General features: G+C 45.8%; 5 long non-coding RNA genes and 1 other non-coding gene across 15 annotated transcripts; 2 read left to right on the top strand and 4 right to left on the bottom strand.

Annotated features, from left to right (window-relative positions):
• Positions 1-54,652: 54,652 nt before the first annotated feature.
• Positions 54,653-68,667, bottom strand: LOC112652437 (uncharacterized). Of its 2 annotated transcripts, XR_003131455.3 has the most exons (4): positions 68,388-68,667; positions 66,317-66,448; positions 57,443-59,255; positions 54,653-55,947 (listed from the first exon to the last, which is right to left on the bottom strand). It is a non-coding gene; the product is annotated as an uncharacterized LOC112652437 (long non-coding RNA). The 2 variants fall into 2 exon arrangements; XR_003131454.3 differs by lacking the exons at positions 54,653-55,947; positions 57,443-59,255 and adding an exon at positions 65,859-66,050 and having other exon boundaries at positions 68,388-68,654.
• LOC112652435 (uncharacterized) lies at positions 68,483-119,401 on the top strand. Of its 9 annotated transcripts, none has more exons than XR_007403856.1 (6): positions 68,483-68,802; positions 68,962-69,036; positions 92,768-93,801; positions 95,035-95,155; positions 109,929-112,127; positions 112,266-113,610. It is a non-coding gene; the product is annotated as an uncharacterized LOC112652435 (long non-coding RNA). The 9 variants fall into 9 exon arrangements; XR_004807139.2 differs by having other exon boundaries at positions 68,494-68,802; positions 93,600-93,801; XR_007403854.1 differs by lacking the exon at positions 68,483-68,802 and adding an exon at positions 114,360-119,401 and having other exon boundaries at positions 68,810-69,036; positions 112,266-112,386.
• A 1,574-nt stretch (positions 119,402-120,975) lies between these two features.
• LOC112652458 (uncharacterized) lies at positions 120,976-183,851 on the top strand. The gene is made up of 4 exons (XR_003131470.3): positions 120,976-121,158; positions 151,879-152,104; positions 166,509-166,729; positions 183,275-183,851. It is a non-coding gene; the product is annotated as an uncharacterized LOC112652458 (long non-coding RNA).
• Positions 177,561-188,163, bottom strand: LOC125753032 (uncharacterized). The gene is made up of 3 exons (XR_007403859.1): positions 188,065-188,163; positions 183,649-183,772; positions 177,561-180,324 (listed from the first exon to the last, which is right to left on the bottom strand). It is a non-coding gene; the product is annotated as an uncharacterized LOC125753032 (long non-coding RNA).
• Positions 188,164-256,342: 68,179 nt separating this feature from the next.
• Positions 256,343-256,446, bottom strand: LOC112652488 (U6 spliceosomal RNA). Its single transcript, XR_003131501.1, has one exon. It is a non-coding gene; the product is annotated as a U6 spliceosomal RNA (small nuclear RNA).
• A 19,565-nt stretch (positions 256,447-276,011) lies between these two features.
• Positions 276,012-285,259, bottom strand: LOC118351497 (uncharacterized). Its single transcript, XR_004806998.2, has 3 exons — positions 285,162-285,259; positions 284,574-284,712; positions 276,012-276,486 (listed from the first exon to the last, which is right to left on the bottom strand). It is a non-coding gene; the product is annotated as an uncharacterized LOC118351497 (long non-coding RNA).
• Positions 285,260-286,478: the final 1,219 nt, after the last annotated feature.

Genomic DNA, 286,478 nt, shown 5'->3' with positions numbered 1-286,478 from the left:
GTCGCCGCCCGCCCCGGCCCGCCCCGGCCCGCCCCCGGCCCGCCCCCGCCGCGCCTCTTGCCGTCGCCGCCCGCGCGGGTTCTCGGCGTCACCCCGCCACCCCCCCCCCCCCCCCCCCCTGCGAGCTCGCGGAGCCCGGGCTGGGGGCCCCGGGCCGGGGCTGGGCGCGGGGATCCGGGTCTGCGGCCGCGGCCCGAGCGCTCCGAGGCTGCCACACCGCCGGGGACCTGGTTCCCGCCCGACAGCGGGGGACGGCGGGAGGCCCAGCCGCTCGGCGCCCCAGCCCCGGCGGCGAACGCGACCCTCCCCGCCTCCCCCCCGCGCTTCCCGAGAGGAAAGCCCCGGCCTCGCCCTCGCACGCCGGGCGCTCGGGACGTGCAAGCGAAGGGCCTGGCTGCGACCGCGGGGACGCGGGGCGGCGGGGCCGGGGCGAGGACCGAGGGCCGGGGGCGCAGGGCCCGGGCGGCGGCCGCGGCGGGTCGGTCGGCCTCTGCCCCGCGTTCCGCACGGTGACCCCGAGCCCGTCGTGGAGAAGCACTAGGTGCCCGAGGAGACCCTCGCGCTGGCCTTACACAGGCCCTTCTTTGGAAAAAATTCAAAGTCAATGTGCATCTTGTTATCCACGTTTATTATGCCCCAAAGGAAAAGTTATAAAGAGTTGAGTCCATATTTAAAATTGTGAAAGTGCACAAAAAAATGTCAACTTCGAGCTTTGGTAGGTGGGTCAGAGGGTCTGGCGGCCCTGGACCGGTCCCGTTTTCGGTGCTGCCCCTGTGGTGCCTCGGGCTTCCCTGCCCGGCTGCCCACTGCCTGCTTTCCGCTTCCAGCTTGAGCCAGGTGCCCCGATGGCCCCTCACCTGGGCCCTGAATTTAGGGTAAGCCACACCGGAGCTCAGCACCCTGGCCCTTGATTGTGTTCAGAGGCTGTGGCGCCTCCAGGGAGCGGGAGGTGATGTGAAATGCGATGTGAAATGACCTGCCAGAGTAGCATCTGAGATGGGTTCAGATGCTCACATCATCCCCTGCAAAGGTTCCCCTGGTTTCCTTCTGTGGCGGGGTGTCCTGAAAACATGCCAGGGTGGGCACATGGGAGGGGAGGGTTAGTAAGGGCTTGTTGTGTCAACGATACCTCCATAAACTGCTAAAAAATAAATCACAACAGAAAGCCCTCTTGGAGGCAAACCCAGAGAACTGGAAGAACAACCACCCCAACGCTCCAAATAAGAGGGCAACATTTAATTTTCCAAAGGGGCAGAAGGAACATCAGCTCCGGACAGCTGTGTGCAGCCTCCTGAACACAATGCACAGTGACCTAGAGCTGCTGGAGGTGAGGTGGGGAATCCAGCTGTGACCCAGGGACCCCAATACCCTGCCCAAATCAAGTCTGCTTTAAAACTCACCCTGGCCTGGGGAGGCCGGGGGGTATTTTGTGCAGACTTCCCCAGTAAGGACTCATTCTTGCCAGGAGCGGGGGGCTGGCACAGTGCTATGCCTAGAGGTGTCTGCCTCTGCTTGCAGCTACTTGACCCTCTTTATGGCTGAGGCCTGGGGAATCTCCCTTCATAAGCCTGAAGGCAGCAGCCCAGACACGGAGGGCAGAGCTGCCCTGAGTGAAGCCCCTGGGCATCCTTACCCAGATAACAATCCTCTACCAAGTAGTAAATCATCGTGGAGGCTGCTCTTTATCCGGAACTACTGGGTACTAGGCACAGTAGACGAGTCATTTCCAATCCTGCTGGCAAGCCTGTGGAGCAGACTATCATACCCATTTTGTGGAATAGAAACCCAAGGTTCAGAGGAGTGAAAAGAAGGTTCACGTCTGTTCCACCCACAACAGTAGGGTGGATAAATCCTGAACAAAAGCCTGCCCGATGTGCACCCTCATCCCTTGTAGCCTGAGTCTCTGGGCCCAGGATGGAGGCGGCCGGGTGAGCCAAGCTCCTCTCACTCTTATGAAAGTCAGAATTCTGATCCTGGGCTGGCTGGCTTCAGAGTCCAGCCCTTACTCACCCCGTACTTACGTCAGATGCCAAGGCTGAGTGCGGGAGCTGTGAGACAGTCGCAAGGGACCCCGCCTCAGCGCCAGCCACGGCCTCTGCGGCCAGACTGGGATGTGGGTGCAGCGTGTTCAAGAGAAAGCTGAACCCATCTGTGCTTGGCTGGGGGTCCTGTCTTGTGACAACCTCATTGTCCCAACGGGGAGCCTGAGGCAGAGAGAGAGAGAGAGAGAGAGAGAGAGAGAGAGAGAGAGAAAAGGCCCAGCAATTGCTGCCCCTCCTGTGAGCTCTGAGAACCGAGCAGTGGGCCCGGAGGAACGGCCCCTCCAGGGAAGCTGTTGTGTCAGCTTTGCACTGGCCCGGAGAGCTGACAGGGAGCCCCCTGCTTAGCCAGGAAAACTTGTATTCCTAGAATTCTCTTAGGAGGAACAAGTTTCCTAGTTGCTTCAGGATTTTACTTCATTTTCAGCTTTAAGTGCGAAGCCCCAAGGCCGTAGGTGATTTTCTCATGTCTCAGACTCAAGTTCGGAAGCGCCACTGATTCTAAAAGTCAAATCGCTTCCAAGAACCAGGGACATTTGGGAACGGGATGGTGTGCAGACTCTGCCCACCCTGCCCCGGGCGCGGCCTCGACCTCCGGGGTGTTGGGCCCTCCTGTCACCCCGAGAAACTGGCAGAAACCCCAACACTAAAGGCAGTCGTGGATTTGAGGGGAGGCTGCGGCAGAGCCAGGGCCCGGCTCATTGGGTCCTCCGCCCTCGTCCTCCCGCTGTAGGACGCCGCAGCCCAGGTTCCCCGCGTCCGGCCGCAGATTGCACGTGGGGATGGGGGGGATGGGGGGGGATGGGGAGGGATGGGAGGGATGGGGGGATGGGGGGGATAGGGAGGGATAGGGAGGGATAGGGGGGTATACGGAGGGATAGGGAGGGCTGCTTGCTGGGGGGCAGGGCCCAGCCCGGAGGGTCTTCAGAGTTCCCGGAGAAGCATCTGCAGGCTCCGGGACTATCTTTTGTTCTCGGAATAGCCACTTCTTACATTCTTTAATGTGTGATCTCTGACTTAAGGTTGAAGAGGAAGGAAAGAACACGGTAGGACGCGATGGTCACAGAAACAAGTCTTTGCACTTCTGCGCTGGGGAAGTGCAAGCCGCGATACGATTTCGGCTTCGGGGAAGGAATGGAATTTCTTTTGAATCTCACAGAGCCTCAGAAGCCAGCGCAAGCTCGTCCTCCCTACGCGCCGGTCGCGCTCGGAATCTGAGAACCAGGAGATCAACCGGCAACGTTCCTCCCCCTCCCCCTCCCCCACCCCCGCCGCGCCCCGCCCCGCCCCGCCGCGCCCCGGGGCTGCAGTCCCGGGGAAGGCCGCGCGGGGGCAGCACAGCGGCCGGCCGGCGCCCCGCCGGGGACGCTTGGAGACCCGGGGCCGCCCGCCCTCGCGCGGGGGAGGGGGGGGGGCAGCGCGGGTTCTCGGACCTCCCCCGGGGACGGCTCCGATTCCCACGACGCGGGGGAGGCCGGCGTTTAGTTCAGGGCCCGCTCGCAAAGGGGACTTTGGATTGCGTGGGCCGCTATCAGGCCCTGAGCCCAGCGGGGTGCGGAGCCCGGGGGCGGGGCAGGGGCGCCGGGGGAGGCAGCGCGCGGCCCCTGCGGTCTGACCCGGGCGCCCTCCTCCGCGGGGCCCTTTCCTCCTGGGGGCCCGCGCCCGCCCCCCGAGCGCCTCCCTCGGCCCGGGCCTCGCGGGGAGCCCTACCCCCGTCCAGGCTCCGCCGCTGGAGCCCTCCTGCCCCGCGCACCTGTCCCGGTGCAGGGTGTGCACGGCGGCCTCTGCGAGCTGCCCGCTTCCTCCTGCCCAGCCCTACACGCAGGCCTGCCGGTGTCTTCAGGGCCCCCGTCTTGTGGGCAGAAGGACTCAGGCTTGAGGAGGCCAGAGGGCAATGGAGAGGCCTGTGCCCCCACCCACCTCCACCCGGGGTGCGCAGGCGGCGCGGAGGGCGCCCCGACAGCCATCTCCATGCCTGTGCCGGGCCCCTGGGCAGTGCTGGGAAGGCCGAGCACAGCCAGCCCTGAGCAGGACCCTGCAGCTGTCTTCCCTCCAGCCCCTCCTCACTGCGCTCTCTTCTGCCGACTTTGAGGCTTCCTTATGCGACCTTTGGTTCCCCGGTGGGAGTATAGATTTGTGAGAATCTGAGCGATTCAGATGGAAAGACCGAATAGCCCCGATCTTCCACCTGCCACCCGGAGCAGAGGTTTGTGACCTAGTTGTGGCCCTGTACAGCCCCTGCCCTCCTGGGCCCGCTGACTGTCTGCCCTGGCTGACCAGTCACGCCAGGCCCCTTGTGGAAGGGGGGGCAGGCCTGACAGTGTGTGTGGGGGGGGGGCGGGGGGGGCAGGCCTGGCAGTGTGTCTGCTTAGCCTGTTGCCTGGTGTGGACTCCTTGTCCAGCAGTGGAGGCTCTGTCCTGGGGTCCTTCCTCACCTGGACCACAGAAGGAGCAGGGAGGCCCTCCTTCCTCCTTGGGTGCATTCCTGCTCTTGGGGTTATTGGCAGTGCCTGAGCCAGGCAGGGTGGGTTCTGCCAGCTTGGTGAGGTGTGGCTGGGCATAGTGTTATCCTGAGGGCATCGTCCTCATTCTTACGCTCAGCACTTCTGCTAAGGGACACACCTTTAGAAATTCCAGAGCAAAGTCGAACCTGGCAAAGCCTGTGTCGCAGGGAGGGGTGAAGTGAAGAGTCAGGGTTGTGTCAGTGTAGAGTCCAGCCCCCACTGGTGACTGCATCCCTGATTTGTGCTCTTGTGTGTCCTGCCCAAGCCAGCTGGGTGGAGGGGCCGCCAGGGAAGGTGGTGAGTGTACTTTAGAAAGATGTACTACTGCTAGGAATAATGATCCTAGGGGGGATAGTGGCTCTTTTGAGAGTTAAAGGGTGCAGGTTGAGATGAGTCACCAGGATCATGGGTGCTTGCGGCCTCTGCCCTCCCACCCCCGCCCCCAGCCCTGGTTCCCTGCAGCCACGTGGGACAGGACCTGGGGTGAAGGAGGATCTGTGCAGAGGCCTTTGGCCTTGCAGGGCTGAGGTGGGGGGGAATTGGCACCCTCCAGGCAGCCTCGTGCATAGCTTACGTGAGTGAGCTGTGCCTCTTCCTCTGCCTTTCTGCATTTAGCTGGGCCCCCCCTCGCTGAGGGGCCTACCCAGCACCTCCTTCTCTAACACTCACCCAGTGTGTTCTTCCCGTTGGGTTGCGGTGGCCCTTGCTGGGAGATAGTGGCCTGTGCTCTTCCTTATCTGGCTTGGCTCTTTTTAACTTGATTCATCTTGACTGTTATTAAAGATTTGCCATCTTGTTAGATTAAAGTTGGCATAACAAGTCAGTTGAGTTTTCTGACAGAAGCTGCTTTCCTGGGCAGAGCCACGTGGCCTTTTATGGGGTCAGGGCCCTGAGCACAGAAATCGGGGCTACTGGTGGCTTTACGGAGAAGGCTGAGGATTTAGAGAGAGCCCACCTGTGTGGCCTGCCTGCCCCCATGGCACTGTGGGGAGAGGGCCGTTTGTCCTGGAGACCAGGCCGTGAGCCTAGCTGGCCATGGCACTGCCTCTTGGCTGTGCAGTGGTGCCTCTCTTTTTGTTCTTAACATTCATTTCTCTCTCTTTCCTTCTTTTTACTACCCTCCTTTAAAAAGAGCTTTTGATGGAAATTAGACTCAGGCCTAGCCAGGCTCTGGCCAGATCACTCTCTAAGGCCACAGAGCCATGTGGGAGGAGGCATGACCAGAGGGTGAACTGAGACGTCTCCTGACAGGCGAGGCCAGGAGAGGCCACACCTCAGATGAGGACGACTGGGAAAGAGCGCCTGCACCGTGATGCTTACCTTCCATGTCCTGGCCCACCTGGGGACTGGGTGAGGGCTTCCTTGGAGGTATTTGGCTCCTGACTTGGGCTTTAGGGTCACTTGGGATTGGGACACCCTGTGCCAATCAGGCTGGTCCCTCACCAGGGCTGGGGGCCTAAAGAGAATCTCGGGCTCAGCAGTATGCAAACAGAGTCAATCAAGTAGGGCTGTTAGGAGCAAGGGGTACTTGTTCACACCCCTCTCTATCTACCTGGCTGTGTGGCCCAAGGCAAATTAACTTCTCTGGGCCTTGAAGTCCTCATCCATCAAAGGAGGATACTAATAGGACCTACTTTATAAGGTTGTGAGCCCATACGTATCAAGGGCTAAAGATGCTGCTGACCTGTAATGAGCACTGTGTTAAGTATTATCACAGCCACTCAGATCCTCCTGGGGTCCAGGCCCAGTGCCGGTCTCCTCTGTGCTGTCATTTACTTGGTTCTCCCAGCTGCTCTAGGGGCATCATTCCCCCATTTCACAGATGGGGAAGGTGAGGCTTAGCCAAGGTGCCATTGTCCCCTGCCTGGCAAGAGTCTTGGCTGAGGGCAGACTTCACTGTCCAGCTTCTGGGCAGCTCAGCCCGTGGGGACCTGGGAACCAGGTTCCCTCAGGTTTTCCCTGGGCTGGCTTGACTCTCCCTGGCCTGGCAGGGTTTGGGACTTATGTGTTCCCACCTGGGGCCCTCCTGCTTGTGTCCCTAAGACACTGATTCCTGTCACACAGCCTTCAAATCCCTATGTTACAGGGAGAACAGTTCTTGAAATATGTTAATACATGTGTCTCATTTGCATCTCATGGTCAGGACTTCTCCCTCTGCTGTTGGAGGCATCTGTGTGCCTCAGGTAGTTTGGGCCTGCAAGAGTGAGTATTCGGTTTCAGACTTCCACACTGAAGCTTTCTGAGTTTGCACTTGGCCAGTAGGCTTGAAAGGCAGACTTTGTTGAGAGACAAGGATTTTCTAAATCTTTTATCTTCTGACATTTTCAAGACAGAGTGGGGATTCTTGAGTAGAGAGATGTCCATAAGGGCCTCATCTCTTTGTAACTGCTGGGTGTAGTCAGCTACACAGGGCAACCTGTGCCAACAGGGTGGAGCCCCAGCAGGATCAAATATGGTGGGCTGCAGGCTTGAGGACAGCGCGTAGCCCATTTCCTTTCCTAAGCTGTCTTGGTTTCTTTGTGGCCGAGGTGGGGCCTAGAGGCCCCTGATGCCTCAAGTGGAGATGTAGAACCTGACAGACCTGGGCTAGGCAGGAGGCTCCATGTGGACCTCTGTGGGCAGGCTCTTCCTGTGATGGCCAGGACTGGGGGCTGCGGCAAGACCTCTGCCCATGCTTGCCCAGAAGGCTCCACCAGCCTCCTCACGCGACAGTGGCTGACATGCCCGGCAGCTATTTTGCAGCTTGTGAATCTTGCCTGCCCTCTTGCTTTGGGGTCTCTTGAGGAATTTTGAATTCTGAAAGACCAAATGTTTATTTGAGCCATGCAAGTAGAGACTAGGCTGTCAGAAGAGAGGATTTAAGGATTACTCTTAGAGACAAAAACAGAAGCACTTACAGAATTTGCTTTAAAATGCCCTATTGGTGAGCACCTGGGTGTCTTGATTAAGCATCTGCCTTAGGCTCAAGTCATGATCCCAGGTTCTGGGATCAAGATACATGTTGTGAGGTGGGCTCCCTGCTCCATGGGGAGTCTGCTTTTCCCTCTCCCTTTCCCCTCTCCCCTGCTTGTTCTCTCTCTGTCAAATATATAAGTGAAATCTTAAAAAAAGATTAGAAAAATGAAATAGAATGCCCTAGTGGTGATGGGGTACATATGTGGCATGATGGGCATGGACTGCTAATTGTGGATGCTGGGTAAGAGCAGGTGAAGATTCGCTATGCTACTCTCTACTTCTGTGTGAATCTAAACTTTTCACAAACCAAAGCTAAGAAATAAAGGCCTAACGATCATTGGATTGGAAGGGAGTGACTGGATGGGCAAAATCGGGTTTTGTCTGTTGCACATTGCGGTGATGCTCTTAGGCAGACCAGAGCAGATGGGGAAATAAGCAGTGTCTCAGCTTCTGGTCCAGACAAGGTGGTATGGGTGCATTTCTCCATGCTCCTCTCTGCTAAGTATAGCTACAAATCTTGGAAATGGCACAACAGACAAGCAAAGGAGAGCTCTGAAATGTGGAAGAGGAAGGCACACTGAGGTGAGACAGCGGCAGGGCTGCTCATGAGCCCTCTTGACAAAAGAAGGGCCTGGTGTTCCCCAGCCCCTAAGCCAGCCATGTAAGGAGGCCTGCTGGGCTTGTTCTTCTGCCCGCAGTGATGCTGAAAGCAGGTAAGCAGGAAAGGTCATCTGGGAGATGAATGACATCACATGGCCAGGGCATGTGTTCTCTGTCTCTGCTGAGCCTGACACTCCCCTACTCTCCCCAGAAACAATGACACCAGCAAGAGGTCTCCACCTCCACGAGTGCCCAGCCTAGGAAGTCCCTTTATCCCTGTGGGAAGGAAAATCCCTCCACTACCTAGAAGCATCAATTGGCTAGGCCGATTGATGGGGTTTTTAAGGGACAGGGGCAATCTCCTCTGTCCCTTAAACACCAGCAGGGATCAGTGGGAACCCCAGTAGCACTGGGCCAACCAAGCAGACCAAAATAGTTCCATAAGCTCTGAAAATTATATTCTCATTGGAAACACAGACCTCAAAGGTAAGCCAGGACCTGTGTGCTGAACCTAAACTGGCAACTGACTGCTAAAATTAAATGTTTATCTGTATACTCAGTCTCCAAACATAGTAGTCAAGGATACAATAGAAAGTCACCCATTATATCAAGAACCAGGGAGATCACAACTTGAATATGAAAAGAAAGCTAATTAATGCCAACACAGAGATGAATCAGATGCTGGAATTATCTGGCAACAGTTTTATTTTATTTTATTTCTGAAGATTTATTTATTTATTTTAGGGGGGAGTGAGTGTGCATGAGAGAGGGAAGGGACAGAGGGAGAGGGAGAGGGTGAATCTCAAGCAGATTCCATGCTCAGCACAGAGCCTGATGCAGGCTTGATCTTATGACCCTCAGATCATGACCTGAGCCAAAATAATGAGTTGGATGCTTAACCAACTGAGCCACACAGGCACCCCTTTGACAGGGGTTTTAAAGTAGCCATGATAAAAATACTTCTACAAATAATAACAGATTCTCTTGAAACAAATTAAAAAAATTGAAAATCTTAGCAAATAGAAGTTATAAAAAACATTCATGAAAAATACAATAATGGAAAATTTAAAAAGCCCACTGAATGGACTCAGTAGTAGAGTGGAGGTGACAGAGAATAGGAAATCCAGAACTTGACAGCTGAACAACAAAATTGACCCAATCTGAACCATGGAGAGAAAATTGAAACAAAAACAAAAACAAAAACACAAAAACAAAGTCAGAAACAAAGCCTCAGGGATCTGTGGGATGAAAACAAAAGATCCAACGTGCGTCATGTATCACTAGAGTCTCACTGATGAGAGAGAGGGACTGAAAGAGTATTTGGAGAAATGATGGATGAAACATACTATACTGTATTTGGTAGAATGTGTAAACACACACATTCAAGAAACTGAGTGAGCCCCAAATATGATAAGCCCAAGGAAATTTATGTCAAAACATCATAATTAAACTTGTGAAAATGAATGACAAAGAAAAAATTCTTAATGGCAGTCAAGGAGAGCCTTGTCTTCAACCTCGTCTTCTTTTCCTTTGCTTTTATCTGAGACTCCTCTTTTAAGAAGATTTCCCCTTATCAGAGAAAGACAAACAAAGAAATGGACTCTTAACTGTAGAGAACACACTGATGGATGAAATAGGTGATGGGGATTAAGGAGGGCACTTGTGTTGAGCACCGGGTGATTTATGGATTTGTTGAATCACAATCCCATACACTGAACCTAATAAACCATACTGAAATTAAAATAAAAACTGAATAAAAAATTCTCCTTATCATTTTGGTGGGTCTTTTGACTTAAAAAAACATTATTTCTCAACTATGTAAATACAAGTGACTAGGAAAATTAAGCATGTTATACAATAAAACAGATAAAAATCACTGTGATTCTATAAAGACATACAGATGGCCAACACACATGAAAAGATGCTCAACATCACTGGTCATCAGGGAAATGCAAATCAAACCACAATGAGATGTCAACTCACAACTGTCAGAAAGGCTAGTATCACAAAGACAAGATATAACAAGTGTTGGCGAGGATGTGGAGAAACGGGAACCCTTGTGCACTGCTGATGGGAATTGGTAAATTGGTGCAGCCACTATGGAAAACAGTGTGGAGGATCCTCAAAAAACTAAACATAGAAATACCATATGATACAGTAATTCTATTACACTACTGTAATTACCCAAAGAAAATAAAAATGCTAACTTGAAAAGATATATGCACCATTTTTGTGCATATATATTTATTATAGCATCATTTACAATAGCTGAGATATGGAAACAAGCTAAATGTCCATTGGCGGATGAGTAGATAAAGAAGTGGTATAAATATACAGTGAAATATTACTCAGACATAAAGAAGAATGAGATCTCACCATTTTTGGCCACAGCCACATGGATGTCAGGTTTTATGCCAAGTGAAACAAATCAGACAGAGAAAGACAAATACCATATGATTTCATTTACATATGGAATCTAAAAAATAAAATGAATGAACTAGAAACAGACCATGAATACAGAGAACAAATTGGTGACTGCCAGAAGTGAGGGGTGGGGAGATGGGCAAAACAGGTGAAGGGGATTAAGAGATATAAACTTATGGTAAAAAAAAAAAATTATTGCAATCCTACCACCCAGGAGATACTATCATTAATATTCAAATATTTGTATTTCCAGATATTTTTCTGTGTATATAAATGCATATGAACAAACATTACAGTTAAAAGGAATCATAGAATACATATAATTCTGTAATCTACTTCTTCCATTTTATTTATTTATTTATTTTTTATTAAAAATTTTAAAATTTATTTATTTATTTATTTTTAATAAATTAATTTTTTTATTGGTGTTCTATTTACCAACATACAGAATAACACCCAGTGCTCATCCCGTACTTCTTCCATTTTATTTTTTATTTATTTATTTTTTTTTGTACCATTTTATTTTATTTATTTATTTTATTTATTTTTTTTTATTGGTGTTCAATTTACTAACATACAGAATAACACCCAGTGCCTGTCACCCATTCACTCCCACCCCCCGCCCTCCTCCCCTTCTACCACCCCTAGTTCGTTTCCCAGAGTTAGCAGTCTTTACGTTCTGTCTCCCTTTCTGATATTTCCCACACATTTCTTCTCCCTTCCCTTATTTTCCCTTTCACTATTATTTATATTCCCCAAATGAATGAGAACATATAATGTTTGTCCTTCTCCGACTGACTTACTTCACTCAGCATCATACCCTCCAGACTTCTTCCATTTTAAAACATGTTATGAATGCCTTTTCTTGTCAAGAAATGGCCAAGTATATCATTGTTTTTAATGACTATATAGAAACCCATTGGATGAACATGCCATAATTTAAATAATCAAAAATGTTGTAAATTTAGGTTACCAGTTGTAAATAATACTGTGATAAACATTTGTGTATGTTTATCTTTGTGCACTCATCTGATTATTGCATTAGGGTAAATTCAGAAATTTTGAATTTTGGAATCAAAGTGTATGTGAGGTTCAAAGCTTTTGATACATATTGTCAAGTTGTTCTTCAAAAATATTTGCCAATGAATAGGTCTGCTAGCAATGTATGAGAATATGAATTTCCAGGAATACCAGGTCCCTGCCTTCATCATTGTGTGCTCCCCTGCGGTTCCAGTCTTTCCTGTTAGCATTCTCAGTGTGCTTGCCATGTTTTCCTCTCAGGAGTCTTTGACTTACTGATTCATCTGCCTGAAATATTTTTTTTTCCAGACATCCAGATGGCCTTCATTTTCTTTAGGTCTCTGCTCAGATACCATTTGATTAGAATTGCTTTCCCTGTTCATCTTATGTAAAAGAGACATCTCCCTTCCCCACTACTTCCTAGCTCCCTTTCTTTTCCTTATCTTCTTCATCCCTTACACTTACTACCCTATCTTACCCACTCTAGGTTCTAATGTTCTAAGGGCAGAGACTGTCAATTCATTTCTGGATTCCAACTCCTGGGATGTATATAGATCTTACATGTAGAAAATGTTGAATAGATATTTATTGAATGAAAGACTAATATTATTTTAAAATTATAGTGAGTTGGTAGGTGAAAAATGATATCTCACTTGTTAAAATTTGCATTTATTCAATTACTAAATAAAATGAATAGTTTTCTCTCTTTTTTTTTTTGCCATTTGTTTTCTTCTTTTGCAAATTACCCATATGTTTCCTTAGTTTATTTTTCTATTGAGGTGTTCATCTTTTTTATTTTTGATAGTTCTTTATTAATAGTATTAACCTCCTATGTATCATAGATCTCAGAAATAATTTCTCACAGATTTTCATTTATTTTTTAAATTTTTTGTCTTATATAAATTCTAATTTTCTGTTTAGTCAAATCCATCTATTTTTCTTTATGTTTTCTTATATTGGTGTTGTGTTTAGACCATATTTCCACATCACTGGACTATGAAAGTCATCTTAAAAATTCTTTTGGCACCTTTATTATATCTTGTTAATATTTAAATGTTACATCTATCTAGAATTCATATTATTATAATATATGAGACAGTGATAATTTTAAGAAAATTATGTGTCAATTTTCTCAATGTTTATTAAGTAATTCATCTTAACAGTGAGAGCAAGTTGTTAAGGTACAAAATTATAGTTTAAAGAAACCTACTGGAGAACTAAGGTTATAAGGAAACTTCTATGTACCAAGTTCCAGAAAGTGGAAGAAGTCCATAACTACTTCCATCTTTGGTGCAGTGGGGAAGTGGAAAGAAACCTGTCTTAATTGGGAATAAGAAGGAAATAACCAGATACATAGAAACAGAAGAGAATGATAAATAGAAAATAGAAGACAAATAAGTGGGATAAGAACAAAACAACACCTGGTCTGGTAGAGTGGATTAGAATCCTGATAAGCTCAATCATAGCAGGTCTGCACCCACTTACCAAGTAAAGCTGCACTAAACCCCAAATATAGCTCCACCCTCCACAGCAGTGGCTTGGCAGAGAGGGGAAGTTCCTTTACTGGGAAGTAAGTATCATTAACTTTGTTTCAATGATTGTTTTACAAAGTCTAGTACACCACAACCCAAACCAAATCAAAGCAAAAAAGTGATGATACATATAGAGAAACAACCCATGTTCAAGAGAAGAAGCAATCAATAGAGGCAGACCCAGAGATGGCCCAGATGTTAGAATTATCAGAAAGCGATTTTGATATAGTTATGATACACCTAATAATGGATCCACTAGGAAAGATAGTTTGTGCACACATATGGGGAATTTCAACAGAGATAGAGGAACAATATTGAATAACCAAATGGAAATTCCAGAAATAAAAGATACTTTATCAAAAATGCAAAATATATTGGCTGACCTTATGAATAGTAATGAAAATAGTCAGTGAACTTGAAGACTAAGGTTACAAGGTAAAGAGAAAAATGTCCAAACTGAAATACAAAGAGAAAGGAATATAAAAATTAGAAGAGCATATACCAAGACTTGTATCAATATCAAATGGTCGAATATATGTGCAAGTGGAACATCAGAAGGAGGGGTGGTAGAATTTGAGGAAGAATTAATATTTAGCATACATAATAGATAATTTACTAACACTGATGAAAGATGTCAACTCACTGATGCAAGAATCTGAGTGAATCTCAAGCAGTATAAACACAAATAAAACCATACCTTGACATGTCATAGGCAAGCTACTAAAACCGAAAGATAAAGATTAAACCTTAACTGCCACCAGAGAAAAAAGACATTTTTTATTCAGAGGAACAAGGAATGAAAAATAATTTACACTGACTCTTTATCAGAATCAATGGAGGGCAGATGACAGTGGAAAAACAAATCCTGCAATAAAAACACAAAAACAAAAATAAACCTTTCCACTGATAAATCATTTGCAAATATCTTCTCCCATTCTGTAGGTTGTCTTTTAGTTTTGTTGACTGTTTATTTTGCTGTGCAAAAGCTTCTTATCTTGATGAAGTCCCAATAGTTCATTTTTGCTTTTGTTTCTCTTGTCTTCATGGATGTATCTTGCAAGAAGTTATTGTGGACTAGTATCCAAGATCTATAAAGAACTTATTAAACTCAACAGCAAAGAAACAAACAATCCAATCATGGAATGGGCAAAAGACATGAACAGAAATCTCACAGAGGAAGACATAGACATGGCCAACAAGCACATGAGAAAATGCTCTGCATCACTGGCCATCAGGGAAATACAAATCAAAACCACAAGTGAGATACCACCTCACACCAGTGAGAATGGGGAAAATTAACAAGACAGGAAACAACCAATGTTGGAGAGGATGTGGAGAAAGGGGAACCGTCTTGCACTGTTGGTGGGAATGTGAACTGGTGCAGCCACTCCGGAAAACTGTGTGGAGGTTCCTCAAAGAGTTAAACATAGATCTACCTTACGACCCAGCAATTGCACTGCTGGGGATTTATCCCAAAGATACAGATGCAGTGAAATGCCGGGACACCTGCACCCCGATGTTTCTAGCAGCAATGTCCACAATAGCCAAACTGTGGAAGGAGCTTTGTTGTCCATCGAAAGATGAATGGATAAAGATGTGGTCTATGTATACAATGGAATATTCCTCAGCCATTAGAAACGACAAATACCCACCATTTGCTTCGATGTGGATGGAACTGGAGAGTATTATGCTGAGTGAAATACGTCAATCGGAGAAGGACAAACATTATATGTTCTCATTCATTTGGGGAATATAAAAAATAGTGAAAGGGAATAAAGAGGAAAGGAGAAAAAATGAGTGGGAAATATCAGAAAGAGAGACAGAACATGAGAGACTCCTAACTCTGGGAAACGAACAAGGGGTGGTGGAAAGGGAGGTGGGGGGGTGACTGGGAGCGGACACTGAGGGGGGCACTTGATGGGATGAGCACTGGGTGTTATGCCATATGTTGGCAAATTCAGCTCCAATTAAAAAAAAACAAAAGAAAAAAACCTTTCCACTCCAGGTCATACAGACATTAAAGAGATAATGAGGGCTATGATGAGTCCATGACAATAAACTCAGTAACTTCAAAAGAATACACAAACTTCTTGAAAGTTGCAAATTACTAAACCTCACAGAAGAATAAAAAGTCTAAATTGCCCTGTGTCTTTCAAAGATATTGAACTTGTAACTAAAAGCCTTTCTACAAAGAAAACTCCAGGCCCAATGGCTTCTCCAGGAAATCTATCAAACATTTAAGGAAGAACTAATACTAACTTGACAAAACTCTTTGAAGGAAATAGAGGATGAGAGAATTCTTTTCAACTCATTTTATGAGACCAGCTTACAGCCCTGATACCAAAACTGAGAAGAAAATTATAGACTAGTTAGAGACTAATACCCCTCTTAGACACATATGCAAAATTTCTTAACAAAATACTAGCAAATTGAAATCAGTAATACATAGAATACACAGAAAGAATAATATATAATATGAAGTAGGATTTATCCCAGAGATGAGAAGTTCATCTACTATTCCAAAATAAATCAATGAAATTTACCACCATACAACAGGGAATGAAGAAAACTAGACAACTAAAGGAGAAAAAGCATATCATTATCTCAATAAATGCAGAAAAAGCTTTTGATAAAATTCAACGTATATTCATGATAAAAAAAAAAGACCTCAGCCAGAAATAGAAGAGAATATCTTCAGTCTTTTTTTTTTAAAGATTTTATTTATTTATTCATGACAGACACACAGAGAGGGAGAGAGAGAGGCAGAGACACAGGCGAGGGAGAAGCAGGCTCCATGCAGGGAGCCCAATGTGGGACTTGATCCTGGGTCTCCAAGATCTGGCCCTGGGCTGAAGGCAGCGCTAAATTGCTGAGCCACCCGGGCTACCCTATCTTCAGTCTTATAAAGGAGGTATACAAAAACCTATAAAAGTGAGATTAAAAATACCTTAAAAAATAACATTAAAAATCTGTGAATAAATCTGATAAAAGATGAGCAAGACTTCCATACTGAAAATTGCACAAACATTGTTAAGAGAAATGAATTAAGAGCCAAGTTATTGGAGAGCTATACCATGTTCATGGATTGGAGTTCATAGTATTGAGAAAATGTCAGTGTTCTTCAAATTGGCTTGTAGATTCAACACAATCCCAAACAAAATTTCAACAGTCTTTTTGAAGAAAAATAATTCTTAAATTTATATGGAAAGGTAAAAAATATAGAACAGCCAAAACACTTTGAAAAACAGCAAAATGGTGGAGGTGCACTACCTAGTTTTAAGACTTGCAATAAAGCTACAGTAATCAAGATGAAAAAGCAGTGCCACAAACATAGACAAATGGATGCATGGTACAGAACAGAGTTACAAAATAAACCTACACAGTGTGGCCAGTTGATTTGAAAAAAATCTCCCCCATTCTCTCATGCCCCAGCTGCTGGTGACCACTTTTCCACTTGCTGTTGTTATCAGATGGCTTTTTTTTTTTTTTAAGTATACCATGTATAAATGATTTCATGCAGTATTTGTATTTATGCATCTGGCTTATTTCACTTATAATGGTAGGATTTCTCTCTTTTTAAAGGTCTAATAATATTCAATTGTATGTGTGTGTTATATATGTGTGTGTGTATGTATAATATTTTTGTTATTCATCTGTCAGTGGATATTTAGGCAGTTTCCATATCTTGGCTATTGTAAATAATGCTGCAATGAACATGGGAGTACATATGTCTCTTCCTTTCAATTGATCTTTGATCAAAGAACCAAGTTAATTCAAAGGAGAAATGGGGGCAGCCCCGGTGGCCCAGCGGTTTAGTGCTGCCTTCAGCCCAGGGCATGATCCTGGAGACCCAGGATCGAGTCCCATGTCAGGCTCCCTGTATGGAGCCTGCTGCTTCCTCTGCCTGTGTCTCTGCCTCTCTCTCTCTCTCTGTGTCTCTCATGAATAAATAAATAAATTTACAAAAAAACCCAAACAAACAAAAGGGAAAGGGAAGCTTTTAAAATAAATGGTGCTAAAACAAACTAGATATCTGTACCAAAAATAAACTTAATACCACACAGAAAGTAATTCAAGATGGATCATTCATCTAAATGTTAACCTATAAATTAACCACAAGTCTTTTAGAAGAAGATATAGGAGAATATTTGCAATTTTGGGAAAGACAAAAGCACTGACCAAATTAGCATGAAAAAAAACCAAACCATAAATCAAAGAATAATAACTGGACATCATCAAAAGCAACATTTATACTCATCAAAAGATACTATAAAAGACAAAATGAGCAGAAGCCACAAATGAGGAGAACATATTCATAATGCAGATATCTGAAAAGGGATTCATATTCACAATATGCAAAGAATTCCTAAAATCATTAATAGCAACTCAACTAAAAATGAGCAAAATAGGGGTTCCTGGGTGGCTCAGTTGGTTGAGCATCTGACTCTTTGTTTTGGCTCAGTCGTGATCTGAGATCAAGCCCTGAGGTCGAGCCCTGAGATCAAGCCCCTTGTCAAGCTCTATGCTCAGCAGGTAGTCTGCTTGAGAATTCTTTCCCTCTCCCTGTGCCCTTCTCCCCCTGCACCACCCCCTGCTTGCAAGTGCTCTCTCTGTCTTGCAAACAAACAAATAAATCTTTTAAAAAAAGAGCAAAATACTTGTAGACAATTCACAAAAGAAGGTGTATAAATGGCCAATAAGCATGTAAAGAGATATTCAACATTCATAGTCATCAGTGAGAACCACTATGTATCTACTAGATTAGCTGTTAAATTAATCAATTAAAATTAATTAAAACTAAGACAACTGACAATATTAGGTGTAGAGCCTCTGGAACTCTCATACTTTGTTGGTGGGGATGTAAAATAGGACAGCAATTCCTTGTAAAGCTAAACATGCACATATCCTATAACCTGGAAATTCCACTCCTAGGTATTTATTTACACAAGAGTCCTTAAAAAAGCTTGTGCATCAGTGTGCACTGCAGCTTTATTCAAATAACCAAACATTGGACATATCTCAAACCCACGCATATGTGAATGAATGAAACAATTTTGATATATTCAAATAATGGAATACTACTTAGCAATAAAATAAATTGTTGATACATAGCTATGTGGTCGTAGCTCCAAAATATTATGCTGCATGAAAGAAACCAGATACAAAGGAGTTCATGCTGTGTGTTTCACTGATATATTTAACAAGCAAAACTAATCTCTGATGATAGAAATCAGAATAGTGACTGATTCTAAATAAGTGGGGGCAATTGACAGAAAGATAGCACTGGGGAAAGTTTCTGGGTGATGAAAATATTCTAGATCTTGATTTGGGTGTTTGTAAACTCAAAATTTTTGAACTGAAATGTGAAGATCTATTCTTTTTTGATGTATATAAATGGTATCAATTAAAAGGAACAGTAGTGTAGAGGGAAATTTATATCTATGTATTCAATTTTTTTGCTGTTACCAATATGACACTTTTTTCTACCATATTTTCTAACTGGTCAAAGCAATTTTATAGTCAAAGTTGGGCAAACTTTTAGCACTTCCCATAGAATTTCCTTGATGTCAAAACTTGATGAAGTCAGCACTTGTGTGTGCATTTGCACACATGAACGCACACATGCACACAACCATAGACCAAGTATACTTGAAGTAAATGTGAGTACACTAATGCAAAATTAATGCTTAATTCTTAATTAATTAATTTAATATCAAAATTAAATCTAGCATCACTACAGCATGACAAAATATGATGGATTCCAGGAATTCAAGGAGAAAAAGTACATGATTATCGTAAAGCACACAAGGTCAACTGTCAACAAAGATGACAGAGGGTGGGAAGGAGACTTTGGGTACCTGAGGGTCTCCTACTATGCTGGGTGTTGGCTCCAGAGGGTGAAGCCTCTCTGTGGGTGTGGCCTCCTCAGGCACTGTGGAGCAGCTATGGGGAGTTAGTAGATGCTTGATAAGCCCTGATTAGACAAAACAATGGCATCAATAACATGCTAGATCTCCACAGCCTTTGTCAATGGCACAGTGATGTCTACCCTCTCCTCATTTCTTCCTTTTGAAAGACTCTCCTCGTACTAGTGAACAGTGTTTGAACTCAGCCACTTCAAGCAAGGGCTTTACTTGGTTTAGCCCATTAGCTCCACAGAGCCTCCTTGCCAGATAGGTGCTGTGGCACTCTCCTTCTCCTGGGCACAGATGGTTGGGGTTGACGTCTACATGGTCAGCAGTGTTGTGGTCACTCACTCTGGCCACGTCCTCTTCCCTGTCTGGTGGTGTTTGGTGGCAACTTCACTCCTCAGAGCCATGGGAATCCCTGGGAAAACCTCACTGAGAAGAAAGTTGGGGAAGAGCACCTAAGTAGTCTATGTGGTCAGACAAGAGATTTTCTAACTGGTCAAAACAATTTTATAGTCAAAGTTGGGCAAACTTTTAGCACTTCCCATAGAATTTCCTTGATGTCAAAACTTGATGAAATGGAAATAATGTTGACTAAGCCCTAGCCCGGTGGGCTCTGTGCTTTGCATCCTTGGCAGCAGAGTACCCTCATGGCAGCTTTAGGAGGGAGATCTTCTGTTGCCTTGGGGAGTGACTGGCTTACACACACAGGTGGTGACTGGACTATTGCTTGAGACTGTGGGCTGTGGACAGTTGAGGACTGTCCTGGTATGAGGGGAGCAGGGCACCCAACTCTGCCCCTGCTGAGCTTCCCAAGGCACCTCCTGGGTGGGCCTCAGAACTTAGCTGCATGTGAGCATCAGTATGTGTGGGATGACAGTCACCAGGCCTGTCCTGCTGGCCCAGGCCTGTGTGCTCCAGGCCCCCCTCACTCCCTGCTGGGGACAGAGCCTGGAGGTGGCAGGCAAGTGCCGCTCTTCCTTTCACCACAGGGAAAGCAGCACAGGGCCTGAGTTTTATTGCTAGCCCAACCTCTTGCTAGAGGATGGTCTTGACAACTCACTTAATCTCTATCTGCCTCAATTTTCTTACTAAATGAGGACAGCACCGGGTAACACTTTAGTGCTTTATACATGCCAGGTGCGGTTCTAATGGCATCTCACAAAAACGCTCCATGGTAACGAATGTTTCTAGCTCCATTTTACAGATGAGGAAACAGGCTCAGAGAAGTCAGGTTCTTTGGCCAAGGTCGCCCAGCTACACTATGCTGGCCTCTCTGCTTCTGTACTCCACCAGATGTCTGAGAGTAAGTCTCTCTATCCTCCTCCCTCAGCCCCTCTTACAGATTGGGATGGGGGTGCTGGGGAGGACAGGTATGCTCCCTCTGTGGAGAAAAGGACAGGCTGCCTAGGGAAAGGGGCTGGTGACCTCCATACCGTTTGCGGAGCACTCATGGTACCACACCATGCTGCTCTTCCAGGCCAAAGGCACCTACCAAATACCAGTTCCAACTCCAAGGAGGCCAATATCCACATTTTCACTCCACCAGTGTTCCTCTCTTCTTGTTGACTATTTCCTTCTATCTACCCCTCTCTGGAGGCATTACTCCTCTCCGTCAGCCCAGAGCTGCCTCTGCCTCTTCTGTTCCTCCTGCCCTGGACAGGGTCCCTCAGCATCACCAGCCCCAGCATCCCGTGCTGGAGGCACAGCCCCCAGTCCTTGGAATTTCCCCCAGGCACCCAGATTTGTAGCTATGGCCATGAATAACTGTCTTCATTGCTCTCAGTTGTTAAAAGTTAATCCAATCCGTTACCACCTGAATACCATGAAATTTATATTAAAAAATGGAAATAGAAAGGATTTGGAACTTTAGTGGATCGAAGCATGCAAATGTAGAAGTTGTAATGTGTTTTCTAACACAGACTTTTAGCATTTTCAGCAAGTACATTGTCTCCTTGAATTCCAATGGCTCTGTCTTGGCTCTTGATACTGCTCGTCTGAGCTTCTGAGCTTCGTTAAAACGTTAAAACTCGAACTGTTGGGGCAGCCCAGGTGGCTTCAGCCCAGGGCATGATCCTGGAGACCTGGGATCAAGTTCCACGTCAGGCTCCCTGCATGGAGCCTGCTTCTCCCTCTGCCTGTGTCTCTGCCTCTCTCCCTCTCTCTCTCTCTCTCTGTGTCTCTCATGAATAAATAAATAAAATCTTAAAAAAAAAAAAAAAAACCCTGTTATTTGGTGAGCCAATGGGTCATCACTTAATTCCATGCAGGTTTCATGCTCCTACACATCTCAAAATAGCCTTGGGTTTTATAGTCAGATTCCACAGAAGGCTGTGGCCTGGACACAAGGTTAGCATGGACAGCTGTTCCTACCACCAGTGATGTTTATGGGTCAGCTTTTGGAACTTTCTCGTAGTGGTTTTTAGTATCATGCCCGGAATCAGCAAAACCTTGTGTCTTTGAGCCAATTCTGGTGGAATTTTTGACAAGCCTGGAGTATTAACTATTTATAAAATTTTATGACTTCCAGCTAAGCACAAGTTCACCAGCTAACAGCCAACAGTGGACTTCTTACCAGAGACTTTATCTTAAGTTCCCTTTTGTGTAGTCATTGGATATATATATATGGTTCATACTTCAGTGGTAATTATAAACATGGTTGAAGAGTGTGCTTTATTAAGCTGGCTAAACATTATCTCCTATTGTTTTACTTTTAATGACATTTAAAAAATTTCTTTAGCAGGATCCTAAATTCACCTTATGTTAAGAAACTTCTTGCCTGACCCCTGTTGCCATATAGGAGTCTTCTGGAAGGAAGTGCCCTTAAGAGGAGAAGAAGGGTGTCTCTGGGAGTCAGAGAGGGAGTAAAGCATGTGCGGGAGATTATGGAGGATAGCATGCACCTTGGCCTCCAGGACTGGTTGTCAAAGTGCACAGCTTTAAATGTCATGCCAACCTTGGAACCTCTGAGGAGCACCATATGTTCAGTGCCTCAAAGATTCCATGTGTAGGCTATAGGGCATGACGAACACATCCCAGGGATCACTGTGGAATCTTGGATATTGAAGGAGTGGGAGAATAGTTTGAAAGATTCCTCCTGGAAGTTTGATGTGGCCCCCATGCCTCTTCCCTCTATCCAAATCAGCAGAAGGAGCTATAGTATGTGTGCCAGGGGTCAGAACCGGGGGGGCTTGTGGAACAATATTGATTGCCTACACTTAATACTCTTCCCTCTCATCTTTCTTTGCTAAAGGAGTCATAATGTTGTCTAGGTCAGAGATGTGTCAAGTTTCAGGTGACACACTCTTTCACAGCCTCCCTGAGGCTGGTGGTGGATATAAATCGTGGTTCCCACCAGTGAAGTTAAGACTTCAGCAGGTGTGATAATGTTGGTGGAGGAGGTGGCCGTGAAGGTGTGGTGGTGGTCATGATTTTGGTGATGGTGGTGGTTGTGGTGGGTGATTTTGGTGGTGTTGATGGTGGTGATAGTGATGGTGTTGATGTCATTGGTGGTGAGAGTGATGATGGTGGTGGAGATGGTGGTGTTTTGGTGATGGTAGTGATAGTGATGGTAGTGATGGTGATGGTGGTGTTCTGGAGAAGCAGGTGTAGATTAGCTGGCTCTTCACCCTTCACATTTCTTTCCCCCCCTTCCTCCCTCAGTCACAAAATATCTAGAGTGGTAGTAGCCATCCTGTAACCATGATGCGGTAAAGATGAAAATTAAAAATGGTTTACTAAGGGAAGCCAAGTGATGGGGCAGGAGTCTGGACCAAAGATGCCACAGTTGAACAGTTGAACCAGTGTAAACAGAAGCCCTCCTCTGAACTTGTGGTCATATGAGAAAAATCATCCTGGTTGACCTGACCACTGTTGGTGAGCTGGGTTTTCTGTTACTTGTAGTCAAACACAATACTGACAGAGGAACCCTTCTGGAAAATGAGAAATGCCTGATGTCAACACATGCAGCATTTAACATTTTATTTGAGCACCTTTGTTCCTCTCTTTTTACACAATACTTTGTTATTATAATTCTTATTTCTTTCTTCATGTGTTCAGTAATTTTATACTTGTTATAATAATTATTAACTAATTCCATTATTTGAAGTATTTAGAGGCCCAATGCTCTGTTGTTTCTTTTGAGTCTTGCTCCTGATCTCCCACTTCCTCAACTATTTTGTAATTTTGGGAAGCAAGCTTTTCCACGGTGCTTCTTTGTGACCTGGATTAAGGGAATTGACATTTACTTCTGTCAGATGTCCGTGGGGAGTGAGCAGCTCAAGAATACTTTTAATATTGATTTTTTTGGTGTGTGTGGTGCCTAGGCCATGAAGTACAATAAACACTAAGCCTATGTGATATGAGTCTTGAATTTACAAATTCTCAGGTATCATTTTCCCTCACTTTGAGCAAAAACATATAAGCATACCTATTATCCCTCTTTGCAAGGTGCAGTCTGCTCTTTCACCAAATATGGAGTGTCATGAGGTGCCACTGTGTGCAGGGATCTCAGCCACAACTTGGCACTCTGTGTGCCCACAAGTTCTGCACATGTATAGTCATGAACCCAAGTCCTAAGTTGCATAAGCAGACCCCATTGCCCTCCTATCCATGCCAGGCATCTGAAGTAAGCCTCTGGTTTCCATAATTTTTTCCATTTTGGGTCCCTGGTATTTACCCTCATTTCTCTTTGCACTCAGCTCTGCATTTAAGCAGGTGTTTATTATATTTTACCCAGCATCTAACACAACCCCAGGTCAGGCTTTTTGGGCACAAGAGTTAGTTAGGTTTTTAGAATGTCTTCTGGGCTGCTATTTATACCATCCCTGTACTGCTTCCTCAGGAGTGAGAACCTGAGGCCCCATCCCCACCCCCGCCAAGAGATAATGAAGAGTGAGCTCCCTAAAGACTGGACTGGGTCTGATTTTTTCACCAATTTATCACTAGCACTAGCTCAATGCATGGCACATAGGGAATGCTCAGTAATTTTGTGGTTGAATTTTGAATCAGGAATTGGTAATTCAACTATTGCACATTCATATGTGCCTTGTTAAGCCACATGAAAATTATTTCATAGACAAATATTTAATAAAGTGGGAAAATGTTTTTGACATATTTTTAGTAACAAAACCAAACCAAAAGGCAGCATAGGTTGCCTTGACAGCTTAAATGTGCAGTTTAAGTCCCATTTGAAAAAGTGAAATGGTAGAAAGAAAACACAAGAGGACATAATGAAAAGTATTAAAAGAGGTTGTCTGCTACAGCATGATTATAGACAGTTTTTGCTTTCATATTTTTCCAAGTTTTTAAAGTAGAGAATATGCATGACTTTCATAGTAGAACTTATTATAAAGGTGGCAGATAGGCCAGTAGTTGTTACAGTGACACTGTGCCAGGTCTGGATCACCTCCAGCGTTGACTGCCCCTGGGAAGACCTGGTCTCCCCCTGTTCTCTACACTCAGTTCTGCCAGCAACTCCCAACATCTCCCCTTACATACTTCTAGTCTGGTCCTGCTCAGGAATTGGGGCTTATAGGGGAAAATATTACAGAAGAAATGAGAGCAAGGACAACATTACTAATGATAGTTAACATATATAATGCACACCCTATGCCAGGCACATATATACTCACTTGTAGGTATTATTAATTTAGTCCTCATGATATATTAGCCCAATTTTATAAATGAGATGAACGAGGCAGATATATGTTATAATAAACCATTTATCTACAAATAAACTGTTTTCAAATATATTATTGTAGCAGTTTGCAAAGGCTGAGTTTGCTGCTGTAACAAACATTCCCCAAATTCTCCATTATACTACATGGCCATCATGCATCAGCTGGGGACTGATGATCTTTACTTAAGGACCCAGGCTCCATCTCTTGTTCTGTTATTGTCAAAGCAGGACAAAAGGGATGTGAAACTACTGTGAATTGTGTCTCAAAACTTCCTCTACTGCTCCCTGGCCACAGTAAGTCACATGGCCATGCCTAACTCCAAGAGGCCAGGATATGACTTTCTGCCATGTTATTGGAAAAAAGAACCAGATGGGTTGGAGAATGGCATTAATAACTACTATGGTCATTACACTGACCCTCATAAAATCTGATGATGTTTCTTCCATTTTAGATTAGAATGGTGAGGTACTTTCTAAAAGAACCCAGACAGATGGTGAGTGGGGATGGGCCCCGTGCCCAAGATCTAAGATCCTAGAGCCTGAGACTATCCCAGTGCATGAGTCACTATGAGATGGGCCCTGCCATTTCAAAAAAGGAGGTCCCAAAGAGGCCATTTTTTTCTAGTGAAGATCTTTTACAGCCCAGAGGGGATGAAAGGGTTCAGTAGTGCTAGAACGCTGTCACCTAGTTCCATTCTCTTTTGGTTGTTTGAGCTGGGTGAGCACCTAACCCTCAGAACCTCAGTCTCCTCATCTGTAAAATAAACCATCATGACCACTCCCACTTTTACAGGTTCTTGTGAGGATAAAACTAGATAAAAGAGCACATGTAGCATTCTGGTCCCTGGCATGTGTGGTCACTCATGAGCATGTTTCTTTTCTTCACCCACTCACACAAGTTATTTGCTTATATATCCCTCAATTTTTCCACTTATGTCACAGAATTATTAATAGTGGCCTTACTTTTGTCATGGCAGTTGTGATATAATGTAAGTGTAAAAGTGTTTTAAAAAGCTGAAAGCACTTTAGAAAATGCAAATTTAAAAAAAGTGCTCATGATAAATGTAAATGTGTTGAACTTTTAGAAGATGTATCTTAATTAGAGAGTCTAACATTTTTTAAAAATAGGGACCAAAGTTGGGCCAAGCTGGGCTGATATTTTTGCCACCAGTACTAAATGGAGCTGGAGGCAGTCACTCCATTTAGAGTGTGTGTGTGTGTGTGTGTGTGTGTGTGTGTGTGTGTGTGGTTCTCTGATAAGACCTAGGAAAGCACTGCTATTCCCCTGTGATGAGCAGAGCACTGGGCTTTCAAGGGATAATCATTATCCATCAGCAGCTTCCCCCAGTTGGGGCAGTCCCTGCAGGAGGGAGAAAAGGAAGCCAGATTGCCCAGGATGGAGGGCTGTATATGAGTTGAGGGGGTGGTGAAGAGGAGTGAGCAGAACAAGGGTTGAGGGGGTGGGTAGTGTGGCCAGTGGGTTTGGGGCTATGGCACTTAGCCTGTTTGCTCCCTCTGGAAGGAAACCTGTGGGGGTGGTGGGGGTCCCTGGCCAGTGCTCTGGATGGTGAGGTGGCTTCTCATTACCCAAGGATGAGCCAGCTGAGTGCACACAATTACCATTCTTTCTCCCAGGAGCTCACATTGGGACCTTCTTGACACCTCATTTCCCTCCTGTCCTCAGTATATGCAGTCTCAGTGGCTGGGACAATGGACACTTGGGACCTTTAGGTGGTGCCCATGTCACCTGGATTCCCTTCCCTGCTAGTGTCACATGTCTATGACCATGAAGATAGATGAGGGACTGACTGGTGGAGTGAGCCCTGGCTGTGATATGTGGACCCCACACAGGGGGTGGGTACCCCAAGCCTCAGCACTCTGGTACAAGACCAGCCTCAGATCACAGGAGAAGATCATTAGGGTCCAGTGAAGCAACTCTAGCTACAGTAGGGCTGGGACCCCAAGAGAAGATGCCACACTGGTGTTTATGCACTCCAACAGTTTCAAGCCATGTATAGGGTTATGCCCTGCTAGGTGAAGACGGTTACAAACCCCAAACTATACCCTACAAAGCCCAGGTTCAGAGAAGTAGCCTGCTCAAGGCTGTAGCAGTGTGGACCTGGGTGCTGTGATCCATCCATCCATCCATCCATCCATCCATCCATCCATCCATCCATCATCTCATTCAATAAAGCATTTAGGAGAATCCAATCTTCTCTGGATGCTGGGGATCTAATGCTGAACAAAACAGCTGTGGTTCCTGTCCTCAAAAATTCACAGTCTGGTAAGGTAGTGGTAGGGTGGATGAGCACTCAACACCTCATGGTAGACATACGTGACTGTTTGTAATTGGGGTGGTGCTGTGAGGCTGAGTGGGAGGGTGTAAGAAGTATGGTTCAGGCATCAGACATGACCAGGGTGGAGGGGGCAGGGGGTTCTTGAGCAGCTGGCCAGTGGGGGTGGTGTGAGGTTGGGACCAGTAACAGACTGTAGGAGGCTGTGGGCACAGGGGGCAGGGCAGGGCCACACCTGAGCAATGGAAGGAAGCCCACATGGCAGAGGGAGCATTGGGGAGTGGGGGGAAGTAGGGAGGCTGAGGCCTACACGTTGTGTTCTGTGAGAACAGGACCCCTTCTTGAGAAGCTGTGCCCCTGAGAGTGTTGCAAGGGAGCAACAAGGGAGCTGCCCAACTTGGCACCCATCCATTTGTTCTTCAACTGAGAGGGATAATTATAATGCTGAGTAACAACCTGCCAGGGCGGGCCCCCTGAAGACTGTCATGCTGTGTAGGATCTGCATGCACTGAGATCTTCTGGCTCCATGGGGTGAGGGAAAGAGAGGAGGCAAGTGCGTGCTGGCTCAGTTATCCGCAGACATTGAGATGCCATTGGGGTTCGGGTCCCAGGCATTCACACAGCAATGAATGGAGCCTCCTGCAAGGAGGACGTGCATGTACAAGTCAATGAGCAGCCAGTTGTGGTGATGATCAGTGGTGGGTGGCCCCATGTCACAGCTCAGGGGCAAGGTCTGGGATGGTGTGTTGTCAGAGTCTTGCGGGGCAAAGCTTGGCATCTTCACACCTCATGGGCAGCCACAGGATCACCTGGGGAGGGGGGCTGGGGGTGTCCCCAAGCTGCGGTAGTCCAGCATGGGGTGACTGGTGGAATCAAAACCAGACCTCTCTTCTCCACATCTGCCAGTGTTTCCCACTGGCTGAAGGTGACAGGAAGCCAGAGGGCAAAGGAGCCCACAGAGGCCACCCAGTGTGTGGAGGAGGCTTGATCAGAGGGCCGGCAGCTGGCTGGCCAACATGTCTTGGAAGGGGGGAGTGTCTTTACACTCAAGTTTCTGCTTGGTCCTCTTCCCCTTGCCAACCTGCTTTCTCTCAGCATGAGGTCTGTTGGGTGGACTCTTGGCATCTGTATTTACCATTTGGGGCCAGGAGGAGAGAGAATTGGAAAGAGCGGCTCTGGGTGGGTGTCTGGCCTGTTCCAGAGAGCCCCAGCTGGAGGAGGCAGGGGTGTGTGTGGTTGCTGTGGCTGGTGGGGTCCCTGTCAGAGAAGAGGCCTTCTGTGGGCTCAGGACGAGTGCCTGTCATCCTTGGTGGGTCTGGGCCAATTCACAGGGCATCATCTAGGCTGCCAAACCCTCACCTGGGTCTCTGCCTGCCCTATGCCAGGCCACAATCCCTGGCTTCTGCTGGCTGTGGGGAAAGCCAGATCCTTTTAGGACCAGAAAGGCCCATCAGTGGGGTCCAGAGGCAGACAGGAAAAGAGGCCAGTACTCTTTCAGTACCACCCTGTTGCCACTGCCTCCTTCCTTGGCTTTTCCTGTTTTTGTTTTTCCCCAAGAATATTTTGACACGAACCTGCCATAAATGTGGATCACCCTTGACCTCAAGCCAATATTCTGTAAGGGTGGGCCTTCCCAGAGCCAGCATTCCCCTGGCATGCGTGTCAGGTGGGGTCTGAGGCTGATGGAAGCAGCCCTTGGCAGGGAGGCCAGGTGACACGGGCTGTATTTGTTGAGCATCTGCATCCATAAAGTGTGTGGGGCTCCTCGTACATGTTGTTTCGTTGAGTTCTCACCACTACCCCGTGTTATACGTCCAACAACTAAAATTGAGCACTGACAGAATTTTCCAAAAGTTCAATGAGTAGGTGGTAAGCAGGGCTGGAATCCATGGGCAGGTGTGTGTGTGTGTGTGTGTGTGTGTGTCACAATGGCTGCCTAACCCTGTCCCTGAAAGCCCATAGAGATGGACCCCTAGGTGAGTGTTCCCCTGGAGGGCATCCAGATGCACGCACACACACTCCTCCGTACGCTCTCATACGTGCCCATGACTCCCCATGCCCTCCACACACCAAGTCAGGCTGTTTCCTGAGCCCACGGGTCCCTGGATGCTGACTTGGCTGTGGCAGGGAGTGGGGATTGGAGCCCAGAGGTAAAGAGAGATTTTTCCTAATTCGAACCATGTCCAAGCCATTGTCTGTGGATGCAGCCCTGAGGCCACCACATCTTTCACAGACAGTGTCTTGCCAAGAAAAAGAGGAGCCTCCGCCAGCAGCCAAGAAAGGGGAAATAGCAGGGGAGCTGCAAGGCGAGGCAGGCCTGGCTTCGGCGGGCCTCCAGCAGGGGCTCCTGACGCAGCAGTGTCTGGCGGCGAGGGAGCCTGTGGGGCTGGCGGGCGACAGCCTCCTGCCCACAGTGGGCACAGCCCTCGCCCCCACCCCGGGTTCACCATCTTCCTGGCCAGCCGGGGAGCTATGCTGATGCACACCTTCGAAGCTTCTTTCCTTCTTTTCTTTCTTTTAAAAACAATTGTTCTGATTTTGTGAACAGGCGGAGTGTCCACATGGCTCAGGTGCCAGGAGTAAAAGGCGTTCGTAAAAGGCATTTGCCCCACTCCATACCTGTCTACCTTTCTACGGCAGCCAGTTTCATATGTTTCTTGCATGTCCTTCCAGAGACCTTTTCTGCATATTCAAGCAAATAGGTGTATAAATTCCCCCTTCCCCTGATTGTGCCAAAAAAGGCAGCACACTCTACAAACTATTCTTCACGTCACTGTCTTCACTCAACATTGTCATGGAGGAGCCCACTCTGTGTCGGGGCATGGGAGATTCTTTCTGAGGTTTTGAAGTTCCATCATAATTCATGCTATGGAGGAATCATAGTCTACTTAACCAATGATGCATCTGTTTTCTAAGTTCCTGTGCACAGCTCCCACCATGTGCCTAGCTCTGTGGCCAGGTCCAGAAGGAGGCAGGAGGCAGGAGAGGCCCTTGGTTATTACGCCCACGAAGGAGAGCAGGGCTTGCTACTGTCCCTCTACTCTGATGACCATATGGAGAGAAGACTCCATGTTCACGTGGGCCAGGTCTGAGAGAGGACGCAGACCACAGGGGAACTACCGTGGGTGAGGCTGGAGGGTTGTTCTTATCCACCCTCCTAAGAGCAACTGTGGTCATGGTGGCAAAGGAATGTTCTGATAGCATGTTTGTAATTTTAACAAATTACATATATATTTTTTTAAGTATTGTCACACAGTGTTACATTGGTTTCAGGTATTCAAGTTCTCTGCACTTTAACCAAGTACATTTTAAAATATAAGGTACATGTATAATGCCCACCCTTGAGACCTCCCTGCCTCTGTGGGGTTGCAACTATCCCTGCCTTGCCCCTCCATGCCCAGGTCTGTGTGAGTACTTCATGGTGGCCGCAAAGGCCACACTACAGGTTTTAATTCCACTGCTTGTCCTTCTCCAACAAAGTTATCAGGATTTGGGGGACTATTTCATGACCCCCCTGTGCCCCTGACTGAAAACCAGCCATCCTGTAGCTCAGTTCTAGAACACTCTGTTTTCTAAAGCAGGGGAAAGGGAGCAAACCAAGAAGTACTGAGCATGTATGTACTGGGTGCCAGAGTGAAGGGGAAATAAGGGCTGAATTATAGGGTGAAGTCAGTGGTATGTTGGTATTCAGAAATCATCTCATGAAATCTGACAGTTACTGAAAGTGGGTAGCAAATTTGAAATTAAATTTCTTGGTGGTCAAAGAAGTTCAACTTAGAAAACAGACTTGTGGATATATGCATTCTTGATATATGACAAAACTGGCAAAGCAGTAGGAAAGGAAAAGTTTTTTTTTTTTTTTTTTTTTTTTAATAAGCAGTGCTGGGATAAATGAGTGTCTAAGTGGAAAAAAAACCCAACTTTGCCCTCCCCGCCACCTCCCCAATCTCACCAGACTCTATGCGGATTTGGATTTAAATAGGAATGGAAAAACAACACAGAAGGTAGTATAGGTGTAACAGTCAGGGTTCAATTAAAGAAGCAGAACCAGTAGGAGACGGTGTGTGTATGTGTGTGTGTGTGTGTGTGTGTGTGTGTGTGTGTGTGGTCTGTGTGTCTGTGTATTTAATCCATGGCTTACACAGTGGCAGGACTTGGCTAAACAAGGCTGAAGTCTGCAGCACAGGCTGTCAGGAAGGAAGACTCATTGGCTGTTGGAGTCTGGCTAGCGGAATGGTTAAGTCCTTTGAGAAAGGCCTTTCCATTGGTTGAGTCAGGTCCATCCAGGATAGATTAGTCTCACTTTTGATTATCTTAAAGTCAATTGACTTGGAAATTTAATCATATGTGTGAAATCCCTTCCTGGCAGTATGTGGGAGTATGTGGGGCAGTATGTGTGCTCCATGGTTGTTGCCTCCTTTCTGTCCTCTGGCTCTCAGGAAAGAATGTCCCTTGTCACCCTGTAGGCACCCTATCTGAAAGCATAACTAGAAAGGACATTCTGGTGACTGCAGTTCAGCCAAATCAAATTTGACACATCAAAAAGCCATCACAATAAGAAAATAGCTTATAGCTTTGGGGTGAGGAGAGACTTTTAAAGTAGTATATAAAAAGCACAAACCATAAAGAGAAAGTCTAATACACTGGGCTACGTTAAAATGAAGAATGTCTGTTCATTAAAGATATAATTAAGGATGTGCAAAAGCAAGCTAAGAGTGGGAGAAGATATTTGAAGCACATATAACTGACAAGGGGCTCTTTTCCAGAATATATAAGGAACTTTTACAAATCAACAGGAAAACACAAACACTACAGCAGGAAATTGGGGAAGAGAATTGGATAGTTCACAAAAGAGTTCATCCAAGTGGCCAGCAGACACATGAAAAGTCAACCTCATTAGTCAGAGAAATATAAATTAAAACCACAATGAAATACCTCTAGTGGTTTGAAAATATACACAAATTCTCCAATATTCCTCTTTTGAATAGGTGGACCTTAATTCCCTTCCCCTTGAGTGTGGGCTGGACTTTAGGCAACTCACTTTGAATGACTAGGACATGGCAAAAGCAATGGTGTGTCAGCTCCGGCACCAGGTCATAAGGGACAACGTGGCCCCTCTCTCTTTCTCTTGGCTCGAAGCCTGATGTTGTATCAAGAGGACGGTCCAGAAGCCCGGTGGAGAGGCACACGTAGTGAGGAGCTGTGGACTTTGCCGTCTCGTGAATGCGTCATCCTAGAAGCACATCCTCCAGCCCCAGCCAGGCCTTTGGATGAGTGCAGCCCTGGCTAACATCTTGACTGCAACCTAGAAAGAGACGTGAGCCAGAGTTGCCCAGATAGGTACACCCCTCCTGACTTCCTTTCTGACCCACAGAAACCTTGACGTTTGCTGTTTTAAGGTGACTTGTTATGCAGATAGGTACCTAATAGAGCACCTTTATCCACCAGAATGGTTAACATTTCAAAGATGGATAACTCCAAGTGTTGATGAGAATGTGGAGAAACTGGAACTCACACCCTGCTCGTAGGATCAATTGGTACAAGCATTTTGGAAAAGACTTTAGTGTTGCGTCTTTTTCTACTGTTTTTCACATAATTGATGGCCTCCATTTCCAATGCCCCATCCCCAATGATCCAGCAATTTCACTTACAAGAATACATCCAACAACATTCCTGATAGGATTTGTAATCGCCCCAAACAGGAGGTTGACCCAAAGTCAACTTGCAGTTTGTTCATACAACAGGATACTGCAAGCTATGAAAATTAATAAATTGTGGCTGTAGGCAATGACATGAATGGATCTCATAAGGATAACTTTGGGCAAAGGAAGCCCGACACAAAGAATACAAATTGTGTAATTTCACTTAAATGGAGCTCCTTTGGCGAGGTAGAGGGGCCCCAGAGACTTCTGGGGAGTCAGTAATGCTTTCTTTCTTCATCTGGGTCATGGTTATATGGGTGTTCACTACACTACCTGCACATGTTTTTGTTTTGTGTCTTTTTCTGTGTGAATGTACCCTTTAAAAAGGATTTTAAAAACCCCTACAAGAGAACAGCATAATAACAACAAAACCCTGCTTTTATGGGCCTGCTTTAATAGCCCTCAGCACGGTTCAGCAGATAGTCCTGATGGGCCAAACCACACAGTCAGGTGTAAGGCTCTCTGGTGGCTGTGAGCTCCAGGAATACATGGAATGTGTGTTCTCTGGGCAATCCTCTGTGAATAATATTCCTTCAATTAAAGCTGGAGAACAAAGTTTGAGGTATGTTCTCTGGCAAGGGCCTGAAGCACTGCTCCTCAGCCTGGCTGACCAGAGGCTGGTGCACCCACTTTAGAGACTGAATGGTACCCTGGGAGAGCTGACATCCTCTTAAGATGGCCAGGGAGTCTCAGCCTACTTTTCTTCTCTATCCATATGACCTCCTGCCCTTGATGGGCAAGGGGAGAATGGTTGGGGGCGGGGGGGACTTACACTGGACATTGCTGAAGCTGGAGTTACCAATTGCCCCAAGGCCAAGGAAACATTCCAACATGTAAACCCCATCCTGTATTTAAATGGTGTAGCCATCCCTTTTGAGAATAAGGCTATGGAATGAGCTGAGGTGACTCTACCGCCCGTAATGGAAGAGGCCAGAGGCCAATGTACCCACTTATGGAAGCAGCACAAGCTGCTCAGGCCCAGGGCCAGCCACTGCTTATGCCAGATGGGTGTCTGACCACAGGGCTGGCCAGTGACCTATGCAGGGTGAGGATGGTAGTTCATGAGCCAATCCGATGAGTCCCTCTTCAGTCCCTGCCTTCTAGAGCCAGAGGGGGAGCAGCTCTGAGGCAGCAAGACCAAGGAAATTTGGGCAAGAGCTTGGGACTTTGCTCTTCTCAGAAGTTGGGGGCATCTCTGGTCCTTCATGCAGTTTTTCCAGGCTGTCTCTGGTCCCTGTGGTCCAGATCTCACCCCTATCCCTGCTTCAAGAGAAAGCCAAATGCCTTCCTGGCAGGACAGTAAGGCAGCGAGTGAGGTAGCCTCACAGAGCATCAGATTGGAAGCTTTTGTATGCAAGAAACAGAAAATCTGTCTCGAATTGGCTGAAACAATAAAGATTGTCAAAAAAAGATGAAGTTATATGGTATATTAAGTCACATACCATAAAATTCACCATTTTAAAGTCTATGATTCAGTGGTATATTCACAGAATTGTGCAATCATCCCCACTAAGCGCAGAACATTTCCGTACCCCCAAAAGAAACTCTGTACTGGGATGCCCGGATAGCTCAGTGGTTGAGTGTCTGCCTTTGGCTCGCGTCATGATCCCGGGGTCCTGGACTTGAGCCCTCATCGGGCTCCCCACAAGGAGCCTGCTTCTCCCTCTGCCTGTGTCTCTGCCTCTCTCTGCGTCTCTCATGAATAAATACATAAAATTAAAAAAAAAAAAACCCAAATCCTGTACTGTCCACAACCCATTCCTAGCTTCCCCGCACCACTAGCAGCTATAAATCTACTTCCTTTTTCTTTGGATCACCTATTCTGGATGTTTCATATAAAATGGAAGACTTCTGTCTGGCTTCATTCACTTAACAATAGATTTTCAAGGTTCATACGTGCCGTAGCCTTTGTAAGTACCTTGTTCTTTATTCCACTGAGCATAGATGTATGAGTTTATTTCTGAAATATCAGTTTTGTTCTATTACTCTCTGTCTCTATCCTTATGCCAATACCATACTGTTTTGATTATTGTAACTTTTTACTCAGTTTTGAAATTGGGAAGTGAGAACCATCCAAATTTGTCCTTTTTCTAGATTGTTTTGGTTATTCTCAATCCCTTGCCTTTTTATTTATTTTTATTTTTAAAGATTTATTTATTTATTTGGGAAGGAAGGGGCAGAGAGAGAAGGAGAGAGAATCCAAGCAGACACCACACTGAGCCGGGACTGATGTGGGACTTGATCTCACAACTCTGACATTGTGACCTGAGCTAAAACCAAGAGTCAGATGTTTAACTGACTGTGACACTCAGGCGCCCCTCCCTTGCATTTTTATATGAGTTTTAGGATCAGCTTGTCCAATTTTGGTAGGGATTGCACCGAATATTGACATTTTAATGATATTAAATCTTCCAATCCTTGGATGCCAGGTGTCTTTCCATTCACTTGGATCTTCTTTATTTCCTTTCAATGATGTTTTGTAGTTTTCTGTGTGTAAGTCTTACACATTTGTTAAATTTATTCCTAAGTATTTTCTTACATTTTTTATTCTATTGTTAATAGGATTGGTTTATTACCTTCATTTTTGGATTTTTTGTTGCTAATGTAGAAAAACAACTGACTTTTGTAAGTTGATCTTGTGAAACTTTGTTGGACTCACTTATTAGCTGTAATTGTGTGTGTGTGTGTATGTGTGTGTGTATTCCTTTGGTTATTGTATGCACAAGAGCATGTCATCTGCAAGTAGTTTTACTTCTTCTTTTCCTATATGGAAACATTTTGTTTAACTTTCTTGCCTAGTTGCCCTGGCTAGAACCTTAGTACAGTGTTGATTGGAAGGGCCTCCTTTTGAAAGAAGCTTTAGTGGAAGCCCTGCCCAAGACCTTCTACCTACATACCAGCAGCCCAAATTAGTCACATGGTCACTTCTATCACAAGGGACACTGAGAAGCATAGTTTTTCTTATGGGCACATTGGTGTGTAAACAAAACAAAACAAAACAAAACAAAACCAAGTTTCTTTTATTAAGAGCAATAGAGGAAAGAATGGATATTTTTGCAGGCAACCAGTGATTCCTCACATTGTGTCCTATAAGTAAAATGCAAGAATTCTTGCTTAATTTTTCTGATTCTTCTGTACTTAACTCTATGGCTAGTCTCATTTCTTTTTTTTTTTTTTAAGATTTTATTTATTTATTTATGAAAGACACAGAGAGGGAGAGAGAGAGGCAGAGACACAGGCAGAGGGAGAAGCAGGCTCCATGCAGGGAGCCGGACATGGAACTCCACCCCGGGTCTCCAGGATCACGCCCTGGGCTGAAGGCGGCGCTAAACCGCTGAGCCACCGGGGCTCCCCACCAGTCTCATTTCAAACTGACTTCTGCATGGTTAACAAAAGGACTTGTGCAGTTCAGGCCTCACGCCTGTGCAGTTACATGATCTAGAGCTAGAGAAAGCACCTTATCTCATGATTTCTGCCAGAGTATCCTGAGATTGGCTTGATTGGATGAATTTAGGTTCCATGCTCATACCTGAACTAGTCACTGAGGTCAGTGGATTGAACATGCTGTTTGGACCAGCCTATATGCCCCTTTCATGTTCTAGAGCTGAGGGCAAACTGAGATATTGGTCCTTCTATATCCACTCTGCTCCTGAGAGTCTGGTGTTGGCTTTTTCAGAGGTACATTAGTGTTATTTCTGATTGTGTGTCTAGGATTCATGGGTTCTCACACTTGCCCTCCAGGTTTTGGTGGCTGTGAGCCATGGAGTCAGGCAGGCCAGGCTTCCTTCTAGCCATAAGCTTGGGCTCCCTTGTGCTGGCCTCACTTTTCGCTTCTTCCTTGCAGTGGGGGAAGATGGCTTTCAGCTGCTCCAGGCTTACCTCCTCCCAGCTAGCCCCACAAGGAGAGAGTGTGGGGGCAGAGATGAATCCTGGCTCCACTGTCTGCCAGCCGGGTGACTTTGGACACATGACTTAGCCTCTCTACACCTTTGTTTTCTCCATTATAATACATGTTACGGGTGGGTGCTGCTTCTCTTTTGGGGGTTGGGAAAAATGAATGGGATGGGTTGTGTAAAAGATACTTGGCACGTTTTAAAGTCAGTAGATAGGGTGACAATGACAAAGATGAAAGTGAGGCAGTGTCAGACATCCGCTGTTCACTCATTCACTCTCAGCCCCAAGAGCTGCTAATTCCTTCTGCTCACTGATCTGTTTTCTCATTTCCTCATTGCTGACTGTGCTCCAGCAAGTGAAAATGGAACTTTTAATTACTGATCCTCAAAATCGAGGACCTTCACGCTGCTCGGGCAAGGAGGGCATTTAATTGTGTTCACCTGGGACAGTCAGGACCTCGTTCCTTATTCCACTGAGCATAGATGTGTGGGTTTATTTCTGAAATCTCAATTCTGTCCTATCAATCTCTCTGTATGTCCTTATGCCAGTATTATACAGTTTTGAATATTGTAGCTTTTACTCAGTTTTGAAATTGGGAATTGTAAGTCACCCAGATTGGTCAGGTGGGCTCCAGGGATGAGGCCTGGCTTTGTTGTAGCCCGTGAGCTTGGGCTCCCTTGTGCGGGCCTCCCTTCTAGTTTTCTCCATGAGCAGGAGAAGATGGCTCTCAGCTGCTCTGGGCTTACCTCCTCCCAGCTAGCCCCACAAGGAGAGAGAGGGTGGGGGTGTCCCAGGACAGGGGAGAGCGTTGTGCAGCTGGGGGGTCATGCCCTTCAGTGGTGCTAGAAGTGGGTGATGGGAGCACTTTCTCAGTCTAGCATGTACAACAAACAAGGACCGGTCATCTGGTTCCCCTGGGACAGGAAACCTGGCAGCTTGGAGATTCTAGATGAATGATCAAAAGGAATTTATACTTCAGAGCCACGGTCTTCTGCATAGGGTGCCCCTCAGGGCATGTCGTGGCTTCATCCTCTGAGCCTTCCTCCCCTGATCATGCTCCAGATGCCTGGAGGTCCAGCCGCAGAGGCCCTGGGCTGTTTCACACCTTTGTCATTGCCATCACCTACCCTGGGGCACTTGTTTATGCTCATGGGCATGGGACATTCTTGCCACTCTTTCACAGCCTGGCACATGTTCCCTCCTGAACACTCCCTCATATTGCCATTTGACCATAGGGATGACCAGTGTCTCCCTTGGGCCCTGCTGTCAGCACCCCGTGGCCCTGCGTATCCTCAGAGCCTCAGAGCTTCCCTGTCTGCCCACTAGTTCAAGGGCAGGGCAGCCTTATTCTTCTCTGGGTTCCCAACTCCTAGACCAGGGCTGGGCCAGTGGAGATGCTGGGAAACACAGTGGGCAGTGGCAAGATCAGAATGGTCACAGGGCCCACTAGGCCTTGGGCTTGACAGCTCTCCTACAGGTTAGTTTTGGGGTCACTGTACAAACTCACATATGATCTGTTTGGTTTAATCTGGCTACCTTCTGGAGGGGTCTTTCCCCTGTGAATCATTCTTCAACCCTCAGGCTTTCTGCTGCTCTATTTGTGTTCCTGCTCAGCAGCCCCACTGGCCAGGGGGCCTGGGGTCCACTGCGAGGAATGTGGCTCAGCAGTCAGGGCAGTGGTGCTGAGAGGCTAATCGCAGCCCATTCCATCAGAAACCCGGTCTCCTTGACAATGGAACCAGACTTCCCCACTACCCTGGCCCCTCCAGACCCTGTGGCCCCGATCTCCTGCTCAGCCTTCTCCTGAACCTTCACTTCTGCATCTTCTACCAGGGTCTCCCCAGTGACGGTGGAGCTTCCAGAAGGCAGGACCAGGTCCTCCACCTCCTGGGTCCCCATTCTCCCTAATGCCATCCTCTGCATGTTGTTTGGTTAGGGGTGACCTCAGGGAAAAAGAGCTTCAACTCCCTCTGTTCTGACTTCAGTCGGTACTTCCTAATTGATGAAGTTCTTCTTACAGCTTATATTTCAAGTCAGGCAAATGACCCAGCGGGCAAAACATCCCCCAATGGGCCCCCAAACTACCCCGAGACAGTGATGAACCTGAGCTTCAACTGCTAGGTTTATGTAAGAAATGTTTGCAATGCTGGAGATCGTCTTAGGGACACCAGTCCACTATCGTCCTGGTGTTGGCCTCCCTGAAATAAATTCCTTTCTTTTTCACCACTCTCTCTCTCTGTGGATTTTGTCCTTAATGAGTGGCTGGTCTGTGTGGGACTCCTAGAGCCCAGTTACATTAGGATCCTTTTGTGTTCTTAAAGTTTACTGAGGACCCCAGAGAGTTCCTGCCTCTGTGCCTCCCCCCCCCCGCCACGTGGTGTGCTGCGTTGGGGCCATCTCTTGCCAAAGGGACTCATTGCTGGGCTGCCTGGCTGTTTAACATTTCCCAGCACATTGCAGTTTTGCCTGTCTATGTTCTGTCCCACAGTTTAAAATTGAGAACTTTGTAAAACAGAAATATACAATATACATTTCATTAGCTATGAGTGTGAGGATGTATTATATGTCAGTGACCTCTGGAAAACTGGATATATTCATGAGAGGATGAGAGTAAAAAAGGCAGATAATGTCTTGGCATTATTTTGAAAATAATTTGGGGCGCCTGGGTGGCTCAGTTAGTTAGGCACCTGCCTTTGGCTCAGGTCATGGTCTCAGGGTCCTGGGATAGAGCCCTGTGTCCTCTTCTCCCTCTGTCCATCTCCCCCCCACACCCCTGCTCATACTCAAGCTTGTTCTCTCTCTCATCTCTCTCAAATAAATAAAATCTTAAAAGAAAATACAACTAAACACCTTTAAAAAAAAAGTAATTTTGACCTCCGAATTCCCCTGGGAAGGCCCTGTGTCCAGGAGATCCCAGGTCACATCACAAATTTACAATACCATGGACAGACTACTCTCTTGTGGAGTGAATGTTTGTGTTCCGCCACCCGGAGTGGCCAGGGTCCCGACTCCCTGTGAGGTGGCATGCCCTCCGCTCAGCCTTGTCGGGCATCCTCGTAAGGGGAGCGCAGAGTAGATGGAGCCGTATCCAGACCAGATGCCGGGGTGCTTCTCTTTAGGCTGGAGATTCCAGCGTGTGCACATATCCGCGGAGAGTCGTCACACGGGACCGAGGGGAGTGACAGAACGAAAATAAAAGCCATTTTTATTTGTACCACTGACATCAGACTCAGAGGCGACCTTAGACACCAGGTTTCCCTGTCGCCTCCCTGGGCAATGGTGGAGGGTGCAGGGGGGTCTCAGGGCTGGTGGAGGGGCCAGAGATAGGATGCTGTCCTGTCGGCTGTCCTGTGTTCTGTGTCCTGTCTGCTGTCCCCTGTCTCCTGTCCATCCCTGTCCTGCTTGCCATCCCCTGAATACTTTGGGGGGTACACACCTGCCTGCCACAGGTAGTTCAGCCTTGTCTCAGGTACATAATTTATCTTATAGATGGGTTCCTCCTTACCCCCAATGCCAGACCAGTTTCTGGCACGTTTATCAGAGAGACATGTTTTTAGTGGGTGAGGGTTTTTTCCCACCAGTCTCTGACTTCTATCTCAGGGTCGATGTCAGGGAGGGCCTCTGGATGAGCTGAATTCAGAGCAGCCCTTAAGGAAAAAGCAGGAATTTGCTAGGTGTCAGATGTTGGGGCCTGACTAGGATTCCCTCCCCATCCCCTTGCACCTGCTTCTTGGGTCAGGAGGCTGACCTGGGTGGGGGTCTTTCCTGAAGACCATGCCCTGAGGTGGGGTCCCTGATAGCTGCATGATCAGGAGTGACAGGGGTCAGCCTTCCTCCTTGGAACAGGCAGGTGTGGAGTGTGCAGAGGAAAACTCTCAGCTAGACTGGGGCCGGGGTAGGAGTTCTATCCCATCTCTGGGAGGGGTGGGGGCTGGGCCAGGCTTCCCAGCCCTACTCTGAGCCCTGGAGGCCTGGGGAAGCAGGCAGAGGCTGAGACAGGGGTGCATTTTTTGAATTCCAGGCATGTCTGCTTCCTTTCCAGGCTGGGCTTCGCCTAGAAGCCAGGAGCTGTGCAGACTTTGGCTCTGGGCTCCTGGTTAGTCCCAACCCCAAGGATGGTGTGGGTGGGTCTTTCCCAAATGTTGCCAGATGAAATCCCTCTCCACCCTGTCAGGCCTCCCAATCCCCTACATTTTTCTGCTGGGGGGGTGGGGTGGGGGTGGGGCAGCGGCCCCCTCCTCTAGCCTCTTCCAGACCCTGGTGCTGGACTTAGCCCCAAGGCACATGGTTACCAGAAAAAAGCCACAGAGAATGACATCAGTTAATTTAGGGATCAAAATATCATAGGGAGTTCTTTTAAAAGAGGTTTATGGGGGCCTTGTGTAACCATTGAAATGTTAAATGTAAACATTTTTTTTTTAAAGCTCATTTTACCTTATTCTTCACTTCTGGTTATGATAACTCCTGTGCAAAGATGATATGTATGCATGTGTGATGTGACTGACCAAGCTGGACATCTGGCTCTTGTGATATAATCACAGGAATGGTCTCTTTTGAAAAGACAAATCTGCCAGCTTGTCCATTTGCCTGTGCATCCTGCGAGTCTTGGCACCTGGTTGGTGGCCTGGTGCTCCTCCTTCCTGCTGTTGGGGGCGCAGGGACCTCCTCTCCGCTGGTCACCTGCCCATGCTGCTGACCCCTCTTTCAAGGGTTTGGGCTGTTAAGGGCAGCTGCTTTCCACTTTCCTGCATTTTTCTTGCAAGGTTTGCAATTTCCATCTGCAAAATGTCTGTCGGGTATGTGCATTGCCTGGAGAGGCTGGTGTTAAGACACCACGGACATCCAGTCACCCGCAAGCAGTCCTAAGAAGTCATTTATGAGAGGGCTTTCCTGCACTGTGACCTTGGCTTTTCCATCCCCACCTACGTGGAAATAGGTGCTGGAGACTTGGATAAAGAGGGTCTGGGACCTGCGGCTCCTCCAGATTCCATGATCTCCACCCTCCTTGCCTGGCCAGACTGGTGCCCAGGCTGGAATGCTGCTCCTGAGTACTCCCCCCACCGCCCCGCCTTCAGGCCAGCAAGAGAGGCCCAGTCCCCACTTGAATGTGACTGCTCTCCACTGGAGCTGTCCCCAGGCAGCCCCCTCCCTGCGGGAACCTGATGTCCCCACCTGTCCGCAGGCCTGATGATGGCTGTCTGCAGCTGAAATTGAGCTTGCATTTCAAGTCAGGTCCTGCCCACTCTAGCCAGGGTGCAGGTCTTCAGGGAGGCTGCTATGAGTTCCCTGTAGAGTGGTGGGCCTATCTGCTGTGGCCTTCCACTGGGCTTCAGACTGCTGCCTGTGTGACCCTGCCCTGGCACAACCCTGCACGTCCAGGGTTCCTAGACACTGGGTGACATCCCATTCCCTCCTCCAGCAGCCCTTTTGGCCTTGGCTGGACCTACAGCTTGGTAACTGTGGGATACTGCTTGGCCACACCTCCCTGGCCAGCTCCATGAGTTCTTCCTGCCAGCCTTGCCTGGGGGTCCCTCAGGTTCATCCCTCTACTGGAAGGGGGCATTTGGTAACTGTACCAGCTATCTATTACTATGTAATAAGCCACCCGAAGATTAAGTAGTTTAGAAATAACAATATTTTGTCTTCCTTGTGAATCTTCAATTTGGGCTGCTCATAGCATCAGGAAGGTTTCCAAGATGGGCACTCCCATGGCCTGCTGGTCCTGGTTATCAGCTGGAAGCTTGGCTTTAAACCTCCAAATGAACATGGGTCATACTAACAACAGCTAAAAACGGTTTGAATGAAGAGTGTAGGAAGGAAGAAAAAAGGTATTTTGGTGAAAAGTTTTTGATATCAGGAAGGAGGTATTTTTTACCAAGCTCCCTGCTCTCCACCAACTGTCTGGTTCATTCACATGATCCCCCCCGACATCTGCCGGGCACCATCCCTGGCCATACAGTGTTGGGGATACACTCACATTCCTTCAGTGCTGGTAGTGAGGCAGATGGATGAGTGTCCCTCACAGGACTGGAGGGAGGGTGCTGTAGGTCCTACCTAGGGTAAGGTCACAGAGGAGAGGTTCCGGCTGGGTCTGCAAGAAGGCACAGGTACCTGTAGTACTTGCAGTGGTCAGGCTGTTTGGAACTTGAGGGGGAGGGTGGTTCAGGCTCGGAGAAGGTAAAGCTGCTTGGCTAGGGAGGTGGCTGAGGCTTTCCCTCAGGGTTGCCTGTCCTTAGCAGGGGAGAAGCTGGAGAGAACTGAAGGTGCTCTTGCTGGCCTACACTGTAGGTGATGATTTAGGAGAATTGTAAGGCAGCCGGGTCTGGGCTATGAGTCAGAGGCTGTCATGGGTAAGTAACGATGCAGTAGGTGCCAGAGGAGCCACAGCTCCTCTCCAGGGCATGGAAGATGCTCTCCTCATGGGGAAGCTATGAGGGGAGACCAGCTTGAGAATCTTTCTCCTGTGAGGGGAAGCCCAGAGTCTGGGCTCAGGTTCGGCTCAGAGGCCTTGCTGCTCCGGGGCCAGCCCCACCTTGGCTTCCACCCACCAGCTTTGTCACCCTGACACCCATGCAGTGCTTGGACTGGCCAAGCTGTTCCAGATGCTCTTTGCAGATAATGCTCCCACTCCGTGGAATGCTCTTTCCCAATTTGTCCCTATGACCTGTTCAGGTGTCTCCTTCCTTCTGAGATGGAGGGGATCCTACGCTATCCTCCTGGCCTGGCAGTGCCTACTGCCCCCTCTGCCACACATCCTGGTGTCCCAGCTCCATTGCTCAGACCCCTGGTCTTAGGAGCCACCACTGACTCATTTGGAAGCACTTCTTTGCATGAGCACAGAGTGTTCTGGAAACTGGAGCCAGCCAGAACTGAGATGGGCCTCCAGGTTTCCTGACTCCCACCCCACCCTGCCTGCAGTGTGCACTCCCCTCTGCCCTTGACACCTTTACTTTGCTTTTTTCCCATTTGTAGTTTGGACCTTGACCATGGGGACCAGGCCTCAAGGTTCTGTATCTGAGTCATACCTATTGAGTCATACCTATTCTGCTGACAGAGACCCCAAATTTTGCCGATTGCTGGAGTCCACATGCCTGGGACCTCCTGAAGGGACATTAATTAACATTTGGAAGGATTGCAGGGGCCCCTTGTGGAAAGGTGCTATGTGTAGGAGATATTCTTTTAAAAACTGATTATAGATCCCCTCCTGAGACCTCGTAATTAGGCAACTGTTGCTGTACTTGAGTAGCTGCAACTTTAAGATCCAACTAGATTGCAATTAAGTCGAGCCTCCTGGAATCAGATGGGCCTTACTTTGCAATTGGGGAGAGAATTCCACCCGTAGCAACTCATTACAGGAATGTGCTTGGATTCCAGGAACTCTGCCAAATTATTTTTTTCTATAATTCAAATGTGGTTTTAATCTTCCTCCTTGCAATTTCCTCTCAGGTGAATGGAAATGTCTTCTCGTCTCTTTACACTTCTCTGGTATTTAATTGATCAAACATCTTGTAGCCAAAGCCACATGTGGGTGTTTCTGTTTGAAGTCTTGATTCAGCCCCTGTCCCAGAAGCAGACTCAGAGGGGACATGTGTGGGGAAACCCAGTGGCAGGGTGGGTGGCGGGAAGAGGGGAGCCAGAACCAGGCAACTAACCCAGGGCTGGCAGGAACTGACCCAATGCCCCCAGTTCCTCTTTCTGGGCCCACTTGGACTTCATTTCTGAGCCTCTTTTGTAGGAAAGATGGGTCATGTGACTGTGTTGGGCCAATGAAACAAGGGGTGAGCCAACCTTCAGATTTGGTAGAATCATATCCTATAGGCTTCTCCACACTGTCACTGACCAGCACAATGTAGGGGTTCAGGTGAAGACCCTAAAGACCCTTGAAGACAGTGCCCCTACTAAATGGCAGGAACTGGCCAGCAGAGCCTACAGGCCAGAGCATCTGCACTGGTTTTTGCATCAGTAAAAATAAGCTTTTTTGTGTCAAGCCAGAGTTTTCAGTTGTGAGAGCGTCCAGCATTAACAACCCTTAACCCGTGGAGACTCGATTTTCTCACCTACAAAATGGAAAGAATGACACTTTCCCCAGACCACACCACAGAGCTGCTGAAAACGCAGACAATGGATGAACAAATACTTTGAAATAGGGAAGTGTCCTCAAAGATGGGACTGTGGGAAGCCCTTAGAGTTCACGGGTCACATTTACATGCTGTGCTTTTGCTTCAAAATGATGCTGTCTGTGGGGGTGGTAGACTGGCTACACAGAGATGGGGCCCGAGGTTGGGGTGGGCAGAAGGCATAAGCCTGGGCAGCTGAAGCCCCAGGGTATGTGGAGATGGACATAATTGGTGTCCCACGGTGGCGGGGGTCTGGCCCCTGTTCTCCCAGGTGCCGCCCTGCCTTTCCAAGTGCCAGCCATCCCAAGAACTGTGGCCTTACTGTTTGGGAAGCTCGGTGATGGGAATTTCTGCAGGGGGCCCTGCCCTTAGAACCCCCTGGTGAGGGGACAGTGCAGCCCTGAAGCTTCCCTCGGCCCACCTTACCAGCTGTAGGACACCTTGTTGAGGACAATTTGAGAAGAGTCTGGCCCCCAGGTTCATCTGGCTTCTCTCCCTGTGCACTCGCCTGGTCTCCAGCCCAGTAGCCCCCTCCTTAGCTTCCCTGTAAGGTACTCCGCCTTGCCTGTTGAGGTGGCTACAGTTCCCCAGTTCTCACTGCACCCCTTCTTGGTGCCTCTTGGGCCTCTGGCTGGTTTCCTTCCTGGGCCCTGAGTTTCATGGAGCGTGATCGAGGTGCAGGGAAGGCAGAGCCCACAGCTGATGTCCCTTCCTGCTCCCTGCAGCATCCCAGGGCACTGCCCACCAGGCTGGTTTGTTCTCCATTCTCAGATTGCCCACATGGCCTTGCGTCTCAGAGTCCCATTTTCCTCATTTCCTGTGTTACTGATAGAGCTTTGCAGGGGTCACACAAGCATCTAATGAGACTGCGTATGAAAGCGCCTGGCACAGGAGTGCCCGCCAGTACTGGCCCTGCTGTGTGCACACTCTGCTCCTCCCACCTCCTTGGGAGCTGGACCTACCGCCTGAAGCCTCATTCTGCAGTCAAGGAGAAAGCCTCCGAGAGGTGCAGGGTGAGAGCCACGGGCATACAGGGTCAGTTACCCCACCAGCATTCAGCTCTCAGTGCCTGCTGTTGGGTGAAGGAGTGAGTGTGGGTCACGGTCAACACTACGTCCAGTGGCCGATGCACTGTTGACACATTGACAGGACTGAGGCCCCCGCTTGGTGCCACTGATCTGTCCACCCATCTGGGAGGCTGGGAGCGCCAAAGAGATGGGTGCCTTTGGGATTCTGGGCTGTTCCCAAAGGCTGCACGTAGCCAGTGGGAGATGGCCTGGGTTCAGAAGCCCTGGGTTCACTAGGAGGCTGTGAGAGCACAGAGGCAGGATGGGGGCCTTTCAGAAGCTTCTCCCCTCCCCCTGGATTCTCAGTGGCTGTTGAAGGTGAGTGTCCTGCCCAGGAAGGTTGTGAGCAGGAAGAAGAACAGGGCAGGGAGGGACTTCCTCAGCCTCCTGAAGAGGTTACAACCCCCTTGTTGGGGGAGGTCAGGATCTTCAGTAGGGGCAATGAGCCGTGGACACAGGGAGGCCCTTCCAGATTTCTGACTGTCCAGAACCAGCGTAAGAACAATGTGTTTGTCTCCTTGGGCTGCCAGAACTCAATATCAGAGACTGCGTGTCTTAAACAGAAGACATTTTTTTCTCACAGTTTTCAAGGCTGAAGTTTGAGGTCAGGGTGCTGGCAGGGTGGGCTTCCGGTGAGGAGCCTTCCTGGCTTACAGGTAGCTGCCCTCTTACTGTGTCTTCTCATAGTAGGGGCGAGAATGAGAAAGGGAGAGGGGGAGGGTGAGGGGGAGAGGAAGATGGAGGGAGAGGGAGAGAGGGGGGCGGAGAGGAGGGAGGGATGAGGGAGAGAAGGAGATAGAGAGGATTCTCTGGTATCTCTTCTCATAAGGGCACTAATCCTATCAGACCACGTTCCTACCTTTATGACTTCATTTAACCTTAATTTCACGGCCCTGTGCTTAAGTACAGTCACTCTGGGGGTTAGGAATTTGGGGGGCACACATTTCAGTCAGTAGCCAATGGTGGCAGTTTCATGAACATAGGAAATGGAAGCTTTACGAGTCACTTCTGGGCTTCGATGGTTCCCTGCCTGTGATCGCCACATTGGGGTCCAGAGATCTGGTTTCGGATTCCGGCTCCACCCTAAACAACCATGTGTACGTGGCCACAGTTTAGCCCCGTCGGTGCCTGTGGCAGGCATTGCTCATGCACCACAGAGCACTTCATCTGAACTGACTGGCAGGCTCGGCCTCCTTTTCAACAGACCGTTCCAGGCGGTTCTGGTCAACGAGTGCAGGCGGCTGGGGACTTAGAAACGACCTTTTTGTCTTGTGTTAAATCAAGCATGAGTTTGCTCAGGGCAGTGCAGGGGCTTCTTATCTCCGTGCCCTGCAGGCCCAGCCCTTTGCCTGGAAAGGGGTAGGCCCAGCAGAAGCTCTGGTGAGTGACCAGGTGGGGGCTGCTCAAGCTTCTTATCTTGCACACGGTGGGGTGCAGCCTATCTTGCTGCCCCGAATTGTAGGGAGAGTCCCAGGCAGAGATGAAGGAGCAGATGTTCACTGTAGCAGCTGCTTCAAGCGCAGAGACTCAGATGGGGCTCCGTGTCTGTTTGCTTAAGGGCAGACTGTTCCTGTGTCCAGTGGTGACCATGGCTTCATGGGGTCTCACCATGAGCCAGATCCTGCTTGGGCCCTTTCCTCATTTCTCCTGCTGTACAAGGTACATGTTACTGTTATTCCTATGTACAGATTGGGAGACTGGGGTGCAGGCAGGTCAGACTACGTGCCAGGTTCATGAAAGGAGGTAAGAGCGAAGGCAAAGAGGTGAGGGGCACCCAGACTCTCTGAGCAACTGGCGAGGATGCTGGTATGTCCACCTAGTCCAGAGCCTGGGGGCCAGGCTGTCTGGAGCTTAAGGGTGGTAGGGGAAAGAGGAAGAGGGTGCACAACTGCTGCTGGAGGTGGGGGTTGGCAACGGGAGGGGGATTGGATGTTGGCAACCAGCCAGGGCTGAGTTTCTGGGCTGTGATTGGAATACTGCTGTGGTTTCTCTAGGGGAGGTTTGTGCCTGCTCTAGTGCAACATCATTGTTCCTGCAACAAGAAGGGCTTTTTATGTGGGTTCCCTGGGAAATTAGACATGTCCAGGCTCTCCGCTGCATGTCGACATTCCCCACAGGCTGGTGGGAGATGCCTGAGCGATTCTTAGCACTTGAGAGCACATTGCCTAAAAACAAAACAAAACGAAACGAAACGAAACGAAGCGAAGCGAAGCAAAGCAAAGCAAAGCAAAGCAAAACAAAGCTTGTTGTTTTCTTTTATTTCTTCAATTAAAAAGTTGAGACTTTGCAGAGACTTTGGACACATACAGATGAGAATAAGGAGCCAGCGAAGTGGTTGGTAAGCCCGCCAACCCGAGGTGCATGCAGGGGAGCATCCTCTGCTTCCAGGGCACTGGTTCTCCATCCTCCCCGAGCCGGCCTTTCTGGAGCACCTGGCAGGGCTGCCTCGAGCTGAGCTGACGGTGGGAAAGGGCTGCTGGCAGGACCCAGGCGGGCGGCATTGTCTCGCGTCCCTCCCACCCTGTAAATCCTCAGTCAGAGCCTGGAGTGTCCTGTGAGAAGATTGATGGGGACTCTGCCCCTGTCAGCCATTCCTGCCCTGGGATACCTGTGATTTAAGTCCCTCAACAGCCTGGGGGAGCCTCCGAAACTTTCCCTTGCAAAATAGATGCCATTCCTGACCTGGAGAAGGAGGAATGTGGAGGATTTGGGGTCACCCCCAAGGCCAGAGATGGCAGAGGCCAGAACCTGCCCGGATCTGCTTGGAGGGGGGCATTTCTGCATAGTGAAACATTTATCTTCTTATAGCCACCTAGTCACCCGGTAGAGAGGGTCAGGGGGCACGAAGGGACTCCCTGTAAACATTTGGGGGGATGAGCACCACCTTCTCAGAGAAGTCACACCTCGCCTTGGCCCCCTGGTCCCCTGGCCTCCTGTCTGGGCTGTGCGGTTTTGGAAGAACTTCCTGGACTTTCAAAGAATGAAAATGTGAACATTGGAAATAGCTCTGCTGATCTCCACCGAGGAGATGTGAATCAATGGGCTTATGCTAAACAAGTGGCTGGGGTACAAAAAAAGAGTCGAGTCATTGGAGTCTGAAGACTGCTTTCTGAAGAAAGCAGAAATGGGAGACTGTCGCTTCCCGTAGCCTCTCTGAGCCTCTGTCCTATCTGTAAGATGCGAATGACAACCACGCTACCTTTGTATGGGAGCCCATCAGAGGCTTTCAGTGACCAGGAGCTGATATTATCTGTGCCTCATGGGCAGATGTAGGATCTCTAATGATCTTAGGAGCCCTTCTGAAGGGAAGGAATTCTCAGTCCTGCCAGAAGGATGAGGAAAACTGGAGAGGTTGAGCAGCCTTGAGGTCCCATGGTCAGGCTTGAACACAAGTCCAGTTACCTAAAGCCCTTCTGGCCTCCTCACAATCTATTATTACTTCTCTGCATCACATCCAGGATCGTGCTGTCCTGTGCGTGGGGCAGCAGCTGCCCCTGGTGAGCTGGCCTCCCAGATGGCCCTCCAGTGACCCTGCCTCCAGGCTGACCCTGCATGAGGACAAGCGCCTCTGTCCCCGCTCAGCTCCTTCAAGCAGCCAGGTCTCACCTGCTCACGCCTCTTCCATGATGGGGCCACAGGGTCCTGTCACCAAGTGTCTGTCGTCCATCAAGCTCACTGTCCTCTTCTCTCCCTCCTCTTCACCCCTTCCCTGACCTGACTGTCCCGAGAGCAGCTGTCCTCACTGGTGGGTGGGTGGGCTGCCCTTCAGGGCATGTTTTTCTTCCCTCCCCTAGACACCTTTCATCCTGCAGTGAGATAGTCCAGGGCTTGTGTTTCAGGAAGTAGTAGCCTGTTGCAGATCACAGCTCCTTGGGGCTGGGGACCTTATCTGGTGGTGGCAGAGGCCCAGGCACAGTGGCAGCCACTTCCCCTGGCCTTCTCCACAATGGTTGTGGCCACCCTGGGGACAGCTGCAGGATGCTCCCCACCCCCTCAGAACCTGGCATGCTGGGGGCCACAGACAAGCTCTCAGTCTGGTGGGGCAGGAGATCCAGAAAGTTCCTCACTCTGCCTTGTTGAGATTCCTCCTCGGCCTGTGGCTGCATGTGGCTGCCCATCCATGTGTAGGGAGAGGAGTGCTTTGCTTTCTGTTGGCTCTGGGAACTTTAAAAAAATTATCTCTTAAAGTAAAATATTTGGTGCATGCAAGGGAATATCTAAGGCATGACCATGACACTAATAGGAAAATCTATACCCAGGCATGCTCTGTTGCCTGATTGTCACCAGCATAGGAGAAGCAGCTGGTGGAAAACCTGGGTGTTGGTCCATCAGACATGGCTTTGAACCGTCTTTACTATCTTTACCATTTATTACCTGCTAAACCTTGGGAAGTTCATGGATGCCCAGACCTCAGTGTGTCCAGCTGAAAAATGGGCAGACAAAAGGTTCAGGGTGTCTTGGAGGACTGTGTCCTGAGACTTGCAAAGCTTTTTCTTTATTTCTCTTCCTTCTGAGCATCGAGGTGCATCAGGTGTGGGGGTTGGGAATGACATGAGATCTGTCCTCCAAGTGTCCATGCTGCCCTGCACCAGGGTCATCACCCTGGCCTGAGTCATGTCCCTGTCTCGGGGCACCTCGGATACCTACTGCTGCAGGGAGGGCTACGTAGAATCTGCAGGGGCTCCTGGTGTTCTGGGTGGCTGGAACCCACTCAGCTGGTGCCTGGTGACAGGTGGCCCGGTGTTCCCTCTGTGTGATGGTCCAGGACATCCTGGGGCAGGGCCTGTGGGATGCGCCACCTTTGCAGACACTGCTCACAGGCCGTGTCCTTCGGGGTGTCCCCTGGCTGAGTAATGCCATCCTCTAGAGCCCGTTGGCTGTGCCTTCTCCCTGGATTCTGTCCCCTTGCAGCCATCTCCTTGCTCCTCAGGGGCTTGACGCCACTTGCCTAGCTATAAATCACACACATCTAGTGATTTTGTGAAAATTTATGAACTCCTCCTTTGGCTGTGAACACACAACTTCTTTTTCCCTCCTTTTGAGCTGTGAGACTGGCAGCTTCGTTAATTCCTGGGATGATGTCGGCAGAACCTGTTGAGATAATTGAAAACCCAAACATGTGGATAAGAAATGGGAGAAGTGTCACCAAGGCATGTCTGTGGCAGTTCTCTGGGATGCAGCGTGTGGGCGGATGGGGGTAGAGCCGGTCTGGGGAAGTGTGTGCTGCTCAGCTTCCCTGTGCCTGGTTGGGATCTTCCCAGGTGTCCCTGGGCCTGGTTGGGGTCTTCCCAGATGTCTCTGAGCCTGGCCAGGGTCTTCCCAGCTGTACCTGTGCCTGGTTGGGGCCTTCCCAGATGTTCCTGGGCCTGGCCTGGGTCTTCCCAGCTGTGCTGAGGCCTGGTTAGGATCTTCCCAGCTGTCTCTGAGCTTGGTGGGTGTCTTCCCAGCTGCCCCTGGGCCTGAGAGCCAGGGTGAGGGGCAGGTCCTGGCTTGACCACCCACCATTCTGCTGTAGACCATGTGTTCTTACTCCGAGCACTTCACCTCTTTGCACGTCCTTCCCTTGCCTGTGTGGTATCCATCCATACCTAACTGTGCCATGAGCTTATGTGAGAGAAATGATGGCCACAGGCAGGACACTGTGGTCTGGGTTGCTGTTTGAATATATTTTTCTTTGTCCTCTGGGGGCAAGGTTGGGAAGGCCTGGGAAGGAAGAACCCCTTGTGCATGGGGCCTCCTGCCGGATCCGGTAATGACGCCAGGACCGGGGACCACGAGCACTCTGCCCTTCTCACTCCGCCTGGATCGCTCACCCCCACCACGTCCTTTTGGTTTCATGGGCTTCTTTGGCTGCAACCCCTGATTGTCACTTGAGCTATATCATTTTTCCATTTGCATCTTGTGTCCTCGTGCCAGGAGAGGCCTGGGGTGGATGGGGCAGGACAGGGTTTTTCTGCTCACCCGGTCTCCTAGCATGTTCAGCAGCCTCCCTGCATGCGGCTATTGCTCAGTAAACATTTATTGCCTTGGTGTCAGAGGATGAGCCCATTCCCTTCAACATCATCCACTGAGAGCTCCCCGGGTGTGCAGGGGCCCCTCCCGAGGCCGAGGGTCACTCCCTCCCTACATGGTCTCTGCCAGTCTGCTGGTGCTGCCTACCTGCCTCCATGAGACCCTGTCTGTGGGACCACACAGACCCAGGGACAGGGCAGGCCTCTGTGTGGGGAACACCTTTCAGGCTCTTCTTCAGACTTGTGTTTCCCACTGTCTCCAGCATTTCCTCCTGGGCTGGCTTCTTTCAGCCCTCCATGGCAGCCCCATGGGTGTCTCAGTTTCAAACTGGGGCACGTCCTTCCCCCAGGCTAACATCGTGGCTCCCATGGCTCTTGAGCTGAAGTCTGTGCTTTCTTGGAAGCCTTGACAGGCATGCATTTACTCCATTCTAGTGCTTTCTGCTCCAGTCCAGTGAGTTGAGCCAGGTGCCCCTCCTTCCTCTGATCCTTCCCTCACACCCGCCTCTTCCTGAATGCTCTCTAACCTGCAGACCCCTCTCCAACGCCACCGTCTCTGGGTACCGTCTCCTGTTCCCTGAGCAGGCCGCCCGCCCCCTCTCTGGGACCGGCTATGTGGGCACAGACTCCACCACAGCACAGTACACGCAGGCACAGCTCCTCATTGTCTGGTCTCTCTCCACGGGCCTCTGGGTGACTTGAGGCATCCAGCATCCCTGGAGCACGGTGTGGAGTTGATGGGCCTGCTTGCTGGACCAACGAATGGCCTGGCCTTTTGTTCCCTTCCAGGCTGCAGCAGGAGCTCAGGGCTCCTATCCAACTGTTAGATCTTCTACTGAAGATGCAACCGTGTAGCTATGCTGAGTGTGGGCGGGAGCAGGAAGTGCACAACCAGAGGCAATTAGGGAGGGGAAGACCAAGTGGTCTGGGGTTGCAAGGCTCTGACATGTGCAGAGGATACCTGAGGCTGCCTTGGCTTGGTGTGATGGTTGGAGAGGTATGTGTGCTAAGTAAACAGCAGGTCCACTCAAACCTACTAGCAGGTGGGTGGGTGCCACCCTGTCTGTCTCCCTGCCATCCCCGGGGGAAGACTAACCTGTATCCCTGGCTCAGGCCACAGCCTTCCTTCCCAGAGATGCTGGGCATCTGCGAGAGAGGGAGTGCTGCCATGGCCCTCTGGGCCCTGCTTTGGACAGGCAGACAGACCCTGAGTCCCATGGGGAAGCCTATTCTAGGAAAGGGGACAGGATTTGGACCTGGTTTTGCCCTTTGTCACTTCTGAAGACTTTCCTTTAGACCACGCTGCACCTGGCTCATGGGGAGCTGCCTCTGAGCCGGGGTGCCAGTGTCACTCCCATGCTGAAGCAGACCCTCGGTGGGGGCAGGGAGGCACAGCTGCCAGCGGCCAGCCCTTGCCTCTGTGAGAGCCCTGTGCGGGTTGTGCAGCCTGGTGGCCCTGTCCCATCCAGGCTAGTGGGACAGGAAGAGAGCCCTCTCATCCCAGGGGCAGGGCCAGGAGGAGTGGGGAAAGAGATGGGGCAGGGGTCAGCACGCTAGCCAAGGACGTTAGAGAGCCTCTGGTATGGGGTGGGAGGCCGGGGATGGCCAGCTTTTACAGTTCACCCAGCTGACTCTGTTTCTCCATGCCATGCAGATTTTCTCATTTTCACCCCAGACTCTTTCTTCTTTTCCCTCTCACCGTGTTGATCGGGCCTAGATTGTGGCATCTGGTAGCCCTGGTCCAGGGCCGAGGGAGGGCTGGGCACAGGCACCACAGGCCCAGGAAGGCCCATAAATAAATCATGGCGACACACTTTCCATCTTGAGGAATTTGGAAGAAAAACAGATGGTTGTCACTGGGCGACATTTACTTTGCTGTCTGTCAATATTTGAGAGGTCTTATTATTTTGCAGTGCTAGGTTTTAGAATAAATTAAATGGCTAATGGAAATATTAAAATAGAATTAATTTAACTAAACAAATAAAACTTGGAGGGTTGGTATGATTTGTTTAGAAGTTACTAAATTTATTTTCAAAATGAAGCCTCAGGGAAGTGAGTAATCCCTTATTCACTGGGTAGGAGCCTCACCAGCCAGACTTTACCCGGCACATTCTGGGTGCCAGGACCTGGGCTGGCAGTGGTGCCAAAGCCAGGCAGGCCCGGGCAAGTCAGCCCCTGGAGGGCTTGCAGCATGGCATGCTGACGCGTGGGAGACAGATGTGTGAGTCCTTTACTTGAGCGGAGCAGGGAGGGAGTTTGGCGGAGGAGGACTCCATCGGCCACCCCTGTCCCTTCATCCAATCCCTGGGCACTTGCTCAGTGTCTGGCTGGAGGGTAAGGATTCAGAGGAGAATGTGTCACACACTTCTCAGCAAGCTCACAATATAGGGAGGAGTGTGGGAAGGACAATGGGCAACAAGTAAGGAACTTTTAAATAACATGATGCTAGAGATATCCCCAGGGTGTCTGGGGAAAGGAAGGCGAAGTCTTTAATTTTAATTTTTTTAAAGATTATTTATTTATCCATTCATGAGAGACGTACAGAGAGAGGCAGAGACACAGGCAGAAGGAGAAGCAGGCTCCCTGTGGGGAGCCTGATGTGGGACTCCATCTCAGGACCTGGGGGTCATGCCCTGAGCCAAAGGCAGACACTCAACCACTGAGCCACCCAGGCATCCTTGTTTTATTTTAGTTTTTAACAAACACTGACTGGGTGCCTATTGAAAGAACTATGGAAACAATTCTTGCCAAATTGCACTTGACTGTCTCATGGCACTGCCCCCCCCTTTTTTTTTTTTGCCAGAAATCACACCATTAGAAAGTCTTTCCTTGGACTAGAGCCTTTATATGTCTTTGACAATACAGGGGGTGAGACTCACGGTGCCCACACCCTAATGGCTTCACTCAGAAACAGAACATCAAAGGTTGTGGTTCCTGACAGCTCTCCTTTATCAAGGAAAAACCACAGAATTTCTTTTTTTTTTTCTCCCAAAAGGTTTATTTGTCACATTTGAAGTACAAAATCATATACACAAATATTGAACCATGTATACATATCTATACATATTACTTAGACCTACACAACCCATCTGTACCTTCTAATCTAGTCACCAACACTATCTTCTGAGTAAAAAGCATCACCTCTAAAAAAACAAACCTTGTTATTAGTAACACTGCTAAATGTAAATTATTTGCACTTTATCATTTCGAAGGACAGAACAGATACTGCACAGGAAGTGGGGAATTTCTAAGTATAAATCCAGTATGTCTACATGGGCTTCTTAAAACCTATTCTATAGGAATAATCAAGAGATGAATTTTGCCAAAGTCTTTGGGCATATTAAGTATAAAAGAAATGTAAGTTATGAGAAAAAACTTTGTTAATTAGTTACATTCCAGGGTTTTTATTTTGGTTTTTAATGCAAAGAAAGGACTTTATTTTGTCTAACAGTATAGCATTTCTAAGTCCTATTTTCTATAGAGTTGTAATGAATTTGGGGGGAGATACCTATATCTGCTCACTAAAGGAGATATATGATTTTTAACACTGTGGATTATTTCAACCCAAATCCAAGAGCACAGTTCTTTAGGAAAAGGCAGAAATTTTAGGCTTGCCAGATAACAGAATATATGCTGTCATTGAACACACAGATGTCCTGCTGATCATGGGAACTAAGTTATAAAAGCTTCTTTGTTCTAGGATGTCATCTACCTCACAAACAGACCACAGGATACTAAGCCTCAGATGCCTAAAAACATCTCCATTCTAGGCACAGGATTTTATCAGTGCTTACTCCCATACCTGGGAACACAACACACACACACACACACACACACACACACACACACAGATATGGGTCATTATCAAAGTCAGATTTATATTAATGGCTTTACAGTAGCAACGCAAAATGTACTCAGCGTCACATTTCCATAGGAAAGTTTATATTTACACTCTACACTTCAGTTTTGAAGTGTGGACCCAAAAAACATTCAATTCTCTAACCAGTGAATTTGCTGAGGGTCCCATGCCCTCAAATCACCTTAATTCGGCAGAGCAAAAGCCCTTCCTTGGCTGCCAGGCGCTGGCGGTGGACTTTGTCTTGCTGCAGCTCTTCATGGTTTGGATGCCAGAGTTTCATGATGATCCTTTCAACGTTGAGAGCGTATACAGTGTGTGTAGGAATGACTTCCCTGTGTACCTGCAAAGGTCACAAAGGTCGTGCACGTTGGCCGGAGGCAAAGACGCAGGGACGGTAGCCCCAGAGCACGCCAGGCGTGCAGCTTGCTGCTCCGCGCCATCGGGGGGGCGGTGGGAAGCTGGGTTCTGACCTGCATAGGAGCAGAGGCCGAGGGCTTGCCCTTACGCTGTTGTAAGCGACTACACCACTCTTCAGGGATGGCTGCGGGTTACGTTACTACCCAAGGCATACTTAAAGTGGCCAGCATGTGACCGATAAGCTTGCCTTCTTGACACAGCTGATGTCAATATATCTGTAAGGTGATTCTCCACCGCATAGACAACAGCTGAGACTGCCTCCTCGGTGACGTTGTCCAACCCCTGCTCCTAAGCAGTCACTATCATCCTCCCTTCCAGCTGACCCCGAGTGGGAAGCATCATTGTGTGGGAACAAAGTTTCAAGTCATCATCATCTTGGGGATCCTTTGCCACAAGCTGGGCTCCCGAGAGGGGATTTTGAGGCTGGAATCTATGATCAAATTTCTGACGAACAGAAGAAAGTTTTTTCTTTCCCTTTGGTTTTCCAGGGTTAGCTGCAGAACCCCCGGTCCAGGGCAAAGATCCAGCACCCTCTGGTGTAGACACCAAAATCTGACAACGCGTAAGAATAGCCAGGAGGAAGTCGTTGTGAGAATGGACATTATCCTGCATGAGAAGTCAATGGGCTTCAAGGTCAAACTCTTCTTTGCTGATCTGCTGCTTGAACCACAACTTTAACTTAGCCCAGTGTTGTTTCACGTTGTCCCCCAGGGCCTCGCCCAAGTTCTTCTTGGCCGCTTCCAGCTCGCTCACAGAGGCCGCCGTTGCTCCCCACGACTCAACCACAGAGTTTCTATTGAGTGCTCACAACTCCCTGGGCTGGGGAGCCGGGCAGGGCCTGGGTCGGAAGGACGTTGACAACCTACAGCTTGCCTTTGGATCTCATTCCACAAGGCTGGGGACCCCGGGAAGGATGGGGTCTGACCTGTGTTTTATTTTATTTTTTTGACCTGTGCTTTCAGATGACTGGTTGGGCTGCAATGGGTGGGTGTGCAGAGGGGCATGCGTGGCAGCAGGGAACCGTCTGTGGCAGACCTGGTCAGGGAGCTGGGACCTCGGACCAGTGAGGAGCTGGTAAGCAGAGTGGGCGGCAGCCCAGGTGGGAGAAGGATGAGTGTGGATGTGCTGCCTTTGAGATGCTTGTGAGAGATGGATGAGATGCTGGGGGAGGCAAGGAAGGAGTGTGGAGGGAAGTCTGGGAACCCACTCATGCAGGATGGCCTGGACAGGACTAGGGAGGGTTTGGAGAGGAAAGGCAGGGGTGTGGAGTATGCCCTGGTGCTCAGAGGAGGCCCCAGCTGCCCGTCGAGATCAGGCCACGGCTTGCTCTGACACGGGGGTGTGATGGCCCAGTCCCAAACGCAGCCCCAGCAATGCTCCAGGGCCTGGGTACTGCCACTTCCCCAGCATACACTTACCTGAATACGTGGCTGTAGGAGCCCCTTGGGAAGGCCAAGGAAGTTTACTGAAGATCCTGCCACGGTGTTTCAGGCCTTGCTCTTAGAGACTCACCTTCTCCTCTAGTAGCTTCTGGATTGAAGAGAGGCTGTGATGGGAAACTCCCTTTCCTCGGAGGGTGTGTGTTTGTGCCAAATAGTCATGAGGGTCCATGCACCCACCTGTGGGCCCAGGGTCAGTGCAGATCCTTGGCCCTTGACATGTGATGCTGACAAGTAGCCCTAGATGGGGTTCCTGCTGAGTCCAGGGAGGTGAGCCTGGGGTGGGAGGAAGGACAGGGACGCAGATTGCCAGGGTTGGGGGACAGGGAACATTAGCACCAGCCTGGGCAGCCCACTGAATCCAGGGATGGTCTCCTCCAGGTGCCCATACAGAGCACACGTGTAGGTGACCTGTTTCCTGTCCCCAGTGTCTGGGGGCCAGGCTGGAGAAAGGATGGGCAGTGCTACCACAGGGAGCCAGGATCCCAGCTCCATCAAAGCCAGTGAGCATAGGGGGTTGTGGAAGGGGAGGTGGACAAGGGGGTGGGGTGACTGGGTGACGGGCACTGAAGGAGGCCCTTGACGGGGTGAGCACTGGGTGTTATACTATACGTTGGCAAATCAAAATCCAATAACAAGTATACAGAAAAATATAAAGTTGGAAAAAAATAAAAGCCAATGAGCAGTGTGAGACGTGAGCCAGGAGAAGGGGAGGAGCCCCCACCAGCACAGAGCTTCTTACTCTGCTTTGTTACAGCTCAGGTCCTTATCTATAAAATCCGAAAGAGGCTTGCAGGGTTGTCAGGAGAATCACTTGGCAGGGGACAGGTATGGGAGTGCCTGTGTCCCTCTCTTCCCCCTGGTGACTTCTTTGGGTCAGCCTTGGCAGGCTCCCATTTCTCTTCTGTCTGCCTGGTACCTGGGGCTCGCCCACGGTGGCTGAGCCGTTTAATGGCTATGCCTGCGGGTCCCCCATGGCTCTGAGCACAAGGGTCTCTCCGGGTGGGGCAAAGGCCTCTTAGATGCAGACCGCAGCTCCTGTTTGCAAATCACCCTGCATTCTTTATACACCCACTTTGTGCCAGCACCACACTGACTCATGTCCTGCATGACATTGTTAGATTTAGTTCTCACAACAATTTGACCAGGTACCTATTATCCTTCCCATTTTACAGTTTAGGGAACTAAAGCCCAGAGAGGTTGAGGAACTTGCCCAAGGCTGAACAGCTTCTCACAAGTGGAGATGAGATTTAAGCAGTTTGTTGCTGTCGGTGAGGATGCTCCATGGTGAGCTCTGGTGAATATGTCCACCTCCTCTCTCATTTACCTATGCTTCTTTGAAGTTCATCTGTTATGACAGTGCTGACCAGTGGCTGGTCACCTTCAGAGTGTGGATTCCAGCCGTGAAGACGTAGATAAGTCTGCCTCCCACCACTGACCACTTGGCCTTTCACTCCTGTCTCAGGTGTCACCGTTACTGGTTTCTCCTACTTCCTTCCGAAGTCTTCTATTCCTCTGCAAGTCTTGGTTTTTCGCTCCTCAGTGCATCTTGGGGTGGTTGCCGGTCGGCAGGGATTGACCGTGTGATTTAATTCACCTGCCCTTTGGATGGCATCTGGCTTGGTGACTCAGTGTGGTAAGGGTGCATCCCCATTCACAGTGGTCTAATCCAGGGACAGGCATTTCTCAGGCACAGAGGGTCCCAAATGGCATCTGGGTCAGCGGTTGTTTCATCTTTAGGAGGGTGCTGAGGGCCTTCCACTGGCGGCTCTGCCGTCATCTCCATGCAGCTCTGTGGGTGGCCACAGGAGGACTGAGTTAGGGGAATTGGTGTAGGAGCCTTGTAGGGCCACCCACGTGGCACTACCAGTGCTCTGGGGTCTCGCTGCCTGCTGGGAGGCACACCCGGGTTTGGCTGGGTGCCCGGTGGGGAACTGGGAATGTGTTGGTGACGGATTGTTTCTCCCATCACTTGCTTCCATCGTTTGCTTTAAAGCCAAGGCTGCAAAGTGAGATGGGAGCACTCCAACTTCAAACATGCAGCAGGATTCCTTTTTTAAATTTAAATTTTTACTATTTTTTTCTTCAAATTTTTATTTAAATTCTAGTTAGTGAATATACAGTGTAATATGGGTTTCAGGAGTAGAATTTAGTGATTCATCACTTACATTTAACACCCAGTGCTCATCATAACCAGTGCCTTCCTTAATCCTCATCACTCAGTTAGCCCATCCCCCACCCACCCCCTTCTAGCAACCCTCAGTTTGTTCTTTATAGTTAAGAGTCTCTTATGGTTTGCCTTCCCCTCTGTTTTATTTTTTCCCTTCTTCTATGTTCATCTAATTTATTTCTTTTACTTTTTTTTTTGAAGATTTTTATTTATTCATGAGAGATGCACAAAGAGAGGCAGAGACACAGGCAGAGGGATAACCAGGCTCCCTGCAGAGAGCCTGATGTGGGACTCAATCCCAGGACCCCAGGATCATGACCTGGGCCAAAGGCAGATGCTCAACCACTGAGCCACCCAGGCGTCCCTCTGTTTTGTTTCTTAAATTCCACATATGAGTGAAATCATATGGTATTTGTCTTTCTCTGACTGACTTATTTCATTTAGCATAATACTTCTTGCTCCATTTACATTGTTGCAAATGGCAAGATTTCATTCCTTTTTATGGCTAATATATATATATATATATCTCACATCGTCTTTATTCATTCTTCAGTTGGTGGACATGTGGACTTTTTCCAAGGTTTGGCTATTGTGGATAGTGGGAACAGTGGTATTCCTAATTTCAATAGTGAGGCTGCCCCAAGATCCCAGCCATAAGGTGTGGGCCTGAGCTGGTACACCTGCCCCCCTCAGCTAGGTCTGCAGAGCAAAGCACTGCTGACTGTATGTGGGAATGTCCTTTGCTGCTCGGGCATGCTGATTTCATGGAAGAAGCAGGTTCTGCTTAGGTCCAGGGATAAGTGCACTTACTACACTTCCTACAGCCCAGGAAGCCCCATGTTAACCAGTGCCTGAGACCCACAAGGAGCCAAGGGGTGTTTGCCACAGAGAGATGGGAAAGCACAGGTCTGTCTCTCTCTAATCTGCTGTGCTCTAATCCGACCTAATCTAAACCTATATTTTTATGTATATGTTTATGTATAATGCAAAGCCTAGGCATTCAGGCACTGAGAGTGAGTAAAATATGTAACTTCTCTTTACAAGTTCATACTTCACGGCCACTCTGGGTATGTTAGGGTTACCTGCGTGCCCCACCCCCTTTACCATCCACCCCTCAGCCCTTTGACTCATGCACTTGGTTTGGGGTGGGCCAGGATTTTGGCATTTTCCATGAGCCCCAGGCAATTCTGATGTGTAGCCCAGACTAAGAACCATTGCCCTAGGGAAAGAGGCAGATACAGGCTGCTCCACTTCAAAGCAGGTAACAGGGATTATTATAAAGACAAGGTTTCTGAAAAGCCCAAAGGGATCTGCAAGATGGATATAAGAACATTGGTATCTGCAGGACATCCTCTTTATGCCAGGAAGTTTATACATTGTCTCCTTAATGGATATCCCTCAGGGGGCTACCACAGTATACAGATGGCAAACTGAGGCTGCAAGAAACCCATGGCTCCTGTCCAAGGTGCTAATCCTTGGTTCTGTGGGTTTGGCCCCTTGCAAATGGCCTTAGTATGGTGGCATTTTGGCACAGCTTTGGGAAGTGGAGTGAGAGACTGCATGTCAGAATCACTGGGTAGGAGGGGAGGTTTGATATCCTTGGAAAATACAGATTTCTGGGTCCTCTTCGAGCTCTGAGGGTTGGGCAGGGAAATCTATTCTAAAGCAGCTGGTGTGCTGACCTACACAGAGATCCCTGAGATCTTTCTGTGTCTGGAAAACCGGGGTGCATTATTAACAAGCTGAATCTTGTCCTAGGACAAAATCTTCCTTCAGTCAAGACTGAAGGAGCACAGGGGTGGTAGCACACTGGAACCCCGAGGGGTGGGTGGGCAGAGAGTGAGTTGGGGGTGGGGAGGAGGCCATGCCTGGCTGCTGAGCACCTGCCAGGATCCCGGTGCCAAGACTGGCACCTCTCACACCTTACTGGATGGGACCATCACAGCAACTCCACAAGGAGGATCGTATTTCTCCCCGATTTCCTGATGAGGAATATTTTCTAGTTATATATTTGCCACTTAACAAACCATTTCAGTGGGGCACCTGGGTGGCTTAGTGGTTGAGTGTGCCTGCCTTCAGCCCAGGTTGTGATTCTGGAGTCCAGGGGTCAAGTCCCGCATTGGGCTCCCCACAGGGAGCTTGCTTCTCTCTTTGCCTGTGTCTCTGCCTCTCTCTCTCTCTCTCTCTCTCTCTGTGTCTCTCTAAAAAATATTTATTTTATTTATTAAATTTTATTTATTTATTCATGAGAATAAATAGATTTTATTTGGCTGCAATAGATTTATCACAGCTCCCACTCAGGAGTCTGCCATTTGGGCAGGGCTCAGCTGGGCCGGCTCACCTCTGCTCATTGTGACTTTCACTGGAGTGGCTCCACTCTGGGCTGCTTTCAGAGGGCTTTCCCATATGGCTGGCAAGGTAGGTTCTGACTCTTGGCTGGGGGCTTAGCTGGCTTCAGGGGTGGCCTTGCTTCTTCTTCATGAGGCCTCTGCATGGGGTGTGCGTGCTTCCTCCTGGACCTGTGGCTGGGTCCCCAGCGTGAAGGAGCTGAGAGCCGGCACTTACAATGCCTGGTGTTTTCATGGTACCGCCTTGGAAATCACGTCAAGTCAGGTCTGCTGTGCTCTGTTGCTGGAGGTGGTTCAAAGACCTTCCTGGGTTTATGGGAGGGAGGTACAGACCTACCACCATCTGATGGGAGCAGTGTCAAGGTCACAAGGCAAGATGAGCATGTGGGACTGGAAACAGTGCTGCAAACCATTTTTGGAAAGTACAACCTGCCACAGATGTGAACATCTGGAGAAGTTACTGGCTGCCTAAAGCTACTGGTTAGGGAATGAAAGTACCAACAAGATGGGAAGCTTTTCCAGTGGAGCTCCTTGGCAGGGAAGGCCCTGGATTCAATCAGTCAGAGATCATGTTTTATTTCTAACCTACAACGTGCATGTCTACATTTCCACAGTTAATATTTTCATTGGGAAGATGGGTTGATAATGCCTGGTCTCAAGTGTTCAACTTCCCTAGAAAAACAAAGGCCTGGGGGACAGGGCAGCATGATCTGTGGCTGGCTCTTCCCTAATTTGCAGCCTTTGGCCATGTTTGAATTCGGCTACCACTGATTTCAAGCTACTAACTGTTTGACAACAGGCTTGCACAACTCCGGAATATTTAACATTTGCTGCCAATAAACCACTGGCTCTTATCATTGTAGAGGAGGATAAGATGGTGACTTCACACTCCAATCCTGCCCCCCCAACAGTGGGAGATGTCCCTGAACATGCAATCCTCTTTGGTCTTTGCCCTTTCTGTTCTCTCTTCCTGGAATGCCTCCTCCCCTGAACTCCCATCCATATGGCCCAGCTCACATGCAACCTCCGTGGGAGGCTGACTTGGGATATCCTCCCTACATCCATGTGCTCTTTGGTTGGAGAACTAAGCACACCCGTCCCCCCACCCCCAACCTTGGTGCATGCAGTGCTTTGGGTGGAAAGTGTTCTTGTGCTTCCAGTACCACTTATTAAGGGCTTACTGCATGCTAGGGGGTGTGCTGGCTTCTGGGAGACAACTTACCCCTGGGGTATTTATTGTACTCCTGTTGTATCCAGCCATCATCTAGCCCCTGGGTCAGCAGTGGTAGGGCTGTGTGAAATGCCCGGTCCTACAATGTGGCAGAGGCACCTCGCTGAGATGGGGGGAGGCACCTGGAATCCCTAGGGCAGCTGGCAGAGCAGGGAGATTCCTTATAGGGGGCAAAACTGAAGCCCCGTGTCTAGAGCACCCAGAGCCCAAGGAGGGTATGGCTGGTGGCCAAGAAAAGCCACACAGAGGCTTAGAGTTAGCTTGGGTTGCAGCAGGCAGGCTCTGCAGCTTTGAGCTGGGGAGTCTTGGGGTCTGCTGCCTGGGGTGAGAGATCTCCTTGCTTCTGTCTGGGACCAGGGTGGATGGGGCAGGGCAGCAGACAGAGGGTATCTGGGGAGGCAGATGCAGCTGTCAGAGGAGGGGCAGGTCTGGTCGAAGGGGCTGTAGCAGGAGCGGCTCTCCAGCGTCCTTGAGGCTCTGGCCTCTCCTCATGATTACTCACTCATCCTTTTCCTGAACTATTTAAAAAAAAAACAAATACACTACATTTGTTCAGATGTTGTGGCTGAGGGAACTGTGCTACTACTGATTAGAGTCCTTTTGTACCTGGGGGGCCACCCATCAGGAAGTTCTGCATCTCTGGGGCTGCTTACCCGGGCTGCCTCATTCCTGGCTCCTGTTAGTGTCCTCTACCTTTGAGCTCTACTTTATCTGTTCCCATGTTGTCTTATTTGATCCCATGTTGCATTATTCTCTGCATTTTTGTGAACGGATTTCGATCCTTTCGGCTGGTGAAATCAAATCAGTTAAAAATGTCAGCTGCTTGGTTCACCCAAGTGTCCTGGGAAGGACTAGTGTGTGTGTGCGTGTGTGCATGTGCACGTGTGTGCATGTGTGCACAGACATGATTTGGAGGTGTGCTCTTGGCTCTGGGGTGTTAAAAGGCAGAGGAGACAAGGTTCTGTCCTCAGCTGCCCCTGTATTAGGAAGTAGTTTCTTTCTTTCTTTTTTTTTTTAAAGATTTTTATTTATTTATTCATGAGAGACAGAGAGAGAGGCAGAGAGACAGGCAGAGGGAGAAGCAGGCTCCATGCAGGGAGCCCGATGTGGGACTTGATCCCAGGTCTCCAGGATCAGGCCCTGGGCTGAAGGCGGCACTAAACCGCTGAGCCACCAGGGCTGCCCTGGGTAGTAGTTTCTAGTGAAGTTCATTTTTGTTACTAAGAATCTTGTAGACACCTGCCTCCTGTATGTGTCCATGGAGCAAGAGCGAGCTCTTTGGGGTCTCTTTTTTATAAGAACACTAAACCCATCATGAAGACCCTACCATGACCTCATCCTGCCCTAATTACCTCATTAAGGCCCCATCTCCAAATATCATCGATCTGGGGTTAGGGCTTCAACATACGAATTTGCAGGGGAAGAATGCAAACATGCACAAAGGAGGGATAATTTCAGCTCAGTAACCACTGCAGTGTGAGGACGCCCCACTGCATCAGCAAAATCACCACCGTTTGGTTGCCCTGTGGTGCTGGCACTGTTTGGGTGACTGGTTGACAGTGTATTTACACTCGCACATGCATAAGGCAGAGCTCTCTGATGTACCACACATGCACATTCTTCCTGCAGTGCGAGCTTGGCATGATGCTGTCTGCCACCTCTTAATCCCAGCGCTTGGGGAGCCCAGGGGTCCCCGCCTGCAGCACTGCCTAGCTGTGCATCCTCTGAGGTGCGCAGTGTTGCTCAAAGCTGCATCTCCCACAGGGGTCCTGTGGCTCTCCAGGGTGGGAGGTGTCCCAGCTGAAAATCTCCTATCTAGATTCCCCTGGATGGCTCTCTTTGGGGTCTGTTGGTTAGGGGAGAGGCCAAGCTTGCAGAGCCTATCCAGTCCTCACCTCTCCCCCACCCTCAACCGGATTTTGCTTGGTGAGTATGTATGAAGATCTTGCTGCTTACGATCTTGTGGACTTGAACCTGGGGGAGAACTTCCTTTCTCAGTTTGTATAAGCCCTGCTGGAGTTTCTGAGCCTGGGACTTAAAGCTGAACCCCACTTAAAGCGAGGAGTTTATTCTTGGCAAAAATGCATTTTCCTCTTCCTTGAGCAAAGAGTGCTTAAAGGACTTACAAGAGGTTAAAAAAGAACTTTGTGGATGTTAAACATTCTTGCAAAACATGTTTTTTATGATTTGTAAGTTAATAAGAAACAAATGCAAAGTATTTTCTTTCCTAGACTATGAAAATGAAAAAGAAAGTATAAGAAAGGTCTGTGGGGAAATCACATGGGGGGGGGTTTGGCCTTTTCTATGTGGCTGAGGACGCCTGAGGGTTGCCCTTTGGAGTCCCACCCACCTACTCTGAATCCTAGTCAGTGCAGATGTGGCTTGGCTCCCAGGCTGGCCCCAGGCGGTTTCCAGCCCCCCAGCAGAGACTGGGTAAAAGGGGGCTAAGGCCCTCCCTCCGCAGCCTTTGTTTGTGTCTGTCCGGGCCAGAGATAATCTTGGACACGAGGAGATGGGCTGGCCACTTTGGTGTCCTCAAGGAACTCACTGGGGGTCACTTTTCCAAACAGATACGCTGTCTTTAAAGGTCCCAAACTGTACGACTGCACGTAAATCATGAGTGAAGTTCTTTTTTTTTTTTTTTTTTAATGATAGTCACACAAAGAGAGAGAGAGGCAGAGACACAGGCAGAGGGAGAAGCAGGCTCCATGCACCGGGAGCCCGACGTGGGATTCGATCCTGGGTCTCCAGGATCGCGTCCTGGGCCAAAGGCAGGCGCTAAACCGCCCGCCACCCAGGGATCCCCATGAGTGAAGTTCTCACCAGGCACTTTGACTTCTGTGAATTGGGAGTTGGAGACATTCTCTTGTCCCTCCTATACCTATCCATGCGTGATGGTCACCCCACCTTCCCTCGGAGTGATGGCTCCTTTCTTCCCCCCATGTTGGGCCCCTGCTAGTTCTTTGGCCTGGTCTTCCCTGTGCCCACCCACCTGGAAGTCCCCGATGCATGCTGAATGCAGTTTACCCTGGAAAAGGAGACCCACAGAGTCTCCCCACTCAGACCTCACACCACATCAGTAGTTTGCAAGAGGGATTATTTACCTTTGCCAAGCAGGGACATCTTCCATGGCTGGGCTTGCAGGGAGAGAACTTCTATCATGACCGCCATTCTGTCACTGTTGGCAGTGTGACCTTTGGCAGCTTATCTACCTGGTCTGAGTCATGATACAGCACCTGTAGGTGCAGGGTAAAATGAAATGAGGCAATGTATGACAGACCCACTGTAAGGGGTGGCTCTTGCAGTGTGCTTTACTGCTATGAGATAGGATGCCTGAAGTTGGAATATTCTGGAACTGGCTTATTGATCTCAACAGCTGGCTGTTCATAAGCCTTTTCCAGGCAGACCTATTACATCTTCAGTACCTTACACTTAAGCCAGAACTCCCATCAGGGAGGGGGATTCAGGAGGCTGTGTAGCCCTGTGGCTGAGCGTGCAGGGCCCTGATCACCGCTGCTGGTATTATGATGCTGATTTGTACAATTGGGGTATGATTTAGACAGTTAATACTTGAACGTTATGTGAACTTCTTGACCAGTTTCTTCTTGTGCCATTACCTTCTTCTGGCTTTGGTTTTCTTCGTCAAGTTCTTTTTTTAGTGTTCTTTCAGTGAGTCTATGAGTAGTAGTACCCTCTCCCAAGGGATAAGTTGATTGACATTTTCTCTTGGGCTTTGAGAGCATTAATAGTCCTCTGGCCCTTGTCGTTACTACTGTGCAGTCGGCTGTCTGTCTGATTCTTGCTCCTTTCTGGGTAATCTGCTTGTTTTCCCGGGCTGCTTGTAAGAATGTGTCTTTGTCTTTTGGTTCAGCAATTCTTCCTTATGTGTGTGTGTGGCAAGTCTTTTTTAAATTTATTTTGCTTGGGACTCTGATTCACTATTATGTGGCTTAATATCATTTTGGAATATTTTTGGTCTTTATTTCTCAAATACTGTGTTTCTGTCATTCTATGAGTTTTTAACTTCAGGGTCTTTGCTTCTTGTTTGTAGAGATTCTATTTGCTCATATCTTTTTCTAATCGATCTGTTGTTTTAAAAAATAGCCTCTTGGTTTTGGGGCACCTGAATGGCTCAGTTGGTTAAGCATCTGACTCTTGATTTTGGCTCAGGTCATGATGTTAGGGGTGGTGAGACTGAGCCCTGCGTCAGGCTCTGCACTCAGCACAGGGTCTGTTTGTCCCACTCCAATTCACCCCTGCTATACTTTCTCTCTGAAAGGAAGAAAGAAAGAAAGAAAGAAAGAAAGAAAGAAAGAAAGAAGAAAGAAAGAGAAAGAAAGAAAGAAAGAAAGAAGAAAGAAAGAAAGAGAAAGAAAGAAGAAAGAAAGAAGAAGGAAGAAAGAGGAAGAAGAAGAAGAAAGAAAAGAAAGAAAGAAGAAAAGAAAGAAGAAAAGAAAGAAAGAAAGAAAGAGAAAGAAAGAAAGAAAGAAAGAAAGAAAAAGAAAATCTTTAAAATCATAGTCTTTGGGCTTTGAATTCTTCTTTTGCTTCTTTAATAATTTTAAATGTATTTTGTAGTCCCTATAGGATTATTCTAAAGTCTGAGCCTTTTGGGTTAGTACTCTAGTTCGTAGTGTTTGCTCACTCTCACTCATGGTAGGTGATCTTTATTGTGTGTGTCAGTGTTTTTCACTGCAAGCTTATCTTTGTGGTGGCTACATCTTTGAGGCTTTCACGGACTCCCAGATGAGGTCATGTCCCTCCAGATCCCATCTTCATGTTTGCCAGGTGCTCCAGGGACATCCCTGGCCTGTTACTTCATTTTTATGTCAATTTCTTAGATTGGTGGTTTGTGGATCCTGAGGTTAAGGTAATTTAGGCTCATGTGTTTCAGATTTCCAGGGAAGGATTTTAAATTCATGCTCAGAGATCAGGAAGGATGACAGACTTCCTGTCATTGCCTGTGCCCGCGGGCAGGCTCTCCCAGAGTCTACCCTTCTCTGGGTCTGCAGCCCATCTGGGCTTGACCTGGATCCTATTTACTCAGTGTGGGCCTTCTATTCTCACTACATATTCACTCATTGCGGTACTTCCAGGTTTCCCCAAGGCGGAACTTTGTTTCCATATTTCTGACCAAATTCAGTTCCATTCTTTCAGTGTGTGTTAAGTACCTACCGTGTCCTGGGACCTGGAGTGACAGACCTTGTCCTGCTGGCTCCTGCAAACATGTGGGTGAGCCCCCAGCTTTGGGAGCATCATGTTCCCACATTTCTCCTCCCTTTGCCTCTGAGGTAATCCCTGAGTTCATTCACATTCTTACATCCTAATGGGAGCAGTAAAGAGCAAAGATTTTGGTCAGACCATGCATCTCTCTATACTTCAGTGATGTGATTTTTTTCCTTTTATCCTTGATCTCTTTTTTCCTTAGGTTTGGAAGGGACCTCAGAAAATTTGACCTAGCTCCTTTCCGGGTTTGTGAGGTAATAGGAGTCCACTGTGCTTATTATGACATAATTTTGCTGTTGGTATAAAGATGGCCCTAGAGCCACAGAAACCTGCTAGCTTACCAGAAGCCCACTTCAGCAGGAAGGTAGGCCATCAGTGTGCTAATGAAGCTAACTAGAAGGGAGGATTGAACCAAGTAAATGAGCCTTTTCCTTCACACTGGGTTGTGAGCCAGAGGAATTTGGAAGCCTGAAATCCAAAGTCTAGTTTAGTGTAGCTTTGACTTTTGTTCTCTCTGTGGCAGTCAGGGTTCCATCACCTGTTATAATGGCGCTGAAGTGTTGGCCAGCCAGTTGTCGGTTCTGAAAGAAGTCAGCAGGTATGGATAATAGGATGTTAAGGAACTGTGTGGAGGCAGATCTTGTGACAGTGGGACCTGCACCAGGTAGAGGCAGGAGACATGGTCTTAAGGCCATCACTTTGCTGTGTGATCTTGGATCCTTTAACTTCTCCAAGCCTTGGTGTGCTGTCTGGGTGGTTTACTCCTGCCTTGCAGGGTTGTTGTGCAGTCAAATAAGAAAGAATTTTTTTGGGTGACCAGCTTATAGTATTAAAAAATGTGAAAGGGTCTAAAGGAACCTGATTTAACTTGAAAAGGTGTTTGCATGAAAGCACTTTTAACATAGGACTAAGAGGACAAATAGTCTCTGGTCTCTGTCATGCTTTTCTCTGGAGCCTGGTGCTCTTTACCTTGAGAGTTTCTGTCCTTTTCTGTGAAAAGGACTTCTAAGCCGCTTCATTTTAATTGTAGATGTATCCAAGGTGCACTGGACATGTCTTAATCAAGTTGAGAGAGTAAACAATCATCTCTTCCCTTTGCTGGGAGCTGAGCATGGCTGACACTGCTCAGCCTTTGGCTGCCTACGAAGTGAGGGTTTCTCTGGGGGTAACAAGCACTGGTGCCACTTGTTAGTCTGATCCCCACTGGATGTCCCCATGCTAGGGCCTCCGCTGAAGGGCAGATGGGCAGAAATCCTTGTGGGGACCACAGCCTTGGTTCATGCAAGCTTTGGAGAGGTAGGCACAGAACTAAGATTGTAGGTGTTGGCTCAAAATTTAAGTGCATCAGAGGATGATCTTTTATACTGCCAATGATTATTTCATTAAACTGCCAATGATTATTTCATTAAGAGTTTTAGTTAGAAAGTATCGATCTTCCTCTTTGGAATATTCTAAAATTGGGCCCCTCCAACGTTGGAGGTGTTAAGAGTTCCCATAGAGCTGAGGGTGCTGGGGGTATCTTTGGGAATGTGGGGAGGGTGGGTCCTGAGCAGCCGTACTTTCTTTCTTTTTTTCCCATGGCCACGGCCATAGCCACGGGACAGGCCTTGAGTGGCTGAGGGCCTTTCCCCAGTCTGTGTTCTCCGGCCTCAGTAGTCTCATCTCTAAAGCCATGGGATTAAAATACCAGACAGGGTGGGTGCCTCAGTGCCTGAATGCCCCTGAATGAAAGAACGCAGAGGTACAATTCCAGGAAGTTATTACTGCCTGTAAATGATTGCCACCAGCTTGCTTCTGGGGTGAGGCGGAACACCATGCATTGTGCAACCAGTGTTCTCATCATTGCTGTTTCACAGGAAGGAGGGATTGCCAGGCCGCGTAGCAATGGGGTGTCTCTGTCAGGATCGGGTCAGATGTTCCCTGCGCAGATGATCCTGCTTCTCCCACAAGGCTCCGCCTGGGGGCATCTCTGGGCCTCATTGTCTGAGCCCCTTCCCATGCGCTCAGCCTTTCCTCTGTTTCCTATGGGACAGCTGCTAACTCTCCAGTGGCTTGCACATCTGGTCAAGTTCTGGCCCATTTCTCTCTCAACAAATGATAGGAAGTGCAGTATCTTTTGTCAAGCACTCTTATGATTGCACGTTAGGCGCTCGAAACTTACTAGTGTTTTTCTGGGGCCAGATTATTAATTTGCTCAACAGTCATTGAAAAAGGATAGGGAGTGCTGTGGGGGCTTGCTAGTACTCTCATCTATGGCCTGCCTAGTGAAACCATGGAAGGGCATAGACAGTCCTGAGGCTGGGCTTTGAATGGCTCCCTATTCCTTCCCGGCTTTTCCTTCTGCCCAGTGTGATGGTGGTCATAGCAGGCTCTTCCTTCTCTTCATTTCTAACTTCCAGTTGGTGAACAGAACCTCATGGCTGGAGCTACTGAGCAGGTAGTGACTAGGAATCCTGGTCTATATTGTGCTTCTCCAATGGTTGGTGGCATTAAACATCTTTTCATGTACTTGTTGACATCTGAATATCCTTTTCTGTGAAATGTCTATTTGTGTTTTTTCCCCCATTTTCTAATTGGATTATCTGTTATTTTTAATAAATTATATGTGGTGTTCTTTTACCCTGATTTATTCCTTCATATCCGTCACCACTCTTTGAGATTTCTATTTATTTACTTGATTTTTGTCCAAATCCCTCCCAGTCCCTCACCTTACCCCATTACTGAAGAAAGAAAAACAGTGTTCATCATACATTTTCGAAGCAAGTCACATATGCAGTTTGCAAATATTTTCTCCCATGCCCTCTCTTTCTCAAATAAATAAAGAAATCATTAAAAAAAATCTATCTTGAGTTAGGTTTTATATAAGGTACGAGGTTTAGGTTGAGATTTTTTTTTTGCCTATGGATTTAGAATTGCTCCAGCACCATTTGTTGAAAAGACTTGACTCTTTCATCCATTATTTTTGCAACTCTGTCGAAAATCAGTTAGCCATATTTGTGTACATCTATTTCTGACTTCTCTATTCTGTTCCACTGATTTATGTCTGTCCCCCTGCCATACCACATGGTCCTAAGACTGGTAGCTAGAAAAGTCTTAATGTTGAGGAGAGTGATTTCCCCCACATTATTATTCTTCTTAAATTTCTTTTAGCTACTAGTTATTAAAACCTACTTCTTTAGACTCTCCATATAAATTTTAGAATAATCTTGTCTATGTCTCCAAATATTCTTGCTGGGATTTTGATAGAAGTTGCTTTAAGTTTATAGATCAATTTGGGGAAAATTGACATCTTTGCTAAATTGAGTCTTTTGATCTATGAACACTATATGTCTCTTCATTTTAGATTTTGCTTTCTTTTATTGCCATTTTGTAGGTTTCAGCTCCAATTAAAGTTTTATTAGATTTACATATATTTCTTTTTTTTTTTTTGCACTGTTGTAAACAGTATTGTACTTTTAGTTTTGGTTTCCATGTGTGCATTTACCAATATGTAGAAATACAATTGATTTATGTATATTGAGCTTATATTCCGCAACCTTGCTGAAATCACTTAATTTTTCTAGGAGTGGTTTTGTACATTCCTTGGGTTTTTCTACAAAGGCCACTATGTCACCTGCAAATAACTTTATTTCTTCTTTTCTGATCTGCATCCCTCCCCTCCCCTCCCCTCCCCTCCCCTCCCCTCCCCTCCCTCCCTTCCCTTCCCTTCCCTTCCCTTCCCTTCCCTTCCCTTCCCTTCCCTTCCCTTCCCTTCCCTTCCCTTCCCTTCCCTTCCCTGTTGTTGCCTTGTGGCAGTGGATAGAATTTCCAGTGTCTTGTTGAATAGCAATGGTGAATGACCATCCTTACTTTGTTCCAGTCTCAGGGGGAAATCATTTACTCTTTTACAATGAAGTCTAATGTTAGCTATAGGGTTTTTGTAGATGATCTTTATCAAGTTGAAAAGGTTCCTTTCTATTCCTGGTTGTTTGAGAGTTTTTATCATTAATGGGTATTATATTAGATTTGACAAATAATTTCTTCTGTATCAACTGATATATGATCATATGATTTTTCTTCATTAGTCTGTTAATATGCAGTTACATTGATTTTCAAATATTGAACCAGCCTTGCATACCTGGAATAAATTTGTTTATTTTGTTTGTTTATTGATTCTTTGAGTTAATACAGTATTAAGGATTTTTGCATCTATGTTCATGAGGGATATTGAACTATAGTTTTCTTTTTTTGTGCTCTTTTTGTCTTATTTTGTTTTCAAGGTAATACTGACATCATAAAATTATTTTGGAAGCATTTTATTTTCCAGAAAAGATTGTGTACAATTGGTATTAATTATTTTTTAGGTGTGTGGTAGAATTTCCAATGAAACCATCTAGGCTGGAGATTTCATTTTGGGGAGTTTTTAGCTTACAAATTTAATTTATTTAAGTTACATAGTTATTCAAGTGATCTATTTTGTATTAAGTGAATTGTGGTAGTTTGTGCTTTTTGAGGACATGGTCTATCTCATCTAAGTCATATATTTATGCGTGGAAAGCTGTTCACAGTATTCTCTTAGCCTTATGCTGGCTGCAGGTCCTAGCCCTGCGGTGATACGATAGCACCTGCCACATTTCTGATACTGGTAATTTCTCTCTTTCTTCCGTCAGCCAGTAGAGGTTTGTCAATTTTAGTGATCTTTTCAAAGAACTAGCTTTTTGCTTCATTGATTTGATCTATTGTTTTCTGTTTTTAGTTTCATTGATTTCTGCTCTCACCTGTAATATTTCCTTCCTTCTGGTTACTTTGGGTTAAATTTGCTCTCTTGAATTTTATCTAGTTTCTGAAGGTGGGAGTTAGTTTACTGATTTGAGTCTTTCTCCCTCTTCTAATGTAAGCATTTAGTGTTGTATATTTCAGTCTTTGGTATCAACATCCTATTAGTTTAAATGAAATATGGAACAGTTTCCTCCTGTTATGTTCCTCTACACTTGTCCATTTATAATATAACTTTTACATATTTTTTCTATATACATACATTGAGAACCACATCAGTCCATGATGTAAGTCTTGCTTTAGCCATCAAACATAATTTAGGAAACTCCAGAGAAGGAAAGTTTATTGTATTTATCTACATTTTTACTTTTTCTGTTGCTTTTTCTTTCCTGATTGTCCAATATTCTTTCATCATTTATTTTTCTAGTTCCATAATTTTCTTTAAGCTCTTCCTTAGGCTGAGTCTGCTGGCTCAAATTCTCTTGCCATTCCTTCACTTAAGAAATGTCTTGCTTTCCTCAAAGTTTTTTGCTTGGTATAGAAATCTGGTTGACAATTCTTTTCTTTCATCTCTTGAAATTGGTCATGTTACCTCTTTCTGGCTTCCTTGCATTTGAGGAGAAATCTGCTCTTATTCATAACAGTTATTCCTTAGAGTAAGCTGTCATTTCAATCTTGATGCTTTCAAGATTTTGTATTAGTTGTTAGTTTTCAGAAGTTTGACTATGATATGCTTGATATGGTTCCTTTGGGTTTTTCCTATATGTTTAGCTTCTTGAATCTGGAGGTTCATGTATTTTGCCAAATTTGTGGAAATTTGAGCCATTATTTCTTTTTTTTTTTTTTTATGATAATCACAGAGAGAGAGAGAGAGAGGCAGAGACACAGGCAGAGGGAGAAGCAGGCTCCATGCACCGGGAGCCTGATGTGGGATTCGATCCCAGGTCTCCAGGATCGCGCCCTGGGCCAAAGGCAGGCGCCAAACCACTGCGCCACCCAGGGATCCCCCCGTTATTTCTTTAATCCTGTTTTAGTCCCATCTTCTTTCTCTTCTGGGGCTCAGATGACACAAATGTTAGATACTGTGTTGTAGTCCCATACGTTCCTGAGTGACCATTTTTTTCACTCTGCTCTCTCTCTATTGTTAAGTTTGGATAGTTTTTATTATATCTTCAAGTTCACCAATACTTCCTCTACCTTCTCTATTCTACGTTTGAGCCCATCCATTGAGATTTTTTTTTCAGTGATTGTATTTTTCAGTTCTAAAATTTCCATTTGGTTCTTTTTTTGGATATTCTATTTCTTTGCTTAGATTTTCTGTTTTTGATTTATTTCAAACATGTTCAAAACTGCATTTCTGTATTGCAGCATTTTTATCATGGCTACTTTAAAATCCTTGTTGGGTAATTCTAAGACCTGTGTCATAACAGGGTCAGTATTTTTTGATTATCTTGTCTCATTCAAGTTGAGATTTTCTTTGTTCTTGATATAATGAGTGATTTTCATGTGGACCTTGGGTATCTCAGGTATTATAAGACTCTTAATCTTGTTTAAAACTTCCATCTCAGCAGGACTTGTTTGGCTCTGTGCTGGAGGGGAAGGAGGATGCTGCCTTGTTGCCATTGGGTGAGACTTGAACCCGGGTTCTTTGTGTGGCCTCTATGGACACTTTGGGTGGGACAGGGTGCCTCATCATTGCTGGCAGGGGAGGGACACCTTCTTATGTGGTCTATCTGGGCATTTCAGAGCAGGGATTGGGGATGAGCTACTCACTGCTGGCTTCTGACACACTCTAGGCCCCCTCTGATACACTCCAACATAGAGAGGAGAGATACATCAATCTACTGACTGGGGGTAGAAACCTAAGATCACCACATGGACCCCAGGGACACTATCAGGAGTAGGGGTAGGTGGACTCATTACTACAGGTGGGCATGGAAGTCCTGAGTCTCCACTGGGCCTTTACTGTTGGGAGTGGAGCCACAGTTTTTTCTCTCTGGTTGGAATAAGGCAATGTTCTGTTTTGCTAGGTTGCCTTTTCCTGGTCCTTTGGCTAGAGAGAGCAGGCTTTCACTAGAGCCTTGTTTGTCTGTGCCCATTGGTACTGCCAGGTGGCCCCTTCTTCAGGCATGCAGTCTGGGATATATGTGGCAAAAAAGAAAATTGTGGGAACTCTTGAGGAACACTGCCATGTTATTCCTCAAGTTCCCTAGCTGAGCAGACTTCTCTCTCCTTTCCAGAGTGTTCTTATGTTTGGCTTATAAGTAATATCCAGGGTGTTTAAGCTATGCTTTGTGGGCAAAATAGGGAGAAATGTGTTTACTCCATCTTGTCTGGAACTGGAATGCAAATGGGTTTTAAAACCATCACATGAGGGAACCTCCCTGTAGTTTTTATTGCCTTTTAGGGTTGGGTGTGAGAACTCACTTAGGGTGTTACTCTTCTGGCTGAAATTAGGACACCCCCCTTCATTGCCTGGCAGATGACATCCTGAAGCAGGCATGGCTTGTATATTCCCCCAGAATACTCACTGCAGTGGGAAGAGGGCTGCTCTGTTGTGGGCCTCTCTTTCACACCTGGCTCAGAACCCTTGACTCCACAGGGTTTTCTGTTTTTGACAGCCCAAGGATAAGATACTCTCTCCCCTATGCTGCCTGCCCCTTATACAAGTATCATGTGTCTCCCTAACTGCTTACCCATCCAGGTGCCCATGACTGGGGAGATTTATTTCCTCTTATGATCCAAGCCCAGCCCAGGTCTGTTACTCAGGAGCCATGAACTGAGCTGGTTAGAGCTGGACAGGCTGAGAGCGGAGGCTCTGACTAGTTGTGTGTGTGTATGGGGAAGGGTTGCTGGGAACAGAGACTTGGAGGCTCACAGTTGGGAAGGGCATGTGTGAGGTCATTTGGCTTCCTGCAAGTGACCTGTGGAATTCCCCCAAACCTCAAATGACAGAGATTTGGATAGACTTTTATCATGGTTAAGACAGTTAAAGCTTCTATGTGGTATATGTATACAATGGAATATTACTCAGCCATTAGAAATGACAAATACCCACTATTTGCTTCAACGTGGAGCGACCTGGAGGGTATTATGCTGAGTGAAACAAGTCAATCGGAAAAGGACAAACATTATATGGTCTCATTCATTTGGGGAATATAAAAATTAATGAAAGGGAATAAAGGGAAAGGAGAGAAAATGAGTGAAAATATCAGTGAGGGTGACAAAACGTGAGAGACACCTAACTCTGGGAAATGAACAAGGGGTGGTGGAAAGGGAAGTGGGCGGGGGGTTGGGGTGACTGGGTGATGGGCACTGAGGGGGGCACTTGGAGGGATGAGCACTGGGTGTTATGCTATATGTTGGCAAATTGAACTTCAATTAAAAAAGAAAAGACAGTTAAAGCTTCTATCTTTCACTAAGTCTCAAATTCAGGGAATGTTAAATAAAAAAGAACAGTATTTAGGATTAAAGTAAATAAATGAAAGATTAGCTTCTGTTTGAACTACCTAGGTGATTTGAATATTCAGCTTTTCTCAGTGGAATGTCAGAGGATTTTCAGGAAATACAATCAAGATTATCCAAAGTTGCTGAAGACCTTAAAATAAGTTTGTTAAACAATTATATGCATCTGTCAAGGGTTAGAGTGGCATAAGTGAGGGGAGGAGATACTTCTTTGGGATGCTTCTTTTCACCAGACAGTGGTTTCACCAGACAGGGCTAGGGGACAGGAGGTCTGGGTCTAAAGTCTTCCTTTTCCTCTGAGTCCTTCTGTTGTGTGATGTTGGGTGATTTCTTGCTCTCTCTGAGCTTTGGCCTCATCATTGGCCAGCTGAGGCAGTTGGACATGGTCCTTATACTTAGTGTTTTGAGATCCTTAAAGTTGACTCTCTTAAAATTCTTCAGTGGAAGAATTCCCCATGAACATTTGAATCAAGTCCAGACTGTAAGGGGCCTCCTGGTAGCTCAGAAATACACCCATGCACATATAGTCAACTAGTCTTTGACAAGGGTATGAAGAACACACAGTGGAGAGAGGACAGTCTCTTTAATAAATGGTGCTGGGAAAACTAGATATTCAAATGCAAAAGAATAAAACTGGACCATAGCTTAACACTACTCCCCAAAGTGAACTTGAAATGGATTAAAGATTTAAGTGTAACACTTGAAACCATAAAGCTCCTACAAGAAAACATACAGAAAAATCTCATTGACATTGGTTTTAGTAATAATTTTTTTTTAAAACAAGACATCAGAAGCAAAAATAAACAAAAGGGACTGCATCAAACTAAAAGGTTTCTTCATAATGAAAGAATCCACCAACAAATGAAAAGACAGCCTATGGAATGGGAGAAAATATTTGCAAACCATATATCAGATAATATGTAAAGTACATATGGAACTCAAACAACTCAATAGCAAAACAAAAACAAAGACAAAAATAAACAGTCTGATTAAAAAATAAGCGAATGACTGAAATAGACGTTTTTCCAAAGAAGACATACAAATGACATAGCAGCACTATTCGTGGTAGCCAAAGGGTAGAAACAACCCAAGGTCTATCAAAAACAAATGAGTGAATAAACCAAATGTGATATATTATACAATGGAATATTATTCAGCCATGACAAGAAATAAAGTATTTATACATGCTATACCATGCATGTACCTTGAAAAAACTATGCTGAGTGAAAAAAGCCAGACACAAAGTCCTTTTACATGAAATACCCAGGACAGATAAATCCACGAACACAGGAAGTAGATTAGTGGTAGCCAAAGGGTAGGGCATGGGGAATGGAGAGACTGGAAATGGGCATAATGTTTCCTTTAGGGTACGCTAATTGTTCTGGACCTACAGATGGTGGTGATACAACATTGTACAAGTAACCGAATACTGCTGAATTATAAATGGTTTATATGATGACTTTTGAGTTATGTTAACTTTACTGTGATAAAAAAAAAAAAAAATCCTGACTTCTGGGCCCCACTGGAAACTTCTGAATTTTAAATCTCTGGAAGCAGGGTCTAAGCACCATGATTCAAAGCTCTCCAGGTGATTTCCATGTGCAACCAGAGTTGAGATTTCTGGGTGTCTAGATCTAGTTACAGGAGGTAGATTCATCAGGGTTAATAAGATTTTGTACAGTTCAGGGCCCCTTAATACTTAGAGCAACTGAAAGATCAGTATTTATAACATATAGAACCCATGTAAATACAAACAATCCAAAATGTGTCCAAATATGAAAATCATATCTGAATTGGGCAATCACAGGAGAGAAGATCTTTAAAAAGCAAAAGAAACAAATGGAAAGAGGTTCAACCACATTAGTAGCCAGGGAAATAAAAATCAAAGTAACATGGCTAGCTAGATTTCATTCATCAGATTGATAATAATGAAAACAAAACAAAGCAAAACACACAGTACTTGCAAAGATGCTTTGGAATGGGCACTTCTGCAGATTGTTAGCAAAAATGTGACTTCTTATTGTATTTTTGGAAAGTTAATAAGATGGTTGAAATCCCATATCTGGGACTTTACCATAATAGAACAATGGTTACTGAAGAATTGATTGTAGATAACAAAATATAAACCAGAAATAACTTGCAGCCCTTCAAAAATGGAATTGTTGAATAATCAGAATATACTCACATCATAGGATATTATGCAGCTATTAAAAATAGGGAGTTAGACATCTATCTATTCACTTGAAATTCCAACATTGTAAACGCTGCCAAGTTAAAAAAAAAAAAAAAAGCCAGTTTTAGAGAAAACAGGGCCTCCTGTGTATGGCCTCTTTTTCTGTCTTTGTTTCCTCCATCTCCCCCATTCTGCTGTGGCCTTCACTTCCTGCAATGGGCCAGGCTCAGCCACACCTCTGGGCCTTGCCCATGCTGTTCTAGTTGCCTAGAATGCACTTCTCAGCCGCAACCTTGTAAAACCTACTTACGGCTCACGTTAAGGAGGTATCTCCTCTTCCAGGAAGTCCTCTCTGACCTCTCCTCCCTCCAATGTGTGTTCCAGTCCCCCAGGCTTCTCTCTGACCTGTCCTTACTATGGTTTCTGCTACTCATCCTTTGTCTCTGGCCTGGGGCCTCCTTGTGGGGGAGGGACTGTGTCTTGGTCACTCTTGAACTCTGCATGCCCAGCACCAGGTCTGGGGAGGGCGGAAGTGGAGGAGCAGTGGTGTTGAAATGGAATTGAAGGGGATGTGGGCCACTGCCTGTAGGGATGGGCTGACCATTGCGAATCAGACTATGTGAGCAGAAGTGGTCAGAAACTTTCTTGGCTGCTTCTTCAGACCTGATTTTGGGAAACATTGACCCATTTAAAAGGAATGGACTTAACAGTATGTTCTCTGTTATTGAAATAGTTGAATGAACCATTATGCATTTTCTAGCTCTTTAAAGGTGATTGGACATAGGGTGATCAACTGGTCCTGGGTTGCCTGGGGTTTTCCTGGCTTTGGTGCTAGAAGTCTCATGTCCTAGGTAAAACCTGACAGTTGGTTGTCCGACTGTGTGGGTTACCTGCTGAGGTCTCTTACTGTCCTTTCCCAGGGTCCAGCTTGCTGTGTGAAGAGTGGGGTCAGCAGGAGTTGTTTTCTAGGGGAGAATGGTACTTGGTACATCGTGGCCAGGTCTGGCCAGTATCCTGCCACTTGCAGCATATGCAGTTGACCCTTGAACCACATGGGTGCACACTGCATGGTCCACTTATTTCAGATTTTTTCAAAAGATACAATATAGTTATGTAAGTGTATTTTTCTTATGATTTTCTTAATAATATTTTCTCTAACTTACTTTATTATAAGAATACAGGATATAATACATGTAGCATACAGAATACATGGTAATTGTTTATGTAATCAGTAAGGCTTCTAGTCAAAAGTAGGCCGCTTAGTAGTTAAGTTTTTGGCAAGTCAAAGTTATATGTGGGTTTGTGACTGTGAATTCCTGGTGTTGTTCAAGGGTCAGCTGTAATCTCCATTTAACTCCAGAAACCTAGGTTTTCTAATACTCAAAATGAGCATAAAAATCCTAAATCCAGTTGGTGGGAATTTTCAGCATGATATAAATAAAGTCACTGGAGTGAGGTGATCATAGCATAGCCACTATACACTATATACCTCTAGTGTATAGTGGGCGCTATGCACTGTGGTTTTAACTCTCAACATCTTAGAGATGGGGGCTCATCTAACTCCCATCTGACAGACTAGGAGATTGGGGCTCAGGAAGGCTGAGCAATCTGCCCAAGGTTACACACAAGCAGGTGGCAGGGCTAAGCAATTGTTCAAATGCCCTGGGGCTCGTGTCTGTTTCTGACTGCAGGCTTCAGGTGCTGGCCAGGTAGACACGAACGGAAGCTTTCTCTTGGACCAGGCCTCCCCACCAATGTTGTTGGGCAATCCTGCTGGGGAGCCTCTGGCCTAAGGCTGTGGGAACAGCTAATGAAACAAGCAGTCCCCCTGGGTGACCATGGTACATCACCCAGGGCTTCATCAGAAATGGGGAAGGGATCCAGTAAGGCAATCAGGGCAGTGATTCTTTCATTCTGGCAATCATTCCTGCATGCGTTAATTCACACAGGTATTCACTCACTGCCTCTGCCACCTGAAGGGAGGGAGACTCCCCCCACCCCAACAGCAAATACACTGGTGCTTCTAAAGAGAGGTGCACCCAGGATTGTCTGCCTGGGGTAGTCAGTGAAGGCTTCCTGTAGGAGGATGCATTTGAATTATGCCTGGAGAGAGTGGCTGCCACTGGATGGGCAAGCTGCTAACAGCATTCCAATAGAAAGGCCAAAGCCATTGTGCAAGTGCGGGAGGTTGGGGCAGTTTGACATTACTGGGATTGAGGAAGTGTGGTGGGGGTGTGGTGGGGAGGAGGTCATATCAGCTCTGGGGGCCAGGGAAGGGATTGCAGTCATCCTGAGGCCAGGAGCAGTCACTGGAGAGTTCTGAGGAGTGCCAGCCAGCTTTGTGGGCCAGGAAAGCACAGCTGGGATTACTGAGGGACTGAAGCATCCCAAAGAGGGAGGTGAAGGCCAGAGCAGAGCAGGGCAGGGGCCCAGTCTCTCCCGCCCCTGCTCCCTGCACCAGGTTCTTGCTGACCCCAGAGGGAGGGGAGGGAGGTGTCTGGCCTGAGACCCAGGGCCCAGAGTTGGGGATGGGTGGAGGGGGAGATGAGAAGAGAGGTGGAAGCAGCTTTCCTGGTAAGGGGAGTGATGAACACTTGGTTTGAATTTGGAAAGACTTTTCCCCCCCACCTTCTGCAGAAGGAGCAAGTGCCTTTCAGACGCCCTGACTGCTCCTCATCCCACTGATTTGCACAATATACAATTTCTTTGCATAACAGACAGAATAATCTCATTTTCTCACTGGCTACACAGCTTAGCTTTCAATCAATTATTCCAAATACATTAAAAAAAAGTCTCCATGTCACTTCTCTGCCTGCTCAGTGCTCAGTTTTCCCTGTCAAGGAATTTGCAAATCAATTGCTTTAACAATACTTTCCACAAATTACCTTCGAAGGCCTGTGATGTCACCCACAGTTAATGTGCTCCTGATAAATAATGCATCAGGAAGTGGTGAGGCTTTTTCTTTCTCCGGCCTCCCTGAGATACAATAAAGGAACTGTCGTGTTTTGTGTTGAGCAGCCTGGCTTCAGCCTTGGGGCCCCAGCGTGTGGTTGGGTGCTGGGTGGCAGTAGTGGGTGGAGAGGGGACCAGCTGGGGGCATAGGGTGGCTCTGTACCCACTGTTGTGGCCTGGCCAGCGCAAGACCCTGCACCTCTTTGCACCTCAGCTTCTGTGCTTGGACTTGGGAACAGGCGGTCCCACATCCTTACAGCCTTGTCTGGAGTCCAGATCACTCCACCCAACCGCTTGCCTGTGGGAGGTGTGGGAATGGCAGCTGTTCTCACTGTGGGGCTTGGGTCTGGTGCAGAGGCTGTGATTTTGGCTCCTGGTTCCTGAGAACTGTGGAGAGTGGCTGGAAAGCAGAGGGCATTCTCTTGAGCTGGCTAAGATCCCAGCCCAAGGAACCCCAGTGGTCTGCATTCTTAAATTCACCATCCCATGTACGGGGCTACTCCGGAGAGGCTTCTGTGCTCTGAGCGGGGCTGCAGACCCTGAATGCAGGCCTTAGGAGTGCTTAGAGGAGCTATGGCCTTGGGGGAGAGCTGTGTGTTCTGGGGGCTTAGGCAGCACCGGAGCTGGTCTTGGCTGGGGGTTGGGATGACAGGAGGGTCTGGGCCTTTGGCTGGGGTCTGTGCAGTTCCTTCATTATATGCTGTGTGCAGTGTATGCTTGTGTGCACATGTGTGTGCAATCACTCTATGAATGACATGAGGTGGGTGCTCTGTACTGAGGCTTTTGCAAGGGGCAACAGGACATCCCCTGGGGGCTGCAGAATTTGCTTATAGGAATAAAGTTCATTTTTTCCTCTGTATGAGTCTTACTACTGCTGGTGTCTTCATGACTCTTAAGTGTGTTTGATATTGCAAACTAAAAATCATAGTTTCAGCGCGGTTAAATAACGAACCACGAGCCAAAAATTTGGAAGTGGGCTGAGCTCCCATGTACATAGAACAAGGACCTGGTTCCAGTACTACTTGTCAGCCCCATGTGTGAAACTTGGGCTCCTGTTGCCTCTGCATTTAACCAGAGCCCTGTGTGGAACGCACACTGTGTCTCTTGATTAACCGATTGCACTGTGTCTAATTCACATCACAGGGTACACACTACAGGAAGAAAGACTGTCTGTTTGCAGGGCTGCCAAGATGAGAGGGAAGAAGGGCCTGACCCTGCCTAGGGAAGTTAGAGAGGATTCCAGACGGAGAGGACTCAGGGTGGAGTGTGAAGGGCACGTGGGGTGCGGGGAGTTCCTGAGGTATCTGGCTTTTGGAGAAGTGTTATCTGGAGCGTCCTGGATGTAGCCATGGGAGATGGAGAAGGTTCTCTGGTAAAGGTTGAGGAGTCTGTGTTCGCTCCTGCAGAGTGGCTTTCTGACTGTGTGTCTTGAGATGTTAACTCCAAATGGCGTGCTTGGGTGGGCAGTCAACAGGGCCTTGGTGGTTTGGTGGCCTGTGAAGTGCTGCCTACTGCACTGCACACCCTGGAGGTGGTGGTGTTAATGCAACGAACAAACCTTTGAACATTTTAAGAAGAAAAGAAGAGAGTTTTATTTGAGCCCAAGTTAGGACAGCTTCATAGGATACACAATCCTCACAAAGAAAAGATGCTCAGAAGAAGCAACATTTGGAGCAGGGTTGTGTACATTTTTTACATAAAGAGTTACAAATCATCAAGACAAGGGACATTCCAGAAAGCTACAGAGGTTATCTTCTGTTTTAGTATGCGCAAGGCTATAGGACTTTAATCTTATGGGAACCTGGTCTCCCATCCAAGTACTAACACTTGCCATCAGGGAAATACAAATCAAAACCACAATGAGATACCACCTCACACCAGTGAGAATGGGGAACATTAACAAGGCAGGAAACCACAAACGTTGGAGAGGATGTGGAGAAAGGGGAACCCTCCTACACTGTTGGTGGGAATGTGAACTGGTGCAGCCACTCTGGAAAACTGTGTGGAGGTTCCTCAAAGAGTTAAAAATAGACCTGCCCTATGACCCAGCAATTGCACTGTTGGGGATTTACCCCAAAGATACAGATGCAGTGAAACGCCGGGACACCTGCACCCGATGTTTCTAGCAGCAATGTCCACAGCAGCCAAACTGTGGAAGGAGCCTCGGTGTCCATCGAAAGATGAATGGATAAAGAAGATGTGGTCTATGTATACAATGGAATATTCCTCAGCCATTAGAAACGACAAACACCCACCATTTGCTTCGATGTGGATGGAACTGGAGGGTATTATGCTGAGTGAAATAAGTCAGTCGAAGGACAAACATTATATGGTCTCATTCATTTGGCGAATATAAATAATAGCGAAAGGGAATAAAGGGAAAGGAGAGAAAATGAGGGAAAATATCAGTGAGGGTGACAGAACATGAGAGACACTTAAATCTGGGAAATGAACAAGGGGTGGTGGCAAGGGACGTGGGCAGGGGGATGGGGTGACTGGGTGATGGGCACTGAGGGGGGCACTTGATGGGATGAGCACTGGGTGTTATGCTATATGTTGGCAAATTGAACTCCAATAAAAAAATATATACCAAAAAAAAAAAAAAAAAAAGAATCTTATGGGAACCTGGGAAGTTTCTTTCTTTTCCTTATCTCGTGTTCAGAATGCTTCTATGTGATTGGTTGGTTGGTTATTTGTTTAATGAAGCAGACATACAATGTGTGCTCAGAGCAGAAAATAGAAGACATGCTCTGAGTTGGGCCCAGTCATTTTGACCTTGGTAAATGTTAAAGTATAGCTTCCCTGGGAGTCCAGGGACAAGGCCCCAAAACGTTAAAGGTTGAAAATTTCCTTTACCAGTGGCACATGGGGACAGTCAAGAGGCTCTGGGAGGTCCTGAAAAATGTCCCTCAGACACAGGGCTGCTAAGCCACTTTTATTTTGTAATTTGTATTAATGTATTAATGAAATGGGTTTTGGGGAACATACTCTGGGAAATATCATGCAGGCAGAGAGGAGCCATTGAACCGTTCCTTGTTTCTTGGTTGCTCCTCTGGCTGGTTTCTGGCCCTGTGAAGGATCAGATGCCTGATGTTGGTGAGCTGGGCCGACTCAGGGCAACCCCGTGGCCCTGGGCTCCTACAGTGAGATCCTCTGAGGACCAGCAGTGCTTGGGGCCAGGTGCACGTGAGGTCATTGTGGCCACAATGTCTTGCTTGAGGCCTTCTCATGGAAGCTCCTGATCTGTAATTTCTGAACCAGAAAACAAAGTGGGGAATAGGGGAAAAATAAAACTTGAAATGTATCAAGTCAAGATTTTTTTAAGCCCCATGAAACCTGAACCTACCCTGGAGGATTTGGGGCCACTTGGGGCCCCTGGGGAGGAGTTAAGTCCAGTGGGCTGTCTGCCCTGTGTGCCCTCCTCTTTCGAAGCTCCCTAAGCTCTCTTTGAGGGTGACCAGTCAAGGGTGGCCAGACTTGCTGGGGCAATATGAGCTCAAAGCAAAACCCAAGGAAGCAATGATGAATCTCAGATGGCTAACAAGCAGAAGAAAAGCTGCTCACCTGGCCAGGACTAAGATAGACAGGAAGGTCCTGCTTCCTGCCCGATCATACTGGAGGATAGGTCAGATAATGGCAGGTGTTTGCTAAGATGTGGGGAAGTGGGTCTCCTGTGTTCTGCTGGTGCAAGAGCAATCTTAGACTGTGTATGGCGTGGGACCAATGGTCCCACACCCAGATCATTTCTGAGAGACCTGCTTACAGTGGGGGGAGTAGGTGAGTGAACTGCAGCAGTGCCATGGGCACCATCCAGCAGTGGGTGCCATGGCTGGGTATAGGTAAGCCCCTCAAGTGGTCTGAGAATGGGAGCTAAGCACAAAAGTCAAGGGCAGGAATGAAATTTGCAGTATAATTTCATTTGTGTAAATTACAATGCAAACACTCAAAAGATGGATTCAAGGAAGCCTCCATCTTCCAGAAAATCTATTCACATAAGGCAGTAGATGCCTTTAGCAGGAAGGAGGATGGAGGGTGGTGTTGAGGACAAAGGAAAATACAGGTAAACACCAAAGTGTTATCTTAGCCTGGGTTCCCTAGGAAGCAGAGCCTTGCAGCAAGGATTAAATACTAATGCTTTACCAGGGTGAATGAATGGGAAAGCCAAAGGTGAGCCTGGGCAGAGGTCCCGCCATGTGGGGTGACATTGCTGGCCTTTGGCAGGACCTCATCTGTGGGTCTGGATGTGACAGGAGGAGCCAGGAACTCTGGGAGCATGACCTATTGGCTGCAAGCATTGGAACTGCAGTGTGGTTGGGTGCGCTGGTGGCTAAGGGGACAGGAGGTTGAAGGATAGGAGAACAAGAGGTAAGAGACTGAGAAGATGCTCAGGAGGAGGCAGTCACCTGATGACAGAGCAGTGCCATAGGCTTGTGGGCTGAGTAGGAGCAGCCTGAATCTCCTTGTCAGAATACATACATGTGTTACTTAGATTTAAGTAGACCTGGGTCTGAATGCTTGAGCAAATTACGTGCCTGGCTAACCTGGGTTTCCATGTTGACAGAGTGGATATAGTGAAACCGTTACTTCATGAGAGTTTTGTGAATATAAAGTGCCCAGCATACTTGGCATTCAGCAAACATACACTGTGTTACTACCTGGGATAAGCAGGTCTGCTGGGTGGCACTCAGCTGCTCAGTCACCTGTCTGAAGCAGGACTGTCACATTTCCCATCTGGCAGGATCTCTTTCACATTGTAACAGTCTGGGATCTGCAGCAAGGGTGCCCTTCCTCCAGGGAGAAAACCCACCAGAGCAGTCTCCCCTTCATAATCAAGCACATGATTTATTTCTCTCCTAGGTTTCTGTGTTTTGACACCTGGTTACATCCAGCTTCACACTCAGAGTTCTCTGTGTACTGAGCACTAATTATTTCATGCATCCTGAAATAGAGACAACTAAATGCCACTTACTGCATTAATTGGGATTCGTTTTACTCCTGGGACCCTTGTTCTGTACAAAGATTTTAGGCTGTGTTTATTCATTAATTCAGCCATCTAGTCATTAGAGTCATTAGGCAATTTTTGAGAGTTTATTACACACCGGGCATGTTGTGGGCACTTTGTTCTAGAAGTAAGACCCTGGCTCCTGGTCTTTGGCACTACCTCATCTGTGGGTGTCACCAGGGCCTGCGGGCATGGAGGGCAGATAGGTGGCACCCACTGGGATGACCCCTTGGGAGGGCCTGAGGGAGCAGACGAAGTGCTAAGGGCCTTGGGAGGCCACTGCTCCTCGAGAGCCAGCTGGCCTGAGTTATAAAGCATGGGTGGGATTTCTCAAGGTGGCAAAGTGGGGGCTTGCTTGGTGGTGTGGGCTGATGAGGTGCTTGGATTTGAAGCGAAGCGTCTCTAGGGTGAAAGAGATAGCAGGAGGTGAAATTGGGGCCAGATGAGGTAGGCTCTGAATGCCAGCCCCTGGTATCGTTCTGTTGGATATCAAGCAGCAGTGGGCAGGCTGGGAGGTGGAATGGGGTATAGGGTGGCAAACCTGGGGGTGGGGAGACTGATGGGAGGCAGTGATCACAGATTGTACCAGGTCTAAGGAGCGCCTGGCTATGTACATGTATTAGATGTCCCTGAATGATCACTGCAGGGATACCCCGGCACTTGGCACCTTGAAGGGCCATTCTCACTGAGGGCAGTTTGTTCATTGTGGGAATCTGGCTTTGCTGCTGTTGTAGTGTTCAGAAGGATGACATTTGCTTATGTAAATCTAGCTTTTTGGCTTGCAAAATCTGATCTCCTTTTATTTTAAAGAATATGCTTATTTTATAAAACAGGACAGATTTTATGTGTTAATGCAGTATATTCAAAATATAGCATAAGGTTTCTTTTTTTTTTTAAAGATTTTATTTATTTATTTATGAGAGACACAGAAAGAGAGAGAGAGAGAGAGGCAGAGACACAGGCAGAGGGAGAAGCAGGCTCCATGCAGGAAGCCTGACGTGGGACTTGATCCCGGGTATCCAGGATTAGACCCCAGGTTAAAGGTGGCGCTAAACCGCTGAGCCCCCCAGACTGCCCTAGCATAAAGTTTCTAAACAGAAACTACATGAATTGCTACTGTGGGCTGGGGGTTTTGATGGAAGTGTTGTGATCCTCTGCAAAGATGTGTGCATTTTGGCTTGTCCTCCAAACAAGTGATCCCTCCTGCCCAAGAGATGAAGCCAGGCAGGAGCTTTGGTGCAGAAGCTGAGAGAGACAGAGTGAGAGACCCTATATGGAGAACGAAGACTACATGTCCAGTGTGGATGAACAAGTGTGCTGGAACTGGCTTGCAGGTGGCCTATGCAGGGGTCTCCCTGGACAGCCCTGCACATCTGCTCTGGTTTTCCAATCTAGAGAGAAGGTTTGGTGCCAATAGCCCACCCTTCGTTTTTATAGAACATTCGTAACTGCATATTGGATATGTAAGATTCATGCAATTCTGGTACTTTTTTGTTACCTATGGATGTTAGATACTGGGGGGCCTTGGAGGGATCTAAGCAATAGTAGTGCCGAGGAGACTGAGGCAGCAGATTCACTGGGGATTTCCTAGTGCTCCCAACTACATATTGTGTATCATAAAGTAAGGCAGTGGGTGAGATGAGCACATGGGTCCTCAGGACAAGAAATTTTGGGTCATCCCTCTCAACAAGGGCCCTACTGCTGGTAGTGGTTGTGTTGGTGACAGGAGGGGATGGGCAGTGAGCATCTGAACTCCTCAGTGCTGAGCACAGGCACCATGTCTCCTCCCACAATGCTGATGGGCAGCAGGAAATCAAGAGTATGTTCTGAGATTCTGCATGTCAGACTCTTGTCTAGCCCTGGCCCAGTATTGGCTCCTGGACTTCAGAGAAGCCATCGCTCCTGATGGGGTAGGGGTGGTCAGAGGCTGCAGCATGCCAGGGATTTCCAGAGCATGGTAAAGGAAGCCAACCCTTAGATAAACCAAATGATAAGAATTGGTGTCTTGAAGTAAACATTGGGCATTGAGCATTGAGTGAGCTTGAGAATTATTTGCAAATTGTTACAAGGGCTTGCTGAGATCACACACCTCAGCACAGGCCAAGAACTGCAAGGGACTGGAGAGAATCCAGAGAATTCGGTATGAAAGGAATGCAGACTGGCCACATGGTTCTAGATGCTGGTTTTAGAATCTTTGCCTACCCTTCATTGTTGCTGCCATTGATGTAGGTCAACTGTTCACAGATCTCCTCAGGTAGTACGTCTCCAAGCAATGCTGATTAATGATTAATGCAGTTCCCTTGGTAAACTGCACTAGTCCTAAATTAAAAAGCCCTCTAGATGGATAGCTGTTTACCCATAGTCAAGATTATGGCTTGGGGCGCTACTTGCATGGGGCATTACTCTGTCATGCATGGAAACCACATACTCTCTCAAAGCATGGAGATCTGTTTGTGAGAAAGTCTTGTAGTTAGAAAGGGCACTGTGTGGCCAGCCAAGCATTGCTTTTGTGCTCAGTCATTCAGGAGCTAAGGCCTCTTGGGTAGGTCAGTGCCCCTCTCTGTGTGGCTATTCACTCACCCATGAAATGGAAGCTTAAAAGTGGACCCCAGTGGACTCAGTGAGCTGTATGGTCCTTGCAATGTGCCTACTGGGTGGTGGGGATCATGTCCTGGTTTGGGTCTAGCTCAGGTGTTTGGGACGCATTTTTTTTTTTTAAAGATTTTATTTACTTATTTTAGATAGAGAAAGAGAGAGAGAGAGAGAGAGAGAGAGAGAGAGAGAGAGAGAATGCATGGGGGAAGGGCAGAGGGAGAAAGAGAGAGAATCTCAAGCACCAATGTAGGGCTTGATCTCACAATCCCAAGACCATGACCCGGCCCAAAATCAAAGAGTTAGATGCTTACTGACTGAGTTACCCAGGTGCCCCAGGGGCTTAGGAAACTCTTAGCATATCCAAATCACCTGCTGGCTCTCTCTGGTTGGGGCTTGTGTGGGAGAGAGCATCCACGTCTATTTTCGTGGAGGGACTCAGGTCTTTGGCTGACAATAGAGGACTGTGGGCAGTTCTGTGTACTCTGGGATGTATGTCTTGTGGCCTTGTCGTCTATTAGAAGTAGAACAACTGGCTTGGCTCAGGCATTTAGACTCCAAACCTAGTGCTCTTTTTGTAGAATTCCAGGGCCTACCCCCAGGGAGAAGTGAGGTCTCTGTGTAAATCAGTGAAGAAGACAAGCCTTAGAGCAGCGTCTAAGTGAGGCATGCCTTGCAGGGTCAGTGCTGAGAGCTCTTGGGTTCTGGTTCATCATTTAATTCACAACTGACATTTGGGAAATGGCTGGTGGGCCTGTGTTTGCTACAATTCCAGTATGATTGAGTGTCATTTTCTATGCCTCCTGACACAAGGTCTGGTGCACAGGTGGTGCGGATAGAACTCCCCTGGAAGGGTGCTGTAATGGCCAGTGTAGATGGTGGCAGATTATGCATCTTAAAATGTGATTGCAAAATCAATAAGCCAATTACAGTGGTTAAATCTTCACTTTTTCAGAGCTGCTTGTGGAGCTGAGCTGCTTGCTGTTGCATTAGGTGGCTGTGCAGCCCAGACTGCAGGGCTGGAGGGGTGGGGAAGGCTGCATGGGAGCCTTCTTGCTCTCCTTGGAGCCCTGCCCTCACTCTCTGGTCTCCTCAGTAGAAAAAGCAGTTGCTTAAAAATTGTTTTACATTTAGGCATTGGAGATGGGGGTGGAAGGTAAGGAATATTTTTTGAGCTCCTATGGTAACTTCACATATCACCATTGCATCTTAACAACCCTTTGAATCAAACGTTGACATCATCATTTCACACAGAAGGCCTATCTGTTTTCCTTGCTACAGAGCAAACCTGCTCCATTAAAAGAAAGTCCCACTATCCTTTTAGCCCACAGTTCTACTGGGTAGTTCCTTCAGGCTGGGCTGGGCCAGACTGATGCTGGTGGGTTGACTGGGGGCCTGTTGGTCCTGAGTGGCCTCATTTCCAAGTCTGGAGGTCAGCTGGTGATTGGCTGAGGTGTGGGGGGATAGTACCTCTCACCATGGCAGGGGAGCCTGAGTGTGTTCCCATGTCAGTAGAGGGTTCTGACAGCAGCAATGATGGAAGCTGAAAGGTCTTTTTAGATCTAGACTCAGGGTGGACACAATGTCACTTCTGTCACTGGCTGTTGGTCAAAGCAAATGACTGGGCAGCTCAGAATGACAGGAGGGGCTGCCAAGGATGGTGGCCATTTTGGTGACCCACCACAGGGAGAAACTGAGGCTTGGAGACTTGAAACCTCCTTCCCAAGCCATGCAGTGGAATGGGAACCCAGGCTATGCTTTCCTGATACTGCATGTGGTGTGCAGCCTGGGCAGGAAAGTGTCACTCTTGAAAATAGAGCAATGCTCAACTCAGATAAATGAGTCTGTACTGTGGAATTTGAGGCAGCAGTAGCTGATGGTGGGTGGGAGTTTGCTGATAGAGGGTGAGTATTTAAATTTCTGAGTATGGAGAGCATCCAGTGTTGTATGGGCTGTTGAGTCCTCCTTGGTGGTGACCCTTGTGGATCCCTGAGTAGAGGGCTTCTGTATGTTCTCTGTACCCCACCACCCCTCTCTATCCCCTGCCGCCAAGCCTCATTTGTGGTGTGAGAAGCATGTGTGTGAGTGTGTACCTTCTGTCAGAAGGAATGCTTCATCTTTTTGGGAGTAATGAAGTTTAAAAAGACAAATTCATATCAAATACATTTTTGTTTGCAATGTTCACAGCTGGTATTTACTTTCATATTTTGAAATAATATGCTGATCCTGCTATTTCTTGATTAATTGATTTTAAACATTGTCTATTAATTGCAACGGAAGATGGTGATTTAGTTTTGCACACACGTCTTGCGTTGGCCCTTCCTCCATCTTCTGATGTACTTTTTATCACAACTTTTGGTTAAATCAATAGTCAGTGTTTCTGTTCCTATGATAATACATTTTGCTTACTGCCAAATGAAGTAGAGTATGGATGTATTACATGCATGTTTCCTCTTTATTTGGTTTTCTATGTACGTATATTTATTTCTCCTAAATATTTTTTACCAGATCATTTCTATATGAACCAATATTATATCAAAAGAGTCAAACTGACATTATATCAATTTCTTTTTTCCCCAGACCCTCCCATGTGGGGTTTCTGGTTCTTGGTTGTTCTCAAGATTCCTGAGCAGCCTGTCATCCCAGGGCTTCCCTTTGCAGCACACTCTTGATGGACTGCTAGGGTTCATGGCTCCCTTTCCTGCTTCATACCATCATTTTGCTGAAGCATGCTCCCTAGTGGCTCCCTAAGTTATGAGAAGTAAATTTTTAGGGTCTCTGTATGTCTGAAAATATTTGACCCAAGCACGATTTGAATGAAGATGATTCATTAAGAAGATACTCCCAGGTGAAAGTGAGAAGGGGTGGGGAAAGCAGGGCAGAGAGGAGGAAGCCAGGCCAATTGCGATTTCATGGGGAGTGCCCGACTCAGCCCTACCAGGGAACCCTGGGATGGATACTATCCTGCAGAATTTGTCCTGCGGAAGGCAGGGGCCTGGTGTAGGGGAACTTTAGCTCCTGGCACTCTATTTGGGCCCAAGGGTCATCACCTGGAGCCCACTGGAGCCTACCCAGCACACAGCAGCTGGTGGCATAGGCTGGAAGAGGCCAGCGGGGGAACAGGAACGTCACCAGGGCAGCTTGACAGCTGTGTTGTCAGAATTCAACATTCAATGCAGGAAACGGAAATCATTATAGGTGTTCACACCATTTTTAGAAAGGCTAAAGAAACGATTTCTAGGTGGCCCCTCATGGGAGGATTTTCAGAACAATACAAAACTGCCCACCAGCGAGCTATACCCACCAACCCCACCCCCCAGCCCTGTTCCGCCCCGAGGTAGTCTTTGGTCCCCTGTAAGCCGGAGCATAGACCTCAATTCTTCCATGCAGGCCGAGTCCTACAGAAAGAAGCCATCTCTACCACTGCCATAGCTTGGTGTCATATGAAGAAAACAGCAAGAAGGAATCTGGGGACCTGTTAAAGGAAAGTGACCCCTTCTTAACCAGGATTGACTGCTAGAAGTTTCATGAAAACTGCCTCCCCCTAACACAGAACCCAATTTATATCCAGGAGAGTGGCTGTGAGCAAGTCCGGGAAATAGTTTTATCTATCTAATCTTTACAAATAGGAGGAGGGTAAACTGGAGGTTTAGAAAGCAGTACAAATATCATACAACTGGATATACAATTCTAGATTAAACAATTTTTCTGAGAATTTCGAAGGCATTGCTCCATCATGTTCTAATTTATGGTTTCACTGTTGAAAAGTCTAATGCCATTCTCATTCCTTTCTTTCTTTTTTTTTTATAATATTTTTTAAAATTTATTTATGACAGTCACACAGAGAGAGAGAGGCAGAGACACAGGCAGAGGGAGAAGCAGGCCCCATGCACCGGGAGCCCGACGTGGGACTCGATCCCGGGTCTCCAGGATCGCGCCCTGAGCCAAAGGCAGGCGCCAAACCGCTGCGCCACCCAGGGATCCCTCTCATTCCTTTCTAAGCGACTTTCTTTCTTTCTCCTTCCCTCTGGAAGCTTTGAGGATCTCTTCTTTCTGCCTGGCATTCTAAGATATTATAATGATGTAGTTGGTATGAGTTGTTTTTCTTGCATTTTGCTGGATGCTCAGTGGACCCCTTCAATCCGAGTCTTATGACCTGTGCTATGGACTAAAATTTGTGTCCCCCTCTTTCCAAATTTACATGTTGAAACCTACTCCCCAGTGGGACGGTGGGGCCTTTGGGAGGTGCTTTGATCACAAAAGGGAGTAAGATCCTTATAGAAGAGGCCCCAGAGAGCTCCGTCACCCCTCCACCATGTGGGGACACAGTGAGACAGAAGATGGATAGCAGTGAATCAGGAAGAGGGCCCTCATCAGACCCAGAATCTGCCTGTGCCGGGATCTTGGACTCAGCCTCCAGCACTGTAAGGATAAGTGTTTGCTGTTCATGATATTTTTCTTACAGCCTCCTGAACAGACTAACATGACCTGTAAAATATTTAGTATCATTTCTTGATAATTTCCCTCTGTAACTTTTTCATTCTTTCGGGATCATATATTAGTCAGGTTGAAGATTTTCTGAATTGACCTTTTCAGTTTCTTGTCTTTTCTCTTCTGCTTTCTATCTCTTTCTGCTCTAGTTTTTCTCTTCTTTTCCTACTTATTTCAGCCATTATTATTTGAATTCCAAGAGTTTTTCGTGCATCTGTTACTTTTCCCACAGAACTCTATTCTTGTTCTGTGCCTGCAAGATCTTTCTGATTTAATTTTTTCCTCCCCTTTTTTTTTCTATTTTGGTTTCATTTTTTCTCTGTTAGAAGATTGCCTCAAATGTTTGGTGATTGCTGGCTGCCAATTCATATTTAACAATGAAGCACTCAAAGAGAGTGAGGAGCCCTTGGGGCATGGGGGTACCAGTCAATCAGAGGCTTTGCTGTATGAGAGCAGGTGGCAATGCGACCTTATCACTGGGGATCCCCGACATTAGGACTTGGTGTCTGCACAATAATCCTTCTATGTCCTCTCTCTGGGTGCAAGCCAGGAGTGGGCTGTGTGGTGGTGGTTCTGCTGCTGAAGTTCAGACTTTCTCTCATCCTCTGTTTCCCTTCTGCATCTCACACCCACCCTCTGTTGTGTCTAGGTCCCCCAGGCTGGAGCCTTCTGGGTTAATTTCTCCCAAAACAAATCTTTGGTGTCCCGAGTCACGGGCTTTAAGAAGTGATGGAAAGCCCCAAGTTTCTGGGACCATTGGACATTCATCACCTTTCACCAGTCCTGGGATTTTTCCCCCCTAGGCCAATTGTGTCTATTGCCTGGCAGAATTGTTGATGGTGGCCCTCCCAAGTTGTCCCATTTGGGATAATAAATGTTGTGGCCCCCACCCCATGCTTCCTTCGAGCCTTCAGGTGTGCCCTGGGTGTTCCTATCCTGGGCCCTGTGGGGGGTGTTTGGTGTCAGCCAACTACTTTCCCTGTGCACTGCCTCTGCGCTTCACCGAGGGCAGCTTCCTGGGTCCTCTTGGGCCAGTTACCCTCTCCAGCTTTTTTCTAGATTCTAAAATGTTCTGCAGTTTTGCAGGTGCTGCTGTCCCCCTCCCTCATTTTTCCAGTCCTTATGGATTTATATATTAAAAAAATTCATTGATGTCATTTTAACAGAGCATTGTGAGGGACAGCTGATGACAGGTATGATCAGACTTCCACGTTCACCTGCAGTCTGGAGGGGACACGAGGGAAACGCAGAGCCATTAGGAAGAAACGTGGCTGCCACACCTCCTGGGTAAGCTCTTCCCTGCCTCTCTGTGGCAGCTCACAGATTTGATGTTTAATTATTTTACACATGGGGATTGCTGGATCTCTGTACATTTGTAGTGTACCAGATGCTTGTTGGTGTCTTGCAGGGCCTGGCATTGGGCTGAGGATGGGGTAAGACATAGATAACCTGCCCACCTAGGCTTACACTGTTGAGAGGACAGATCTTGGGTATAATGGGTGCCAGGGCAGGTTGTGCACTGGGTCAAGGGGAGGGCTATCTAAGAGCCTGCTAGGTATCTTTGGTCACTGGGGCCAGACAGGAATAGAGGTGTGAGGTGTAGTGGGTGCTTCAGCAGCATGGTATTTGAAGCTTTGTAAAGGATAAAGTGTAAAGAAAGTGCAAAGAAGCTTTGCAAAGCAGGCAAGCCCTCCCTTCCTTTTTCTCCCCCGCCTGCTGCAGTCTGCAGAGACACCATGAGGGCCTCTTTCTGCCTCCTTAGAAAAACCTGCAGCAGCATTGGGCGAACTCATCACGGCCAATTCTAGTTCACATGGTCCTAGAGCATAATGAGGATTTTCTTTCATTGGGTCAGATTTGCATAAGTTGTAACAAGAACATGTCAGTGGATACTGTCTCTCCCCAGTGTCTAATAAAGCAGAATTCAATTCAAGGTAGATCCTTCTCTGCCCCACCAGACCAAGTGCGATTCAATTTAATTCACCTGAGATTAATTCCTTGTGCATTCATTGCACATCCTCCCTCTATTAGTTTTCTATGCTATGTAACAATTACCACTGCCTTTGAAGCTATATTAGTTCCCAGCTCTGTAAGTCAGAAGTTCAGCATGCTGTGTCTGTGTTCTCTGCTCAGGGAATCTCAAGGCTGAAACAGAAGGTTTGGCCAGGCTGAGTTTTCTTCTGAAGGCTCTGGGGGAGAAATTGCTTTCTTGCTCATTCTTTTTTTTATGACATAGAAAAATTATATATATTTAAGGTGTACAAAATGATGGTTTGATATATGTGTACATTGTGAAATGATCACCACAATCAAGTTAACACATCTATCAGTTCATATAGTCACCATTTGTGTGTGTGTGTGTGTGTGTGTGCATGTGGTTAGGTTTGAGATCTATCCTCTTAGCACATTTCAAGTACACAACACGGTATTGTTGACTATGGGCACAATGCTCTACTTTATTTTTTAATTTTTAAAAAGATTTTATTGATTTATTCATGAGACACACACACACACACACACACACACAGAGGCAGAGACACAGGCAGAGGGAGAAGCAGGCTCCATGCAGGGAGCCCGATGTGGGGCTCAATCCTGGGACCCCGAGGTCACGACCTGAGCCAAAGGCAGATGCTCAACCCCTGAGCCACCAGGGTGTCCCACCATGCTGTATTTTAGATCTCCAGAATGTATTCATCCTGCGTAACTTCAGTTTTGTACCCTTGACCAGCATATCTCTATTCCCCTCGGTCCCCAGCCCCTGACAACCTCCATTTTACTCTGTGTCTGTAAGTTTGACTATTTTAGATTCCACATCTAAGTGAGACAATGCAGTATTTGTCTTTCTGTGTCTGGCTTATTTTGCTTAGTGTAATGTCTTCCAGCTGCCTCTGTGTTGTAGCAAAGGGGAGGATTTCCTTCTTTTTAAAGGCTGAGTAATATTCCGTTGTATATGTGTACCTCATTTTCCTTATCCATTTATCTAAGGAACATTAGGCTGTTTCCATGTCTTAGTTATTGTGAATAGTGCTGCAGTGAACATAGGAGTGGAGGTATCTTTTGAAATCCTGATTTCAACTTCTTTGGGCACATACCCACAAGTGGGGCTGCTGGGCCATATGATAGTTCATACCATTTTCCATAATGGCTGTATGGATTTATATTTCCCATCACCAGTGCACAAACTTTCCCTTTTCCCCACCTCCTCACCAACACTCAAATCTGGACCTTTTGAAAACGGCCACTGTAGCAGGTGTGAGCTGAAAGCTCCCTGTGGTGTGATGGGGCACTTCCCTAATGATGAGTGATGTTGAGCACCCTCTCACATACTTGCTGGCCATCTGATGTCTCCTTTACAGAAGTGTCTAGTTAGGGTGTCTTTGCTTGCTCATTTATTTTGTTCGCAGAATTCAGCTCCTTGCGGTAGTAGGACTAAAGTGTCCTGCTGCTGTCCCCTGGGGACTGCTCCTAGCTTCTAAAGGCTGCCTGTACTCTTTGCCATGTGCCCCACTCTCTTTTCAAGCCAGCAAAGGTGCATGAAATCCTTCCTATGCTTGGAACCTTCAACTTCCTCTGCTTTTACCAGCTAGAGAAAGCTCTCTGCTTCTACAGGGCTCATGTGATTAGGTTAGACCCTAATAATTTCCCAATCTTGAAGTCAGTTGTGCTAAGTAACATACCCTAATCCCAGAAGTAACCCCCAGAGGGTATGTACGCACCAGGCTCCCTATGGGAAGGGTCTCTTCACAGCTGCACTCTGTCCTGGGACACGAGGCTGATACACACAGATGAACTCAGTCTGGGTGTGGAGAATGTCAGGAGAGACATGCTCTGCTCCTGTCACTGTCACTGTCACTAACTAGCTGCCTCTCCCTGGGGCTCAGTTTGTAAGTGGTGATATTGGGATTGACTGATGGGCTTTTATCTCGGATGCCAACTCTGGCTGGTTGGCAGTGCTGCTTGAGATGTTTCTTAAGGCCTGTGAAGTTAACCTTAGTGGGGAAGAGGATGGTGATTGGTGTCTGTCAAGGATACTCGACGGGCCCTCCTGCCATCTCTACACCCTTCCAGCTCTTTGTTCAGCATATATTTACGGACGCTCACTTTCCACAGCATTTCAGCCTGCTGTTGAGTTCACATTGAGTCATTAGGGAGGTTTTTTTTGTGTGTGGGGAATAACAGGAACTCAAGACTGGGGCACTAGAGGGTAAATGGAAGGCATGAGCCTGTGTGAAACCTCTGAGCAAGAGGGACTCTTCTGGAGATTAAAACTTCATCCTGTTTTTTTGTTTTGTTTCATTTTTTTTCTGAAACAGAAACTGCATTGAACTATTGAACTGGGCAAAAGCATATGACTGAACACAGAGCTGCTGCACCCACATTCTTGATAAAAATTGGGCACTCCGCAAAAAATATTTTCCTAGTAATAGTCATAATGTACTCAGATTTTGTACGTTGTAAGATATAATTATATCTTCCAGTCAGAATTTTTGGAAGACAACTTGTGCAAGTTTCTGGAGACTTCTGTAATTTGCTAATAAAGATACCAGGCTTTTACTCCTCAACGGGGACACAGTTTGGGTTGCTACCTAAATCTACATTTCCCGAATTGCAATTCTAAGCCCCCAGGTAAATGCTTTTGTTTTATTTTGGTACATCCTCTTTTCTCCACCAACAAAGGGAAGGAAGAAAATTGACATTCTGCCGATTATGCCTTGATGCCTGCTGCGTGGGTGGTCTGTGCCACCATGGGGTGGTCTTCCTCTGCTGGGTGGGTGCTATGTCCCCCCTTAATAAGTAAGAAACCCGAGGCCCAAAGAATTCATGTCACTTACCTGGGACATACAGGAGGCCAGACACATAGTACAAACCATTGCCCTTCTGATGGAATTAAGCCGTGGGCTGCTGGATTGAGAGCCCAGGAGAGCAAGAGGAAGCCCCTCATGCCCCGGCCTCCCCCAGCCTCCTGCCCTGACAGTCATTTTCCTGCTAACTTGGTCATCCCACCTCAGGGAGCATGTGGCCTGGATGCAGCGATAAAACATCCTCATCGCACCAAGGAAATTGAGAGCAGAGGGTCAGGGGCTGGTTGCTTCTGGGTTTGATTCCTAATCACTTTTTAAATCCCTGGTGCCATGAAATAAACATGATTAAGTTTGGGGGCTGGATTCTGAAACCTTGTGAAGAGGAGAGGCCTGAGCAGCCTTCGGACAGCTAATTTGATCAGAGGTTGCGATTTCTTCTTTTTGCCTCCATGTCCAGGGCAGATAAAATGGAAGGAGGGCAGAGATGCTTAATTAACCCTGTAATTCTTGCATGGACTAATTAGCATATAGATGAGGGTGGCACTCCAAGTCTGTCTCTGAGCTGTCTCCTGTCTGTGTGAGGAGCGCTCAGCCAGCCCCACATTACCCAGTCCCCTGTCCTTCCCACATTCTGCCTGAAAGAGGCCCAGGACAGTGGGGTGGTAAAGGGGGATTGGAGGCCTCTTATGGACCTAGGAATTTTTTTTTGGACCTAGGAATTTTTAATACAATCTCTCAATCAGTGCTTGAGGACAATATTACCAGGGCTGCTTGGGCTTCTGATTATTTTGGCCTGGTTCTGGCATTCTGGACAGTCTGGAATCCACTCCCACCCTCCCTGGGGTCTCTGCCCCCTGACTCTGTCTTCTTCGGCTGAGCATGGAGCCTGGCTGTGGCAGTTGCCCAGAGGAGTGGTTGGACTCAATCATCTGTCATGTCTTTCCTGGAGGTGGCTCAGTTACCTCTCCTTTCCTTTGTCCAGTTGCTGGGTTCAAGGCTTGGGGCATCTCAGAAGCCCTCCTGGAATTTCCTCTGGGGACTTCCTGTTCCATCCACCCCACCAACAAGGAGGCTCTGGGCATGGACAAGCATGGCTGTTCATGTAGTGGGGGGTTGAGGGTTCCAGCCAGGAGTCTAGCAAAGGTGCTATGTGGCCCAACATGTTGGGGAGGGGGTGGCAGAGCAGAGGAGGAACCATGGGTGAGCCCCTTTGGCACCCTACCCTTCCTGTGTCACAACCTTGAGCATCTGCCCCTGAAGCTCTCCAGCTCTCCCCTGCCTTCCTCCCCACCCTGCGGCTCCTGGAAGTCTGCCTGCTGTAGCATGTGGGGCTGGGGTTTTGAAGAATGAAAACATTTGTTTAACAAAATCCAGATTTGAATTTGATCTGGGTTGAGCATGTGTCCTGATGCACACAGTTCCATGTGGGTTTCTGATGACCCAGATACATGGGAGGAGGGGGCGCACAAGACAAAATGGTCAGGGCAGGGATGCTGACCCCGCCCTGTCCTAGTGGTCCCCATCTATGAAATGGGGATGATGATATGCGCTTCACAGATGCTCTGGTCTCACAAGAAGCCTGAGGGTGGAACCATATCCCCATTTTACAGATAAGACTGTTGGGGCTCAGAGTGGGCATGTCTAGCTCAAGAGGCCAGAGCTGGGAACTGAACCCAGGGTCTTACACAGGCCTGTAGGACCCTGACCTCCCTGGAAGGCATGAGCTAAGCTAACTTCTGCTGGGTTCTGCTTCTGAACCCAGCAGAAGAGGGTGGAGGGCCCCTGTGTAGGGCCTGTTGGAGTGTGCATGTGTGTGTGCCTGTGTGAGCACGCATGTGGTTCATTGCTCAGCAGTCCTGTAGGGCTACTCTGTTGAAGGTGTGAGTCTGTCTCAGGCCTGAGGAAAAGGCCTGTTCATTCTCTCACTTATCTTGGTAGGACAGGTGGAGGCAGAGCTTGCAAATAGCCAGAAATACTTTAAGAGAAATTTTTTATTGAAATAATTGTAAATTCACATGAAGTTGTAAGAAATATTAATGTTCCCTTGTATCCTCTACCAGATTTCCTTCAATGGTAACGTTTGATAAAACTATAGCATAATATCACAAAGTACATGCTGATACTGACACGACCCTCTGCTCTTATTTAGATTTCCCCAGTTTTCCTTGCATTTACTATGTGGGTGCATATAGGCACACACACACACACACACACGTGTGTGTGTGTGTGTGTGTGTGTGTTAGTGGTTTGAGGTGTGAGGCTGATCAAGGGGAGGATGTGACCTTGACAGGCAGTAACATACAACAGGCTTAATTGGGCAGTTCTGAAACAGGGCTGCATGCGGGGGAACCCCCTCCCAGCAGAGATCTCTCTAGATGGTATGAGGTCCAGAGCAAGGGTGGGGGTGGGTCACTTCTCAGAAGGAGAGAAGGGTTAAGCACCTTCTGGGAGAGAAGGGGGTGGGAGAGGGGCTCATGTGTCCAGGTGATGTCACTCAGCAGCACGCCAGGTGTCTCTGGATCACAGAGCTGGAAAGGGCAGCACAGCTTTGGGCTTTTCATCTTATCAATAGGGAACAGCTATTGGGAGAGTTTCCATGGGGTATGCAAAGCAGACAGTCTCTAAATGGCTAAAACCTTGCTTGTTTGGGCTATTTTTAAAAATAATTGGATATATGAAAATTGGAATTTGGCGCCTGTGGGCTTTTGACCTAATGGGTCCCAGCCAGTAGTAAAGAAATAAACAACTGAGAGACGATACACACAGGCCATCTTTGGCTCATTTATATGAATGTGTATGTGCATGTGTGTGTGGGCATGCACACCTGCGTGTTTATCTAATTTTATCACCTGTGTAGGTTTATGTATCCACCACCACAGTCAAGGTACTGAGCAGTGTTAATGCCCTAAAGTTCCTTCCTGTTGACATTTTATAACCCACTGCTAGCCTTCACCTCTCCCCACCATGGCCACCCACTGGCAATGACTAGTTTGTCCTCCATTTCTTAAGTGTTCTTATTTCAAAAATGTTTTGTGGAAGAAATCATGTAATCTCCTTGAGGTTTTTTTTTTCTTTTTGTCAGCATAATTCCCTGGAGATTCTTCCAGGCTCTGTTCCTCATGCCTTATTACTGGTTAGCATCCCATGGGCTAGAGGTATCACTCTTTATTCACATAATGGAGGGACTTTAGCTGTTCCAATTTTGGCTATTACAATAAAGTTGCTGTGAACATTTGTGTACATTTGTGTATATGTTTCATGTGAACATAAGGTTTCATTTCTCTAGGATAATGTCCAGAGGCCAATGGCAATCACATGTTTACTTTTTAAAAGAAACTGGTCTCTGGGTGACAGGCACTGAGGGGGGTACTTGATGGGATGAGCACTGTGTATTACACTATCTGTTGGCAAATGAACTCCAAAAAAAATATACAAAAAAAAAAAAAGAAATACTGGGACAATATTCTTTAGACGAGAGAAACATTTTTTAATAAAAGGATTCTTGGAGTAAGAAAAAAAAAAATAAAAGAAACTGCCAAACTGCTTTCCTGAGAAGCTGTGGCATTTGATGCGTTCAAAAGTATGAGACATCTGGTTTCTCTGCACGCTCCCCTAGTATTTGGTGGTGTCACTATTTTTTGCCATAACCCCATTCTCATAGGTATGTAATGATATCTCCTGTGGTTTCAACTTGCATTTCTCCAGGCTGATGATCATTGACTGTCTTTTTGTGGGTTTATTTCCCATCTGTATACCTAATTGAGTGAAATGTGTTCTCATGTCTTTTGTTCATCCTCAGACTGGATTTATTTTTTATTTTTTATTTATTTTTTAAAGATTTTATTTATTTATTCATCACACACACACACACACACACAAAGGCAGAGACACAGGCAGAGGGAGAATCAGGCTCCATGCAGGAAACCCGATGCAGGACTCGATCTTGGGTCTCCAGAATCACGCCCTGGGCTGAAGGCAGGTGCTAAACTGCTGAGCCGCCCAAGGAGCTCCCCTGGATTTATTTTTTTAATGTTGCGTTTTGATCATTCTTTATATATTCTAGATACTAGTCCTTTCTTTAAAGATATGTAGTTGGCAAATATATTCTTGCAGGCTGTAGTTTGTCATTTCACCTACTTTATGTAGGTACTCACAGAGCCAAAGTTTTAAATTTTAATAAGGTCCAATTTATTAAATTTTCCTTTTATAGATGATGCTTTTAGTGTCAAGTCTAAGAACTCTTTGCCTAGCTCTGATCCTGAAGATTTTCCCTTATGTTTTTATTTTTCCTGAAAGTTTTATAGTCTTATGTTTTGCACTTAAGTCTATGATTCATTTTTGATCATTTTTTGTTGTTGCATAAGATGTGAGGTTTAGGTCAAAGTTCATTTTTTTTAAAGATTTTATTTATTTATTCATGAGAGACAGAGAGAGAGAGAGGCAGACACACACACACACACACACACACACACACAGACACACAGAAGCAGAGACACAGGCAGAGGGAGAAGCAGGCTCCATGCAGGGAGCCTGACATGGGACTTGATCACGGGACTCCAGGATCACACCCTGGGCCGAAGGCAGGCACTAAACTGCTGAGCCATCCAGGGATCCCCCATTTTTTGTTTTTTGAAAAGATTATTCTTCTAATTGGTTTTGCACTTTTGTCAAAAATTACTTGGGCAGGTAATAGATACGGGTTCTATCCTGTGTTCTCTATTCTCTTCCATCAATCTATGTATTCATTCCTCTACCAATGCCACATTAATTACTGTAACCTTAATATTGGATAATGAGATTACCACTAATTTTTCTTATCTCAAGATTGTTTACTATTATAGTTTCTGTGCCTTTCCATATAAACTTTAGAATAAGTTTCTGTGTCTGCAAAACCCTTGCTGGCATTATGTTAAATCTATCAATCAACTTGAGAGAGAATTGACGTCTCACTACTTTGAGTCTTCCAATTCATGGAATATCCAAGAAGTGGAATATTTAATCTTCCTTAATTGCTTTCATCAGCATTCTGTAGCTTTCAGCATAGAGATCTGATACATGTTTTTTGAAATGTATATCTATTTCACTTTCTTCAGAGAAATTGTAAGTCATATTGTGTTTTAAAATTTGCTTTCTGTATTTCATTTGAGAAATGTAATTGATTTTTGTGAGTTATAGGAGGGTTTTTTTTTGTAAATTCCTTGAGATTTTCTATGTAGTTAATCATGTCATCTTCAGATACAGACTTTTTTTTTCCTTCTTGATGCCTTTCATTTTCCTTTTCTTGCCTTACTGTACTGACTAGAACTTCTTAGGGGAAATATTCAGTTTTTTGCCATTGAGTATAAATATTAATAGTTATAGCTTTTTTTGGGGGGGAGGAGATGTTCTTTAACAAGCTGAGGTAATTTGTCTCTATTCCTGATTTTCTGAGAGTTTTTTCTTTTTAAATTGTGAATGGGTGTTGGATTTTACTAAATGCCTTTTCTGTATCAACTGATACGTGGTTTTTCTTTAGCTTGTTGATAGGGTGAATTATACAGATCAATTTTCAAATTTGACTTAGTCTTGCATTTTTGGAATAAATCCCACTTGATCACAGTGTGTGAGTTTTTTGTACATTGTTGGATTTCTTTTAAATTTCACTGTGGGTTTTGTATCTAAGTCCATGAGAAATATTGCAGCGTAGTTTTGTCTTTGATCGTGGTTGAGAGTATTCCCTCCTCTTCTGTTTTATGGATGAGATTGTTTAAAATTGATGGTAATTGTTAATTTTTCTTTCAAATGTTTGATTGAAATTTCCAGGGAAACGATATGGTTCTAGTCATTTCTTTCTTAGAAGCTTTTTAATTATGAATTCAACTTAATTGATGGTTATAGGGCTAGTTAGATGTCTATTCCATCTTGATTGTGTTTTGGTACTTTATAGTTTTCTATGAATTGGTTTATTTCTTCTAAGTTGTCAAATTTATAATCATAAAGCTGTTCACAGTATTTTCTTATTACCTTTTTTCAATGACTGTGGAATCTGGAGTGATACTGGTGATTTGTGTTTTCTCTCTTTTTATTAGTCTTGCTAAAGACATCAATTTCACTGATTTTTCTAAAGAACCAATTTATTATTTTTTTAAATAAATTTTATTTATTCATGAGAGACACAGAGAGAGAGAGGTAGAGAGAGAAACAGGCTCCACACAGGGAACCCGACATGGGACTTGATCCCGGGTCTCCAGGATCACGCCCTGGGCTGAAGGCGGTGCTAAACCGCTGAGCCACCGGGGCTGCCCAAGAACCAATTTATTGTTTCATTGATTTTTCTATGTTGTTTTTCTATCTTCAATTTCATTGACTTCTCTTTTTATTGTTTCATTCCTTGTGCTTGCTTTTTACATATTTTGCTCTATTTTTGCTAGTTTCTTGATGTAGGAACTTAGGTTGATATGAGGTTTTATTTGAGATTATTGATTAGGTTATTAATTTCTAATGTAATCTAAATAACAAATACAAATATAAATTGTGCTATAAATTTCCCTCTCAGCCCTGTTTTAGCTGCATCACACAAATGTTGTGTTTTCATTTTCAGTGTGTTCCATGTATTTTTAGATTGCCTTTGAGGTTTCCTTTTGACTCATGGATTATTTAAAAGTGTGCTGTTTAATTTCCATGAAATCTAAAGATTTCCTTGTGTTTTTATTGATTTCCAGTTTCATTCCATTATGGTCTAATATGGTCTAAGAGCTCAGTCTGTGTGATTTTAATTCTTTTAAACTGGTTGAGACTTAAAACCATTTTTTTAAATCTAGTTGATGCACAATTTTATATTAGTTTCAGTTGTCAAGAGTTTTTTTTTAAGTTTTTATTTAAATACTAGTAAGTTAACATAATACTAGTATCAGGTGTACATTTTAGTGATTCTACACTTCCATTCAACACTAGGAACTCATCACAACAAATGCACTCCTTAATCCTCATCACTTATTTAACCCATTCCCCCATCCACCTCCCCTCTGGTAACCATCTGTTTGTTCAAGAATGGTTTTATAGACCAGGGTATGTTCTGTCTTAGTGAATGTTCTATGGCCACTTATAGAATGTGTATTCTGCTATTTTGGGGTGGAATGTTCTACATATGTTAGAGCTTGTTGGTTGGTTGTGTTGTTTGCAATCCTTTTATATCATTGCTAATTTTTTGTTTAGTGGTCCTGTAAGTTGCTTAAAGGAGAGTGTTGAAGTCCCAACTGTAATTTTAGCTTTTTTTTTTTTTTTTTCCCCGTTCTATCAGTTTTGCTTCATGTGTTTTGAGGCCCTGTTGTTTGGTGCATACACATTTAGAATTGTTATGTCTTCCTGGTAGTTTGGTCCTTTTATCATTATGTAATATCCCTCTTTGTCTTTAGAAATTCCTCTTCTATGAAGTCTGTTTTATCTGATATTAATATAGCCACACATACTTTAAGGTTTTTTATGACCTTGGACAATGAATTCCCTTCTCAACTTTGGGTCTCAGTTTCTCCATCTGTAAAATGGAAGAAGAAGTTTGAGGTCAAACAAGGATGCCTCAAAGACCTAGTAGTGATGTCTTATGACTCTCACTTCCCACATGTTCTCTGTGTAGGTATTGCTGTGTGGTCCTTCTGTGTGACAGATTCTTTCTTTAGTGAGGGCAAGCCTAGGGGGTAGGCATGAGGGCCAGGACAATGGAGCAGGGCAGGAGGGGGCCTGTGGGAGGATTCTCACTGATCCGGACTTGATTGAGAGTCCAGGGCCTCTAAGAAGCTGGATAGTCCAGGGCTATCCCTTGAGGTGCGGGAAGAGAGGCGCAAAGAAGAAACCTGCCCATGGCTTCCTGTATGCCACTGGATAAAGGTTAATACCTTGAGGTATTAACCCCTGGCTCCTCCATGCACTTGTGTGTAATGGTGATGGCCTCTCTGGGGATGTAAGTAGGGAGGCCCAGGTGGCAGAGGTGACAGGGGCAGGGGTTGGGGTAAGCACTTCATTTCATCTGGGTGAAGTTGGTCTGGGTGAAGCTGGTCAGAGACCAGATAGAATAGGAACAGAGACAGGAGGCCGAGAGGACCTGAAGTGGCACCCTCAGCCATCTCTCATCTCTCCATCAGTGGGGTGCTCATTCCTTCCTTCTCTCAATGATTCAGCTGAACATTGTGCCATATATGATGGCTTGATTATTCTTGGACCACTTCTTCAACACTCAGGCACATAGGATTCCCTCCTCCCTTTTTCCCCCCTGAATGTAACCATTCCAAGCAACTGGCTCCCAGCTCTGGCATGGTGAAGGCAGGGCCTTCTGCCTTCTGTGATGCAGGGTGAGGCTCGGCAGCATGCCATGTTATCCTCTACCCATTGCTGGTCCAGGAGTTCTGTGATCTCGCAACTGCTGGGGCTCCAGCGCTTCTGTCATGTTGGAGTGTTCCACCAGGGGAACCCTAAAAAGGACCACCCCCCATCCATTCTGAGCTGCCTGGAGTGGGGACCTTGCCTGGCTCAGCTCTGATATGCCCATAACCATCTGCATGACAGTTTCTTTGTGCAGATTTGTTCAGTAAATTGCCTTGTGTACTATGGTGCATCGTCTGAAAGATCACCATTAATGCAAAGGTCTTGCTAGGTTTCAAAGATGTTCCCATGGGTCCCTAGCCTGTAGGATGATAGCAGATATGAAAACCGGTGAGGGCAGATGATGGAGCTGTTGGGAAAATCCCAGAGTTAGAGGGAAGACATTTGCCTGATAACTGCTCCAGTCTGTAGGAAGTCAGGAAAAACCTTTCTGCTTCTTCTTCTTTTTTTTTTTTTGGCTTGCCTTTCTCTTTTTTCTTCTGGCAAGTGGCAGTTGATTCAGGCTATGTTTCCAATTAGGACATATGGTAGAATTAACGAATCTCTTCCACCGTACGTTGCAGGCCATATTTAGTATGGAGAGGATGTGAAGTTTTCCTTGGTGATAATAATGCCAGCAGCTGTCATCCTTCAAGCATCTACTCGGTGTCAGATTGTGGCATGCATTGTCTCATTTTATCTTCATTGAGGATAGGTGAGGGTAGGTGTCACTATCCAGTGTTACCTATTCTGAGTGGGGGTTTTGGAAATTCCTTTATTCATGTTGGGGATAGAAAGGAACTGGGTCCTCTCAGTTGCTCTGAACTCAGGCTGTGGATGAGGCCTGTGTGAGCAGTGGGTGCTATCAAGGAAGATCATGGAGGGATGAGGATAGGAGGGCCAGTACTTCAGGGAATAGAAACCCCAGCCAGGTGGTGGAAGGGGAGGTGGGCGGGGGTGGGGGTGACTGGGGGACGGGCACTGAGGGGGGCACTTGATGGGATGAGCACTGGATGTTATTCTATATGTTGGCAAATTGAACACCAATAAAAAATAAATTTATTAAAAAAAATAAAATCAATTCTCAGTTAAATGACTACTGGTTAAAAAAAAAAATAGAAAAAGAAAAAAAGAAATCCCAGCCAGTGGGGTGGGTCACAGAAGGGTCAGGATGCTGGCACTGGCCTGACCCCTGGGCAGACCTGTGATTGGGACCTCTAGTGGGACTTGGGGACAGTCATCCTTCTGGAGGCAGAACTTCTATCTTAGGCTGTCCAGCTTTTGGAACCACGGAGCTCCTTTGGAAGTAGAGTTTGAAGAACTGGGCCTGCGTTTTCTCTCATGATCACATTCCTGGGCCTGCATAGAGCATCCATTGGGGCTTGACTCTGTGCAAGGTCCTGGGGAGACAAAAGTAGAAAAGTAGAAGACAAGGAGTGGGTTTGTGTAACCGGGGTCCTGCTGCAGGTGGTCTGAGGCGAGTGGCCCTGAGCTGCTCCACCTGTGGCTTCAGATGGGGCCTCCTGTCCAGACCCCAATTCTTTAGCAGGGAAAGACAGGTTTGAGATAGATGATTTCTAAGAGCTGCCCCTTTATGATATGGAGGTCACCAATTCAGGTGCTGGGACTGGACAGGCACCCTGAGGTGGGGGGTGGCTGTTGGGGTCCTGCAGACGCAGCACTCAGGCTGGTATCACGTGAGTTCCCTGGTCTTCCAATTTTTCAAGAGAAACCAGAATTTAGATTTTGTGTGGTAACTCCTGGGTTTTCAAAACTGGTAACCAATTAAAAAAACAACAACACTCAAGGCTAAACAAGGCCTCTTTGCTGGTGGGATGTCCCATGGGAACCTCTGGCATGTCTGGGCTGAGGTTTGAGTTCGTGGATTATGAGACCAGATCTCTACAAGGAGAGAGGAGGTATCAGCATCTGAATTGACACTGCCCCTTCCACCCGTGCACTCTGTCTCCTTCCTTCAATGCTGCTTCCCAGCTCCTGGCACAGACTTGGTGCCTGGTGGACTGTCAGTAATTTCTGAGGAGGTGATTTCTTTCATACGTCCTCTGTGACTTTCCACCAGGGGTCCATAGCTCTGTGCTTCAGTGTCATGTGTAAAAGCATGTGTGAGTCCATGAGAGTGGTTGCATGTGTGTGTGAGATGTGTTAGTATGTATGAGTGGGTACGACTGGTGTGTATGTATGAGGGTGATTATGTGTCAATGTGAAAATGTGTGAGTGTGAATGTGCATGAGTTATGTGTAATTATGAGTGTGTATATGAGGGAACTTGTGGGTAGGAGCAGGTGTGAGTGTGGGTGAGTGTGCACGAGAGACTAGTAGTAGGAACAGGTTTGAGTGTGGGTAAGTGCAGTGCTGTTTCCTTCAGAGTCTGGGGTTGCTTTGCAAGCTGAGCACTTTTGCTCAGACTCCTGCTGGTTGCTGACAAGAACATAATTGTTCCATGCTGCCCATTCCCTCGGCTCCTGTCCAAGATGTTTTCCCCACAATGAAAGGGACTAAGCACTTTTACCACCTCTGGTGTCAAGTATGGGCCTGGATCCCAGTACCTCTGCCTAGACTGTTGCCCTTGGAGCTCTGCTGGAGAGGCCATGTGGGAGGCCCTGAGACCATGATAGGAGGGACACAGGCCTGGGCATGTGAGTGGGGACCTCCTGGACCAGCCATACTGCCAGCTGAGCACCATGGAGCAGCCCTAGTCAACATCACTCAGAGTAGAAGAATCACCCAGCCAAGTCCTACCTCAATTCCCAACCCACAAAATAGTGAGATATTCTAAAATGGTATTGTGCAAAGCCACTAAATTTTGGGATAGTTTGTAAAACAGCAAGAATAATCAATTCCTTTAATATTTCCCACATGGTAATGTGTCATATTTGGTAAAAGATTTCTTTCATGCTGCTTCAGTTTAGGGAAAACTATGGCAGCAAACTGTGACAATTAAAAGAAGAAGAAGAAGAAAAGAAGAAGAAGAAGAAGCAGCAGCAGCAGCAGCCGCCGCCGCCACCCAAATCTGAGTGAGACCCAGGCTAGCTCATTCATTTGGATTCAGTTCTAATGATGATTACTTATTTCCCCTGTTAGCAGCATCACTGTAACTAAAGTTAGCCTTGGCTCAAAACTCAATGTGTTATTTAAGGGTCCAAAGTAGGCAGCGGGGTGTCTGATGATTGACAACAGGATCTGCTGGAGCTCTGGCTGGCTCTGGGCCTGGCTCCCTTCTCTCTGGCTGCCTCCTGGGTGGCAGCATGGGAGCAGCAGCCCGTGGCCCTGGTGGCGCGCAGCCCATGCAGACGCAAAAAAGCTTTCAGGCAGTTTCCATCCTCAGGCCAGGCCTTCCTTGATGCAGTGAGGCAACGCAAGCCCATCTATGCTTGCTGTTCTGAGCTAAATTGAGTTTCCCCCTTTCACATGTTGAAGTCTGAACTCCTAGCACCTCGGCATGTGACCTTATTTGTGCATCCGGTGTGCCTGGAATCCTTGTGAGAAGAGGAGGTTAGGACATAGATACACACAGGAAAGACGATGTGGAGACACAGGAAGAGGATGGGCATCCATAAGCCAAGGAGACAGGCCTGGGACCCATCTCTCCCTCATGGCCCTCAGATAGAACCCACCCTGCTGACACCTTGACTTTGGACTTCATTGTGACAGGCACAGACTTGTACTGACCTGCATTCCTGGGCATCATGTTTGGTTACCCACTCACTCCCTACCCATCCATGGCCCTGCCCATCTTCTCAAGTCCCTTCCAAGCTTGACCCTACTCCTTCCCAGGATGGCACTCACAGGACTACACGTCACTCATTCCAGTGACTCTTTGTGTTACTCATGGGTTTTTGCCCTTTGTGGTATCATTAATGTGAGGTGGTGGTGGTGGGGTCCCATTAATTGGGACAAGCTGGAGTGACACTCTAGCTGGGTCCTTGGTTCTTCCACTTCTGTGTCTTATGGCCAAGAAATCCCCAGGGTGGGACAACCCAGCAATTCTAAAGCAAAGCTCTGCTACTAACCATTACTGGCCCACCCCCACATTACCTCTGACCTGGTCAGAGCTGCCCAACCTGATCGAGCCCATTTGGACCCACTGGACCCATTTGTCCTTTGTTCCAGCCAGGATCCTCAAGGCACAGTTGTCCTGCACATGAAGGCCAAAGCCAAGGCTGAGGCAGGATGGGGCCAGGCTGCTCTCTGCACCTGTGACCCACCCTGCAGTGGCTAACGGCACCCCAGCAGCCTAGCACACGGGGTTTCCTGCCTCTGCCTCTACTCCTGCAGGCCCCTTTTATGCTGTGCCCTCCACCTCCCACCCCACAAGGGCTCCCTTTGCCTTCCTCCTTCCTTTGGGTCCTGGCTGTCTCCATAGATGTCACAGCAGAGGCCTCTAGTACCTGCCCAGCTGTGTGGGAACAGCTCTCTGCTGATGCCCTGTGCCTGGTGCCATCACAGGTGTGTGGGCTCTGCTGGGCCCTGCTCAGCTCATCCAGGAGCACAGTCCCTTCTGCTGGGCGCCACCATAGGTAGGGTGTGCTTCATGCTCGGGTCACCGCTCAGCTGTGTGTGTTCCCAGCCCTTGATGCCACAGACCCTTGAGGCCAGTGTCCTTATTGCCTGTCACACCTGTGGTGACCCCTTCCCGAGGGCATCCATGGCACTAGGTCAGTGGGGTTAGGGCTGCTCTTCTCCCTCAACTTGAGACAAGTGACCAGAGGAGGACACTTGAACAAGGAACCTATTGGCATCCGACCAGCCACCTGGGCCCCAGAGAAAGCCACTTGAAAGGGCTTGAGCTGGGCCAGTCAGGTTCCAGAAGTGGACACGGAACCAAGAAAACTAACAATCCGTGGTGAGAAAGGGATGGGGGAGGGGCTTCTGTGGTGCTGGCAGCCCACTTGGTGGGAGCGGAGGGGAAGCCAGCAGAGCACAGAGAGGGAGAGCAACCCTGTGGCCAGGGACCGCCTGCCTCAGGGAGGACCCCGCAGCCCATCTGTCAACCCCTCCCAACCCCCCTCCACAGGGCCTGCATGTGCTTGTAGGAAGGGCAACCTGGACCTTTCCCCAAGGTAGCCTTGGTTTTCTCCAAACCAGTAACCAGCTCATCCTCAGGTATTGCTCCTGCACAACTGGTGCGTGGTGGACCAGGGCCAGCCCTCTGCAGAAGGGGTGAGGAGAGGAGGGATAAGGAGCACTGGGGGAGAGCTCAGCCTGGGGAAGTGCCGCTTGCAAGCACCTGTCCCTCTTCAGGCCCAGGAGCAGCTGGGGGAGTCCGCACAGGGGCGTTTTCTGGGCCTCCTCCCAAGATGGAGCCAGCTGTGTGCCAGGTTACAAGACTTAACAAAGGCAGGACTCTGAGCAAGGAGGCCAGGTGAGAATGTATGTGCCCCGGCAGGCTTGGACATGCAGACCACGATTCGTGCCCAAAAAGAGACCCTGAGGCTTTACATGGCCTGAAATCGGCAACCACCTAATGTCCATGTTAGAGGAAAGGCCATGGAAATTACGCAGCAATTCAAATGAATGCCATGCAGCCATTGCAGGGTTTATTAAACATATGAATTAACACCATAAAGTGCTTGCAATATGATGTCGAATATAAAAACCAGGCTATAGAATCATACCCAATCTTTGTAATTTTGCTTTGTTAACAAACAGAAGCTAAGCATAGAGAAGAGCCTGGAAGGAAATATATGAATGTATTTCCAGTGACAGTGATGGTAGTCAACAGTGAGTTTGAGTTTTAAATTTTTTGGTATTTTATGTATTTTCTATTGAGACAAAAGTTATTTAAAAAAATTAAGAGAATGTGAAAAGTAATAGCTTTTCTCTCATACTCTGTTGGTATGAGGTGGGTGTGAATGAATTCATGCTTCGCATCCTATAAACATCCTGATCACGTCGAGGCAGAGCCTGTGCTGGGCTCAGAGGCCAAAAAGGGTGATATGGGGCCCCTGCCCTTGGGAACCCGCTATGTACTGGGGGCAGCTGACCCAAGACCAGGCCTTCCAGCTGTGGTGAAGGGGGGCAGGGGTGGTCAGGGGGTACAGAGAAAGCTTTGCAGAGGAAGAGGCACCAGAAGGGCCTCACCTGAAGGCAAGCCAAAGGTTTCATCATCTTCTTGGGATGGAGGCTCCCATGCGTGTGGTTCTCCTGGTTCCCTGAAGGAAAATGCAGCGAACTGCTGGCTGCTGTGTATTCTCTTTTCTCCTGAGACGGGTCAGCTGGGCCTAGTCCTCACTGGGCAATTCACCAGCTGGGGCCAAGAAGAAAGGCCTCTCTTGTCTCACCTGTGTAACTGGAGTGCTCGCCCACCTGCTGCAGAAGGCTTCCGCCTGGCTTCCAAGGAGGATGCCACGTCATACCAGGCTAGGGGGCAGCATCTCATCCCAGGGCCTGGTGCTGGGGAATCATGGAAAACATAGGAGGATGCTCCGGTCAGGGCTGCAGGGTCAGGGAACACCTGGGGTTAAGAGCTTAGTCCCTGCGCCAACTGCAAGTGTCCAAGGGAAGAGGCTGGCTACTGCTCACGCCTGACACCTATTTCACTGAATGAGTGAAGGGCGAATGAATAAACAGTGTCTGGTCTTTGGCAGATGTTGGTTTTTGCCTAAGGCTGGCCTGCTGAAAGACGCAGTAAATATGGCCTTGGGATGGTGACTCTAACTGCCTAGGGCCATCCCTGCAGTTCTGCCGGGAAGGGTCTCCCCGGGCAGCACTGGGGCGTCTGGTCTCAAACTCTTGAGCAGGAGGCAACGTGAGCAGCACTGGTTCCCAAGGATTAATTCTGGCCTCATAGGTCCCTCTGACCTTCCCCACCCTCACACCTCTGCATGTCTGGGGTCCCCAGGGCTCCAAGGTGCTTGCCGGTGGGGTCTTCCCTTTCCTGCTCCCCTGAGAAGCTGCTCTGTACATAGGGCCCTCGTGAGGGTGCTCAGATCCCAGAGTACACCCCATACTTTCCACAGGCCCACAGAATTCCCAGGGGAGCCTGTATAGGTGAGAGTCTCCTTCCTCCCTGTTCAGGGCTCAGAGCTGGACAGGTGGCACCTGTCTGCTCACCTCGTCCCTTGTGGCCAGGCAGCCCCACCTCAGCCCCAGCCTGGGAGACACAGGTGTAGGTGGTGGTCAATGGGCTGTTCCCCAAATGCCTGGTTTTCCACCTTCTGGCACAGGGCAGGGGAAACTTCCTGGCTCCCCTGCAGTTTGTGGGGAGCGGGGAGGGGCGGGAGGGGGCCCAGTGCCTGATTCTGGCTTAATTGTGTGCAGAAGTGATGAGTGTAACACCCAGGCTGGGCATTTCATTTCTGATGTCAGGCCCTTCTGATTCTTTTCCTCTTTCAGTGACCAGCAGAATTCCAGCTGGTAGCCCTAAAACTCCATTTGGGGCTCAAAACCGCATTCTGTGGCTTTCACAGTGTGAGCAACGCTACAGCTCTCGGGTTTGTAAGTTTCTAAACGTAGACTGTCACCTGTCCCAGCGCAGGCACGACCCTGACTGCAGGAGGCCCTGTAGAAGTCACATCTTGCCTGGAAAGGAGGAGCTACTTCTGCTGAAGGGGCCCTGGTGACTTCTCTTGTTGAACCTTTTCCTTTTACAGAAGGGGAGACTGAGGCAGGAGATGGAAGGACAGCGTTTTAGGCCACAGACTGTTGGCGGTACAACTGGCACCGGGTCTAGGCATGTAGTGTTGGCACGCCCTCACCCCTTATTTTTTGCTGAATCATGTTGCCTCTGGAGTGGGTTTGTGGAAATGCTTCCAAAGCAGAACAGAAAAATGAATGGCCTGACTTTGGGGTGAGGGAGAGTTAATAAAGTAAAAAGAATTCTCGTTGAACACTCATTATTAAAGTTAGCCTGAGGCCAAGAGGGTGTGTGCAGCTGTTGTCACACAGGCTGCAGGCTTCCTGGCAGGAGGGACAGCCGGGTGAGGCCAGGACAGTTTTGCACCATGTGGAGAGCACAGACAGGCCAGTGAGGAGGGGAGACAGCAGACTCCAGGGGCCTGGCAGCCTGGAGGGATGGGTGAGGGGCTGCCTTGCTCACAGTGTGCCTTGGCTCGGCCCTCCCTGGACAGCCCCCGGCACTGCATCCAGGAGGCTGTACCAGTCCTGTTTGAGAGGAGGCTTGCAGAGGTTAGGTGACTTGTCCAGGCTGCACAGCTTGTGGGTGGCAGAGCTGGAGTTTGACACTGGGTGCTGTGGCCCTAGGATCTGTGCATTCTCAGGGTCAGCCCATGGTGCTGCTGCAGAAAGCCTGGTTTAGCATCCAGGTTTTGCCACATTTGGGCACTGCTTTGCTTCTCTGAGCCTCTTTCCTTGCCTGCCTGTCAGGTGGAGGTACTCCCACTAGTTTTGCAAATGATGTGTGGGAATGCCAGGCACTGCCCAGAGTATGGTAGGCCCACCCTTGATGTAATTTCAGAGGCTCTAGGCTGGGGCAGTGCAGTTACTGGGTTCCTTGGAGGTTTCTCAAAAGCACAGACTGTCCTAGAGATCAAGTACTTCTACCCAAGGGACCTGTGCGGGTGCCTGCACCCAGCACTTTCCCCAGAAAAGAAGCCTGTTTTCCCCGAGGCTCTGTGGGCAGTTTGGAGAAAGGAACAGCCCCTTCTGGGAAGGAAGGAAGAGAGGGTGGTGGGAAGAGCAGCTGGGGCCTGAGCACAGAGGTCAGGTGAGGGGAGCAGATGATGCCGGGAAGAGCATATTGACTTCCTCCTTTTAAAAATGGACTCAAGTGCAATCATTTATAATGTGCTCTCCCCACTGCTGATAATACCCATTTCCATCACTGTCGGGGAAATGGATTTGCAGCACTCTCAGAAAAAGAAAACACATTGCTTGAGATGTGCGAAGAGAGCTTGGTTCCATTCCCAATTCTTTCTGGATAGCCTGCTGGTGGCTGTCTGGGGACAGAGGGCAGTGGGCTGTGCTGGCAGGGGCTGCTTCCAGGAGGAGGGCTGCATTGAGAACTGTGGCCATACCATATGGTCAGCCCATGGTGGGCAGGGCCTCCGAGGGGGTATGGATGGAGCTTGGGGGTCAGGAAGCCACCTGGGAGAGGCAGCATCTGAGCTGAGTCTCAGAAGCAGGAGTGGCCATGCAGAGCATTTTCTGTGGAGAGATACCATCCCCAATGCCTAGGACAAGAGGCTCCTAGCAGGGAACCAGGGGAAGCCTCATGTGCCGGGGACCCAAAGGGTGAAGGTGGGAAATGGGGTGGCTGGCCAGGTGGGCAGGGATGGTCCTTTCCTTGCTGCCACTCTTCAGGGGCTGCAGCAGTCCAGTGTGGATCAGAACACCTTGGGAGACCAGAGTGGGTGTCTATGTGTAGCCCTTGCTGATCAACCCAACATGCTAATCCTGGGCCTGGAGCTGGTCAGAGGGAGACTGACTCGGGGGGTCACTCTTCTGTTTTCCCTAGGTTTGGCCTGAGGTGGTGGGGGCAGTAGTCAGACACCAGGCTTAGGCAGCCATGGCCCCAGAGCCCATCCCCTGCCTAGCCACTGTTTCTCCTGCCAGCAGGGGTCAGGAGATGCCACATCAAAGGAGTGTCTTGGTGTCCGTTAGTTCATTCACTCATTTATTCATTCATCCTCCAGAAGGTCTGCCAGGTAAGCCCGTGGTGAGCTGGACTCCCAGCATTAAGGATGGCATGTGGACAGAGACAGGCTTTGGAACCAGCCAGACCTACAATCAAGTCATACACACTAGCGAGTGACTTTAGAAAGCCATCTGAGATCTCTGAGCCTCAGTTTTCTCAACAGCAAGATGGTATTAACCTTGTTTAATGGTTATGGGTGACTCTAAAAGTCGCTGGCAAGTGCCAGGCCATCATCTGGCCACAAGGAGCTCCACAGGGTGTCCTCCATTTCCCTAGACACAGTGGGAAGGCTGAGCCTCAGGGCCTTGGCACATGCTATGTCCTTGCCTGGAGCAATCTTATTTCCTGACGCCCTGGGGTCAGCTCCTAGATTCCCTTCAGATGCTTGCTTAGCTGTCACCTGCTCTCCTCGCTCTCTTCCTGGTCCTGTGCACATTGCCGTCTGGTGTACTTATGAACCTCATGAGGGCTGGGGTTTGTTTGTTCCCTGGGTCTCCTCTATACCTGGAACAGTGCCTGGAACATCGCAAGGGGTGAAGGGACATTGTGCAAGGGCACAAGCACGCTGCTTGCTACCCCCAGAGCCACAGAAACAAGGGCCCAGTGTCTTACTGGCAGGGGCTCTGCTAATCTTTCTGAGCCTCAGTGATGTGAGCACAGAAAGCACTGGGCTTTGAATCAGACAGAGGTGGTTTGTCTGTGTGTGTGTGTGTGTGTGCGTGTGTGTGTGTGTGTGTGTGTGTGTTGGGGGAGGGGTGCAGTGTACTCTAGGTCTCAAATGAATGAGGCTCTATCCCTTGGTCCGAGGGAATATAAGGCCTAAGTGAGGCAAACCCTCCAGGATGACACCAAGCCCAGGCTCAGGCAGTGACTTTCCAGGAAGGGATGCCCTGGGAACCTCAGAGGGGAGCTTGGTGGCAGCTCTGCTGGGGAGGGCTCCTCCTTCACCCCAGTTTATGTCCATGAGACCTGGGCTCCTTACCGATGTTGTCCTGGGGATCCTGAGAGCTGTTCTCCCCTGGACATTACAGGGGACACACAGGTGAAAGAGGGCACCTCCCTTCTAATGGAGGTGAGGTACAAAGGGACAGAATCAGGACCCCGCCCCCACCCCCTCTGAGCACACTTAGCCCTCCCCTCGATGATGAGCAATATGGTTAAGAATACAAATATCCTGGGAGAGGGGACCAAGCTGGTCTGAATCTCGCCCCCGCTGACATGCTCTGTGACTGTGAACTAATGACTAGGCTCACTGAGCTTCAGTTTCTTCATCTGTGCAATGAGCCTGGTAACTGCACCTGCCTCAAGGGGCTCTTGGGTCAGGAGAGCACTGTTTGCATGCATTGTGCTCATTAACTGTTACTTATTCCTGTTATTACCATAGGGATTCAAATTCATGGTACAGTTTAAATGAGAGGTACTAGAGCTGTTCCTGAGGCCCTTTTGGGAGGGAGAGACCGTGAGAGGAGATCAAGGCCAAGAAAGGAGGGCTGTGGCCCAGGCTACCTCCGTTCACCTTCTCAGGCACCCACTCTGTTTCCATTCTTTGGGAGAGGAAGTTCCCAGAGTTAGCCTGACGGTAGACAGAGGTGGGGGAGTGCAGGGCGTTTTTCTTGGGGTTGCTGAGGCAATGCCACATTTGCCAGGTGTCCATGGTGTGTGTCTGGTTCAAAGCTGGGGCTTCCATCCCCTCCTCTCAGGTACCCAGGCCTCTGGTTTCTGGCTTCCCCCAGACTCCTGGGCAGGGCATCCAGCAGCTCCAAGCTGGGCAGTGACCTGTTTCTGTTTCTTGGCTCAGAGAGCTGTAGTGAAGATTCACTCCCAAGCTGGGCCGGAGGAGAGCATGAAGGAGGGACTGCTGGTGCCTGTCCATAGGACGGAGCCGCCACAGGGCCTGTGCTGAGCAGCACCACGCGTGTGCACACATCTCCTGGAAGGAGCTGGGCCGGCCTTGGAGGGTGAGAAAGGTGGGCTGCATGAGGGAGGTTGGGGAGATGCAGTTGGGAAATGTGGCTTCAATGCTTGGGCCCTGTGGCCCAGCTCATGGCTGCCTCTTCTTCCATTGGACGGTGAATTGGAGAGCCGACAACACGTAGAGAACTTTCCTGACTCAGTTCTGAGGCCCGGAGCCCCTCTGTACACAGGGGTGGTTGTTCCCATTCCCCCAGGGGTCACTGGTGAGGGAAGCCAGTCTTGTTCCTGTATCCTTGAATCATTCTAACAACCCTGTGTCACCCCTCACCCCCGCCTCTCCCATCTTACATGAGAAAGTGGGGGAGGTTGCTTGTGAGCGGTAGATGAGGGCCACAGTCCCGGGCATCCTGCACTTGGAGGCACCGCCAGTGCAGCTCCAGGCTCCAGCAGTGGCTGCAGCTTTTGGAAGGACTGTATTTGGATCTCTGTCCCACCTCTGCTCCCAGCTTAGGCCCCTACCCAAATCCCCGGGCCTCTGCCTTGTGTAAAGAAAGGAGTGCCACAGAGAGCCAGACGTGGGCTCTGGGGAGCCATTTCTAATGGGAAAACATGCCCATTTGCCTAAATGAATCAAATCCATTTCTCTCCCATACATATTTCATGGGCTTCCTCTCTGTGTAATTTAATTATCACTGTTGTTAGTGTTAATGTCCTGGTTGGTGCAGCTCTGCTCCTCAGATCCTTGGAGCCTGATAGTACAGCTGGGCTCCGAGGAGGAGCCAGAGGATGGAACCATCTCTATGGCAACAGGATGCAATAATATTTCCCAGTGATCTATTGCTTTAATCTTGAGGGCTCTGAGTATATTGCCAGCATCAATAAATAAGTCTAAATAACACCCCGGTGAGATTGATATTATTCTATCCATTTTACTGATGAATAAACAGTGACTCATGGGGGTTAAGTGCCTTGCCTGGGGGAAGAAGTGAGAAAGATGCTGATGTGGAAATGTAGGCTGAATACCACCCTGGCTCCTGGGAGCCCCAACATCCCTGCTGGAGGGGCTCCACCCCATGCATGGAAGCCTTCAGGGAGTCGGTGGGACCGTGTTGGCCAAGTGCAAGCACCCTGGATGTGCTCTGTGACTCTCTGGCTGGGTGGGAGCCAGGCTTGCTCTTACAGGCAGCAGGAAGGACCCTGTGGCCCTCAGCATCGCTCCCTTGCCTTCCTACTGCGGGTAGGCCACCCTAAGGGCTCCCATCCTTTGGTCTCTGTATGTTCAACAATACATTTCCCGGAGGAAATAGCCTTTAATCCAACACCAATCTTGATACTCACTGTGAGTTACCAGGATGATTCTTGAGATTGTTTCCACAGTGAAGAAGCAGGAGTGAGCAAGAAGACGGGGTGCCTCCTCTGTGATGAGGGTAAGGCAAATTGTCACATGTCCACCTCTCCAGCAAAGACATGCCAACATAAATTCCCACTTTGTCCACCTGTGGGCTCGACCCACTGCATACATTACTGGGAGGAGACCTCCCTGCTCGTGGTGGCCCTCAGGCTTACTCAACCTGAGGAGGTGGTTCTGTGTCCAACTGTACCATGTGCTTCCTGGCCCTGCCACTACGTGTCACAGGTCCTGTACCACTGTTCTGTAAGGCTGGTGGCTGGGTGCCAGTGCTGCTGCTCTGTGCTCCAGTGCTTCTCTTTCCTCTCTCTGAAGAGCATCACCCTCTGTCCCTGCTGCATCTGCATGGAGGTCAAAGTAGCTGCATCTGGCATCCAGCCTCATGCCCTTGGCCAACATAGCCCTCCTCATGGGCTCTTGCCTACCCATTACCCAGGCTCCTTCATCTGCAATATAAGGATCTTTTTGGGGGTGGGGTGGGGTCAATGGTGCCCTTTTTCCTCTGTGAGCCACAGACAGAGCCACTTAGTCCATCAGATGGGGTCCTAATAATGTAGGATCAAAAGATAAGGGGTCTGTCACCCCATCCCTTTCATTAAGGTGCCTCTTTTGCTCCTGTCCCCTTTCTCTGAAACCAGTTATGTCCACCTAGGGGATTTAGGTGCTTATAGGGCAGGTGGCCCGGGGCAGCTAATTTTGGCTCAGATGCCTGTGGAAGAGGAGGATGTTGGGAGGGAGGAAAGGAGAAAAAAATGGAAGGGAGAGAAGGGAGGAAGAGAAGGAGACTGAGGCAGGAAGAAGCAGGAAGAGACCAGGAGGACTCTGTGAGTGGGAGGAGGGAACCCTGATGCCTAATGACTTTCTTGTTCTGCTCTGCTTCCCTGGAGGCTCTACTGGCAGCCCTGCCCTGAGCTCTGTCAAGTACTTTAGCCTTATTCTGCTTTGTGGCTGGGTAAGAAAGGGTTAAGCCAGCAGGCCTGGATTGTTCAAACCCTGCACATTCCAAACAGAAGCTTGTCTTTAGAGATCTTAGAATATCCTGTCTGGTAAGAGTGTTTTGCCTGCCTGAGACCTGGGGCCATGCTCTACCGGTTTGGCGAGATAAGTTTATCCTGCCAATGTGATTTATAGACGATGCCAGGATCTGAAGCCAGTCACATAAATGCCACAGGCTTGCATGACTGATCCTTAGTAAAAACTCTGGACATAGGGCTCAGGTGAGCTTCCCCAGTTGGGAACTTTGCAGGTATTTCTGTGTTGTTGCTGGGAGGATTGAGTGTGTTCCCTTGTGATATTGTTGGGAGAGGAGCTTGTGTCTAGTTCCTCCTGGGCTTCTTCGGGGTGCTTTTCCTTCTGCTGATTTTTGTCTGCATCCTTTTGCTGTGATGGATCCTACTTGTGAGTATAACAGCAAGTCATCGAGTGTGAGGATGGCCTTGGGGACGTCTGACATGGCACTTACAGTGGCTTATGTGTATTTCTCTCCCTTGTTAATGAAAGAGCCTTGTCTGAGGCAGCCTGGAATGAAAAGGATGTACAGGAAAGGGTCCCAGCAGGGAATGGCTGGCTCATCCTGGTGACTGGGGAGCATAAAGACATAGCAACCATGGGAGCTGCCAGCAGCCTGAGGTGAAGGCCAACCAGAGGCTGGAGAAGCTCTGGTTGTAGGAAAGGGCTTCTCACAGAGGCCATGGTCGCAGGTAGAGGACATGTCCCTGCCCAACGTGGCCTGGTGGAGAGAGAGCTAGAGGACACTGGCTTGGTTCTGATCTGCTTCTGTCTGTCTCAAGGCTCTGGCAAAGTCCTCTCATTGCCCAGATCCAACATGAAGCTCCAGGACAAGTGGGTCTGTAGGGGCACATGGAGGCCATGCCTGCCCTGACTTACACTGCTGGGGAGGGACCAAAGTCGGGGCTATCCTCTGTGGTCCCTGACGGAGGCTGGGGTTAGGCTGCCAAGGGGTCTGCCCTGTGCCTGCTGAGCTTGGCCCAACTACACAGTGGCTGTGGGCGCAGACACCATGATGAGTGCGGGGTGGGGCTAGGGCAGCGTGTGGCTTAGGAGGAAGGGAGGGAAGTGGGGCTGTTTGCTAGTAGGGCGCAGCGTGGGTGGGGGACGCTCAGGTAGCCAGGATGCCTGAGAGGGTGGTACCCTCTCAGGGAGAGGCCATGTAAGGCAGATGGGCTTCAGGATCTCTGAGTGTGGCCACCCTGCCTGCCAGCACACAGCCTTCTCACCAAATCTGCCCCCGCCCCACCTGCAGGGTGCTCAAGGTGGGTGCTGTGGGAATTGGCAGGCCCAGGCATAAAGAATGAATGGAAAAAGACTTGCTAATTAACTTGTTAATTAATGAATGCCATTCCTCTTCCCGCAAAGGATTCAAGGCAATTTACTAGAACTTATATAATACAGTAATTATAAAATAGAGACAGACTTACTGGGCCCGGGACAAAGTAAATAAAAGTGCAGAGTGGGTGCTGGCAGGCTGCCCCATGGCCCTAGCTCACATTTCCTGCCCTGGGCCCCTCGCCTGGACCCACCCTCCCTCCTCAGGTTCTGAGGCATGTTCGGCTTCCAGGGAGTCCTCCTCACTTCTGTACATGACATAGGATTTTACCTCAGGAACACTCTCTGGCCTCCCTGCCTGAACTGGCTGACTAGTGTTGCCATCCCTCAGTTTTCTGTTGTCCCATGTTGTGCCAGGCTCCTATGACTGCAGGCCTGGCCAGGCTTGGTCCCCACCACACGTTTTCACCAGCCCTGGCTTTCATACCGTTTTCTTCTTGGCTAAGTCTGTGAAAAGACAGGTCTGAGCCCACACTCCCTAGGTTGTCCTAGTCCTGGTTACTTCATTACATTTTACCACACTTGACACTGTTGACATCATTGACACTTGCTGTGACTATGTGAGACTAAGTGTATAATGGTACTACCAGCCACTCCAAAACACTTGTGGGGAAGCCTTGGGGCCAGGAGTGGGCCACATGGCCAGGAATGGTCCTGGCCCAGACCTTCCCTGCTGCTGGCTGTGATGCACAAGGGCAAGGAAGGGCAGGGAGAGGTGAAGTCCATCTGGGGAGACTTCCTGTGGCTTGACCTACCTCTCCATGCAGGTGCCTCAGCTACCCACTGAGCTAGCCACTAGCCCTCCACATGAGATCTGAGAGGGAGGCTGTATAGACATCCATGTACAAAGTGAGGGGGTCCAAGAAGATGCCTTCACTGGTTTTGGGTGCAATATCAGATTCCCACTGTTCAAGGAGGAATATGCAAACAAAAAGGGAAGTCATGATATGAATGTGCAACCAGTAAGTAGTCAGGCCTGATTTTATTAAACCATTAAACCATGCACTGAGTTATGTTAATTATCATAAATGATCGCACAAAACAGAAGGAAAATATCTCTAAAAATAATGGAAGATAGAATGTAAAATGGAAAATAATGATTTAAAATAAATAACTCCAGCAATTTATTATATGCTAAAGTGGCACACCAAATCAGCTGGGTAAAGTGGATTCATTTGCCAGCAAATATAGTGAGTGCTCTACCGAGCCCAGATTTTTCACTCCACATGGTTAACTTGGGCCTGGACCTGCCTGGCCTTGGCCATTTGCCTCACCTGCTGGCTGGAATGGTCATCATGATGGCTTTCAGACTTTCTGTGGTACAAATGCCACTACCATGGGCATAAAGCCACTGTGGTGACCCATCTCATCGTGCTGTGTGGGCCTCCCCGGGGCTACACCCCTGAATCCTACCTTCACAGCTCTCTGTCCAGAGGGGCTGCTTGGAGAGGAAGCAGAAGAAGGTAAATCAGTGTTCCAGAGGGTAGATGTTGGCCAGTGAGAGGAGCAAGCAGGTGACAGAGCTGTGCCTCCTCTTTCTATGGCTGCTCTGTGTTCTTTAGCTGTGTTCTATTTGGCTGTAGGCCCACAGGCTTCCCTCCTTCTCTGGCTCACCTCTTTCCCTTACCCTTGCTCCCTGTAAGCATTAACACATACATTTGACCTCAGGCTCTGATTTCTAGAGACCCCTTGATAAAATAAGTACATACTATGTGCCAGGCAGTGTTCTGGGCATCTTGCACATAGCAATGCACAAAACAGAAAAACATCCCTGTCCTCATGGAATTAATATTCTAGAAATGGTAGTGGGCTATGAACGACACTAAACAAATAAGTAAGTTACAGAAAATGTCAGAAACTAGTGAATGTCCCAGGGGTGGGAATGCCAAGGGGAGGAGAAATGGAACAGTTTTATATAACATGTTCCCAAAAGAACTCAACCTTCTAAAGAGGTTGAAATATGAATACAGACCTAAGAAAGCAATGGGGATAAACATATGGGGAAGACTGTTCCAGGTGAAGGGAACAGAGGTGCAAAGTTCCTGTGGCAAGAATCTGCTTGATATGCTGAAGGCTTAGGAAGGAAGCCAGAGGGCTGGAGCAGGATGAGTGAGGAGCAGAATAGAGATCACAAGAGGGCCAGACTGTGTTGGGCCACTGAATCTTGCCAGTGTTAGGGAAAAAAGGGAGATCCATAAGCACTGTTGCATTAGCACAGTGAGAGATGGCGGTGGATTGGACCAGCATTCAACACAGAATCTGATGGCCAGATTATGAATAGAATTTGAGGTGGAGCCAGTAGGCATAAGATTTAGACATGAAAGGAAGAGAGGAAGCAAGCATGACTCTAAGGTACTTGGCCTGAGCCCTGGTAGGGTAGAATTGCCATTAACCATGGTGGTGGAAAGAATAAGCTTTGAGGGGAAAGGTCAGGAATTCAGACTATGTACATTGAATGTGAGATGCAAGTGAAAAGTGTGGATAGATAGTTGGACATTGGAGACTGGAGTTTGGAGGTGGAGATTTGGATTGGAGATTATGTACAGTGCTGCCTGTGTTCTTTTATGTCTTGGTGCTTCTACTTGACATTATGTTTCGGAAAGTCATATGGACTGTAGTTAATTCATTTTGCTATAAGGTATTCCATTGAATGAATATATCTGAGTTCTCTTATCCATTTCACTTTTTATGGTCATATAAATTATGCCCAATACTTGATTAATATGGATATTTCGACTTGATTTTTCTTATATGTATCCACAAGTGCTCACATTCCTCTGGGATATATATCTAGAAGTGGGATTTCTAGGTTATAAGTATATTTTTAATTTTAGTTTTGTATTTTTAGTTATAATTGTATTTTAATTTTACTAGATAAAACAACTGTTTTGAAAATGGTTATATCACTTTGTGCCCCCATTAGTGGTGTCTGAAGTGTCTGAGAGTTCCCATGGTTCCATGATGCTTGTTTGCCAGCATTTTGGGAACATCCATTATGCTCTTACTTTGTGTTTTCCTGTTTTATTTGTGATGCATGTATTACTGTTCCAAAACAAGTCACTAAAAGATACTAGTGATAATAAAAACAGAGAAATTGATTCAAGAATTACAAAACTAGAAGAAAGGAGGAAGGAGGAGTGGAGGAAGTAGAGATGTGACTATTTTCTGTCTTACACTGGATTAGTCAGTGGACATTGCCTGGAGCCAGAGTAACTTACTGGGCCATATGACATGAATGCAAGAAAAACCAGAAGGCCCTTGAAAGTCACACTGGAATTTCCTTTTAAACCTCTTTAATTCTGCTTCTAAGGGGACACAGAGGCTAAAGCTATAAAGGGGCAGAATGTGGTGGGCAGATGGGTTTGATTTTAAGCAGGAGTTAGTTGTATAATTCAATTACCTTAACTTGGTGTCATACTTCTGGATAACTTTCCAAACAGCTTCTGTAGACTTGTTGTCTGAAGCAATAGAAACTGAAAAATCTGCAAACATGCTGATCGTGACCCAGAATTGGAACATAAAGTGCCTAAAGATGTCCTGTGTACAACAGGTGACAGGCCAAGGTGTCACCTTCCTTTGGATGGGCAGACCAGGCTTCAAAGGGCACACAGGGGCTCCTCCCACTGTCTCTGGATGTGCTGTCTCTCCTTTGCTTAGTGACCCATTGGAATTGTATTTCTTTGTAACAATAGCATTTCAGAGTACCATTAGGCCCCTTGGTTGGCAACAGCTCCTTCAACTGCACCCATGGACACACAGAAAATGTTGCAGAAACACAATAATAGTGAAAATATGTAACACAGTTCACTCAGGGCTTTATGCATCAATAGGAGACACTAGTGGTATAATCAGTGGGCTGACATGAAGTTTACATACCAAACTCTGTGCCCTTCATACTAAGATGTCATGTTTTTCCCCAGTGCCCATGGGACACTTACAAAAACATTTCATTCATTAGGCAACAAGCAAGGAAAATTTTCGGTAAATTCCTCTTAATAGAAATTGTGCAGGTCAGTACTTTGACCCAGTGCATTGAAAATGGAGAGTAATAACAAAATAGAAACAAAAAAACCCTCCATCAACATGAAAACTAAACAAACACAAAAACAGTGCAATCATTTCCTGAATAACTTTTGAATCAAGGAGAAATTTGAAACTACATTGTTGAATACTAAGAAAACAGCAATTTGAAAACTCTATGTATCCAGGCCTAGGAAATCTGTCAAGGTTATAATGAAGAAATTCATGACCCTAACTGCCTTCAATGTTAGAAAAGATAAATTAAGTAAGCTTTCAATTCAACTTAAAAAGAAAACAAAAAAATAAACTTTAAAAAAGTTTAAAATTTTTTAAAGTAAACTTTAAAAAAAGCTGGAAAAAGGAATTAATAGATAGGAACAGAAATTAATGAATTAAAACCCCTGAGCCATAAATATGTGCCAGAACTGGTTGTTTGGGAAACCCTCAACAAAAGATATAAATTGCTGGCTGGTCCTGATTGTCCCTGTGTGTTTCACCAGGATATACATGATGGATGGCATTGCAGGCAGGATGGCTCCCTGTGGGCACAGCCTGGATTAATGTGAAGTCCACAGTCCCTCACCACAGAAGCTCCTTTACTCAAACACTCAGGAAATTCTCCTGGGATGCAAGTGAATGGAGTGTGATCAGCTCAGGGATAAATCTGGATTTAGTCTAGTTAATAAAAAGGAATCTGTGAAATTTTGGAAATTGAACTATAATTAGAAAGGAAAACCTTTCATTGTATGTTTAATCTGATCATGCCAAAGAAAGCATTGCATCTTCATGGTGGAGAAGAAGGAGGAACCTAAAGCAGAAGAGATTAGGAAGGGGGAAGTATTTCAGATGTGGAGGAGATTGAAATGGAGTTAAGAAATTGCTTAATACAACTCAATAGATTTCCCAAGTGAATATAAATGATCAAAACTTACACCAAAAGAGAGAGAAATAACACAATATGGTAATATCCATGGAAAAATAGGGAAGTGATTCACAAAATGGTAGATAAACAATCAGTTACATGTCATAGAGGATGTCAGAATGGAAAGTTCCAGGAATTGATCCTTCCAGCAAAACAACCATTGGGCAAGGTGTCTGGGTTGTGTAGTCAGTTAAGTGTCCAATTCTTGGTTTTGGTTTAGGTTGTGATCTCATGGTCATGGGATTGAGCTCCATGTTAGGCTCTGCACTCAGAGTGGAGTCTGTTTAGGATTCTCTCTTCCTCCCTCTCCCCATGTATTTTCTCTCTTTCAAATAAATAACTAAATCTAAAAAAAAAACAAAAACAAAAAACAAACAAACAACAACAACAAAAAAAAAACACCAAACACACCAACCATTGAGCTGGCATGAATTGTCAGAATCAACTATTTTGGAACTCTGGAATCTAGACAAAACCTTATTGAATCCGGGGGAGTGCATGATGAAGAAAGGGGCTGGTAAATTTTGGTATTTGTGTAGCAGCTACCATTCCTCATTCCCTAGCATCAAGGCATGCAGCCATGGAGAAAATGGCCTACCTTCCTAGTGTGCTTGCTAAGGAGGGCAATAAACCTTGCCCTCCAAAAATGAGGTTGTGTGTTTTGTTCTGTCTTGATAAGTAACTGAGGTGCCAACATAAATGCTGGCCATTGTTTCAACCCCTATGGCTCACGCGACATCCTGGGTAGCATCTACTGAAAGAATTTAAAAAGATAGAACATCTTTTTTGTTTGTTTGTTTTCTTACTGGATTCAGGCATTCATGGAAATCTCTATCATGTCACTATCTGACCATTAGGACAGAACAAAGGCTTCAATGATCACACAGAACAGAGAATATAGATTTTATAAAAATAGTTTAGAAATGTCACTAAACAAATAGATGACTGTAGCCTTCAGCAAACCCAAATAGCAATCCCTGTGGATGTAGAAGAATCCTATTTCCAGATTTATTATACTACAATATTCAAAATGTCTATGTCTCAGCAGAAAAATGATAGAAACTATCCCTGTGAGAGCCCAGACATTGAGTTTACTAGACAAAAACTTTAGATTTACTCTCTCATATATACTGAAAGAGTTGAAGAAAACCATGGTCAAAGAACTAAGAGGATGAGAAGAATAATGTATGAACAATTATGGACTATAAATAAAGAGACAGAAATTATAAACAGGAACCAAATAGAAACTCTGGAGCTGAGAAGTACAATTGCTAGAATAAATATTTCAATAGAGAGTTTCCACAGAAGAAAGTATCAGTGATCCTGAAGATAGAGCAATTGAAATTACCCAGTCCGAGATAAAAGAAGAAAAATGAATAGAGCCTAAGGAACCAATAAGACATCACAAAATAGGTCAATATGCACATTATGGAAATCCCAGAAGAAGAAAGCAAATGTGAGAGTGAAAGCAAGCATGGAAGTGAGAGAAAGGAGCAGAAAAGATATTTGAAGAAATAATGGCTGAAAATTACTCAGATTTGAGGACGGTTACATAAATCTGCACATCCAAAAAATTTAAGAAAATTCAAGCAGAAGAAACTTAAAGAGAACCACATTGAGACACATTATAATCAATCTGTCAAAAGTTAAAGGCAAAGAAAAAAGTAGCAAGGCAGAAGCAACTTGTCATGTACAAAGGATAGTTAATAAGATTAATGGCTAGCTTCTTATCAGAAACCATGGTGGCTAGAAAGCAGTGGGATGATATATTTAAAGAACTGAGAGGGAAAAAACCCTGTATCCAAGAATTCTATGTCTGGTGCCTGGTGTTCAAAAATGAAAAAGTTAAGACATTCTTAGGTAAACAAGAGAAAGAGTATGTTGTTAGTAGGTCTGCCCTCAAGAAATGCTGAAGAGAGTACTTTAAGTTGAAATGAAAGGACACTAGAAGGTAACTCAAAGCTATATGAAGAGATATAGATCTTTAGTAAATGTAACTATATATGTAAATACAAAAGTTAATATTGTTGCATTTTTATTATAACTCCGTTTTTGCTTCCTATATGGTTTAAAAGACAAATGCATAAAATGATAGTTATAAATCTATCTTAATGAGCACACAATGTATAAAGATGTACTTATGACAATATTAACACAAAAGGGTGATGGAGTGGGATAGGATTGGAATTAATGTATGTCGTTGAAACTAAGTTGGTATCAATTAAAACTAGTGTTTTAAATTTAGAATATTAACTTAATCTCCATACTAACCACTAATAAGATAAATTAAAAATATGCAAAAAAAATAGAGAGTCAAGTAATTACACTAGAAAAAAATCAAACACCAAAGAAGGCGAAATTGAGAAAAAATTGTGTAAGACATAAAAATGGTAAAATGGCAGAATAAGTTCTTCACTATCAGTAATAACTTTAAATGTAAATGGATTAAACTAATCAATTAAAAGACAGAGATTGGCAGAATAGATTAACACACACCCCGTCCCCCGCTCCCCCATCCACAGAATCCAGTTGTATCCTGCTTATAATAGACTCACTTGAAACCCAAAGAAAAATAGGTGGAAAGGAAAGGAAAGGAAAGGAAAGGAAAGGAAAGGAAAGGAAAGGAAAGGAAAAGAAAGCGGGAGTGGCTATACTAGTATCAGACATAATAGATTTTAAGCAGAAAAATTATTACAAAGAGACGAAGAAGAACATTAGACAGAAAAATTATAAACTTGTACATACCAAAAACAAAGCCCCAGATATATGAAGTAAATATTGACAAAAATTGAAGAGAAAAACAGATAGTTCTATAATAATGGGAGACTTCAATATCCAACTTTCAATGATAGAACATCTAGACAGATCAATAAGGAAATAAAGAACTTGAACAATATCATACACCAACCAGATCTAACATACATATAAAGATGCTCTACCCAAGAACAGAATACACATTCTTCTCTAGTGCCTTTGAAACTCTCTCCAGGACTCCTAACTCTGGGAAATGAACAAGGGGTAGTGGAAGGGGAGGTGGGTGGGGGGATGGGGTGACGGGGTGATGGGCACTGAGGGGGGCACTTGATAGGATGAGCACTGGGTGCTATACTATATGTTGGCAAATTGAACTCCAATAAACAAATATGCAAAAAAATAAAAAAACCAAAGAAACTATCTCCAGGATAAACCATATTTGGGCCATAAAACAATTAATTATCAATGAATTTTAAAAGATTGACATCATAGGAGTATCATCTATGGAGTGAAGCTAAAAGTTGATAACAGAAGGAAAACTGGAAAATAAGGACGTTCATGGAAATTAAACAACACCTCCTTAAATAACCAATGTGTCAAAGAAAGTATCACTAGAGAAATTACATATATATATTTTAAAGATTTTATTTATTTATTTATGAGACACACACACACACACACACACACACACACACACACAGAGACAGAGATAGGTAGAATGAGAAGCAGGCTCCCTGTGTGGAGCCTGATGTGGTACTTGATCCCAGGATCCTGGGATCATGCCCTGAGCCAAGGGCAGATGCTCAACCACGGAGCCACCCAGGCATTCCTCACTAAAGAAATTATAAAACACTTTGAGATGAATGAAAACAGAAGCATAATACACTAATGCTTATAGGATACAGTCAAAGCAGTGCTCAGAGGGAAATTTAGAGCTGTAAATACATATTAAAGAACAAGAAAGTTCTCAAATCACCAACTTAGCTTTGTGCCACAAGTAACTACCAAAATAAAAGCAAACTAACCCAAAGTAAAGGAATGATAAAAATTAGAGTGCAAATAATTGAAGAAGAGGGTAGAAAAACAATAGAGAAAATCAAAGCAAAGGCTGGCTTATTGAAAAGGTCAAGAAATTTGGTAGACCTTTAAAGAGACTGGCTAAGAAAAAAGAGAGAAGACAAATAACTAAATCAGAAACGTAAGTGTGGACATTATACCAACCATATGGAAACTAAAAGGACTATAAGAGAATATTATGAATAATTGTACTGCAACAAATTAGGTAATCTAAATGAAATAGACTCATTTTTAGAAACACAAGTTGTCAAAACTGACTATAGATGAAATAGGAAATCTCTGCAGACATAATGAGTAAAGAGATTTTTTTAATAAATTAATTTTTTATTGGTGTTCAATTTACCAACATACAGAATAACACCCCGTGCTCATCCTGTCAAGTGTCCCCCTCAGTGCCCGTCACCTATTCACCCCCACCCCCACCCACCTCCCCTTGAATCAGTAATCAAAAACTTCTCAACAAAGAGAAGTCCATGATCAAATGGCTTCAAGGTGAATTCTACTGTGTGTGTGTGTGTGTGTGTGTGTGTGTTAATTAACACCACTTCTACTCAAACTCTTAAGAAATAGAAGAGTAGAAAATACTTCTATATTAATCAGCTCCAGCTGCCATAACAGGGTGCTACAGATAGGGTGACTTAAATAATTATTTTGTCACAGTTCTAGAAGCTAGAAGTCTAAGATCAAGACACCAGCAGGCGTGGTTTCTGGTGAGACTTCCCTTCCTGGCTTGCAAACAGGTGCCTTCTTGTGTCCTCACATGGACTTTCCTCTGTCTGGTGTCTTCTCCTCTTCTTATAAGGAGACCAGTCCCATTGATCAGGACCCCATCCTTATGACCTCATTTAACCTTAGTTACATTTTTAAGGGCCCTACTTCCAAATGCAGTTACACTGGGGGTTAAGGCTTCAATATGTGAATTTCAGTGGGACACACTTCAATACTTAGTAACTTCCTAACACATTCTATAAGGCCTGATACCAACGTTATACAAAAACACCACAAGAAAACTATAGACTTATAGGCCTTATGAATTTTTCCTGTCAAAATACTCGCAGACCAAATGCAACAGTACGTTAAAAGGATTATCTATCGGACCAAATGGGATTTATCCAAGAAATGCAATGGTGACTCAACATAGGAAAATCAGTCAATGTAATATACCACATTAATAGAATGAAAGGGAAAAAAACCCCACATATATCTCAACAGATGCAAAAAAAGCACTTGAAAAAAATCCAGCATCCTTTCATGATAAAAATACTCAGCAAAGTAGGAATAGAAGGGAAATTCCTTCATATGATAAAAGGCATTTATGAAAAACTCACAGTCAACATCATACCCAATGATGAAAGACTGAAAGCTTTTCCTCTGAGATTAGGAACAGGACAAGAATGTTTGCTTTTGCCAATTCTATTCAACATTGTACTGAAAGTCCTAGCCAGAGTATCCAGACAGGACAAAGAAATAAAAGGCATCCAAACTGGAAAAGAAGAGAATGTATCTCTATTTGCAGATGACATAATTCTATTTATAGAAAATACCAAAGAATCTACAAAATAACTATGAGACCTACTAAATTTGCAAAGTTACAGGGTACAAGATAACACACATAAATCAGTTGTGATTTTACATACCAGCAGTGAATAATTTGAAAAGAAATTAAGATAACAGTTCCATTTATGATAGCGTCCAAAAGAATAAAATACCTAGGAATAAATTCAAAGAAGGTGGTAGAAAGACTTGTACAATTGTACAGTGAAACTCTAAAACATTGCTTAAAGAAATTTGAAAGGGTCTAATTAAATGGAAAGCTATCCCATATCCATGGATTGGAAGACAATATTGCTAAGACAGCAATGCTCCCCAAAGTCATCTACAGATTAAGTGCAATCCCTATCAAATTTCTAATAACCTTTTTTTGCACAAATGGAAAAATCAATCCTCAAATTCATATGTAATTGCCAGTAGCTAAAACAAAACAAAACAAAAACAAAAAACAAACAAAAAAACCACCAAAAACATTGAAAAAGAAAAACAAAGTGGGAGGTCTCCTACTTCCTGATTTCCAAGCTTACTACAAAACTATAGTAGTCAAAGCAATCCAAACTTGCACTGTGTCTAGACACTAGGTGAAAGAGACCTTGTGTCTCCTCCCTCTTTCGCTGCTGCTACAGAGATCCCCACCTCATGCTTTCTGCTGACTCATTGCATGGAGACTTCCCTGCTGGGAAGACCCATCTGCTGGTGCCTCCCTGACAAGGGGTAGTTCTTTGAGCTCACTCTCTCATGTTCAGCCACTGCTTCCCAAAGTTCCACTACGGGACTAGGTGGTTTCTGAGATGATGTGCAGGTTGAACCTCTGAGTCCTCACTGCTGGTACTGAGTCCAGGTCACTAGAAGAGATGGGCCTTTCCTCAGGGTAACGTAGTTCAGAGGCCAAAAATGTCACCCTCATTTCACATCTCAGGAAGCAGAGGTAGGTGTCTCTTCCACCTTCTCACCAAAGCCTGGGTGCCAATCAATCCATCATCAGCCTGCAAACCAGAGATTCCAAAGGGTCCCCAAAATGTCAGCTAGGCCTTCATGTCCTGCTGTTCTGCACTACAAAAAAGTGATGCTACTTTGATGAGCAGAAAAACCAGCTTCTGTAGATTAAAGCAAACACAGAAGCAAACACCATAAGTATGTATTTCTGCCCATCTGTACACATAGGAAAACACTGAACTATCAACTGTGAAGTAGGATTATGAACATTTTCTCCAGTGTGATTTTTGTGGTGTGTGTGTGTGTGCGCGCGCGCGTGTGCGCATGTGCATTTCCCGAATTATCTGATTTTTTGGAATTGAGACTTATCTTTTTGGTGAAGGAAAGATATGTTATAAAAATGTTGGGAGAGTCTTCCAATGACACTGTTCAGCATGGGACTGGGTGTATGCCAAGGGCCTGCTGATGCATTTTAGATTAAATCTATGAAACATTGAAAGATGACTCCCAGGCTTGGGCCACAGAACAAGGAGAGATCTCACCAAAAGAGAGTGAAACCCCAGAGGAATGCTGCCCCTTCCAGTCCTCCACTGTGGGCTACCACCTCTCCCAGATGTCTAAGCAGTCATGAGGAGTAGGCATGCTGAGTCTCATGGAAGGAGGAGCCGCCCAACACCTCAGGGAGTAACTCCTGAAAGGCCTGGAGATAGCCAAGCTCTGCTCTCCCCAGTGGAGTCAGGTGGTCCTCAGGGGTTGAGCTGTGGCAGGTGGGCCCAAGTGGGCTCCCTTACTCTGGCATCTCTTCTCTCACCAACTTCCCTCCAACCTTCCCTGGCTTTAGGATTCTTCCAGAGCACATCAAGGCTTTATCCTTGATGGTTCCTCCTCTGGAAGCACCTGCTCTCTGCAAAGTCCCTTGGCTCATGCTTTCATGCCCTCAAACACCTGCTCACTCCAATCTTTTCTGAGAAACCACTTAAGGCCACTCCATCTGAAATAGTACCTTGCCAGGCTATGTATCACATTGGTTGGTTGATTCTGCTCCCTGTGGATCCCATAAAGGTAGACCTCTTCTACCCTGGTGCTTGCTAAATCTTGCTGGGTGCTTATGGTGCTGGATAAGGAAAGCCATGAAGGTGGATCCCATGACCACCCATGGGGATGGTCACTAGTCCCACCTTTCATGTGGCTTTAACAATACAGATGTCACTCTCTACTTTTAGGACCTACCACACACCCCTTAAGGGCCTCCCAGTCCTTCTGTGGATGGACCTCCATCTCTACTACTCCAGTGATATTGCTCTGACCACACCCGGCATCCCCAGGATCTCCTCAGGACTCCCTGTCCTCACACCAGGAGTGTGTACTTCCTTTGCTCACTTCACAAACCCTTACTCAGGCTTCAAGGCCAGGTCTAAATGTCTGATGCCTAGAAAGCCTTCTAAGCCTGCTCAGCCAGCTTTCCTTCTTGCTGGAATTTCTCTGAGCACCTGGTGCTCAACTGCATGGAGACTCCATAAACTGAACTGTTGGCCTCCAAATGACCAGGGGAATCCCTGGGAGCACAGGTTCCTTACCTCCAGAAAGTCTGGCTCAGAGAAGGCAGGCCACCAGTGCTCAAGGAGTGAGTGCCTTTGAACAGTGAATCTGTTCCTGGGAGTACATGCTCATTCCTTGCCCTTCCCTTCCTCTCTCTCCAGTTTCCATTTTGCCCATTGCCTCTCCTATTTGCCCAGAGTTAATGTAGCTTATGGAAAACAAGCTGTCATCTTAGTGTTTTTTATACCTCATTCTCCCAACAGCTGCTGGGTTTCCAGATGTTCATTACTGCTGTATTAGCAGAAGTTGTTAATGACACTCAGGCTGAAAGAATACAAATTGATTTTCAAAAGGGAAATAGCCATCTTGTTCAGAGCCGGTCTGCTCCTTCCACTACCCCCACACTTCCCATGGAAGTTATGTTGATTGCTTAGACATGTTTCTTGCACCAGCTAAGCAAAAAAGGGGAGACTGGAAAAAGAACCATGTCATGTGGCACATACGGTCTTTGATCCAAGGGGCTCAGGCCACATGTGAACCAAATGTGACTGGAGAAGTTGTGTATAAGGCTGAGTTTCCAGGGAAGTTTTAACCAGGCTAAACCCAAAGGGAGATAGTACCTGGAAGCAATGCACCCTGAGATGCTTTGTGGTTTCTGGCTTCTGGTGTGGGTAGAGAGGGACTTTGGGAAGTGCAGGAATATGGACCCTGCTAGTCACAAAAGCCTGGTTTAGATCCCAGCATTGCCATTTATTTGGGGTATGTGATTTGGGTGAAATTGTTTACTCCTAAACATCTTTAAATGCAAAATTCATACAGTGTGGGAATGTTAATGATCATCAAACAAGACAGATGCATGTAAAAGTGGAATGACCCTCCCTTACCAGCTTGGTTGACTTAGGGATATATGGTTTCCTGTTAAGGAACTACTAGAGTGTTCACCAGCCTTCACTGGTAGGAAGGGCAGAAACTCCCTGAACTATTTATGAACCTGGAGCTGCGCCTGCTTCCAGGCACCAGGGGAGAGAAATAGCTGAAGAATCCAACCAGAACACTATTGTTTCTGTAGCTACCACATGATGTCGCTGTTGCACACAAAGCCTGCATAGCTGGGTGGATGCTGGGCCTCTGGTATGGTGGGGGCCTTGTTCCAGGTCCCTGAGAAGGCTGCACTGTGCCCCACTCTGGGGCTGCAGCATTGCGATACTCTTTGTTTCCCTCCAAGAAGTTCCCTGGGATCCTTTGCTGGAGATTGTGCAACACAGAAAACTGAAGTTCCTCTAACAGACTTTCCTGGGGCATTGATATCATAATTGGCAAGGGACCATTCTTGTGATTTCCCCAGAAACACTTCAGGGAAGTCCTTTTAAATTCCAGTTCACTAGCACCACTTCACATGTGTAGGTCACCAATTCAAGTGACTGGTTCACACTGATCTATGAACTAATCTGAGTGAACTCAGGTTCACTTGGGTGAGCCAAGAGGTCACAGATTGTCAGACACCCTGACAGGGTATCTTGGTAACTGAGATATTTATCTATTGATCATTCTGCAGCCCTGACTCCTGGGAAGTGTGGGGGTAGTGGAAGGAGCAGACCGGGTCTGAACAAGATGGCTATTTCCCTTATGCTCAGAGCCTGTCCTAGTAGGTTCAGATGTAACAGGCCCGGGAATTAAGGCTGCAGGTCTGCTGGTTGGATGCAGTGCTTTGGAGCACCTGTTTTTTTGAGTTCCCAAACAGAGGTCTCCCTGTGACTTGGCATGAAGAAACTGAAGCTGATGCAGGCAGAGCTCTGACATACTTCCTGAAAAGTTGCTGGGAAGGTGAGATTGTGGTTCCAGACCGGAGACCACAGCCAGAACCCTAACCCTGCCACAGGTGAGCCAGAGGGTCTAGGGCAAGTCACTGTCCTTGCTTAGGGTCATGTTTTCCTGAAGTCTGGAATTCTTGATTGTCTTGATTGTCTGGGAGTGCTGGAATATTAGAGGGGAAGGCCCTCAGAGGTCATTCTAATTAAATCTCTTCCTGCCCTGATCACTCTCCACTACCACCCCAGAGGGGACACCAGGGGCTTGAAGTCATTTGCTTTCTCATGAGGCTGTGATGAAAGGAAGGAATGGAAATAAAGAACTTCACAAAGCTTTAAGGGATTAGCAAACAGGAGGAGGCAGTTTCAATGAGGCAATTTTTGGACCACTGAATGGAAAAGCATCTTGAGGGGACAGGTCTAAAATGGCTCTTTCTCATGTGGAGAAAGGTCTGGACCCCTCCCAGGCCTCAAGAGCACATCCACTGGGCCAGATGGAGACTGGAGAGTAGGAATCTCAGAGTTGCCCTCAAGTTGTATCTTGCCACACCTTATGGGTGCATTATTCAATTCATTCATTCGTTGATGCACTACTGCAAGTGTGTGGTGGTCCAGCCCTGTGACTGGTATAGGGTGGGGTCTGAAGCTCTACAGCAGCAGAACCCACAACTCACACAGTGATGTGTTTGGAGGAGGCTGGGCTCCTAGAGGCAGGGCAGGATCTGAAATGCTGGGTGAGAGGAACACAGGTGACTGTGTGAAGCTTGGGCACGGGGCACTTGTAATGGCTGTACTGGGCCAGAAATGTGGTCAGCTGGTTTGGAGCAAGCCATTAGAGAAGGAGGAAGAGAAGACAAGAGAGAGGGAGAGGATAGGAAGACACCCTCTTCCTGGAAACTCTCTGCCCACCTTTTGTTGGGCTAACCTTTCCAGTCTCAAGTTAAATGTCGTCTCCTTAGGAAAGTTTTCCCTGTCTCTGTGTCCTGGACTGAGTCAGGTCCCTGATTATGAGTGTTAGCCTCACATGCAGTTGGCACAATTCATACTAAATAATGATTTGTGTGATTATTTGTCTTCTGTGATCTGTCAGGGCACCTCGCATAGGGTCTTGCATACAAATGATGAAATGATGCTTACTGAATATTGCACCCGCTCCTGGGTGGAGAATCAGAGTTCTGTCTGAGTAAATACTGGCAAGGGATATGGATTTCCTTCCCAGGGCCGTCACTTTGTGAACCAGTAAAGTCATTGTCCTTTGGTCTCAGTTTCGAGAAAACAGAACAAATTATTGAAGCCAACTATCTCTGAGTTTCCTTCCAGCTCCGAATTGCTGTGTATTACAGAAAAGTGATGTTTTTAAGAGTCAACAAAGCCTCCTCAGTCTTGGCTGGGTTGCCTCTTTCTTTGTCTCTTCCTCTGTTTGCTTCCCTCCTTCAGTCCCTATAGGATGAGGCTCTGTGGAGGAGGCCCCTCAGCTGGAAAGCACACATAGTTTCACACAGAACGATCTGTCAGCCTCTGCATAGTTGTGATGAGTTTTCAGTTGAACTGACCTTGAGATGTCAGATGCCTTCCTGACTTGTACATCCCATTTCCTCCTCATGTGGCTGCCCCAGACCTCCCAGTTCCTCATTCTGGGTGTGATGACTATCTGGGGACGGATGTGGTTAAGAAGGCCAGCGGCTGGATGATCACACTGTCCACAGACATGCTCCCTGGTCTCCAGCAGCTATGGGAGATTAATGATGTGGTGCTAGAAGTCGGAAAGAGATGTCTCTTGCAATCACACACCATGCACATGACAGATTGCTGGGCTTCCTTGAAAACAGAGTGGGTGATCTCCATTGACATTTACATCCGAGTGAACCCCAATCCGATTCTGCAGATATTTCTATTTGTCTATGTGGGATGCTCTGCCTCATTGCTGCTGGCAGGGCTATTCTCTTCCTGTAGCTACTGTCTTGGCGAAGGGCTATCTGGCAGAGATGACCCCAGGGAGAAAGGAGCATTCCCTCACCATCATACTGCCCACACCTACTCAGGAGAAAACAGTTCCCTTGTGTGTTTGCACCTAGGTTGATGGGTCTTGGGGAGTCCAGCCTGTGGTCTTACCTTTGTGTCTGCAGGGTCCTAAAATAGTCTGAGGAGAAGTTGGTTCGGCCCTTGTGCAGAGGCTAGCTATGCATTTAGAGGTGTCTGGTGCTGGCTTCGGTAGAGAGTGGTCCTTTGGGCCAGTTAATTCCAATGCTGCCTGGACACCTGTGGGGGAGGGACACATCTGATCTCACAAAGCTCCCTAGGTCACACCAGCTGGAGGGGAAGCCAAGAAGGGGCAAGGGCCCAGCAGAAAGGGTGACATACATGGTACGAGTCTTGCTTTCTCCCTAGCCCAGGGCCCGTTCTCCTGCCTGTTCTGCAGTGGGTCCTGGCTCCCCAAAGGGGCTCTGAATGAGCTCTCATGGCACATTCTTATCTCCAAGATGTCCACGCTGCCAGGGAGGAAAGGCACTGTTCACATGAGGGAAGGGCACAAACATTCATAGGAATCTGTTTGGGGTTGGGCAGCAGATATTTATTATCAAAGTGTGGTGGGTCCCTATATTTAAAAAAGGCAGGGGTAGGGTCTGTGTGCTCAGGCCTGGGGACTGGACTAGACTACTAGATAGGGACCTCACAGTGCTTCCACTTCTCCCCCTTAAAACCCAGGCAACTCTATCCCACATCCCATCTGCCTGCCTCTCAGCCTTCCGTGGCCAAGTTCACCTCAACATTCCAGAGTTCCATCCAGGTAGAAGGGGTTTTAGTATAGCTTCCCTCCATCCACTAGAGTCTGTGCCAGGGAGCACTGCCAACCAGCAGAACTCAGGTCTGTGGCCACCCCCCTCTGCCCCTGCCCTGCCTTCTCCCACCTGGAGTCCTGCAACCACACCTACAGGTTTACAGCCTCAGTGGACACTCAGATACACTCACACACACACATGCCCACCTCCCCGATTGCCCTGAATCCTCTCACTTAGAACAGGGAGAATGCACATCAGTTCTGAGACAGTGGCCCTGGTGTTCAAGCCCCTCCCATAACTGAAACCTCCTCCAGTTTATTCTGATAACTGTTTGAAATGGGCAAATTTTCAGGAAGAGGAACCAAGCTGCAATTTTATGTGCTGTGTCCACACACACCATTACAGAAGGACTTCCTGGTGTGATTCTAAATGAGAGCTCCCTGAGGTGGTGCTGGGATTCTGGCATCTCTGACGATTGGGTTCTGTTCTTCCCTGGCAAGGTCTGGGTCCTGTGGATGGGCTGCCCTGGGCTCAGTGCCTCAGAGGTTTCAGACCTTTGGGCAGTTGGCTGCTAAGCATACAAAAGGTCTGAGCCATGGTCAGGAAAATCCACCCAGTTCTGGGGCAGACAGACCAGAGTTCTTGGAGTACCACCCCCAGCCAGCTCATGACCTTGGTGAATTCCAGCAGCTCATCTGGATAAGATGACAGGGCATCCCCTGGGCCTGGAGTGTAGATATGCTTGTGGCACTGTGACACTCATTCTTTTGTGGGTCTGGAGCACTGGGCAGAATTTTTTGAGAAAAGTTACAGGAACTGTGTGGCGAACTCAAGGAAAAGTTTTCAAGGACTTTGCAGCAGCCACCAGAGATGATGATGGTTTGAATTGACTAGGACAGGAGCAGGAGTCCCAGGACAGTCTCTTTCTGGGGTACCTGGCAGGATGAGTGACTACCAGCCTACACTGGGCTCTGCACTGATTCATGTCCCAGAGCCAGTATTTCAAGCTCCTTTCCCATCTGGGGGAGGGTGGACTCTTTAGTTGCTGTCCCATCAAGGCTGATATAGTGAGGAATGGGCTCCCCAAAAAACACTAGGGTCCTACCACCTGGAGGAGAGGAGTGGACATGGGAAGGCCCAAACCAGTCCACTCCTATGTGGTCTCCATTTCCAGCATTCTCTTCTTATCAGTCGTGCACACAGCTGCTTAACCAATCTTCCTTCATTGCCACTTCCATCTTGTGATTCTCCTTAAACATGCCTTTGGAGGGATGAGGAGGGGCTAGATGTCCTTGGGGAGGACTTGAGCACCACTCACTACTCTCCCAGCTGCTCACACTTGTCCACGTCTCTCCTACCCCTCCTTGCCAGTTTCCACTCTGAATCCCTTTGGCAAAGCTGGTGGTTGCTGCTTCGCCTTCCCTCTTCTCTTTCCCCACAGCCCAGCTCAGAGCAGATGGTTCTTTGGGACTGTTTGGGATTTTACTCTGCCCAGACCTGAGTCCTATGTCTGAGAGCCCTCATAATGGCATTGGCAGTGGACTGGGACATTTTATCTTTCCTTCTGGGTTTGCTTTTTCTTCTTGATTTTGAGTTGTAACCTTGCTTGCTCCATCTCTCCCAAAATGCTAAGTCCACTCCTTTGGGGCCGTCAACTTTTTCTGGGGCACATATCACATCTTATCCCATCGCCTGCCTCTCCCTTTCCTCCTTGTCACTGTCCTATCACCCCACTGGTACCAGGAAGATGGCCCCATAATTGTGTTAAAGTGAATTTCTGTACAATGAGGTTGCTGAAGTGCTCAAAAACACGAGGTGTCATTGCATGATGAAAAATCAGGCAGCTATTACATTCCTGAGTGTAAGGAATTGTTAACGACATGGATAAAGGTCATGGAATGTTACATGAAAAAAGGAGGACCTTACACAAAATACATACACAGAAGACTTGAAAAAAAAACCCCACAATATTAATACTAGTTGTTTTTGAATGGAAGAATTTTGTGTGATTTATATTTTCTTTATACTTTTCTGCATTTTCAAATTTCCTCTGAGAATTATATATTACTTCCATTCTAACGCTTGTATTATTTTTATAATGAGAACAAAAGTCTTTAAAAACTATTTAAAAGTAACAGTGAGGGTGACAGAACATGAGAGACTCCTAACTCTGGGAAACGAACAAGGGGTGGTGGAAAGGGAGGTGGGTGGAGAGTTGGGGTGACTGGGTGACGGGCACTGAGGGGAGCACTTGACGGGATGAGCACTGAGTGTTATGCCATATGTTGGCAAATTGAGCTCCAATTTTTTTTTTTTAAATAAGAATAAAAAAAGAAAAGTAACAGAATCATTTGTATTCTGAGGTGATGCTGCTCAGCTTGATGGAACATGGATATGATTCAATTTTTCCCCCTTTAGACAAGTGTTTTATTATTTCATGGGAAGGTAAAGGTAGTTGTTTTATTATTTTATGGGAAAGTAAAGGTAGTTGTAATTTAAAATAGCAACATCAACATACATTTCCCCTCCTGATTATTGTATTCTATCAGAGAAACAGAGGCAGATTTCTCGGGGTAACTGCTGGAATTGACCTTGCCTTCATTCAAAGAATGTTCCTTAATTCCGATAAAATATGCACTCCTTCCCTGGTCCTGGGACTAATCTGACCCTGGCACTGTCATTTAACCTTTCTCATCTGCAAAATGGGAATGATGTGATATCTTCCTGGCCAGGCTATCCTTTTTTTTTTTTTTTTTTTTTTTTTTTTACCTGGGGGAGCTGCCCCACCCACTGCCAGGTGCACAGCTCAGTGGGAGCTGTTTATCCTGTGAGGTCCCTGTTCCCTAGTGGCCCCACTCCATCCCAGGCACAGGATGACATCAGGAGGAACACTACACTGGCGGTGGCCAGGTCTCCAGCCCTGGAGTCAGCTGCCGCAGTAACTACCACAGCTCCCAGTCTGCACAGGCCTGGATGCTCCCGGGGGCGGCGGCGGGGGGTGGGGGGGGGGTGCTGATCTGCACAGCTTGGGGGGTGCGCCCAGCTGCAGGAGGGTCCTCGCTGTCCTGTGCCCTCCCCGCTTCTGCCTGTCCCGGGGGGAGCGCCGGATCCTGGGCTGTGGCTGCTGGGCGCCCTGGGCTCTGGGGCCTGTGCTGCTGGAATCTGCTCCCTCCACCTAGAGCCGCTGCCTGAGCTGCTCCCGAGGCCCTGCCTGGCGCGTGCTCCAGCCCTTTATCAAGCTTGCCTGCGGGTGTGGGGTGCTCTCCCCAGCCCCCCCCCCCCCCCCCCCCCCCCGCCCCGGACGCACCTCCTCTATTAGTGACCCCGGGAACCTGGAGGCTCCACTGCCCCTCCTGGGATCCTGCCCAAGTTCCCTGCTAAGTGCCTTTCCATCCGGGAAGAATCTGGTGCAGATTTTTAAAATTCCTGCCTCTCCGGGACTGGGCTTTCCTGTCCCGGAGGCTTTCACTGCCAGGATTTAGCTGGCTCCTCGCAGAGGCCCCTCCCAACTTGATCCTTTTTTCTTTTTTTCTTTTTTTAAAATTGGAGTTTAATTTGCCAACATCTAGCATAACTTCCAGTGCTCATCCCGCCAAGTGCCCCCTCAGTGCCCATGGCCAGGCTATCCCGATGTGGCATGCTTCATCAGGTCCTAGAATACATGTGGGCTCAACTATGATGCACTTTTTCTGTGATTACCTTCAGGCAGGCCCCAAAGACATAGAGCTCACCAGGGCCTTTGCTGTTCCTCTTGCTCTTTCTTTTTTTTTTTTTAAGATTTCATTTATTTATTCATGAGAGAGAGAGAGACAGAGACAGAGACAGAGAGAGAGAGACAGTGACACAGTCAGAGGGAGAAGCAGGCTCCATGCAGGGGGCCCAATGTGGAACTTGATCCCAGGACTCCAGAATCTTGCCCTGGGCTGAAGGCAGGAGCCAGATGGCTGAGCCACCCAGGTGTCCTCTTGCTTTTGTAGGGCTCCCCCAACAGGGCAGTTGCCACACTTGGGGGTTAAAGTGCTCAAATACTCTTAGTCTTGAATGTCACAAGGTCTGAAGACGTCTGATAAGGGACCAAAGGAGAAAAGTCAGAGCAAGGGAAAAGGAAAGAGATAAGAGACAGATATGCATGAGAAAGAAAAAAAATGGCAATTGCATAACTCTAAAAGACAGTATAAATGCATGTTTTTCTCTTTTCCTTTCTTAACTGATTTAAAAAACAATTGTATAAAATAATATGTTTATAATGTAGAGTGTGTAACGTATAGAAAAATATAGATTGCCAAGAACAGCACAAAGGAAGTGGGTGGAAGGAAAGCCACACTGGGCTAAGGAAATGACTACAGATAGTAAAGTAATAATTATAACAATGTATTGTTGGGGCTATAACATTAATAGATGTAATATATATGACAATAATGCCAGAGAAAGAGGGAAAGAGAATAGAGCTACATAGGTGTATCAGTTCTATGTATCATTGGAATTAAACTTAAAATTTTGATAACTTAAAATACACGTAGTAAACCCTACTAAACCCTACTAAAAGAGAAAAAGTGAAAAAAAAAGAAAACCAAAGAAGTTAAATGTTACATCAGAAGATGCTCTTTAATACAAAAGAAAGCAGTAAAAGAGGAACAGAGGAACAAAAAATACATGAGACATATAGAAAACAAAAAGTAAAATAGTAGATGTCAATCCAGGTATATCAATAATAACATTAAATGTCAGTGTATTAAACAACCCAATCAAAATGCAGAGATTTTTAGATGGATAAAAACCATGATCAATCATATGCTATCTACAGGAGACACATTTTAGATTTAAGGATGCAAATAGACTGAAAGTTAAAGGATAGAAAGAGATATATTATGCAAACACTGACCATAAGAAAGCTGGAATGGCCATACTGATATCAGACAAAATAGACTGTACAACAACAAAAAATTTACTAGAGACAGAAAGGGACATTTTATGGTGATAAAAGGGATAATTCATTAGGATGGTATAAAATTATAAACACATGAATCTAACAAAAGAGAAACAAAATGTAGGCGGCAAAAAGTGACAGAAATGAAAAGAGAAATTCAATAATAACAGTTGGACACTTTTAATAGTGGGTTGAACAAGACACAAGATTTACAAGGGTACAGAAGACTTGAACAGTGCTGCAAACCAAGTAGACCTAACAGACCTCTATCAAACACTCCACCCAACAATAGAATATATATTCTTCTCAAGTACACATGAAACTTCTCTAGTCTCCAGGATAGGCAATAGGCCATAAAGAAACTTCAATATATTTAAAAGGATAGAAAAAAATATAAAGTATGGTCTCTAATTATAATAGGATGAAATTAGCAATCAATATCAGGAAAAAAAGAAACACAGTTCTGAAAAACCAGTGGATCAAAGAGGCAATCAAAAGGGAAACTAGAAAATACCTAGAGATGAATGAAAATGAAGATACAACATATCAAAATTTATGAGCTGCAGCAAGAGTGGTGCTTAGAGGAAAATTTATAGCTGTAAATGCCTGTGTTAAAAAAGAAGAAAGACTTTAAATCAATAACCTAATCTTCCACATTAAGACACTGAAAAAAGAAGAGTAATCTAACACAAAGTAAACAGAAGGAAATAAATAACAAAGATTAAAATGGAGATTAAGAAATAGAGAATAGAAAAACAACAGAGAAATTTGAATAAACCGAAAGCTGGTTCTTTGAACAAACAAAAGTGACAATTCTTTAGCTGGCTTAACCAAGGAGAAAAGAGAGAAGACAATTACTAGAATCAGAAATGAAAGAGTGCACGTTCACAACATTACCAACAGAGAAAAGCTAAAGTCCAGGTGACCTCACTAGGGAATTCTACCAGACACTGAAAAAATCAATACCAAACCTTCACAAACTTTTCCAGAAAGTAGAAAAGAAGGAAACAAGTGTGAACTCATTTGGAAGGCACTATTACCCTGATACCAAAACCAGACAGCGACATCATAAGAAAACTAAAGATCAGTATCTCTTATAAACATGGATGCCAATATCCTCAGCAAAATGCTAGAAAACTGAATCCAACAACATGTAGAAGAATATACACCTTGGTCAAGGGGGATTTATTCCAGGAAGGAAGGGTTGGTTCAGCATGTGAAAATCAATTACTGCAATAGGCCATACCAATAGAATAAAAAATAAAAACAGCATGATCACTTCAATAGATATAGAGAAAGCATCTGACAAAATCTAACACTCTTTCATCATAAAAAGACTCAGTAAACTAGGAATAACATGGAATTTCTTCAACCTGAAATGGAGTATTTTTAAAAACACCATAGCTAATATCATATTTAATGTTTAAAGATTGGATGCTTTCTCCCTAAGATCATGGATAAGATAAAGAAGTCTCTGCTTTTGCCACTTCTATTCAATGCTATACTGGAGGTTCTATCCAGGGTAACTGGACACGGAAAAAAAAGCATCCAGGTTTGAAAAGAGTTCTAAAAAATTAGGATGTCCAACATATAAACTTTTACAAGAACTAATAAATGAGTTTAACAAGGTTTAGAACAGAAGGTCAAAATAAAAGATCACTTGTATTTCTATACAATTGCAACAAACGTTCCAAAAATGAAATTATGACATCAACTTCATTTACCATAGCATCAAAAGGAATAAAATATTTTGAATTAAATTTAATAAAATAAATAAATAAAACTTATACTCTTAAAACTAAAACACTGAAAGAAAGAAGATCTAAATAAACAAAAACTTCTCATGTTTATGGATCAGAAGACAGTACCGTTAAGATGCCAATACTTTTCCATTGTTCAACACAATTCCTGTCAGAATACTGGCTGTTTTCTTTGTTGAAATTGACAGGCTGATTCTACAATTCACATGTAATTACAAGGAGTACCAAATAGCTAAAACAATTTTTGAGAAAGAAGAACAGAATACAAGGACTTACACTTCCCACCTTCAAAACTGAACTACAGAGCAATGGTAATGAAGACAGTGTGGTACTGGCAGAAGGATAGACACACAGATCAATCAAACAGGATTGAGAGTCCAGAAATAAACCTATCCACCTATGGCCAACTGATTTTTGACGGGGTGCCAAGGCCATTCAATGGGGGGAAACTTGTGTGTTCAAAAAACGGTGCTAAAACAAATAGCACATGCAAAAAACCAAGTGGACCCTTACCACAGACTTTGTGTAAAAACTCAAAAATCCATTTTTATAACTCAAAATGGATCATAGATCTAAATGTAAGAGCTAAAGCCATAAAACTGTTAGAATAAAATATGCAGATAAATCTTCATAACTCTATCACTTCAGGACTTGACAAAGGATTCTTAGCTATGCTAGTAAAAACATGATCAACAGAAGAAAAAAAAACACATAAGTTAGATTTCACAAAATCTAAATACTTTTGTGCTTTAAAGTCACCATCAAGAAAGTGAAAAGACAACTTACAGAATGGGAGAATATATTTGCAAGTCATACATCTGATAAGAGATTTGTATCTGAGTACATGAAGAACTCTTACAACTCAATAATACAATGACAAATAATCCAAGTAAAAACTGGGCAAAGGATCTGAACAGACAGCTCCCCAAGGAAGATATACAAATGACCAATGAGCACACAAAGAGATGCTTAACAGCATTAGCCATCAGGGAAATGCAAATCAAAGCCACAATGAGATGCCACTTCACATGCACTGGGATGGCCAGAATAAAAGGCCAGATAATAAATGCTGACAAGGATGTGGAGAAATAGGAACCTGCGTACGCTGCTGGTATAAAATGGTGCAGTCACTTTGGAACAAAATCTGGCAGTTCTTCAGATGATTAAACATAGTTGCCATATGACCCAGCAATTCCACTCCTAGCTATGTGTCTAAGAGAAATGATAACATGTTATCATACAAAACCATGCACATGAATGTTTGTACTTACATTATTCATAATGGCCAAAAGATAGAAACAACTCATTTGTCCATCAACTGATAAATAAAGAAAATGTAGCCTATTACACAAAGGAATATTCTTCTGTCATAATAAGAGGTTAAGTACTGATACATGAGTGAACCTGAAAATATGCTTAGCAAAAAAGCCAGTCACAACTGACCACATATTACATGATTCCATATGATAAAGAAGTCCAGAATATTTCATTTATGTTAGAAAAATAAAGTTGTAGAAAAAAACAGTCTAGAAGGACCTACACCAAGCAGTAGTTAATTTTAGAAGGAGGGACTGAGAGGGGAGTTTATGCTTTTTCTAAATCAGTTGATTTTTTTTTGCAAGCATGCTTGCATTTTTTTTTCTTTGTCTCTTGTTTTCGTAATCAGGGAAAAACCCCAATAAAGGTATTTTCACAAAAACAAACTAATAAGACAGACCTGATTAGTATTTGTGACTTCCAAATATTTGATGAGACATTATGTGTAAACAAGGATTGTTACTGTAGATCCAGCCAACTTGGAATGGCCACCTCTGCCATTGTCTCCTCCAGGACAAGGCTACAGGTCCTTCCACTTGGCACATGTGGCCCTAAGAGGCCACCCAGCCTCCCTGAAGTCTCATTTTCCATGACTTCCCCAGTGTTTCTTCTTTCATACATCCCCGATAGGCACCATCCCAGTGAAATTGTCGTTCTTCTCACCACTTTTTTGAAACCAAACCAGTCACGGCCACCAATGACCTCCAAGTTGGCCACTGAACTTCTCTGTGCCCCTCTCTACTTCTCTATGCTTGGCAGTTTGGCTCCTCCCCTGTTCTTGGAATGCTTTCTTCTCTTGGCTTCTGGACACCTGCTGGTTCTCCTTCCCTCTCTTTGGCTGCCCCTTCTCAGCTGTCCTCCTGCTCTGCACAGTCTGGGGTGTTAGTGTGCTGGGCTCTGACCTGGCCTCATCTTTCTCTCCCTTATCTCAGCTACTCCTTGGGGACCTCATCTGGGTCCCGCTACCCTCTGTCTTGGAAGGATACTAAAGTGGTTTTCCTTCCCTTGTTTCATGTGGAAGGGAAGAAAGAGGTAGAAGTGGAGATTCAGAGAGAAGATTCTCCAAAGATAAGCAAGCTGGCAGAACTGGATTTTCATCTCCTCCCAACTAGATAAAACTGGGCAAGGGGAAAGGAGGGGGGGAGGTGAATCAGGCGTGGGTGAGGGACAGAGGGGCAGAGGAACAGGTGCAAGGCCTCTGGTGTCTTCTTATCAGGGCACTAATCTCATCATGAGGGCCCTACCAGTGTGTCTCCTTTTAACCCTAATTACTTCTGTCAAAATCCTATTCCAAAATAGTCACATTGGGGTTTCAACATCTGAGTTTTGGGAGGACCCAAACATTTAATCTGGAAAGGATGGCCTCAGCGCTGAGTGTTCCTCACCAGAAAGCTTGTTTGTTCTCTCTCTCTCTCTCTCTCTCTCTCTTTCTCCCTTCACACTCATCCCAACCCCGTAAAATGTGAAGACAAGGAGAGGGGGACAACAGATTGGGAAAAGTCTACACATCAGGAAGAGAGCTCTGGCTGAAAGCCCACAGCTTGGGCATCGGCCTCCAGAACTGTATAATGGATGCTTAAGCCGCCCAGTCTGTGGTATTGGGCTGTGGTACCCAAGCTAAGAGTGTCTCTGCTCCTCTCTGCTGCTCTGCTTGCTCCTTTTTCTCTCCTTCCCTCTCCTATTCACACATGGCTGTCCTCAGAATGGTCCAGAAGATGGTTCAGGATGGCTAATCAGTGCTCCAGCTCCTCCCCTGCCAAAAGGCACATTCTCTGAGTCTCTGGTTAAATCCTGCAAGGGGAGTCTGCTCAGTTGGGTTCAGCTGGTCCTGGTCTGTGGCCTTGCCAGCTGGGGGTGTAAGCCTCTGGACAGCCCACCCCGTTCCAGCCCAAGCAGGCAGGCCCTCTGGTGCTATTCCTGGGCCGAAGTCTAGCACCCACTGAGCATGGCAGGGAGGGCACTGTGAGCACCAAAACCTGTAGGAAGCAGGAGGGATGGGTGCTCCCAGAGGGAGCTCACTGATTGTGCGGGGCGGGGGGTAGGGGGGGAGGACGGGACGATGGGAGCAATGAACACCTGGGATTGTTTGTTCTGCAGCCATTATTCACGTACATGCATTTACCTAACCTCCACTGCAGTCAGGAGGCAGGCAGCAGTGCCAATTTACAGGAAGGAACGGGGTTCTCTCCCAGGCACTAGACCAGAGCTGAGTGGGGCTAGGAGGTGGCCCTGCGGGAGCTCTGCCTCTAAGGGGGACCTGCCCATTCAGGCCCCGCTCACATTCCCAGATGTGTGCAAGGCCTGGACTCGCTCTGAAGTGAGCCCAGGTGAGTGCCCAGGTAACCCAGCCAACCCCTGGACTGGCAGCCTGGGCTGAGAGGCAACCCTCCTCCAGGCCCTTACTTGCAGTGTGAAGGCCACGGAGGGGGTTGATGACTCTGTCTGCCAGTCAGTCTTGTCCATCAAGCTCTTTGAAGTAAACATGCCCCTCCAGGCTTCGATTTGGATGCAAACACCTGGTGTGGGTTACATGCGTAGCCATTATCAGCAGCGACAACTTGGTGTGACTTCTTTATCAGATCTTCTTTTCCCTAGACTGAGAATTGTACTAGAGAATAGACCTTCCAGAGGATTTGAAGGGAGAGGAAGACCTCTGACAGTCTCAGCATAGGGAAATAATCTGAGATAACCATCTCCGTGTTTAGGTTATATTGTGCTCACTCTGGAGCGAGCTGTGGGGTTCCAGTGGTGGCTTCACCTCCTCCTGGTGTGTGAACAAGGCCTTGGCCTTCCTGCCCCTCAATTCCTTAGTAAGAAGCCTGATGAGCAGCAGTGCCCTGTGTGTGTGAAGTGCTCAATTATAAGAACAGCAACATGACAACCAGTATCTATACATTGATTTGCAGATTACAAAGCCATTTTGCATGATTTCCTTTGAGTCACCAACAGCTCTGGCAGTTTGCACTTCCATTTTACAGATGAAAGAACTAAGACTCAGAGGGATTAAGAGCTTGGTTTTACTGAGGAGTCAAGCCCAGCCTTTTTGATTCCACATCTGCAGGCCTGAAAGACCTCAGGTTTTGCGTGTAGCTGGACTTTGTGTCAAGTACTGGTTCTTGACGAAATGATGTGGCCTCTTGGAGCTTCAGGTTCCTCCCTGCTGAATGGGGATGCAGAGCTGCAGGCAGATGTCTGCAGTGGCGGTCATTATTGTCATTACCCAGCCGCCCGGGGCCGACTGGCCCAATGGGCTTCTCTGCTATTGCTGTAGATGTCTGAGCTTAGCCTGTCTGTCTACAGAGCAATAGCAGAGACTTTGAAGGCTCAGAGTGGGTCAACAAAAGATAAAACGCAGCTCCAGCCTATTATGTCAGCTTCAGATACCAACATTGGCAAAGTTTTCTATGCTTGTGGGGGGAAAGCATTGGAACTCCTGCCAAGAGCAAAAACTGATTTGCCCACATGCAGTCCAGCCCTCTGATCTGTCCCTGGAGACAAAATAAGGAAACTACCTCTTTGATCCAAAACTATTTTTATCTGCTTCTGAGCAGTGCTTATGGTACATTATGCGTTTTGCAGAGAACGGTGCTATCAGCAGTAGAGCTAACCATTACCCTGGCCCTTCCTGCAAACAGACCTCTTTTGTCTTCTTTGGCAGTGCTAGTGTGGCCAGGCTTGGGTCACATGCTGATGCAGCTGAGAGATGGTGTCTCCATGCCTCAGCTAGTTGGTGTTGACCAGATGGTGAAGGAGGCAAAGTTGTCTTCAATGCATCTTATCCCAAGGGGTGTGTGCTGTGGAGTGAGGAAGGCCTGAGTGGATGCCAGGCCTACTCTTGGGCTCTTTTCTCCTGCCCTCCCACCCCCAGCCTGGCATACAGCTTTTCGTCTCTGTGTTGCACCCCCTTCCTCTTCCGTCAGGATGCAATTGGATGCTGGCTCATGGGCTTCAGTTAACCCACAGTTTTGGGTAAAGACAATGCTGCATCAGCCCGGCCTGCCCCCTTTTCTGGGGAGGGGGATTCAGACAGAAGGGACACACATTTTGCTGGGCTTTCAGCATCACTAGGAGTAGAGGGAGCCACAGGGAGGAAGGAGGGGATTTATGTCTGGGGGAAGCCTGCTAGTAAAAGCCCACAGGTGGAAATCAGCACAGCACTGTAATGCTAGAGATGTTGCACAAACTCTGTCTTTCTCCCAGAAGTGGCTGCTTTCCTTGTACCCTGCCTCCAGTGCACAGAAGCAGATACAGCCTGGAACCAAGAGTGATGGTGGATTTTGTATCAGCCATGGGTGCCCAGACATTTGGGTACCAGTGTCTGTGAGGGAGCTGATGCTACCATTTCAATCCACAGACTGAAGCAGCTTGCCCTCCTCAAGACGGGTGGGCCTCATCCAATCAATTGAAGACCTGAATATACAAAAAGGTAAATGCTTTCTGCCTGACACAAAAAGCTGGGTCATCAGATCTTTTCTGCCTCTGGTCTCAAACTGAAATATTGGCTCTTTCTGGGTCTTGAGCCTGTTGGCATTTGGACCAGAGCTGTACCATCAACTCTTCTGGCTCTCTAGCTGACTTCAGATCTTGGGACGTACCAGTCTCCATAATCACTTCCTTCAATGGACCACTTCCTTATAATAAATCTCTTTATCCACTCCCCCCACCCCCGCCCATGCTCTTGACTCTTTTTCTGGAGAACACTGACTAATATACCAAGTGTCAAAATTTGGCTTTTCCAAAATATGCCCCAGAACACATAGTAGAGACATAGTCTTGAAAGCCTAGGTTTTTAATGGTAAGAGCCTGGCTTTTTGAAAGGGAAGAACTCAGCACATACACTTTAGTAGCATATAGACAGCGTTGGGAACCTTGCATGGGGATTGCCCATCGTGAGCGGTTGTGTTTTGGTGGGAGGAAGATGACCAGAGGCTGTAGATGGAGCCTAGTGAGTGGGGGTCCCTGAGAAGGGCCATTGCTTTGTCCCCTCCAATGTCTGAGCTACAAGGGAGAGTTTTGTTGATAGATTGCATTGGGTTGTTGTGTGAGGGGGTCAAGGGCTGAGTGAACATCTGCTTGACCCTTCCTGAGGACAAGAGGGCAAGAACCTGAATTGAATGAATATTTACCCAATGTTCAAATCAAATTTGCACACTCCACAATTTTTTTCTAGGGTCAAGAGAGTTGTGCCTGCAAATGTTGACTTTTGCAGTTCTTATGTAAAAATCAATTAGCTTATAAAATTCCTGTTAGTTCCTCTTGATGCCTCCATCCTTTATCCGGAGTTATGCCAGTGGAGCTGGACCATACAAGCCTGCCATCCTTTAAAAATGTGTAAGAGTATTTTTGTTAGGGTGCTTATGATCACAAGCAACAGAAAAAGTGGTTTCAAACCAGTTGAAACAATAGAGAGATTCTGACTAACTCGAATAAGAATTCCAGATAGGATCAGGCTTCAGGTGAGGCTTGCTCCAGTGGCTTAGTGGTATGATGAGCTCCATTTCTTCACACTGCCTTCTACAATGTTAGATTAACTATTGAGTGCTTCATGTCAGATACCCAGATGGCAGGCTGTAGCTTCTTGAGCAACTTGACTCTTCTCTCATGTCCCGCCTGAAGGGGCCTTTGTTCATAGCCATTGTAGTTACTTGCCAGGACCAACAGAGGCAGTGCCCCATCTCCAGACCAATGATTGGATGTAGGAATGTTCTTGGCCTAGAATGCCAGCTCTGTTCGTGAAGTGTAAGATCCCTGCATGGTGTGGTGGGATCAGGAGTGTTGCAAAGGGCAAGGGCATATGAGGAAGCAACAATATGGGTCCTTTACAAAGGGGATCTTGCATTTTCATGTTTTGTTACATTTCATCTTTGCTACCATCTTCTCACAGTTTTCCTACCAATTGGTAAGGAATCTTTCATCTGAGCAGAAATTGCTAGATTCTAACCAGCCAAGTAGGGATTGGTAGGTCTGTCTCTACCTTGGTTGGGGCAGGCTGTGAATCGTGCATCCTGGCCACACCCACCCTGGTCTTACTGTGCTCACCTGTGAAATGAATCAGTGGTCTTTGCTTTGTGAAGTCCTTGTGAGGATAAAGCAGTGTGTCTCCCAGTGTGTATCCTGCCTCATGCTGAGGAGGTGGTGAATGGACATGCTCTTAGGATGCACTATCAGTTCATGTAAATACCCATTGAAGCTGCTCCCTCCAAAGTGCTTTGGAGGTATTGGGTATATAGACAGATGGCCGATCCAAAGAGTAAAGGGGAGGAGGAGGCACCAGTGGTACGAGGCTATCAGCCAGGACTCTCTGAATTTTAGGAGGAGTGAGGGCCCCAGAGTCATTTGGTAACCCCCTCTGCCATTCCTGATGTGAACTTGTTGACACATCAACAACTCACCATCCCACCGAGTAGGAATTATTGAAAGTGGCCATGGTCCTTTGTGGTCACTCCTGGCCTGGTGTGGCCATGGGGCCTGAGGCTGACGATGTCCCGCTTGCTGAAGGAGGGGAGCTCTGCAGTGCCCAGTCCAGGGCTGGCTTTGGAGTCACTTCTGGGTGAGCCCTCAGTGCAAATGCATCCTGGAAGCTGCAGGGCCCTTGGATGCTCATAGCTATGTGGTGTGGCAACCTCAGCCCCCCGCCACCCCAAAGATGGGTCTGGGGTTGGGAGTGGAGAGTTCTGGCTCTGCTATGAGGTCTTGACCAAAATGTTTAAGGTTACCTGACCTCTGTTTCCTCAGCCATTGATCTCAGGGTGAAAAGCGATGCTTTGGGGCCTTTGGGCAGAGCCCCACAGGTGGGAAGTGATCCTGTAATGAGACATTAATATGGGACTGTCCCAGCAGTTCTTGGTTCAGACTCCAAAATACTAGGGACATGTGAATGGTAGATATCCCATCTACTGTGAAAGTGGGGGCCACCTACATGGCAGAGGGGGCTCACGGACTCAGTGGGAGGCCCTTCCTGACCTTGGCCCTCCTGCTCAGCCTCCCTACTAGAGGCCCAGCTCAGTCTTGGGCCTATTTCCTCTGCCCATAGGTACCCTGCAGTCCAGGTATATGTGCAGCTGGGCTTTTCTCCTCAGCTGGAAGAACGTCATCTCCCCCGCCCCTCCCCACCCCTCCCCCCATCACCCGCCCCTTCCTGGATGAATGGCTCCCAAAGTTGGCCAAAATGGCTCTTCTGACTTCTGTCTCTAACTGGCAAGGCTGCTGTCTGCCCTGGCTCAGGTTACCATAGCTTCATTCTGCCACCTGCTCAGGACAAAAGCCCCAGGGTTGTCCTGGCCTCCTCCCTTTCTCTTTCATATCACTTACATTGAAGTAGAAAAAAATATTGAAAATCCATTTAGCTTAATCTTGGAATATGTCCTGACTGTGATCCCTTGCACTATTTTCATTTCCTCTTCTGGGTCCCAAAGTTCACCTGGATTATTGTGCTGACCCCCACTTGCCCTCCACATCCACACCCTCTCCTCCCCCAAACTGTCTGCTCTTAACACCAGCTGCAGTGATCCTTTCAAAACAGAAGACTTAAGATGCCACTCCTCTGCTCTGGCTTCTCCCCTCTCTCCCTGAGGCCTAGTGTGGTCTGGCCTCCCGTTAACCTGGTTGAAGTCATCACTTACCACTTTCCTCTGCCCAGTTTGTCCTGTCTACATTGGCCTTCTTGTTCTTTGAATAAATGCCAGGGCTTTATTTTGCCCCATTCCCCTGCCCAGAATGCTTTCCCTCCTTGCTCCACTCTCTCCTTTCCCTCAAGGCCTTGCTTGAGCCTCATCTTCTGCCTGAATGCCCTCCCCTCCCAAGCCCTACACTTAAAGTTGCAGCACCCTTACCCCTGTACCCTCACTCCCTACCCTGCTCTCTGTCTTTTCCTCCCCCCACACAAGTAGTGTTCTATCACCATGCCATCTGCTACACTATTGTATTTCTTTCTGTCTCTTCTCCTTAAAGGACAGCCCCACGAAGGCAGAGATTCTTCTCTGTTCTGTTCCCTCTGGCCTCAGAACAGTGCTTGGCACATAGTAAATGCTCAATAAATATTTGGTGAAGGAATGAGCACCCCCTTGATTTTATTAAGGGACTGAGCTTGAAGGTGCCAGGAGAGAGGATTTCTTTGGGGAGAACTGCTAGAGTGCTAGAAGGGAAGGGGTGGGTGCTCCCTATCTCCTCAGCAGTCAGGAGGCGCTTTAGGAAGACCTCTGGGCAGCTGATATGAATTTCTGGGGGCAGGAGGGACAGGGGCACCAAGTGGGAAGGAGGCTGACTTGGGGTGGAGGGCAGGCAGGTCACATGGCATGTTGTGTTTCCTGAGGACCAGAGGTGCCTGTGCCTGTGACAGCAGGCCAGCAGAGGTGGGACAAGATCCTGGGGGTAGGAGAGCTGGGCTAATGGGGAGTTAGGTGGTCAGCCAGAGCAGGTCTTTCTGGTTAGGGAACTGGGATCAGCTATGCCTGGAGGTAGGTCCGCAAGGACCTCAGTGGCTCCCATGGGAACATCACTCTAGCAAGGTGGGACCCTGACATTCACAGTTCCTGCACAGAGAGGACATCTGCAGGGGGATCCTGCCCCCACCCACTGAGCTCCCAGAGGGAGAAGAGGTACTCCTCATCCAAGCATGGGTTCTCTAACTGTGATGTGAGATGGGGCACCTTAATGGTGGAAGCAACCCTGTTTTGGACTAAAAGTGACAGGAAGACATTTTATTTTATGAGCGAGATCAGGAGTCTTGTAGGAGCTGTGTGGGATTTCATCTGGGGAGCAGAGCGTGGGGCAGGAGAATCAGATCTGAGGTTGGATTTAAAGGTGTTGCTTTTGTGACCCATGGAGTCCGTCTTCTTTTTGGTTCTGTTTATAGCTGAGGTCAAATTTCTGCATCTCCCTAAAGTAATACCTTAGAACACCTATTGAGAACATCCCAAGGGACAGTGAGCTGGCTATATAGGAAATTGAAGACTTCAATGGCACAAGGGTCATTGTGTGCTAAGCAGATCACTTCCAGAGAGGAGCAGAGGAAGGTGCCTCATTATCCCCCAAGCAAGTGAGAGATAGGGTTGAAAGGACACAAACTGGAGTCTAACTTTGGTTGGTGTATCAATCAGGACCAACCAGGTCATGCTGCAGTAACAAACATCCCCAAAGCTCATAGGCTTAGCATCATGGTGCTTATTCTCCATCCGTGTTATTGCACACAAGGGCTGGTGGATCTTTCTGCTCACACGGTCACTGAGTGACCTTCCGTCAGCTTCTGTGTGCTTCTGCTATTGCCTTAGCTGAGGAAGGAGGATTCAGAGAATTGTGGCCCCAAAAGCCTTCTCCTGGGAATGACATAGCCCACAGTTGTCCCCATATCATTGTCCAAAGCAAACTGTGTGACCACAACTTTGAAGAGGGGCATGGAGGTAGGCATAGAGATGGAATTTTACCATGTCCTTGAGAGGCAGGGACCCAGAAATACTGCGACCAGCACTAGTGACCAGCACTGCTGGGAGGGACCCTGCCCAGAGAGGGGTGGGGCCAGATGGAAATGTGCTCCCTTCCACCAACAGTGGGATGAAGGGTGTGTATCTAACTCCAAGGAGGGTTGTCTTGAAAGAGATCCTGGGGGGAATCCCAGCAGTGGGGTGGGCCCTTAAAGACAAGGTGAGAGCAGGAACTGAGAGCAGCAAATCCAGGAGGACATTGCCCATGTCATTGATCCCGGTGAGGGGATTTACCTGGATGAGAGCTCAGGGTTCTGATATCAAACTGGATTCAATTGGAATTATGGGGTTATTAGCTGAGGTTGGACCTTCTGTTATCCTGGAGAGGCTGAGAAACTACAGGACATGGCTGAGGGTCCCTGCTGTGGGCAGGGGCAGGGTACAAACTTGAGGTATGGCTTGAAGGTGGAGCAGGAGCAGGAGCATGAATGGTTTCATCTAAAATGGGGGAAGCACCACCCACGTGTGACCCACCTCTCAGGGTGTCCTGGCCCAAGTGACACTGTGTGAGAGTGAGGAGGGGCTTCAACACTGTATGCTAGATATGTGGTCAGGGCTGCAGGTGGCTTTTATGAGGCACACTCTCGGGTTGGGGGGAACAAGCCTGTCTCCCACTCCAGCTTCATGTTCCTGAGATGCTTGGGCTTCCTGCCCTCCCTTTCCTCTTCCTCTGTGCACAGGCCCTGCCCTGGGGCTCACTTGCCTACTAAAGGTCAGACATTCTCATGCCTACAGGGGGGGGCATGGAGACAGGGTGGGGGGCAGTTGAGATGTGAGGGTAGCCCAGGAGGGAGCGAGATAGGGAAGGGACAGGGGCTAGAGCTGCTCATGCTGGTGCGGTGTCTGCTGCAGGGGCTTGTGTGAACATCAGGGAACCAGCTGGGAGGCGCCCCTGGACCTCCTGCGGCATTTCTCCTGGGCCAGCTGCTTTTCTGTGTACAGATCCCTACCCTCAGGGGTTAGGTTCCAGTGAGGAGGGCAGATGGTAAACAACTGCCAGAGGGTGATTTGGGCAAAGCAGGAGCAGGGAAAGACTGGGAGGACCATATAGATCAGAGATAGGAGGAGGATTTGAGCCTTGACCCCAAGGTGTGAGAGGGTAGAGAGGACAGCAGGGCGCTGCCTGTCAGGTGGAGGAGCAGGGTTGTAGCCAGGGTGTTCTGGGAACTCCAGGAGCTACTGCAGCATGGGGGGATGGGACCTGCTCCTGGGGTCCTGATATTGGGTGCCATCTTGTGTGAAGCAGGTTTTGAGCAGAGGGTGATAGGACTTGATGTAGATTTTAATAGGTTCATTCCAATTTTGAGTCTAGAATACTCCTGAGGTGGGCAAGGGTGAGGGAGTGCAAGTGGGGAGGCTCTGCAATCCTGCAGCAGAGGTCATGGTGGCCTGGACCAGCTAGCTGGGTAGCAGGGACGGTGAGAAATGGCTGCATTCTGGATATAATTTGAGGGTTGAACCAAGAGGATTTGCTCAGTGGGGAGGATGAGAAAAAGGCTGAGAATAAACCCAAGGTTTCTGGCCTGAGTGGATGAAAGGATGGAAGTGGCACTTAGCAGGAAGGCTGGGATGGGAAAGGGTTTCAGGGACAGGTGGCCGAGAGTGGTTCTGGCTTACTACTCACAGTAAGCTTGAGATGATCGCTTGGCCTCTGAGTCACCACCTGTAGTAAGTGGTTGTGTATCTGAGCCCTTGCTTTTAGGGGAGAGATCTGTTGCATGGTCTGAGGCTGGAAGTTCTCACTGTGTCAGCAGTATTTAAAAACCTGGCAAGGGAAGAATCCCCGAGAGAGTGAGTGCAGATGGGAGGAGACACATTCCAGACCCAGAGCTCTGGGCCTCTGCCACTGAGGGGCTGGAAGAGGAACTGAGAGCAGCAAGGGAGCCTAAGAAGCAACCTGGAGCCGGTGGCAGACAGGTGGGGGGCTGGCTCAGGCCCAGGAGAAGGAGTGTCATTCCTCGTGAGGGGGATTTGTGCCCCTGCTGCCCTGAAGGGCTGGATAAACCCCTGGTCAGGGTAAGACCCTGGGTTGAAGCAGGACTCCCTAGGCTTGCAGTGATGGGGGCAGAGTGAGTAGACCCTGCAGGCCTGGCTTGTTCTGCTGTGTGGCCAGGCCGCTGAGGTTGAGCTGTCCTTTGAGGTGGCTCTGGGCTGGGAAAAGCGTACCAGGGGCTGGAGGACTATAGTCGAGGGCTCTGGGAGGAGACTGCGCTGGCAAAGGCCTGCCTCTGGTCCAGGCATAAGTCCACTGCTTTTCCATCAGGGAGAGACTGTTGTCACTGGTTTACAGATGAAGAAACTGAGGCTGGGAGGCTGTGTTTCTTGATGTAGGTCACACTGCCAAGTGCTGGCTTGGGCTCCAAGGCCAGGGATCTTCTCCTTGCTGGCCACCTGTCTCCTTAGAAAGGCTTTATGAAAACAAGCTTGCAAAGTGAGTTGCAGAAGGTTGCATGTGGTCTGAGGCCATTTAGGTCAGGTTTAAAATATGCAAAACAGTGCTCAATGTCACTTAAGGACATGATGCATATACTGGCAGTGGGATGATAAACTCCAGTGCAGGAGAGTGGTTAGAGAGAGGGGTTCACTCGAGTGCACCTTGTGACCTTTTGTATTCCAAGCTGGATGGTGCAGATGGGCACTGCTGTGCTATTCTTCATGCTTTTCCTATGTCTGATCTGGGTCTGAGTCAATGAAGGGAGGCTGACTGCTGGCCCTCCTGTGACCTGCCTCCTCAGTAGCCTGGCCAGAGACCAGGACCCCAGGAGAAGGACCTGAGGGCCTGATGGGAGGGTTGGGCACCCTCAGAATTGCCTTTATCATGGTTCAGGGGCATATGTCACCTTGTTCATGCCTTCTCTGTCCATAGGGCCACTGTCCCTTCTCCACAGAGGCCTTGCCTTCCCTTCTTGGCACTAGAGAGAGATCCAGCAAAACCTCCCTACGGTGGGTCCCCTCCCTTTTGAGATTCCTGGTGCTCTTTTATCCCCCCAAGTGGGCTGGGTACCTGTGTGTGCCAGCACTGCCCCCCTTGTGGGACCTGCTGTGTGCTTGTCAGGCTGTGTTATAGGGACCTTGTGCTGCACTGAAGCTGGCTCAGCATGACTCATGGGAGTCTTTAGAAGTTTTGTGAGCTGGGCATCAAAGTGTTGGTAGCTTCAAATAGACCATGTGGGGATACTTAAATCAGTTGGTGCTCCACAACAGGGCCCTTCCTCCTTCACTCTAGAGAGCTGGCAGTTGACATTTACCAGCACGGCTCTGCTGAGCACCCACAGTGAAACTTGAACTCGCCTGGGTGTGTCACCGGGCTTGGGCCTCAGAGTACATCCACCTGCTCCCACTCTCTCAGCTGTCCTTCAGGGCTCCAGGCCTGCTGACGGTAGTGCATGCTGTGTGGGGCTGCTCTTCTGCCCCACTATGCTGCCACACTCAGAGTATGCGTAGGGGCTGCTGGTAGAAGGAGCTGGGCCCCTGCGTCTCACACACCAGGTTTGACTCAGGCTGTGCCCGTGCCAGTCTGGAGAAGTGACAGCCTTTGGAGCTTCAGTCAGCTTCTCCCTGGTCATACGATGTGGATGCCACCTAGACATGACATCCACTGCTGGAAGGCATGTGCAGATCCGGGAGCAAGATGGTGTGCCGTCAGTGACAAACTCCGGTAGGGGGAAAGGTGTGGTTTGGAGCTTCTAGAAGAGCTACTTTGAGACATTTCCCTCCCTTCTCCATTGAATGCAACTGGCCTGCACATAGGTATGTCAAGTACATACCTTGTCAAGTACAGGGGCGCCCCCTTGCCCAACCTTGTCGTTGGTGGAAAGAACCACCTCCAAAATCAGCTTAAGGGTATGTGGGGGTGGGGGCAGATGTGCTCTCAGGGGTCCTAGCAGTGTCAGCCTAAAGAGCAAGCGCGTGGGTTGGGGGTAGTAAAGGCTGTGTGGGTGTTGCTCATGTGTGTGTCTGGGTGTGTAAGGGTCTCCTAGCCATGTGCGCATATGGATTTCCATGCAATTGAATTTGTTGGGTCTTGGCCCCACTTGCCAGTGGAGGGTAGAGACTGTGCCCATGATTGGGTTCAGTAGATCCTGAACCCAAAGCTGCCACTCTTTCTTGTCCAGTTCTTGCAGTAGTGTGGTGCTGGATACCCAGTGGGGGAACTCCACATTGGCTACTTTGCTGAGTGACTGTCTTTGGACTTCCATTATCGTGGACTAAATTGTGGCCCCCACTTGATATGTTGAAGCCCTAAACCTCAATGTGACTGTATCTGGAGATAGGGCATATGGGGCCTTGATCCTATAGGACTAGTGTCCTTATAACAAGAGGTAAAGACCCCAGCCTCTCTCTCTCTCTCTCTCTCTCTCTCTCTCTCTCTCTCTCTCGTGTGTGTGTGCACGTGCACGCACACAGGAAAGGTCATGTGAGGACACTGCAAGAAGCAGCCATCTGCAAGCCAGGAAGAGGGTCTTACCAGACAACCACCCTGATGGCACCTTGATCTCAGACTTCCAGCTTCCAAAACTGTGAGGAAATAACCTCTCTAAGCCACCTAGTCCGTAGTATTTGCTGTGGCAGCCAAGTGGACAATGACACCATTGGTTACTCTCTTTAACTGAGCACCATAGGCTTTATAGACATTATCCACACAAATTATTTATCTTTGCATGATTTATTACATGCATTATTTCACTTAGGTTTTCCTTGTTTTACAAATGAGATGCCTGAAGCACAGTGAGGTGGGTGACTTCCCCAGAGTCAGAGCTAGCAGAGCCAGAATTTAAGCAAAAGAGAGGAGTCACCTTGAAACCTGTGGTCCTGACACCATACCACATTTGGGTTCCCCACATGAAGCTCATTGGGTCTGATCCTCTTGGCCCCCACCATCTTTACCACTGTGACCTGGCCCATGAATGGGGCCAGAGATTCTCTTTCCCGGGCACACTGGAAATTAGGTTCAGGACTAAACCTCAAGAAAGTGGGGCCAGTGCCAGACCCCTGGCCTTTTGATGGATGAAAAACATTTCAGGTTTTCCTGTAAAAATGTCTGTTGTGGAAAGATAAGGTAATTCTAGCATATGCAGCAGCAAATTCTTAACTAGTTCACACAAGAACGGTTATGCTTATTTTTAGCCTTAGGGCTGGGGACATCATGGCTCTAATCAGCAGCTGGGGTGATGCCAGCAGAGCAGTACCGCTCTATCCCAAAAGACAGTGTGGACAGGGGTCCTCTGCCAAGAGGTGCAACCCTAGGACTCACCCTTCTCTTCTCACCTGGTGCCGTGTGCCCTGGCTGCGGGAGCAATTGAAGAGCCCTGCAGAGAACCCAGGCCTCAGAACCCAAGGACCCTGAGCACTCCCAGACATGGAAGGGGTGCACACCCTCCTCTGAGTTTGGGTGTTGAGCATGACAGTGAATTCTGGGGCCTGACAGGGCCTTGCCTGCCCTGTGACCTTAGGCAGCTCCATTCATATATGCAATGGGAGGGGTGACATGAGCTTGGCATTTGGGGGCCATGGAGCCCTGTCTTACTGCCCGCTGGGGGGCTGTCCCCTGAATGGTCATAGATGGGGTGTGTGCTTCGGCAGCATTTTCACTTGTCCTCTGCACTGGTACTCTCTATGTGGAGCCCTCAGAGCTCTGCCTGCATGCCCTAACAAAGCTGGGGTAGTGGTGAAGATATCTCCTTTTTGGCTAGGGAAGTACCCCAACTTCCCATATCAGGTGCCTCAGGGGCCACCTAGCTGGAAGGGGGAGGTCAGATGGGGAGCTTACACTCAGTCCCTGGTCTGGCCCCCTTTGCAAGTGCTACCAGGTATGGCCTTTCCCTCTGCTCTGGACAGACTACACCTGTTCCCATCTCCTTTGCTACAATCGTTAGCCATGGTACCTTGCTCTCCACTCCAGATGGGGAACCCTGAGGGCTGATGCTGACAGGCTGCCTCATCAACTGGACTCAGAGAAGAAAACAGCCTCCAATGACCTCCCTCCCCCTTCTAGCCCTGACATTCTGGGTTCTCTACCTCCAAAGGGCTGTGAGGGCCTGGCCCCAGCTCTGGGCTCATGTTTCTTTATCAGCTGGCTTTTCTGGCAGACCAATCACTCTTTTCTACTTCCAGGTCTGTCCAGTTAGAGGGAGTCTTGCCCCTGTTCGCAAAGCATCCTTCCTCCATTTTAAGGCTCGGGAAACTCAGAATCTTTTTTTCTCCCACATCAGCCACATTTATTGTCATTGTGGCCAGCTGTCCAGGATGCTGTTTACTTGTGTGTTCTCTGCCTGAGACCTTCCAGTCACCCTTTAGCACTCAGAGTGCTCAAGAAGGAGGCATTAGCAATTTGGGTGGTTGCCCCTCTCTGACAGTGGGCTGTGTAGTCAGAGGGAGCTGGGGTTGCATCTCAGCTCAGATACTGATCAGCTGGGTGACAAAGCCTGTCACTTCACCTCTCTGGGCACCCATGTCCTTCTATGACAGATGGGTGACAGGGTCACTGTGAAATCTGGAAAGATACTTCGAAGTACCCTCTGGACATAGTGCTTGCTCACCGCAGGACTCCCTGAACAGAGGCTGCCTTCATTCAGGCCAAAACTGCAAAGCCGTTGTCAGGCTCAGATATGCTGGGGAAGTGGGCCATGTTTTGCTGCAGATAGCCGTCTCTTTGCTGTAGATAGCTGTTTCTCTGGTGGTGGGGGGATTTGCCTCCATGTCTCTGGATGACCCAGCTCAGTTTGGAACAGTGATGAAATCTTCAGGCCCCAGCCCAGACAGGGCCTTAGTCAGCACATCCCCTAAAGCCAGCACAACCCCACATTATGATACTTGGAAATCCATCTCTGAGAAAGTGCAAAATTCATTCACCCTTGGGGAGCTCTTGACAGTACTGAGTTACATTTTAGCCCATCCATGCAAGGGCCTGATGGGCTTCACAGGAAACCTCGGCCCACCCTGAATGTAGTCATGACAAACAGGAGAGGAAAGTGGATTGGAGATACCAGGAGCAGTGGCTCTGGCTCCTGGTGGGGAAGATGATAAATTAATTCTGCACTGATGTGGGAGAGACGATGCTCCAATTCCATGCAGTGCCTAGCCCTACTGCAGTCCATATGTGTAACATGTAATTGCATTGTATCGGCAAGAGAGTTGTGGCAGGGATTCATTACACTGCAGAGTGACTGTAAACATCCCTCACACCCTTTCTTGTCTGGTCTCTAGTGTTAGAGAAGATGCTGCGTCATTAGGCTCTGAGCTCAGCAGAGGAAGCACCAATAGCCAAGTCATGGCTCCACGGCCCTTTGTCCAGCAAGGGAACTTCCTACCTCTGAGCAGAAATCCACAGAGTGAGCATTAGGAGCTGAATGTATGTGTCCCCTATAGGTCAAATGTTGAAGCTTTAACCCCCTATGTGCTGGTATTTGGAGGTGGAGCCTTTGGGAAGTAATTATATTTAGATGAGGTCGGGGGTAGGGCTCCTGATGGATTATAAGAACAGAAACAGAGACCAGACCTTGCTCTCTGTCCACCATGTGAGGACACAGCAAAAAAGGTGGCCATCTGCAAGCCAGGAAGAGGGCCCTCACCAGAGACTGAATCAGCTGGTACCTGGCTTATTAGACTTTCCAGTTTCTAGAAAGGTGAGAAATAAATGTTTAAGTTGCCCAGTCTGTGGTATTTTGTTATAGCAGCCTGAACAAGTAAGAGTTCAACAAAATGCAGTCAGTGCCTGTAGGTGAAGTGGGCACTGTCCATGGGGACCAGAGGCCTGTTATCTTACAGCTGCCTGAGGTCCCATATATGTCACCTACCAGTCCCTACTGGACCATTAAGGACTATTCACCTTTTATTAAAGAGCTGTTTAAAACGAGGGACCGGGATTCTTCCTGTTTCTTGCATGGTGTTAGATATTTTTAGTGTTTTCCTCTGATCCTAAAGCAATAAGCACTCTTGAGGCAGGATTAAGATTTCTTTTTTTTTTTTTTAATTTATTTATTCAAGAGAGAATACAGAGAGGCAGAGACATAGGCAGAGGGAGAAGCAGGCTCCCTGCGGGGAGCCTGATGTGGGACTCGATCCCAGGACCCTAGGATCACAACCTGAGCCAAAGGCAGATGCTCAGCCACTGAGCAACTCAGGTTCCCAGGATTTCATGCTTTAAGGAAAGGGGAAGCTGAATGTGCAGTGGGTACCTACTATGTGGCAGTGACTGTCCCAAGCAGTGGGCAAAGTAAGCAAAAATCATCACCCTTGCAGATCTGCCTTCTGGCAGAGACCTACAATAAACCATGGACATGATAGAGTATGTTAGCAGGAGGTAATACTTGAACATATTAGAGCTGAGTTAGTTGAATGAGGAAGCCTGGAGTAGGTGAGGGCAGGAAGTGGGATGCAATTTGTATAAAGTGATCAGAGCAAGCCTCAATGACAAGGTGATGTTGAGCAAAGATTTGCAGGAGGTGAGGGAGTTAGCCGTGTGGGTATCTGGGTGAAATATGTTCCAGAAAGAGGGAACAGCCATGCCAAAGCCCTCTAATAGGACATGCTGGAGTGCTGTGGGGAATAGGTGCTGGAGAACAGTGTGGGGAATAGGTGGCTGGTGTGGATGGAGCGAAGTGAATATGGGGGAAACAGGAGCTGGAAGTTAGAAGGACCATATCAGGAAGCGTCTCATAGGTCACTGAAGACTTGGGTTTTTACTCTGAAATGGGGGCCATGGGAGGGATGGAGCAGAAAAATGACATGACTAGACCTTTATTTTAAGAAGTTCATTGTGACTGTGGATGGAGGCAGAGGGTGCTGGTGGAATCCTTGGGAGGCTACTGAAGTAATCCCGATGATGGGATAGTGGTGGCTAACACCAGAGCAATAGCAATAGAGGGAAATGGTCAGATTCTAGATGCATTTTGAAGAGTGATCCACCGAGACTTCCTGATCAGTTAGTGGGCTGTGATGGAGCAGGTGAGGCACTGATGACCCTAAAGTATTTTACTTGAGTGATTAGAAGGTTGGATGAGGGTTAGGAAGGGGCAGGTCATGAAGTTGAGGGCAGAATTATGACTGAGTTTGAGATAACCAAGTGGGACTGTGGGAGGAACTTAGATTTTCCAAGTCTGTCTGTTATTCCATGATGATTATCTCTCGTCCACTAGTTTTGGGAACTGGGCAATAAAAGGGGCTTATACAGCAAATGTCACATTTGCTTTGGTATGGGAAAGCCAGAGCTTCCCCAATCTCAGAGGGTCTCTGTGAATACCCTGGGTGGGGCCAGCAGCTCCCACCATGGTGCTGTACAGCCCTCTGTGCAAAGATTCTGTTGACCTACTCTGTACAAATGCAATTGTTCATAGCACTCTCTCCCCTCAGACCATGTGGCTCCTGAAAACAGTATTGGATTCCTCATCTCTGGCTTCTCCTGAGCAGCTCTTGAGGTGACTGACCCATGGCAAATGACTCAGTAAATGACTCTTTGATGTCACCTAGAGAAGCACAGCCATCTGACCCCCAGTACAGGAAGCGAGGGTTTGAAGCGGCCCTCTGTAAAGGAGAATAAATGATTGCAAAGTCTTTGGATTGTATTTCTGAAGGTAGGTGTAGAATTAAATGTGAGCTATGGAGCCAGACAGCCTCTCAGGGACACCTGCCTTTCCTCTCTTTTACATTTGTTATTTTTTTGTTTTTCTCTTTTTGCAAATTGCTCATTCATATTCTTTATTTTTTCTTCTATTGGATTGTCTTCCTTTTGCTTTTTGATCTGTAGGAATTCTTTACGTAAAATGGCTACTGGTCTTTTGTTAAATTGCAAATATCTACTCCCATGAAATACCCTATTGGATTTTAATAACAATTACATTGAATTGCTAGCATAATTTGGGGAGAATCAATATCTTTATGGTATTGATCTTCAGACCCATGAACATGGTCAGAATCTCCATTTGTTTCTGTTTGCTTTAACTTTTTTCAATGCTGTCTTAGAACTTCCTTTATAAAGGCAGGGCTACAATTGTGTAGATTGAGTATCTCAGTCTATGTAATGATGCTGGACGTGTGCAATGTATAAACTTCCTGGCTACTTAGGACAAACGTGTATAAGTATAGCACAACTCTTTTTTGACTTATTTCTAAGGATCTTATGGCTTTTGTTGCTATTGGAAGTATATCTTTCAGTAGTTATATTTTTAAATTTAACATTGCTGGTATATATATGTGTGTGTGTGTGTGTGTGTGTGTGTGTGTGTGTGTGTGTACATCTTGTATTCAGTAGACTTGCTGAACTGTTTTATTAGTTCTAATAGTTTGCAGATTTTCTTAGATTTTTCTTTGTGGACAACCATAATATCTGCAGATAATAAAATAAATATCTGTTTCATCTTTTCTAACCTCTAAAGTTTTTTAAGTGCAATGAATGAATAAAATTCAATGCTGTATTTAAAAACACAGAAAACTCTATATTAGGACAATTATGGAAATATGAATATGAAGTAGATATTACTTGATAATATGGAATTATTGTTAATTTTTTAAGGTATGACAAAGTATTGTGGCTATGTAGAAACATGATTTTATTCTTTAAAAAAATTTTTTGGGGGGCATCTCTGTGATTCAGTCAGTTAAGAATCTGACTTTGGCTCGCATTATGATCTCAAGATCCTGGGATTTAGCCCCAGGTTGGGCTCTGCACTCAGTGGGGGGTCTGCTTCCCTCTCTCCCTCTGCCCCTCTCCTGGCTCATGCTCTCTCTCTCTCAAATAAAGAAAATCTTTTTAGATTTTAGATTTTTTTGTTATTTGAATATAATTGGCACACAATGTTACATTAGTTTCAGGTATACAACATAGTGATTCAACGTCTCTATATGTTGTGCTGTGCTCACCACAAGTAAGATATAATCTGTCACCATACAGCCCTATTATATTACCATTGACTATATTCTCTATGCTGTGACTTTTATTCTGATAACTTATTCATTCCATAACTGAGAGTCCTTATATAAGCTTTTTTAAAAGTTTTACTCTACTTTTAACGGATTTTAAAAGTCTACTTGTAATAAAATTATCACTCTTCCTTTTGATTTTGTAAAGTGGTGAGTTACACTGATATGTTTACTACTATTAAATTGTGCTTTCCTGGTGGCATATTGGTCATGATATATTGTTGTTTTTATTCATTACTGGGTTTAGTTCTCTAATATTTTATTCATGACATTCATATTGATGTTCATGAGTATAACTGACCTATAATTTTCCCTGTTTTTTTAAAAGATTTTCTTTATTTATTCATGAAAGACACACAAAGAAAGAGGCAGAGATATAGGCAGAGGGGGAAGCAGGCTTCCCACAGGGAACCCGATGCAGACTCGATCCCAGGACTCCAGGATCACAACACGAGCTGAAGGCAGATGCTGAACCACTGAGCCACCCAGGCATCCTCCTTGTCTGGTTTTCATATCGAGGTTATACTAGACTCCTCAAAGGAGCTATAAGACATTCTACCCATCCATTTGAATAGTTTATATATTATTGGGATTATCTTTTCTCTGAAAGCTATTTAGGACTCATCCTAAAATCATCTGGCATCTGGGCTTGATTTCCCTCTCTTTGTCTTTCTCTATGTCTCTATTTCTCTCTCTTTCTGTAGATTTTATTTTTATTGAAAGATTTTATTTATTGAGACAGAGAGAGAATGGGTAAGACACCCCAAGCAGGGGGAGTGGCAGGAGGAGAATCAGGCTCCCCACTTAGCAGGGAGTCCCATGTAGAGCTCAATCCCAGGACCTCAGGATCATAACCTGAGCTGAAGGCAGACACCCAACTGACTGAGCCACCCAGACAGCCCTCTTTCTGTAAGTTTTAAATCACTGATAACCTTGATGGAAAAGAGTCTATTCAGCATTTCCATTTCTTTTTTCTTTAAATTTTTTCTATTGGAGTTCAATTTACCAACATATAGCATAACACTCAGGGCTCATCCTGCCAAGTGCCCCACTCAGTGCCCATTACCCAGTCACCCCATCCTCCTGCCCACCTCCCCTTCTACTACCCATTGTTCATTTCCTAGAGTTAGGTGTCTCTCATGTTTTGTCACCCTCACTGATATTTTCACTCATTTTCTCTCCTTTCCCTTTATTCGCTTTCACTAATTTTTATATTCCCCAAATGAATGAGACCATATAATGTTTGTCCTTTTCCAATTGACTTATTTCACTCAGCACAAAACCCTCCAGGTCCCTCCACGTCGAAGCAAATGGTGGGTATTTGTCGTTTCGAATGGCTGAGTAATATTCCATTGTATACATAAACCACATCTTCTTTATCCATTCATCTTTCGATGGACACTGAGGCTCCTTCCACAGTTTAGCTATTGTGGTGGACATTGCTGCTAGAAACATCGGGGTGCAGGTGTCCCGGCGTTTCATTGCATCTGAATCTTTGGGGTAAATCCCCAACAGTGCAATTGCTGGGTCATAGGGCAGGTCTATTTTTAACTCTCTGAGGAACCTCCACACAGTTTTCCAAAGTGGCTGCACCAGTTCACATTCCCACCAACAGTGTAAGAGGGTTCCCTTTTCTCCACATCCTCTCCAACATTTGTTGTTTCCTGTCTTGGTAATGTTCACCATTCTCATTGGTGTGAGGTGGTATCTCATTGTGGTTTTGATTTGTATTTCCCTGATGGCCAGTGATGTGGAACATTTTCTCATGTGCATGTTGGCCATGTCTATGTCTTCCTCTGTGAGATTTCTCTTCATGTCTTTTGCCCATTTCATGATTGGATTCTTGGTTTCCTTGGTGTTGAGTTTAATAAGTTCTTTATAGATCCTGGATACTAGCCCTTTATCTGATACGTCATTTGCAAATATCTTCTCCCATTCTGTAGGTTGTCTTTTAGTTTTGTTGGCTGTTTCTTTGCTGTGCAGAAGCTTTTTATCTTGATTAAGTCCCAATAATTCATTTTTTGCTTTAGTTTCTCTTGCCTTCATGGATGTATCTTGGAAGAAGTTGCTGTGGCCAAGTTCAAAAATGGTGTTGCCTGTGTTCTACTCTAGGATTTTGATGGAATCTTATCTCACATTTAGATCTTTCATCCATTTTGAGTTTATCTTTGTGTCTGGTGCAAGAGAGTGGTCTAGTTTCATTCTTCTGCATGTGGATGTCCAATTTTCCCAGCACCATTTATTGAAGAGACTGTCTTTTTTCCAATGGATAGTCTTTCCAGCTTTGTCGAATATTAGTTGACCATAAAGTTCCCACCAATAAAGTTCCCACCAATAAAGTTCCCACTTCTGGGTTCTCTATTCTGTTCCATTGATCTATGTGTCTGTTTTTGTGCCAGTACCACACTGTCTTGATGACCACAGCTTTGTAGTACAACGTGAAATCTGGCATTGTGATGCCACCAGGTATGCTTTTCTTTTTTACTATTCCCCTGGCTATTTGGGTCTTTTCTGATTCCACACAAATCTTAAGATGATTTGTTCCAACTCTCTGAAGAAAATCCATGGTATTTTGATAGGGATTGCATTAAATGTGTACATTGCCCTGGGTATCATTGACATTTTCACAATATTAATTCTTCCAATCCATGAACATGGATTATTTTTCCATCTCTTTGTGTCTTCCTTAATTTCTTTCAAAAGTGTTCTATAGTTTTTAGGGTATAGATCCTTTACGTCTTTGGTTAGGTTTATTCCTAGGTATCTTATGCTTTTGGGTGCAATTGTAAATGGGATTGACTCCTTAATTTCTCTTTCTTCAGTCTCATTGTTAGTGTATAGAAATGCCACTGACTTCTGGGCATTGATTTTGTATCCTGCCACACTGCCAAATTGCTGTATGAGTTCTAGCAATCTTGGGGTGGAGCTTTTGGGTTTTTATGTACAGTATCATGTCATCTGCAAAGAGGGAGAGTTTGACTTCTTCTTTGCCAATTTGAATGCCTTTGATTTCTTTTTGTTGTCTGATTGCTGAGGCTAGGACTTCTAGTACAATGTTGAAAAGCAGTGGTGAGAGTGGACATCCCTGTTTCATTCCTGATCTTAGGGGAAAGGCTCCCAGTGCTTCCCCATTGAGAATGATATTTGCTGTGGGCTTTTTGTAGATGGCTTTTAAGATGCTGAGGAATGTTCCCTCTATCCCTACACTCTGAGGACTTTTGATCAGGAATGGATGATGTATTTTGTCAAATGCTTTCTCTGCATCTATTGAGAGGATCATGTGGTTCTTGTTTTTTCTTTTGCTGATGTGATCAATCACGTTGATTGCTTTACAAGCATTGAACCAGCCTTGCATCCCAGGGACAAATCCCACTTGGTCATGGTGAAAAATCTTCTTAATGTACTATTGGATCCTATTGGCCAGTATCTTGTTGAGAATTTTTGCATCCATGTTCATCAGGGATTTTGGTCTATAATTCTCCTTTTTGGTGGGGTCTTTGTCTGGTTTTGGAAATAAGGTGATTCTGGCCTCATAGAACGAGTTTGGAAGTATTCCATCTCTTTCTATCTTTCAGAACAGCTTTGGTAGAATAGGTATGGTTTCTTCTTTAAACGTTTGCTAGAATTCCCCTGGGAAGCCATCTGGCCCTGGAATTTTGTGTCTTGGGAGGTTTTTGATGACTGCTTCAATTTCCTCCCTGGTTATTGGCCTGTTCAGGTTTTCTATTTTTTCCTGTTCCAGTTTTGGTAGTTTGTGGTTTTCCAGAAGTGCGTCCTTTTCTTCTAGATTGCCTAATTTATTGACGTATAGCTGCTCATAATAAGTTTTTTAAATCGTTTGTATTTCCTTGGTATTGGTGGTGATCTCTCTGTTTTCATTCATGATTTTATTAATTTGAGTCTTTTCTCTCTTCTTTTTAATAAGGCTGGCTAATGCTTTATCTATCTTATTAATTCCTTCAAAGAACCAACTCCTGGTTTTGTTGATCTGTTCCCCTGTTCTTCTGGTTTCTACTTCATTGAGTTCTGCTCGAATCTTTATTAACTCTCTTCTTCTGCTGGGTGTAGGATATATTTGCTGTTTTTTCTCTAGCTCCTTTAGGTGCAAGGTTAGCTTTTGTATTTGAGTTCCTTCCAGTTTTTGGATGGCTGCTTGTATTGCGATGTATTTCCCCTCAGGACTGCTTTTGCTGTATCCCAAAGATTTTGAATGGTTGTATCTTCATTCTCATTAGTTTCCATGAATCTTTTTAATTCTTCCTTAATTTCCTGGTTGACCCTTTCATCTTTTATCAGGATGGTCCTTAACCTCCACATGTTTGAAATCCTCCAAACTTCCTCTTGTGATTTAGTTCTAGGTTTCAAAGCATTATGGTCTGAAAAAATGCAGCGTACGATCCCAATCTTTTGGTATCAGTTAAGACCTGATTTGTGACCCAGTATGTGGTCTTTCATGGAGAAAGTTCCATGTGCACTTGAGAAGAATGTATATTCAGTTACGTTTGGTTGTAAAGTTCTGTAAATATCAGAGAAATCCATCCAGTACATTGTATATCATTTAAAGCTCTTGTTTCTTTGGAGATATTGTGCTTAGGATATCTGTCGATTGTAGAAAGGGCTACATTCAAGTCACCAAGTATAAGTGTATTATTATCTAAGTATGTCTTCACTTGGGTTATTAATTGATTGATATACTTGGCAGTTCCCACATTTGGGGCTTTAATTTTCATGATTGTTATGTCCTCTAGTTGGATAGATCCTTTAAGTATGAGATAGTGTCCCTCTTCATCTCTTATTACAGTCTTTGGGATCAACTATAATTTATCTGATATGAGGATGGCTACCCCTGCTCTCTTTTGAGGATCATTTGAATGGTAAATGGTTCTCCAACATTTCATTTTCAGGCTGTAGGTGTCCTTAGGTCTAAAATGAGTCTCTTGTAGACAGCAAATAGATGGGTCTTGCTTTTTTATCCAGTCTGAAACCCTGCGCCTTTTGATGGAGTCATTAAGCCCATTCACATTCAGTGTTGTATTGAAAGATATGAATTTAGTGTCATCATGATACCTATTCAGTCCCTGTTTTTGTGGATTGTTTCTTTGGACTTCCTCTTTCTTTTACAGAGTCCCCTTTAATATTTCTTGCAGAGCTGGTTTGGTGGTCACATATTCTTTCAGTTTCTGCCTATCTTGGAAGATCTTTCTCTCTCCTTCTATTCTGAATGAGAGCCTTGCTGGGTAATGTATTCTTGGCTGCATGTTCTTCTCATTTAGGACCCTGAATATATCCTGCCAGCCCTTTCTGGCCTGCCAGGTCTCTGTGGAGAGTTCTGCTGTTATCCTGATACTTCTCCCTGTAAAGGTTAGGGATTTCTTGTCTCTTGCTGCTTTAAGGGTCTTCTCTTTATCTTTGGAATTTGCAAGTTTCACTATTAAATGTGGAGGTGTTGAGTGGTTTTTATTGATTTTAGGGGAGGGGGTTCTCTCTATCTCTTGGCTCTGAATGCCAGTTTCCCTTCCCAGATTAGTGAAGTTCTCAGCTATGATTTGGTCAAATACACTTTCTGGACCTCTGTCCCTTTCAGCACTCTCTGAAACCCCAATTAAATGTAGATTTTTTCCTTCTGAGGCTGTCATTTATTTCCCTTAACCTATCCTCATGGTCTTTTGTTTTTCTCTTTTTTCCTCAGCTTCCTTCCTTGCCATCAACTTGTCTTCTATGTCACTCACTCTTTCTTTTACCTCGTTTACCCTTGTCGTTAGGACCTCTAGTTTGGATTGCATCTCATTTAATTGATTTTTAATTTCGGCCTGATTAGATCAAATTCTGCAGTCATGAAGTCTCTTGAATCCTTTGTGCTTTTTTTCTAGAGCCACCAGTAGCTTTATAATTGTGCTTCTGCATTGGCTTTCTGTCATTGAATTGTAATCCAAATTTTGTAACTCTGTGGGGTAGAGTACTGTTTCTGATCCTTTCTTTTATGGTGAGTTTTTCCTTCTAGTCATTTTACTTAATGCAGAGTGGCCAAAAACAAGTTGTACTTGATAGAAGCGCAAACTTTCTCACTGTAGTATTCCAGCTGTTCTCTCTTTAAATCTGAGACCGAATTAGGTTTTCAGGATGATTTGAAAGTTATCTAGGTAAGTTGGTGGGGACAGGTGACTTGGGGACCCTACCCTTCACCCATCTTTCCCCGCCTCCCTTCCATTTCTTCTTGAGTCAGTTTTGGTAAGTAGTATTTGTTAAGAAATTGTCTAAATTGTTGAGTGTACATGAAGTTTTAAATAATTCTCTGTTTTTGTTTCCTCTCAAGATTGCAACCTCATCTTCACCAATTTCTGTTCTTTGTCATTATTTTCCTTCCACTTTCCTTGGACTATACTTGTTTTTCTCAATATCAAGTTGATGTTTTGCTTTTAGTTTTCAACTCTCCCTTCTGATGTGATATAAGCACCAAAGTCTTTAGTTTCTGTTTAAGTACCACTATGAGTTTTAGTTCTATTATTATTGTCCATTTTTCAGGATCTTCTGATTAATATTTTTATATCCTTTGTAGCCTGTGAGTTATTCATAGATATACTTCTATATCCCTATATGTGTGGTTTTATTTGTTATTGATTTCTAACTTGATTGCATGATATGGAATCTTTGAAATTTTTTGAAACTGGCATTAGGCCTAGTATATGATCAATTTCTCATTAATATTCCTGTTTTGCTGAGAATTCTATACACTCTTTGAGTATTGTGCCTTATGTTTGTGCAATCAGCCAGGCTTGTGAATTGTGTTGTTCAAATTTTCTATATTCTTACAATTTTTTGATATGCTTCATCTGCTAATTACTGAGAGATGACTTAAAAATCCTTCAGGATAGTTGCAGATTTCTTTCCTTGTAATTAGGTCAATTTTTGCTTTGTAAATATGAAGCTATATTTTTAGCTGTGTATAATCTACAATATTTACATCATTCTGCTGAATTCTTTCCTTCTTCCATTATATGGTGTAGTCTCTATTTTTCTTAATAACGTTATTCTTTTGGTTAATACTTCCCAAGTGTATGTTCTTTTACATCCTTTGCTTTCAGTTTTTCTGTATCCTTGGGTTGTTGGTGTGATTCTGTGAACAATCCATTTCTAGATTATTTTTTTAATTCAACACAATAATCTATGTTTTTATTTTTAAATTGGGAAGTTTAGTCAATGTGTATTTAACAAGATTATGATATATTTAGATTTTTTTCTAGCACCTTATTGCACCTTATTTTGTGCTATTTGTTTTGCTTTTTCTATAACTTTTCCCTTCTTTCTTTTTAAAAGATTTTATTTATTTTTTTGAAAAGAGAGAGAGAGAAAGAGAGAGAGAGAATGAATGAGTAGGGGGAGGGGCAGAGGAAGAAGCAGACTCCCTGATGAGCAGGCAGCCCAACAGGGGCTCGATCCCAGGACTCTGAGATCATGACCTAAACTGAAGGCAGATGCTTAACCTACTGAGCCACCCAGGCACAGCTCACCTTTCTTTCTTTTATTGGCATGACTGAGTATTCTTATTCCTCTTTTTTATCCTCCTCTTGTTTAGAGGTTATGCATTCTTATGTATGTGATCAGGTAAACTTTTCAAACCCTTTTTAACACATAAACTGCCCTTCTCCAGTTTTATCGAGATAAAATGACACATAGTGCTGTATAAATTTAAGACATACAGCATAATGATTGACTTACAAATATTGTAAAATGATCACTTTAGGTTTAGTTAACATCCATTATCTTATACAGATACAAAAAAAAAAAAGAAAAAAGAAATCTTTTTTTCCTTGTAATGACAATTCTTAGTATTTACTCTTTTAAACAACTTTCAAATATATCATACAGCAATGTTAGCTGTAGTCATCACATAGTACTTATAACAGGAAGTTTGTACTTTTTGATCGCTTTAATCCAATTCTCACTCCCACCATCCCCATCTCTGGAAAAACAAGTCTGATCTCTTTTTTAATGAGTTGTTTGTTTGCTTGTTGTTTTTAGATTCCACAATGTAAGTGAGATTACGCAGTGTTTGTTCTTTCTTTGTCTGACTTTTTTAACTTAGTGTGCCCTTGAGATCTATCCATGTTGTTGCAAATGACAAGATTTCCATCTTTTTGAAGCCAAATAATATTCCATTGCATTTATCTACACTACAACTTTACCCATTCACCTGTCAATGGACACTTAAGGCTGATTCTGTATCTTGGTTATGGTAAATAATACTGCTACAAATGTGGGGGTGCTGATATCTCTTTGACATAGTGTTTTTGTTTCAGGTATGTTCCCAGAAGTGGAATTATGGGATTATATGGTGGTTCTACTTTTAGTTTTTTGAGGATCCTCCATAATGTTTTCCACCATGGCTGCATCAATTTACATTCCCTGCAACAGCACAGAAGTTTCCCTTTTCTCCACTTCCTTGCCAACACTTCCTGTTGTTTCTTGCTTTTTTGAGAACAGACATTCTGACAGGTGTGAGGTGACATCTCATTGTGGTTTTGATTTGCATTTTTCTGATGATGATGGATGATGAGCATCTTTTCATGTATTTGTTGGCCATTTGTATAACTTCTTTGGAAAAATGTCTATCTGGGTCATTTTGCCCATTTTAAACTTTGGATTATTTGCTTTTCTTGCTATTGAGTTGTATGAGTTCTTTATAGATGTTGGATATTAACCCATTATTGGATCTATGATTTACAAATATTTTTCCTATTCCCTAGGTTGTCTTTTCATTTTGTTGGTGGTTTCTTTTACAATGTAGAAGCTTTTCAGTTTGGTATAGTCCCACTTATGATTTGGATATAATATCACATCCAAAAGATCATTGCCAAGACCCATGTCAGGAAAGTTTTTGTTGTTTTCTTCTAGGAGTTTTGTGGTTTCTGGTCTTACATTTAAGAACACTCAATGAAGGAAAGGCAGTCTCTTCAGTAGATGGTGCTGGGAAAATTGGATGTTCACATGTAAAAGAATGAAACTAGACCCCTATCATATAGCACTCACAAATATCAACTTGAAATGGATTAAACACATAAACTTTAACATATCAACAAGTCTAAAAGTGATCCATCTTGCACCTTGTTCCCAAGATACTATGAGGGCTCAAAAAGTACGTTAGCTCCGATCCCTCCCCACCCCACCCCCCTACCATCTGCTTACCTTGTTACTTTTGCTTGTTAACTCTCATTCTGGTAGGTTTTCTGGTAGTAGGCACCTTGTCTCTGACTCTCTGCTGTATTCAGGTGACTTGAGTAGTTCCTGGCACATAGTAGGAGCTCAGTCAATGCTGAATAATTTTAGGATTTTGTTGTTACTCATCCTTTAAGTGCATTTATTTTATATATTCTGCACGTTAGTCACCATTGTTATTGTTGTTTTTATATCTTTATTGAGTGGCTGACACTTTTTCTTTTCATTAAGCAAGACAATATTTCAATGAGAAAAAATGTATTCCCTCCCAAACTAGGCTAAGCCTTATGCTTGATGAATCATGTTGCTGGATCCCAAAGATACTGCATCTCCCAGTTGTGGTTTCTTCACCTCACAGAGCACCTGATGTTCAGAACCCTTCAAAAATTCTATAGGCAAAGAGTCTCTGTGATCGTGTGTGCTGCCCCTGGTTTATCTATCTGCCAGGGAGAACGGATCTTTAATATACATGCCAGGGATTTTAGGACAGGGCTCCCCAGTCCTCCCCTTCTTTCCATTCTCACTATTGGATCATTCGCATGAACATACATATGTGCTGTCACTTCTCCCATCTGGGAAGCAACCCTTTCTGACACTGCTTCCTCCTCCAGATACTGCCAGAGATGAGACATACTTTGAGCTGGAGCTGGCAGGGCTGCAGATGGATTGGCTGCATCAGAGAGAATGGTGTTGAGGCTGACACTGGGTGTTTGGTTTGGTCTCTTTGCAGAGATCTGCAGGCAGTTTGATATAAAGCTTGCATCCCTGAGATGGAGGCAGGAGTGGGAAGGATCAAAGCTGGGGAAGGGCCCAGTCTTCTTGGGCCACTGGTCATTCTTGAAAGAATCTGGGGAGTCTGGAGCATATTCTCACCTGGGCTCAGACAAGATCTACTCCCCCTGCTGTTGCCAGACCTCTGGGGTTTATATGAGTGTGGGTTCATCTCCCAGGCACAGCAGTACTTCTTGGGCCCTGAATGAGTAGGGTGTGTAACCCCGAGAGACTTTATGGGATACTCCTTGGACTAGAAGAAAGAAAAGGACATTCTTTCTTGCCATTGAGAGACATCACATCCTAGGTGACCTAAGATGGGCAGACAGTAAGGAGGAGTGGGACTGGCGCAGTGAGAGGGATGTTAGTCCCCAGAGGCAGGTATAAAAGGCCCTTCAAACAGGCTGTAGACAGCTGTAGTTGTTCTGTTGTTAATACTGCTTTAAGGTAGGCCCTATCTGGCTGGTACCAAGGCTCCCGGCATCTCTAGAGTACCAGAGTGTCACCTTGGTTCTCCTCAGCTGATCAGGCTCAAGAAGCCCTGGGCCTCCCTTCTCATTTGGGGGTGGCACACAGGACAGCTTCCCCAGATCTCATTTGAGCCCCACTCAAGGGCTCACTGAATTAGCCCCTGCCCTCACCACATGTGCCCTGTAAGCAGTGTCAATCTCATTGAGTCCTACCTTCCCTATCCCAAAGGGACATCTCCTCAGCCCAGTCAGGAGAACAAATAAGACCATGTGTGCTAAGTGTATCATGCAGAAACTGACATATACTAAGCAGTTTCCTGAGGATCCTTGTCTCTTGTCACCAGCTTTTCTTGTCATCTTAGCTGAGTTGGGCTCTAGGTCTCCATGTAATCATCTGCTAAACAGAGTAAACAATCTCCATTTTCCTAGCCTCTCAGGACTACTGGGAGAAGCAAATTGAGGTGTGAACTTGAAAAATGCTTAATCTAACCTTGATCTCTAAGCTCCCTCCCCCAGGCTAAGTGGGATTTCTTTTTTCCACTTTCAAGCCTTTGTATCTTCTGTGCTCTGAGGCTGCATTTGGCTGTAAGAGCCCCACATATGTCACCTCCCCTGAGGGTCCCAAACCCATCTCCCCCAGCAAGACTAGGTACCCCCTCCTCCACAGAGCTCATCACGCTCTGCTTTGCCTCCTGGTCTGTCCTCCTGAGCAAGATTGAGGTCCAGTTCAGAACCAGGTCCTTGGGTACAGCATAGATCTGACAAGAGACCCATGATGGATTTTTAAACAAACGGGTGAATGAATGGGTAAGCAAGCTAGCAGATGAACTGTGAATGACGGCCAGCTCAGGGAAGGAAGAAGAAGCTGTGGCTTACAGCTGGTGGCCCCTCTCTGGGTATGATAATGCCCTGGTGTTTCCAATTTTCTAGCCAGCCTGGTGCTTAGCCGAGGGTGACCCTAAAACTGCTTTTGAGTGGCAGGCGGGCTCTTGGGCTTGTACTCAAGTTGCTGTCCTGCAGTGGATGCCTAACCCTCTCTGCTCTCACTTGTCCTATGTATCTTCTTTGCAAGTAGCAACTTTGCATAGACTAGAAGTTGAACATTGAAGATAAAAAGGGGCCCATATCATTATCAGAGATGTTTCTGTCACCACCTCTAATTCCTCACCATGCATTTATTCTGCATTCAGCTCATTCACCTTTCTCCCCTGCCATCTCCACCAGACCTGGCCTTAAGCCACATGTTATCAGACCCATGCTTTCCATTCTCTGAGCACCAAGACTTCAAGTGCCTGCCTTCCAGGAAGCTCTTTCCTGTCTTTTGGCTCCTGTGATCCCATTTTGCCTGCCTTTCCTTTTCTGCTTCTCAGATGCACTCAATTTCCCAAACTCTACCCTGAGTTCACCCAGTACCATGGCCTGGGCACTACTGCACAAGTGTATATGTAAACTGAGCTCCCCATGGATCACATCTCAGGGGCTGCCTGAGCCCTTCACTTATCAAACTGGACATGCCTAAACTCAACAGATAATTTTTCTCTTGCAGTCTTCTCTCTTCATCTTAGTTCTGTAGTTGGCACTTCTATCCACCTAGGTGGTCAATCCCGAGTCTTAGAAATCATCCTGAGGGTGCCTGGGTGGTTCAGTCAGTTAAGTGTCTGACTCTTAATTTTGGCTCAAGTCATGATCTCAGGGTCATGAGATTGAGTCCTTGTTCTGGTCCATGCTGGGCATGGAGCTTACTTGAGATTGTCCCTCTCCCTCTCCCTCTGCTTCTCTTCCTTTCCTCTTGCTCCCTAAAAACAAGAAAAGGAAAGAAGAAAAAGAAATCATCCTGATTCTTCTCACCCTCTCACATACTACATCTGACCCCTGAGCAAGTCCCATGGTTCTGCCTTCACTTCACAACTCCCCACTTACGATCTGCATTCCCCATGAGGTGTAAACTCCATCTGTCAAGTGAATTATTGAGTCTCATTTCATCTGCTGAGGAACTCCATGAAGTAGAAATAGTAGGGGTTATTACCCTCATTTTGGAAATGGGGGGCATAGAGACTTGGGGTCAGACCTGACCCAGGATAGAACCCTTCTGTTCCTTCTGTGCATCTCCCTCACCTTCTAGTCATGACTTTAGCATGAGGATTGAGAGCATAGGCATATAGGCTTAATCCAAGTCTGGAGTTCATTCTTATACCACCTTCCCCCATATTATTAAGAGCTGTGAGGCTTTAACTCTTTGTGCCTCAGTTTCTCTTACTGTATTTCAGGAAGAAACATGCTTCTATGCTGCAGAACTGTTATGAGGGTTAGGAGAATGGATGCATGCTGTGTACTCAGCATTGTGCCAGCACAGACAGTGCTCAGGGTAGGCTGGATGTTTATAACAATGCTGCTATCACTGGAGAGTTCACCACCAGATTTCTTGGTAGAGCTGTCTACACACACTGGCTTTCTTCACTTCCCTTACCCTTCTCAGCATACTCCTGCTGGTCCTCCCACCCCTGCACTAGGAGCTGCCCCTCAGGATCATCAGGAATGCTTGCAGCAGTACATCCAGCACACTTGTCCTTGCGTAATACTGGATTTCACAGTACACCTGGCTTCCTTCATTCTGAGACTGTCCCTCCTCTTGGCAGCTGAGACACTCTTGGTTTTCCTCCAGTTCTTGAATTTCTCTCTCTCTCTTGCTCCTTTACTAGCTCCTTCTCTTTCACTGGACCCTAAGGATTGGCATCTGCCCCCAAGGCTCTCAGCCTTCCTTGCTCAGGTTTGCCTCTTCTATTATATCTTGTCCACCTGTGCACCATCACAGGCCAGCCACTCACCAGTGATGCCCCATTCTCAGTCAACCCTCACCTCCTGGCCAGCCTGCTCTCCTAAGCTCCCAATACCTATAGCTAGTTGACACTACCTTTTGGAGTCTCCAGAACACTGGCCCTGAATATGTTAAACTAAGCTGTGCTTTTCCCTGAAACTGACTCATCTTTGTCTTTCCGCCAGGGCAGGATCGTCTACCTCAAATCTTGGAATCCTGCTTAGCCTGTTCCCTCTTCCGCCCTCCATCACCTCCTGTGTCATTCATCTGCCTCATGTTTCTTGGGTCCATCTCCTTTTCCCATCTCTGCACATCACTATAGTCCAAACATGTAATTTCTCACCTGGACGGATTACTTTGCCTCTCTAATCCATTCTCTGCAAATTGGCTTATGTAATCTTTTAAAAACTCAAATTGGATCACATCACTCTGCTATGAAAAATTCTTCAATCTTTGCCTGAGCCTCTTCTGATAAAATCCCAGGTCTTTGGCACCCTGAATTTTCCTGACCTTGGTCACCTTTCCAGACCTTGGAGCCTGTTCCTGCTCCTTGAACGTCCCATGCTGTCCCCCATCCTGGACTTGCTAGCTCACCTCGGTGTCACCTTCATATTACTTCCCCATGGATACCTTGCTGTGCCCTCAGACGGGTCAGGACTTGCCACTGTTCAGGCTCAGAGAAGCCATCTCTCCAAAGCACATTCTGTGACTGCCTCAAAGAGCTGTCCACATGTATGTAGTTGTGGTTCTGTATTATTTATCTGAAGTGAATCCATCTGGCCTCTCAATTTTAAATTCCATGAAGTACTGGTGCTTCCCCAGTTCCTGTCTCCCGTCAATACCTGACCACCCACTTGAAACCTGCATGGGGTTGTCTAGCAGGCACCTCAACACAGGACATGTCTGAAAACCAAATTCCTGATCCCACTGTGGCCAGACACTCTTCCTCTGGCCATGCCTGGTGCAATGCTCCATGTGTTGAGGCTGCATTCACAGGTGTACCCTTTACATCTCTCTTGCTCTCGTGCTTGTATTCAGCTCTCACCTGTTGGCCATAACTCAAAATACCTCCCAAATTCCGGTGGGATCCTGAGCACGTTTGACACCAAGAGATGATATTTTTTTAATATTCCCCTTGCTATGGACTGAATGTCTGTGTCCCCTCCAAGTCCCTAGGGTGATGGTATTTGGCTTTGGGAAAGTGATGAGGTCATGAGGGTAGAGCCCCCAGGAGAGGATTAGTGCCATTTTAAAAGAGGAAGCAACACAAAACTCTCACTACATGAATTCACCAAAAAAAGTAGTCTGTGTGTGGACATAACCAGGAAGAGAGACTTCATCAAGAACCCCACCATGCTGGCACACTGATTTTGGACTTTTAGCCTCCAGAACCATGAAAAATAAATGTTTGATGTTTAAGCTGCCAGTCTGGGGTATTTTGTCATGGCAGCCTGAACTGATACCCCTCTTCTGTGTGACAGAATTATTTTCAGTAATAATCAATTAAATAAGGAATTATGATCCAGAAAAGAAATGCAGAGAACATTTTCTCAAATTGAACTTCATGTATACAATTATGCCAATTAAAAATAAATGAATTTTAATAAAACAGAATCAGCCATAAGAGGTTCAACTAGGGCATAAGAAGCAGCAACTAAAGGATATCACTGATATATCAACATTTTATTTACTTAATTCTTTAGTTTTAAAACAATCACTTAACAATTATAAAAGGCCACATTTAAAGGGTATTATTTACAATCAGTGACAGTTCATGTAGGAACTGAAATATGTACTTGTCAAACAAAAATTTTACACCTTCCAGTTTGTACTGTGTCACTGTTTCAAATTTTAAACACAAATAAACACCCCAAGTAGTCACATAGGATGACAGAGTTGAAGTAACTTACATTCTGCTTCCTTGTCTTCAGAACTACGTGCTATCAACATTTATTTCCAATTTACCACTTGAATGCAGTGCCTGGAGACTGAAGCAGGTGAACTGGCATGTGACCTGGCCCTGTTGGGGGCCAACCTAACAGAGTTCTCTGGATTAGTGTCCAGGTAGAACACAATGTTGACTGAAGGAAACGTCATAAAAATGTGTTAATCTGAAGTTTACAGATGTATTAATAAAATGCAATTGTTTAGAAATTAGGTAAAGTTTTTTTTTGAAGGCAGAGTATTTTATCAAAGATTCTATTTATCATTGGCTGTTTGTGGAGGTTACATCTTTTCTGGATGATTCACCCCTCATAACCTTCATGTGGGGCAGACTTCTCCCATATCCTACCTTAGCACCCACCTGCAAGATTGGACTCCTTCTCACCATCTTCCCTGACACCTTGGCGGTCCCATCCATGCTCTCTTGCCTGGATTCTTGTCATTGTCACAGTTAGGGGCTGAATTGTGTCACCCTCAGGCTCCACCTGCAAAATTCATGTGTGGAAGCCCTGACCCCTAGTACCTCAGAATGTGACAGTGTTTGAAGACAGAACCTGTGTGGCTCAGTGGTTGAGCATCTGCCTTCGACTCAGGGCATGACCCTGGGATCTGGGGTGGAGTCCCTCATAGGGCTCCCTGCGAGGAGCCTGCTTCTCCCACTATGTCTCCGTGTCTCTCATGAATAAATAAATAAATCTAAAAAAAAAAAAGAAGACAGACTCTGTAGAGAGGTAATTAAGATAAAATGTGGTGGGTTTTAATCTAACATGACTGGCATCATTCTAAGAAAAGGAGATCGGAACACAGACACACGCAGAGGAAAAGACCACATGAAGACCCAGGGGGAAGACCACTGGCTGTGTGATTTGTTATGGCTGCCTAAGCTGACTGGTAAGAGGTTCGCATGTTTCTGTCCTTGCCCCGACTCCAGTCACACAGTGATTCTTCATGTCAGACACCCTCCAAAGGTCCCCATTACCCTAAAGTAGGAGCCACAGGCCCTGCTGGAAAGACTTCCAAACTCAGTCATTCCCCTCCCACCACACCCTCGCAGGACCCAAGCCTCCACTGCTCCTCCTCAAACACCCCAGACCCTCCCACCATGGGGCCTTTGTCTTTCTTGTGGTTACTCTGCAGGAATGCTTCTCCCTCAGGGTTCACACTGCTAGTTCCACCATGGATTCCTTATTAAAAGGTTACCTCTTAGTGAACCTGGGTGGCTCAGTTGGTTAAATGGTTAAGCATCCAACTCTTGATTTCTGTTGGGGTCATGATCTCAGGGCTGTGAGCTCGAACCCCACATTGGGTTTCACACTGGGTGTGGAGCCTACTTAAGATTCTCTTTCTCCCTCTATCCCCTCCTTTCTAAAAAAAAAAAAAAATTTTTTTAAGATTTTATTTATTTATTCATGATAGTCACACAGAGAGAGACAGAGAGGCAGAAACACAGGCAGAGGGAGAAGCAGGCTCCATTCAGGGAGCCCGACGTGGGATTCGATCCCGGGTCTCCAGGATCGCGCCCCGGGCCAAAGGCAGGTGCCAAACTGCTGCGCCACCCAGGGTTCCCCTAAAATTTTTTTTTTAAAAGCCACCTGTTCTGTGAGGCCTGGCAAAACTTCACCTCACTTCACCTCACCTCAGCACTTTCCTTTCAACCATTTCCTCTCCCTGCTTGTCTTCATACCTAGTGCACAATCTCACATTCTAGCACGCTGTGTCTATCTCTGCTGCCTCTTCTGGTACAAAGAAGGCTCTCTGCCCTGAATCTCAGTTCCTAGGACAGTGCTTGGTATCGAGTAGGTGACCAACTATTCACAGAAAGAATGAGTACATGAATAAGTGTCAGAGCCCATGCACCCCTGCCTACCAGAGCAGAAAGCAGCTCTGGCTTGTTAACAACTCCATACCCAGGGCCTGGGCTAACATCTGGCACATCGAAAATCTGAATTCAAATGTGCCAATTCCCTTGGATTTCACCACACTCTCTGAGCAGATTTCTCCACTCTTCCTGTGGTGACCAGAGTATGGCAGCTAAGATTGCAGAATTCCCCCCCCCCCCCCCCCCCCCCGCCGCCCCAAGACTTGGCTCCTTCAACTGGGAAGTGAAATGGGATGTCAGGAAGCGATGGGTGGATGTAAGAGGCTCAGAGGGCTTCAGAAGGGATGCAGGTTAGAGGAAGTCTCTGGAAGATAATTCACTCATAAAAACAGACAGAAGGGTTTGGGGTGGAATCATCCAGTCACCGTGCATTTTGTCTGGGAAACAAAGCCCAGAGAAGAGCTGTATACCCTTTACTGATTCACTAGTTACATTTTGAAACCCCTGCCACCCTGGCGGTGGGGAGGATTATATCAAGTCTTGTCTACTGGGCATTGAGGGGGGCACTTGACAGGATGAGCACTGGGTGTTATTCTGTATGTTGGCAAATTGAACACCGATAAAAAATAAATTTATTATAAAAAAAAAGTCTTGTCTACTTTCCCAGTCCATGGCCACTTAACTCTCCTTGCGGGGACTCCACCCCTCTTGGAGGCACCCAAGAACCTCAAGCTTAGGCCAGGCTAAATTGCCAGTGGCCTGAAAATATTCCTTGGGGAAAGGTACTTTCAAAGTTGTCATTTCAGGCTTCCTGGGAAGGGCTATGTAGTAAGATACATCAAATTTTCCTGCGGGTGAGGAGAAAAGTGCTTTCCTTCTGCCCCTCAGTTTGTTTAGCTATAACCAGAGAACGACCACAGATACCTGGCAGGTTCATGTGAGGGTCAAGGAAAATGTAGCGAAGCAGTCGTCCTGTGGTTTGAACTCCATTAATGCTGGGAACTAACACCACCACCATAGCTACCAGGAGGATGCAGCCAAGAGCCTCCAGTCCTGGAGTTCAGGCGCGACAAAGAGGCACTGGGTGCCCAGCTGCCTCCTCCTTCCTGCCCAGCAGCCATGCCCACTAGGCTGGTGATAGCTCTGCACTTCTGAGGTTCCCATGGTGATGGGATTACTAAACACTGGGGCCATTAGGCTTGCCCTGAGGGTTTGAGAGCAGCTATCCTGAGGCAGCCTTTTAAGCCAAGGGACCATCATGGAAGTGTATTTTATGCAGACTGCCAAGTGTGTGTGATTTATTCAGTACCTGGCTTCTTTAAAATGTTAGCAAACTCTCCTGGTATTAATTTCAAAGCCATTTACTGAGTGAAGGGAGAAGGGCAGACTTTCCTTTTCTGAGGGCAAAGTCCATTAGAAGTGGAGCTAATTCTCTTTTGCTTGTGGTGGGGTACTCTCAGGGATGGGGGAGTCTCAAAGAGGACCCCAAATGGTTCTGCATCCCTTTGGCTGACCCTTGACTATGAGATTGGTCAGTCAAGGCCTGAGGAACCCTGATGGCATCTGATCCAGGCCACAGTGATGAGATGCAGCCCTCTGGGGCCAGCACCTCAGAGACCAGTAGTGACAAACATCTCGGTTTGTCTGTTTAGTTTTTAGCATGGAATTCTGGGAAGCCTGACACAGTCTGGCCCGCCACCCCCACACATGGGTCTACCTTCCCCACTGCTGGCACACTGAGGCATCCACACAGCATCTCCTGTGTCCCCTCACACCTTTGTTCTTCTTTATTATGAATGGGATGGGAGGGATCAGAGCTGTAGTGGTCACTCAGGCCAATGGGGAGACAATTATATTCCCTGACCCTGGAGCACTGCCTAGGGGTGGGGAGCTGGCTCTCCAGGATTAAATGACTTCTGCATCCACCAGAAGGCAGTGGTTGTTGCCTACAGGGAGATTAGCCACTCCTCCTGGGCCTTTGGAATAGGAGGCTCTTCCAGATTCTTGGGAGAAAAGTGGTCATGTAATTGTCTCCTGGGCTAAGGAATTATTTTAGTCCACTTCTTCCTTTATGGACCAGAGCCTGTGCTGGGGGCTGAGAAACACTGAGACATAAAATACTAATTTTGTTCTGGGGTTGGGGCGGGGGGAAGGTCTGTGGGAGGGACACACACCAGAGGGAGAAAGGAGATGCCAGGTGTGTGTGTGTGTGTGTGTGTGTGTGTGCCTATGTGAAGCATCTGTCCCAGTCTCAAGGGCTGGAGAGCTGACAGAGGAGGGCTCCTGGGGATGATGAGACACAGAAACAGGGAGCTATGGGAATGGTCTTGACTGAGCATAGTGCTGGAAGGTTCTCTGGGTGGCTTCAAAAAGCCACATAAACCCAAGAAACTTGTAGTCACAGTGAAATGAGGCCTGGGGATGCCCTTTTCTCTCTATATCCTCCTCCCCTCACTCCCAGTGGTGGTGTTTTGAGGCAGGACTCAAAGATTTTCCTACTTTTCAGATGTCACAGTGAGGGGAGGGATGTTAAAAATAGAGAAATTCTGTGGCTGGGGAAGTGAGGGTGCATTCTTCACTTAACTAACAATGAAGAGACTGTACAGGGGGGAAATATCTTGCTATCTGCTTGGAGGGCCTGGAAACAGAACTCTTCTATATTTTTCCACAAAAACATTTCAGTATGTGTTTTTCTAGGTGAAACATTTCTAAAAAATATTGTTCAATTAAAAAATAAACTTTGATCAAAGCCATGAATGTACAGGGTTTAAAGAGTGTAACAGCACAAGTTTTGTTATGCAAAACAGCAGGCCCCTTGCCCTACCCCATGGATTCCTGCTTCCCAGAGGAAACCAATTTTTAACAGTTCTTTTGATACTATATACACAACTCTAGATAAAATGTTAACATTGCTAACTTTCTATTTTCCAGTTTGGGGCATATCCTTTTACTTCCTACCTTGGAAGGTGGGGAATTATGCTTTTCACCCCGTTTTGGGCAGCACCACACACATGTTCGAACACTTCCCATCCCCCACTATCAGCAACATAGTCACCTCCTAATTCTGTATGAATTGAGAATACAAAAGTTCCCACACTCCTAGGAAAAGACTGATTGTTCTGTAGCCATGGTAACAAATAACCGCAGAACCAGTTTTAAACCTATTCAGTGGATAGACACTAGCTGACCTCATGAATGTGCTTTGCAGCCAACCAATCAGTGTCGATCTCTAGCTGAAACTCAGCCAATCAGAGACAGACACACCCGACCGAACAGCCTCTGAGTGCCCGCCAAACAACCATTCTCTTTCATCCAGTCACCTTCTAGGGATGATGGATGACATCACCCCTATTCCAGATGTCTGGCCAATCCCTGCACTCCCTGCTCTGCTCTGGGAGACTGCCTGAGCAGCAAAGCTTATTCTTGCTCGAGTGAGCAATAAATTCAGCTTTGTGTTTTATTTTAGAGTTGAACTAGGGCCTCATTACCTTTGACAAGATTAACATTCAGTGTTTACAGTGTGATTATGTTAAGACTTTTCACAAGTAAGTTTTTTGTTTTAACTAGAGTTAATGATTGCTCTAGATTTTTAATTTTCTTAATTTTATTTTTCTTTCTTTCATAACTTTTTTGTTTTATCTGGAGTTAATAATCGTTCTGTATTTGACATTTGTTTGATTTTTTTCCCCCTCATTTATCCCTAAACTTTCCATTGCCATGTACATTCCCTGTTGGTGTAAATTTCCTCTCATTATGTTCCAATGCATTAACTGTGCTATCAATTTCATTTTCCTGCAAAGTGTTTCTTTGAGGCCCTGACTTCCCCAGCTACCCTGGCTACTCTGGCTCTGCTGCTCAACCCTCTTGGGGGGGGTCTCCCTTCATTGCTTGTCTGGACCCCCTTCAATTGTTTGTCCTGTTGGATTCCTGTTTCCTTCAGCCTTGGCAGGGTGATGCCCTCATTTGGGGAAAACCCATCCCCTGAGAGCTTCCTAAAGAGGAGTCCAGGGGAGGATAATCTGAGAAATTGCATGTCTCAAAATGCCTTAAACTTATTTCTGATAGTTTGGCTGGTATAGAATTCTCTGATCAAGATAATTTTCCTTTAGAATTTTGAGATTATTGCCTTTTTTACTTCTGGTTTTCAGAATTACTAACAAGAGGCTTCTGGCATTCTGATTCCATTGCATCTAACCCATGTTGACTTATTTTTATATCTTTTTGAAAGCTTATAGGATCCTCTGTTTGTCCTCAGTATTCCAGAATTTGAAACATGGTGATTGCAAGCTCATTTATCCCAACAAATGTTCTCGATTCCTTCAGATTGTCCTATTGCAAGTTTAAACTCATTCACCAGTTTCTCTTTCTACTCCCTCAACAATCTGAAGTGCTCGAATGGAGTTTTGGAGCAAGCAGTAGGGGAACATTGCCTCTGCTAAGCATGTCTGGCCCAGGGTGGGCCCTAGTGATTACTATCTAATCCCACTGGCAACTAATGGGACATCTGGGTCCTGCCTTGGTCAGTGGTCACCTGACACCTGACACTTACTCTGCATCTCCTTATGTGAACTCTGAGGCCACAAGGGCTCAATGGCCTCCTTAGCCATGCTGTTGCTTCTGTCACAGACATAGCACACTGGTTGAGGAGGGCAGGGATCTGGGCCTTTCTGTTGCTTCCTGGGGTTCCCACAGCCAATGGGACACATGTAGCTTTAGGGATACTCTAAGTTTGCTGAGGATTCTATCATTCCTGCTTTGGGAGCTGACCTGGGGAGGGGGCTTAGAGGTAAGGGATATTTAGTAGCACCCAGCTAACAGGAGCATTGACTCATGTTGCCATCTCTCTTCTGTAGTGAAAACTGTTCCTGAGTGTGGGGCCCACACCAAGCCCTCCAGGCTGCACACTCAGCCCACCACACACAACAGTAAACATAACAACCTTTTCTTACCAGAGCACCCTGACCTCAGTGTGTGCTAATTAGACCTCTTGATGTCACTCTATGCCTAAACCCCTGAACCAGCAGGGTTTCTTGGCGCCAGCCCCTCCCACTACGAGCCAGACTCTGCTTCTCTGCTAACCTACTCACTTGGTGTTCTGCTGTGGAAGAGCTCATTTTGTAATTAGCAAAGTGCCATGTACCTCTCTATATCATGCCAGTGTCCAGCCCCACTAAGCCCTCTCTTCCCTGGACTACCCAGACTGCCTACCTATATTTTGACTCTACTGGTTTTATGAAATATCTGGAGAATGTAGCAGGTGTCATCAGATCCTTCCCACATCTCTGCTGCTCTGTCCCATGTGTGGGATGATGTGGGAATACTGGGAATTAACACTCCCCAGAGAAACTCTGAATCAATCTCAGGAATTTTGTGCAAATCTCCAGCTCCCTTACCCTGGGTGAGAATGGGATGACTCTGAGGCTTGTGCTTTACATCACTTCTCGGCAGAATTAAGCTGTTGGTGTGCTAGTGAGTGTTCATCAGCCAATTCCCCAGGAGGAAATGAGTCTGATTTGTAGTGTTTCTGATTTCCATGGTGTGAAGATTTCCACCATGGCAAATTTCAGCTACCACATGAATGTCACAGAAGGCAGAGCTAGAAACATGCTCACCAAGGGCAGTGTAAGTCAGCTCCAGCTCACCTATGGCCTACGTTTCTTTTTATTTTAAAGATTTTATTTATTTATTCACGAAAGAGAGAGAGAGAGAGAGAGAGAGAGAGAGAGAGAGAGGCAGAGACATATGCAGAGGGAGAAGCAGGCTCCCTGCAAGAAGCCTGATGAAGGACTCGATCCCGGACCCCAGGATCATGCCCTGAGCCAAAGGCAGACGCTCAACCGCTGAACCACCCAGGTGTCTCTGTGGCTTTTTGTAAGCACATCTTCCTTCTGTCTCTTCTCTGTCTCACTCTACCTCCTTCTAATAGGGTTCCCTCCCAAATAAACTAATTCTACATTTCCACTCAACTCCAGGTCTCAGGACCTGTTTCTGAGGGAATTCAACCTAAACAGTAAAAGTTAACTTCAGAAGGGATGTGAGGATCATTCATTTTTCAGAAGAGAACTGGAGGCCGAGAGAGGGGAAGTGACTTCTTAGGATCCTACAGCTGGGCAGCAGCAGATCTAACTTGGAACCCATCCCCTGACCCCTAGGTCAAGGGTTATTATCAATCATGCCACTTTTAAAATTCCATGTTTGAACCCCATCTGAGCTGTGTGGAGTTTAGGGTCACACATGACTAGAAGACTTAGGAGAGTATTGCTCTTACCTGTCCACAAGCCCAGAGATGGGCCTTTGCAGGTAAGGTGCTGAAGACCTTTGAGCCCAGGGCCCCAGCAGGATAGTGGAAGAACAAGAGTGGACTGGAGGGGGCGAGGCAGCTATGGGTTCAAAATCTCATGGTGCCTTTCCACAGTGAGCCTGGATATGTCACTCTTATATCCACAGTCCCTCCGTCTAGTGCATAGTGATTCTGACTCCGAGAACTTTCTGGAGACCCCAACTTGGTGTCTAGCACAAAGTGAGCCTCAGGGAGTGACAGTGATGAGAATGATGATGAAAATGCCAGGCACGCACACGCACTGACCCGGGAGCAGCTCGGAGGGGCTCAGGTGGCGGCTCCGCAGAGGGGTTGCACCGCCGGGAGCATGAATCCAACAGCGCAGGCCCCGGAGCATAGGGCGCCGGGACACAGCCCAGGATCCGGCCTCCCCCGGGACAGGCAGAGGCCGGGAGGGCCCAGGACAGCGAGGACGCTCCTGCCCCAGCTGAGCAGATCAGCGGCCCAGCCCCGGAGCCTCCAGGCCCTGCAGACGGAGAGCTCTGTGGTTCCTGCGGGAGCTGACTCCAGGGCTCCAGAGCTGGCCCCGCCACTGGGGTTGTTCCTCCTGGGGCCTCACGGGGTAAACAACCCCCACTGAGCCTCACAGTGGCCTCACAGGATAAGCAGCTTAAACATCGTTCACTGAGCCCTGCACCAGGCAGGGGCTGAGCAGCTCCCCCAAGTGCTAACACCTGAGAATCAGCACAACAGGCCCCTCCCCCAGAAGACCAGCTGGATGGACAAGTTCCAGGGGAAGTCAAGAGACTTAAAGTATACAGAATCAGAGGATACTTCCCCTTGTTTTTTTTTTTCTGTTTGCTTCCCCCCCTTTTTTTCCTTTCTTTTTCTTTCTCTTTTTCTTCTCCTTTTTTCTTTTTTTCTACCTTTTTTCTTTTTTCATTTTCTCTTTTCTTTCCTTCTTTCTCTCCTCTCTTTTTCTCCTTTTCCCAATACAACTTGTTTTTGGCCACTCTGCACTGAGCAAAATGACTAGAAGGAAAACCTCACCTCAAAAGAAAGAATCAGAAACAGTCCTCTCTCCCACAGAGTTACAAAATCTGGATCACAATTCAATGTCAGAAAGCGAATTCAGAAGCACTATTATAAAGCTACTGGTGGCTCTAGAAAAAAGCATAAAGGACTCAAGAGACTTCATGACTGCAGAATTTAGATCTAATCAGGAAGAAATTAAAAATCAATTGAATGAGATTCAATCCAAACTAGAAGTCCTAACGACGAGGGTTAACGAGATGGAAGAACGAGTGACTGACATAGAAGACAAGTTGATGGCAAAGAGGGAAACTGAGGAAAAAAGAGACAATGAAAAGACCATGAAGACAGATTAAGGGAAATAAACGACAGCCTAAGGAAGAAAAACCTACATTTAATTGGGGCTCCCGAGGGCGCCAAAAGGGACAGAGAGCCAGAATATGTATTTGAACAAATCCTAGCTGAAAACTTTCCTAATCTGGGAAGGGAAACAGGCATTCAGATCCAGGAAATAGAGAGATCCCCCCCCAAAATCAATAAAAACCCTCCAACACCTCGACATTTAATAGTGAAGCTTGCAAATTCCAAAGATAAAGAGAAGATCCTTAAAGCAGCAAGAGACAAGAAATCCCTGATTTTTATGGGGAGGAGTATTAGGGTAACAGCAGACCTCTCCACAGAGACCTGGCAGGCCAGAAAGGGCTGGCAGGATATATTCAGGGTCCTAAATGAGAAGAACATGCAACCAAGAATAATTTATCCAGCAAGGCTCTCCTTCAAAATGGAAGGAGAGATAAAGAGCTTCCAAGACAGGCAGGAACTGAAAGAATATGTGACCTCCACGCCAGCTCTGCAAGAAATTTTAAGGGGGACTCTTAAAATTCCCCTTTAAGAAGAAGTTCAGTGGAACAATCCACAAAAACAAGGACTGAATAGATATCATGATGACAATAAACTCATACCTTTCAATAGTAACTCTGAACGTGAATGGGCTTAATGACCCCATCAAAAGGCGCAGGGTGTCAGACTGGATAAAAAAGCAGGACCCATCTATTTGCTGTCTACAAGAGACTCATTTTAGACAGAAAGACTCCTACAGCCTGAAAATAAAAGGCTGGAGAACCATTTACCATTCGAATGGTCCTCAAAAGAAAGCAGGGGTAGCCATCCTTATATCAGATAAACTAAAATTTACCCTGAAGACTGTAGTGAGAGATGAAGAGGGACACTATCTCATACTTAAAGGATCTATCCAACAAGAGGACTTAACAATACTCAATATATATGCCCCGAATGTGGGAGCTGCCAAATATATCAATCAATTAATAACCAAAGTTAAGACATACTTAGATAATAATACACTTATACTTGGTGACTTCAATCCAACACTTTCTATACTCAATAGGTCTTCTAACCACAACATCTCCAAAGAAACGAGAGCTTTAAATGATATGCTGGACCAGATGAATTTCACAGATATCTACAGAACTTTACATCCAAACTCAACAGAATACACATTCTTCTCAAGGGCACATGGAACTTTCCAGAATAGACCACATACTGGGTCACAAATCAGGTCTGAACCGATATCAAAAGGTTGGGATCATCCCCTGCATATTCTCAGACAACAATGCCTTGAAATTAGAACTAAAATCACAACAAGAAGTTTGGAAGGACCTCAAACACTTGGAGGTTAAGGACCATCCTGCTAAAAATGAAAGGGTCAACCAGGAAATTAAGGAAGAATTAAAAAGATTCTTGGAAACTAATGAGAATGAAGATACAACTGTTCAAAATCTCTGGGATGCAGCAAAAGCAGTCCTAAGGGGGAAATACATCGCAATACAAGCATCCATTCAAAAACTGGAAAGAACTCAAATACAAAAGCTAACCTTACACATAAGGAGCTAAGGAAAAAACAGCAAATAGATCCTACACCCAGCAGAAGAAGAGAATTAATAAAGATTTGAGCAGAACTCAATGAAATAGAGACCAGAAGAACTGGGGAACAGATCAACAAAACGAGGAGTTGGTTCTTTGAAAGAATTAATAAGATAGATAAACCATTAGTCAGCCTTATTAAAAAGAAGAGAGAGAAGACTCAAATTAATAAAATCATGAATGAGAAAGGAGAGATCACTACCAACACCAAGGAAATACAAACGATTTTAAAAATATATTATGAACAGCTATACGCCAGTAAATTAGGCAATCTAGAAGAAATGGACGCATTCCTGGAAAGCCACAAACTACCAAAACTGGAACAGGAAGAAATAGAAAACCTGAACAGGCCAATAACCAGGGAGGAAATTGAAGCAGTCATCAAAAACCTCCCAAGACAAAAGTTCAGGGCCAGATGGCTTCCCAGGGGAATTCTATCAAACGTTTAAAGAAGAAATCATACCTATCCTACTAAAGTTGTTTGGAAAGATAGAAAGAGATGGAGTACTTCCAAGTTCGTTCTATGAGGCCAGCATCACCTTAATTCCAAAACCAGAAAAGACCCCACCAAAAAGGAGAATTACAGACCAATATCCCTGATGAACATGGATGCAAAAATTCTCAACAAGATACTAGCCGACAGGATCCAATAGTACATTAAGAAAATTATTCACCATGACCAAGTAGGATTTATCCCCGGGACACAAGGCTGGTTCAACACTCGTAAAACAATCAATGTGATTCGTCATATCAGCAAGAGAAAAACCAAGAACCATGTGATCCTCTCATTAGATGCAGAGAAAGCATTTGACTAAATACAGCATCCATTCCTGATCAAAACTCTTCAGAGTGTAGGAATAGAGGGAACATTCCTCAACATCTTAAAAGCCATCTACAAAAAGCCCACAGCAAATATCATTCTCAGTGGGGAAGCACTGGGAGCCTTTCCCCTAAGATCAGGAACAAGACAGGGATGTCCACTCTCACCACTGCTATTCAACATAGTATTGGAAGTCCTAGCCTCAGCAATCAGACAACAAAAAGACATAAAAGGCATTCAAATTGGCAAAGAAGAAGTCAAACTCTCCCTCTTCGCCAATGACATGATACTCTGCATAGAAAACCCAGAAGCCTCCACCCCAAGATTGCTAGAACTCATACAGCAATTTGGTAGCGTGGCAGGATACAAAATCAATGCCCAGAAGTCAGTGGCATTTCTATACACTAACAATGAGACTGAAGAAAGAGAAATTAAGGATTCAATCCCATTTACAATTGCACCCAAAAGCATAAGATACCTGGGAATAAACCTAACCAAAGAGGTAAAAGATCTATACCCTAAAAACTATAGAACACTTCTGAAAGAAATTGAGGAAGACACAAAGAGATGGAAAAATATTCCTTGCTCATGGATTGGCAGAATTAATATTGTGAAAATGTCAATGCTACCCAGGGCAATTTACACATTTAATGCAATCCTTATCAAAATACCATGGACTTTCTTCAGAGAGTTAGAACAAATTATTTTAAGATTTGTGTGGAATCAGAAAGACCCCGAATAGCCAGGGGAATTTTAACAAAGAAAACCATATCTGGGGGCATCACAATGCCAGATTTCAGGTTGTACTACAAAGCTGTGGTCATCAAGACAGTGTGGTACTGGCACAAAAACAGACACATAGATCAATGGAACAGAATAGAGAACCCAGAAGTGGACCCTGAACTTTATGGTCGACTAATATTCAATAAAGGAGGAAAGACTATCCATTGGAAGAAAGAGAGTCTCTTCAATAAATGGTGCTGGGAAAATTGGACATCCACATGCAGAAGAATGAAACTAGACCACTCTCTTGCACCAGACACAAAGATAAACTCAAAATGGATGAAAGATCTAAATGTTAGACAAGATTCCAGCAAAATCCTAGAGGAGAACACAGGCAAAACCCTTTTTGAACTTGGCCACAGTAACTTCTTGCAAGATACATCCACGAAGGCAAAAGAAACAAAAGCAAAAATGAACTATTGGGACTTCATCAAGGTAAGAAGCTTTTGCACAGCAAAGGATACAGTCAACAAAACTCAAAGACAACCTACAGAATGGGAGAAGGTATTTGCAAATGACGTATCAGATAAAGGGCTAGTTTCCAAGATCTATAAAGAACTTCTTAAACTCAACACCAAAGAAACAAACAATCCAATCATGAAATGGGCAAAAGACATGAAGAGAAATCTCACAGAGGAATACATAGACATGGCCAACATGCACATGAGAAAATGCTCTGCATCCCTTGCCATCAGGGAAATACAAATCAAAACCACAATGAGATACCACCTCACACCAGTGAGAATGGGGAAAATTAACAAGGCAGGAAACCACAAATTTTGGAGAGGTTGCGGAGAAAAGGGAACCCTCTTACACTGTTGGTGGGAATGTGAACTGGTGCAGCCACTCTGGAAAAGTGTGTGGAGGTTCCTCAAACAGTTAAAAATAGACCTGCCCTATGACCCAGCAATTGCACTGCTGGGGATTTACCCCAAAGATACAGATGTAATGAATCGCCGGAAACCTGCACCCCAATGTTTCTAGCAGCAATGTCCACAATAGCCAAACTGGGGAAGGAGCCTCAGTGTCCATCGAAAGATGAATGGATAAAGGAGATGTGCTTTATGTATACAATGGAATATTCCTCAGCCATTAGAAACGACAAATACCCACCATTTGCTTCAACGTGGATGGAACTGGAGGGTATTATGCTGAGTGAAGTAAGTCAGTCGGAGAAGGACAAACAGTGTATGTTCTCATTCATTTGGGGAATATAAATAATAGTGAAAGGGAATAGAAGGGAAGGGAGAAGAAATGCGTGGGAAATATCAGAAAGGGAGACAGAACATAAAGACTCCTAACTCTGGGAAATGAACTAGGGGTGGTGGAAGGGGAGGAGGGCAGGGTGTGGGGGTGAATGGGTGACGGGCACTGAGGGGGGCGCTTGACGGGATGAGCACTGGGTGTTATTCTCTATGTTGGCAAATTGAATACCAATAAAACATAAATTTATTATAAGAAAAAGAACTTATAAACAAGCAAATTACAAAAAAAAAAAAAAAAAGAAAGAAAGAAAGAAAGAAAATAAAATGCCAGGCAGCAGTGATGTTGCTGGTACTCCTATGCAGACCTTAAGCTTGTCATCTGCAAAGCAGGAGGCAGCCTGTCCTGGTGGGTATCCTTGGATCCCCACAAAGCTGTCACATCCTACATGCTCTCCTGGCTGGGGTTGCCTGGGCCACTGTGGAGGCAATGAGTGTGCCATCATTTCATGATCCTAGGATCACTCTGCTCCTCTCCAGAGAAATGGGATCAAGCACAACCACCTCAGTCACTGAGCTGTCATAGTTAGAGAGATGGGCTTGATGCCTTGTGCTGATTATTGCTGCACAGAATCATGAGGAAGGGAGCAGAGTATGTGGCATGGGAGTTTAGATTGGATTTTTTACTGCACATTTGCAGGTCATAAAATTATATTTTTAGAAAGTTTTTTTCATGCAATTCTCATGGCTAATTCCCCTTTGTTATTCTATTTTCTGTTGAAATGTTATGCAATGACTGGTTAATTTAAACTTTTAAACTTATATTAAGGGTAATTACCAAAAGTTTGCCATTGGAATTAGTAGGATTTTTGTTTTAATCAAATGGAATGACAGCATTTTGATATTAGGCCATCCTGGGCAGGGAGGCAATCTCCTCTGGGAGTCCTGTGCTGAGGTGAGAAGGACTCAGGCCCCCCTTATCACCTGGCACCTCCCATCACAGAGACTGTCCCTAAGTTCTGAGGACTCTACATGCCCAGCCTACTCTACAGGCCACCACATATTGAGAGGAAGCGACACAGGGTGGGAATTAGATAGCCTTGGTCTCATACTTTACCCTGCCTTTCCCTGGCAGTGTGACTTGGAGGCTATTATTCTTCTCTGAGCCTGTCCCCTAGTCTGATGGACAGGCTGTATCATCCTCTTAAGTGCTTATAAGAACTTGGGAAATCACATGGTAAAGCTCCAGTCTCTATGTTTGACAGAGGGTGGATATGTGGTGTTCATTAGTTCCCTTTTCCTCTTGTCAGACCACCTATTGTTTTTATGGAGCACCCAGTGTGTGCACATCCTTTTGCACGCCTGGCCCCTACCCTCCAAGGACTTAAATTTCTTCTGCTTGCATGAAAAAGAATGTAGGGTGTTGCGGACCATAATCCACCTGCAGGAGTGATTCCTACCTGACAGGTGCTGGTCTAAGTGTCTACATTAGTCTTTCTGATAATCTTTTTCTCATTTTATAAGTGAGGAAGTTTGGCACAAGAAGATTAAATGACTCACTCAAGGCACCAAGTAAAGAGTGGAAAAGTCAGGATTTGAACCCTGAGCCCCCCTCCCTAAAGTACCTCTTTGTGGCTCTGGACATCAAAGTAGCTGGTCCAAATGAGTGTGCTGCTTATGACTATAGAAGGGAGGGTGTGGGTCTAGTCACTTGGAAAGCCATCCTGAGAATGGATGAATAGGTAGATGGGCTATGGGGAGTGACTTGTAAAGGGGGCTGAGCTGGGGGTAAGGTGGCAAAGGCTTTAGGTGGAGGGTGAGATGAGAGTGGAGGAGTCGCAGCCTCCACAAGTACGTCTGCAGCAGGATGTTTCCTCCAACACAGATGGTCTTTCTTCTGCAGTGAGAGTTTCCTGTATCATTCATTGGCTAAGCAAATATTCCTGAGCCTCATTCTGATACAGAGGTGGCAGAGTTGGAGTTCAGTGAAGTCTCTTCCTGTCTGTGGAGGAGACAGACCTAAGCAGATGAACACAGTATGTTGTGTTGGGAACTATGACAAAGGGGAATGAAGATTTGAGGTAGGTTTGGGGATAGGGTAGTGTCAGGGTACAAGATGAGGAGCAGCTTGAGATGTGTGCAGACTATAAGGGTTTTTGGTCTGTGTAGAGTAAAGAAAAGGTTAGGGGTCCCAACATTGTTGAAGGATAAGAGAGGGGTTAGAGAATGACACTTCTCATTTTCGAGACATTATAAAGTTACATTAATCAGGATAGTGTAATATTGGTGAAAGAATAGACAAATAGATTGACAGAAAAGACAGAGAGACCATAAATAGACCCACAGTCAACTGATAGTTGACAAAAAAGCAAAGGTAATACAACAAAGATAGGCTTTTCAACAAATGGTGCTGAAGTAATTGGACATCCACATGCAAAAACAATGAATCTAGATACAGATATTATACTTTTCAAAAAAATAAACTCAAAGTGGATCACAGACTTAAATGTAAAATGCAAAACTATTAAACTTCTAGAAGATAACACAGGAGAAAATCTAGATGACTTTGGATTTGGCTATTACTTTTTAGATACAACACCAAAAGTATGATTCATGAAAGCAAGAATATATAACATGGACTTTATTAAAATTAAAACTTTCTGCTCTGCAAAAGACACTGTCAAAAGAATGAGAAGATAAAACACAGAAAAAAAATAGAAAATATTTGCAAAAGACATATCTGATAAAGGACTATTCTCCAAAATATATAATGAACTCTTAAAACTCAGCAAGAAGAAAGCAAACAACCTGATTAAAAATGGGCCAAAGACTTGAAGGACACTTCACCAAAGAAGATAAAGAAGATGGCAAATGGGCACATGAAAAGATCCTTTGCATAATATGTCATCAGGGAAATACAAATTAAGACAACAGTGAGAAGCTACCACACACCTATTAGAATGACTGAAATCCAGAACACTGATGGCAGCGAATGCTGGGAAGGATGTGTAATAAGAACTCTCATTTGTTGCTGGTGGAATGCAGAATGGTTCACAATTTGGAAAGCAATTTGGTGGCTTTTACAAAACGAAGCACAATCTTATCATACAATACAGGAATCACACTATTTGGTATGTACCCAAAGGGGCTGAAAATTTATATTCATACAAAAACCTGCACATGAATGTTCATAGCAACTTACTTATAACTGCCAAAGCTTGGAAGCAACCAAGATATCTTTCACTAGGTAAATGGATAAATAAACTGGTAATCCAGACAATGGAATATTATTCATCACTAAAGAGAAATGAGCTTCAAGTCATGAAGAGACATGGAGGAAACTTAAATGCATATTACCAAATGAAAGAAGCCAATCTGAAAAGACTATATACTATATGATTCTGATTATATGACATTTAGAAAAGGCAAACTATGGAGACAGTAAAAAGGTCAGTGATTGTCAAGAGTTTCGGAGAGGGAGGAGGGGTTAATAGGCAGAGCACAGAGGTTTCTTCAGGAAGTCTAAATATACTGTATGATACTCCAATGGTGGATACATTACATAATAAATTGGGCCAAATCAATATAATATACAACACTAAGACCGAACCCTAATGTGACCTATCGACTTCGGGTAATCATGATGTGTCAGTATAAGTTTATCAATTGTGACAAATGTACCATTGTGGTGAGGGATGCTGATAATGGAGGAAATTATGAATTTGTAGGGGCAAAGGTTACATGGGAAACTTTTTATCTTCTTTGCAAAATTGCTGTGAACCAAAAACTATTGTCAAAAATAAAACCTATTTTTAAAAAAAGGGAATATAGAGGTAAAAACTAAAATGTCTGAGATGGAAAAATATGCTGAATGTGATTAATGATAGATTAATGCTGAAAAGACTAATGAATTTGAAGAAATAGCAATAGAAACTATCCAAAATGAGACACAAACAATGAACTATAGGAAACCTTCAAGTGGTCTAAAATATGTATAACTGGAATCCTCAAAAGAGGGTTAAGGGGTAAGGGCAGAAAAAATATTTCAAGGAACAATAGCTGAAAAATGTTTAAATTAGATGAAAACTATAAACCCACAAGAAGCTCTATGAATCTCAAACACAAGAAATATGAAGAAAACTACATCAAGGAGCATCACAATCAGTTTTCTTGAAACCAGTGATTAAAAACATCACAAGGCAGCTGCAGCAAAAGTCATGTTCTGTACAAAGGAACAAATATGAAAATGAAAAGAGACTTCTCATTGGAAACCATGGAAGACAGTGTAGTGACACTTATAAAGTATTGAAACATAAATAACCTGTTAACCTAGAATTCTATGTGTGGTAAAATATCTTCCCAAATTAAGGTGAAATAAGGACTTTCTTAGACTGTCAAAGGATGTAAGGATTCATCACCTGAAGACCTGCACTATAAGACATGTTAAAGGAAGTCCTCCAGGCAGAGGAAAATGATTCCAGATGGAAATGTGGATCCACACAAAGGGATGAAGAAATCAGACCACATAAAGATGTGGGTACATACAAAATACTTTAAAAAATCTTTTAAAAGGAAAACTGGCTGTTCAAAAATGAAATATACAAAAATAACAAAGAGACTGGGAGAAGGGACAAATAGAAATATACTGTTGTAAGGATATTATACTATGTAGGTTGTGCAATAAGTAATAGCTTTACTTACTTAAAGGTAGATAGTATAGTATAAATGTTAACACAACCGCACACACACACACACACACACACACACTCACACACACAAAGTTACAGACAATAAACCAAAATTGGAGATAAAAATGCAATTATTAAAAATATTCAATCCAAAGAAAATAAGGCAATAAAAGGGGGGGGGGGGAGAAAGAACAGGTGGGATGACTGGAAAACAAATAGCAAGATTAAATGTAAATAATCTAAGTAATCAAAACTGATTGTTTTCTAGTGTCCTATGTGCCTCAGAGAAGGCCAAGGCATTCTAAGTCTTAACCCAAATCCATTGTATGTGGTCTAGGTTTTCCCTTCCGAAATATGTAGAAGCTGGTTTTCTTCTTGTGCTCTAAACTTCTTTTTTTTTTTTTTTTTTTAATTTATTTATGATAGGCACACAGTGAGAGAGAGAGAAAGAGAGGCAGAGACACAGGCAGAGGGAGAAGCAGGCCCCATGCACCGGGAGCCCGACGTGGGATTCGATCCCGGGTCTCCAGGATTGTGCCCTGGGCCAAAGGCAGGCGCCAAACCACTGCGCCACCCAGGGATCCCCGTGCTCTAAACTTCTATGGTAAAATGACCTGAGGTGGATTGGTCCTTGTCGGTTTTGCTGGATCTTCCACAGACCTCTCAATATGGAGATTTGTGACTTTCAGTTTTGAGATTCTCTTCTTTGTTTGATTCCCTCCATTCTGTTTTATATGTTCTTTTCTTCAGGAGTTTTATTATTTGGATATACATATTGTTTTAGGTCAGGTCCCCAAGAAGCAGACCTTGAGATGAGGGTTTATATGCTAGTGGTTCACTAAAGAAATGTTTCCAAGGGAAATTGGCCAGGGAGTGGGGAGCAGACAGGGAAGGGGAAGCAGCCCAACAGGGAGCAGATGAGCCTTCAGGGGCACTAAAGGGGCACTTTGGCAGTCCAGCAGAGACTCTGGAGTACAAGTTACCCTTCAGAACATCCTGACCTAAGGCAAGGGAGCTGGCCTTCCATTCTCTTGTGCTCCACTGACCCAGGGCCATTGGAGGATCAAGACTTCCAGCACTCTGGCCCCTGTGGATCCAAGTAAAGTGTCTCTATAGTTGGCAAAAGCCCTGCAATGCTGAGGGAGGGGAGCAAATGTGGGAGGGTGTATCAGGGCAAACATCAACAGGGCTTGCTACATGGTTCCCTGGACAGATTCTTTGATTTTCTTTTATTTTTCTGCCCTATTTTCTAGCTCTTTGCCTTTTTCTCTTCTTTCTGAGAGATGTCCTCAACTTTTTAGTCCATTACTTCTATACATTTTGAAATGTTTACTATCATATTTTTAATTTTCAAGAGCTTGTGTTTGTTTTTTGAATATTCTTTTTTCTCCCCCTGCCCACCCCCCCCGGGGTGCGTTTCATGCCCAGCATGGAGCCCAATAGGGGGCTTGAACTTATGACCCTGAGATCAAGAACTGAGCTGAGATCGAGTCAGACACAACCAACTGAGTTACCCAGGTGCCCTTTAATTTTTTTTACATAATAATAAAATTATTACGTTTAAATTCAATTAATTAACATATAGTGTATCATTCATTTCAGAGGTAGAGTTCAATGATTCATCCATTGCATATAACACCCAGTGCTCCTTACATCACATGCCCTCCTTAATGCCCATCACCCAGTTACTCCATCACCCCACCCATCTCCCCTCTAGCCACCCTCAGTTTGTTTCCTGTAGTTAAGAGTCTCTTATGGTCTGTGTCCCTCTCTGATTTTGTCTTGTTTTATTTTTCCTTTCCTTTCCCTATGATCCTGTGTTTTGTTTCTTAATTTGCACATATGAGTGAAATCATGATAATTGTCTTTCTCTGATTGACATTTCACTCAGCATAATACCCTTTAGTTCCATTCATGTCATTGCAGATGGTAAGATTTCATTTTTGATGGCTGAAGAATATTCCATTATATATATAGTCCACATCTTCTTTATCCATTTATCTGTTGATGGACATCTGGGCTCTTTCCACAGTTTGGCTATTGTGGACATTGCTGCTATAATTTGAATATTTTTTTTATAGAGTACCCTTTCACATTTCATGGATATACTATTTTCTCTTATTTCTCAGAGGCTATTAATGATAGTTTTATTGGAATTTCTCTTTATGTGTGAGATTCCTCTAAGTGGCTCATTCTCTCTCTCTCTCATGATGGAGGCTTTCCTCAGACATCTGCTTCTCCTTGGCCTAAGGGCCAGGGCTCATATGCTGCTTGGGAAAGGGTAGGTGGCTCTTGTAGAGCTGGGTTACAGAGGTGCTCCTGTCATTATCTTTAGGTCCCTCCTCTAGGATTAATAGGTTTCCCTGGAGCTTGAATACCCTTCTCATCTCCTGCCTGAAGGAGGCCAAGAAAAGGAGACTGCATGCCATTAGTTAACAGCTTGGTGTCTGGAATGGCACTCATAGCCCTACTGTGCTGTTCTGTTCTGCTCAAGAGTCTGTTTTATTGTCTTCAGAGAGCAAACCTCCCTCTGGGGGAGTGGGAATGCTGGCTGGGGAAGGGCAGCCTTTCCATGCAAGGCTGGTTGTGTAAGAGGGGATCTAGGGATCTAACTATTTCTCAGACAGCTTTTGGCCAGTTCTCCTTACTTTAGCCCCATTGTAGTATTTTATTATTCTGAGCTCCTGGTGCTGCCAGTCCCTGACCATTTTGAGAATTCTGCAGTGTGAATTGGGTTGGTTCTTTGCTTTCTGTACTGCTAGTTTATGATTTACCTTTTTCCAGTTTACTTTACACCTTTTAGATTTTTGTTGGTATTGCATCTTCTCCTGTTCTGTGTCCTTATGGATTTATACCCTTTAAAAGATTTCTTCACAGTGTTTTTTTTGTTTGTTTTTTGTTTTTGGAGCTAGGGAGTGGATTTGGGAGGAAGTGAAATTAGATGTGCATGCTCAATTAATTGCCTTAAGTTTGAAGTCTTTCTGTCTCTTTATCCTCCATGGGCTGCCTAGCCCCTGGGAGAGCAAGTGAGGCATGTGCCCTGTGTCTCTGGAGTGGCAGATTTCAACACACTGTTTTTCCTCTGTGAGCCAAGCAGTCTGTTGGCTGCAGACTGGTCTTACAGGGCACACAAGAGAGCACATGGCTGTGTGAATGCTTTCTGAAAGTGTCTGTGTTTGACTTGCATAGAGGCAGTGGGGAGGGTGCTGGGGTGAGAGGATGCTCCAAGGAGGAATAGTTATGAGACTCCTGGAAAGTGCCCTGTAGGAGGTCAAGGATCAAGTATACCCTGCCCTTGCAGACCACTTGCCCACCTTCATTAGTTGGTGTCATGCTTGTGATCACGGTTTTTCACTTATTTTTCACAATAACTCCTGAGGTTGTTAATTCCCTTCTTACAATTATTCCCCTTTTACAATTAGAAAGCTCAGGCCCAACTAGGTGGGACAAGGTGTGTTACAAGCTAGGAGGTGAGAAGTGCCAAACCCTAACCCCACATTCAGAGTCTTTGAAGCACCTTGGAAACAGAGGAAGAGACCACACAACAGCAGCTGCATGCAGGTAAAGCATGATTAAAACTGTAATAAATTGTTCCATTGTCTATAGGATTTTAAACAATTTCCCCAACTCCCCTTGCACATCCCTATGGTCAGCATTTATTCTCTGGCAAAAGAAACACTCAGAGAGGAAATATTTTTTAAAAGAAGTAGTCATTGCTGGGAGCCTGAAGGGTTCATTAAAAACAAGTCATGGCTAAATGGCATTCAGTTTCATTGAATAGATATGCTAAGCTGTAAGAATCAGTGCTTTTAAATAAAGGGCTTTGTGAGTTCTGTAAAATATTTGACAACATTTCTAATTCTGTTGCTGTGAACAAAATAGGGCCTGAATGAGGGTCATTGCAATTAGAAGGACACAAAGAGGATGGAGCTCTCTGCCCTCAGCTGGAAAGATGAGCCCCTTCACCTTCAGATGCATTTTCTACACCACAGCTGTAGGCTGTTTGTGGTTCTAACAGTTCATTTTAATTAATGAATGAAATCATGGAGGGCTTACTTACATTGTGCAGATGAAGAAAAGCTGGGGGAGAGAGGTGTTATATTGGATGAGAGGTTCCAAGAAGTGTTGGAATGATGAATAAACCCAGAAAGTGGGGCTCAAAGGTACAATTACAGGCCTGCTGCACCTCTATGGAAGCTAAGCCATGGCTGGCCACAGGGCTTGGACATAGGAGGATTTAAGTTTTCCCAGATGATTCATGGTATTTTATAATCAGTCCTACTGCTTAGACTATAGACAGCCTCCTCAGGGTCTCAGAGGAGTTAATCCTCAGATCCCGGTGGCTCTTTCTTCTTTCACACTTACCACCTACCCACTTTCTCACCAGCCCACTCAAATGTGTCTTCATTGCCATCTACCCATCTATTGACATCAAACAGTCCACCCACTCACCCCTTATCTATCCAAATACCCATCTATCTTCCCAACCATTCATTCACTCATCCATCCATTCACCCATCCACCCATTTACCAACACATTTATCCTCCCATCATCCATCCATCCATCCATCCATCCATCCATCCATCCATCCATCCTCCCAGATATGGCATCACCAAATTCCTATCTCAGGCATTGTAACAGGTTCTGAGGAACTAATAGATGGATTCAGTGCAGCTCCTACTTTTAAAGAGTTCATGATCAATTTATGGGTGGGGATGTGTGTGAATGGGAAAACAAAGAAAGAGTCAGAGAGGGCAGTATAGTGGGAGAAAATAAATATTTTTTAAAAAACTTTTTTATTTGGAGATCCCTGGGTGGCTCAGGGGTTTAGCACCTGCCTTCAGCCCAGGGCGAGATCCTAGAGGCCTGGGATCGAGTCCCACATCAGGGTCCCTGCATGGAGCCTGCTTTTCCCTCTGCCTGTGTCTCTGCCTCTCTCTCTCTCTCTCTCATGAATAAATAAATAAAATATTAAAAAATGTTTAATAAGCTTTTTTATTTTATTTAAATTCAATTAATTAACATGTAGTATATATAGTGCCTATATAGATAGAGTTCAGTGATTCATCCATTGCATATAACACCCAGTGCTCCTTACATCACATGCCCTCCTTAATGCCCATCACCCAGTTACTCCATCTCCCCACCCATCTCCCCTCTAGCCACCCTCAGTTTGTTTCCTGTAGTTAAGAGTCTCTTATGGTCTGTGTCCCTCTCTGATTTTGTCTTGTTTTATTTTTCCTTTCCTTTCCCTATGATCCTGTGTTTCCTTTGGGGTAAATAGCCAGTAGTGCAATTGTTGGGTCATAGGGTAGCTCTATTTTCAACTTTTTGAGAAACTTCTCAAAGTATCTGGAGTGGCTGCACAAGCTTGCATTCCCACCAGTAGTGTAAGAGTGTTCCCCTTTCTCCATCTGTCATTTCTTGACTTATTAATTTTAGCTATTCTGACCAGTGTGAGGTGGTATCTCATTGTGGTTTTGATTTGTATTTCCCTGATAGCAAATGATGTTGAGCATTTTTTTCATGTCTGTTAGCCATATGTATGTCTTCTTTGGAGAAATGTCTGTTCATGTCTTTTGCCCATTTCTTGATTGGATTATTTGTTTTTTGGGTGTTGAGTTTGATAAGTTCTTTATAGATCTTGGATACTAGCCCTTTATCTGATAAGACATTTGCAAATATCTTCTCCCATTCCATTGGTTGTCTTTTGGTTTTGCCAACTGTTTCCTTTGCTGTGCATAAGCCTTTTATCTTGATGAAGTCTCAATAGCTCAGTTTTGCTTTTGTTTCCCTTGCCTTTGGAGATGTGTCTAGCAAGAAGTTGCTGTGGCTGTTGTTGAAGAGGTTGCTATGTTCTCCTCTAGAATTTTGTTGGATTTAGGTCTCACATTTAGGTCTTTCATCCATTTTGAGTTTATTTTCATGTATGCTGTAAGAAAGTTGTCCAGTTTCATTCTTCTACATGTAGCTGTCCAATTTTCCCAGTACCATTTATTGAAGAGACTGTCCCCCCACCCCCATTTACTATTCTTTCTTGCTTTGTCAAATATGAGTTGACCATAGAGTTGAGGGTCCATTTCTGGGTTCTCTCATCTGTTATGTTGATCTATTTGTCTGTTTTTGTGCCAGTACCACACTGTCTTGGTGATTATAGCTTTGTAGTACAGCTTGATGTCTGGAATTGTGATGCCTCCAGCTTTGGTTTTCTCTTTCAATGTCTCTCTGGCTATTCAGAATCTTTTCTGGTTCCAAACAAATTTTAGGATTATTTGTTTTAGCTTTGTGATAAATGTTGGTATTTTGATAAAGATTGTCTTGAATGTGTAGATGGCTCTGTGTGGTAGAGACATTTTAGCAATATTTGTTCTTTCAATCCATGATCATGGAATGTTTTGGCATTTCTTTTTGGTCTTCCTCAATTTCTTTCAAAGTGTTCTGTATTTTTCAGAGTACAAATCCTTTATTTCTTTAATTAAGTTTATTTTTATGTATCTTATGTTTTTTGGTGGAATTGTAAATCATATTGATTCCTTAAAAGAAAAGGACTATTTGTATTTAAGGTTTTTGGAGTCAAGTGAAGGGTGGAAAAGGAAACGCATTGGGGAGCTAAGCAGAAAGTGCCATGGCAAGATTAACATTTTAGGACCATGTCTTTGGCAGTTCTGGGCAGGATGGATTACAGGGGAGAGATGAAAGGGTAAATGGTTGGCAGGTTGTTCTAACACTCTTGATGAAGGACAGTGTGGCTCTAAGGCATTGAAGGAGGAAGATAAAGGAAGGCTATGTGGTGAGATGCTTTGCTGGTGCAATTTCAGGCTGGGGACCAGTATGTTTGATGTTTGATTTGGATGGATATTTTAAAGTATAGAAGTAGAGATCAGGCTGGGGCTCTGGGCAGCTTAGGGGCTCTGGAGACCAAGGCATCATTATTGCCTGGTAAATGGTTTTCTCTTATTCTGAAGGCCCAGTGCCCTCCAGTTCTTCCTCCTCCTATCATCCTTGCTTCCCCTGATCCACCTCTTCCATTTCTAGAATTATGAGAACTGACAACAGCTAGGGGTCAGGGGAGAATAAGTGAATTTCCTACTTCTAAATCACTGCAGGAGCACAGACCATTCTTTGCAGTTTCACCCTGACCGGCAACCATTTATCTGGATAATGCATTTATTTATTGTTGCTTGACCATTTTGCATTGAGATATATGTGCAAACTTAAAGTGTCAATGATTTGCTTGCAGGCATCAAAGGTAGGAAAAGAAAATGAAATCAGGCATATTAGATTATTTGGTACCGAATTCAATGTTTGCAGCCTCCCATTTTTCTCCATCTCTTGCCTTTTCTACAAATAATTTTACATGACTTTTGCTGGAAATATTCATTGGTATCCAAATCTGTGGGCAAAATCCAGCCATGGTGATCATTCTTCTGCCTCTGGCAGTGAGATGCCAAGGAGCGTGGCTGCACTGAGCAGCCTCCCCGCCTCCATCCCTCACCACCACAGCCATGGCGCAGAAGCAGGGGCACACACACCTGTATGCCTGTACACATGCACAGACAGTATGAACCAGTCACTGAATTGTGGTGGTGTATTAAAATAATGGGTCACTGATGGCTGGAGGAAATCAGGCTTGTTGTAAAGCTGCCTGGGCTTGGGGAAATCATAAGGAAGGCTCTATATTCTTAGGAGAGATTCAGTGGTGACCACACCTCATCTGAGGTGTGTGAGGATTAGAGCTAGTGTGTGAACATGGGGCCATGTCCAGCGCTGAGGCTCTCCTCTCCCATCTTCTTCCTGATGGTGGTATGAGCAGACCTTTGTGTCACTAATGTGTCTGAGAAGGTGATCACCATCCAGGCAACCTTACCAGCTGCCTCCTGAGCTCTCCTTCCTCTCTGTGGGGCCTCCCATCCCCTCTAGGCAGCTTCCTACCCTCCTCTAGGTCCAGCCTCTCAGCCTTCTGATCCCTCCCCAGACCCCTCCGTGTACCCAAATGATGTCTCTTGTACCCTAGGCTCTATCCAGTCACAGCATCACATTACCACTAATCTTTTTTTTTTTTTTTTTTTTTTTTTTTTTTTTTTAAGAAAACTGCTTCCAAAGCAAAGTTTACCTTGTGAGATGGAATGACATATAGGACAAGATATGGAATACATAGGTTTTAGCTGGCTTTGTCTCTACCTGGCTCTGCTGCTCCCTGCAAGGCCTTTTGTGGGTCTCAGCTTCCCTATCTGCTAAATGTGGTAATTCTTGTTTGCTTACTTCACCGGGTTTTATAAGAATCACACAAGACAGCAAATGTGAAAATACTCTAAATTAGGAATTCTGTACAGCGGAGATTGAGCACAGGCCCCAGGAGTCCATGACTTCTGCTCTATTTGCTATGTGACTCCAGCAAGTTGCTTATGTCTCTCACTTTGGGGTCCCTCCTCTGTGACACTTCAGAGGGCTGTTCTGATGAGAGTGGCAGTAACTGGTGACTGTGACCAGGTGCCACATGCTTTGCTCAGGCCTGCAACACACATACTGAGCCTTCATGACTGTGTGGATTGCTACTTACTTATTTTTTATTTTATTTTATTATTATTTTTAAATATTTTGTTTATTTTAGAGAGAGAGAGAGAAGGAGAGAGGGAGAGATAGGGGCAGAGGGGAGAGAGAATCTACAGCTGACTGAGCTGAGCACAGAGCCTGATGTGGGGCTCCATCCCAGGACCCTGAGATCATGACCTGAGCCAAAACTGAGTTGGATGCTTAACTGATTGAGCCACCCAGGTGCCACAGATTACTATTCATTTTTAAGAGAATGTTAAAATATGTGGAAGTTGGGTGATTGAGAAAATGTGATTACTTTGTGGATCAGGAAGAATTTAGAAAAGCTGGGATCTTGAGGGGAGAGGTCCTTTCTTCCATGTGAAATCTCTTGTCCTACTTTTGGGGGAAAATGAACAAAGAGCATGAGGGAGGTGGGAGAGATTCTCAGAGCCAGCTTCCAGGAACCTGGTGCTTTGTGGGCTTGTGGCTTCTCCTTGATGCTTCCCTGTCTGCCCTCTGGACTCCCATGTCCTGAGAGTCTGGCATGACCCATATGGCAGGTGGTCATGCAGAACCCTGTGGCCCCTCTTGCTCCTCCTGGGAGCCAAGCTCCATGAGTGTTCCCCCCATAACAACCAGGGCTGTGCTCAAGACATCTGTCCCCTGTCACCTACCTCAGAGTCCCATGCCTATCCTTCCCTGTTGCCTGCAGGAAGCTGGTCTAACGAGGTGCACTTGGCAGCCTGCGGGGAGTGGGCAAAACTGCTCTGTCAGCATTTCCTTAGGTTCTAATAAATTCACAGAAAAACTCCCTGCAGACAAAGCTTGGCATGGAGGCTTTCTGCTCAGAGAGGCATTTCCTCTTGAAGTTAGAGTGGGGAGCAGTTTCCAGGATTCCTTTTGGGAAAGGATGTGGAGGGGCCAAGGAAGGAAGAGGGCAGGAAAACCACTTGAAAATTTCAGGCTTGCTTCCCAGACCCTGCCTCTTCCCACCACTGCTCTCCTTTTTCCCTCCCTCCCACTTCCAGCATCTGTGGCTGCCCTGGTGTTAATGTTTAAAAACCTTGAAATGCCACCACCATACTCTTCCACCAGAGCAGAGCATGATATTTGTTGGCACAAGGTGATTCAGTTCCTGACATGGCACACCAGACGTGGGTGGTGTCAGGCACACGTTGCCACTGGATTCTGGCAGAAAACCTTGGGGTTTCTAGAGTCACATGGACTTGGATTATGTTTCCAGATCATCCTCTTAGTAGATCAGGGACATGGAGATTTTCACATCTGCATACACAAAAGTGCCCAGCACCCAGTTGGCACCCAGGAAAGACACAGTAGCACCCTGATTTGCCTGTACAGGGGGTACCTTCACATTCCTTCTGTGCATTGGCACACGGCTACTGTAGAATGGTCTATCAAGTCTGAGGTGATGTCAGAGGCACATATGGCTGGACACTGGGTGAGGATAGATGTTAGTCTGTATCTGCTGTGGTTGGGGAAGAGCTGAGTTCCCTTCTGTCTGGAGCAGAAGTGTCTGGGCTTCTAAAGGGAGAAGGAGGGACTGGGGGCTTAAACAGAGTTAGGCAAGGGAAATATTATGGAAAGCAGGTGAGAGGGTTGGTCAATGTTGATGCTGTGCCTGCTAACTGGCATTTACTCAGTTAGATTTGGACTACCATCCTCCCACTGGAATTGGGACAAGAGGCATGGTCCTCATGATGACTACATTTTTTTAAAAAAAGATTTTTTTTTTTTAAATTCATGAGAGACAGAGAAAGAGACAAAGGTAGAGAGAGAAGCAGGCACCTTGCAGGGAACCTGATGCAGGACTTCATCCCAGGACCCTGGGATCACACCCTATGCTGAAGGCAGACACTCAACCACTCGACCATTGATGACTACATTTTAAAGGACTGGCCCCTGAGTCCTTCAGAGAGCTACTCTTGAGGGGTAGGACATACATCTCAATAGAAGGATGGGTAGAGGAAGGAATTACAGTTGTAGGTTTCTAGAGGAACTGCTTTATTTCTGCTGTGCCCAAGATCGTGAATCCGAGAAACCACCAAGGAGCCGACACCGATGCAAACACATGAGGGTTTATTTACAAGCTCCACCTTGGGTCCAAGTACACCCGACAGTGGAGCAGGGACTTGGACCCCGAGGTGGGTTTCAGCTAGTTTTAAGGGCTGGTCTCGGGGACCTCCAGAAGGGCTGGAGCAATTCCCCAAGTTCTGTTCACATTTTGATATGGGGCCTTCAAGGGCATTGAGCTCTGTTCTCATTCTAATAGGGGCTTCCTGCCCTTGGCTTGGGCTGTTTTTATTCTAATATGGGGCTTTCTAGGACGTCAAGCTATAAGCTGTTTTCTTCCTGTAACTGAAGTAAGGTAAAGTTCAGCTCTTATTCACAGGGGCCTGGGATGGCTGTACTTGTGCTAACGCTGGACTTAAAGTGGAATGGCCTTCATTTTCTCGGCCTCCACATTTCCCCCTCTCAGAGGAACCTAAGGAAGGACCCAATCAAGGGTCCAGGTTGCTCTCAGAGTGAGCCAGGGGGAATGATTAAACCAGGATTTTAACCAACCTTGTTGCTGTTCTCGCTCCCATTTACATTCCAGGGAAGAAGCAACATCTTACGTTTAAGGCAGCACATAACCATCCCCACCCCACCCTTTGTTGTAAGAAGACTAAGTCTAATCCCTTTCTATTTTGAAGGACAACCTCAGACTAGGGAGTCTTGGAGGTGGGAAATAAGTGAGAACGGCGCAGTCTTAGCTTTAGGGGATTGTCCTTGTCCGGTTGGCTTTTCCATTCTGGAACAAAGTCCTTGAGAACAGCGTGTGGGTCAGCTGGCTGGATGTGGGTGTAGTGGACCCAGGGAGTAATCCCGTCGACCTTGAGAGCGGTGGGAGTGGTCAGGATCACGATGTAAGGTCCCTTCCAGCGAGCTTGAAGTGTCCAGTGTTGGTATCTCCGCACGTACACCCAGTCACCTGGCCGATATCGATGGGGGTCCGGGGGTGGCCCAGCCTCATAGAGGGCCCTCAGCTTAGGCCACACCTGCTCATGGGTTCATTGTAGCATTTGGAGGGAGAAAAGAAGTTGGTGATCATCAAATTCAGCAAGCACCTCAGGTTTTAAAATGGGGATAACAGGTGGAGGAAGACCGAACATGATCTCGTAGGGAGTCAGTCCCATCTTATATGGGGAGTTCCTCACCCTATATAGGGCGAAGGGGAGGAGAGTCACCCAGTCCCCGCCAGTCTCCAGGGCTAATTTAGTTAAGGTCTCCTTTAATGTTCTGTTCATCCTCTCTGCCTGTTCTGAGCTCTGGGGCCTATATGCACAAAGTCATTTCCAATCTGCCCCAAGTACTAGGGCCACTCCCCGTGTTACCTTAGAGACGAATCCTGGGCCGTTGTCTGACCCAATCCTAACAGGAAAACCATACCTCGGTAAGATGTCTTCCAGCAGTTTCTTGGTCACGGTCTGTGCCGTTTCATGTTTGGTGGGAAATGCCTCTGTGCATCCTGAAAAAGTATCTACAAACACTAGTAAATACCTGTATCCGTATTTTCCAGGTTTTACCTCAGTGAAGTCCACTTCCCAGTAGGCTCCTGGGCGGTCCCCCCGGAGCCAGGTGCCTGGGTTAGATCCATGGGCGGTGGCATTAGTTAACTGGCATGAGTGGCAGCTTGCCACGATCTGCTCGATCTTTGCTCGAGAGTCTTTAATAGTGATCTTTGTATGTCGTAGGAGGTCTTCCATCTTCCTTGTCCCCATATGAGTACTCTGATGTATTTTGGACAGGCCTCGCCGTCCTAGTTCCTCCGGCAGGATGATGCTGGAGTCTGGGGACCTCCACCAGCCACGCAAGCACTGGGTCATGGGCAAGCATTTGATCCAGTGTAAATCAGCATCAGTATAGTTGGGGGTGTCGGGCAGGGTCGGTGCCCCCAGATCGGGTCTCCGTTTCCATGGTTACAGCTGCCCCCCACGTATCCGATTCCTTCTCAGATGAAACTGCTGCCATCCAAGTACCATGTGCCGTCTGCATTCTGCAGTGGCTGGTCCTGGAGATCAGCTCTGATTCCATGCACCTGTGCCAAAATTTCTTGACAGTTATGCAGAGGGGGGTCCCAGTCTGGGTTAGGGAGATGAGAGGCATGGGGTATTGGCGGACCCTGACACGGTCGGCCCCCGGTGTTAGTTATGGCCGGTCGGTGCTGGGCCAGCCCAATTTCCACAGGTTCTGCCCACGCTTGGGGAAATTCCTGCAGCCAACAGTCAAGGTCAATCATTGGGGCTGAGGCATTTGTTGGAGACAATATTTGTCGTCTGAACTCAGGACAAGCACCTGAATCAGGTGCCCCTCTTTGTTTAGGACTTTTGCCCCTTCGGGGTGGAAGCAAATTTGTGCCCCCATCTTGGTGAGCAAATCCCGACCTAACAACGGGTAGGGGCACTCAGGGATGACCATGAAGGAGTGGGATACCCGGTCCGTGCCGAGATCCCCAGTTCTTCGGGTAGTCCATGAGTACTGTTTGGGGCCCGTGGCCCCTTGCACCCATGAAGTCTTGTTCGCCAATTTCCCTTGGGGTTGTAATAAAACCGAATGTTGTGCCCCAGTGTCCACTAGGAATTCAACAGGTTGCTCCTCCACTTGAAGAGTTACCCTGGGCTCGGGGAGGGGTGCCGAACCCCGACTCCCCTAATCGTCCAGGTCCTCCATCTCCAAGACCTTGGCAGGGGCCTTAGGTCTTTTGTTAGGGCAGCTTTTCACCCAGTGGCCGTCTTCTTTGCAATAAGCACATTGGTTTTTGTTCAGCTTAGGGCACTCCCGAGGGGGACCAGGGCCATCCTCCTTACCTGTCCCTGAAGCCAGCTTCTTGAGGTGCCTCCGTCTTTCCTGTGGGTCATCCATGGTTGTGGCCAGCATCTTGGCCAGGTTTCGGGTCTGCGGGTCACTTAGTTTGGTTTGTTGTTCTTCTGGACTTTCTCTATTTTTATAGACTCGTTCTGCTACTATCACTAAGTCCTGCAAGCTCTTCTCTCCCAGTCTCTTTACTCTTTGCAATTTCTTTTTAATGTTCAGAGCGGCCTGGTTAACAAAAGCCATGATAATTGCGGCCTTTGTTTCTGGGGCTTCTGGGTTCATAGGGGTGCACTGCCTAAAAGCCTCTATGACTCCCTCTAAGAAGGCTGCTGGACTCTCATCCTTACCCTGCCTCACATCATAGACCTCGGCCAGATTGGGAGGCTTGCGTGGCAGCCTGGACGCCTGCCCCTAGAGTCTGGCGGTGGACCCGGGGTCTCTCCTTACCTTCAGCTGAATTGTGCGCTTTGGGAGGTAAAAATGGTTTTAGCAAAGGAGGGGAATTTTTGGTCATGTCCTGCCAGGCCAGGATGTTGGGCACCTGGTCAGGGGGGCCGTCCCATTTGTCCCTGAAGATCATGGCCTTAGCCTGTAAGATAATAGGTAGGTGGGAAGTTGCTTCTCGGGGCTATCCCACGTCAAAGGTTGGCCATTCTGATATGCAATAAATTTGAAATCTCCGTCTCTTTATGTAAACAGTTATGACAGTTAACAAAGACACAGCAACACAGACCAGTGTAGGAACAGTTAACAAGGACATAGTAACACAGACAAACGTTCCAGTGCGCGGCGGAGACCAAACAGAAAGTAACCCGAAGGGCTGGCAGCCGGCCCTCCTTACAGACGAGGATCCCTGTCTTCGTTACAGATGAGGACCCCCGTCCTCCTAACAGATGAGGACCCTGTCCCCCAGGCGGGGGCAAGGGACGTCTCCTTAAGACCCCCGGCCCACAGCCCGCCAGCGCGTCCGCCTAAGCCAATGCGGACCCAATACAGATAGGAATTCCTGCAGGTAAAAATACAGCTTCGAGCTCTCAGAGAATATGCGCGCAAAAGGTGGAAAAAGTTGAGTGCACTCACGGCGCGTGAAACCCTCCGGATGGGGTCCTGGGGGTCTCTCGGATTCCGGACGAGCTTCCGAATGTTGTGCCCAAGATTGCGAATCCGAGAAACCACCGAGTTGCCGACACGGATGCAAACACGCGAGGGTTGATTTACAAGCTCGAGCTTGGGTCCAAGTGCACCCGACACAGCGGAGCAGGGACTTGGACCCCGAGGTGGGTTTTAGCTTAATTTTAAGGGCTGGTCTCGGGGACCTCCAGAAGGGCTGGAGCAATTCCTCAAGTTCTGATAAGGGGCCTTCAAGGGCATTGAGCTCTGTTCTCATTCTAATAGGGGCTTCCAGCCCTTGGCCTGGGCTCTGTTCTTATTCTAATGTGGGGCTTTAGAGGGCGTTAGGCTGTAAACTGTTTTCTTCCTGTAACTGAAGTAAGGTCAAGTTCAGCTCTTATTCACAGGGGCCTGGGATGGCTGTACCTGTGCTAACACTAAACTTAAAGTGGAATGGCCTTAATTTTCTCGGCCTCCACAATTTTGGGGACTCAGGAGCCTCTAGTCAGGTGTTGGCTGAAGCAAATGGTGAATTCTTTGGGCTACCTTAGCTTTCTTCAGCAGGCATTTGGAGGGGTTTGGGGTCCCAGGGATGTGGCCTCAGGCTGCTAGAAGTTGTGTCAGAGTTTGTTCATGTCTCTTAGGGGGTGTGTCGGTGGGTGGAGTGTAGGAGCCTGAGGTTGAGGCCTAGGGGAAGGGGGCTTGAGGGGCCTGACCAGGTTTGATCATGACTGAGTGCCATTGTCAGCAGGAAGGCCGGAGCTGTTATTCTTCCTATATCATACAGGAGCAGGCTGAGGCTGAGAGAGACCTGCATGGTTTCATGTGAGTAATCTGCTGGACCTGTCCGTGCCAGGTTTACCCCACTGGATGGAAATGGGTATGGTGATTCCATTTGATACTCAAAGGAAGGGGGAGTGAGCCTTTGTCCCATATGGCACAGAGCTGCTCAGAACAAGGCCCCAGGCCTCCTGTTCTCTGAGTGCTGAGAAGGGCCCTTTGCTATCTTGTTCATTCTCTGGGTAGGTTTATTTTCCTCGAAATGGGTGGAAGGCAGTGAAGTGGCTCCTCTTCTTCACAGGAAGGTGGCCGTTGCTCACAGAGGCCTCCTCCTGCAAGCCTTGGGTGTGGGGAGCTCCAAGGTTGCTGGCCAGTGTGGGAGGGGCAGGGCATTCCACATCCTGTACTGGGTGTTCCCCTCACAGGTTGGATCAGGGGCACATGCTAGAAGTCTCCCATTGTCCATCTCAGCCTCCCAAGGGCTGGGTTATGCTGCTCTCTGCGTGGTCTGGCCAGCCCCACTTCACCAGTGAGCTGATCTCCGTGGAGCTGACCTGAAGCACCCTCAAGGCAGTCCTGGGCCTCATTTTGGATGAAGAGTGTGGGCTGCACATGGTGACAGCATGCAGGGTACGGGGTGGGGGGTCTCCCCTACCTCTTTGGCAGCCAGCTCTGTTTGGTGGGTCCTGCTATGGCTAGGCCTTTGGCGTGAGCCTTCTGGAACCTCTGTGATAGCGTGGGATATAGGGTCCTCCTTATGTCTGAGTATTCCTCTGTGTCCTATTCTCAGTCTGAAAAGCTGTTCTCAACAACCCAATCATGAAATGGGCAAAGGACATGAAGAGAAATCTCACAGAGGAAGACATAGACATGGCCAACATGCATATGAGGAAATGCTCCACGTCACTTGCCATCAGGGAAATACAAATCAAAACCACAATGAGATCCCACCTCACACCAGTGAGAATGGGGAGAATTAACAAGGCAGGACCCACAAATGTTGGAGAGGATGCAGAGAAAAGGGAACCCTCTTACACTGTTGGTGGGAATGTGAACTGGTGCAGCTACTCTGGAAAAGTGTGTGGAGGTTCCTCAAAGAGTTAAAAATAGACCTGCCCTACGACCCAGCAATTGCACTGCTGGGGATTTACCCCAAATATACAGATGCAATGAAACGCTGGGACACCTGCACCCCGATGTTCATAGCAGCAATGTCCACAATAGCCAAACTGTGGAAGGAGCCTCAGTGTCCATCGAAAGATGAATGGATAAAGGAGATGTGGTTTATGTATACAATGGAATATTCCTCAGCCATTAGAAACGACAAATACCCACCATTTGCTTCCACGTGGATGGAACTGCAGGGTATTATGCTGAGTGAAATAAGTCAATCGGAGAAGGACAAACATTATATGGTCTCATTCATTTAAGGAATATAAATAATAGTGAAAGGGAATAAAGGGGAAAGGAGAAAAAATGAGTGGGAAATATCAGAGAGGGAGACAGAACATGAGAGACTCCTAACTCTGGGAAACGAACAAGGGGTGGTAGAAAGGGAGGTGGGCGGGGGGTCGGGGTGACTGGGTGGCGGGCACTGATGTGGGCACTTGGCGGGATGAGCACTGGGTGTTATTCTATATGTTGGCAAATTGAACACCAATAAAAAATAAATTTATATATATATATAAAGCTGTTCTCCTTAGCTCTGTTCATGTTACAGCAGCACCAAACAGCTGAGGCATCTAGTGTAGGATCAGACATGTATACTGGTGGGAGGCTGACCCTGATGGGAGGGGTCGGGACAGCAAGCTGAAGGGGTGGCAGCAGGCACATGTGAGTGCTGGGGGATATAGAGGCTGTGCCCTGGGATAAAGATGCTGTGTCCTGAAGGGGCCAATTCAGAGGGGAAGAGTGGAGTCCATCCACATGAGGTAGATGCTACAGAGCAGAGAGTGGCTGGGGGATCAGGACAGAGGAGTCAGTTCTGGGGGAAGGCGCCTCACTGGCTGGACTAGGCTAAAGTGGCCTCAGGCTGTCACCAGTCCATAGCCCCAGGTCAGGTTCTTAAAAGCTGACCAGATTGGAGGGAGATTAAGAACATCATGTCTCATTAACAGGAGAGCCCAACTGGATCAGGAAGCAGGTGGCTTAGGATGTTGGATTTTCTGATTAATGGAAGTGCCTGAAACTGTCTCATATTCTTCTTGTTAGAGGTGTATCTCTGATCCCTTCCCTGTTCTAGGTCCACTGATGGGATACTCCTGGGACTCCAAGGACTATCTGAATGAACAAAGTGCCCACTTTTTGGGCCTGTGGACACAGGAGGACAAGGTGGCATCCACTCATGTCCAGGACCTTGATTAGTATTTTATCACTTATTACATTTTCTGGATCATTAGTCCCTGGGGAGCTGATTTCCCAGGGTAGAGGGAGGGTGACCTGCATTTGTTATTTTTCCTTTCTTCCAGGTGCTGGGGTGAACCATTGCCAGGTGTCCCAGGCCTTGTCCTTGAGCCCATGCTCTGAGGGGTAGGCTCCCAGCCTCCCAGGATGACCAAGTTCTCATGGGTAAGAAAGTAGCCATGCCAAGTGGGCTGTCCACAGGACATGCTCACACCAGGATGGGACTCTCCCTATCCTAGGCTTTACTTAAGTTCATAAAGGGGTGTGATGTCTGCATCAGAACCTCCTGTGGCACTGCTTAAAACACAGACCCAGGGACCCATCTTAGACCTGTTGAACAGCACCTCCTTATACCCAGGAGCCTGCATGAAATCAGGTGGCCCTCAGGCTTGGGGGCTGGGATTAGCAGGTGGGTGGCAGGCTTCTTCTAGGTCCTGAGTCTGATTCTGGCCTGGGTATGGGCAGTGTGCCCCCTGGGCCTCACTCAGCACACAGAGGGATCCCTTTCTGGGGTACTGGGGGGGTGCATTCAGAAGTTGGGGAAGCAGTATCTTGCCTGCAATGTTTCTCCAGCAGGGTTCTGGTTGCTCCTAGGTCTGTCCAGATGTGCATCAGCCTGTCTTTGTTTCTTTCTATGTTTCTTAAAACATCATTCCTTTAAAGAGGAAGCCTTTACACATCTGGGTCCTTATTATTGTTTCTTTTCCCCCCTCGGATTCAGGAAGGAAACCCCATCTTCCTTTCCTAAATTGCAGTATCCTGGGGACCATTAGCCCATAACTGGATCAGACAGGGGGCCCAGTGTCTGCACATGGCTGGCTGGAGAGACAGTTTCCCGGGGCCCCCCTGAGAGGATCACTTTCTAGCATCCTGAATTCCTTTTTCTCATTCCAGGGACAAGGGCACACCTTTAGGCCCTGTTCCATGCTGACTGACCTTCCACTTTCCTTTCTCTCATCCTCAGTGGCTCCAGGTGTGGAATGCAAGTCAGGCTGTACTTGCTGTTGGGTTGGGGGATGGGGTCACCCTGAGGCTGCCTGCTGGGAGCTCAGCTTGCCCTCTGGCCTCCAAGGATTACAGTCCTAGGACCTATGTTCCCTTCCAGAAGGGACTTTAGGATGAAGGGTATGGCCTGGCATCAGATTAAGCAGCAGACCTGGCCTCATTTTCCTTGGCCATTGGCAGGAAGTGGACCAAATTTTGTGAGAGGGGCATGGCCAGCAGCCCCCTGTTGCTGGTGATACCTTCATGCACCTGGCTGAGTGAGACACACCACCAGGGTGGGGGCTGAAGCTTGCGGGCTCCTCCCCTCAGTCACTGGTCACCTCTTTTTTCCTGCTCAAACTTGGGATGACAAAGTTGAGGGGGACTCCCTCTGCCCCTAGATATCACTGTCTAGTCAGAAACTGGCTTCCTCCTTCCCACCTCTTCTTGGTAGAAAGGCTTTGTATATCTGCCACTTGGGTCCTCCCCTCTCTGGCCCAGCCTAGAAGGACGTGGGCAGTGAGGTGGAAAGAGCAGCCGCTTGGGACAGAGCTGACCTGGATTTGACCCCAACTTGTAGCTGTCATTCCCCAGGACAAGAAGTTTGCCTGTTTTTCTCACTTGAGTGCCCCCTGCTTCTAGACCACAAGGTGGACTTGCTAAATCTGTGAACAGGAATGGTATTGGTACCCAAGACTATATTGCTAAGAAACAAAAAACCTGCCAGCACCTCCTCCCCAGACTTCCACCCAGCTACCTCTGCCTCACTCTGTATTTGTGTATTGATATTTTAACTTTTGGGACTTAAATCCAGGCAGACAGGAGAGGAGGGGCAAGATGGCTGAAGAGTAGGGTCCCCAAGTCACCTGTCCCCACCAAATTACCTAGATAACCTTCAAATCATCCTGAAAATCTACAAATTCGGCCTGAGATTTAATGAGAGAACAGCTTGAACGCTACAGTGAGAAGAGTTCGTGCTTCTATCAAGGTAGGAAGACGGGGAAAAAGAAATAAAGACACAAAAGGCCTCCAAGGGGGAGGGGCCCGCGAGGAGCCGGGCTGAGGCCGGGGCGAGCGTCCCCAGGACAGGAGAGCCCCATCCCGGAGAAGCAGGAGCTGCACCAACCTTCCCGGGGGGAAAGGGGCTCCAGGGAGGTGGAGCAGGACCCAAGAGGGCATCCCGGGGACACTAACAGACACCTGCGCCCCGGGAGAGTGCGCCGAGCTCCCTAAGGGCTGCAGCGCACGGCGGGACCTGGAGCAGCTCGGGGGCTCGGGGGAGGCTCCGCGGAGGGGGCTGCGGGGCGGGAGCAGCTCGGGGGGACTCGGGGGCGGCTCCGCGGAGGGGGCTGCGGGCGGGAGCGAATCCAACAGCGCAGGCCCCGGAGCACAGGGCGTCAGGACACAGCCCAGGATCTGGCCTCCCCCGGGACAGGCAGAGGCTGGGAGGGCCCAGGACAGCGAGGACGCTCCTGCCCTGAGCTGAGCAGATCAGTGGCCCCGCCCCGGAGCCTCCAGGCCCTGCAGACGGAGAGCTCTGGAGCTACTGTGGGAGCTGACTCCAGGGCTGCAGAGCTGGCCCCGCAACTGCGGTTGTTCCTCCTGGGGCCTCACGGGGTAAACAACCCCCACTGAGCCCTGCAACAGGCCAGGGGCAGAGCAGCGCCCCCAAGTGCTAACACCTGAAAATCAGCACAACTGGCCCCTCCCCCAGAAGACCACCTAGACGGACAAGTTCCAGGGGACGTCAAGGGACTTAAAATATACAGAATCAGAAGATAATCCCCCGTGTTGTTTTTTCTTTTTTTTTTCTTTTTGATTTCTGTTTGCTTCCCCCACCCTCTTTTTTCCCTTTCATTCTTTTTCTTTCTCTTTCTCTTTCTCTTCTCTTTTTTCTTTTTTTCTTCCTTTTTTCTTTTTTCTTTTTCTCTTTTCTTTCCTTCTTTCTCTTTTTCTCCTTTTCCGAATACAACTTGTTTTTGGCCATTCTGCACTGACCAAAATGACTAGAAGGAAAACCTCATCTGAAAAGAAAGAATCAGAAACAGTCCTCTCTCCCACACAGTTACAAAATCTGGATCACAATTCAATGTCAGAAAGCCAATTCAGAAGCACTGTTATACAGCTACTGGTGGCTCTAGAAAAAAGCATAAAGGACTCAAGAGACTTCATGACTGCAGAATTTAGATCCAATCAGGCAGAAATTAAAAATCAATTGAATGAGATGCAATCCAAACTAGAAGTCCTAACGACGAGGGTTAACGAGATGGAAGAACGAGTGACTGACATAGAAGACAAGTTGATGGCAAAGAGGGAAACTGAGGAAAAAGAGACAGACAATTAAAAGACCATGAGGATAAATTAAGGGAAATAAACGACAGCCTGAGGAAGAAAAACCTACGTTTAATTGGGGTTCCCGAGGGCGCCGAAAGGGACAGAGAGCCAGAATATGTATTTGAACAAATCCTAGCTGAAAACTTTCCTAATCTGGGAAGGGAAACAGGCATTCAGATCCAGGAAATAGAGAGATCCCCCCCCTAAAATCAATAAAAACCGTTCAACACCTCGACATTTAATAGTGAAGCTTACAAATTCCAAAGATTAAGAGAAGATCCTTAAAGCAGCAAGAGACAAGAAATCCCTCACCTTTATGGGGACGAGCATTAGGGTAACAGCAGACCTATCCACAGCGACCTGGCAGGCCAGAAAGGGCTGGCAGGATATATTCAGGGTCCTAAATGAGAAGAACATGCAACCAAGAATACTTTATCCAGCAAGGCTCTCATATAGAATGGAAGGAGAGATAAAGAGCTTCCAAGACAGGCAGGAACTGAAAGAGTACGTGAACTCCAAACCAGGTCTGCAAGAAATTTTAAGGGGGACTCTTAAAATTCCCCTTTAAGAAGAAGTTCAGTGGAACAATCCACAAAAACAAGGACTGAATAGATATCATGATGACACTAAACTCGTATCTCTCAATAGTAACTCTGAATGTGAACGGGCTTAATGACCCCATCAAAAGGCGCAGGGTTTCAGACTGGGTAAAATAGCAGGACCCATCTATTTGCTGTCTACAAGAGACTCATTTTAGACATAAGGACACCTACAGCCTGAAAATAAAAGGCTGGAGAACCATTTACCATTCGAATGGTCCTCAAAAGAAAGCAGGGGTAGCCATCCTTATATCAGATAAACTAAAATTTACCCCGAAGACTGTAGTGAGAGATGAAGAGGGACACTATATCATACTTAAAGGATCTATCCAACAAGAGGACTTAACAATCCTTATATATATGCCCCGAATGTGGGAGCTGCCAAATATATCAATCAATTATTAACCAAAGTGAAGAAATACTTAGATAATAATACACTTATACTTGGTGACTTCAATCTAGCTCTTTCTATACTCGATAGGTCTTCTTAGCACAACATCTCCAAAGAAACGAGAGCTTTATTTATTTATTTTTTTTTATTTTTTTAATTTTTTATTTATGATAGGCACACAGTGAGAGAGAGAGAGAGAGGCAGAGACACAGGCAGAGGGAGAAGCAGGCTCCATGCACCGGGAGCCCGACGTGGGATTCGATCCCGGGTCTCCAGGATCACGCCCTGGGCCAAAGGCAGGCGCTAAACCGCTGCGCCACCCAGGGATCCCGAAACGAGAGCTTTAAATGATACACTGGACCAGATGGATTTCACAGATATCTACAGAACTTTACATCCAAACTCAACAGAATACACATTCTTCTCAAGTGCACATGGAACTTTCTCCAGAATAGACCACATACTGGGTCACAAATCGGGTCTGAACTGATTGCAAAAGATTGGAATCGTCCCCTGCATATTCTCAGACCATAATGCTTTGAGATTAGAACTAAATCACAACAAGAAGTTTGGAAGGACCTCAAACACGTGGAGGTTAAGGACCATCCTGCTAAAAGATGAAAGGGTCAACCAGGAAATTAAGGAAGAATTAAAAAGATTCATGGACGCTAATGAGAATGAAGATACAACCGTTCAAAATCTTTGTGAGGCAGCAAAAGCAGTCCTAAGGGGGAAATACATTGCAATAGAAGCATCCATTCAAAAACTGGAAAAAACTCAAATACAAAAGCTAACCTTACACATAAAGGAGCTAGAGAAAAAACAGCAGATTGACCCCACGCCCAGCAGAAGAAGAGTGTTAATTAAAATTTGAGCAGAATTCAACGAAATCGAGACCAGAAAAACTGTGGAACAGATCAACAGAACCAGGAGTTGGTTCTTTGAAGGAATTAATAAGATAGATAAACCATTAGCCAGCCTTATTAAAAAGAAGAGAGAGGAGACTCAAATTAATAAAATCATGAATGAGAAAGGAGAGATCACTACCAACACCAAGGAAATACAAACGATTTTAAAAACATATTATGAACAGCTATACGCCAATAAATTAGGCAATCTAGAAGAAATGGATGCATTCCTGGAAAGCCACAAACTACCAAAACTGGAACAGGAAGAAATAGAAAACCTGAACAGGCCAATAACCAGGGAGGAAATGGAAGCAGTCATCAAAAACCTCCCAAGACACAAGAGTCCAGGGCCAGATGGCTTCCCAGGGGAATTCTATCAAACGTTTAAAGAAGAAATCATACCTATTCTACGAAAGCTGTTTGGAAAGATAGAAAGAGATGGAGTACTTCCAAATTCGTTCTATGAGGCCAGCATCACCTTAACTCCAAAACCAGACAAAGACCCCACCAAAAAGGAGAATTACAGACCAATATCCCTGATGAACATGGATGCAAAATTCTCAACAAGATACTAGCCAATAGGATCCAACAGCACATTAAGAAAATTATTCACCATGACCAAGTAGGATTTATCCCCGGGACACAAGGCTGGTTCAACACCCGTCAAACAATCAATGTGATTCATCATATCAGCAAGAGAAAAACCAAGAACCATGTGATCCTCTCATTAGATGCAGAGAAAGCATTTGACAAAATACAGCATCCATTCCTGATCAAAACTCTTCAGAGTGTAGGGATAGAGGGAACATTCCTCAACATCTGAAAGCCATCTATGAAAAGCCCACAGCAAATATCATTCTCAATGGGGAAGCACTGGGAGCCTTTCCCCTAAGATCAGGAACAAGACAGGGATGTCCACTCTCACCACTGCTATTCAACATAGTACTGGAAGTCCTAGCCTCAGCAATCAGACAACAAAAAAGACATTAAAGCCATTCAAATTGGCAAAGAAGAAGTCAAATTCTCCCTCTTCGCCGATGACATGATACTCTGCATAGAAAACCCAAAAGCCTGCACCCCAAGATTGCTAGAACTCATACAGCAATTTGGCAGTGTGGCAGGATACAAAATCAATGCCCAGAAATCAGTGGCATTTCTATACACTAACAATGAGACTGAAGAAAGAGAAATTAAGGAGTCAATCCCATTTACAATTGCATCCAAAAGCATAAGATACCTAGGAATAAACCTCACCAATGAGGTAAAGGATCTCTACCCTAAAAACTATAGAACACTTCTGAAAGAAATTGAGGAAGACACAAAAAGATGGAAAAATATTCCATGCTCATGGATTGGCAGAATTAATATTGTGAAAATGTCAATGTTACCCAGGGCAATGTACACGTTTAATGCAATCCCTATCAAAATACCATGGACTTTCTTCAGAGAGTTAGAACAAATTATTTTAAGATTTGTGTGGAATCAGAAAAGACCCCAATAGCCAGGGGAATTTTAACAAAGAAAACCGTATCTGGGGGCATCACAATGCCAGATTTCAGGTTGTACTACAAAGCTGTGGTCATCAAGACAGTGTGGTACTGGCACAAAAACAGACACAGAGATGAATGAGACAGAATAGAGAACCCAGAAGTGGACCCTGAACTTTATGGTCAACTAATATTCGATAAAGGAGGAAAGACTATCCACTGGAAGAAAGAGATTCTCTTCAATAGATGGTGCTGGGAAAATTGGACATCCACATGCAGAAGAATGAAACTAGACCACTCTCTTGCATCATACAGAAAGATAAACTCAAAATGGATGAAAGATCTAAATGTGAGACAAGATTCCCTCAAAATCCTAGAGGAGAACACAGGCAACACCCTTTTTGAACTCGGCCACAGTCACTTCTTGCAAGATACATCCATGAAGGCAAAAGAAACAAAAGCAAAAATGAACTATTGGGACTTCATCAAGATAAGAAGCTTCTTCACAGTAAAGAAACAGTTAACAAAACTCAAAGACAACCTACAGAATGGGAGAAGATATTTGCAAATGTCCTATCAGAAAAAGGGCTAGTTTCCAAGATCTATAAAGAACTTCTTAAACTCAACACCAAAGAAACAAACAATCCAATCATGAAATGGACAAAAGACTTGAAGAGAAATCTCACAGAGGAAGACATAGACATGGCCAACACGCACGTAAGAAAATGCTCTGCATCACTTGCCATCAGGGAAATACAAATCAAACCCACAATGAGATACCACCTGACACCAGTGAGAATGGGGAAAATTAACAAGGCAGGAAACCACAAATGTTGGAGAGGATGCGGAGAAAAGGGAACCCTCCTGCACTGTTGGTGGGAATGTGAACTGGTGCAGCCACTCTGGAAAACTGTGTGGAGGTTCATCAAAGAGTTAAAAATAGACCTGCCCTGCGACCCAGCAATTGCACTGCTGGGGATTTACCCCAAAGATTCAGATGCAATGAAACGCCGGGACACCTGCACCCTGATGTTTCTAGCAGCAATGTCCACAACAGCCAAATGTGGAAGGAGCCTCGGTGTCCATTGAAAGATGAATGGATAAAGAAGATGTGGTCTATGTATACAATGGAATATTCCTCAGCCATTAGAAACGACAAATACCCACCATTTGCTTCCACGTGGATGGAACTGGAGGGTATTATGCTGAGTGAAGTAAGTCAGTCGGAGAAGGACAAACATCATATGGTCTTATTCATTTGGGGAATATAAATAATAGTGAAAGGGAATATAAGGGAAGGGAGAAGAAATTCGTGGGAAATATCAGAAAGGGAGACAGAACATAAAGACTCCTAACTCTGGGAAACTAACTAGGGGTGGTGGAAGGGGAGGAGGGCGGGGGGTAGGGGTGAGTGGGTGACAGGCACTGAGGGGGATACTTGATGGGATGAGCACTGGGTGTTATTCTGTATGTTGGTAAATTGAACACCAATAAAAATTATTTTATTAAAATAAATAAATAAATCCAGGCAGACAGATGCCTCCTGGTTAGGCGCTCAGGAACTGTGTGGGGGGCACCTTTCCACCTCATTGCTTGAAAGTCCCTCCTGCAGTAGCTGGCCTGAAGGCATTCCTTCTCTCACGGAGTCTGGCACAGCTTGCTCTCTGATCTCAGGAGCCCCCTTGGGGCAGTGGTGGCATCAGCCTCAGCAGCATCAGCACACAGTGCGCAGCAGCTGGACCCATGCACCGTGCAACGGGAAAGCCCAGTGAATGCCAGGTGTGGACCTCACTGCTGACATACCCTTTTGCATTGCTCTGTGTCCCTGGTCTTGTCAGTGTCCACTCCTGGTGATGCCCCCCCCACCCCACCCCATCCCCCTCACTCTTTCTAAGCTCTTTCTGTTCTCCACTCCGGATCTTTATCTTCTGGAAGCTGTGAGTTTGGGGCACACACACTCCACTTCTATCAGAAACCCCTTCCACGGATGGTCACTTGAGTCAAGACAGTGGCACTTAGGGGTTCAGACCTAGGCTACAGACACAGCTTTTCATTCCTGAAAACAGGAGTGGACATCTTGTTTCTTCCAGCTTCTTCTAGAAGCAGCCGGCATTCCTTGGCTCGAGACCACATCACTCCAGTGTCTGCTTTTGACTTCACAGAGCCTCTCCTGCATTTGACTCTCCTGCCTCCTTCCTATAGGGATCCTTGTGATTCTACTTAAAGCTTATCTGGATGATCCCGGAAAGTGTTCCCATCTCAAGGGACTCAATTTAACTACATCTCTAGTCTCTTTTGTCAAAAAAGGTGACATTTACAGTTCCAGGGATCAGGACGTGGACACCTTGGTAGGGGATTATTCAGTCTGCCCCAACAACTTAATTTTCAAAATGCATTGTGCAGAGACAGTGGGGTAGAAAGAATTCTGTAGCTGGGATTCCGACAGACTGGCTACAATTATGGCTCTCCTATGTGGGTGGCCTGGGACAAGAGTTACCTCTCTGGGCCCCAGCTCACTGTGCTGTATCTCAGAGTTCCTAACCTACTTCAGCACAGACACTGGCTTTGCACATTCTTGGTGACTTGAAATCAAACAACTGAGTGTCTGCATTAGAGGATGGAAAAAAAAAATAAAGGTTGGGTTGAGGCATCAGAAAATGAGGTATCAAATGGTGTCTGAACCTTTATTTCTCAGCCAAGGGTCAGTCACTGTTAATTTATCCTGGTATTGATTCCAGAAGTCTGAAGACTGAGCTCTTTTGCTCCCCACTATTTAAAAATATTTGCTCAGCAGTGCCAAGTGACTTGCCATTTGCTGCAGGTTGGGCTCCAGGAGGCAGGAAGGTTTCCCTAGGCTAATTTGAGGTGCAGATTAGTTTAGGAGGTGATGGGTCAGCACCAGAGAAAGGAGGTGCAGGACATAGGCTGAGGCAGAGGGCCCAGCTGAACTACACTGACTCAGCTGGCCCCACAGAGAGCTGGGGTGACCATCAGAGGCAATGGAGTTGGTACAAGGGGGTGGGAGCAGGTCTGTGTGTCAGTGTGTCCAACAGTTATGGATATGGCCATCTGGGGAAGGGGTGTGGCCCTAACAGTCCTTAAGGGTTGCACTTTCAGTGGCTGGGGGGTGAAGCCTTCATTCCTGAAGGAGGAGCCAAGTGGCATATCATTGCACATGGAACCACCTGCTTTTCCTTTCATTCTTGCCTCCACACCTTTTTATGAGGTGGGCCCCATTCCTGGAATATATTTCCCTTCTGTCCAGTTCCATTAGCTCCCTAGATAACTTCTACCTGGTGTGCTCAGCTCAGGGGCCTGCCTCCATGGGCCTCCCACCTCCACACACCTGAAGCTGTTGCTCTTGCTTCTGAAGCTCTTGTCAAATTGCAAGAGTATTTGCTTATGGGTCTATGTTATGGTCTGGATATTTGTGTCCCCCCGCCCCCCGCAAACTCACCCCCAAAGGTGATAGTATGTAGTAGATGAGCCCCTGGGAGGTCCTTAGGTCATGAGGGTGGAGTTCTAAAGAGTGGGGTTAGTGCTCTTATAAAAGGTGACCCCATAAAGCTCCCTAACTCCTTTTCACCATGTGAGGATGGATATTAGCACTCTGTGGCCCAGAAGAGGTCCTCACCTGAACATGCACCCTGACCTTCAGCCTCCAGAACTGTGAGCAATACATTTCTGCTCTTTATAAGCCACTGGTCTGTGGTATTTTATTCTAGCAGCCCAAACACACAAAATAGTCTATCTCCCCACCAGCCTGGTTGCTGGAGGGCAGCTACCGTGCCCTATATATCGTTGAATCAGGCCCTATAGAGTACGTAGTTCATTTATATTACATGATCTTCTGAGTACAGAGGGTTTAAATGACTAGAAATTTCCTAGGACACAAGACTTTACAAGCTTCCAGACAGGAATACTAACCTAATCTTCTGGACAGAGTGGCAAATGTAGGGTTTAATTATATTGTGTTAGGATGGTAACCCAGGAAGCCTAATAAAATGCCATGTAGAGTGGAATCACAGGCAGAACTTGCTCTGTGAGCAATTTTAACTATCATGGGGAGGTGATAATACAGAATGAGGGTGGGGGTTTCTGGAGCTGGCATGCGTGACACCCAGCCTAGAGATCCCATTTATAGATCTAATGGTGATGGTTTGGATGGTGATGGATTACTTCTCTGCCTACAACCTCAGGAATTGCTTGGAGGTAGGAGAGAGGAATACCTCCAACAAAAAAAGACAACTTTTTCCTTGGAATGTGCTTCTTAACGTTCATCCTAAGGTGAGTTTATGGTCCAGGGAGGGTAGACATCCTGATAGCAAGGGGAGCTCAGGGCAGGATGTGAAGCAAGATAACTTGGGAGTGTTGTTACCATGCAGATTCCCAGGCCCTGCCCAGACCTGCTGAACTGGGGCCCCTAGGTGAAGAGATTGGCATTCAGAGCTTTTAGAAGGTTCCCAGGGGTCTCCGAGGCCACTGGCTCAGCATGGTCTGCAGGATGACATTTGGGATCTCCTGCCAGGACAGGTGAATGTCCCAGCAGATTGATCTTGGAAACAATATGACATCAATGAGCTTGGACCTCACCCCTCCAGCTAGTGACCTTGCTGACTGAAAGTGTTTCTTAAATTTGTTTTCTTTTTCTTAACTGAGCTCATAGTGCAAATAAAGTTTTGCATTCTGATTTTAGTTCAATACTAAATCAGAAACATTTTCTCACATCATTACAACAGCTTTTGTAACCATTTTTCATAGATGCCTAATATCCCATCAATTTATTATTTAATCACTTCCCACGTTTGGGTTATCTTGCTGTGATGAGAAGGCCTGATGGGCATCTCTGTGTGTAAATCTTTGTCTGTATCTCTGATTATGTAGATTATGTTGAAGCAGTATCTGTGGGTTATTACAAAGGCTCTTGATACAAATCACAAAATTGCTTCTCTGGAAGCTTATGCTAATTCATTTTCCTGCCCTTTGAGTTAATATTTGACCTCAAAGGATGCTATGAGTCCTTGCTCAGTTATAAAATGACCCTCCAAATTAAATTGGGGCAGAAAGAACAAGGGCAGCCCATTTCTCCATAAAGCAAAGCTGCCGGGGACTTCCAGCCTCTATTAAGGGGGCATGTGGTCTGTTGGAATAGGAGGAATACAGCTCACCTTTAGGCAGATTAGGTGGGTTATATTTGCCTATTTGCCTGTTAAGCCTGTTATTTTTAATAGATTTCATTTTAAAAGATCCATTGCCAACCTAATGTCAGAGATTTTATGTAAGAATAGCTTTTAGATTTTGATATGCTTCTGCTCAGTCACTTAGAGGAGTTATTATTTTAATCTTTCTTTATAAATGTTGCATTTCCATGCCCCTCCCCAAGTCAAGGTCCAGCCATGGAACCCAGTCCTGATGTCACCCCAGCGCCCATGCAGGCCCCAGGATGCTGTGACACACCCACTCACACCCACCCTGGAGGGCCCGGCCTGAGTGCCTCCAGGAGCAGGGTGGGAGTTGAGTAGGGAGGAAGCATGCTAGCAGCGTGGGCCCACCATGCCCCTCCATCCCATGCCCAGGACAGACTTAGCCCACCAGCTCTGCTTGTCTATTGGACCTGGGTACCTCCTCAGATGCTTTTTCAGCTCAGCCCCAGGGAGTCATGCCCATCAAATAAATTTCAATTTATTTTGCACAGAAAAATGAAACTCCTTTTCCATCTCCATTTAACCCCTGCCAGTCACGGTACCCAGCACAGGGCATGGACACTGTGCGTTCTCCTCTGCTTATCCACGTGCCTGGCAGGATGACTGTCAGGGGAGTTTGAGTGGCCTCAGGGTGATGTTCAGGTGCTGTGATTCCCTCAGGGCCATTCAGCTCCCACCTTACCACCTCACCACTGGCCTCCTCTCATGCTGGAGGCTGCCCTCCCTTGCCACCGGAACTTCCAGGCTCAGCCGGAGCTGCTTTTCTGTGTCCTCTGTCCTTGCCTGCCTGTAGTGGGGCAGTTTTGCTACTGGTTCCTGTTAGGAATCACTTTCCAAGGGTGAATTTAGGAAGTGGGTGGGAGCAGAAGCTTTGAGAACATGGAGGTAGAGGCAGTGGCCCACACCTTCTCCCAGCTCCTGTCTGCCCTTCCCTCACATCTGTCTTATCTGGGGGCCTAAGCCCTTAGCAACAAGTCAGACACTGACTGATGGGCTTCGGGGGACCCAGTGGTCACTCAGGAAAGTCTCACAGCATCCTCATGGCCAAGGCCTTCTCCCCACGTGAATGGTGAGCTCCTGCAGTGTGGGGACCATACTTGGCAACGCTGCTTCTCCTCTGGTGCTGACTCTTTGTAAGTGTATAAATGGTCATGCTAATGATCCTCATTCACCAACTAGTAATGGAGAGCCTCCTCTGAGCAGACACTGTTCTAGAGCTTGGCACCCCTGAACCCATGAACCTGCCTTCTTGGTGGGGGGAGGTATTAAAGAGTAAATGCAAAGGGCTTCATACTTTATACAGTGAGGTGGAGGTGATTACTGTCTATGACAAAGATGAAGATGAACAGAGTACATGGGCTGGCAGCACCAAGCGTAATTTCACAGAAGGTGACCCAGGCAAGCCTCAAAGAACAGGTGGCATTTGGGCAAATACTTGAAACAGGGAGGGGGGTGTTGGCCATGTGGACACCTATGGAAAGAATGTTCTGGGGAGACGGAACTGCAAGTACAGAGGCCCCAGGGCAAGTGTGACGCAAAGTGAGGTTGTGGGCAGAGTAGCTAGAGGGTCAGATGTTGGAGAGAGCTGGGGCCAGATGTTTGGGCCCGCCAACATTCCCGGGGGCCGCGCTCCCCCCCCCCCCCAGTGAGGCAGCAGCCTTGTTGGGGTTGTGGAAACAGAATGTGGAAGGCTGGTTGGAAGAACCGTGCAGCCACCCAGCAGGGGCTGGCGGCAGGTGAGACGGGAGTGTTAGCTGTGAAGGGGCAAGCGGTGACCTATGCCGGTGCGGCTTGGAGCTGGAGCTGGCAGAGTTCCCAGGACACAGAGTCGGAGAGAAAGAGGGTCAAAGATCCTGCCAGGGTTTTGACCCGCTCAGTCAGAATCCTGTGCTGCCGTTAGCGGATGTGGCAACGGCTGTGGGTAGCACGGTTGGGGGCAGGAGGTGGGACACGCAGGACGAGAGGCCCACAGACGCCCAGGAAGCCTGCACACCAGACGCAGCAGGTGGAGGGCGGGCTGTAAAGGCCCTGTGTTGTGTCAGCGCAGCAGGACAGCCATCAGCAAGCAATGAGGGAAGACAGCAGAGGCATTGCGGCATCTGGGGACGTGTGGGCAGGTGAGAGCGGCCCTTTGCTGTGTGGAAGGGAGCACTGTGGGGGAGCCTTGGGGACTCACAGAAGCTCCATGCCATGGTAGAAACTAATGGACTAAAGCAATCCAATATAGGCTGTGCTGTTCATGGTTCAGCTCCTTTAGGAATGAAGGTGTGGGTCATCTGGCCAGGTAGAGACATGATCAGCCGAGGGGCTGGCCCACGGCAGGGGAAACAGGCATGGGTAGAGGGAAAAGAAAGTTGTGAAGGCAGACTAGGGCTGTCACAGCTGGGTATGAGTTCTCTGCTTTATTATGCATATGTTTATATATATTTACCCATTTCTTCGCTTTCCCTTCACTCGTCGCTGATACAACATCTCAAATGCAGATTGTGGCTGAGCTGGAAATGGGATGAACATTCTCCAGAGACAGATCTGTGCCTTACAGGCCTTTGTCCCTTTGTTTTTTTGTTTGTTTGTTTGTTTTGTTTTTGTTTTTGGTATATTTTTTTATTGGAGTTCGATTTGCCAACATATAGCATACCACCTAGTGCTCATCCCGTGAAGTGTCCCCCTCAGTGCCCGTCACCCAGTCACCCCATCTCCCCACTCACCTCCCTTTCCACCACCCCTTGTTCATTTCCCAGAGTTAGATGTCTCTCATGTTCCGTCACCCTCACTGGTATTTCCCACTCATTTTCTCTCCTTTCCCCTTTATTCCCTTTCGCTATTTTTTATATTCCCCAAATGAATGAGACCATATAATGTTTGTCCTTCTCCGATTGACTTACTTCACTCAGCATAATACCCTCCAGTTCCATCCACGTTGAAGCAAATGGTGGGTATTTGTCGTTTCCAATGGCTGAGGAATATTCCATTGTATACATAAACCACATCTTCTTTATCCATTCATCTTTCGATGGACACCGAGGCTCCTTCCACAGTTTGGCTATGCAGTGAAATGGCAGGACACCTGTACCCCAATGTTTATAGCAGCAATTTCCACAATGTCCCTTCATTTTTTGAAGAGGGATTTCAATTCCATGAGGGACTGTTGCCTGGGGTGAGATTCAGGTACACCACTGCTTCCCTTGCTGTTGGAGACTGTTGGCTGTGTCTGTGGGCTCTCCGTCACCTACTACATTCTGCTCTGCATCACTGGAGATGAGGCATCTGGAGCTACATGTCCCAGAGCCTCCTTCCTCTTGGTCTGAGTGGAGGCAGCTGAAGAGAAGCGCCAGGTGAGATTTGAGCAGAAACATATCCCTCCCTGGTGGCAGGCGATGACAGCTTAGGAGGGTCAGCTGCTTGGTGCTGTGGGCTGCCAAGATAATTTCTGATGGGATCCTTGCTCCCCAGATATCCAGCAGTCATGAAAGCCTCTAAATCTCCATGTGAAAACCATTTCCACAACTAAGTGGAATATCTCAAGGGACTTCCAGCATCTTCACCCAACCCTGCCTGATGTAGTCTGATAGATAGCTATTGCATAAGCTGGGCCACATGCACCTGAGTGTGCCTGGTTACTGGGGATCTGGTTACTGATAATTTCTGTGGAGGTGGACACAGGCACCCAGCCCTGCTCACTCTGTGGGGCGGTGTCTGCAAGGCAGTGTGGGGCTCCACGATTTCTCCAAGAACATTACAGAGTCTCTATGCCTACAGACGATTTTATCGATGTTTAACTAAACTTTCCTCATAAAATTGACAAATGGTCTAAAAGTATTTCTGCCAATAAGCTGTGGATTGATGATCATACTAACAATAAAAGCAGAAGTGACAAGAAGTAGCAGAATTGGCACATATATTCCTTGTGGGGTCTTTCCTTCTTCCACATTAAGCTGTGAAAACACTGCTGAGTTGGTGAGGTTTTATATATTGGCATCATTAATAATTCTTTTAAAATTATATAATTTAAAAATAGATTTAAAAATAAAATGAATTTTAAAATGATCATGTTCTCAGGGTATATTATAGGTTCAGTAGATTGGTGGAGAAGCATGTAGGTGAAGATGCTCATCTGTGTGTCCCTGCATTCAGTAGGGTGGCACGGGGCAGTGGGTAATGTGTGGGTGGCAGAGTTGGATGGAAAAGTTATCTTTTCATTTCCTTTGTATTTTGTTGTAGTTTTCTACATAGACAAAAGCTAATTCTTTTTGAATATCAATTCTATATCTAGACACAACTGAATTCTCTTATTTTTCAGATACATTTTCTCCAATGGATTCTCCTAGTTCTTCCAGATATATAGATAATAATTTTGCTTCCCTCTTCCTAATTTTTATTATTAAAATACCAGGCCCAGATTGAGTTCTGTTTCATCAAAATAAAGAATCTGAATGTGTGTGTAAGCTGTTCTAGAAGTTACAAGAAAGCATCACAACTATTTTATGGAGCTAGCATAAAATTCACACTGAAATCTGATAAAGAGAGCATAAAAATAAAAATTTGTATTGATTGATGCAAAAACTTGAAATATAATTTTAGCAAATCAAGTGTATAAACAAACTAAAAAATTAATGCAGTACAACCAATGGGGGCTTATTCCACAGATGCAAGGATATTTTACTGTCAGAAAATAATTTACATTACAAAAACTAGTTGGGAATTTATTTCCTGTATTAAAAAGTCACAAGGAAAAAAAACCAACCCACTACCTGTGATTATCTCCACAAACTTCAAAATGGCATTTGATAAAAGTGCATGATCACACCTAAAACAGGAAGAGAGAAACACTTCCTCCATGTAGCAAGAGAAGCAAACATAAACAAGCAGCCAGGGAGCCACAGAATAGGGACTCCCTGAGAGGATGCTCATTAAAGGCAGGAATGAGGGAAAGATGATCGTTTCCCCACTGTTGTCTGACACTTCATTGAAAAGGACTAGTTTAATGGAGCTGGAAAACAGATAGGACTAAGATAAAAAAATGGGAAGAAGGGAGCAAAACTATCATTGTTTTCAGGTGACTTAATGTGCCTGAAGTCACCAGAAGAATCTTGAAAAATAAGGGAATTTGGTAAAATGTCTGATTATGGAATAAATAACACAAAATTTTTTCTTGTAATAGTTCCTCTGCTAATTTTATTCTATCTTCTATATATCTTTTCCTACATTCAAATTTGGTAACTCCCATTTTCCTGGAAAGTCATCCATTTCTTCTAGGTTTCATATGTGTTTGTATGGATTTGAGTAAGATATGCTTTTATTACATCTCATGAATGTATTTTCTGTCATTTCCCATTCTCACTTGTAACTTGGGTCATTTTGCTATTCCTTTTCCATTGATTAGATTAGCAGGCAGCAATCTCTCCCTTTGCCCATCCCCAATCTGTTTTCCACCCTGTCCTATCTTTCCTCGGTCTGGGAGGCACATCTGTGTGGCTGTCACCTGGGCAAGCTTGCATGTGTGGGCTAGCTGGCATCCAGGAGGGGTCAGAGGGCAGGGCAGAGCACTGCCACACCACTCAGCTGCTCTTCAGGTTGGGCTCTCACCTGGCTCTTTCTCAGAGTTTTTCTCCTGCCTCTTCAGGCTTGGGGTAGGATGGCTTGCTTCACCAGGTATGTGCTCAGGATGCCCTGCTTCCTTCCCTTGCCCCCCTCACCCTGCCCACGCCACTTCTAAGTGGGTTGCTATTGAGGTCTAGGGGCCGAGAATGAGCCACTGTGTGTAAATGTTCAGTGGGCCTTGAAAAGGAGGGGACATTCTGTTTGCCCAGCATGGTTTGAAACATTTTGATTCATTTTGTTACCTAGGCCCCCTCCATCTTTAATTTTTTGTCATTGCGTTTGTGTGGTTAATTGGTCATAGGCCGACAGAGAGGTGACTTCAATCTGTTTGCTCCTGTTGTGTTTCTATTTCTCTTTGTATTTACTCTGGTTTTTCTTTTTATAATTTGCTGGGGCATTAGTTGGTCCATAAATTTTCCTGACAGAACTTTATTGTATATTATACTCTTTATCATTATAGAGTGTCTTTCTCTCTATAATGCTTTTTTCCTGAATTGTCTTGACTGGTATTACTCTCACATCCCAGCTCTGCTTCATCTGTATTAGCTGGGATGTGTGCAGAGGCTCCTCAGTGACTTTGTTGTAGATGCATCTCTTTTCAGCAAGTAGATTTTTCAAATATAACCTTTAAAATGTGAGCTTATCCACTTATTGATGTATCTGTTATGTTTGGTCTTGGATCTATCATCTTTTTTGTTATAATACCAAGTTTTAATGTTTTTTCTGTGTGTGTGTGTGTGTGTGTGTGTGTATTTTCTTCCAGTCATATGGAGGTTGATTGTCTTGTTTCTTAGTTCTTATATTTATATAATATATTTACAACTTCATTTCTTGATTTATCAACTTTCTGACAATACTTGACAGCATATTATGAAATATGAGAACAGGAGCAGTTGAGACTCTATTCCAAATTCCTCACCTGCCTGTACCCCCCAGGATGCTTGGTTGAACCATTCTTACATGGCCGATGTTAGCATATTGACTTGGAGAGTCAAATTTGGACTTGGTTCTGTAAGGAATCCACTTCTGGACCATCTCTAGGCCTGGTACCAGGCATCACCATGCATGTCTTGGCTGGCTGGTTTTGTTTAGTCAGTACAACTTTCAAGAGACTTTCATGGGTGCAGTATTTTGGGTACTTGCATATTTGAGATTGCCTATTGCTCAACTTGGCTTAGCCTAAATTTTTTAGGTCATAATTTATTTCCCACAAATGTTGAATATATTCCTCTGTGGTCTTATGGAATCTAGTAGTGCTGAGAGAAATATGAAGGCAACCTGTTTTCCTTCTTTGTAAGGAATTATAATTACTATTATTTTTGCCTGGATGTCTAAAGAATTTCTTCTCTTTCCTTGAGAAAGCTTGCTGGATATCCTTTAGTGTTGATTTGCCTATGTCATTTTCTTCTGGAATATGTTGTGTCCTTTTACTCATATACAACTTTTCCTTTTATTTTCAAAAGTATTTTCTTCTCATTTACCTTGGAATATATATATTCAAATATTTACTTACTGGGGCACCTGGGTGGCTCTGTGGTTGAGTGCGTGCCTTTGGCTCAGGTTGTGATCCCTGGTCCAGGGATAGAGTCCCACATCAGGCTCCCGGTGGGGAGCCTGCTTCTCCCTCTGCCTATGTCTCTGTCTTTTCTGTGTCTCTCATGAATAAATAAATAAAACCTTAAAAAAAATTTACTTATTTATTTTAGAGATACAGAGAAAGAGTGAGAGAGAGTGGAAGGAAGGGGCAGAGGAAAAGAGAGAGAATCCTTGAGAGAATCCTGCTGAGCATGGAGACTCATGCAGGGCTTGATCTCAGGACCCCAGATCATGAATTGCGCTGAAATCCAGAGTTGGATGGTTAACTGATTGAGCCACTCAGATGCTTCTTATTTACCTTCGAATATTTTAATTTCCATTTGGTAGGTTCCCTATTTTAGGGATACCGATTATCTATTAGTTGAACACTGGTTTGTTCTTTGTGTCCACTGACTTTTTAAAATTACTTTAATCGACTTGCCTTTTCATTCTGCATTCATTTTGAATATGTTCAGTATTTCTGATGTAGGAAAGATGTTAGGGTTTAAAGCCAATGGCCAAGAAAGAATTCTTGAGACGTCTTTTGGTGCAAAAAACGCTTATTAAAGCTCTGGGACCAGACCCTGGAGAGAAAGAGCTGCACTGGGGTCATGAGGAGTGACCCATTATATACTTTCAGGTTGGGAGGGAGTGGTTAGGGAGAGCACAAGCCTTCCAGGTATTTTCTTGAGGGGGCTAGCTATTGTTGGAGAAGGTGGTTTGCTATTGTTTAGTAAACCCTCACACATGAGACCCTACAGATGTATATTGTGGGTCCTATGCTGGGGGGTTGATTGTCAACATCTATCTTGGGAAGGGGGATAGATAAAAGAAGTTTCCAAAAGAATTTTTATATGTAAAGTAGACTTATAGGATCCTGGGTTTGGGCTAGCATTGCCTTTTGCTTTTAGCAAAGTATTAACACCAAGGCCCCTGAGTCTCTAGAGGAAGGTCACTCTTCCTGTTTCAAGGACTTGTCGGTGGGCTGTAGATAGTAAGGATATTTATTAATTTCTCTTCTGCCTTTGTTTCCCACATCATTTCCTCTTTGCCAGAAATACGATGATCCAACCTGTCTTTCTTTTGCTATTTCTAATTTATTTATTAGTTCTGAAAGGCACTCTGTTTCTTTGCCTCTTTAATCTTCCCTTGTTATGCTATTATACTATTTTAATCACTTTTAAAATCTGTAAATCCTCAGTAGTGTATGAGCCCTTCTATATTCATTATCTCATATAATTCTTAGGATGGTTTTGAAGAGTAGGTATTATCTTTTTTTGACCTTTATTTTATATTTTTTTAAGATTTTATTTATTTATTCATGAGAGACTTAGAGAGAGGCAGAGACATAGGCAGAGGGAGAAGCAGGCTCCATGCAGGGAGCCGGATGTGGGACTCAATCCTGGGGCTCCAGGATCACGACCAAAGCCAAAGGCAGACGCCCAATTGCTGAGCCACCCAGGGGTCCCAGGTATTATCTTTCTTCCCCAACATTTTATTACACATATTTTTATATATAGAAAAGATGATGGGATTTCAGTGACCCTCCACTTATTCACCACCCAAATCCCATCAGCATCAAGGTTTCTCCACTGTTCTTTCTTTCCCTCCATCAGTTTTTCTTATCTTGATGCATTTCAAGTTGCAGACCTCAGCACACTTTCCCCAAATATCTCAGCAAACATCTACTTTTGAGGTCTTTGTCAGTCTTTTTTTTTTTTTTTTTTTTTTTTAACATGGAGCAGTGTTGTGGTATTTCCTACTGTTTCTTGTCTCTCCCCACACCCCTGAGTGGATTTTTCATCTTTTTTTGCCTTATATTTTTTCCATTTATTTATTCATTTCTTTGCTATCATATTTTCCATAGCTGCTATATTCTTTCTTTTCATTTGAATATATTTAGCTCAATGAAGACTTCCTCTACTTTTCAATATGGTGTGGGAAATTTCTCCTTGTCTTGACCTTGTCTTATTTGAGACGTTTCATTCTCTCCCTTCAGAGCTTCAGTTGGAGGGCTGAGTATATTGTGCTTTTCAGTTTCCTGTGCCAGGATCTCGTGGTGGGTGGTGATGGAGGTGGGGTACTGAGCTGTGGTTAATTGAGACTGTAGACCTATTTGTCCTTGCCTCTGCCCTGCAATTGTTACAGGCTCTCTTAGTCTAGGTGAATGTATATCTTAACCCTGAGGGAGGCTTTTCCTTCAGCTCAGAGCTGTGCTGCCAGGATCAGGGGCAGAACTCTTTTCTGATAATCTTTGCCTTTCCCAGGAGCTCCAGGCAAAGCCCCAGAGTAGGACCTGCCCTCTGCTCTCTGGGCTTCCTCCCAGCTTCCTCCATCTCCTCTGAGTACCTTCTCTTCTCTTGTCTGCTGTGCTAGCAGCATGTTTATTTATTGAAGAAAATCAGTCCTTGGTGAAAACAGACTTTCCCCTGTTCCCTTCCAGATTGCTGAGCAGACCTGCCCCCAGTATCTTCTCCTGGCTCTGGGGAGGGGTGCCAGAGTATTCCAGAGGGGCACTCACTGTAGCACTCAGCACCCCTGCATCTCTTCTCGACCTGTCCCTGCCTCCCCCATTCCCCAAGGTGTGATTGTTCAGTTACTTTCTTACAGGGAAGGAACCATGGGAGCTGTGCCAACATGGTTATTCCAGCTCATGTCCCTTCTCTCCCTTTTCACCATTACTTTCTGCAACTTATGCTGAAGACATCTCAAATTCATAATAAATTAAACCACGTCTTATTCACTTAATAGCTATTAGATGTGACACAAGCTGCAGTAAGTGAAGCTGGGGTGGCTGTGAGGCTCATTGCCCTCTGCCTGTTCTAGCACCTTAGGACTCTTGGTGTGGGCCAGAGGGTCCACTTTCCACGTCATTTGCAGAGGCAGGGTACAGAGAGCCACCTCCGAGCCCCTGACATAACAGCAGCCAAACAAGGGGCCCTCTGCACCTGTTCTGAGAGACAGTGCTTCCTGGGTCCACTCAGCATGCTGCTTCAGGTGACAAGCATGGTGAGTTTACAAGGGGACCTGCGAGAGAAAGAAGAGGAGAAGAGAAAGAGCATTGTTTGTCTTCAGCTCAGATGTGAGCCTCTGTCAGGGAGAGACTCATGGAAGACAACAGACAAGCAAACTTAGAGAAAAATGCTCACAGGACAGGACCCTGAATTTCTCAGAAGACAAAATCTTATTTTGCCATGTCTGAGGAAGTACCTGACCATGAGATGCCACTAGAACGGCCATGACAATGATGAGTGACCAGGGTAGGTGATACATACTGTCCCTGGTGGCAGGACTGTACCCAGCTCTGCCTTTGGAGGCCAGATGAGGGAGCCCTAATAAAAACAAGCACAGAACCATAACCCAGAAATTCTGTGAGATATTCTCCCCAGGTGCAACATGGCTGTTAGCTAGAGCATTGTTTACAGTACCGAAGATTTGTAATGCTCACCACGAAGGAATTAGCTAAATAAATCATGTTATATTCATATGCACATATTCTAACAGCAATTACAACAAATGAGCTAGAATCATATGAATCAACTGCAAGAAAGCTTAAAGCTACAATAGAATATGATGAGTGAAGAAACATGTTTCAGAATTATAAATTCATCATGACTTTATGTAAATAATAAAAACAAACAAAGCATTGCTATCCCGTCTTTTCGGATACATAGAGTAAAATATGGCACTCAGGATGGGAAGAACACATACCAACTTCAGATAGGGTTCGTCTGTCAGGCCAAGGAGAAGGGATGGGACGGGGCAGGGGTACAGAGCAGACTCAATAGTAGCTATATTATTTTATTTCCTTAGAAACTTCTAGGCAGTTATAGAAATATTAGCATCTGTTAATTCTAAGTAGAGGGTGCATAGGCAGTTATAGTTCTCTTTGTAATTTTTTATATTCTTGAAGTATTTAATTATACATTTCTCCATTTCAGTGAAAAGGCCCTGGAGGACACCTAGGTGGCTCAGTGGTTGAGCATCTGCCTTTGGCTCAGAGTATGATCCTGGGGATCACACTCAGAGGGTCCTGGGATCAAGTTCCGCATCAAGGTCCCCATAGGGAGCCTGCCTCTCCTTCTACCTATGTCTCTGCCTCTCTCTCTCTCTCTCTCTGTGTTTCTCATGAATAAATAAATAAAATCTTTATGAAAAAAGAAAAAAGAAAAGGCCTTGAAGTCTTCCATGTAGCAGAGGGGAAGGTGGTAATGCACATTTACCAAATGGTAGAACTGGCCACTGAGTCACTGAGTGGCTGTGTGGCCTCTGCTGGACTCTCATGTGAGCCCATGAGCCCAGCCCATGCTTCCCTGGCCTGGCCCAGCAGACCTGGTGTTGAATACCAACCTCTGTGTTTTGGAGACAAAATATAACATGAAGACAGTTTGGGATAAAAAAAAAAAAAAAAAGAATACTGGCTTTATTGTTTTGCTGGGCAAAGAAGGCTGCAGCTGGCTAAGGCCTTCAAAAAACTGCAAGCCCATTGGAGGAAGGGGCGGCAGGGGAGGAGGTTTATAAGGAAACACAGGACCTAGCCAGTTTCAACAGGAATTGATTATTTGCTGCCAACCTCCTTTGAGATGTCTTTAGGGGGGTACCAGTTCCAAAAAACAAAAGGCTAAGGATGGAGGACAGGAGGTTTGTGGATGAGGGAGAAGGGTTACTTTAAAATCCGGCTTTGCTGAAGCATCAGTGTGGCTATTTTGATTTTTGTTCGACTTTGTTTTTAAGCGGTTTCAGAACAACAGCTGTACAAATTGTCTTGTTTGAGTTGTCGAGCAGAGCAGTGAGTTGATCTCTCACTGCCTGTCTCCCAGGGCAGGGATGATGCTCCTCCGTATTGTCTGCCAGGGTCATTTTGGGAGCTGGCTTAAGGGTCGGTGCCATCCTTGCACACCTGTTGAGTGGACAGGCCCTGAGCCGCACGATGTGGGGCGAGGTTCTGCAAAGGGATGACCCTTCCTCTTGGGCCCCAGCTCACCCACAGAGCCTAGCCACAGAGGGCTTCACCAGGGGAGGGGTGGGCACCAGCCCAGAGATGGGGGCCAGGGAGGAGAGTCTTCTGCTCTGTGCCCAGGCCTCTGAGACACACATTGAAAGGGAGGAGCCGTCCCAGGACAGGGAGTCCTCATCTCCCCACCCTGCCTCAGGGATGCGGGAGCAAAGCTTGAAAATGCTTCAAAGTGCCTGCCCTGGCTTAGATTAATGATAGGAGGCTAACGGTAGGAACAACCACCACAACTACCACCACACATCCTTGGAAATTTGGATGCCAAATGTTCATACCTTGGTGCGTCTTTCATCAGGTAGCTGATTTTGTCAACTAGCCAATGAATCTTTAAAGAATGGGTGCCTTTGCACGAAGAGTACAGGGAAATATTGGTGCCTCGCCCTAGACCCTGTGGGGAGGGGGGCTGGCAAGTATTTGGACAAGGCCAACTCTGGGTGGCTGGGAAAGCCCACTTCTCTTGGCCCTGTTTGTATTTATGGATTCTGATTTTTGTTTTTAAAGATTTTATTTATTTATTTGAGAGAGAGAAAGAACATGAGAAAGCATGAGTAGGGGAGAGGGAGAAGCAGGCTCCCCTTGGAGCAGGGAGCCTGACATGGAGCTCCATCCCAGGACCCTGGGGTCATGACCTGAGCCCAAGGCAGTCCCTAACTGATTGAGCCATCCAGGAGCCCCTATGGCTTCTGGTTTTTGAAATAAATAGTCATGAGTCTTATTGACCATGAGTTTTTCATCAGTTCATGAATTGATAAACTAGTAATCTTTTTCATGTTGATTTTTTGCTAGACCCTGTGCTGAGAAGGCAGAATCACAGGGTTCCCTGCCCTCACAAAGCCCCTTCCCTCTGTGTGTGAACCCTGCTAGTGCATGGACCTCCGAGCTGAGGGCTGGATGGAGATGGGATGGGGGATTCCGATCAGATTCAGAAGCAGCCTGTGTCTGAAATCCAGGGAACTTGGAAGTACCTAGCACATTTAGGAAACTGTAGGCTTTAGGAGTATGTGCATGTGTGTAATGAACATGCTGCTTATGAGCACGTGTGCACAGGCTTGCATGTATGAGTGTGAGTGTGTTCAGGAGGGGTATGCAGACAGAAGATGAGGGTGGAGGGAGCAGGGAGCAGGGAGCAGGGAGCAGAGCTTGAGGGATATTTGAGTCCCAGACAAGGAGACTGACCTTGCCCCCTATGAATGGGGGGGGTCAGTGAGCATCTAAGCTGGTCAGGAAGGCCAGGTCAGACCAGCTATGAGGACAGGAGATGACAGTGGCAAGGGAGGGTGTGGACCTTGAATGAGTCAGGCCCCGCATTGGTCCTTCAGATGGGAGTGTTGCAGGCTGCACCCAGGCAGGGCTGTGCAGGTTGAGACTCACTGTCAGACTCGCCTGGACCTGGGCAGCATAGGCTGTCTGGTTTCTGGCGACCAGGGATACCTGCGGTGAGGGATACTCATGTTTCTAGCCTTAGTGAGGCCATTCTCTTTAGAAAGCTCAGCTTTTGAAAGTACTGCATGGTAAGAATCAACACCCCATGAAGGTGAGCTGAGAAGCTGACCCGTGCCTGCAGAAATCCAAACACACTCCTCCAGCACAGAATTCAATGAAGGAAGGGATTCTTACTCAAAGAAGTCATTGGATTTTGAGGATAGATTGAAATCTGGGCCTAAGTGTAGATAAATACGTTAGCTTGTATATATGACACGATTTGCATTTGCTTTTTTTTTTTTTTTTTTTTTTACACAGATAATGCCAATTGGTTTCTTTTGGCAATATTTTCATCTTATTCTTCATATTTGGGCACCATCACAGTCCACAAAATGCTTGGGCAGCACCAGTAGAGCCATGAAAACATCAGCTAGGACTCTGACTCAGTTTCTACTCCTGCCGTTTGACCTTAGACAAGCCTCTTTACCCTTCTCAGGCTCGGTTTTCCTATTGATAAAACAATGGGGTTGCACTAGGTCATTTTTAATGTATAGCCTAGTTATAACCTTCAAAGATGCAATGTGCCATGTGCACAAAGCAGCCACATATGTGTGGGACGTTATCTGTTTTTGGCCATAGAATTGACATAGTAAACAAAAACAGAAACAGAAAAGTTCTCTGTTTTTAAAAGAAATTTGCTGTCAAATCCAACATTATTCACTTCTTGTTTTTCCATTCTGCCTATATCTTCAATACTATGTATGTTCTGCTTTATTACAAAAGCCCAGAGACATGAAATGGATTAGCTCTTGGGAAATTGGGGGGTGAGTCTATTTTTCTATTGGTTACAAAAGTCACATATTCTAATCGGGAAAATTTTACAAGGACAGATAAATCTGAAGAAGAAAACTAAAATTGCCTATAACATTACTGCCCAGAGGACAGTGTTGTTAATATTTTATGAACTTCCTTTTAAACTTTTCTTAGCATATAAATTGGAATATAGAAATTTAAAATTGTAGAAAACTACAAATACAACAAACGCCCACCATATACAATATCTATATCCACCATATAGAATCAACAAATGTCAATGCCAATGTCGATATAGATCACATTTGTCATGTCTTTTTACCTTTTAAAGAATTACAGCATAGCATATACTTGGACTCTGCTTAACCCCCTACCCCAGGCCAGTTCCAACAACAGTTGTGATTCTTTGTTGTATCTTGAAAGATACTAATAACGTATCTTTCCAGTCTGTGTTTTGGGGGTTTGTGGTTTATACACTAGTATCCGTGAGTAATTTAGGATATTGATTTCTGTGCTTTGAAAATGTGTATAAAATATGCCAAAAATTTTATTTTTCAACTTTTTGTCATCAACATTACATTTTTGAGAAATACTGATTTTGATATACAGAGGTCTAGTTTTTATTTAAGCATGAATAGCATTTTATTGAAGGAATATTCTGTTTTATTTAACCATTCTGTGAATGGTGAACATTTGAGTTTATATGTTTAACAGGATATACAGTATATTATATAGGTTCTTACATTATACTTTTCTCAAAAAATAGTTTGTAATGAAAATTCCCTTGTATAATTGACAATTCTTAAAAAAATCATTTTTGAATATTGATTATTACTCCATTTTATTGTGCAGCAAAGTTTATTTAACTGTTAATTGTGTGGTCTGGTATTGTTCAGGAGAATCACTGAGCTATCCAATACTGGGACTCACATGAATAAATCTGAGTTTAAGGAAATGTGTGGCATCTAAGGGATTCAGGCTGACTTATGATTGATTTCCAGCATTGCCTCTTACAAGCTGAGTGAACTTAGCAAATTCCTTAACTTCTGGGAGCCTCCAAATCACCACCTGGATCATGGGGACCATGATGATATCCTCAGCTCCTAGGTCTGCAGGGAGTATTGCATGCATAGAAGGTGCTCAGTACAGAGCCAGGTATATCATCTGCCAACACTGCTCATCATAAGTAAGGTTATAATTGAGAGCTGTTGAGAATTAAGTTTGCTCTCTCAGACTAGTGTTCTCCAGGGATACTTGAGGTTACATTTACAGGTGCATTGTTTTGGGGTTATATGTGTAGTGTATATTTTGGGTATTTTGGGTCAAAAGCTTTATTTTTCTTTAATGATTTTATTTATTTATTTGAGAGAGAGAGAGAGAATGTGAGAGAGGGAGAGCATGAGCAGGGGGAGGGGCAAAGGGAGAAGCAGACTCCCCTTGGAGCAGGGAGCCTGACTTGGGGCTCCATACCAGGACCCTGGGATCATGACCTGAGCCGAAGGCAGCTGCTTAACCACCTTAGCCACCCAGGCACCCCGATCCAAAGTTTTTAAACTGCAAGGTGCATAAGTATTTCTAAGGGGTCTCATTAAGATGTGGATTCTGATCAGTATATGTGGGGCACCCAAAATCCTGCTTTTATAAGTAGCTTTGTGGTGAGGTTGACACTGCTGTTCTGATTAGCAGTAAGGACCCTGTTCCTGAGCTCTCACTGTTGCCTCATACACTGTATACCTCTGGTAGAGGATCAGGCCTGTGTGGGCTTGTCTTTGCCCTGATGTGGCCTCCAGATCATCACTGCTCCATCTTGTGTGCAGGTTCCCTTACTCAAAAGCACTACCCTCTGCCTCTGCTCCTTCTAACTCACGAGCCTTAGATTATGTTTACCACCTCCTGACATGCTCCTAGGAGATTTCAGGTTGTAGGTTCTGGCTCCTCCAAAAGCTGACCATGGTGCCCTAGTGTCCTGAGCCCTGGGAGGACCACCTCCTCATTGCCTGAAGCCAGCCCTCTGTTTTCCCTGACTGGCTTCAGAGCTCTCCATCTTCACAGGTGGTACATGTGCTCTTCCTCTATAGAGAGTGCTGAGCTTCTGCTGAGCTTCCAGCTGCCAGCCCCTCCGGCCCCCTGCCTTCCTGGGGCTCCTCCATTACTTGTGCCTTGTTGCCACTGCCACAGTCATCTGGGTAGAATCTTCCTCCAGAGCAGGGAGGCTGCTCATCTAGCATGGGGCCGCTGGGCACAGCTCAAGAAATCAAATTTCCACTGTGCAGCATGGATCCAGACAATCTAATGACCTCCTGTCTCAGCGAGGCTGTCAGACTTCCAGATGTCCTTGCCCATATCCTTGTCACTTCCCTCTGTTTCTTGGGACTGTATTTATCTTCCATCCCCTTTGTGTTCAGTGGATGACATAGCCTCTTTCTTCATCATGTGAATTGAGAACACTAGGAGCTCTTCATCACCTTCTAGCCCATTCACCCACCAATTCTCCATGACCACACTCAGCCTCATTTCTGCACCTTTCTGAGAGGATGAGACTCCCTATCTCCACTCAAGGCCACATTTTCTTGTGTCTTGGTCCCAGCCAGACCCCTGATGTTTGTGAGTATATATTTAACATTTATCCACCTTCACCCCCATTATGAGCTCCAGAAGATCAGGAATTGATTTTTTTATTCAAGGCTTATTCTTAGTCAAGAATTTTTTATTCTTATCCTATGCTCAGGTGGCCTTCAATAAATGTTTGTTTGGTGAGTGAGTACTATTGATTTTCAAATCTATATTCCATTCTTCTTGCTGGCTTGTGTACTAGTTGGCATCCCTGGGATGTGCCACAAGCAATCCAGACCCAAACTGATCCCAAGCTGAAGCCATTGTCTTCTTTCATAAATTGCTATAAGTCCAGTGTCCCCCATTGCCCATTGTCCAGTCTAGAAATTGAGAGTTATCATAAACTCTTTATGACTGAATGTGCTTTCTCCCATGCAATTCCATTTCATGTCCCACAAATGTCCACCCTGTTTCTTCTCCTAGGATTCAGTGATGGGATCCAGGCAGTACTAGTCTGGCTGATGATGGTTCCTGACTCCTGGCTTGTGGAGTTAAGACAGGGCACCAGTGATTCTGTTCAGGCCACAGGGCCTTGGGAAAAGTCAGGGTCAGGTGACTACTCCACCCCTACATCCCAGTTTGTATTGAGAAATAGATAAAGAGGGACACCTGGGTGGCTCAGTGATTGAGCATCTGCCTTTGGCTCGGGTCATGGTCCCGGGGTCCTGGGGTCGAGTCCCACATCAGACTCCTGCAGGGAGCCTGCTTCTCTCTCTCTGCCTGGGTCTCTGCCTCTCTCTCTGTGTCTCTCATGAATAAGTAAAATACTAAAAAAAAAAAATAAAGATGATAGGTGGATTCCACCTCCATCCTGGTATCCAGGTCTCCTCAGTGCCAGCAATAATTTGGCAAGCAAAATTTCCAAGCTTGCTCTGTAATTTATAGTGGAAGTATAATCTATTCTAGATACCTTTGCAAAGTAGCAAACGATAATTCTGCCAATTAACAGAAAATAATGATCACCAAGATATTCTACAAAAGCTATCTACAAAAGGACCTACCATGTTCAAATGATATATCAAGAGTGGAAGCCATAAATAATGTAGTCTTTAGGGCAAAGGAGTCTCCCTACTCATCCATAATACCAGATTTCTCTTGATTTATGATAGGGTTATGTCTTTTTTCCTCCCAAAGATTTATTTATATATTTTAGAGAGAGAGAGAGAGAGAGAGAGAGAGCCCACAGAGGGAAGGGCAGAGAAAGGAGAGAGAGTCTTAAGCAGACTCTGAGTGTGGAGGCCAATGCAGGGCTCTATCCCACAACTCTGAGATCATGACTTGAGCTGAAACCAAGAGTTGGATGCTTAATTGAATACACCACCTGGGCACCTGGATAGGGTTATGTCTTGATAAACCCATTGTAAGTTGAAAATGCATTTAATATAACTAACCTACCAAATATCATAGCTTAGCTTCTCCCATCTTAACTGTGTTCAGAACATTAAATTAGTCTACAGTTGGGCTAAATCATCTAACACAAATTCTATTTTATCATTAAGTGTTGACTATCTCATGTAATTTGTTGAATACTGTACTGAAAGTGAAAACCAGGATGGTTGTATGGGTAGAATGGTTGTCAGTGTGCAGGTTGTTTGCCCTTGTGATCCTGTAGCTGACTGGGAACTGCAGCTTGCTGTTGAGAGGATACTGCCACATAATACTAGCCCAGGAAAAGATCAAAATTCAAAATTCAAAGCACAGTTTCTCCTGAATTTCTATTGCATTCAAAGCATCCTAAGGTAAAAAAATTATAGGTCGAACCATCATAAGTTGGGGACTCTTTGTACTTAATAGTCCAATGCTCTAAGGCAGACAAACAAATAAAGTCACTCTCTCAAAACTTAAATCCAATATGAGAAGCAGTTGGCAAGAAAATCCCAGGCTCCAGTCCTGGACCATTATCATAAGGAACTTTAGAAATATGAAAAATAATATATTTTTGACCAAATTGGGAAGCTCATTTCCCAAATTTAGTGAAGATCAAATAAAACCACTAATAGTACCATTAATCGAGTCCAGAAAATTGAGGGGGTATGGGGAGCTGGCACTCTCAGGCTTCAGAGCATTCACACATGATTTTAAGGGAAAAGGCTGTAAATAAATGATCAAGGTTGATGGTATCTCAAGGCAAAGGCATTTGCTTTTACTTATTTTTTTTTAAAAGATTTTATTTATTTATTCATAGACAGAGAGAGAGAGAGGCAGAGACACAGGCAGAGGGAGAAGCAGGCTCCATGCAGGGAGCCCGACGCGGGACTCGATCCCCGGTCTCCAGGATCACACCCCAGGCTGCAGGTGGCGCCAAACCGCTGCACCACCGGGGCTGCCCTGCTTTTATTTTTTAAGTGTTCTCTTACTGTTGCTCCATGATCTGAGACTCTGCACCAGAGCCCTTTTTGTGTCTGATCTAGGAACACAGTGAATCAAGGAATCTTGCTCCACCCGGTGAACCATTCCTGTGTTCGCCAAGGAGTGCACTGCGTTCAGAGTCTAATGCATGGAGCTCTCTTTCTGCAGCTTGGCTTCCCCAAAGTCCAAGCAGGAAATGAAGGGGATGGGAGCTTTCAAAGATTTCTGGGTCAGCTGCAAGTGCTTTGATTTGGCAAGGCCAGGAGGGCACTGCCTGAGGTCATGCACCCTTAACTCAAGCTTGAACTCAAGCCTTGGTACCAATTCCAATTGTAGGGGCACAGGGTTGCAATGATGAGATGGTTGCCAGTGGTGGCGGGGAAGCAATCAGGATGTCAGTCTTTAAGCCTGGCCAGTGAGAGGCTTTGGACAGTAATGTAGGCCACTCTGATTCTTTCTTCGGGCAGTTCTCTGCCTTTGCAGCCACATCTCCATTAGCAAGGGAATAGGGATGTCTTTTACTTAGGAACTAGACCACTTTGTTCTATTGCCTACTCCCTCTCTCTGCTTCTGCTTTATCCTTATTATGAGCCCCATAAAGCAACACAGCCCAAAAGGACTTAAATACAGTTTGAACTCAGACTTATTTTTCAGGTCTTGGTTGAATGCCACCATCTCTGGGCTACCTTCATGGCCTGCCTCAACCAGGTTAGGTGCTCTGGTGATAGGCTGGGTGGGCATCATACACCTACCCTTCTGTAAGATTTTGTGTGCCAACCTTGCAATTGCTTGTTGAATCCTTTGTCTCTCCTACTAAACCACAGGTCCTGTGGGGACAATGACCCACTTCTAGACACATGACCAGGGGCAGGGCCCTTGATCGCAGTCCCTCAGGCCAGGCCAGGCTACTTGGAGTTATGCTGCTTACATGGGGCCCAGGGAGCTCTTTTGGCCACATGAATATAGAGGACTTTAGGATCAACAGCTGGTTAGTAGCACGGGGAAATCAAGTTCCAGCACTCTTGGGGAGAGGTGTGACTCTTAAATACTGAAGGGAGGAAGTTCAGTTATTATCCTTGGTCCCCGGGGATGCCTTGGGTTGAAAGGGCTCATCCTGGTGGAAGAGGGTGCTGAGATGTTTGAGCTGCACCTGGATCACAGGCTGACTAGAGCAGACTGAACAGTGTGCTTCCCATTGTCTCATGACCCATCACTAAATTACTGTTCAAGGTTGCTCAAGATGGGGCTCTACCTCTGTTCTGATCTATTGATTTATTTGCCTGCCTTTATGACAATACCATATCGTCTTAATATTACTGTAGTTTACAATGTCTTGAAATTAGAGAATGTTGGTCCTCTGGTTTTGACCTTTTCAAAGTTGTTTTGAATATTCTAGGTCCACTGCATCTATGACTGAATTTTGTAATCAGTTTGCCCATATGTAAAAAAAAACTTCTGTTGGGATTTTGATTGGGATTGTGTCAGATCAGTTTGGAGAGAATTGATGTCTTGACTATATCGAGGTTTTTGATCCATGAACATGACATATGTCTCCTTTAATTTCTCTCAACAGTATTTCATAATTCAAAATCTTCTTGTCAGATGTGTCCCCATGTGTTTCATATTTTTTGATGTTGTGACATTTCTTAAAAATTCAATTTATGATTTTTTATTCCTAGTATATAGAAATACAATTGGGATCTTTGGTACATTCCTCATGTGACCTGCAAACTTGTTAAACTCATTTTTAAGTTCTGGTAATTAAAATTTCATTGAATTTTCTATATAGAAAATCATGTGACTAGAGATAGTTTTACTTCTTCCTATTCAACTATTCTTTCTTTTTTTGCCTTATCATACTGACTTGAACCTTCAATGCAAAGGTGATTGAGGTGGTTAGTAGACATCCTTGTCTTGCTCCTGATTCAGAGGGAATGTGTTCAATTGTTTATCATTGAGTATGATTTTCTTGTAGGTTTTTTGTGGATGCTCTTTAGTAGGTAAAAGAAACTCACTTTCTGTTCGTATGTTGCTGAGAAGTTTTTTACTTTTTCATCAGGAATGGCTGTTGAATTTTTCTCAAATGCCTTTTCTGCATCTATTGGGATAAACACTGTTTTTCTGTTTTAATTTGTTAACATGGAATTTACATTAGTTGGTTTTTGAATGCTATACCAATCTTGTAATCCTGGGATAAACCCCACTTAGTCAAGAAGTACTCTTTTTTTAAAATACATTATTGGATTTCATTTACTGAAGTTTTGCAAAGAATTTTTACATCCATATTTACAAGGGATATTGATCTATGGTTTTATTTTTTTGTAATGTCTTTTTCTGGTTTTGGTATTATAGTAATTCTGACTTCATACAATCGGTTGGGAAGTATTCCCTTCTTTTCAGTTTTCTGGAATAATTTGTGTAGAATTGCTATTATTTATTCCTTAAATGTTTGGTAGAATTAATTAGTGAATCCATCTGGGTCTGGAGTTTTCTCTGTGGAAAAATTTTAACTACAATTCTGTTTCTTAATAGATATAGCAATAAATAGAAATTCTCTTTTTTTGTGTATGAGTTTTTGGTAGTTTTTATCTTTTAAGAAATTTTTCCATTTCACCTAAATTTTCAAATCTATTGGCATAAATATTTTAAAAATTGTATTAGTTTCCTAGGATTTCTGTAACAAATTACCATGGCTTAAAACAACAGAAATTTATTGTCTCACGGTCCTGGAGACTAGAAGTCCAAAGTCAAAAGTTGGGAAGGTTGGTTCTGTCTAGAGGCTTTGAAGGAAAAATCTGTTCCATACCTCTTAGTTTCTGGTGATTGCTGACAATTCATGGCATTCCTTGGCTTATAGGTTCTTTACTACAATCTCTGTGTCTATCTTCACATGATGTTCTCTTGTTTGTTTCTCTATGTTAAATTTCCCTCTTCCTGTAAGGTTGCCAGATTTAGGGCCCAACCCAATATAGTATGACTTTACCTTAACTTGATCACATGTAAAACACTATTTCCAGAAAGTTCATGGTGACCAGTTCCAGGTAGACATGAATTTTTTGGAAACACTATTCAACGAGCACAATGATTTTTCCCTATTATCCTTTTAATACCTGTAGGATCTGTAGAAATATCACTTCTCTCATTAATGATTTTGATAATTGGTAACTTCTCTTTCTCTCTTTTCCTGTTGTCTAGTTAGAGTTTTAATAACAGTAGTAATCACTCCAAGGAACTGGTTTTGGTTTCATGGACTTATTTCTGTTGTTTTACTACTTTCTGCTTTTCTATTTCTTTTATTTCCTTTCTTCTACTTCCTTTGGGTTTAATTTTCTCTTATTTTCCAGTTTCTGAAGGTAGAAACTGAGATAATTGATTTGAGACCTTTCTTCTGTTTAAATAGAGGTGTTTAGTGCTTTTATTTTCTCTAAGTACTTTTTTAGTGGCATCCTGTAAATTTCAACGTGTTGTGCTTTCATTTTCGTTCAGCTAAAAATAATATTTTTTAGAGTTTTAAATCCTATGTTGTTTGTTTTTATTTATGGATATTTAACATGCAATATTATATTAGTTTCAGGAGTACAACATAATGAGTTGATAATTGTATGTACTGTGAAATGATCACCACAATAAGTCTAGTTAATATCTGTCACCTCACATAGTTTTAATATTTTTTCTTATGATGAGAACTTGTAAGATCTACTTTATTTGGAACTTCCATATTTGCAATACCCAGTATTACTAATTATAGTCACCATGCTATACATTATATCCTCATGACTATTTATTTTGTAATTGGAAGTTTCTACCCTTTGCCCCCCTTCACTCACTTCACCCACTGCCCCACCTCCTACCTCTGATAACCACCAATATATTCTTTGTATCTATGAGCTTGTTTTTGTTCATTTCTTTTCTTTTCTTTCTTTCTTTTAGATTTCACATATACGTGAGAACATATGGCATTTGTTTTTCTCTGCCTGACTTATTTTACTTAGCATAATGCCCTCAAGGTCCATCTGTATTGTCACAAATGACAAGATCTCCTTCTTTTTTACATATCATATTTTCTTTATCCATCAATGGACACTTAGATTACTTCCTGTCTTGGTCAACTGCAAATAATGCTGCAATGGACATGGGAGCGCATATGTCTTTTCCAGTTAGTATTTTAGTTTCCTTTGGATAAATACCCAGAAGTGAGATTCCTAAATCAAAGGTAGTTCTATTTTTAATTTTTGAGGAGCCTCCATACTGTTTTTCATAATGGCTATACTAATTTACATTCCTACCAACAGTGCACAAGGATATTCTTTTTTTTTCTCCCACATCCTCACCAACACTTATTTCTTGACTTTTTGATAATAGTCATTCTAACAGGTGTGAGGTAATAGCTCACTGTGGTTTTGATTTGAATTTCCCTGATAATTTGTGCTGTTGACTGCCTTTTATTACCTGTTGTATGTCTTCTTGAAAAAAAAAATGTTTATTCAGGTCTTCTGTTAATTTTTTAATTGGATTGTTTGTCATCAATTGTTGTCATATAAAGGACTCATTGTATGAGTTCTTCATATATTTTAGAGATTAACTCCTTACAGATACATGATTTGCAATATTTTCTCCCATTTGGTAGGTTGCATTTTCATTTTGTTGATTCCTTTGTTGTGTAAAAGCTTTTTTACCTTAATGTTGTTCCATTTGTTTATATTTGTTTTTGTTGTCTTCGCTTTTGGTGTCAGATCCAAAAAAATCCAAAAAATTATCACCAAGATTGATGCTAAAGAGCTTACAATCTACACTTTCTTCTAGGAGTTTAAGTTTTAGGTTCAAATCTTTAATCCATTTTGAATTAATTTTTGTGTATAGGATTAGTGGTTGAGTTTCATTCTTTTGTATGTAGCTATCCAGTTTTCCCAATACCATTTACTGAAGAAACTGTCTTTTCCCATGGTCTATTCTTCGATCCTTTGTCATAAGTTACTTGACCAAATATGTGTGGATTTATTTCTGGGTTTTCTATTCTATTCCATTGATATATGTGTCTGTTTTTATGCCTATTCTATACTGTAGCTTCATAATTATAATTTTGTAATATAGATTGAAATCAGGAAGTGTGACCCCTCTAGCTTTGTTCTTCTCTCTCAGGATTGCTTTGGCTATCTTTGGGATCTTTGGTGATCCCATACAAATTTTAGGATTTTTTGGTCTATTTTTGTAAAAAAATGCCACTGGAATTTTGATAGGAACAGTATTGAATTTGTAGATTGCTTTGGGAAGTATGGACATTTTAACAATATTAATTCTAATCCATGTGAGCATGGAATATATTCATTTATTTGTGCCTTCTTCAATATCTTTCATTAATATAGTTTTTCATCTCTTTAGTTAAATTTATGCCTAGGTATTTTATTCTTATTGATACAATGTAAATTGAGTTATTTTTTATTTCTTTTTTTGGTAGTTTGTTATTAACATATAGAAATACATAAGATTTTTTTTTTATATGGAATACTTTCACGAATTTGTGTGTTATCCTTGTGCAGGAACCATACTGATCTCTGTATTGTTCCAATTTTAGAATATGTGCTGCTAGAACAAGCACCAAAACATTTTATATATTGATTTTGTATCTTGTAACTTTACTGAATTTATTAGTTATAACAATATGGTGGTTAAATTTCTAACTTAACTTTTGATTTCTTTATTTCATATATTACTTATAAGCATGTTATTTTCCAGATATTTGGGAAATTTTAATATCTTTCTGTTGTTGATTTCTAATATAATGCCTTTGTGACAGAGAACAACTTCCATATTCTTTGAATCCTTTAAAGTATATACAGACTTGTTTTATGGTCCAGAATATGGTTTATCCAAATAAATGGTCCATGCACACTTGCAAAGATTATGTATATCCTGCCAGCCCTTTCTGGCCTGCCAGGTCTCTGTGGAGAGGTCTGCTGTTAATCTAATATTTCTCCCCATATAAGTTAGGAATCTCTTGTCTCTCCCTGCTTTAAGGATTTTCTCTTAATCTTTGGAATTTGCAAGTTTCACTATTAAATGTCAAGGTGTTGAATGGTTTTTATTGATTTTTTTTTGAGGGGGAGCCTCTCTATCTCCTCAATCTGAATGCCTGTTTCCCTCCCCAAATTAGGGAAGTTCTCAGCTATGCTTTGTTCAAATATGCTTTCTGGCCCTCTGTCTCTCTTGGTGCTCTCTGGAACCCCAATTATATGCAGATTTTTCCTTCTGAGGCTATCATTTATTTCCCCTAACCTTTCCTCAGGGTCTTTTCATTGTTTTTCCCTTTTTTCCTCAGTTTCCTTCCTTGTCATCAACTTGTCTTCTATGTCACTTACTCTTCCTTCTACCTCATTAACCCTTGTCGTTAGGACCTCCAGTTTGGGTTGCATCTCATTTATTTGATTTTTAATTTCAGCCTGATTAGATCTAAATTCTGCAGTCATGAAGTCTCTTGATTCCTTTATATTTTTTTTCCAGAGCCAGTAGCTTTATAATAGTAGCTTTATAATAGTGCTTCTGATTTGGCTTTCTGACATTGAATTGTAATCCAAATTCTGTAACTCTGTGGCAGAGAGTACTGTTTCTGATTCTTTCTTTTGTGGTGAGTTCTTCTTTCTAGTCATTTTGCTCAGTGCAGAGTGGCTGTATGAGTGGGCTGCACCAAGAACATCAACCACGACCTATGTAGATTTCACCCTAGATGATTCTGCCAAGGTCAGATACCAGAAATTGAAAACAAAGATCAGAATGATATAAAATAAAAGGACCACTAAAGTGAAAAATAAATTTTAAAACAAAGTAATAAAAAATAAAGGCCTGGAATCCTAAAGAAGAAGAGAAGAAAAAGAAAAAAAAAGGAGAAGAAAAAAAGGAGGGGGAGTACTGGGAGATGGTGGTGGTGAAGAAGTTGTAGTGAAGGAGAATGTTGTCTACCTGAGGGGTTCTAGAGGGTAATCCTCTTGTTTCTGAGTATATTAAGTTCTGTATATTAGAAGATGCTCAGTCCCAAATTTATGTAAACCAGAAATACTTGTAGAGCCCCAACATTGACCACCAAAACATAAATGAGATAAAAGAGGGGAGCAGAATGGGAATGAGGAATCTCACAGAATGAAGCAGCACGGTATAGCACTAGGTTCCGGGTGCATCTGGTCAGGTTTTAGAAGGTATTAACTTTCGCCATTGTAGAACAAAACGAGGCAGAGAAAACAAAAAGCACAAAACAAAAAAACATATCTTGTATGTCTCCCAAAATTAAGTTGAGTATGTTGAAGGGAATCTAGAAGTGGAAAATATGTCTAGGACCTGTAATTGTAGAAATATGAAAGTCAAAAAGGAAGAGTCTTCAAATTGAAGAGGTGGTAAAATATTGTAGTTAAGGTGGGGAAAGAGAAAAAAATGGAAATTTACAGTCTGATATAAAAACGAGTTGTACTGGAAAAAGGAAGAAAAAAAAAAAAAAAGGAGAGGTAGCCTCTGGTTCTATATACTGTAAATCCCACGACTTCCCCTGGAGCTTTTGAGCGCTGCTTGGTCAAGAACTTGCTCTTCCCCTGTGCTTCCAGCTGGTCTTCTGGGGGAGGGGGCTGCTGTGCTGAGTGTGTGCTCAGTGTGTGCACCTGGGGGAGCTGCCCTGACCCCTGCCAGGTGCTGTTGACCCCATGAGGCCTCTGTCCCCTGGTGGCCCCGCCTCTCCCAGGCACCCGGTGACACCAGGAGGAGCGACACTGGCGGTGGCCAGGTCTCTGGCCCTGGAGTCAGCTCCCATAGTAACCATCGCAGACTCCCAGTCCGCAGGGGCCTGGGTGCTCCCGGGACGGGGGCGCTGATCTGCACAGCTCGGGGGCGCCCGGGGCAGGAGCATCCTCACTCTCCTGTGCCCTCCCGCCTCCGCCTGCCTGGGGCAGCGCAGGATCCTGGCTGTGCCCGCTGGGCGCCCTGGGCTCCGGGGCCTGCGCTGCAGGAATCTGCTGCACAAAAATAGATATATAGGTGGCTGTATGGGCCGCGGCCTCGAAGGCAGCAGGTGCAGCCCCCTCCTTCGGAGCCGCGGCCTGACCTCCGGCTCCTCCCCGAGGCCCCGCGGGCGCCCCAGGCCCGTTCCGAGCTGGGCCCTACCCCCTCCCTACTCCTCCTACTCCTCCACCACCTTGCCCCTCCCCCCCCATACTTGCTATTTTTTGTTGATGTTCGACATTTTGAGTTTTTCCTTGTTGGGTGATGGAGGATAATTTTGTGGTCTATTAAATATTCTTCAGTTTTGGTTCAGGACACATTCAAGTACTTGGAAACAATTTGATGCTTTTGAGCCTTGCTTTGAAGATTTTTTAAGGAGCAGTGCATCTTAAGCATCCTTAACTTCCTAAGTCAAGGATTCACTATTACTGAGGCTCCATGGAATTTCAATGATTTTAGTATGGTTGGTGGGAACAGACACTATTCCCATTCTTCTTTTGATGCCAGGCAATGTTACCTCCAATCCTCGGGGTTTGTCTTTTCCCGGCCTTGAATAGTTTGTTTACAAACACATGCCAATAAGTTCTCAGCTGAGGTGTTGAGGCAGGTCCTCTGTGATTGATAAGTTTTCTCTCTTAGCAGCTCCTTTGTACTCAGCACTGGTCTGTGGCCTCTGGTGGACTTGGTCTTCCTGGGTTCTCCATTCCATCCTCTCAACTTAGGGAGCCTCCAAGGCTTCTCCTTAATTCGAACTCCTGTGCTTTGCCATGGAATTTGAACTCCCATGATGATAAACTGGGGGAAACTTCAGGGCTTGCTTTACTTTATCTTCATCTGTCAGGAATCATTACCTTCCATTGCCTTAAGTACAATGTCTTGCAGATCTTTGTTTCACTTATTTTATCAGTTTCAGGTGGGGGGATAAATCCAGTCCTTGGTACTTCCTCTTGACTGAAAGCAAAAGTCCCTATTTAACCCACATGAAAGCCCAGTTTTAAGCATACATACCACTTCTGCTTAAACCTTACCTGTAGAGGCTACCTGGAGAAGTTCCAATTCACATCCTCTTCAATCTGTCCTATCAGAAATATGGTCTCATCATCAAAAACCTTTAAACTCTAATTTTGTTACTTGAAAGTCAGAGCATAATTTGTCAATGAGTCATTACAAACTTCAACTGGTAATTTCACCACACATGAATAAAAATAATCACTTTTATAAATGTTTTATTTATAAACCATAAATATATTTAACAGCTCACTTCTAGTACACACACATACAGCACATATTTAGGAATGTTGAGAGTGAAAAGTGCACTGGAATTTGAACAGGATAGATTTGGCTTTTTGAACCCGGTCAACCAAACTTCCCTTTCCTCTCCATCCCTGTTTTGTAAGCATTAAATGAGGTATGTGAAGTTCTAGAATACTCAGTATGTGTTAATAGTGCCCCCCCACCCCCGCCATTCTCAGTATAACCCACCTCTGCTCCCTCATTTTATGTAATTTCATTTGGCTAAAATAACCACCAACAATAGGACAACAGGGTTATTTCTGAGTATTGTGTGGGTAGATTAAGTGTTTTGTAGGCAGTTTGTGGGGTAGCATTTTGTCATATGGAGTTGTTTTGCTTCAGGGACTGCACTTTCCTTTAGTGGTAGATCTGAGTCACCAGCACATTTATGGAGTCATAACTCCTCAGGGGAGCCAAGACCTTGAGGGATTAGAGAGATGGTGCACCTCTAGTTCCCCGCTACAGGCTGGGGTTACCTGTGGAGGGAGGGTGGCTAGAATGGGGTCATGAAAGGCTGTGGCAGAGCTGGATTTAGAATCTCTCTGGTTCCTGAAGCTGGGATTGCTCTTGTGCTGTGAAGAATTCTATCCCCTCAGAGAATGTGTTTCACACAACTGGCAGCAGATAATTAGAGTCATTTGGGGTTCATCTGGACTGTGACTCAACTAGTGGGGGATCAAATGCTTTCAGTGTCATCTCAGTTCTATTGGCAGCAAAGAGGACAAACAAATCACCTGATTGTGTCCGTCTCTTATATGTAAGAGAAGCCTTGCCAAATTAAATTATGCCCTCAGTCCCTCTTGCCATGAATTTACAGTTCAATATTTCCTTTACTTTTCATTTAAAAAAATTATACATTTTTTTTATTTACAAAAATGTGAAAGTCAGAGTTAGAATTTTTAAATTCCTGTAGTGCCTCCTACCAAAGACAATCACTTTAACATTTGGGATACTTTTTCCCATTAAAAAAAAAAAAAGGTCTAGGATTAATTTTTGCTTCCTTTTTCTTTTTTTTAAAAAAAGATTTATTTATTTATTTGAGAAAGAGAGAGAGGGAGAGAGATGGGAAGGGAGCGTACAAGCAGTGGGACAGGCAAAGGAAGAAGGAAAGAATCTCAAGCATACTCCCTCCTGAATGCAGAGTCTGACCTAGGGTTGGGGGATTGGACTCAGTCCCAGGACCCTGAGATCATGAGTTGTGCTGAAGTCAAATGCTGAACCAACTGAGCCACATAGGTGCCTTGTTTGTTTTTTAATATATCTATGTGACCATAGTCCATATATAATTTCATGTTCTGCAGTTTTCATCTTACATATAACAGAAGTTTTTCCCCATGGCTATTATAAATTCTTTATAAAAACAATTTTATTTTATTTATTTTTTTAAAGATTTTTATTTATTTATTCATGAGACACACACACAGAAAGACAGACAGACAGACAGACACAGGCAGAGGGAGAAGTAGGCTCCATGAAGGAAGCCTGATGTGGGACTCGATCCCGGGACTCCAGGATCATGCCCTGAACCAAAGGCAGACACTCAGCCACTGAGCCACTCAGGCATCTGTATAAAAATAATTGTAATGGCTGTAGAATATTAACAACTGGACTTATTTAGCTCACTTAAGGTATCCAGTATTTTTCACTTTTTCCTTCTCTCAATTTTTAATATTTATGCTGTTACAATTGCTATTACAAGTAGTTGTATTTCGATGAATTTGAATTATGTGCTTACATGTCTATTTCGTTGGCTGTCTACTCTTGGGGTATCTTATGGCTCTTGCATCACACAGGAGGAAAAACATGCACCCCTCTGATTCTTCCCAGTCTCCTTTCCTTCTTCCTACTGTCGATGTCTTGAAGCAACACTTCTTTACATGCTGAAGCTGATAAACTTTCAGGGATGTTGCTACTGACCTGAGATTGTTTTTGGAGCTGCATTGGCCAGACTTGCACTAAAATCAGAAATCCAGGGGTAGAGGGATAAGCTAATATTATATTTTCCAGGAGAAGGTGGGGCGTAAATGACCCTGTTCCATGACTATATTCCGTGAGATGTGCTCACCCAACACAACAGGTCAACTGGAGGGACATTGGCCATACTTTCTGCTGCTCATCTTTTGGAAATCTCATATTTTCCTGGAGGAAGTGTTCACTGGTGTTGGGGTAAGGAAAACATTGACAGCAGCTTCCTTCCCCTACCCACTCCTTGCCTGTGCAGAGGGCTCCTTCTTCTCAGGGGCTGTATAGATGGGTTGGGGATCCCTCTGAAGTGGCTGCTCCCAGGGAGCAACTAGTGGTGGGTGCCATGATGATCCCTGGGTCCAGGCTGGCTCCAGCTGCCTCTTTCACTGCTGGCTGTGGTGTGGCTGGGAGAGGCTCAATGACTGGGGTCCTTGTGTTCTGGTCATGAGACTGGTAGGATAATCACTCTAAGGGCTACATGAGGGATATGTGTGGGAAGTGCATGGGGTAAAACCTGGAAAACAGTTGGAGGTCCTTGTGCTGAGTAGAACCCTGGCCTTTGCTAGCCCTGGCTCCACCTAGGCCATGTGGCACAACCATTCCTCCATGACAGGGTCTGTTTCTGCTTGTGCTCATCATGGTCTAGGTCCTGGGACATGAACAAAAAGGACTAGAATCTCTGCAGAGAGCTGAAAGTCATTGGAGAGAGGCAGACAATGAGCAAAATAAATGCCATCTATGATGTAGGACAAATCAGAAGGTGGTGGGTATGATGGCGATGGTTCACAGGGAAGGACTGGGAACCTGGGTGGGCCTTGCCTTAGGCTCCCTGCTATCCCTCTCTCTGGCATCATGCCTTCCCCACCCTTCCTTGTGTTCCCAATCCCTGTGCAGGAAGCTTCTTGGCAGCATTGGGGGTGGGGGTAGGGAGTGATGGGCAGACTGCTGCACTGACGGGAAGGGTGTCCCCCAGCTCCAGTCTAATGCTTCTGGGAAGGAGGGGCAGGAGAAGGAGTGAGCTCACCCTTCTGGAGGGTGTCCCAGGCACACCCCTCAGCTGTCAGGTTGGCTCCTGGGCTGGGCTCCTTTTGCATGGAGGAAAGGAGGGTGAATCTTCCTCCCTCAATGGATGCAGCCCCAGAAGGCGTGCTGGGTCTGGGTGCCTGTGGGACTGCTGGCAGGCAGCGCTCTCAGCATTACTGGGGAAGTTGCCAGCACAGGCAGAGACAGTCCCAGGCTCCTTAGCCACCAGCTTTATCACTTTAGTCCTCAAATAACCCACCAAGCCTCTTTGGTGAGACGGGAACCTTCCTCCCCAATTGCTGTGGCCTGGCATGAGGCTGACTCAGTCATTCAGTAGGTGCTGACTGGATGTGTCAGGCTCTGTGTGGGTGTGACCCTGTGCCGCATGCCGCCTCTGGGCACAGAGAAAGCCCTGTAGGTTCTGCGTGGCCGTCATCATTCCTCATCAGTCCTACAAAGAGAGAGTGGGTGAGGGCCCTGGGAGGGTGCCAAAGAGGCAAGGAGGAGAGAGCCATTGCAGGCAGGGCAGTGCATGGACACAGCAGAGGGGGGACGCAGAGCTGGGCCTGCGCACCTGCGGTGGTGGGAGACGAAAATCGAGATATTTCCAGGACAGCTGGTGATGTATTTTCATTATTCTTTTGCTCAAAATAGAATTATCTTTAGAAATCAAATTTGACAGGCAGCCTAGGCGTTTTGCCTGGGCTGTCTGGAGGAACTGGCTTCCTCGCCTACAGATACTTTTTTTCCTTCCAAAGGAAGAGGAGGTAACATTCTGCTGTTTAAAAGAAAGTGGGAGAGGAGGGAGATGTGCAGTAGATGAATTTAGAAGGGCGAGGCTGGGTAAGGTGGGCAGAGGAAGCTGGGAGAAAGCCCATTGTTAGTGAGAAAGGCTGAGGGGCCCTGTACTGATCATTCTGTTTTCCCTGGGAAAGCGAGTCTTGGACCCCTGGGGCCACCAGGAATAGAGCTCCATAACACAGACCCCTGGCTTAGAGGTCATGGTGAAGACAAGAAGAAAGGTCAATGTAAAACCAGGGAAGAAAAGAAGAGACAGAGACAGGGAGAGCGTGTCAGGCACTTGAGGTGGGGGCTTGGGAGTGAGGGAGAGGTAGTTAGAGATAGCAACAGGGAGGTTCCCAGGCCAAAGAGCCGAAACCCAGGCCTGGCTCAGCCTCTGCTAGCCTCAGTTTCCCTGTCTGGAAGAGTGAGGTGGTATAGACCTTCTTGCCCTTGCTTGGGTGGTCCAGGCAGCAGCAGATGTGAGGGAAGATCTGCATTATCCCTGTCACCCTCTGTAGCTCCAGACCATCCATTTAGGATGTCACCCGTTCTCACTGTTCTTCTAGGGCTCTCTTGGGTGAGCACTGACTCCAAGTAGTGGTCCTCTCTGAGTTGCTTTTTCTCTGCTTGGAGGGGGGCATCCCAGGGCTAGAGCTTCTCCTTTGTAGAGGTGACCAGAAAGGGCTGAGCCCTCCCCCATCCCTACTCACCAATAGGGCTTGGACCTAGGAAATGTGATGCAGGTGACTTATTGTTGCAACAAAAACAGAGGTGCTTTCTTGCTAGGCCTTGAACCTAAAATGAGGAAAGTACTGCCTAAATCCCACATTTGGAGCATTAACACACATAGCCCACATGCTCAGGACAGTTCCTGGTACAGCATGCACTTTCCAAGGGAAGAGCTGTGACACCAGTGACTGGGAGCCAGTGTGTCCAGTGCCCACAGACCTTCCATACCTCTTGTCACTGAGGCCTTCAGCAGGTGAGTGGGGACTGGGCTGGAGCCCCTCATGGCCCATGTTGGTCTTTCTGAAGACAGGTCCAGTCCCACATCCACCTGGCTGGCTTTGGGCTATGTCCTCTACTATCCAATGGTCACTTGGGCTCAGCATTAGCCAGCCTTGCCTCTCCTCTGGACACACAAGCTAATAACTGAGCTCTGTGTAGTGCTGGCCTGTGCCTTACAGAGGCTGGTGAAGATGGCATAAATGGCCAAGGATGATACTGCTGGCTAATGGTTGGGCCGAATGAAGCCCAGGGATCTGGGGAAATGGAGGGAGGCGCCTAAGTGCACAGGGCAGAGCTACAGCTCTTCCTAGTTGACATGTACTGAATGGGAGAGTAATGTATGGTGGTATTCCAGGTGCCAGAGCAGCAGGTGCAGAGGTCTGGAGACAAAGTGCAAGACCGACAGCTGTACATGGCTGGAGGGTCCAGGCAGAGGACAGATGAGCTGGTAGGGAAAGTGGGGCTCGCATCCCAAAGGCAGGGTGGGTAGGCACAGGGTTCTGACTTCAACCACCCTATGGGGTTGGGTAGGGAGGAGTGTGCCCAGATGGTGGGCTCCTATGCTGCTCCTATGCTGCTCCTCCATTGCCTATCTCCCCCAGCAACCCCCCCCCCAGCTTAGAAGGAGTGATGGCAATCCTTTCCAGCCCCCATGGGTGCCTTCTGCTGTGCATGGAGTCATTTCACCCCATCTGTCTGCTCTTCCCTGGACTCTAAGTCCAGCCATGTCTGCCCTTCCTCTGAATCCCCTTTGCACCTGCACAGGGCCTGCAGCACACTTGACATGTGAGTGTAGAATGGATCAGTGCAGCAATTAAAACTCTTGGGGGAAAATTTCCAAAAGGGTATCCTTTTTAAATAGGAAAAATTGAACATTTGCAGTATTATTCTCTCTCCTAGCAAAATTTCACTTAAATGACAGTAAAGGAGTAAAAAGAGCAAAAACTTACAACAAAAAGAGAACTAGGGAGGCCAAAACACAGGTATGCCTCAGAGATAGTGTGTATTTGCTTCCAGACCAGCTCAGTAAAGTGAATATTCCAATAGAATGAGTCAAATGAATTTTTTGGTGTCCTAGTGCACGTAAGAGTTATCTTTATACTATGCGGTAGTCTATTAAGAGTGCAATAGCATTATGTCTAATAAACAATGTACATGTCTTAATTAAAGTTTATTGCTAGAAATGCTAACCATTCTCTGAACTTTCGTAAAGTTGTAATCTTTTTGTTGACAGAGGGTCTTGCCTGGATATTGGTGGCTGCTGACTGATCAGGGTGGTGGTTGCTGAAGGGTAGAGTGACAGTGGTAGTCTCTTAAAATCAGTCAACAATGAAGTCTGTGGCATTGACTGAGTCTTCCTTCCATGAACAATTTTTCTGTAGCACGTGATGCTACCTGAGAGGTTTATACCCACAAGAGAACATCTTTCAAAGTTGGAGTCAGTCTTCTCAGAGCCTGACACTGCTTTATCACTAAATTTATAGAATATTCTAAATCCTTTGTTGTCGTTTCAATAATCTTCACAGTATCTTCATGAGGAGTATCCCATCTCAAGAAACTGCTCTTTGCTCATCCATAAGAAGCCACCCCTCATCTATTCAACTTTTCTTTTTCTTTTTCTTTTTCTTTTTTAAAATTTTTATTTATGATAGTCACAGAGAGAAAGAGGCAGAGACACAGGCAGAGGGAGAAGCAGGCTCCATGCACCGGGAGCCCGACGTGGGATTCGATCCTGGATCTCCAGGATCGCGCCCTGGGCCAAAGGCAGGCGCCAAACCGCTGCGCCACCCAGGGATCCCCAACTTTTATCCTGATACCACAGCAATGCAGTCCCATCTTCAGGTCCACACTTATAATTCTAGTTCTCTTGCTATTTCCACCACAGCTGTACATACTTCCTCCACTGAAGTCTTGAACCCCTCTAAGTCATCCATGAGGGCTGGAATCAACTGCTTTTAAACTCCTGTAATGTTACTATTTTGACATCATCCCCTGAATCACAAGTGGCATCAGGAAGGTAAGCACTTTTCAGAAGATTTCTAACTAACCTTCTCTGATATTTTCCCATTCTGTAGGTTGTCTTTCAGTTTTATTGACTGTTTCTTTTGCTGTGCAGAAGCTTTTTATATGGATTAAGTCCCAATAGTTCATTTTTGCCTTTGTTTCCCTTGCCTTCATAGATGTATCTTGTAAGAAGTGGCTGTGGCTAAGTTTGAAAAGGGTGTTGCCTGTGTTCTCTAGAATTATGATGGATTCTTGTCTCACATTTAGATCTTTCATCCATTTTGAGTTTATCTTTGTGTATGGTGTAAGAGAATGGTCCAGTTTCATTCTTCTGCATGTGGATGTCCAATTTTCCCAGCACCATTTATTGAAGAGACTGTCCTTCCAGTGGATAGTCTTTCCTGCTTTGTAGAATATTAGTTGACCATAGAGTTGAGGGCCCATTTCTGGATTCTCTATTCTGTTCCACTGGTCTATGTGTCTGTTTTTGTGCCAGTACCATACTGTCTTGATGACCACAGCTTTGTAGTACAACTTGAAATCTGACATTGTGATGCCTCCGGCTCCGGTTTTCTTTTTTTTTTTTTAATTTTTTTAAAATTTTTATTTATTTATGATAGTCACAGAGAGAGAAAGAGAGAGAGAGAGAGAGAGAGAGAGAGAGAGAGGCAGAGAGACATGGACAGAGGGAGAAGCAGGCTCCATGCACAGGGAGCTTGACATGGGATTCGATCCCGGGTCTCCAGGATCACGCCCTGGGCCAAAGGAATGTGCCAAACCGATGCACCACCCAGGGATCCCTGGTTTTCCTTTTCAATATTCCCCTGGCTATTCGGGGTCTTTTCTGATTCCACACAAATCTTAAGATGATTTGTTCCAACTCTCTGAAGAAAATCCATGATATTTTGATAGGGATTGCATTAAATGTGTAAATTGCCCTGGGTAGCATAGAAATTTTCATAATATTAATTATTCCAATCCATGAGCATGGAATATTTTTCCATCTCTTTGTTTCTTCCTCAATTTCTTTCAGAAGTGTTCTGTAGCTTTTAGGGTAGAGATCCTTTACCTCTTTGGTTAAGTTTATTCCTAGGTATCTTATGCTTTGGGGCACAATTGTAAATGGGATTGACTCCTTGATTTCTCTTTCTTCAGTCTCATTTTTAGTGTATAGAAATGCCACTGATCTCTGGGCATTGATTTTGTATCCTGCCACGCTGCCAAATTGCTGTATGAGTTCTAGCAATCTTGGGGTGGAGGCTTCTGGGTTTTCTATGTAGAGTATCATGTCATTGGTGAAGAGGGAGAGTTTGACTTCTTCTTTGCCAATTTGAATGCCTTTAATGTCTTTTTGTTGTCTGATTGCTGAGGCTAGGACTTCTAGGACTATGTTGAATAGCAGTGGTGAGAGTGGACATCCCTGTCTTGTTCCTGATCTTAGGGGAAAGGCTCCCAGTGCTTCCCCATTGAGAATGATATTTGCTGTGGGCTTCTTGTAGATGGCTTTTAAGATGTCGAGGAAAGTTCCCTCTATCCCTACACTCTGAAGAGTTTTGATCAGGAATGGATGCTGTATTTTGTCAAATGCTTTCTCTGCATCTAATGAGAGGATCATATGCTTCTTGGTTTTTCTCTTGCTGATATGATGAATCACATTGATTGTTTTACGAGTGTTGAACCAGCCTTGTGTCCCGGGGATAAATCCTACTTGGTCATGGTGAATAATTTTCTTAATGTACTGTTGGATCCTGTTGGCTAGTATCTTGTTGAGAATTTTTGCATCCATGTTCATCAGGGATATTGGTCTGTAATTCTCCTTTTTGGTGGGGTCTTTGTCTGGTTTTGGAATTAAGGTGATGCTGGCCTCACAGAACGAATTTGGAAGTACTCCATCTCTTTCTATCTTTCCAAACAGCTTTCGTAGAATAGGTATGGTTTCTTCTTTAAACGTTTGATAGAATTCCCCTGGGAAGCCATCTGGCCCTGGACTCTTGTGTCTTGGGAGGTTTTTGATGACTGCTTCAATTTCCTCCATGGTGATTGGCCCGTTCAGGTTTTCTATTTCTTCCTGTTCCAGTTATGGTAGTTTGTGTTTTTCCAGGAATGCGTCCATTTCTTCTAGGTTGCCTAATTTATTGGCGTATAGCTGCTCATAATATGTTTCTAAAATCGTTTGTATTTCCTTGGTATTGGTGGTGATCTCTCCTTTTTCATTGATGGTTTTATTAATTTGATTCTTTTTTCTTTTTAATAAGGCTGGCTAGTAGTTTATCTATCTTATTAATTCTTTCAAAGAACCAACTCCTGTTTTTGTGGATCTGTTCTACAGTTCTTCTGGTCTCTATTTCATTGAGTTCTGCTTGAATCTTTATTAACTCTCTTCTTCTGCTTGGTGTAGATTTTATTTTCTGTTCTTTCTCCAGTTCCTTTAGGGGCAAGGTAGCTTGTGTATTTGAGTATTTTCCAACTTTTTGAGGGAGCCTTGTATTGCGATGTATTTCACTCGTAGGACTGCTTTTGCTATATCCCAAAGATTTTGGATGGTTGTAACTTCATTTTCATTAGTTTCCATGAATCTTTTTAATTCTTCTCTAATTTCATGGTTGGCTCATTCATCTTTTAGCAGGATATTCTTTAACCTCCATGTGTTTGAGTTTCTTCCAAATTTCTTCTTGCAATTGAGTTCTAGTGTCAAAGCATTGTGGTCTGATGTGCAGGGGACAATCCCAATCTTTTGGTATGGGTTGAGACCTGATTTGTGACCCAGTATGTGGTCTATTCTGGAGAAAGTTCCAAGTGCACTTGAGAAGGATGTGTATTTAGTTGCGTTTGGATGTAAAGTTCTGTAAATATCTGTGAAATCCATCTGGTCCAGTGTATCATTTAAAGGTCTTGTTTCGTTGGAGATGTTGTGCTTAGGAGCTGTATCATTGCAGAAAGTGCTGTGTTGAAGTCTCCTACTATTAGTGTATTCTTATCTAAGTATATCTTTACTTTGGTTACTAATTGATATACTTGGCAGCTCCCATATTCAGGGCATAAATATTCATGATTGTTAGGTCCTCTTGTGGATAGACTTGTTAAGTGTGATATAGTGTCCCTCTTCATCTCTTATTACTGTCTTTGGGGTAAACTAATTTATCTGATATGAGGATTGCTACCCCAGCTTTCTTTTGAGGACCATTTGAATGGTTAATGGTTCTCCAAAGTTTTATTTTTCAGACTGTAGGTGTCCTTAGGTCTAAAATGAGTCCCTTGTAGACAGCAAATAGATGGGTCTTGCTTTTTTATCCAGTCTGAAGTCTTGCATCTTTTGATGGGATCATTAAGCCCATTCACGTTCAGAGTTACTATTGAAAGATATGAATTTAATGTCATCATAATACCTATCCAGTCCCTGTTTTTGTGGATTATTTCTTTGGGCTTCCTCTTTCTTTTACAGGGTCCCCTTTAATATTTCTTGCAGCACTGCTTTGGCTCTTTCAGTTTCTGTTTATCTTGGAAGTTCTTTCTCTCTCCTTCTATTCTGAATGAGAGCCTTGCTGGATAAAGTATTCTTGGCTGCCTGTTCTTCTCATTGAGGACCCTGAATATATCCTGCCAGCCCTTTCTGACCTGCCAGGTCTCTGTGGAGAGGTCTGCTGTTAATCTAACATTTCTCCCCATATAAGTTAGGAATCTCTTGTCTCTCCCTGCTTTAAGGATTTTCTCTTAATTTTTGGAATTTGCAAGTTTCACTATTAAATGTCAAGGTGTTGAATGGTTTTTATTGATTTTGATGGGGAATCTCTCTATCTCCTCAATATGAATGCCTGTTTCCCTCCCCAAATTAGGGAAGTTCTCAGCTATGCTTTGTTCAAATATGCTTTCTGGCCCTCTGTCTCTCTTGGTGCTCTCTGGAACCCCAATTATATGCAGATTTTTCCTTCTGAGGTTATCATTTTTTTCCCCTAACCTTTCCTCAGGGTCTTTTCATTGTTTTTCCCTTTTTTCCTCAGTTTCCTTCCTTGTCATCAACTTGTCTTCTATGTCACTTACTCTTCCTTCTACCTCATTAACCCTTGTCGTTAGGACCTCCAGTTTGGGTTGCATCTCATTTATTTGATTTTTGATTTCAGCCTGATTAGATCTAAATTCTGCAGTCATGAAGTCTCTTGATTTCTTTATATTTTTTTTTTTTTTCCAGAGCCACCAGTAGCTTTATAATAGTGCTTCTGATTTGGCTTTCTGACATTGAATTGTAATCCAAATTCTGTAACTCTGTGGCAGAGAGTACTGTTTCTGATTCTTTCTTTTGTGGTGAGTTCTTCTTTCTAGTCATTTTGCTCAGTGCAGAGTGGCTGTATGAGTGGGCTGCACCAAGAACATCAACGACGACCTATGTAGATTTCACCCTAGATGATTCTGCCAAGGTCAGATACCAGAAATTGAAAACAAAGATCAGACTGATATAAAACAAAAGGACAACTAAAGTGAAAAACAAATTTTAAAACAATGTAGTAAAAAAAAAATAAAAGGCCAAGAATCCCAAAGAAGAGAAAAAGAATAGGAAAAAAAAGAAAGAAAAAAGAGAAAAAAAAGAAGGGGTACTGGGAGTTGGTGGTGGTGACAAAGTTGTAGTGAAGGCAGAATGTCATCTACCTGATGGGTTCTAGAGGATGATCCTCTTGTTTCTGAATATATTAAGTTCTGTATATTAGAAGATGCTCAGTCCCAAATTTATGTAAACCAGAAATACTTGTAGAGCCCCAACATTGACCACCAAAACATAAATGAGATAAAAGAGGGGAGCAGAATGGGAATGAGGAATCTCACAGAATGAAGCAGCATGGTATAGCACTAGGTTCTGGGTGCATGCTGGTCATGTTTTAGAAGAATTAACGGAATTAACTTCTGCCATTGTAGATCAAAATGAGGCAGAGAAAACAAAAAACACACACAAAAGCATATCTTGTATATCTCCCAAAATTAATTTGAGTATGTTGAAGGGAATCTAGAAGTGGAAAATATATTTAGGATTTTTGTAATTGTAGAAATTGAAATTATGTAATTGTAGAAATATGAAAGTCAAAAAGGAAGAGTCTTCAAATTGAAGAGGTGATAAAATATTGTAGTTAAGGTGGGAAAGGAGAAAAAAATTGGAAACTTACAGTCTGATATAAAAACGAGTTGTAGGAGATCCCTGGGTGGTTCAGCGGTTTCACACCTCCCTTTGGCCGTTTGGCCTGGAGTCCCGGGATCGAGCCCCGGGTTGGGCTCCTGGTGTGGAGCCTGCTTCTCCCTCTGCCTGTGACTCTGCGTCTCTCTCTCTCTCTCTCTCTCTCTCTCTCTCTCTGTGTGTGTGTCTATCATAAATAAATAAAAATAAATGTTAAAAAAAAAAACAAAAAAAACCTGAGTTGTACTGGAAAAAAGAAGAAAAAAAAATAGGAGGGGTAGCCTCTGGTTCTATATATTGTAAATCCCTTGACTTCCCCTGGAGCTTTCCAGTGCTGCTTGGTCAAGAACTTGCTCTTCTCCTGTCCTCTAGCTGGTCTGGGGGAGGGGCCTGCTGTGCTGATTCTCAGGTGTGTGCACCTGGGGGAGATGCCCTGACCCCTGCTGGGTGCTGGGCTCAGTGGGAACTGTTTACCCCATGAGGCCTCTGTTCTCTGGTGGCCTGCCTCTCCTAGTCACCCGGTGACACCAGGAAGAACAACAATACTGGCGGAGGCCATATCTCTAGCTCTGGAGTCAGCTCCCCACAGTAACTACCACAGTCTCCCAGTCCACACTGGCCTAGATGCTCCCGGGGAAGCGCAGATTCGCTGATCTTCACAGCTTGGGGGCACCCTGCAGCAGGAGCATCTTCGCTGTCCTGGAGGAGGCGCAGGATCCTGAGCTGTGTCCAATCGGAGCCCTGGCATCTGGGGCCTGTGTTGCTGGAATTGTGCTCCCAGGGCCACGACTCCTGAAGGCAGCAGGGTACAGACCCCTCCTTCTGGAGCCCCTGCCTGACTGACCGGCTTCTTCCCAAGGCCCCACCAGCTGCACATTCCAGCCCTTTACTGAGATCAGGGCACAGTCTGTGGCGCGCTTTACCTCAGGGCACACTTCCTCTATTAGTGACCTGGGAAACTGGAGGCTCCACTGCCCCTCTTGCGATTCTGCTCAGTTTCCTTGCTAAGTGCCATTCAGTCCCTCCAGGAGTAATCAGGTGAGGATTTTTTTAAAGTTCCTGCTTCTTGAGGGCTGGGCTTTCCTGTCCTGGAGGCTTTCGCTGGGCCTTAGCCCGGGTCCTCCCAGGGCCCTTTACCCACTTGATTCTTTTTTATTTTTTTCCACTTTCCTACCTCGTTAGAAGCAAAAATCCTTCTCTCTTTAAATCTCAGGTTGAATTCATAGGTTTTCAAGATGGTTTCAAAGTAATCTATGTAAGTTGGTGGGGCCAAGTGAGGTGAGGACCCCTACTCCTCCGCCATCTTCTCTAATACCAGGTTTGGACTTTATATTGCAAACAGAGAGGGGTCATTATGGGGTTTCAGGCCTGGGAGTGACAGATTAGATTTGGATTGGACTTAGTGGAGAAATGTGGATGGGGGATGGAGTGGCTGGAGGCACAGAAGCCAAGAATGCTTCTGTGGCAGCAATTTCAGCCAGATGTGATGTGGCCCTTGATTGCACTTGGAAGACGAGCCAAAAGGAAGAGTCCTTTTCAGCAGCTAAGGGAATAGGGGACACAAGAAGCATCTCAGCTGAGACCTCCTGAGAGTCTTTCTGGGGGTGCAGGGTGGTCATGTGGGGTAGCAAAAGGCTCTGGGGCTGCCAGCTTGAAGTATTCACATGATACAGGCCTGGCAGGCAAAGTGCTTAAATATTTATTACAAACAGAAATTGATGTTGGAGAACTAAATTCTCAAAAAGGAAATTGAAAGGAAAGGGAGGGTGGGCCTCTGAATTCCAATTTGTAGGGCCCGGCCTCTGCATGTTTCATCAACTACTTTGAGTGTGGTGGGACCAGATGTTCAGGATGAGAAGAGGTCCAGCTATTCACACTCCAATGCTCTACTTGGGAGCAGCTTATTATTCAGGGGCTGCATGAGGAAGGTCAGATGCAAAAATGCTTGAAAAAAGGAAGAGTGAATGAAATAGTGATGGACAGGGGGAGGACTTGTGTCAAGCTGCTGAAGGAATAATAGATATGAGAAGTGAGTTGAGAATTGAACATTAGAAAAAGGCAATGGAGTGTTTGGAAAGAGCATTGCCTATGAAATCAGCTAAGCCTTTATCCTTTTACTAGCCCTAAGAACTTGAGAAAATGTCTTAATGTCTCTGTGCTCAGTGAAGTACAAATAGTATAATCTAGAGCCATCATTATCATCATTATCATCATCACCATCATCACCACCATCACCTTCATCACTACCATCATATTTTCATTATCATCATCATCATCACCACCACCACCGTTATCATCACCATCACGATTGTTATTACCATCATCACTACCATCATCACCTCACCATCCTCACTATCATTACCACATCATCATCACTATCATCATTACCATCAAGATCACCATAATTATAACCACTATCATCACTGTCATCACCATCACAATCACCATCATCATCATCACTGTCACCATCATCATCATTATCACCACCCTTGTGATTATCATTGTGATTATTGCAATTATCATCATCATTATTATCATTTTGATCACATAATATGATCTATTTTTCAAAACAATGGTATCATTATAGAGTATTATCTATCTGTCCCCTTGCACAGTTGAAGAACCTGATATAGCTCTTAAGACATGGGGCATCATGTATGTGAGACAGATTGAGAATCCTTGCCTTGAGAGATATTTGGGACAAAAATGGTAGCTGTGTCTGCGGTGGACAAAAGAATGTATTTTGGGCATAGTCTTTATGGCCCCGAGGGGCCAGGTGCTGAGCTTCAAGACTCAGAGAGAAGATGTTAGGCCCAGCCTACCATGACAGTTATGTTCCTGTCTGTCTGAAGTAGAGGCAATGCCAGCGCTGTCTGGGACATAAGTGAAAGATGCATTCATTCATTTGTTTTGTGCTCATTCATTCCATCCAAATTTTTTGAAGCCCACTTCTTGGAGGGCACTATGCAGGTCAATGTGGGGGCCTAAAGATGGCTGCTACCTCCCTGCTGCCCAGTCCCCCAGGAAGGAGGCCTGTGTTCCCTCCCCTTGCATCAGAGCTGGCACGGGGCTGCTTTGACCAGCAGAGAGTGAAGGCAAGAAGGCCCAACCATGCAGAAAGCTTAGAGAAGGCTTGTATAGGGAGAAGGGGCCTGTTGCCTGGGGCCGGGGGGGGGTCCCACTGGAGCATGCTGCTCCATAGCCCAGTGTGAGGGCCAGGTCCCAGAGGACAGGTGCCTGGGTGAATTTTCCAAAGGAAGCCCTCCCACTTTCCCTTCCTCACCCCTGCACAGTTATGGGACCCTGAAAAATATTCCTTGTTTTGGTTTGCATTCCCAATTTCTGACTAGAAATTTGTAAGATATGAAAAGGTATAAAGAAAAAGTAGAAACCATCTGTAATTCTCCCACTCAGAAATAACTCTTATTATAGCCTGATAATTTCCTTCTTACTCTTCAAGAATCATTCTTTTGAGATAAAGACTGTAGGCTCCCCAAGAGCAGAGAACAGGAATTCCCACATGCTTGGGAAAAGTGCTGATCCCAGTGGCCTTGTGGGCTGTACAGTGCACTTACCGACCCCTCTGTGCCTCAGTTTATTCCTCTGAAATGGGGATAATAGGAGTCATTACTTTATAGGCTGTCTTTGAAGCATTCATCATCCTGCTAAAATTGAGCTGGGGTCACAGGGAACGCTGTGAGCATTGGTACTTGTATGACTCTGCTGAGAGCCGATGTCTACCAGGCCCTCATGGAGGTCAGTGCACAGTGCCCCTTCTCTGGAACTGGGAGTGCCATACCTCGGCCCCAGGAGAGGCACATGGCCAAAGACTGAATGCCCCGGGGGAGTCCCACACTTCCAAGCAGTCTGCGCTTGAGGTCTTGCCCCCCATCAGGGTGAGACTGACTTTATCTGAGGTCACCTTGAGTTGGCCTTTGAGCTTCCCGGAAAACTCACCTAAGACATTTTATTTTGACATCCATATACATCTGAGCTCTGCTTCTAGGAGATACAACCCAAGACAGTCGTATTAGCTTCTTGTGTCTGCTCTAACAAATTACGACATACTTGAAACGACTGAAAACAAAACAGACTTAGTAGTTTACAGTTCTGCAGGTCAGATGCCTGCCATCAGCTTCACTGGTTTTTAAGGCATCACTACAGCTGGGGTCCTAGTGGAGGCTCCAGGAAAGAATCCCTTCCCTCGCATTTTCCAGTGTCCACAGGCCACCACTCTTAAGCTTGTGACCCTTCTTCCATCTTCACTGCTCATCCTCCAACCTCTGCTTCTGTCACCAAGTCTCTGATTCTTCCCATGGTTTCATTAGGCTCCATCTACAATCTGAATAATCTCCCATCTCAAGGTTCTTAACTTCATCATACCTGTACAGTCCCTTCTGCCACGGGAGGTAACATTCTTGGGTTCTAGAGATAAAAACAAGGACATCTTTCAGAGTCTTTGCTCACTGGCCTCCAGCAACAGTTGTTACTATCAAAGGTCTCCTTCCTGGCTGTGTGGATAAGGGCACTGCAGGAGCCAGGGAAGGGCAGAGGCCAATGCCTTAACGCAGGGGTCCAGGGCAAGCTTTGAGCTGTACTGTATGCTCTTCCTCCTCCGCACCAAACATGAAACAAGTTCCTCCCTGCACCAACCCTCCAGCGGCTCTTATCCCTCGCGGAAAACCCCAGGCCTTGCTCATGCCTGCTTTTGCCCCACTGGTCACTTGCAGTTCCCTGAACATTCCAATCACACCTCTGCCCAGGTCTTGGTACACACTATTCCCTCTGCCAGACACTCATCCCCAGACTTCTGCACTTCTTTCAAGTGTTGGCTCAAGATTATGTGATGGACGCGTCCTCTCTGACTAACCTCTTTGACCTGGCCCCACCCTCACTTGTACTCTGCTTTGTTTTTCTTCTTGACACTTTGGTGCAGCTGACTAGGTTTATTTGGTTATTTGTTTTGCTTCTGTCATCCTAGAATAGAAACTGCTGAGGTCAGGGACTTTGCAACTCTGGTGCCTAAAACACTATAAATCTAGGTAAATAACAAATGAATGAGTGAATGAGTGAATGCATGAATGAATGAATGTCAGATGCCTTGGAGAAAATTCTGGTTTGGGATTCCTGCTTCAAATCATCTGGTTGCCTCTCTGCTCCCTGGAGCTCACAGCTTACTGGGAAAGGTGCCATGTGCCCCCTCCTGGAATTGATCCCAATGTGCTTGGGGAAGGGGATGGTGTCTGCCCACCCAGGAAGAAGAAATGACTCTTTTTAAAACCAGGTGGCATCAGCACCTCTACTGTGAGACTCCTGGGGCCTGCAGACATTATATGCTTCTCAATGACCTTGGACCTGAAGGGAAAAACACACTCTGCAAATATGCTCTCACAGACTTAAAGTCTACATTTAAATGAGCTCATGGGAACTGACACTGCCATTAGTCTGTAATTTGTTTCTCAAAATTCTTCTATTTTAAGAAATTAATCAGGAGGAGAAGAGGATGAGAAACAAAAGGGAGGGCAGGGCTGGGAGGGAATTTCTGTCCCAAAGGCAGACAGAGTCAGGGGTGGGCGGTGTAGGCGGTGTGGGGGAGGAGTGGGGGGAGAGGGAGGGGAGTTGGGAGGTGAGAGATTGTTGAAGTCCATGATTTCTGGTCTTTTCCTCCCCATGCTTGCTGTGGATATTTCTAGCTGGGAATATCATTACCGCTAGTACTGCGTGGAGGCCACGGTGTCCATGAGGCTCTCACTGGCACTCACTGCACACAGGGACCAGCCTAACCTGTGCAGCACGAGGAGGCTTGGCAGAGCCCACTCCCTAGCAAATATGAGAGGAGCTTCTCACACTCCTGCTGCCCCCTGGTCATGTGGCAATGCTCCTGGAGGGCTGGTTGGGCCCTCCAAACAGAGGGCAGAGGGTCCTCAGATGAGCCGGGGTCAGGCTTTTCTGGTGGATATGTACACCCTCAGGTGTGAGCAGCTACTAGTTCTTGACAGCTCCCACATTTGGCCCTGGAAACTGATCCATTGGCTTCAATTGACCTTAGGCTCATTTCCATTACAAAGAGTCACCAGGGTGAGTGGTAGCAGGTGCTTACTTGTGGATGGGTGGTACATCACTGCTGAAGGAGGAGGGACTGAGCCCTTAGTTGGTATATTTGGGTTGAATGCTGTTTGGGCTAAGAATATAGTAAGTGCAAAGGCCCTGAGGAGATAAGTTCCCGGCTTGTTTGAGGAGCAGCAAGGAACCCAGAGTGGAGTGAAGTTGGGAGAGAAGGATGTGGATGTAGTCAGAGGCCTGAATAGGATGCAACAGATGGGGCCTTGCAGAAAACTGTGGGGACTTTGCCATCACTTTGAGACAGCGGCAATGGAGCTCAGAGTGAGGAGGGCCTGGCCTGACCTACCCTGTGGAAAGATCCCTCTGGTGATGTGCTGGGGGAAGACTTGTCAGGGGCCGGGGTTGGGGGAAGTACAGCTATATGTTAGGAGGCAGGAGATGAGGATGAGCTTGGACCACGATGTCAGCAGGCAGGGCAGGCTCAGAGAGGTGACTGGATCCAGGTTTATGTTGTTGGAAAGGCGGAGCCTGGGCTTTGTTGCTGTGGGATGAGGAGTGGGAGAGGAAAGTGTTAGCCACAGCTAATGGCAGTTGTGTCAGAGGTGAATTGAGAGGGGGGTGTAGAGGACAATGGTGTATAATGGGGTGGGTGTGTGCATTCCTGGGCTGTTCAAGCGGGCTGTCATAGCAGGTGAGGCCTGCCCAAGTTGACAGAGTCAGGGAGAAAGAAGGATGAGTTTACCCTAGGGGACTGTGTGCAGGCACCTGTTTCTGGTTCCCTTCTTGGTGACCCAGCTGCCCAGGGCCTCTTGACTGAGCAGCTCTGAGCCTCACTTGCTGAGGGGTCAGGCTGCTCGAAGCTCTGAGACTTGGAATCACTTAGAATCACTGGATTTCCCATTACCTCCATCAGGGCTCTCTGCAGCCCAAGCCTTGGTGGTGGTAACTCTGCTCATAAACAGGGCCCCCACACTGTGCTCAGGGGAGCTGGAACACAGGCTCCCTCATCCCTGAGGGCCCCAGCCCTCCAGTCAGCTCTACCTTCACTCATATTGCCCAGACCCATGGTGTGCTATGTTCAGCTCTGGGCAGGTCTAGAAGTGAGTTTTACACTGAGGACAAACACAGGCTTTGACTCTGCTACTGGCATGTAGGAGCGTGTCCTCTTGCTCTGTGGCCAGTCTGGACCCTCTGTAGCATTGAGGTCACAGGGACCCTTCTTCACCCCTGACTGCTCAGATCAATCTGGGCCTTAGTTTGTCTTAGATTTGCACCACATATTACTTCTAAGGTTTTTCCCTTGAAGCTTTGGGTTGCTTTTTCATTGTTATTGTTGCTATCATTTTTTAGTTTTTGTGTATCTTTGTTTTACCTCAAGACTTAAAAGCTTTTCAGTGTTTCTCTAAAGGCCCCTCTTGTGCCCTTCTCCCCTCAGCCTTGTGGTCCTGGGGGCTTGTCCTGTCCTGCAGCTCAGTGGTCCTCCTGAGTCACCTCCATCTTTCTTTTAGATTGGATGCAGTATTATCTGGTCCTTGTCTTCATATTTCCTGGTTTCACTCTCACTTTGTTGGACTCTATTATGAATAACTTCCTAAAAACATGGGTTTTATATAGAGTTTTATATCGAGTTAAATTTTTTAATTATTGCATTTCTAAAAAGATTTTGCTTTCACATTTTCTGATAATTTGGCTAGGTGAAGAATTGTACACCTGTACAAAGCATTTCTGCTTAGATCTTTGCAGAAACCCTCCATTGCCGTCTGGAAATCATGATGTCTGATGTTATTGGAATAGTTGGAATGTTTATGGGTGATAAACATTGTCTTGAGCAGCTCTAAGCCTCACTTGCTAAAGAGTCAGGACAAAAAAGCAAAACATTGATAATGTTTTGTCTTTTTGTCTTTTGCTCAAAAGACTAAAAGAATTCTTTTGTCCTTTGACTCCAACAAATTTTCCTCTTAATTTTAGATAACTTCCCCCCCTTCATTTTCTTCTGCCCTTTTCAAACTTATACTGGTCAGTTGTTGGAGCTTCTGGATTGATTCCCTATATGATTGATCATTATTTCTAGTGTTTCCTTCTATACTGTAGATAATATTTTTGTTTTTGTCTTTCTACTAAATTGTTCATTTTGGCAATGTGCATAGTAGTCATGAGAATTTTCTTGTTCTCTGATTTTTAATTTATTTTTATTATTTTTTAAAGATTTATTTATCTATTTCTAGATAAGAGGGAGGGAGAGAGAGAGAGTGCTAGCAGGGAGAAGGGAAGAGAGAGAGACAGAAAGAGAGAGAGAGAGAGAGAGAGAGAATCTCAAGCAGACTCCCCTCTGAGTGTAGGGCCTGATGTGAGGCTCCATCTCAGAACCCTGAGATCATGACCTGAGCCAAAATCAAGAGTCAGATGCTTAACCAATTGAACCATCCAGGTGCCCCCAATTTTTGATTTTTTATGATAGCCTGTTCTGTGGATGCCTTCCTTATCACATCCAATTTCTCCAGAACACTAATTGGGTATCTCTTCCTAAAGTTATTTATGGAAATTTGCTTACTGAGTGATAACTGTTTTGTTTGGGACTGCCCCTCCTCTTTACTATATATATCTTTACTACTCCCCTTTCTTTTCTATGCTTTCTTCATGAGTTATGGTCCTGGGACCATTCATGTTTGAGAACCAGGCACACAGGCTGCCTGGAAGCTGAGTTTTGGGAACTGCAAGCCCATGGTCAGAAATCCCTTTAGATGACATTGGCCATTATTTGGGGACATGTTCAAGACATAAAGGCTGTTGTCGGGTGCTAGCCTGCCCCCTTGGTTCTCAGCAGCATGTGACACAGCTGGCCACTCCCAGGTCACTGTCCTCTTGGCTCTTTGCCTACCTCCAAGGCCACTTTTACTATCTGCTCTCCTGGCCTCTCTTCATCTTCCTGACCCAGAAGTGTTGGAGGCCCTGGGACTACATCCTGGTTCTTTTGTCTCTTCCATCTTTACTCACTCTCTACAGGGTCTCATTCAAGTTCATGGTTTTGAGAAATAGATACATGCTGATACCTCTGAAGTATTATTTGGAATTCTTTGGAATTCTTCACAGAGCCTCATGTGCCCCATCCTGTTCAGAGCCTCTGAGCACATCCCCTATCTTCCTCTTCCTTGACCTCATTCTGCTCTGGATTCTTTACTCCTTCTCAAGTAAGTCAGGAGCATGTCCCCTCAGGGCCTTTGCATTTGCTATTCTTAGCCCAAACAGCACTCAACCCAAATATATCACTCAGGGCTCATTCCCTACCTCCTTCAGCAGGAGTGAGGTATGTATCACCCACCCATAAGAAAGTACCCTGGTGACTCTTTGTAATGGAAATGATCCTAAGGTTAATTGAAATCAGTGGATCAGTTTCCAGTGCAAAATACGGGAGCTGTCAGGAACTAGCACCCTGACTGTATCTCCCCTTGCTCCCACTATAGAGGCAGAGCTGGGAGGAGAAAGGGGGCTATACTGGCTGGTCCTGGGCCATGCAAAGGAGGCCCTATGGATGTAGATGGGAAATGGGCAGAATGTTGATTTGCATAAGCAAATGGGAAGATTGGTTTTAGTTTTCTCCTGAAGGGAAAGAGGTGGTGGAGAGTCTGGAGGGAAAAGTCTTAGCATGGCATGGCCTAACCAAAGACAACATTTCAGTCCAGGAATGTGTACTGTGCCATGGCAAGAGGTTTGTGAGCAATCATGGGGGATATTCCTGTATTCCCTTTCAGTCATGGCCAGGTGATGATTATAAACAGCAACATAACTCAGAAATAAGAGAAAAGAATTCAGTGGGAGGAGGCAGACCAAGCTTCTGAGGGCTAGGAATCTGAAAACCCCTTAGAATTTCCCAGGAATACTGAGGAGGCTTTAGATATTCAATGGAGTCTGTCTTCCATAGACAGAAGCATCAGGGAGATCTCAGCTGATGTGGCAGCAGTGTCCCACCTCCAGCAAATGTCCAGCCCTTGGTTCCAAGGTTCTGGGAATATGTTATTTCCTGTGGGAAAGGCACTTTGTAGGTGTGATTTAGTTAAGGCTCTTGAGATGGGGCGATTGTCCTGGATTATCCAGTTTCATCAAATCTAAGTCCTTTAAAAAGTAGGAAAGGAAGATGGAGGAGGAAGGTCAGCAAGATACAACATTAAAAGGACAGGGCTTGCCCTTGATGGTTTGATACGGGAAGGGGGCTGTGAGCTGAAGGCTGTGGGCAGCCTCTAGAAGTTTGCAGCCAGCAAGAAAATGGGGACCTCAGTCCTACAACCACAAGGAAACTGATGCTCCCTTGGTTAATTGCCAGTAAGAAAACTGCCTTACCAATACCTTGATTTCTGTGCAGTGGACTTCTGATCTTCAGAACTAGAAGATAATGAATTTCTGTTGTCTTAGGCTACTGAAGTTGTGGTAATTTGTTCCAGTTGTGTGCAGTAAAGGATTAGCTCTGTAGGCCAGGGTTGTTTAGGACTAGTCCTTCCCAGCTCCTGGGGCATAACTTCTGAGCTCTTAGAATATCCTGCTGGATAAAAGGGTCTTTGTATATCTGAGTGAGGCTTTGGGCAATGCCAGACAGTTCATGCAAACAATGTGATTTAAGGCTGTCTCAGTCTGCTCAGGCTGCTATAACAAAGAATCAGGGCTGGGCAGCTTGAACAAAAGAAAGTTGTTATTTCATATTCTGGAGGCAAGATCAAGGTATTGGCAGGTGTAGTTTCTCCTGAGGCCTCTCTCCTTGACATGCAGATGGGCACCTTCTTGCTGTGTCTTCACAGTCTTTCTTTTGTATTTACATTTCCCTTGGTGTCTCTGTGTGCCCCAATTTTCTTTTATAAGAACACTGGTCAGATTGAATGAGGGCCACCCTAATGGCCTCATTGAACTTAATCACATCTTTATTTTTATTTTTTTAATTTCTAAAAGATTTTATTTATTTATTCATGAGACAGAGAGGGAGAGGCAGAGACATAGGCAGAGGGAGAAACAGGTTCCCTGCAAGGAGCCCGATGTGGGACTCAGTCCTAGGATGCCAAGATCATGCTGTAAGCCAAAAAGCAGATGCTCAACCAGTAGGCTACCCAGGTGTCCCTTAATCACATCTTTAAAGTCTCCATATCCAAATATAGTCACATGCCAAGGTGCTGGGGGTCAGGGTTTCAGCATAAAAAATTTGGGGTGGGGGTAGAATGCAATTCATCCCAAACAATGATGAGTGCTTGGGAAATCCCTCGGTGGCTCAGTGGGTTTAGCTCCTGCCTTTGGCCCAGGATCCTAGAGTCTGGGGATCGATCCCTGCATGGGACCTGCTTCTCCCTCTGCCTGTGTCTCTGCCTCTCTCTCTCTCTCTCTCTCTCTCTCTTTCTCTGTGTCTGTCATGAATAAATAAATAAATAAATCTTTAAAAAAAAACAACAAAACAACGAGGAGTGCTTGTTTTTCTTTACCTAGGCCCTGAGGCACACTGTGTATAGTTTGGCTGCTGGGTGGCTGGAGACTGAGTCATTATGGTCATTCACATGGGCTCTCCACGCCTGTGTGACTGACCCCCAGAAAACACTATGGATCGCCACACTGCAGACATGTAGTCACATATCCTTGCTGGGAGACCTAAGTACTGTCCATGTGACCCCACTGGGAGGGAACACTAACTGCTCTCTCCTGAGCCACCTGTGTGCCTTTTCCCTTTGCTGCTTTCATCCTATCACTGCAACACACCATAACTATGAGTACAAAACTGTGAGTTTTGTGAGTCTTATTGACTTGTCAACTTAGAGATGTCCTGGGAACCTCTCAGTAGTAGAAGCAATAGAAAACTAATACATTTTAATAACAAAGGCAGGTTGTGAAATGAATCAAGCTGCAGTGGTAACACTACTTAATCAGTTAAAATGTTACCTTCCCCAGAGGCCTCTGTGTGTGAGTAGGGGTCTAGGCCTTCATTGGCTTGAATGAATGAATGGTGGTGTAAAGCGGTTCTGGTCATTTAGCAGAGTTGGTAGGGATTTCCCTCCTGGTGGAAGCCACTGTCATACCTCCCATGACCAGCTAGATTCCTGCTGTATGTTTTTCTTGTAAGGAAATATGTTCTAAAAAGAATCTTAATCTGATTCTGTGAGAAGGGCCTGAAACTCCCTTCCTGAGGAGTCTTGAAGCTGAATGGCCAATGGCATCAAGATTGTGGCTGTCCTGCCAGCATCAGGGATGCTTGGGAAGAGAATCAGTGTCTGTAGTACTGATCCCCACTGTCTCTTTGCAGTTCCTGGGAACAGTGGCAACATCACTTTCCTGCTAGTTCTGTCAGGCCTGGTGGGTGAACTGTGTGTGAGCTGAGATGTTTCTCTGCCATGGGCTCATGAGTATTGAAGGCTTCCACCTGGGAGACTACACAGCACAACTGCCCTGCTGCTCCTCAGCCATCTGCATTTTGTAGCATCTACCTCTTTTGCTCCCTGTGCCTTTTCTCTCCTCCCTTCTAGTTGGCTTATGGAGGCCCCTTTGCTCTGCTATGCCTGGAAGCGGTAGCTCTGAATCACTCCTGATCGCAGATATTCTCAGGTTTGCCACACATCATGCAGCCTGGATGTTAAAAAAAAAATCAAGTTAAAGTGAGCATGCCACAGAGTCATGGGATAACAAAACAAACAGGACTTTGCAGATATCTGTATGTAGGCAAAGGGACACTGAGCAGGACAATAGAGCTTGAGAAGTTAACAATGTGGGACAGTTCACAGAAGGAGTGCTGCCTTCACAGACCTTCCCAAAAGTAGTGCTGAGGGCTAGGAATGTGTGAGGAGGGAGTGGGGGGAATGTGGGAGCATCTCCCCAGGAAGGAGGGTCAAAGATCCAGTGTGTGAAAATGTGCTGCTCATTAGGAACACACAGCCTGGCCGACCACACAGTCAGCTGCTCTCCTTGGAGACAGAGGGATAGTCTGTGCCATGCCATGTACTGTCCCCAGTGGGCCCTCAGCTCTGCTGAATAGATTCCTTCCAGCTGGGTAGCCTGCCCCAGGAGGCTACACTGACCTTGAGGTCCTGGAAGATTTCTGCTCCTATGGCAGGACCTCTTGGTCTGCTGTTTTTCTCCTGTGTTCCCCCAACTTCTTTGATTCTCAGGAAGAGAAGGAAACAAGCAAGCATTGAGTGACAGGCCCTGCAAGGGTGACTTGGCACAAGGGTCCTTTCTGATCTCAGCAATGTGGTGACATCACCATGGTACTGATAAGCTGCTGAGGATCAAAGAGTATTAGGGGAACCCAGCCAGAGTGGGCTTGTTTTGTCTGCTCCAAAGTGCCTTCCTGAATGTTCTGGCGCCTAAGAGGCCCCTGCTGTCCCCTTTGGGGTCTGGGAGCTGAGGTAGTCAGGCTGCTGCAGAGATTTTCCCTCCCCTGGAGGGAAAGAGCTGCCTGCCTGGGGGAACTGGAGTTGTACACCTCTCTGCCCTCCTCCCCTGTGGCCTTCCTGGGACTCCTTTGGGAGGAGCCCTCCCTATGCAAGCAGTGTAGTGTTTCCCTGGGCCCATGAGCTGAGCTTCCCTTCTTACTCTGGAGCAGTAGGTTTGTAGCTATAAGACTCTCTAGGCTCAGGTCGCTGGTACTGGCCCTGCCTAGAAGGGGCCTAGTCTAGCCCCTGCTGCCCTTCTAGTACTTCCTGCTCTCTTCCCCAGAACTTCCCTGCTCTTCTACCTGTGGAGGCTGAGAAAATTAAGGCTATTCCACCTAAAGTTCAGTGTTAGCACAAGTACAGCAATCTCAGGCCCCTGTGAATAAGAGCTGAACTTTACCTTACTTCAATTGGGGCGGGGGGGAGGGGCAGCTTAACGCCCTAGAAAGCCCATATTAGAATGAGAACAGCTCAATATCAGTGGCAGGAAGCCCCGTATTAGAATGAGAACAGAGCTCAATGCCTTTGAAAGCCCCATATCAGAATGTAAACAGAACTTAAGGAATTGCTCCAGCCCTTCTGGAGGTCCCTTAGACCAGCCCTTAAAACTAAGCTGAAACCCACCTCGGGGTTCAAGTCCCTGCTCCGCTGTGTCAGGTATACTTGGACCCAAGCTCGAGCTTATTAATAAACCCTTGTGTACTTGCATCCGTATCGGCTCCTTGGTGGTTTCTCGGATTCGCAATCTTGGGCACAACACTACCCAGCCACCATCTCTAGAAAATTAGCCAGGTGTCCCAGGAAGGAACCCCAGCATGCCACCCTCTGTGGACCCATCTGACCTTCCTACATTCCTTCTCAGGTATAGTTCTTCCAGGCCTGGGCCCATGGCTCTTCTGATGTAAGTGGCCTTTCTCTCACCTATGAACCTGGGCCCAGTTACCCATGCTGTATAACTAG

Source organism: Canis lupus, chromosome 19 (genome assembly GCF_003254725.2).
Source record: "Canis lupus dingo isolate Sandy chromosome 19, ASM325472v2, whole genome shotgun sequence".
Lineage (NCBI taxonomy): Eukaryota > Metazoa > Chordata > Mammalia > Carnivora > Canidae > Canis > Canis lupus.
The sequence above is the reverse complement of the archived record's forward strand: the minus strand, read 5'-3'. Positions and strand labels throughout refer to the sequence as shown.